Source organism: Daphnia magna, linkage group LG7 (genome assembly GCF_020631705.1).
Source record: "Daphnia magna isolate NIES linkage group LG7, ASM2063170v1.1, whole genome shotgun sequence".
NCBI lineage: Eukaryota > Metazoa > Arthropoda > Branchiopoda > Diplostraca > Daphniidae > Daphnia > Daphnia magna.
The window spans coordinates 6,495,541-6,771,567 of record NC_059188.1 but is presented as its reverse complement, the minus strand read 5'-3'; the positions used below and the strand labels follow the sequence as shown (position 1 = coordinate 6,771,567).

The 276,027-nt window shown below is 41.8% G+C and overlaps 28 protein-coding genes, 6 long non-coding RNA genes and 3 pseudogenes across 54 annotated transcripts; 21 read left to right on the top strand and 16 right to left on the bottom strand.

The window, feature by feature from the left end:
- Positions 1-9,335: 9,335 nt before the first annotated feature.
- On the bottom strand, positions 9,336-12,577 carry LOC123474496 (mucin-4-like). Its single transcript, XM_045176709.1, has one exon. The coding sequence runs from the start codon at positions 12,575-12,577 to the stop codon at positions 9,341-9,343; it is 3,237 nt and encodes a 1,078-aa protein (XP_045032644.1). The 3' UTR covers positions 9,336-9,340.
- Positions 12,578-21,228: 8,651 nt separating this feature from the next.
- Positions 21,229-25,750, top strand: LOC123474495 (annotated as a pseudogene).
- Positions 25,751-29,523: 3,773 nt separating this feature from the next.
- LOC123474056 lies at positions 29,524-30,845 on the top strand. Of its 4 annotated transcripts, none has more exons than XR_006648678.1 (7): positions 29,524-29,605; positions 29,668-29,803; positions 29,869-29,982; positions 30,068-30,101; positions 30,173-30,238; positions 30,317-30,377; positions 30,707-30,845. It is a non-coding gene; the product is annotated as an uncharacterized LOC123474056 (long non-coding RNA). The 4 variants fall into 4 exon arrangements; XR_006648679.1 differs by lacking the exon at positions 30,707-30,845 and adding an exon at positions 30,447-30,606 and having other exon boundaries at positions 30,216-30,238; XR_006648677.1 differs by lacking the exon at positions 30,707-30,845 and adding an exon at positions 30,447-30,606.
- A 31,513-nt stretch (positions 30,846-62,358) lies between these two features.
- Positions 62,359-63,492, bottom strand: LOC116934715. The gene is made up of 2 exons (XM_045177066.1): positions 63,341-63,492; positions 62,359-63,245 (listed from the first exon to the last, which is right to left on the bottom strand). Exons 1-2 carry the CDS (start codon positions 63,435-63,437, stop codon positions 62,392-62,394), a joined length of 951 nt encoding a protein of 316 aa, XP_045033001.1. The 5' UTR covers positions 63,438-63,492; the 3' UTR covers positions 62,359-62,391.
- A 4-nt stretch (positions 63,493-63,496) lies between these two features.
- LOC123474494 lies at positions 63,497-64,662 on the top strand (the record flags this gene model as incomplete). Its single annotated transcript, XM_045176707.1, has 3 exons — positions 63,497-64,099; positions 64,166-64,286; positions 64,401-64,662. Coding segments are annotated over 3 exons (858 nt in total), but the record flags the coding sequence as incomplete, so codon positions are not given.
- Positions 64,663-92,152: 27,490 nt separating this feature from the next.
- LOC116934989 (ATP-binding cassette subfamily C member 4) lies at positions 92,153-99,338 on the bottom strand. Its single transcript, XM_045177062.1, is given in 24 exon segments — positions 92,153-92,440; positions 92,512-92,622; positions 92,693-92,822; positions 92,890-93,308; positions 93,364-93,491; positions 93,571-93,665; positions 93,759-93,834; positions 93,933-94,163; positions 94,230-94,380; positions 94,448-94,527; positions 94,606-94,940; positions 95,002-95,447; positions 95,513-95,804; positions 95,869-96,047; positions 96,179-96,382; positions 96,455-96,565; positions 96,636-96,774; positions 96,847-97,003; positions 97,083-97,188; positions 97,246-97,362; positions 97,421-97,628; positions 97,754-97,903; positions 98,410-98,520; positions 98,940-99,338. Coding segments are annotated over 24 exon segments (4,242 nt in total). The 5' UTR covers positions 99,017-99,338; the 3' UTR covers positions 92,153-92,251.
- Positions 99,339-101,539: 2,201 nt separating this feature from the next.
- LOC123474670 (leucine-rich repeat and calponin homology domain-containing protein 1-like) lies at positions 101,540-106,817 on the bottom strand. The gene is given in 10 exon segments (XM_045177063.1): positions 101,540-103,057; positions 103,704-103,919; positions 103,985-104,771; positions 104,840-104,916; positions 104,979-105,335; positions 105,393-105,529; positions 105,614-105,679; positions 105,682-105,845; positions 105,902-106,046; positions 106,227-106,817. Coding segments are annotated over 10 exon segments (2,637 nt in total). The 5' UTR covers positions 106,399-106,817; the 3' UTR covers positions 101,540-102,541.
- Positions 106,818-106,957: 140 nt separating this feature from the next.
- On the bottom strand, positions 106,958-108,653 carry LOC123474671 (mevalonate kinase-like). The gene is given in 6 exon segments (XM_045177065.1): positions 106,958-107,230; positions 107,233-107,317; positions 107,383-107,418; positions 107,484-107,908; positions 107,978-108,488; positions 108,559-108,653. Coding segments are annotated over 5 exon segments (1,131 nt in total). The 5' UTR covers positions 108,414-108,488; positions 108,559-108,653; the 3' UTR covers positions 106,958-107,081.
- A 103-nt stretch (positions 108,654-108,756) lies between these two features.
- On the bottom strand, positions 108,757-110,612 carry LOC116927453 (dolichyl pyrophosphate Man9GlcNAc2 alpha-1,3-glucosyltransferase). Its single transcript, XM_045177064.1, is given in 4 exon segments — positions 108,757-109,566; positions 109,569-110,068; positions 110,128-110,320; positions 110,380-110,612. Coding segments are annotated over 3 exon segments (1,446 nt in total). The 5' UTR covers positions 110,295-110,320; positions 110,380-110,612; the 3' UTR covers positions 108,757-108,787.
- Positions 110,613-137,533: 26,921 nt separating this feature from the next.
- LOC123474669 lies at positions 137,534-138,871 on the top strand. Its single transcript, XM_045177061.1, has 3 exons — positions 137,534-137,890; positions 137,954-138,170; positions 138,252-138,871. Exons 1-3 carry the CDS (start codon positions 137,843-137,845, stop codon positions 138,479-138,481), a joined length of 495 nt encoding a protein of 164 aa, XP_045032996.1. The 5' UTR covers positions 137,534-137,842; the 3' UTR covers positions 138,482-138,871.
- Positions 138,872-147,070: 8,199 nt separating this feature from the next.
- On the bottom strand, positions 147,071-148,077 carry LOC123474493. The gene is made up of 4 exons (XM_045176706.1): positions 147,955-148,077; positions 147,773-147,880; positions 147,627-147,689; positions 147,071-147,555 (listed from the first exon to the last, which is right to left on the bottom strand). The coding sequence occupies exons 1-4, from the start codon at positions 148,070-148,072 to the stop codon at positions 147,071-147,073; spliced, it is 774 nt and encodes a 257-aa protein (XP_045032641.1). The 5' UTR covers positions 148,073-148,077.
- A 488-nt stretch (positions 148,078-148,565) lies between these two features.
- LOC123474668 lies at positions 148,566-149,363 on the top strand. The gene is made up of 3 exons (XR_006649593.1): positions 148,566-148,746; positions 148,808-148,959; positions 149,041-149,363. It is a non-coding gene; the product is annotated as an uncharacterized LOC123474668 (long non-coding RNA).
- Positions 149,364-149,728: 365 nt separating this feature from the next.
- Positions 149,729-150,790, top strand: LOC123474667. Its single transcript, XM_045177060.1, has 4 exons — positions 149,729-150,169; positions 150,229-150,345; positions 150,414-150,654; positions 150,721-150,790. Exons 2-4 carry the CDS (start codon positions 150,330-150,332, stop codon positions 150,788-150,790), a joined length of 327 nt encoding a protein of 108 aa, XP_045032995.1. The 5' UTR covers positions 149,729-150,169; positions 150,229-150,329.
- A 15,330-nt stretch (positions 150,791-166,120) lies between these two features.
- On the bottom strand, positions 166,121-167,397 carry LOC123474666. Of its 3 annotated transcripts, none has more exons than XM_045177059.1 (4): positions 166,954-167,397; positions 166,726-166,888; positions 166,455-166,644; positions 166,121-166,382 (listed from the first exon to the last, which is right to left on the bottom strand). In XM_045177059.1, exons 1-4 carry the CDS (start codon positions 167,240-167,242, stop codon positions 166,194-166,196), a joined length of 831 nt encoding a protein of 276 aa, XP_045032994.1. In that variant the 5' UTR covers positions 167,243-167,397; the 3' UTR covers positions 166,121-166,193. The 3 variants fall into 3 exon arrangements, with proteins under 3 accessions (XP_045032994.1, XP_045032993.1, XP_045032992.1); XM_045177058.1 differs by having other exon boundaries at positions 166,121-166,379; positions 166,726-166,891; positions 166,954-167,389; XM_045177057.1 differs by having other exon boundaries at positions 166,726-166,891; positions 166,954-167,341.
- Positions 167,398-173,083: 5,686 nt separating this feature from the next.
- On the bottom strand, positions 173,084-178,487 carry LOC123474662 (dolichyl pyrophosphate Man9GlcNAc2 alpha-1,3-glucosyltransferase-like). Of its 2 annotated transcripts, XR_006649589.1 has the most exons (5): positions 178,370-178,487; positions 175,176-175,383; positions 173,612-174,184; positions 173,253-173,541; positions 173,084-173,186 (listed from the first exon to the last, which is right to left on the bottom strand). XR_006649589.1 is itself a non-coding variant. In XM_045177052.1 (3 exons), the coding sequence occupies exons 1-3, from the start codon at positions 175,340-175,342 to the stop codon at positions 173,496-173,498; spliced, it is 786 nt and encodes a 261-aa protein (XP_045032987.1). In that variant the 5' UTR covers positions 175,343-175,383; the 3' UTR covers positions 173,214-173,495. The 2 variants fall into 2 exon arrangements, 1 of the variants encoding a protein (XP_045032987.1); XM_045177052.1 differs by lacking the exons at positions 173,084-173,186; positions 178,370-178,487 and having other exon boundaries at positions 173,214-173,541.
- LOC123474663 (extensin-2-like) lies at positions 175,383-176,420 on the top strand. Of its 2 annotated transcripts, XM_045177054.1 has the most exons (2): positions 175,383-175,915; positions 175,964-176,420. In XM_045177054.1, the coding sequence occupies exons 1-2, from the start codon at positions 175,661-175,663 to the stop codon at positions 176,279-176,281; spliced, it is 573 nt and encodes a 190-aa protein (XP_045032989.1). In that variant the 5' UTR covers positions 175,383-175,660; the 3' UTR covers positions 176,282-176,420. The 2 variants fall into 2 exon arrangements, with proteins under 2 accessions (XP_045032989.1, XP_045032988.1); XM_045177053.1 differs by having other exon boundaries at positions 175,383-176,420.
- Positions 177,952-179,019, bottom strand: LOC123474664 (DNA polymerase theta-like). Of its 2 annotated transcripts, XM_045177055.1 has the most exons (4): positions 178,962-179,019; positions 178,624-178,891; positions 178,522-178,548; positions 177,952-178,465 (listed from the first exon to the last, which is right to left on the bottom strand). In XM_045177055.1, exons 1-4 carry the CDS (start codon positions 178,995-178,997, stop codon positions 178,416-178,418), a joined length of 381 nt encoding a protein of 126 aa, XP_045032990.1. In that variant the 5' UTR covers positions 178,998-179,019; the 3' UTR covers positions 177,952-178,415. The 2 variants fall into 2 exon arrangements, with proteins under 2 accessions (XP_045032990.1, XP_045032991.1); XM_045177056.1 differs by lacking the exon at positions 178,522-178,548.
- A 187-nt stretch (positions 179,020-179,206) lies between these two features.
- Positions 179,207-180,670, bottom strand: LOC123474665. 3 transcript variants are annotated; one of them, XR_006649591.1, is made up of 3 exons: positions 180,296-180,448; positions 179,376-180,230; positions 179,207-179,309 (listed from the first exon to the last, which is right to left on the bottom strand). It is a non-coding gene; the product is annotated as an uncharacterized LOC123474665 (long non-coding RNA). The 3 variants fall into 3 exon arrangements; XR_006649592.1 differs by lacking the exon at positions 180,296-180,448 and adding an exon at positions 180,458-180,670 and having other exon boundaries at positions 179,207-180,230; XR_006649590.1 differs by having other exon boundaries at positions 179,207-180,230.
- Positions 180,671-181,080: 410 nt separating this feature from the next.
- Positions 181,081-181,833, bottom strand: LOC116923443 (U4/U6.U5 small nuclear ribonucleoprotein 27 kDa protein). Its single transcript, XM_032929909.2, has 2 exons — positions 181,759-181,833; positions 181,081-181,679 (listed from the first exon to the last, which is right to left on the bottom strand). The coding sequence occupies exon 2, from the start codon at positions 181,658-181,660 to the stop codon at positions 181,112-181,114; it is 549 nt and encodes a 182-aa protein (XP_032785800.2). The 5' UTR covers positions 181,661-181,679; positions 181,759-181,833; the 3' UTR covers positions 181,081-181,111.
- Positions 181,834-181,974: 141 nt separating this feature from the next.
- On the top strand, positions 181,975-183,562 carry LOC123474164 (annotated as a pseudogene).
- Positions 183,563-183,623: 61 nt separating this feature from the next.
- Positions 183,624-186,019, bottom strand: LOC123474165. The gene is made up of 7 exons (XM_045176082.1): positions 185,524-186,019; positions 185,359-185,447; positions 185,181-185,276; positions 185,048-185,110; positions 184,862-184,948; positions 184,506-184,720; positions 183,624-184,429 (listed from the first exon to the last, which is right to left on the bottom strand). Exons 1-7 carry the CDS (start codon positions 185,582-185,584, stop codon positions 184,282-184,284), a joined length of 759 nt encoding a protein of 252 aa, XP_045032017.1. The 5' UTR covers positions 185,585-186,019; the 3' UTR covers positions 183,624-184,281.
- A 10,529-nt stretch (positions 186,020-196,548) lies between these two features.
- Positions 196,549-197,635, top strand: LOC123474685. Its single transcript, XR_006649610.1, has 2 exons — positions 196,549-197,366; positions 197,441-197,635. It is a non-coding gene; the product is annotated as an uncharacterized LOC123474685 (long non-coding RNA).
- Positions 196,731-234,289, bottom strand: LOC123474684 (DNA polymerase theta-like). Of its 5 annotated transcripts, none has more exons than XM_045177114.1 (5): positions 233,364-233,421; positions 233,026-233,293; positions 232,924-232,950; positions 232,772-232,867; positions 196,731-196,789 (listed from the first exon to the last, which is right to left on the bottom strand). In XM_045177114.1, exons 1-4 carry the CDS (start codon positions 233,397-233,399, stop codon positions 232,818-232,820), a joined length of 381 nt encoding a protein of 126 aa, XP_045033049.1. In that variant the 5' UTR covers positions 233,400-233,421; the 3' UTR covers positions 196,731-196,789; positions 232,772-232,817. The 5 variants fall into 5 exon arrangements, 4 of the variants coding, with proteins under 4 accessions (XP_045033049.1, XP_045033048.1, XP_045033047.1 ...); XM_045177113.1 differs by lacking the exon at positions 196,731-196,789 and adding an exon at positions 232,484-232,627; XR_006649609.1 differs by lacking the exon at positions 196,731-196,789 and adding an exon at positions 233,778-234,289 and having other exon boundaries at positions 232,484-232,867; positions 233,026-233,711.
- Positions 201,418-202,948, top strand: LOC123474492. The gene is made up of 5 exons (XM_045176705.1): positions 201,418-201,609; positions 201,663-201,995; positions 202,053-202,212; positions 202,275-202,487; positions 202,567-202,948. The coding sequence occupies exons 1-4, from the start codon at positions 201,418-201,420 to the stop codon at positions 202,424-202,426; spliced, it is 837 nt and encodes a 278-aa protein (XP_045032640.1). The 3' UTR covers positions 202,427-202,487; positions 202,567-202,948.
- On the top strand, positions 207,718-208,062 carry LOC123474687. The gene is made up of 2 exons (XR_006649612.1): positions 207,718-207,858; positions 207,923-208,062. It is a non-coding gene; the product is annotated as an uncharacterized LOC123474687 (long non-coding RNA).
- Positions 209,284-209,906, top strand: LOC123474491 (keratin-associated protein 12-1-like). Its single transcript, XM_045176704.1, has 3 exons — positions 209,284-209,307; positions 209,354-209,436; positions 209,495-209,906. The coding sequence occupies exons 1-3, from the start codon at positions 209,284-209,286 to the stop codon at positions 209,904-209,906; spliced, it is 519 nt and encodes a 172-aa protein (XP_045032639.1).
- LOC116932496 lies at positions 209,334-214,631 on the top strand. 2 transcript variants are annotated; one of them, XM_045177109.1, is made up of 4 exons: positions 209,334-209,951; positions 211,009-211,157; positions 213,882-214,150; positions 214,238-214,631. In XM_045177109.1, the coding sequence occupies exons 2-4, from the start codon at positions 211,034-211,036 to the stop codon at positions 214,526-214,528; spliced, it is 684 nt and encodes a 227-aa protein (XP_045033044.1). In that variant the 5' UTR covers positions 209,334-209,951; positions 211,009-211,033; the 3' UTR covers positions 214,529-214,631. The 2 variants fall into 2 exon arrangements, with proteins under 2 accessions (XP_045033044.1, XP_045033045.1); XM_045177110.1 differs by having other exon boundaries at positions 209,334-209,967.
- On the top strand, positions 223,642-224,666 carry LOC123474683. Its single transcript, XM_045177111.1, has 3 exons — positions 223,642-223,883; positions 223,964-224,070; positions 224,133-224,666. Exons 1-3 carry the CDS (start codon positions 223,865-223,867, stop codon positions 224,493-224,495), a joined length of 489 nt encoding a protein of 162 aa, XP_045033046.1. The 5' UTR covers positions 223,642-223,864; the 3' UTR covers positions 224,496-224,666.
- LOC123474682 (carboxypeptidase A1-like) lies at positions 229,717-232,488 on the top strand. Its single transcript, XM_045177107.1, has 10 exons — positions 229,717-230,464; positions 230,565-230,705; positions 230,773-230,941; positions 231,013-231,216; positions 231,294-231,404; positions 231,509-231,632; positions 231,710-231,759; positions 231,833-231,952; positions 232,024-232,108; positions 232,199-232,488. Exons 1-10 carry the CDS (start codon positions 230,394-230,396, stop codon positions 232,372-232,374), a joined length of 1,251 nt encoding a protein of 416 aa, XP_045033042.1. The 5' UTR covers positions 229,717-230,393; the 3' UTR covers positions 232,375-232,488.
- A 321-nt stretch (positions 234,290-234,610) lies between the features above and the next one.
- On the bottom strand, positions 234,611-236,613 carry LOC123474680 (trichoplein keratin filament-binding protein-like). The gene is made up of 5 exons (XM_045177105.1): positions 235,716-236,613; positions 235,528-235,659; positions 235,246-235,467; positions 235,078-235,183; positions 234,611-235,012 (listed from the first exon to the last, which is right to left on the bottom strand). Exons 1-5 carry the CDS (start codon positions 236,423-236,425, stop codon positions 234,719-234,721), a joined length of 1,464 nt encoding a protein of 487 aa, XP_045033040.1. The 5' UTR covers positions 236,426-236,613; the 3' UTR covers positions 234,611-234,718.
- Positions 236,614-236,915: 302 nt separating this feature from the next.
- LOC116926980 (RILP-like protein homolog) lies at positions 236,916-239,273 on the top strand. 5 transcript variants are annotated; one of them, XR_006649605.1, is made up of 8 exons: positions 236,917-237,297; positions 237,360-237,595; positions 237,661-237,785; positions 237,863-238,066; positions 238,156-238,331; positions 238,401-238,580; positions 238,682-238,797; positions 238,864-239,273. XR_006649605.1 is itself a non-coding variant. In XM_032933902.2 (7 exons), the coding sequence occupies exons 1-7, from the start codon at positions 237,080-237,082 to the stop codon at positions 238,913-238,915; spliced, it is 1,191 nt and encodes a 396-aa protein (XP_032789793.2). In that variant the 5' UTR covers positions 236,918-237,079; the 3' UTR covers positions 238,916-239,273. The 5 variants fall into 5 exon arrangements, 4 of the variants coding, with proteins under 4 accessions (XP_032789794.2, XP_032789793.2, XP_032789792.2 ...); XM_032933902.2 differs by lacking the exon at positions 238,682-238,797 and having other exon boundaries at positions 236,918-237,297; XM_032933901.2 differs by having other exon boundaries at positions 236,918-237,297; positions 238,682-239,273.
- A 1,556-nt stretch (positions 239,274-240,829) lies between these two features.
- On the bottom strand, positions 240,830-243,770 carry LOC123474686. Its single transcript, XR_006649611.1, has 2 exons — positions 243,614-243,770; positions 240,830-243,546 (listed from the first exon to the last, which is right to left on the bottom strand). It is a non-coding gene; the product is annotated as an uncharacterized LOC123474686 (long non-coding RNA).
- A 3-nt stretch (positions 243,771-243,773) lies between these two features.
- LOC123474681 (3-oxoacyl-[acyl-carrier-protein] synthase, mitochondrial-like) lies at positions 243,774-245,341 on the top strand. Its single transcript, XM_045177106.1, has 4 exons — positions 243,774-244,320; positions 244,385-244,582; positions 244,646-244,762; positions 244,830-245,341. Exons 1-4 carry the CDS (start codon positions 243,813-243,815, stop codon positions 245,276-245,278), a joined length of 1,272 nt encoding a protein of 423 aa, XP_045033041.1. The 5' UTR covers positions 243,774-243,812; the 3' UTR covers positions 245,279-245,341.
- Positions 245,342-246,535: 1,194 nt separating this feature from the next.
- Positions 246,536-254,045, top strand: LOC123474679 (ATP-binding cassette sub-family C member Sur-like). Of its 2 annotated transcripts, none has more exons than XM_045177104.1 (8): positions 246,536-247,089; positions 247,792-248,001; positions 248,499-251,939; positions 252,001-252,299; positions 252,422-252,617; positions 252,705-253,255; positions 253,340-253,637; positions 253,709-254,045. In XM_045177104.1, exons 1-8 carry the CDS (start codon positions 246,655-246,657, stop codon positions 253,820-253,822), a joined length of 5,544 nt encoding a protein of 1,847 aa, XP_045033039.1. In that variant the 5' UTR covers positions 246,536-246,654; the 3' UTR covers positions 253,823-254,045. The 2 variants fall into 2 exon arrangements, with proteins under 2 accessions (XP_045033039.1, XP_045033038.1); XM_045177103.1 differs by having other exon boundaries at positions 248,496-251,939.
- Positions 254,046-258,731: 4,686 nt separating this feature from the next.
- Positions 258,732-259,985, top strand: LOC116926891 (annotated as a pseudogene).
- Positions 259,986-271,757: 11,772 nt separating this feature from the next.
- On the top strand, positions 271,758-272,441 carry LOC123474490 (the record flags this gene model as incomplete). The annotated part of the gene is made up of 1 exon (XM_045176703.1): positions 271,758-272,441. A coding segment is annotated over exon 1 (684 nt), but the record flags the coding sequence as incomplete, so codon positions are not given.
- An 18-nt stretch (positions 272,442-272,459) lies between these two features.
- On the top strand, positions 272,460-273,304 carry LOC123474661. The gene is made up of 2 exons (XM_045177046.1): positions 272,460-272,839; positions 273,127-273,304. Exons 1-2 carry the CDS (start codon positions 272,460-272,462, stop codon positions 273,302-273,304), a joined length of 558 nt encoding a protein of 185 aa, XP_045032981.1.
- The last annotated feature ends 2,723 nt before the right edge of the window (positions 273,305-276,027 follow it).

Genomic DNA, 276,027 nt, shown 5'->3' with positions numbered 1-276,027 from the left:
TCCGTACTTTTCTTCTGTAAACTGAAATGAAGATTGAATCACTCTTCTTTGGTGTTTTAATGCGGAATTTGTGTAATTATAAGCCCGCGGGAGTAGGAATTCCCGAAGAGGGATTTTTTGGTATTTTCAAGCCAGAAGATATTTGAGCCGATAATACTGTTCCACAAAGCCCTCACGCTAAGTCACGCTAACTCACGCCGACTCCCGAAACCATAAAATTAAAAAAAAACCGTTCTTTTTGATCCTTGTTACGTCACTCATGCTTGTGCATAGACTACCCAGGAAAGGTTGGGAACCGTGATTGCTCACGCATGAGTAGAAATCCACGAAGAGGGATTTTTTGCGTGCTCTCAAGCCAGGAGACCTTTAAGCCCCTTACTACTGTTCCACAACGCATTCACGCTAAGTCACGCCGACTCCTGTCAACTCCCGCAGACTCCCGCAGAGCCAAAATTGGGAGAAAAGACCGCCTCACCCATTTAGCTTTGTTACCGTGTGCATAACATCCTTGTAAAATAGTAATGGTTAAGGAAGAGAGCAGCGCGGGAAAGAAGATTCCGCTTCTTAAGCGTTGGGGGAGGTCCTTCCGTCAATCCTTCCCATCATTCAGGACGGGCCCAGGACCAAACCAAGACGCAACAAACCAAAAATACATCGACGAACAATTAGAGAAGTTTTTAGACAGCTGTAAGGGTAGCCAAGGGTCAGGAGAAGGATATTTCACGCCACAGGAAGTACGGGAACACGCAAACGAAGACGAGTGGGCACATCTGGGCGCCCGACCAAAAAACCTATACCCCCAACCAGCCCCCATAGTAAATTTCGATATCCCCAACAACACAGACCGAAGGGAAACACAATTCGCCCAGCAAAAGAACGTACTCCGGAACCACGCACAGTCATTATTTAAAGACAGTGACACAGAGAAGGAGAGAAGAGAGCTGTTACGCCAGGCAAGCACTCTCCTACACGAAGCAGACCCCTTCCTCACACCTAGTAACCAAAAAAGAACCTCCTTCCACAGCCAATACTGGCACTCCCTAGTCTGTTTCATTTTTCAGCTTTTTTTTTTGATCGGGTTGCTCTTCTAGATTGGGATGCGATATAGTATTTAAAAAATATCCTGAAAGTTTGAACTGTGTAAAAAAATTTTTAGATCACGCGCATCGATAAAATCACGAAAAATCGTGATTTTTTCGTGATTTTAATTCATAGAGCCAGTTCTATGAGGTATTTTGTATTGCTCCTTTCACATGTGTTAGATAACTGTACTATATATATGCTGTGTTATTTTTAACTTAATCGGACTAAAATAAAATCATGCGCGCGCGGAATTTGTATAACTGGCATCGTTTGTTTACGTCTAAAGCAGACAGTAGACTGCAAACTGCAAAAGATACAGATTACAGAAGCAGTCTAAGCTGTCACTCATTGATTTCGTGATTAATGTTATCTAAGAAAAGTGTTTTGTTAATAATTGGTAATGGAAACGCGAAGACGGCGCAGCAAAGAAGATTGGTTAATCGGTAAATCAAGTGACACGAGCTTATCTCTTGGTACGCGACTACCACTGCAAAGAGCTGTAATGAAAAGATTTTTATCTATTCAACTGCTTAATAGTCTAACCCCAGTGAAAGACATTTTTAATGTGATCATTGTCGAACTGAAAGAAATATGGGGCAAAGCAGCAATTCCAGTCAAAGACGACAAAAATATCTTGAAAGCTCTGATGAATACTCATGATGCCTGGCTCTCGTTAAAGAAAATTCCCGTAGCTCGTAGAGATAGTCTACACAGCAAAAAGCTTATTGAAGAATTTCAAAAACAAATGGACTCTTTATTTGATATTTCGCCTTCTGACGTGGAAAACAGACTGAGGGCGACTCGAAAGTGCCACTGGAAAGAAGATTTTTCATTTTTGATTGGCCAAAGGCAAAATCCGCAAGTTGGATTCATGGAGAAAGTCGACCAACAAGAACAAAAGAGACAAAATAAAAAAAGCAAACGAAATCTCCGAGTAAACAGAACTCCTTCAGCACCAAGTTCAAATCAAAATCAAGAAGAAGAATACTCGTCCCTCAGCAGTGAAACAGAAGAAGACATATCTAATTGTGGTTCGAGCGAACAGGATGATTCCAATTACGAACCCCGTCGAACTCCAAGACCTGAATCAATCACAATTGAATTTCCTGCCAAAAATCTAAGCACTGTAACTGCACAGGTAGCAGAGAGTAGAAATATAACTCTACGAGACCATTTGGTTATACAGTCTGCAGTTGTAAATGCTGGTGGTGGAAATGTTAATGACATGTCTCTATCACTCAGCACAGTACATCGCCAAAGATGGCAAATGCGACAACAAATATCGGAAGAGATCACAGAAAAGTGGAATCCACCACCAAATCTTCTTATACATTGGGACTCAAAACTCATCAAGTAATTAATATATTGCTCATTTATTTTTTGTATTTGTCCTAAAAATATTTTCTCAACAAAGGTATTTAACGGGAAAGGTCTACGATCTAGTTGATATTTTAGTTAGCGGAAAGCCAGAGCTGGAAAATCCAAAGTTGCTGGGCATTCCCGTAATTGCAAGTTCTACCGGAACAGCGCAACACGATGCTGTCATGAGTTTACTTGCGGATTGGGAAGTTATAGAAAAAATAGTAGGATTAGTCTTCGACACCACATCAAGTAATACTGGAAGAATAAAAGGATGCGCGACAATCATTGAACGGACTCTGGGTCGAGCAGTTTTGTGGTTTGCCTGTCGACATCATATGTATAAAATACATGTGAAACATGTATCAGATTGTATCATCGGAAAACGCAATAGCCCTTCAGAATCTCTATTCGTGAGATTTAAAAAAAAATGGCCGGATCTCGATCAGGATCAAGCGGTACGTTCACAGGATTCATAAAAAAAAAGTCTATTGTAACAATCAATTTGTTTAAATAACCTTTTCAGCATCTTACTCTATTTGACTGGGAAGTTAGTAGTGAACTTACAGCGATTGGAAAGGAAGTATTAGAATGGGCAAGCAATTGTCTCGAAAGCGACACATTCCCTCGGTCGGACTATCGAGAACTAGTTGAGTTGACTGTTCTTTTTTTGGGAGGCGCAGTTTTTCCATTCAGCTTCAGAAAACCGGGTAAAACTGACTAACGTATTCAAGATGCACACTTATTTATTAATCATACAAATATGTTCTTCAGGTGCGCATCATCATGCACGCTTCATGGCCTACTCAATTTATTTTTTAAAGATGGAACTTCTTTCTGAACAGTTTGAGATGACCGATGAAGAAAGAAGAGGCGTAAAAGAAATGTCAACTTTCATCGCGCTTTTTCACAGTGCCGCATTTCTTAAGTCACGATTGTCCTCGATTTCACCAGCTCTCGACTTGAACTATTTGTCTATGATGCATCTCTACAAAGAAGAAAATCCTGCTGCAGCCAAGGTTGCGATTGATTCTGTTCTGAAACATCTTTGGTACTTGACAGAGGAAGTTGTAGTCCTATCTATATTTGATAGACAACTAGATCCAGTATTGAGGAAAGGTATTGTAGTGAAGCTGCTTTCTTTCCCACGACCAAAGACTTTCTCTCCAGGAAAACCCAAATTTCCTTCTCACAAATTTGATTCAATTATCACCTATCCTGATCAATTGCTTAATTTCGTTGGTTCTCACAGTTGGTTGCTATTTGTTTCACTAAAGTTAACGGAAGAGCATTTTGACTGGATGCATACAGAGGTGGAAAATTGGGAGAAAATGTCAGGGTACAAAAAAATTGAAGGAATTGTGCGCTCATTTGAAGTCGTCAATGACTGCGCTGAAAGAGCTGTAAAACTAATTTCAGATTTCAAGGATGTGGTTGTAAATGTTAAAGAACAGGAATATTTATTTCAAGTTATGGAGGATCACCGGAATCATTTTCGGTCCTTCAATAAGAGCAGCTTAAAAGATCTTTGAATTCAAAATGCATCAATACAAAATTCATTGAAAAATTACACTAATTCCGCGCGCGCGTAATTTTATTTTAGTCCGATTAAGTTAAAAAAAAAACACAGCATATATATAGTATAGTTATCTAACACATGTGAAAACAGCAATAAAAAATATCTCATAGAACTGGCTCTATGAATTAAAATCACGAAAAAATCCCGATTTTTCGTGATTTTATCGATGCGCGTGATCTAAAAATTTTTTTACACAGTTCAAACTGTCAGGATATTTTTTAAATACTAAATCGCATCCCAATCTAGAAGAGCAACCCGATCAAAAAAAAATGCTGAAAAATGAAACAGACTAGGCACTCCCGCATCCATGATATTCCGGAAGACGAGCTTATCTTCGAGCTCCAGCATCATCTGGAAGTTAACGGCCGATTCCGCCTAAGTGACGCGCACACCGACTCCAAAACGTAAATACCTCTATCATCCGCATGCGTGGAGAAGAGCGAGAATAGTGACGTCAAGCTATCTCTCGACACTGCCTGTTTTCTAGTAAAAAACCCACGGCTACCCGCCGGTCTTCGACTGGACCCCTTCGTCTCTACAAAACGTGACAATGGGATGTTCAGAATTGTGATAGTCAACGAAACAAACCACACTATCTCCCTTCCTCGCTACACCATCTTAGGACATGTGGTTTTCGAGCCACCTACACTCATAGCATCTTGTTCCACCAATCCTACCACCATCGACCCCGCCATCTTCAAAGCCTCCCTCCCAGATGTTACGGAAATCATAAAGGGGGAATTGCGCAAATTGCTCCTAGAAAACAAAGTATCTTCGCATTTCAAACACGCGATTTGGGGAACACGGGCCTGGTCAAACACGTTATCCACACTCAGGGACAAGGGCCCATCCGCCAAAGGCCATACAGAGCATCCCCCCGTCAACGGGAAGTTGCAAAGAAAATCATCGACGAACTACTAGCAAACAATATTATACGACCCTCCCTCTCCCCTTGGGTGGCCCCAATAGTGTTAGTAAAGAAGAAAACAGGAGACGACCGCCTGTGCATTGACTACAGAAAACTAAATGCGATCACGAAGAAGGACTCTTTTCCCTTGCCCCGCATTGACGACGTGCTTGACCTGTTACAAGGCCAAAAATGCTCTTCCACTCTAGATCTGGCATCAGGGTACTGGCAAATAGAAATCGACGAACAATCAAAAAAGAAGACGGCGTTCATCGTTGAGAACAATTTGTATGAATGGAATCGGCTCGCCTTCGAACTGACTAACGCCACAGGAACCTTCCAACGATTGATGAATTGTGTCCTTAAGGAAGAGATAGGAAAGACTTGCTTGGTTTACCTAGATGACATTATCATCTTCTCTAAGACCCCCTTAGAACAAATATCGAACCTGCGGAAAATCTTTTATTTACTTGAAGATGCAAACCTCTAGGTGAAACTATCAAAATGTAGATTTTTAGAGACATCTGTCCAGTACCTCGGCCACGTCATCTCAGCAGATGGCGTAGCACCAGACCCCGCAAAAATCGAATGCCTAGTAAATTACAGAAAACCACTTACCGTTAAAGAGATGCAGTCCTTTTTGGGGTTAGCGTCATACTACCGACGGTTTATCAAGGGGTTCTCAACAGTCGCCCACCCCCATATACATCAAGCGAAAGGTAAACCGCAGGACATGATAAATGGGTGCCCGCTGAAGAAAAATCCTTCGAATTCCTTAGGAAATGCCTGATGACCGACCCTGTTCTGGCCTAACCGGATTTCACTAAAGAATTCCTAATTTACACTGATGCCATCGATTACGGACTAGGAGCCGTTATGTCCCAAATACACGACGGAAAAGACCAACCAATCGCCTACGCCAGTAGACACCTGAATAAAGCAGAAACCAAGTACTCTACCATCGAGAAGGAAGCCGCGGCCGTGATTTTTGGTATAAAGCGTTTCCGCCATTACCTTCAGGACGAGCCATTCGTTATCATCAGTGACCATCGCCTGCTGCAGTGGCTGTAGACGTTCAAAGACGAGACGGGTAGATTAGGAAGATGGTCAATATTGTTGGCTAACCTCAAATACTCGATAAAGTACCGGCCGTGTCGAGTCAATGAGAATGCAGATTTTCTATCCCGAATTCGGTTAATTCAGTTCGAACAACCCCTGAAGAAGATGACGCCATACTCCGCGAACAGAAAAAATATTCATTATGTATGGTGTAAGTTTTGCCAGGCGTGTATTTATTAGACTTTTACAATAGCAATACAATCAAACCAAGAAGCATGGCACTACTCTGAATATTGTTGCGAATAACACTGCTTTTATACAGAATTGCAAGTGGCACATTGGGTGTGGCTTAGATGGCGGTGGCGTGTGGTCACTTGGTCATGTGGGCGTTGCCTTTGTGTACACCTTGCGTACACTCAATGTCCGTGCAGATTTGCCATCTTCTGTAAAGCGTAAATAATGCAGTTGGCTCGTTACATTCCTCCCCCCCTGTGCAGCAGGATAAATTGGTCCTCCAATTTTACCTTTGTGTGCAGACTACAGGTCTTAGGAAGGCAACGTGAATTGCGCCAAAATATATAGTTATAAGAAGCGTCTAAACTATTATAGCATTGATAACATTTTGCGCTTATTAAAATAATTGGGTGTTATTTTCTTTTAGATGATGTCTGGCTGTTGATACACTTGTTTTTTCTTTTTATCACTCGGAATTTTCGGAATAGATTTCGAATGCTAGTTTCGTCATCTATATAGTCCTGTGCATATTTCCCGTCCGTATTGAGGTTATCATCTCGAGCTCCTCGACGTAACAATATTTCTATAATATCTGTATGCCTGTGCCTTACAGCTATTTGTAATGCAGTTTCCTTTGATGTGCGTGATCTTCTATTGATGAATTCCGCTGGACATACTTCCGCGACGAATTTGTTGTTATATTTAGCAGCATAATGGAGCACTGTTTCTTCATCCAGCGTTTGGTGTACAATAATGCGATCCATCCACAAATATTTAATACATTCCATATTATTGAGAGCTATAGCCACTAGTAATGGTGGCTCTCCCATGCTGTTTTGGATGTTGAATGTATTACCGTGATGGGATAGAATACGGAGTAAATGGACATTATTATCCGCTGCTGCTCGGTGTGCTATTGGCATCCCCTCCTCGTAAATATTGCTATCAGCTCCGTATTGAAGGAACATATCCGTCACATCGTATCTTTCTTTTATCACACTCCCGTGTAATAATGTTGTTCCATTGGGGAAAACAGTGTCCAGAATCTGTTTTATGTTTTTCCCAATTTCTCTTGCTTCTAGTAGGTGATTTCTGATCATTTCTCTTGATACTTCCAGCAAATTGTAGTTGAATTCTCCTTTCATCAACATCGTTATGGCGACGATTCTTCTTCGCGTCATCTCCGTGTCCATAGCTGGGAATGTTTTAATCATAAAGTTTTTACAGTAGGCCGTTTGTGTAATTAAGGGAACTGGTAAGGACCACGTTTCCTGTTCTTCTTCGTTGTTGATTACACTTACTGTTTTACAGTTGGCGGCCATTTCACTGTCTGACGACGATGGGTCTAAGTCACTTTCTATTTTACTGTAGTAGTAACCCACTTTACTGGATGATGTTTCTTCTTCTTCCGTTTCTGATGGTGATATATAACCTTTCTCTTGCATAAATTCACAATCACTGTCACTATTGCTGCATCTTGTTACGTTTTCTTCCATATTTATATTCCGTGATACCTGCATACTTTCACTTGCGTTCGCACTAATTTGTATATCACTTTTAACTTCATTACCCATTAGATTAGCTAAAAGTTCGTCTTCCCAGTCGTTTCCTGTTGGTGGCGTTTCACTTATTTCCAATTGCGGGGTATCTTCTTCAATCCAAGTCATCAAGATTTCATCACTCCAGTCAACATTTGTTAGTTTCTCGTTTTTCTTGGTTGGGTCCATTTTTTTTTTTTTTTTTATGTTTCTTTCCGTGGAAGGTTGGTAATACAACTAAAAAAAATTTCTTGCTTGTTTGTCTATTATATAGTTGGAGTACCCACCCCTAACATGCTCAAGGTTGCTTACGATTATCTACTAAAGAAATCTACTTTGAATGACAATGTTTTTTTTGTTTTTTTTATATATGTCCTTTGTCTTTTAACTGTCTGAGTCTAGTCTGAGAAGCTTTTCTACAGTATATGTGAATGTTTTGTTTAATTGATCCCTCCTTTTTGCGAAAAAACTTCTTACCTTATATGTAAATGCTACATTTTAACGACTCCTCCTTATAAGGAGTTTCAGTCTCGTACGCGATTTCTCTCTTTTGTAAAGTGGACTTTGGAATGTTATTTCTCCCCCCCCCCTCTTTTATTGTTTTATTATTTTTATTATTGTTATATTTTTTTTTTTTTATTAAGATTGCGTCAAGGCGATCAAAGTAGTCTGGTGTAGCGTCTTTTTTGTTCTTCAGTTGTCGCTTGACTGTCTTTGCCGTTTGTTTTTTTTGAATTCCCCATTTTCCGTCATCATGTATACGTTGGATTTCGTTTCTCAGCATCTTGCTGAAATTAGAATGGCTTTTTCGCTTTTCCAACCGTTGATCTTCCAAAATCCGTGTTGTGAATTTCGTCGCTTCACGACTACCGATGTGCAGTTGTTCGATGAGTTGTTCAACACGGTTCGGAGTGGTGTATCCTTTCCCGTTGCTCCCGTATCCGTGGTGCAACCTGTTTGGTGTAACGATTTCTACTACAAGTAAGTCCGTTTTTTTTTCGTTTGTGTTATCCTTTTCTTGTTTGTCGGGGTTCTTTTCTTGTTTTGTTATTTTTTTTCTATTTTCTTTTAGTTATTATTATTATTATTATTAAATTTTTTTTTTTTTTTAATATAGTGAATATCCTGGCTACGCCCGACTTCGCGATGTTCTTCCACTGCTGCACGCACGGTTCTTGTGGTGGGCAGAATCCGGGGATGATATTTATCACCTTTCAGCTTCGGTTTCTAATTTTTATCTGGAGTTGACGTATGCCGATATCCAAGTACGACTTGAGCACCGCCAAGTCCGATTGGCTGTTTTGAATCATTTGGCTGATTCTGCTGAGGAAGATTGATTTGTTTTCCGTCGGTGTACTCTATTTTTCACTATGGTTTTGTTTTTGTATTTTGTTTTTGTTTTTGTTTTTGTTTTTGGTTTTGTTTTTGTTTTAACTACTGATTGGACATAAAATCCTTTACTACATTTACGATTTTTCGTTTGTTTTTTTTTGTTTTGTTTTTTTAAAGTACTGATTGGAAATAAAATCCTTTACTACATCTATGATTTTTTGGGTTTTTTTTTCTTTTTTTTTTAAATCGTTATTTGTTAATTGTGCGTTTTAAATGGTCTTCTGGAGTACATCTGCATAGATCCTCCCACACCATTCCGTAGCCAACGACATAGCTGCAGGTCGTGTGACTTCCCGTACATTCCTTGTTTTGCTCGTTTTCCCATTTTAATTCTTCGATAGGATACAATTTTCCTTTCTTTGGTGCACTCGGTGTGTTTATCAACGTAAGGGTTTCTTTTGGTGTTTCTGTCGCTGACGTCATTAAAGGTGCAAATTCCCTAATGAACGGTTTTTCATTTGCTCCTCCATCGCTGTAGATGGGTTCTGGTATCATTGAATCCATTTCTTGACCATCACTTTCGCTCACGTTACGTGATTGCTTGCGTCGTCTGAAGCTTTCCTTAATCCGTGGAATAGGATTACAGGCAATAAAAATTCTTAGACAGATGAGAAATAGGATGAATCCTATCGCTGAGAGAGCCATAATTTTTAATGTGTCAAACCAGGAAAACATGTGTCCGATTTGATTGTCCTGCTCTTCTGTTACTAGGATGTCAGGTAACTCTTTGCCTTCTCCTTCATTAACTCGTCCCACCAGGTCATTTAAGATGTTTAGCTGTTCCATTTCCATGGTTCCATGAGCTGGATGGTTCCTTAATCCATAGTCGAAACTGTTTAAGTGCAGTTCTTCGAATTCTGCAATTAAATCCAGATTTGAAGTATGTATGGTCGCCTCTTGTTTAATCCAGTCTCCTGCTGTTGCGTTATGTTGCCACGTATGAGGATATCCGTTGATGTTTATCAATTGGGATTTCCAAAAGCACTCCGAATACGGATGAATAGGCCATCCGTCGAGTCCGATCGTACAGTTGTTTTTTCCGTAAACAAAAAATGGCTGGAACCCACACTTGGTCTCTTTTGCTGATAGTGATATCCTTTTTGGGTCGCATTGTTGCAATGTCATGGCTTGACCAAAACCATATATCCTTGTACACATTGGAAGTCCGAGTGCGGCGGCTGCAAGCAATCCATTTGTTTGGGCTAAGATTATGGCTTGCGTTCGTTTTATCTTTGATAACTGGCAGTAAACATCCCGAATTTCTTTTGCCAATTTATTGTCGTGTTCAGTTTCAATACTGATTTTGTATTGCTCGTGCATTTTTCCAAGCTCGTATTTTATCAAGTCACTTAGCTCCTCAGTGGATTTTGGTAGACCGTTACTTGTATTAGCGTCATTTAGCGGTCGATAGTCATCTACTACAAGTTCGTGTGCTGTATTTTCTTTTTGTTGTGTTGAAGCCTTTAATTGATCATTTGAAATTTTGTCTTGAAATTCTGACTTATCTCGGGTTGTATTGTGTTGTCTCTCAATTTTTTCTATATCTTCTTCTTCGTTATCCCTTGATTTTGTTATTTCAGTGGTTGTTGTTTCGCTTGGCTGTTCTCTTATTTGACTTGGTGTAAGATATTTTAGGCTTATAGTTGGCTCGGTGGACGAAATAATTTCAGCTTGGTTAGATTTTGGTTTTATTGTGTCAGTCGTTGTGGTTTCTGTGAAAACTTTTTCTGTAGTTGTAGATGACTGTGTCGTGATAGTCGTTTTGAGTGATGTACTAGTTAATGTTGTTGATGCGGTTGTTGATGTTATTGTTGGTAATTTCTCTGCTTCTGTTGATATTGTCGTAGATTTTGATGTTGTAGTTGATTTGGGTGTAGAGGCTGGTATTTGTGTGGTAGTGGTTGTTTTTAGTGTGGTAGTATTTGGCTTTTGAATGATGGTGGTCGGTTTTTGTGTGGTAGTGGTTGGTTTTTGTGTGGTTGTGGTCGGTTTTTGTGTGGTTGTGGTCGGATTTTTTGTGGTTGTTGTCGGCTTTTTTGTGGTAGTAGTTGATTTTGTTGTTGTTGTTCTGAAGGTTGTTGTCGGTTTTGTTGTGGTTGTAGTCGGCCTAATCGTTGTTGTTGTTGTTTCTGTCTTCGCACTTGTTGTTACCTTGGCTGCAATGGAAGGTATGACTGATTTATCTGTTGTAGCAGTCATGGATGTTGCTGACTTTGTCGTTATGGTCAAATTTTTAGTTATTCCTTCCGTTGCGTTTGTTTTATAGTTAATCTCCTTTGGATCACGATGGTTTAATGGTGGCAAGATTGGTAGATTTTTTCCAAATAAGGCGTGTTGCGTATGTAGAGATATTATTGCTGCTGCCGTCAATGTTCTAGGTTGATGTGGATTCCGGTACTCGAAGCTAAAATGTTGTTTTTGGCTTGTTCCATGACAATGTCCCAACGATAATTTGTCGACCCGTCTTGTTAGGCATTTCCGGTCCGAAGCGCCTGAATGAAGTCCTGTTCTATCACTTGCCATTAATTGTCCTGTGTGATCGAATGTTCCCCAGATGGAACTTTTATCTGAACATTCGTGCAGGATGAGCATCGTTGTGTTCGCTTTAATGCAGTTGTTTGTGTTAAATGGTCTTATCGTGAAGTCGGAGGAATATTCGAAGGCTTGGCCCTTGCTAGATGCTTCGCTACAGTTAGCCACGGTTGTTTGTGATTGCACCAAGGGGTCATTACTTGTTAATAATTTTTGTAGGCTTGTTTGACATTTGATCCAGTTAGGATCGCATGCTTCTAGTGTTATTGGTTTGTTAACGCCATTGTGTGTTAAACATTTTTCATCGGGTGACTTACCATGTTTCATTAGTCCCCATCCTATCATGTCCCATATGATGTTTCCTCTCCCATGGTTCCGCTTCAATAATCCTCCGAAAATTGGCGAACTGACGTTCGTTGTTACTGATGTCCTCTGTTCCAACTGGATTTCTTCGAATTCGTCAATGGCTGCATCTGGGAAATTGTCCAACACATCCGGGTTTGTTGTTAGGATTTCGATAACCCATTGTTGATTTTCACCAATTGTTCCCTGTCTACTGCACGTTTTTAGTGTTGCCAATCTAACTCGTCCTTCTTCTTCATCATGTAAGGTGATGCACAGGCCTGTTTCTAGAGAAATCCATTGGTAGTTAATTAAATCCAGTATCCATCTTGATGTTTTTTCGGTACAATTTTCTGCCATAATTTGATTGTTTTCATTTGCCACGATGCAGATGTTAGTGTTCATAAGCCTTATGCTGTGATCTACGATGTATTCGAATTTTGTTCCTGTTGGCAAAGGATCTTGGATATCATATTGGTTGTGGACTGATACTTGCGTGTTTATTGATGAACCATTAACCATGAGATACGCAATTGTATCTTTTTTAGTCATTATTCCATTTTCTTCTACGTTTGTTATTATAGGATGTCCCATTCGTATCGAACCCCATGCATACGATATGCTGTAAAGTCTTTTTCCCATAGCTTCTTTTTTAGCACGATTGTCAAGAAATTCAATTTCGTTATTAGTCGACCGTTTTACTTTGTTCGCTACTGGGTCTGCGTATTCATTGCAAGACCATGTATCTACATTTACTTGGTTCTCACAGGATGGTAATGAAGTTTTAAAATTTTTGTATAACTTTGTGGTCGTCTCTACTGGAAAAATAAGAAATGTTAAAGGCATCCCTACTACTTTAAATCCAGGTTGGGTAAATTCTTTATTATTTATGTCTGGTTTGTTAGAGAAAGTTATTTCTATCTGCTTGTTATTATCTAGAAGACGGCTAGTATTTACATTAATTATTGAGTTTGTTAATGCTATATACCCTTCACCTTTAAAAATAATTTGTGAATTTGATGAATTTGTTGATCTATCTCCCCATACTATGGTGTTATGATTTTGTGTATACTCCCCTTCTTGCTGAGTGGTTTTTAAGAATCCAAATGGACTTTCCACTAAGCTTTCTGGTGTCTCTTGTTTCAATGTTATCTCTTCTGCTAAACAATTTAATGCATGGTATTCTTTGATAGCATACCACTTCCCTTCCCCTGTAGGAGTTGATGTAAAACTCAACGTTGTTGTTCCTGCCTGCATAAGATTACCCCCACATTTTTTATTATTTACCATTTCCCAGCATTCAATTGCTGAGAGCAATTTTGTTTCCTGTGAATAAACTGTGTCAAAAGACCTTATCCAGAAAGATCCGGTTATTTTCTTAGTCTTAATCCATTGTTTGCAAGTCCATCCTTTCCAAGTTTTTACTGGATTTTGTTTAGTCATTAGCGTATAATTTGTTAGGTATCGTGGTTGATGATTAGTGCTGGGGTTTTTGCAATAGTATGGTGAATTAATATCTAGAATTCCTCGTGTTTTAACCTAGTTGCAATCGCATACAGACGAGAAGATTGTGTGGGTTGTTTGCAATGTAGTTAGAATGCAAAAGAGTAGTAATTTTTTCTCCATCTGTTTAAAAAAAAATTAATTGCTTTTTAGAAATTGGATGCCTGATTTCTCGATCTTAAATTATATCGTGAGGTTGTCCTAAAGTCAGAATTAGTCTGGTCTATTGGATTGGGGAATAGCATTCTTGGATCTAAGAATGATATTATGGGTTGTTCCAGTCCAAGTTGCTTTTTAGGCCTCCCTGGTCTTCGTCTAATGGCTGTCGTTTCTGCTTTTCTCACTTCGATCTCTTGTTCTTGTTTGGTTGGAGCATCTCGTGCCATATAAGGTTTAAGTCGGTTGCAGTGAACAATCGATTTTTGTTTTTCATTTGTAATGTTTTGGATTTCGTACGTAATTTCTGAGAAACCACGTATGATTTTAAATGGACCATTCCATCTATTTATAAATTTTCCGGCTTGAGGTGATGCTTTTAATAGTACCAGATCGCCGGGGTTGTACTTGACACTTTTTGTCCCTTCATCATAATACTTTTTCTGCTTCGTTTGAGCTTTGAACAAATGTTGGTTCGCTAATTCTTGTGCCTTTTTCCACTGGCGAGAATATTCTTCATGTTGATTTCCCTCCATTTCGTAATGACGGTTGATCTTGATGTCGTTTGGTAAAATGGGTTCTCTTCCGTAGAAAAGGTAAAATGGGCTATCTTTCAGAGTTGCTTGTTTAGACGTGTTGTATGCGAATGTGACGAATGGCAGATACCTGTCCCACTCCTCGGGTTCGTCTACCACATAGCAAGCAAGCATATCACATAGCGTTCTATTAAACCTTTCTACCAATCCATCGGTTTGTGGATGATATGCAGTGGTACGCATTTGTTTTATCTTAAATAATTTACATATTTCTTGAACAATATTTGATAAAAAATTTGTTCCTTGGTCTGTCAACACGATTTCTGGGGCTCCATATTTTGTTATTAACTTATTTACTAGAATATTGGCTATTGTTTGTGCGGTTTGATTTTTCATTGCAAATGTAAAGACAAATCTACTGGCATAGTCTGATAATACTAAAATATATTTATATCCCTTAACACTTTCTTGAATTGGTCCAACTACATCCATTGCAATTCTTTCCCATACCCTATCTACTGGTGGCAAAGGTTGCAATGGTGCTTTACTCGTGCCAAATGCTTTTCGTCTTGCACACTTTAAACAACTGTTAACGTATGCCGTGACATCAGATCGCATATTAGGCCAAGAGTATTGCCTTTGTAGTCTTGCTAGAGTTTTTGTTATACCTAAATGTCCTGCTAATATGTGATCATGATTTTCCTCCATGATTTCTCTTATTTTCACAATGGGAACTACTATCCTTCCATATTTATCAATTAGTTCTTGTTTCTCATTTAACTTATATCCATTTATATTTCCTTTTTTATTACCGTTCTGTATCTTTTTAAGATTCTCTATTATTCTTCGGCAATAGTTATCTTCATGCTGTAATTGAGTCCATTCTTTCTCCAAATTATTAACCTGGGGTTCTGTTTTCGATTCTACTTTAGCAATGGGTAATATTGGAATACGACTAAGAGTGTCGGCGTTTTGGTGTGACTTACCAGGTCGATATCCGATTACGATGTCAAATTCTTGTAATTTCAATGCCCATCTTGCTAGTCGTTCTGCCGGTTCGGATTTGCTCATCAACCATTCTAAAGGTCGATGATCAGTGAATACCGTAAACTTCCGGCCGTATAAGTACGTTCTGAATACATCTACAGCATGAATGATTGCATATGCTTCTTTCTCTGTTGTTGACCATTTGGCTTCACGATCGTTCAGATGTTTAGAAGTATACGCGATGACGACTTCTAGGTCGTCTGATTCACTGTGATCCTGTTCGTCGGTCGCAGCTGAATCCGCTGATTGAGGTGGAGATTGTATTTGTGCCAAGACTGCTCCTATTCCGTATCCTGATGCATCCGTATAGATGATAAATTCGCGCGTGAAATTGGGATAGCTCAGAATAGGTCTAGATATGAGGCAGTTCTTTATACAATTAAAGGCGTCCCTTTGTTCCACCCCCATTTCCATTCGACTGACTTCCTTGTCAGTGCTGTCAATGGATGAGCTTTATCAGCGAAAGCTCTGATAAATTTTCGATAGTAGCTTGCTAGTCCCAAAAATGAACTCAATTCTTTTGTGTTTTTAGGTGCAGGGTAATTAATAATTGATTCCAATTTTTTAAGATTTGGTGTTATGCCTTGTTCTGATACTATGTAACCTAAATAGTCCAACTTCTCTTGAAAGAATTCGCATTTTTTTCGTTTTAGTTTTAAACCCGCTTTTGTCAACAATTTAAAAACTTCTTCTAAATGTTTTATATGTTCGTCAATCGAACAACTGAAAACAATAATGTCATCTAGATAAACCAATGCAAACTTAAAAAGTACATCTTTCAGGATGTTATTCATTGCTCTTTGAAAAGTGCTTGGTGCATTTGTTAATCCAAATGGCATACGATTGAATTCATATTGTCCAAATTCACATATAAAGGCTGTTTTATATTTATCGCTTTCTTCTATTTCTATTTGCCAGTATCCGCTTAATAAATCCAGTGTTGAAAAATACTTTGAACCGCACAATGCATCTACGGTATCATCTATTCTAGGTAAGGGATATCTATCTTTTATTGTTATTTTGTTTAATTGTCTATAGTCAATGCACATTCTCATTTCACCATCTTTTTTGTTAACCATTACGATTGCTGCTGAGAATGGACTATGACTTTCTCTTATTATTTTATTTTGTAGCATATTATCAATCTTCGATTTTACCGTATTTTTTAGCGTTTCAGGCGTTCTACGCAGACGCTGATTAATTGGTGCGCTAGCTCTCGTATTAATGAAATGTTTGACATTAATAGCCAATCCAAGGTCTGATTCTTTATCTGCAAACAATCTTTCGTTTTTTACAAGCAACCATTCAATTTTTGTTTTTACTTCATTAGGAAAATTGGGTATTTTAAAGTCCTTCTTTTCTAATTTTCTATTTTCCTGGTTTGATAAATCTAATTGACTAAAAGCTTCTAAATTAATGTAGTCTTTTGTAGTTAATGGAAGTTCTTCTTCTTCTACATTGGATAAAGGTCTTAGTGGGATATTTATTCCCACTTCGGAAAAAGTTATGCTATACAATGGCAATATACTTTCGGAAAAACTATGTTCTACTCCATAGTGATCATAACTGATCTGCTTATTTTTAGTGTTAATTTTTACGTTATTGCTAGCCAAAAAATCTAATCCTAAGATACAGTTTTCATTAAGATTTTCCATTACATAAAAGTTGTGGTTAATGAAATGATTCTTATTTATTGTTATTTTAAATTCATATTGGCCTAATGATTTTAGCTCTTGTCCTGATACTGTCCTAAATATCGGATCATCGCTGTTTCTTATTTGTTTTAAATTTTTATCACTTATGTTAAAATAAAAGCTAGATGAAATTAAACTTGCTGCTGCACCAGTGTCTACTAAAGCTTTTGTTTCTTTTTCACAAATTCTAATTGGGATACGTATAAGTTTAGGTATTTCCGCCGTAAAGTTAGGTTTTACATGATAGTGATTAATGCTATTAGAATTATAGAGTGAGTGGTTTCCTACATTTGACGTCGTGGTTGACGGTTGATACGTGCCATATCTGTCCAACATTCTCTTGCAATGTGTCCTTTTTTATTGCACTTGTAGCACGTAATGTCACTGTTTTTCGCTGGTTGTGTGTTGTGAAAAGGTTGACCTCGTGGTTGATACTGATCACCAGTCGATTCACGCCATGGCTGATTTTGAGGGTTTCCAAAATTTGAGGGTTGGTAAATATTCCTTCGTGGTTGATACAAATTATTCTGAGGCCGTTGAAATTGTCTTTGGTTTAGTTGCCGTTGGCCATTTTGATGTGGCCCGTATGAATAAGGTGTTTGGCGTTGCGTTGTTGATTCTTGAAAACTTTCCCTTCCCCTCTGGGCGTTATAGTTTTCTCTATATGGGCTGGCTTCTCTGCTTCTGGAAAAACTTGGTTCTCGGCTGCGTGAGTAGCTTGATTCGCGGCTGTTTTGCTGATTATTGTTAAATCGCACTCTCGGATACTGTGGTCTTGAATTGTGTTCCCGTGATTGTGATCTGCGAGGCTCGTATTGGTCAGTTGCTGCTATGACTGCAGTTTTTTCCTGTGATATTTCATTTTTATTAGCACATTCCATCTCCAAAATTTTCTGTCTTAATTTCTGTATTTCGAAATCCTGTTGTTTTCCATGGTGTGCAATGCCGGCAATGACTGCTGTTAGTTCTTTGTCATCATTGTTTTCTTTGTTATGCAAGATCTGTTCCGAAATAAACAGTTGTTTGCATAGTGCATCGAAGTCGTTGGCATCTTCTGGCATTCGTAGGTAGGGTTCCGTTTTTATTTTTGGTAAGATCCCTTGGATTAAAATTTTAATTTTTGTGGTATCCCGCATCTTTTTTACTTTACTCAAGAGCTGGTCTTCCACAACTGTCTTGTTGTGGTCAAGTTTTTCTTCTTTTCCTTCGATTCCGTCGTATAGGTTGTTTAGTCTTGACACGAATGCTCTGCAGTTTTCTTCCGGTTTCTGTTTTAGCTGCAACAATTTTTTCTTTAAGGCGGCTAGATCATAGGCGTCTTGGAATCTTGCTATGATTGCTGATCGCCAGTCATCGTATTCAAGTTCATCTCCTTGCTCCGATACGTATTCTTCGTGCCAATCCAGAGCTTCACCTTTAAGTCTGTCTGAAAAGAATCGTAATTTTTGGGTGTCGTCCCAATTGTTGTTTCTTGCTACGTGCTCAGCTGTTTTAAGCCACTCCGTTATCATTTTGTCTGTGCTTTTTCCTTTGTATGGAGGGATGGATTTTTTATCCTCTCGAGAGAACAGTTCCCCCAATACTTTTATTATTGGCTGAGTAAAGGTTTTGATCATGTCTATTTCTTCTGCGGTAGGGGTTTTTTCTGTTGATTTTCCTATTGGGTTGTGTCTCGAAGTCTCAGCTTCCTCGGAAGTTTCGTGGTCAAATCCCATGATTTTAAAAACCGGGTTTTCTTTATTACAAAGTTCGTTCTGTTTCTGCAATAATCCTATTGTTTTATTCTGGGACTCTATTTGTTTTTTTAGAGTTTCAATAGTTTGCTGTTGCTTTAAAACGTGTTCTGTATCTAATTCGAAATGTAATGATTTGTCGTTTATTTCACTTAGTGATGTTAGATCATTGATTTGTTCTATTAGTTTTGAAACTTCTCCTGTATGTTCTTCTGTTCTAGAATTGTCTGCGCTCTCTGCTTCGATGTAAAAAGCTTCTTTTTGCTTATACTCCACTAGACGTTCCTCAAGGCGTTGTATCTTGCTCTCCTGTGTTGAAATGAGTATTTCTTTATCTCTTATTTGTCTTTCGAGGTTTCTATTCCTTGCAGCTAATTCTAGTTGCCCTTTGTGTAGACAGCTTCTTTCTCCCTTTGTTGTTTCGAGAGAGTTTTTCAATTCTCTTACCTCCTTTTCTAATTCGTCGCTTCTTTCTTTCTGGGCCTTTTCGTGTTTCTTAACGGTATTATAACTTTCTAGGAGTAACTTGTTTTCGTTTTGGAGTTTGTTTATATTTTCTTGACCTTCGGTTTCCACGTGTGCTGTGGTTTCTTCCTTCTTTTTCAATAGTTTTTTAAGATATTCTTCGTTTTCTGTGTTTTTTCGAATTATTTGTTCTAATTCACTGATTCGCTGATAAGTTTTTTCTAGTGAATTCTTTAAGAATTCGTTACTTTCTATTATTTTTTCGGTCGATTGATTTGGGTTCCTTTCTTTTTTTTTGCAATTTGTTTTTGTAAGTTAAAGTTTTCTAAACGGATTTCTTCAGTTCGTTTCTTTTCTGCGACTTGTTGCGCAAGTGCTTCTTCTTGTAGAACGGTGTTTACTTTGATCAAGATTTCTTTCTCTTTACCGTTAACAGTTTTTAACTGTTGTAAAAGAGTGTCTACGTTACTAAATTCTCCTCCGAGTGACTGAATCTGATCTCTTATAGTTTTTGTTGTTTTACTTATCGTCTCGTGAGTGATTTCGTCTGGCGTATTTAAAGTTTCTTTTAATATTGAGTACGCAAATTGGTATAAGGCGTTATGCGCCGCTGTATTTGCCTCTTTTTTTCTATCTTCCAATTGTTTTATCGTGGTTGTTGTTGAAGTTGTTTGATAACTTTTTGATTTTTCCTTAGTATACTTGTATTCTATTTCAACTAATTCTTTCCAGCTGAGAATAAATGCGGCTCTTTGCGTTTTGATTTCAGAGGCAGGGTTTGTTATATCATGGGTTTTCAAATTTGGGTTTAGTGGTGGTGAAGTTTCGTTAGTTAAGTCTGGGTAAATGGAGTCGGTCCTGAGAGTAGTTTGTGGTAAAAAAGATTTCTGCATTCACTTACCGTGATGGATTTTGTTGACCGACGCAAGTAGAAAGAGAGAAGAAAAAAATTATTAGTACTTTATCCTCCTGATTCAATTTTATTGTCTACTGTTTCGAAGTCTCTTATACCGGTGACAGAATCTTTTATTTCAATTTCAAGTCTCGTTGGGACCTCCAATTGTAAGATTTGCCAGGCGTGTATTTATTAGACTTCTACAATAGCAATACAATCAAACCAAGAAGCATGGCACTACTCTGAATATTGTTGCGAATAACACTGCTTTTATACAGAATTTCAAGTGGCACATTGGGTGTGGCTTAGATGGCGGTGGCGTGTGGTCACTTGGTCATGTGGGCGTTGCCTTTGTGTACACCTTGCGTACACTCAATGTCCGTGCAGATTTGCCATCTTCTGTAAAGCGTAAATAATGCAGTTGGCTCGTTACAATGGACCTAACAAATTACTTAGAACATGGAACCCTTAGTGAAGAGAATACAGACCAGATTTGGGCGAAAGAAATCGAGCTGTATGGCATTGCTGATGGCCTTCTGTGTCGTACACAAGAGCCCATCTCAAAGAAGAGACGACGGTTCGTGCAACAACAAGTGGCGGTTCCCTTCAGCCTAAGAAAACAGCTATTGAACGAGTATCACGACTCCCCTGTGTCCGGCCATCTTCAATACCAGCGGACATGCCTCCGGATTAGAGACAAATACTACTGGCCAACAATGCTCTCCGACGTAAAGGAGTAGTGCCTCGCTTGTAAACCCTGTGCCCTCCAACGACGATCAAATCTTTGGGCCTTCTTAAATCGCCTAGACCTCACCTCAGGACCCTTCGGTGTCTTAGAAATGACTTCTTAGGGCCAATTCAACCACAATTCCTGCAAGGGAACAATCACATCCTAGTAATTACTGATTACTTCACGAAATGGGTAGAAGTTATCCCTCTTGCAGACCAGACCGCCCTTTCAACGAGCAAGGCGCTAGCAGATAGAGTCATTTTTTGTCATGGTCCCCCAAGTGCCATTGTCACCGACAGTGGTTCGAATTTTACGTCCGAGCTGTTCTCCTCACTTTGTAAGACACTTTAAATTAAACAGTTGAGGACCACTGCGTACCATCCACAGACTAATGGTTTAACCGAAAGATTCAACAAAACCGTAGTAGAAATACTACGGAAATACATGGAACAGGGTTTCTCTAAATGGGAAGAAGTGCTAGGCCCAGTTGCTTTCGCCTACAGGAACTCTGTACACTCCTCCACCCTAGAAACCCCCTACTTCCTAAATCATGGCCGCGATCCAGTAGTGCCTATTGACCAATTTTTACAAAAGCCAGCAAACATCATCATCCCATCCGACTACAAAAGCCAGCTAATGCAACGTCTTCACGAGGCCTTCGTATTGGTTAAAGCAAACTTGACCCAAGCCAGGGAAGAGCAAAGGACCCAGTACGACAAGCGGGCTCGTGAGCAAGCATTCAACATTGGCGACAAGGTGTTAATCGACGTAAGAACGCCAATGGCAGGCACAAGCAAGAAACTCATCCCCCTTTTTATGGGGCCATACCGTGTCCCAAAAATCAACAACAACCACACCGTGGAATTTCAAGAATGCGTGGGAAAACAGACCCAGTTGGTGAACGTAAACAGGATCAAACCCCTGTATGAATCTATGATCTGGAAGGAAGAACCTTGCGTAGATTTCCAAGAGAGTCGTGATAACCCCATACCACCGGAGGTCACCAACGAACTAGAAGTACAGTATCCTGCACAAAAATCCGAACACCGATTTAATTTTTTAAAGCCACCTATTGGCGGGGTAGTGGGTTTTTTGTTTGTTTTTCTTTGAGGGGGAGGGTAGACGGGGTGATGGACACGACAGGGTAGGGTTGGGTAAGTCTAAACATTTTAAAAAGATGCCTTAAGGTATTACGCTTTAAGGCAAGTTACAGGTCTGGACATTTTTGCAACCCCCAGGGTGGCGTGTTTTTTAAAACGACAGTTGGAAATTTAGGGCTTGGGCTTGGTAATGTTGCTTACCGAAACAATTTAGCTTATGTTCCAGCTGCCTGTAAATGTTTACGTCGCTGTCGATGGCGTAGGTGTAGCGTTTCTGAATGTGATGCTGGAGATAGGCGTTCGATTCCAGATGAGGTGCTGAGTTAATATGGATAACTTACGATAATTTCTCGTTTATATATAAAACAAATTTTCATCGAGCAATATGTGTTTTTTTTGTTTATTAAATAATTTAAAAAATAATAATCTCCTTCGTTCTAGAGAAATTAATATTTATAGCAGATTCGAATGAAGAATATTATAACGATACCAAATATTTTGCAATTCCTTTTTGGGAATCGAACTCTGATCTACGGCGTCGCAATCAGAGGCTCTACGCATATGCCATCGGTATCGAGATAATTGTGCACAGGCAGCTATCTAATTTATTTGGGTAAGGAGTATTACACAGCCTAAGTCCAACATTTCCAACTGTAGTTTTAAAAAAACACACCACCCTGGGGGTTGCAAAAATGTCCCGACCTGTTACTTGCCTTAAAGCGTAATACCTTAAGGCATAAAAAAAATGTCTAGACTTACCCAACCCTGCCCTATGTGTCCATCACCCCGTCTACCCTCCCTCTTAAAGAAAAACAAACAAAAAACCCTTTACCCCGCCAATAGGTGGCTTTAAAAAATTAAATCAGTGTTCGGATTTTTGTGCAGGATACTGTACCACCCCCCAACGGTTGAAGAGTACTCTCTGCAGGAAAAACAGGATCTGATAGACCTCGACGCCGGTCCACCCCCCTTACCAGAAGGAAGAATAACTTCAAACATCCACAAAGGACCAAACATAGACCTCTCTTTCACCCCGGAACGACTCTCTTTAACGGCCTACGGCCATGGAGCGCCCTTAGACCCCCCAATGGCCGTGACACGTAGCGCATCCCCTTGTATAAATGTTAGATGTTTAAATATAATTTGAGTAGCAGCCATATGAACAGTTCATCATGCGTAGTTAACCATGTGCCTTTTCACTACATACCGCGCCGTAGAATAAAATCCGTTACTTCCCTATGTATCATTGCTATTCATTTCCTTGTTTTACTCGTTATTTCGTGCTATTCACCGTATCGTATCTTCACTTGCCTAAATTATTGTTGATTTCCCTCCTCGCCCTCCTGTTTTTTACCCCCTTGGCCGCATTTAATGCCACCGTGTGTAACTGTGATGGTGCGGCAAACCTGGGATTCCTGGAGTTCATGGAGAAAGACTGCTCTTTTGAAGGCGCCCCCAATCCACCGGTACCCATTACGTACGCTATCTACTCTACGCTACCAGAAGTTAAACGCTTTGCTTGCCACACGTGTAGCATGTGGGTAGCCACCACCACAGTGTACAAGGACTTCATGCAATGGAATCAAGTGTCTTACGGCCGCAACTCCATCGAAGTGGATGCAGCAACGTGCCGAAAGATGAGAGACACACGACAATGTCAAGGAAAGGCGAGGGATATAACAGGTCCCAACTCGTTCGCCCTGGAAGGCCACCCATTCTAGGAAGCCAGTTGGCTTCGGACGGCGACAGAAAAGATTACCAACTGTCGCCTCGAAGAAGTGACCTTACAGAGCGAATGCCCGAACTGTACCATCAGCTCTCCACTTGGCGACATCCCTGGAGCAATAAACGGCTCTTTCAAACACAACCTCGTGACCCTCGTCTGGGACGATTCCTGGAAGGAAGCGAAGCCGTGTGAGTTAAGGGTTATCGAAAAGGGAATGGGTGTCAAGTACTCGACCGAAAACGACACTACCTTCCGTATTCGGGACCCAATTAAGGAATACGCCAGTCATACACAATACAACAGAGAATTTGCAATGGACATTTCAAACCACCTTGCCCGAGAAATTTGTAACCTGCAATGTGAAAGCCGGAAAACCGCCTACCATGCCGCTACAACGACTGCACAATACGTCGGATGGTTAGCCGCTAAGCATCTGGACCTTCCATTATGCACCAAGCTACTGGCGGTCGGGGCATCCGTATCCGTTTTGCAGTGTTTTCCCAGCAACGTCACCTTCGAGACGGTTTTCACGCCATGTGGAGCCAAACCTCGGTGGTGCAACCAGACCATCAACGTGGAAGGTTGGGAGCTCACGAAGTACTCCGATTGCTACTGCCACGCAAACTTCGTAAACTTCAACGGCAAAGCCCACACCTTCAAGAACAACACCTGGATGCCAATCAACCCCAACCTAGAGATACAAGGCCGCCGTTTCATCGACACTATGCCCCTGGAGGTCGATAACTCTTTGAGCATGATACTGCAGTTGCACCCAACAATAACATCGCATCCCCTAAGTGATAAAACCATCATGGCCGACATCCTGGCGTACATACAGATGGGCTATGTCACAGAAAGGTCGGGTGAACGACACGTTAACACAGTCTTCGTCCAGCCCGGACAAGCACAAGACGTCTCCTTCATGGCAAGGATCGGATACTGGCTTCGGAATTTCGGCATCATGTCGGGAGTAGGAGTATCCATTGCTCTGGCTTTCCGATTCTGTGGACTCGGTTCCCTCCTGGGTCTTTACATGCCTTGCTGTCGGTACTTTAACCCATGCAGTTTGTTAACGCCACCTCAGTCTGCCCATCGAGACATTGAGTTGGGACCCCAAGCAACCATCAACTTGGCCCCAACTGCTCCGGTCACCATTGTCAATATACCCCCACCCCCAACTCCCGCCGGTTCCACAGGGCGGCAAGGATTAAACCAACAACCGTACCTCATCCCACTCACTTCACATCCTCGTAGCCTAGCCCAACACAGAGAAGCAGCAGCCCTCCTCTCGCGTCCCTAGTATTAAAACCCCACGAGTTGATTGCCACCCTTAATTTTCCCATGTATCATGCAATGTCGTAGATTTTATGTTAGTGTCATTTAGAATAAACCCACCCAGAATCGTGCAGAGTATACCATGTACCCCATAACACCCCACCAACCCTTCGATACCAAGCCTTATTAATCCTCACCACACTCTATCCCTAGGCTCCAACCCTCCCCCCTTACATCCACGGATGATCGGGAAGACCAGAAAGGTGGACAAGCGGCCTGGATCCCCGACCCGGACGAAGAAGACATACTCTACTGCGCAGACTACTCGTCTGACATGGAGGAATTCCGATACGTGGCGGCCTGCCCAGATGATGAAGAGGACATCCTGTATTGCGCGGACAACCACGACGACGACGAGGTTATGTACGACGCAGACGTCTCCCTACTCTCGGTAGACGACCCCTGGGAAGAAGACTCCTTATCCTCAGGCACCTCCACCCTCCCTTTAGATCCGGTCGCACTACTCGAAGACAGGCCCTCACCATACTGTATGTCACCGGCCAGTGACGTCCAGGAAAGGGGTATAGACATTGCAGCGCTAAACGACAGCATCGCGAGGCTTCGTGGCGGAAAATGCAATGTCAGCTTCGTCAGCAGTCATTACTCCCTGGACTTCGATGAAGAGGACCTGGCAGCAGCGCGGTATGTAGAACGCATCTATCGGTTACCCGCACAAAAGGAGCCGGAGTACGGATGGGAGATCAGTGAGCTGGACACGTCCGGGAATCATTCGCGGAGCAGCATGGAGGAGTCCTGGCCGAGGTCATCCACCCCTTGTGCCGGAGGAAGAACCACCGAAGAATAACTGACCCCCCTTACGACCCAACCGCCCTACGCAATGCTGATTGCGGGACGCAATCTTGTAGAAAGGGGAGCTATGTAAGGACTCCTACTAGAGTTAAGAATTTAAGTAAAATTAAGTTAAACTGCATTTAGTTAAGTGTTTGTACAATCTTATACTCTTTTTCCCCACCATTGACCTCCTTTCCCTCGATATCTCTTTTATGACTGTCTTCCGCTTGACCGAGGTGTCGATGACACCCAGTCTTATCATTGACCTTGTTCTTTCTTTCACACCAGTTCGCATGGCCTGCGAACTGGTGTCACATTCCTTCATCTTTATTGCCCACGCTAACCTTATAGCGTCCGCATCTTGGGTGTGGTATAAAACCCACCGTTCCATAGATATTCGAGTTAGTTCCCCTTTTAGCAGTCGTGTGTAGTTGTTGCACTTTGTGTTCCCTACTATCGTGTAGAACCCTAATAACAAGTGTTGGAGAAATAAGTGATTCGTTCAAAGAATCACTGTACGTACTGTGTCCTCTTATACATTGCCGCTCCCCACTGCCATCCGATCCGTGCTTCCAGACCCGACGTCGCGGCACTCACCGTCACCAACAAGGCGTCAACATGTCATCAACTCCTGCATAAGTAAACTTCAATCTAACCTTGCTAGCTGTGCTACCTTTTGTTCTTTTTATATCCGGGCAGCCAACGTGACTGGCTGACGGATCTTAACAAACATGACCGTAAACCACCCACACAATCCGAAATACTACTTTTAATTGTACTAACACTATTTTATGCATTTATCACTCTGTTTGCGTGCAATCGAATCAGTCACGACAGACTAATGGCTGATTAATTATTGCAACATTTCCCCTATTTCACCCGCGACAATATTTTCCTGCTTCTTGGAACAAGGAACATAGGATATCTTTATGTCAACCAAGGTTCATTGGAAAGATTATAAAAAGATGTTTAAGGTATTTGACAAATGTGTAATCATGTTAATAAAGCGACTTTTTGGTTTTCTTAAATTAGCAGGAGAAACCTGAAGTTTGAGGAAGATACATTTGTTTCTCGTTACTAGTTTTGTAAAACAAATGGTAAATTGGTAAAATGAAACAAAATATGACCTATTACTTTAAATAAATTGTTTTTAAAAGTGGGGATTGATTTCAAATCTTCAGCTTCCCAGGCAGACACCCATCCACAAAGCCATGGGTGATAGATGATATTCACAGCGGGCACGACTGTGTTGTAAATTGGTTTCACTTTTGCAAAGCCAAACAAGTATAACAAAAATGGCATTTTTAAAATTTTTTATACAGAGTTTTGTTGCTTCTTTGCTTCATTGGACAGCAGTTTAAGATCACGTGTCTACTGTGAAAGAGATAAAGTGTCTCAACGAAAATGGTTCTCTCTGTTTGCGACGTCAAACCTCCCCAGTGTGTCATTCTGATGCAGAGCTTTTCAAATCAAGTTGAACATTTTTAAACATCTTAGGCCAAAGCTGAAGTTCTTGGTCTGTCGGTTTTTCTGCTTGTAAATCCATGATTAAAACTAATTGAAGTGCAATTTATAGTTTTGTTTGCAGAGGTATTAGAAAAGTCGTCGCTTTTTGGTTAGAGTTTCTTCGTCGTCCGTTGCATCAGTTGGAATGATTTTCACTTCCTCGACACCATTGCTCACGTAATTTAAAAACTTTGTACTTCGAAAATAGTTGTACTAATCTTCAATTTTTAAAAGAAAACTTTGATGCATTATTGTTATCTCGAGGTTATATCGAAGGGGCACTTTTAATCATTGAAGTGGAAACCCACCATTGTGTTGGTGTGCATCAGCCATATCCTATACTTTCCTGGATTCAAACTCAAGTGAAAAAATGAGGTAAATATGATCTTGCCCGTGTAATTAAGAAAAAGTAATTGAACGTTGCAATCAAATAGCAAGCAAGCAATAGACTAAATTGGCAATGAGGCAGTTAAATGGTAAAAGGTATACAATTCCATTACACAATTTCTTACTCTGTAAACTTTTGCATCCATGTCGATAACGGTTTCCTGCATAAAAATGAATCCGAGCAGGTTGTCCCTAGTTCACAACAACTCGGGCTCAATCTTCGGGTGATTTGAGATATTTTTCTTGACCGTTCAGAATCTTAGGATTGGCCATAATTTGATACGAGATTAATTGATTCGTTGTCCTGTCACATCCCAAATTCTAAGGTTTATAATTCACAACAACTCGGCTCAATCTTCGGGTGATTTGAGATATTTTTCTTGACCGTTCAGAATCTTAGGATTGACCATAATTTGATACGAGATTAATTGATCCGTCGTCCTGTCCATCTCAAATTCTAAGGTTTAGAATTCTTGTTCTATGACCGAGTTATTTTACAGACAGTGGCTTCTCATGTCTTCTTCATACCAGCGATCAGATTTGATGTTTTGAATTGTTTTAGGTTGTTAAAGCAAGTTTGACTTTTCACGATGCTTCCTCCAACGTGTATGGTCAACAAACTTCGTCGCTGTATCGGACTGTTAATCCGGTAGAAAATCGTTGAATTATTGGCGATACATTTGTCAAAGTGGCAGATAGAACGGCTACCGATTTAAATCTCACTTGGGATAATCCAACTACTTCTCGAACAAGGTATCAACCTTCTCTTTTTTTGCATGTATTATTGCCTAATATGCAATGTGATATATGAAATATAACAGGTGCTTTCTGCTTTGATACCGGATTTAATTGAGTCCGCTTCGCATAGGCCTTCTTCGCGAAGAAACGAAAACGTCCTTTCCACTTTTTTGGAAAGGACGTTTTCGTTGCTAGAGGAAAAAGAGCCAGAGGCGGCTGTGGGTCGGTGGGAGGATGCCTAACTTGAGTTCCAGGTAGCCGGTAAAATAGGCCCGGACAAAATAGGACCCTACAATATAGGCCCGTCAAATAGGACCTACAAAATAGGACCCTACAAAATAGGATCACTTTACAAATTATTTTAAAGTGGTCCTATTTCTACAATAAAATGGGCCTATTTCTACCAAATAATTTCAAGTCACATAAGAGCCTCGGAAAACATTTTCCAAAAATTGACCAACTAAGTCTAAGCAAGAGATGGCGGCTTGATGGAAACAGGCACTCTGTATATACTTTGCCTTTTTTCAAACCGCTATGACATCTGATATCATTTTACCGTCTTGTTAATCACGCGTAATTTAGCCGAATTCAAGTTTTAATTTTTTTAACATATTAACCGTAGCCATAACTATGAAGTTCATTTGATAAAAATTTCAATTTCCTTTCAGAACTGATAAATTTTAAAGAATAAGTAAAGAAACGTGCTCACTCTGCAGTTTTTTCTCCCCTAGCCAGTTCTCCCCTGTCCTTCAACGCGTCTTCCCTCTACCGATGCCAAGGCAATGCCCAGTGCTTTGGAGATGAATTCAATCTAACAATTTCGATGAAATAATTTGTACGCTGTTTTTGATTACGTTTTTATTAACTATGAAATATATTTTAAAGCAAGAAACGAATATTTGTATAATATTTTAATACCAAAGCCTGGTTCAAAAATTCTCCATCTATCGGTAAAGGTCGCATGGTTCGATAGCGTTATGAAGATGGCGTCATCTGTTCATCATCAACCTCAGCGTTAATTTACAAAGAAGAAAAAAGTAAAATTATCAAATAAAATTAACTTTCATGTATCTATTTTTATTATTTATCTTTTTAAATATGTAAATTGCATTTTCTGAAACATTTGATTTGTTAGAAATCGATTTTGAATCGGTTTCATTTCAAGCAGACGCCAAGCATCAATAGCGTGGTCTGTGCTATGTGATTGCATTGTTACTGCTGGAGTGAGCAATTTCAGGTAAATAAGGTTATAATGTTGTCAATTTCTATTCCAATATAATATTAAACTTGGTTGTAAAGATTGCGTCATGATGGCGTGCCCCGTTAGCGTCGTGATCGGCGTGCCCTGTTAGCGTCATGGTTGGCGTGCCCTGTGTTAGCGTCATGATTGGCGTGCCCTGTGTTAACACGATATGTTTTATTTATTCGTGTGCTGGTATGTGTGTTTGCAATGTAATTGGCATCATTTAAAACTAGTTAATCTCCAAACTTCTTACATAGTGATTTCAACACCAGCATTGGTCAGAGGAGACTCGCAAGCAGCAAGGAAAGGAGGCTGCTCTTCATCAGCCAGAAGTTTGATACAAAGGAGTACACAAGTTGATTTCATTACTTGTAAGTATATTCATAGTTTGTAATTAATATCTTTGTTTAATATCTCTGTTTTTCAAGATAAGCAAAGTAAATTTTTTGGATATAGATGGGCAGCAATTTTATCGAGCCATGACATCTGAGTAAGATTTCATTTTTGTATTATATTATGGTTTGACTTTATTAATTGGTCTAACCTTTTTTTAAAATTCAGTTTCTGTTATCCTGCTTATGGTGACCTGTCAATTGATGATAAGCCAAACCTAAGTTGCCTCTAGGAGTATGTAGACAGCTTGATTGCAATTTTTTTTAGTATAATCAAAGTTTACATTTAATTTCTTTGATTTTCTTCATTAAGATTATGAATGTCAAATTTGGGACACATCTGTGCAGTCTTTTTATCGAGCTCTGACATCTGAGTATGATTTAATTATTTAATTTTCTTAGAGTTTACTTTATTAATTGGTCGAAACTCTTTTTTATAACAGTTGCTATGCTATGCTATGCTTCTGTTGCTATACTCCATGCCTTTGGTGCCCTCTCCCTCTATGATAAGCCAAAGCTAAGCTACGTAAACAAGTTGATTGCATTATTTGTCACACAACAACACAATGATTTAAATTGATAATAAATACTTTATTTATCAACTACAACAGTACTATTTCTTTTATTCATCATTATGCAATGTTACTTTTTGTGACTGGTTATAGATAACCAAGTAGACCTATACACATCATCTTTTCTGTAGAGACCGCCATTATTACCTGTTGACGGGACCAAGAAAAGGAATTTTGCCGGTATCATCACATAACTTCCGCCACATACCAAGTAATCTCCCTGTGGACTCCTTTGTCAAACTTCTAGCTGATGAAGAGGAGCCTACTTTCCTTGCTGCTTGCGAGTCTCCTCTGACCAATGCTGGAGTTGAAATCACTATGTAAGAAGTATAGAGGTTAACTAGTTTTAAATGATGCCAAATGCATTGCAAACACACATACCAGCACACGAATAAATAAAACATATCGTGTTAACACAGGGCACGCTAATCATGACGCTAACACAGGGCACGCCAATCAAGACGCTAACACAGGGCACGCCAACCATGACGCTAACAGGGCACCCCATCATGACGCTATCTTTTCAACAAAATTGAGCATTTTATATTGGAATAAAAATTTACAACATTATAACCTTATTTACCTAAAATTGCTCATTCCAGCAGTAACACTGCAATCATCCCAATCACAAAGCACAGACCACGCTATTACAAGATGCTTGGTGTCTGCTTGAAATGAAACCGATTCAAAATCGATTTCTAACAAATCAAATGTTACGAAGAATACAATTTACATATTGAAAAAGATAAATAATAAAAAATAGGTACATGAAAGTTAATTTTATTTGATAACTTTACTTTTTTCTTATTTGTAAAACGCTGAGGTTGATGATGGACAGATGACGCCATATTCATGACGCTATCGAACCACGCGACTTTTACCGATAGATGGAGAATTTTTAAACCAGGCTTTGGTGCTTTGGTATTTAAAAAATGTTATAAAAATAGTCGTTTCGCGCTATAAAATATATTTAATAGTTTATAAAAACGTTTTCAATAAAAGCGTACAAATTATTTCATCGAAATTGTTTGATTGAATTCTTCACCTATGCACTGGGCAAACATTGCCTTAGCATCGGTAGAGGGAAGACGCGTTGAAGGCCGAAGGGGAGATCTGGTTTGGGAGAAAAAAACTGCAGAGCGCGAGCACGTTTATTTACTTATTCTTTAAAATTTATCAGTTCTGAAAGGAAATTGAAATTTTTAACAAATGAACTTAAAAGTTATGGCTACGGTTAATATGTTTAAAAAATTGAAACTTGAATTCGGCTAAATTACGTGTGATTTACAAGACGGTAAAGTGATATCAGATGTCATAGCGGTTTGAAAAAGGCAAAGTAAATACAGACTGCCTGTTTCTATCAAGCCGCCATCTCTTGCTTAGACTAGGTTGGTCAATTTTTGGAAAATGTTTTCCGAGGTTTTATGAGATTTGAAATTATTTGGTAGAAATAGGCCCATTTTAATGTAGAAATAGGACCGATTTAAAAATATTTTTTAAAGTGGGCCTATTTTGTAGGGTCCTATTTTGTAGGTCCTATTTGACGGGCCTATATTGTAGGGTCCTATTTTGTCCGGGCCTATTTCACCGCAATTCCAACAAACGCCTGATACAAGGAATCAAGCCAAATCTTTATTTGACCACGTGCTATTTCGCGAGACTGCCATAATGACAAGACTTTAGAATTCAGTCATGGAGAGATTTAATATAGTAAGCAAAACTTTACAATCCGAAACTTTGGACTTGGGCAGCGCTGTGTTGATGATGAAATCCTTAACAGATTTCGTAGCTAATCAGCGAGAAAGATTTGATGACTTTGAAAACGAAGCCTTAAAGCTGATTCCAAACGGAAAATATAGAGATGCAGATAAAATACCAAGAAGGCGTCGACAGCAAATTTATGATGGTCCAAGCGAAGATGTCGTTCTGTCAGGTCAAACTCGCTTTCGAGTGGATGGATTTCTTCCGATATTGGACTCTTTGTCGCAAGCTCTAATTTCCCGGACAAACGCTTACAGTAAAATTTCTGGCTTATTCGGATTTCTCAATAATTGTTGGAGATTGGATTTTTATATTTTGATCGAAAAGGCCACTATTTTGCAAACTCAGTACAGGTTTGACTTAGAGAAATCGTTTCCCGATGAGTTGACACATTTCAGCCTATACATTAAGCAGTACCTTGAGACAGAAAGCTCAGATTTCGAAAAGTCATTTACTGTGAATATGATGTATGAAACTCTATTCACACAGAAAGTGCAGTTAACTTTCCGAAATGTTGAATTTGCCCTTCGCATTTATCTATCTCTAATGGTAAGTGTAGCTTCGGAGAAGAGATCTTTTTCGAAGCTTAAGTTGATAAAAAACGAAAAAAGGACAACTATTGGCCAAAAAAGACTAAACTTTCTCTCTCTTATGTCGATTGAAAATGAATTTATAAAATGTCTCTCTTTCGACGATGTCGTAGAGCAATTTGTGAAAGAAAAAATTCGAAAAGTGCAAATTTAAAACAAGTGTCGCGTGTCAAAGTAAGTGTCAAAATGTGTAATTTGTGGAAAGAGCTAGCCTGTTTCTTGTCAATACAAAATTGGAAAGCAAAAATATTGTTTCTTAATCATTTTTAAAAATAAATGGGCGCAAATTAGTCAAAAGCCCAAGGGCGAAAAAAATCTTAATCCGACACTGGGTTTTTAGGAAAAAGCAAACCCGTAAAAAAAATAGTTCTCCCAAAAGTTTGCTTGGCCACCCCTCAATGCAAATCCGAAAGGAAATCTTTTTCCGGATTTGATTGGCCGAGTTATTCGCAATCTAGTAAAGGGCTCATTTGGCCAGTTTCCCACCCAGCCTAGCAGCCATTTTTTTCACCCCTTCCTCGCGCTCCTGTCGGTCGCAGTTATCGATTTCTATCATATTTGAAGCCCGAGGTGCAGAGAAAGCGTAGCTTCGGTAGTCATCCGCCAGGAGCGCGAGAAAGGGGTGAAAAAAAGGGCTGCTAGGCTAGGCTAACAAAATAAATGTTAAAAACAAAAATAAATATAGTTGTGATCCCGGGGAGCGTATGGTAGATTTAAGATTGGGTTTCTACGAAACTCTTATTTCTACGTTTACTCCGATAAACTGTTACTGTTATTAGTTTGTTTTTTTTTTCTCTAGCCAGCTTGGCTAATCGTATATTATGCAACCAAAAGTCAGGAAAAAAAAATACAATGAAAACGAAAAATGAGCCGACAAACACAAGCTATTCAACCGTTGAATATTATTGTTCTTCTTAAAATTGCTGATTTGCTTACATCTTTTGGTTAGCTCAAAATATTATGCATTCCTTGGAATAAGGAAAAAAAAGAAGCTCTTTAGGCAAGCGTCTGAACAGGCACCGACACATCACCACTGCACTAAAATACTACTACTGATGTAGGGTATTTTCAACAGTTATTATCACTAGCCCTCTCCGTAAAGTCACTTCCCGCTACTTTCGCAAAAACAAAACCAAAAAAAGGAGGTATTGAAATAATTTGCTGCCGGAGAAGGTAATCAATTCAAGAGTTACTATGACATGGCGACTGGCCTATATACTAAATACACAAATTAAACGAACCGCCTTTCTGGGATTGATCATTGATCGCAAACTAAATTCTAGAGGGGCTGCTCGATTGTTGCTTGGAAACTCAGTTCGACAATCACTGTTAGCTATGCACGAGAACACAGAGGAACAAAACACTAGAGACAGAAAGAAAAAAAAAAGCAATTTACGTAGCTTGAAACTGGAGTCTCGTTAATAGCCACTATTTTTATCACGAAAGAGAAGGTTGGCTAATGTTGAAATTCGAACGAATCCCGAAAGAGAAGCCGGACAAGAAAATGCGATAGGAACAAGACAGTAAACGATACAATAAGTTACAAGAAAAATTACGCAATGATTTGTATCATTTTTGTTTTTTTGCGGAAATATCGAGGCACATGCGATTAAGAAGATTTCATTTTAGGTGGAAACTGAATCTATAAGGTCACGGGAATGTTCGTTGTTGTTACCGAAAACTTAAAAGTTATTTTTGCTCATTCAATGTTCTGTATATGTAGTACAACCGACTAGGTCAATGTAGGGATGGGAAAAAGAAAATTACGATAAACAATTCTTTACTGGTCGGCCGGAAGCCAATGGTAGAAAACGATGGCTGTCAAAAGTACGAGCAACAACGCGGAATGTGAAAGCCATAACTCAGTCAACGACACTCTAACCTGCTGAACGAATTGTATGTTCATCAATAATTCGGGAGAGATCACTGTCACTGCTGCACCAGTATCAATCACTGCCGTTGCATTCTACTCACCACAAAACACAGGTTCTTTAATCAAGTTGGTTCCATCGAAGTTTAACAGGTGTTTTTCCTCCTGTACGTTAGGAGCTTGGGTTGTCAGATTTACTGCTGCAGTCACCGTTGACGTCGTAGCTGGTGCTGCATCCCGTGTCGGAGCTTTATAATTTGGAGATTCTGGATTTTTGAAACAGTACCGGGCGACGTGTGCGGGTTTCTTGCAATGGAAACAGTATGGTTTACCGTCAGTAGTACGTCCTTTTGGCTTGAAGGGCCCTTTTGTTTTCTCTTGCTCGTTTTTCTCCTTCGCCATTAATTTCTCACAGGTGTCTTGCATTAACTCAAGCATTGACTTCATAAATTCTACTTGTTGGTCTGGATAGACAATGAAAAGATTTGGTGACTGCTCATGAGGTTTTTGCGGTTCCATTGCCGCATCCTTCCTTCTTCTTGCTTCTGACATGAGCGACGCTTCCGTATAAGCTTTTGCCAGTGTAAAAAACTCTTCACATGTTCTAGGTTTCAACGCATAAATTTTTCAAAGAAGAGCTGGTCGAGGGCCTCGAAAAAGATGCTCCAATATGTGTGCTTCCGACATATTCGGGTCGACCAGTCTGCAATGGTTGAGGATTTCATAATAGTACCTGACAGTTGGTTCATCCATTCCTTGTGTTCTACTCCTTACTTTTGTCTCTTGAAAAAGACCGTAGTTGTCCGGTTGAAACTCTTTTAAAAACATCGAACGTAAACCAGTAACTGCAGGTGTGGCAGCGTTTCCTCCTTCAGCCGGTTGGGCCGTCGTATCTTCCCAGTCATTCGGGATTCTTGCACACAGGAACTAGTTTCTTGCAGTATAGTCCAAGTACATATTGTAACGATCCGCCGACTAAATCAAATTCAAACGGTAAAATTTAACATGTTGCTTTTATTGCCCGTATCTCTTAGTCGTTGCCCTATTTTTTACCACAAGTTTGTTTCCCCGGATGACCCACTTTTAACTTTTATTACTCTAACAGTAAAGCCAGCCGTCTTCCGCCTGACCTTATATTTTTTGACACGCCTGACCTCATTTGACTTTCAATTCGTCTCTTTGTTCCGCCGTATAAAAAACGAAAAAACTCCACTTGAAGGCAGTCGGCAGTCAGTGGGAGACCAGTCTGTCAGTCTTCTCCCGAATCTTTTCTCAGTATTTGTTAAAGACAGAAGTCGTTAGTAATAAATGTAAATTTAATTGTTGGTTTTGTATGTCTGTATGTACGTGTGTGTGTGTGTGTGTGTGTTCGTGTCATTGCCGAGGGGCAGACAAGTCTGAACTTGTCTGACCTTGGCTAAACTAATACCCTTGGGTTTGGCTATAGGTTACCCTCCCTTACACTTCCGCCACCCCATTTACACCTAAAGCTAATTGTTCGCGTTAGCGCCCTTCTTTTGTTTTACCCCTTTTTCGGCATTTCCGCCGTAGTCGAAGACGGAGGGAGATGCGGCAACGAGGTCATTCTCATTCGTTTTAGTCTTGGCTGCAGTTGCAACCTGTTGTTATCGTTTTCGCCGTTGTAACCTCGTGTTCGTATTAAATACATCACAGCGTGGCCCTTTTGGCCACTGAGTTAACCACATTTTCGTCACGCTTATTTCGGTGGTTAACATTTTGGTGCATCGACCGGGAAATTCATCGTTCGTGTTTATCTTCGCCATCACCTATCCGTTCGCGTGGCCATTCATCCCTGGGTATCCCGGCTCATCATTTGAACACTTCAATCAGGACGTAAGCATTGTTAGCTGGCATAGTTTTCTCCGACCTATGGTGGTTGGTCAATTCTTGTCAGTATTTGCTTATCTCGTCCTATTTATCATCGTCGATACCTTTTCAGGGCCGTCGATTGGTAATATTCGGTGTCCAACACACATTTGCAATCGTCGATACCTTTACAGGGCCGTCGATTGTTTATTTCGTTTTCATCTGTGCACATTTCAATCGACGATACCTTTTCAGGGCCGTCGATTGATCCTTTCGTTTTCGTCTGTGCATATTTCAATCGTCGATAGCTTTACAGGGCCGTCGATTGATCTTTTCGTTTTTCGTCTAAACACCTTTACAATCGTCGATACCTTTACAGGGCCGTCGATTGTTCATTTCGTTTTCGTCTGTGCATATTTCAATCGTCGATACCTTTACAGGGCCGTCGATTGATCTTTTCGTTTTTCGTCTATGCACATTTACAATCGTCGATACCTTTACAGGGCCGTCGATTGTTCATTTCGTTTTCGCCCGTCTTTAATATTTTCAATCGTCGATACCTTTACAGGGCCGTCGATTGTTAATTCCGTTTTTGCTCGTCCATCACATTTACAATCGTTGATACCTTTACAGGGCCGTCGATTGTTCGTTCCGTTTTTCGCCCGTTTCTCTAATTTTCAATCGTCGATACCTGTACAGGGCCGTCGATTGTCAATTTATTCTTCGTCCGTCTCTCTCATTTTCAATCTTTGATACCTTTACAGGGCCGTCGATTGTTAATTACCTTTTCGTCCGTCTCGTATCGTCGATACCTTTACAGGGCCGTCGATTGTTACTTATTGACTCTCTATTTGTTTACAATCAGTAATACAGCTTCATCATTCCGCGAAAGAAGAACACTCCGGCAGCTAAGCTGAGGAGAAAGCTGATCCGTAAAGGTTTTCGTCAGGAACAATACCGTTTCCAGCATACCAAGGATTTGGAACCTGCATATCGAGAGACTGCAAGCGAGACAACTGCAAGACTCAACGCTCAACGGAGACCAACAGAAGACATGCAAGCTGTTATTCTTCCTGCTCCGCGTAACTAAACTTTAAGGTTTATTTATATACAGTTATCCTGGCAACTTTATTTGTTTAGAGTTGTCCACACCGGAGCTGCTTCCTCGGATTCAAACTGCACAGAAACTAGCGGAATTTATTCTAAACTTACCGTCAGCTTCAGACAGCGAGCCCAGTCAATTACGTCCGCCGCTGGAGCCGATCTCACAGCCACAAGCTGCTGATCCTACTCCACGTCGCATACGGCTGGATTATTTTCGTTCCGCAGGTGGAAGAGATACTGACACACCACCACAACCACCGGAGGCTTTGAGAGCTGCTTTAGTTAAATCTACTCAGTCACGCCGGGAGACAGGACCACGGCTAGCGAGTTTTGTTTCTCCGCCGTCGCCAAGGAAACCTCGTTTCTATCGGCCATACAGTCCGCGACCAGTCGAGCAACTTCCGGATCAACCTACTCCTCCAGGAGTTCCAGAATCTGAGCCGGATGATTTCGTCCCTAATCTTGCCGATTGTGAAGTAAGGAGCGAAGTTGGCGAAACTGAGGTTGAACCTTCGCATGTTGAACCAGAACAACCTGCTAAGAGTTGGAGAATCCAAAACACAAGGACCCAGATCGTACGCACGGTAACCTCAAGTCAGCTTTTCCGGAATTCGGACCAACAGCCTCGAAGGAAATAATCCATTTGAATATTGTATGTTAATTCCCGTGTCGGTTTAACAATATAAAAGTGAAATTGAATTCCATCGCTTCAACTTGTCTTATTATCACGAATAGAGCGAAATCGTCAAGTAGAAAAAACTTTAAGTTTACATTAAGCTTATTTACCTAGCGAAATGTCTAAACCACGGACACGTGACGGCAGCACAACTAGTATGCCAGATATTGGTATTCCGGTTCATCGTAACAGAAATGATACTGGAGTTGGCAGTCAAAGTGTATCATCAGATTCCAGAAGTCAAACGTCCCGTACACCAGAAGAAAGAATTCAAGCAATCGCAGTGGCACGTGTCGAACGAGACACATTAGTCGTTATCCTTGAGCAACAGTGTCGTGAGATAGAGCAGCTGATTAGTAACCGTGGTCGCCGTTCCATCTTAAACCATCTTAAGACACAGATCCATATTCGTTTGGATCAAGTGCGAGATGCCCATTTCTTGTACAATCAAAGCTTATGGGAAGCCAAGAAGCCGATGAAAGATTTTTATAATTATATTATAGGTATCGAGATTCGAGTCCGAGGAGTATCACAACAGGTAGATCATTACAGTGCCGGTCCAGTTATAGAACCGGCCTGTGCGCGGTTCTATAACTGAATGGTTCTATAACCAAGCACCCGATCTTAGTGCCACCTATCGTCGGTTCTTTCATCCCTCAAACTTTGACGGTCTTAGAATGTAAGGGCACATAGCAGAGTGGTAATGCTGTTCGCTATGGATCTAGAGTCCCGTGTTCGAACCGCTGCTATGACTAACTTATAAAGATTTTTAATATATGTGTAATATAGTCTATGGCTATGAATGGTGAGATACTAGTGTATCTACATTAGTGGGGGACCATCCACAGAGGAAGTGGTTTGATGATCTAGAAGAACTGTTGTCATAACAAAAGGAAAAAGAAATTAGAGTTGGTAGAAGGACTGGAATGGAACAAGGTGCTAGAAGATAAGAATGAATAGTGGAAGCTATTGTATTCTATTGTATTTGGTATGAATAACTTTACCGCCTATTATTATTGTATTTGGTATGAATAAATTTACCGCCTATTATTATTAGTTGGGTCATTGAACCAATGTACAACATTGCCTAAAAAGATAAAACCCATTACAGTAATATTTTTTTGCATGTTTTAAAAGGCAAAACCCATTCATTCCCGCCATAGAAAATCTATATAGTTCATAATACGGCCGACGGTGGCGCTGAAACACGGCGAAGAAAAATCGGTTCGATAACCGAGCCGGTTCCTTAGCTAGGCGGTTCTATAACTGGACCGGCACTGTACCTTGATGATCGACGTAACTCGCCAGCTTCTAATGCCAGTCGTGCTACACGGAGCCAAGCTGATGAAGAATCTTTCTTCACCATGGATGAATATCGTTACAGTTCACGGCCGCAAACACCTGATCCGACGTTAAGGCAATCAATGGACAGAACGAACGATCGATATAGATTCGATACCTCTCGACCTGTATCAACGATTGGGAGCCCACCCACGTATGAGTACAATCCTAGACCATAACAGCAATCGGGGAGAGGTGGTCCACCACCTCCTTTAATGCCATCGTTCAGCAGCGATGATTGAATTAACAGGCGTACACCTCCACCAAGGGGAGCTTCAGCGGGTTTCAGCCCAAATTGGCTAATGAATGCGTTACCACAGATAAAGATCACGCCATTCAATGGTGATCCAAAGGAATGGCCAACCTTTATCTATTCGTTTAGGGACATGATCCATAATGTGGTACCATCGGACGCTCAACGCCATGCTTTCTTAAAGCAGTTGCTCACAACAGAAGTTCGTTCCTACATAGCCGAATACTTGGACAATCCGTCCACTTATTATGATGCCTTAGTAGAACTGAAAAAGCTATATGGTCAACCACAAGTGGTTGCTCGAGCCATTTGATGGCTCTTATGAATCTTCCATCGATCCGAGATGATGATTCAGAGGCACTAGCCAAGCTCAATCGAACTCTTCATGGAGCCATGCATGCCCTGAGGACCGGCGGATATGAGCAAGACTTGGAATCGGGAATGACTCTGGAACACGTCGTCTCCCGTTTACCTCCGCGAATCAGAAGTAGCTGGGGCGTGAAAGTGTATCGGATGACTCCAACACGAGCTATTCTCAAGGATCTAGCAAAGTGGATAGACGAGATGGTGATGGGTGAATTGATGACCAGGCCGTCTACTCATAGATAACCAGCTCCACAGAAGGAAAAGAAAGCGGGAAGTGCGAAGCCTTCCACCAAACCAACTCCTCTCTTTGGTAAAGGTCCTGTTGTTTTTCACACCTCCACATCTCCACCAGTCAAGAAACCGCAGCAAAGTCCTTCCTCTGGGAGTAATTCGTCATCGCTAAAGAAAGGCGTTATTAAGAAGTGCATTTATTGTGATAACGCCCATTCGATAAAAATCTGTTTCACATTCAAAGATCTAGATGTTGCAGCGAGAGTGGAGTGGGTAAAAGAGAAACGATTATGTTTTAGGTGTCTGGTAGGAACACATCGGGGAACTGAGTGTCCCACTGAAATCGTCTGTAACATTGAGAACTGTGGTCAACGGCACCACCCTCTATTGCACGGAGCGCCTCGATTTTATCCCGCGAATGCTTCAACAACTAAAAATGCAGGTCAGCCATCACCAAAATCGTCTGATGGTCGCACAATGACCATTAAAAACAGGGATACGGCTATCAACACTTTCCTAGCTATCGTTCCTGTGTTACTTCAAGCTAACGGGGTGGAAATAGAAACTTTCGCTTTTCTAGATCCAGGAGCGACCGTTAACTTAATTCGAGAAGATGTAGCTAAACAGCTCAAATGCAAAAGGAATGCAAGGAATGTATCCTTTGGTTCGTTTCACGGCCAAGACCCACAGTTTCAATCAACTACGGTAAGTCTGACTGTGAAGGATCGTGATAGATCTTTCGAATCGGTTTTAAAGCAGGTTTCTACTGTGTTGACTCAGTACCTAATGTTACCATGCCCACCGAAGGAGTTAATGGAGATTAGAAGTCGTTACCTTCATCTCAAAGACGTAAAATTGGTTGATGTTGGAGAACCAACCATCCTTATTGGAGCGGGAAACCAATGGCTGCACTAACGTCTCGATGAAAGACTACCTCCTGTTGGAACCGACGCTCCCTTTGGTTTATTGACGCCATTTTAATGGATTTGCATTGGCGATCTAACATTAGGGACGCAGCAGCATGATTCAACGGTTTGTCGTTCAAACAAACCACTGATGACGGTGCAAAAACTCTGCTACCTTGTACAAGAATCACCGACGGAAGCACTACTTTTACGTCAAGTCGAGAAATTGTGGGAAACGGAAAGCTTTCCAATTGTTATTCCGGCTCAACCGCTAGAATCAACCGAGGATAAACTAGCGAGGAAGAAACTCGATGCAACTATTCAATTCGACGGAACCAGGTATTAAGTAGGTCTACCATGGGTTTCAGATGCTATCGCATTACCCGACAATTACAATAGTGCATTGCGTCGACTTTTCTCTATCGAAAACAAATTCGTTCACAATTCTAATTTTGCTGAGAGATACAAAGCCGTAATCGATGACTATGTGGCAAAGGGATTCGCGCGGCCTCTCAAAGAAAGTGAATTGAAGGGCAACTTTGGGAGAAATTGGTACCTTCCCCATCATGGAGTCGTAAATCCTCGAAAACCCGAAAAAGTTAGGGTGGTCTTCTACGCTTCGGCAAACTTTCAAGGACTTGCACTCAACGAAGTATTGTTAAAGGGTCCCAATCTCATCAATGACATAGGTGCTACCCTTCTACTCTTCAGAGAAAAGTCTGTGTCCCTATCTGGGGATATTCAACAAATGTTTCTTCAAGTTGGCGTGAAGAAAGATGACCGTTCCGCCCTACGATTTCTATGGCGTCCACCTGGTTCTCGAAAAAAACCCACCGTATATGAGATGCAGTGACAAATCTTTGGAACGGTCTCATCCCCTTTCATCTGCTCTCAAGTGCTCCGACATATTGCTGACATACATCGTGAAGAATTTCCTGAAGCTGCTGAACGAGTCTACAAGAACTTCTATGTAGATAACCTTCTGGATTTTTTTACACCAAAGAGGAGGCTAGTGGAGCGGTCAAAGATTCTACAGCATTGCTAAAAAAGGGAGGATTCCATCTGAACCAATGGTTCTCTTCATCTCGACGGGTATTGTCACGTGTAGAAGGTGATCGTAATCAGCCTCGCATGAATTTGGATCTAGAGGATTTGCCCACGGAGAGAACCTTAGGTGTTTTATATGACAGCGAAAGTGACAGCTTCATCTTTGATGTTAAAACCGACGTCGAAGCGAGTACTAAGCGTCGGATCTTGAGTGCTGTGTCCACCTTGTATGACCCACTGGGGTTTTTATCACCAGTGATCCTTAGCGCTAAAAGAATTCTACAAGAATTGTGGCTTGTTGGTGTTGACTGGGATGACCAAGTTCCCGAAGAAATTCAACACCAGTGGAACAAGTGGACTACTAATCTTAGCCAGCTCGAGGCGTTCAAGATCCCGCGAGCTCTAACTTCGTCTAGTGACATCCAAGACATTCAGCTGCATGCCTTTTGCGATGCATCCACCGTTAGGATAGGCTCTGTGGTATATCTACGAGTAACCTATCGCAACAATATCGTCGCCGTAAATTTCGTTACGTCAAAGCCCCGCGTGGCACCCCTTCGTCCGCTGACCGTTCCGAAATTAGAACTCCAAGGAGCAGTTGTGGCACTACGCCTTGTGAAGTTCGTCCAATCGACCCTTCGTATTCCCATCACTCAAATCATCTATTGGTCTGACTCTAAAACTGTTCTTCAGTGGATAGCCTAAAAGACATATCGCTTTCAGACGTTCGTCGCAAATCGAATATCCGAAATCTGAGAGCATTCCCAACCAACTGAATGGAGACATGTCCCAGGTATCGAAAATCCAGCTGATGAGTGCAGCAGAGGACTTTTCCCTGATGAGATGATGGAGAATTACCGTTGGGTTAATGGTCCAGACTTCTTGCAGCAAGAAGAAAATGCCTGGCCGATAACCATTAAACTTCCCGAACCTTCTGTCGAAGATCCAGAGGTATCAACCACCAACAGGATTGGGCTTGTTTACGGCCCCGCTGAAGAAAATAGGCTCCGCTCACTTTTGGAACGAAATTCCAACTATGCCGTGGTGATACGAATTGTTGCATGGATCCTTCGTTTCATTTCCAACTCGAAATTGAAATTGTTGGATCGTGACAAATCACGCATTGGTGTCAAATGCATTCAGCACGCTGCTAATCATTGCATCAAATCTGTGCAATTGGAGAAATATTCCGAAGAAATAGAGGCTTTAAAGAATAAAAGGCCTTTAAAATTGAGTTCGACGCTCCCCTTTCGTTCGACCTCAAGCATCCCAAAATCCTGCCTCACGATCATCCACTTACGCGTTTAATCGTCATGAGAGAGCATGATCTCCTGTTTCATCCATCTCCAGAAAGACTGCTCAGCTCAAAAAGGTCTCAATATTTGATCATTAAAGGACGAGTGGCTATCAAAAGGTATCTGTACAAGTGGTTTACTTGCAAACGCCATAGAGCTACTCCCTGCATTCTTTTAATGGCCCCGCTTCCACGTCATCGTCTTATTCCGTTCCAACGTCAATTCACTCATGTGGGTTTGGACTATTTCGGCCCTTGCAACATCACCATTTATCGTCGCAAAGTAAAATGATAGGTTTTACTGATAACTTGTCTCAACACTAGAGCGGTACACTTGGAAGTTGCAGCCTCACTCGACTTGTCGTCTTTTTTTATCGCCTTTGCTTCCTTCACTCCCGAAGAGGTCGTCCGTCAGTCGTGTAAAGTGACAATGGAACTCAAATTGTTGCTGGGGACAAGGCAATCCAACAAGGCATCGAGCGTCTCAAGGAGCAAAACATCTTTGGTCAAATGGTGAAACAAGAAATCGAATGGCATTTTTCACCACCATTAGCACCACATTTCGGAGGCGTTTGGGAAAGTCTCGTAAAATCAGCAAAAGTGGCTCTGGAAGCCATTGTGGAATCACGTCCGCTTACCGAAGAGCTTTTACGTGGTTTCGTGATTCAGGCCGAATCGTTGTTGAATGGACGTCCACTGACCTATGTCAGTGTGGACCCTCGAGATCCCGAACCACTTACCCCTAATCATTTTTTGTTAGTCCAGAGCTCGCCTAACACCGAAGACGACGTCATCGAGGACGAGAAATTGTATTCTCGAAAACATTGGGAAGCTATGCAAGTCATGACGACACACTTTGGGCGCCGATGGCTTCAAGAATATCTCCCCACACTCACTGACCATCGAAAATGACTTTTCGATAAGAAGAATTTGGCTGAGGACGATACCGTGCTTGTGGTGGCCCCAAACTCTCCTAGAGGACATTGGCCTATTGTTCGAGTAACTCGGATCATCCCCAGTCCAGATGGAATCGTCAGGTCGGTGTTCGTCAAGACCTCTACTGGAAAATACCACCGCCCGGTGTCCAAATTATGCCTATTAGAATCTGAATGTATCTGATGTTACTGATGTATAATTGTGTCTCTCTTTAATCAGTAACAGGCTCCGCTGTTAACGACAGAAGTCGTTAGTAATAAATGTAAATTTAATTGTTGGTTTGTATGTCTGTATGTACGCGTGTGTGTGTGTGTGTTCGTGTCATTGCCGAGGGGCAGACAAGTCTGAACTTGTCTGACCTTTGCTAAACTAATACCCTTTGGATTTGTATAGGTTACCCTCCCTTACACTTCCGCCACCCCATTTACACCTAAAGCTAATTGTTCGCTTTAGCGCCCTTCTTTTGTTTTACCCCTTTTTCGGCATTTCCGCCGTAGTCGAAGACGGAGGGAGATGCGGCAACGAGGTCATTCTCATTCATTTTAGTCTTGGCTGCAGTCGCAACCTGTTGTTCCCGTTTTCGCCGTTGTAACCTCGTGTTCGTGTTAAATACGACGCAGCGTGGCCCTTTCGGCCACTGAGTTAACCACATTTTCGTCACGCTTATTTTGGTGGTTAAAAGTATTTTCCCTTTTTCCCTTTTAGAAACTGTTTTTTAACGTGTTGATGCCAAATTTAAATAAACCCGAAACGATAAACAATTTTTCCCCAATTGTTTCATCTGGGGGCAGCAAGGACGAACCCGCCGACCGAAGCCTGGGCCGTTACAAACGCGTTACCAAAAGCCCTACCGCAGCAGCTCTCCGCCGAAGATGGCACACATCGAAGAAAAATATTCTGTCGCTAACATAAAACAAAAACCATTAAAGAAGAAAATAAAAGCATTGTGGTTGGAAAAATTCAAGAAACTGAAAAAATATGTAAGTGAAACATTGAAAATTAAAATATCTTGACCTGTTTTTTCGGCTGCTATTGTCGCAAGCGAAGTTACCATGGACAAACCCTCTTCCCATCCGGAAACACCCAAAGAAAAGAAAAATCACCGATGTGAAAACAGCATATTTACGGATGAATCTGTCACATCAGCATCAGTGTCGGAAAATCAAACGACCGTAAGTTGGATTTTTGACAGCCCTCGTCCTGAACAAATTAACCAAAAAGCGGCTGTTACCACGTAGACAAGTAAGGAAACAAAGGAACAAAAAATCGAAGTGACTTCCGACCACATCGGTGACCGCGACGACCATCCCGGTCAAAACATCTGGACCAAGTGGAACCCTTATACTCAATTCTATACGAGAGAGTGAACGAGACCCACATTAAGCCAGGCGACGATCAACGCGCTTCAAACGCTGTAGACCAAGCCGAAAAATTCAGAGACTCCGATCGCCCGCGGCCGACGGCCAAAAATTAAGAAACGAAGCAGTCTACGCTGCACGAAAGGGTCGTTGCTTTTTGCGCAAAAACGCTGCGTGCTTGTCTGTCCAGCCGCCTAAGGCCCCATCACCTAGACCGCGTGAATACCTGATAAAACCGACATTGGAAATTCAAAATTACAATTCGAAACCGATCCAACTTATTTCACAACTATCTTAGTCCCCCGTAATCTTATATAACTTTTCCACCTAAAACTAATTCCCCTTTGAACTTGACACCTCCAGATTTATGTAGACCACGGCAAAAAATCAACTTCACTTCTATTCCCCCCTCTATCCCTCCACTTAACCAAATAGGGCATTCTAATGCAAACCATTCTTCATCTTTATTATTTTGGAACAGCTGAAGTTTTATTGAGGTTATAATCTCGCTTCTTCTCTTTTTGACATATCTGTTCACGAAGCTGTGTTCTATGTTTAGGTACATCTCTTTCAGAGGCAATTGTATATGTACTGAGCTCCGGGCTCGAGGGCGTCATGCATTTCCTTCGACGGAACACGTCACGTTGAGCTCCGCGCTCTCAGACGTCCTCGTCACTACAAATTTTTTTCCATATTCATTATTTTGCTGTTTTGAATCTGATTCGTAAAGATCGTCTAGGTTTAGACACTTTTGCTTCAGATTTGTTTTATCGAGCTCCACGATCGAAGGCGTAAAAATTTCTTCGACGGAATGCGCCACACCGAGCTCCGCGCTCTTAGACGTCTGCGTAACCACCCTTTTTTCCTATTCTTTGTATTGCTGTTTTAAATCTGATTGGAAAGGACCATCTAGGCTTAGACACTTCATTTCAGATTTGTTTATCAAGCTCCCTGCTCGAAGGCGTACGTATTTCTTTTAACGGAACACGCCACACTAAGCTCTGCGCTTCTAGACGTCCTCGTCACTACTCGTTTAATCTTGTATCTTTTCTCCTTCACCGTATTTCGTTCCAAGTAAAAAGAAAAAATTCCCGATTCCATCGGAGAAAGTGCCCAACGCGATGAAGCTCCTCGAATATTCCTGTTTTTTTTTCTTCTCTTTAACTGCAGGTTTTACTGTCTTGAGAAAAGAGATAGCGAGACGCAATCTATTTTGACGGGTAGCCATGTAACGATCCACCGTCTAAATCAAATTCAAACGGTAAAATTTAACATGTTTCTTTTATTGTCCGTATCTCTTAGCCGTTGTCCTGTTTTTGACCCAAAGTTTGTTGCCCAGAATGACCCACTTTCAACTTGTATTATTCTATCGGTAAAGCCAGCCGTCTTCCGCCTGACTTTATATTTTTGGACACGCCTGACCTCATTTGACTTTAAATGACGAATCGACTCTTTGTTTCGCCGTATAAAAAACGAAAAAACTTCACTAGAAGGCGGTCTGCATTCGGCAGTCAGTGGGAGACCAGTCTGTCAGTCCCAAATCTTTTCTCAGTCTTTGACCTTTTTCCCTTTTTGCCGCTGTTTTTGTAACGAGCTTGTAACAAAGTTAAATAAACTCGAAACAATAAATTTTTTTCCTCCAATTGTTTCAAAATTGAAATTATTACGTTTTTCGGCGTTACCCTATCCATTATGGAAAGCAATTCTCTCATGACGCTCCATTCATTGGCACGCATCTTTATCCGGACTACCTCGAAAGATAGGCGGGCTAAAATATTTTTCGACAGCTGCCATAGCTTGTCTTTGTGGCTGCACAATATGCCCTGATGGCACAACCAATTCACAGCAGCGACTGAATACTTAATTAAGGGTCTTTCAGTAGGAAAAAGCTACTGAAAAAATTAAGTATCCTTAAATGATACCTGATTTTGAAAAAAGATACTTAAAATTTTGATTCCCCTACTGAAACCCAATTTCATACCTATCCTATCGATTTTAAGCATTGAAAAATTTTTTTAAGTATGACAAAATGCTTTTTAAGTATTTAAAATATTAAAGTATCCTGGGTAGCATACTAAATTACTGATGTATATATGCTTATTAGGATTAACTAACAATCTTTAAATTAGGATTAATAAATATTTTAAAATGATATTATACAATAATATTGTAACGAGTTATCGCCGATGGGTTCGGTGACTCAATATCGGTGTATTCAATCACTTCAACACTTAAGCACTACACAAAGTAAACATAACTGTTCTATCTAACTACTGGCCCCCAAGGTCTACACTACAGTCCCATTTATAGTCTTACAGGCGTGGGAAAGGGTCAGTCGATGAATCCAAATGCATCAGCAATCGGATGACACTCGAATGACACTTCCGTCGGTCGTTTGTCTATCCGTTACAGTTATAACGGATGGCGAGAGTTCTCTTACAACGATGCGTGAACGCTACATCCCCCCCTTCAGCCTGCGACTCGTCCCGATCGCACTATTACGACGAAAAACAAGGAGAAAAATAAACATAAACCCCAAAACATAAGAGACACGAGCAATTTTCGGCCAAAAAAAAAAAATCAGTGCAAAGAAACAATTTTTAGCCAAAAGTTAGTGAAAACAAATGAATGCAAAATTCAATGTAAACAAATGTCACAACAAATGCTAGAAGGGTTACTGGTAGAACCAATGGACATTAATGCAAAACATAAAAAAAAATCAAATTACCAATAAAACAAGCATGAAACAAAATAACAGCTACAAATAGCTATTGAGAAGAAAAAGAAAAGTTACACAAGAAACACCAAAATAATTTCAGCAATTCGAATAATTCCTTACAGAATAGGGGAGAGAGAGAGAGAAAACAAAAACAAATACAACGGGTCGGGTAACGGTTATAAACGCTCTTCCACCTCGGCCTCATGAATAGTCAATCGACCTTCCAATTCGACTATGCGTTGAGTCAAGGCTTTTATGGTTGCCCCGGTTTGACGTAAATAAACGAACAGACTTGCTCCCAAACCAAAGAATAAAATCGCTATAACTGCTACCAATTCGAACGGGTACCGAACTGTTTCGGGTTGCCCCGCGCCCCGTCTAGCTTTCTCTTCTTCCTCAATGATACGCAGATGTTCCCCCATGAGGGCTACGCGACCTTGAATCATCGCACGGCGCGTCAGTATCGGCTGGCTTTTCTGGGTTCTTGTCCCCCCTCCCTTTCTAGTATAGTCTCACTAGCCTCAGGCGCTTTCAAAACTTGCCCTACTTTTTCAAGCTCAGTGAGTGACGGCAGTGACGCGTTGTTCAGTGTATACTTGACATTCTTCCTGAAGCTTGCCTGAAAAATCCAATTATCCAGGTGTGCAGTACACGACATTGGAACTTCAAAGACATCAAAAGGTTTTCTTCTAATTAAAGTGTTAACCTTTTCACGACTTTGCGGGCAAGTTATTGTTATTGTTGTATCTTCAGTAGTTGAATAACCCCACCTCCTATGGCCTAGATATACAGTTTGTTGGCCAAGCCAAGGTGACACATGAGTCGTGCACTGGGTGCGACTACGGGCCTCGTCCTTAACAAACAAAGACATTGCACACCCGGGTTCCCTGTGTTTCCGATTAATAGCGCTACTTATCGGACAAATTAAAGCCGGTGACATTAAACAACGAAATGCATCGTCTGCTGATAACTCTACAAAGGCTTGTCTATCAGTTGCTACGGCAAGAAATGGTGGAAGAGGATAAAATTGTGCACCTTGTGTGGCATTTTCTATAGGGCGCGGCAAACTGATTACTTTATAGAGTGTAAAACGAAAAGGAAACTCAAAAACAGGTAAATGAATAAAAATTCTAAGACCATTATTAACCGCAGCCACGACTACTTTAGCTTCAGTGTACACTTTCCAGACATCACCCTTCTGGATGGATGGACTCAAGGACCATCCTGACGGGAGCACAGATTTAATTTCTTTCAGGGCGGCTTGAACTTGCAGCGGGGGAAAAAGGGTAGCTGGTAGACGTTCCATAGCCATAACAGCCAATCCAACGGCAAAGTTATCCAACACCTCTTCGATCCATCCCACGGCGGACCCAATTTGACGGAACGCATCTCCAACTTTCGTGGTAGCAATCCATTGCCTTTCGATCTCTTTCACCACCCCGTCCATTTTGTTGTCCATTTTCCAGGCCTCTCGTTCAATTTTTGCAAAAGCAATCTGTAGCTCGGCTACGGCGTCGCCACTTGCCTTAGTCTCCCACAGCGTCTCGTTAATGAGAGAAGCATGAACTTCCAGGGCATGCACAATGGATGTTGTCTCCGTCGAAAGCTTATTGATCCGGCCGTTCACGTGTTCGAGATCTTCTTGGGTAGAGACCCCGAAAAGCCAGTTAAGAAGTCGACCTCCTCCATCCACTAGGCCACGTTTCACTCTGGAGTCTTGCACACCGACGGCTGTTTTTAGTTCATTCCAGCGCTGATGAACCTTCCGCAATTTCAACAATTCTTCTTGTGCCCGTTCTTTCACATGTTGTTGCAATGCCTGTTTAAACTGTGATTTAACTCCGGCGTAGTGATCGGACATGGCATTCACTCGAATGTCTAACCACTCGTATAACGATTTTACCACTTGGTCCACTGGATCAAACGTAAAATCTGTCACTACGACCCACTCCGAGTCGGAAAAGGCTAAGTCTCCTTCCGACTTGAAGATCACCCCTTGATAGGCGACGATCTCGCTGGCAGCTACCGGACCCGGACCAGACATTACGGTAAGCAAAAACATCAACGGGAAAGCAAGTAAGAATGTTTTCCTCGGTGCCCGTATTCTCGTAGAGCGTCGAAGGCCGACGCCTTCGGGCGCGATGGCTGTAGCATGTGACGGCCCATCACGTGCAGCTGGAGAGTCAGCCGGAGAGTTCCGGTTTACTCCTCTCGGTTCAGGTCCACGGACTCCTGATGAGTTCCCAACGGCAGCTTCTCGCTCCGGCGGCGGAATGCTAACGCAATCGACGAACGGTTTCATACGTTCCACATGAACGATTTCAGTTTTAACCGTTCGTCCCAGCCGCAGCTCGTAGTTACTAGGAGTGGTCTGTCGTACGACCGTGTACGGTCCCAACCAACGATGCAAAAGCTTCTCAGATTTTCCTACCTTTCTGATAGGCTTGTAGATCAGTACCTCTTCTCCAGGTAGATATGTCGTCGCCTCCCTCCGGCCCTCGTCGTAAACTTTTTTCTGCTTCCGCTGCACAGCAGCAGCGCGAGCCTGCACTTCCAATCGGGCCTGTTGAAGACGTTCCACCGCCCATTCGGACGGATCCCGGTTAGGTGGAGGTACCAAATTCGGATCCGCGTTCAGAGCGCCATCGATGGGGAGAACAGCTTCCCTTCCATACACCAGGTAGAATGGAGTTCGTCCCGTACTTTCATGACGACTGGTGTTGTAAGCGAACGTTACGAAAGGTAACGACTCGTCCCAATCCTTATGGTCGGAGCTAACATACATGGACAGCATGTCAGCTAGGGTGTGGTTCAACCTTTCCACCAAACCATTTGCCTGGGGACGATAAGCCGTTGTCGTACGATGGTTCGTCTCCAGGGCCTGCAACACCTTTTGAGTTACCTCAGCGGTGAAGCAACGTCCCTGGTCGGTCGTCAACTGGCGTGGAGCTCCATGTCTTAACAACACAAATTTCACCAAGAAATCTGCTACCTCCGACGCATCTGCTGAAGGTAGAGCTCGAGTCTCCGCCCACTTGGTGACGTAATCTACGGCTACCACAATACTTTTATTCCCACTCTTGGACAGTGGAAAAGGTCCCAGAATATCCATTCCCAGTCTCTCGAATGGACGTTCACTTCTTTGAATTTCCATAAACCCCGCTGGTCGCTGGTAGACTGGTTTTCGGGACTGGCACTCCCGACACGCCCGCACAAAATTACGCACATCCTCGGCCAAGGCCCACCAGTAGTATCTACCCCTCACTTTGTCAAGAGTACGAGTGACACCTAGGTGGCCGGCGGTAATGTCATGATGGCAAGAGCGCATTACCTCGTTTTTAAAGGATTGAGGCACACATAGCCTTAGTAGGAGGCCGTCGTCAACGACCTTGGTCTGGAACAGCAGACCGTCCTTAAGGCGATACTGGCTGTATTTTCTTCCTTTCTCCAGACCCGCGAAGACTTGGTCCCACTCCACTTGCTGCGCTTGCTGAAACTCACTCTTACTTTCAGTGTCAATACTGAAGGCAGCTAGAGTACAATACAGCTGTTCGTCGAGCTCCTGTGGTGCGTCGACCGGATAGCGGGAAAACGCATCTGCATCCGTATGAAGTCTTCCATTTCGGTGTATGATCCGTAGTAGGAATTCCTGTAGCTGTAGACTCCAGCGAGCTAAACGTCCGGCTAGATCCTTCTTGGTGAGTAGCCAACACAGAGCGTGATGATCAGTTACCACCAAAGTATCCATTCCCCATATGTAAGACCGAAACTTCTTCACGGCCCAAACCAAAGCGAGACACTCTTTCTCCGTGATCGAGTAATTCGACTCACTTGGAGACAAGAGGCGACTCGCGTAGGCCAGGGGCCTCTCAATGTTATTTACGCGTTGTAGTAACACCGCTCCTAAACCGTAGTCACAGGCGTCAGGGTGTATCTCGAACGGCCTTGTAAAATCGGGATAGGTCAAAGTGGCCGCACTCACTAGCGCCTGCTTCATCAGCTCAAAGCTGACTTCTTGAGACTCTTCCCACACGAAGCAACCACCCTTTTTAAACATGTCCGTCAGGGGTTTGGCTGTGTGTGCAAACTGAGGAATGAACCGGCGATAATACGAGCAAAGCCCCACAAAGCTACGTACGCACTTCAACTGTTCACTTGGCTTACACAGGGTCGACGGAGAAGGGAAGTTTGCGACCGCATTAAGTTTTTCTGGGTCAGGCCTAACTCCATCCCCACTAATGACGTGGCCTAAAGCCTTTACTTCGCTGGCTCCAAACTGACACTTCACCAACTTAATTTTCAACCCGGCCTTCCGCAGGGCGGTCAACACTTGTCGCACTCGCACCAAGTGTTCCTCTGCATCAGCCGCGTAGATGATGATGTCGTCCAGGTAAACGAGGCAAATCGTCCATCTCAGACCAGTTAAAACCAAATCCATCATGCGTTGGAACGTCCCCGGTGCGGAGGCCAACCCGAAGGGCATAACAAGAAACTGATAAAGTCCGTCGGGGGTGACAAACGCCGTCTTGACTTTATCCTCTTCGTTTAGTGGTACCTGCCAGTACCCACTCTCCAGATCCAGCGTCGAGAAGATGCTAGCGTTCCCCATCCGAGACAGCGTCTCTTCGATCCTCGGCAACGGGTAAACATCTTTTACGGATATGGCGTTGAGGCGGCGATAGTCTACACAAAAACGCCAACTTCCATCCTTTTTCTTCACTAAGACCACAGGTGATGCCCACGGGCTAGTTGAACGTTCAATTACACTTCTGCTCAGCATTTCGTCCACTTGTTTCTGCACAATAGCCCTCTCTTTCCAAGCACTCTTGTAGGGAGACTGATGTACCGGTGTAGCAGTACCAGTATTTATGCGATGCTCAGCAATCTTGCACACCCCCAGCTCTCCCTCCTTCAACACAAAACTAGTGTCATATTCCTCGAGTAGCTCAACCATCTTCTCCACATCAGCAGGGGGAAGCGTCGATGCTACTTGAGCCCGAAAAGCTTGACTCGGAATAGAGGTCATTCTCGGCATAGAATCTGAGTCGCTTATGGACTCAGCTGAGTCCTCCCCAACATCGTCGCCCAGTGAATCTGGCGTTTCCCCCTCATCCACTGCGACAATGGAGGGTTCCACAGCCTCCATCTGCCCCAAAACGGTTCCCTCTCTTAGATAGGCGCGCCGATTGGTTAAATTAACCATCAACACTTGTCCTAACGGTTGATCCGAAGACACCAGCACTTTACCCGCCGTCAGCCCCTTGGTTTGAGCCAGATGTTCCGAAGGTTCAATCATCCACGTTGCTTCATTGAGAGTCGTGGTTTCTATCTCCACCGGAACAATGGCTCTGGGCGGAAGCATTCTACCCGTCTTCGTGACCAATCTAGGTGCTTTCACGGTCTCCTGTTCTTCGATTACGTTCACGGGTAACTCTCCGAGCAATAATTCAGCGCCATTTGGGACGTAATTTATTTGGAGCCGCTTGAACTGGCTCAAAAAATCGTTACCGAGCAGTAACTCGATCCCTCTCATTTCCAATAGAATTACTTTTCCACTGGCCTTCATTCCTCTATGCTCGATTTCTAGCTCGAGGGCTCCTAGCGGGGGAGCTCTCTGGCCGTTTACCATGACTACAGACGGTCCGTCCCATCCCAATCGACGAGCTCTTAATTTCTCTTGCAAGCTCGGAGACGCCACCGACACCACCGCTCCGGTGTCAATCACGGCCTTGATCCTTATTCCTCGGCACACTACCTCTTCAGTTATCAGGCGGGAAGAGTCGATAAGCAGTACAGCCGTCTCTCCTGAGTCGTCTTCGTCGGCCGACACCATGCCCACGGTATTCCGGTCATCTTCTTCGGAATCCCGTCGCCTAGCCTGCCAGGCCTTTCCATCTTCCTTGCGCCGATCGTTTTTCCATCTGTTTTCTCCCTCGTCTCGACGATCACTCCGCTGACCGCCCTTCCCCTCTTCTTTCGGGGCCGTACTTTTCTGGTCTTGGCCCTTCTCCGCTCTACAGAAACGAGCAATGTGCCCCGCTTTGGAACAATTATGACAGATAGGCTTCCCATCCGAAGTCCGAGATGCGAACGACACATTATTTTGAGGTCGCCCCGAGTTTCCCCGTCCGCCCTCCGGCCTGGGAGATTTTGACACGCGCTTTAACTCGGCGATCTCAGCTTTCAATTCTAACACCAGGTCTCTCAATTCGGTCCCAGCTTCCTCCTTTGGAGGAGGTAACCCCTTCATTGGTCCTAACACGCTCACAGCCCATTCTGGTCGAATAGCTAACTCCGACGCTTCCGTGTGCAGCTGCACCGCAGTCAAGAGTTCCGCCGTAGTTCTCGGGCTAGTCACCCAGATCTTCTCGACAAGGGTAGGCTTCAAACCACGAAACAGATAATCCACTTTTGCCTCTTCCAACATCCCTAGGTCTACCCTCCGACACAAATCAATGACGTCGTAGAAGTATTCTACCCCTGATTCGTCTATCCCCTGCTTCCGCTGTCGTAACTTTGCCTCTTGATAGCGGCCATAATGTTGTGGCTGAAAGGCGCGAAGAAATCTCGTTCGTAGTCCGTCCACCCCAGGCACAGCCACCACCCCCGGTGCTGCTGCCACTGCCGGTGTATCCCGCCACACCGCCGGCGCTCCCAAGCAGAGAAACCATTTCCTAGCTGCTCCATCCAGCTGCATCCCAAAATTCTCGGCCATTTCCGCTGCTCCCCAACGGTTATAGAGAGCCGTACTCTCATAACGCTCTAGCCAATCCACTGCATCCTCATCCTTCCTCCCGTAGAAGATCGGAGGAGCCCGGTACTTCAATTGGGGGGCAGGTGGTCGTTGGGCCATGACTACTGGTGACGCGGCCCGAGAACCGGCTGAACTGCCTGACGACTCACTCGCAAGCTCCTCTTCGTCTACCGACTCACTCGCAAGCTCCTCTTCGTCTACCGACTCACTCGCAAGTGATGACTCTCTCGAGGATATGGGTTGGCTTCTCCAACCGTGCCAATCCGAGCCCTCCTGACTGGTGCCCTCTTCCGGCTCGGAAGTCGCTCTGAGCTCTACCGCGTCCTCTCGTAGGTCGCCGGAATCCCACTGCAGTGACTCCGTGTAATAGGCCCCTTCTATCCCCGCTTCCACCAAGTTAAGCCTACTCTCGGCCCTACTTCCTGGCGGGGGTGGATAGGTAGCGGATCGCTCCCTTGCGCCCGCCTCTTCTCCTGAGTCGTCTGGATCTACGACCGTCCGTTCTCCTAGACCGCTGTCTCTCGGTCTCCGCTGTAGCAAGAACTTCCGATAATTGCACCCCCGATTCGACCTCTCTCCAGAACTCCCAACCAGATTCCCTGATTCAGCTCCGAGGCTCGGGGCGGGTTGACTAATCGCTAGAGAGGTTTGCGTCCCAGTACTAACACAAACTTTGGTCGTAACTTCCGTTTGAGCTTCCGTTACGTTGGCCCCCCTACGTTCCCTTACTTCACCCTCGGGTGACGCTGCAATCCTCCTTAACCGTTTACTTTGCCGCAGTGGACCAGTACTCATCTACACCCGATCATTCAGAATCGACGAACCCCCCGGTAGACCTATTTTAACCCGCGTAAAACAAGACAAGATCTGCTCTCTTACCCAAGTTGTGGACGTTCAAACGAATAAGAAGCTCGGCCAGGCCTGTGGTCCTATACCCAAGCAATTTAAGGTACCAATACCCGCTGGTCACACCTTCCAAGGACCTCTCAACAGCACCTGCCTCCTAGTTTCTTACTCTCTCACTTCGTCCCCTAACAACTCAGAATCAAGCACAATGATCTTACCTTATTTTACCAGGAAGGTCTACCCTGCATCTCCACCATGTAACGAGTTATCGCCGATGGGTTCGGTGACTCAATATCGGTGTATTCAATCACTTCAACACTTAAGCACTACACAAAGTAAACATAACTGTTCTATCTAACTACTGGCCCCCAAGGTCTACACTACAGTCCCATTTATAGTCTTACAGGCGTGGGAAAGGGTCAGTCGATGAATCCAAATGCATCAGCAATCGGATGACACTCGAATGACACTTCCGTCGGTCGTTTGTCTATCCGTTACAGTTATAACGGATGGCGAGAGTTCTCTTACAACGATGCGTGAACGCTACAATATTAGGACTTTGGCTATTAATACTTATTATTACAATAATTTGGCAAACTGATGTCACCTTGGTTTAATAACTGGCAAATCTTTGAAAGTGCCCAATCTTTCAGGTTTTGATTTCAAGTCAACATATACATTATACAATCAGTCATTTTAATCATATGAAATGCATCGACTGCACTGTTAAATAATGGTCTCTATTGTTAGGTAGACTAGGTCTAATATGCAATGAAAATTTTACAAAAACCCTATATTTGGTAACATCACCTTTTCACAAGTATCGGTGACTAAAACTTCTTCGTTCTCAAAACCATGTGTTAATCTTAAGGAACCAAACTTAAATTTAGCAATAAGGCTAACTATTTTTTGGCAAACACAAGCCCATCTCATGACAGGTTGCCTGAACTAAGTTACTAGTTATAACTACAAATCAGTTATTTAATCTAAGGGATTTCTGGGTTTTTGAACCACGCTTAAAATTTATTTATGTTAATTTTCTTTAATTTCTGAAATATATGCCACTTAAATTTTATGAAATACATTTTGTATGATCATTACTTTTCAATGTATTAAAAACTTTAGCTGGTTAGCTGCAAAATCACATGTTTGTAAATGTATCAAAAAAATTTCCGAAAATTTTCAATCACTTTTTCTATCTTATGACGATTTTTTGCTAAATTAGTAGTATAATTAATAACTGTTGTGGCGCAGCGGTAGAGTATAAGACAGCGAATCCAAAGGTCAATGGTTCAAATCCTGGCAAAGCTAACTCTTTTTTCCAAAAATTTAACTCAAGTTACTGAATTTTTCAGTAGCCTATTAGAATTAAGTATCTTATAGAAATTAAGTACGAAAAAAAAATCTAGTAGGCTGGCCTTTTTTAAGTATCAAAAATTAAGTATTTTGTCGCCGCTGTGTTGTTGTCCGCCGACTGAACAACTGGACTTGCAGCTCTCAAAACGACCTCGGTTTCTGGATCCATGTCTGAATCTCTTGCAGTCTCGACTGATTCAACCTCACTGTCAGCTTCCTCGACCAAGTGGTCTCTTGAAAAAGGACCTTCAAAATTTTGGGCTTCACCAACAACGGAAGTTCCACTATCCAACGATGAGTTTTGGGGTAGGCGTTGTTTCTACTGGAACGCTTGACAGATGTCACAGCGGATGTAATCGTAAGCTGAGATCTCTTGGGCAACTAGGTAGCCGTGTTTCTTTTCTCTTCTGGATCGGCTAACAACGACTGCAGCACGACCTAGTTTACTCTCAGGCAACGAGCTGCGTCTTCAAAAATTGCCACACTGCAGAACAAATTCGTTACTTATGGGTAACGAGCTGCCTCTCAAAAATTAAAACTCTGCAGCACTAATTCGTCACTTACGGTTAACGAGCTGCGTCTCCACCAATTGTCAATCGAGTTTTATTTGATCAAACACTAATGAATACAACAAGTGAGGACTTAAATCTAAACAATCCCCTTTTACTTAAACAAAAAAGAGATAACCATTTACCAAAAGTTGGAGAAGCGTCTGAAGACCTCTAGGGAAACCAGGGAACTCATCTTTAACTAAATTTTACACTCGTATTTTTACTGCTATACTAATTACGCCCCTTCCGGAGCGCATGTCTCCGTATCTACTTCTACTCTGATTATTTGCGATGATTCATTCCCACGGTCGCAGCGTAGTTCAATGAGCGGGTTTCATCTCTGTGAAGAGATAAACATTTCCCCTTTTTCACCCACGACAATATTTTCCTGCTTCTTGGAACAAGGAACATAGGATGTCTTTATGTCAACCAAGGGCCATTGGAAAGATTATAAAAAGATGTTTAAGGTATTTGACAAATGTGTAATCATGTTAATAACGTGACTTTTTGGTATTCTTAAATTAGAACGAAAAACATAAAGTTTGAGGAAGATACATTTGTTTCTCGTTACTAGTTTTGTAAAACAAATGGTAAATTGGTAAAATGAAAGAAAATGTTACCTATTACTTTAAATAAATGATTTTCAAAAGTGGAGGTTGATTTCAAATCTTCAGTTTCCCAGGCAGACACCCATCCACAAAGCCATGGGTGATAGATGATATTCACAGCGGGCACGACTGTGTTGTAAATTGGTTTCACTTTTACAAAGTCAAACAGGTATAACAAAAGTTGCATTTTTAAATTTTTTTATACAGAATTATGTGGCTTCTTTGCTTCATTGGACAGCAGATTAAGATCACGTGTCTACTGTGAAAGAGATCATGTGTCTCAACGAAAATGGTTCTCTCTGTTTATGACATCAGACCTCCCCAGTGTGTCATTCTGATGCAGAGCTCTTGAAATCAAGTTGAACATTTTTAAACATCTTAGGCCAAAGCTGAAGTTCTTGGTCTGTCGGTTTTTCTGCTTGTAAATCCATGATTAAAACTAATTGAACTTCAATTTATTGTCTGGTTTGCAGAGGTATTAAAAAAGTCGTCGCTTTTTGGTTAGAGTTTTTTCGCCGTCCGATGCATCAGTTAGAGTTATGTTCACTTCCTCGACATCATTGCTAACGTAATTTAATAACTTTGTGCTTCGAAAAAAGTTGTACTAATCTTCAATTTTTAAAAGAAAACTTTGATGCATTATTCTTATCTCGAGGTTATATCGAAGGGGCACTTTTAATCATTGAAGTGGAAACCCAACATTTAAAGAATTTGTTTTGAAAACTGCCATCTGGAAGCACAAGAAACCCAATTCAGTTAATCAAACGTGTGTTGTAGTCACATTTAACAATGGCAAATAGATGTGTGCATACATTAATGTCACAATTTTCAATTACATAATTTTACTGTTTTCAATTAAATTAACACCGTGTTTCACATTCAAGAAAGATAATATTGTGTTGGTGTGCATCAGCCATATCCTAGACTTTCCTGGTTTTAAACTCAAGTGAAAAAATGAGGTAAATATGATCTTGCCTGTGTAATTAAGAAAACGTAATTGAACGTTGCAATCAAATAGCACGCAAGCATTAGAGTAAATTTGCAATGAGGCAGTTAAATGGTAAAAGACATACAATTCCATTACACAATTTAGTACTCTGCAAGCTTTTGCATCCATATCGATAACGGTTCCCTGCCCAAAAATGAATCCGAGCAGGTTGTCCCTAGTTCACAACAACTCGGGCTCAATCTTCGGGTGATTTGAGATATTATTCTGGACCGTTCAGAATCTTAGGATTGGCCATAATTTGATACGAGATTAATTGATTCGTCGTCCTGTCACATCTCAAATTATTTTGTTTATAATTCTTGTTCTATGACCGAGTTCTTTTACAGACAGTGGCTCCTCATGTCTTCTTCATACCAGCGATCAGATTTGATGTTTTGAATTGTTTTAGGTTGTTAAAAAGCAAGTTGAACTTTCTACGATGCTTCCACCAACGTGCATGGTCGCCAAACTTTGTCGTTGTGTCGGACTGTTAATCCGGTAGAAAATCGTTGAATTATTGGCGATACATTTGTCAAAGTGACAGATAGAACGGCTAATAATTTAAACGACTTTTTTTTCATGTATTTTTGCTTAATATTCAATGTCATATATGAAATATTGCAGGTGCTTTCTGCTTTGATACCGGATTTCATTGAGTCCGCTTCACATAGGGCTTCTTTGTGAAGAAACGAAAAACGTCCTTTCCACTTTCCACACGGCGGCTCACCGCACCCCGAAGAATCTCTCCCTCACATCCATCGTCTATCATATGGATGTCTTCATGTCTGAATCGAATCCTATCTAGCTACAACCTAAATTGGATATCACATGGATACTCAATTTACTACGGCCTTATGCTATCTTCGTATAGATGTACTATAGATCTACGTTTCTCATACGATCACGGACATCCATTTGTGACTAGAAATCAGACGCTTAACAGACAGACGTAACATGACGTCTGTGATATGTCCAAATTATCTTTCCACAGGATAGATGAGGGCGACAAGGACTTTAACTTTTCATCATTTTAACTGCTAATCTTGTTTTATTGTAAAAATTGAATTTAGAAAAAATTAGACAATATGCTGATTGAAATAAAAAAATTTATTAAACGCTTAATTGACTTCATTATTTCAATAATGGATTGCATTTTGTCTACGACATGAACAAGGGTGATGCAAAATATTTTCCGTTTTTGGGTTTTGCCATAGGAAATCGGATCGCTTTACACACTACATAATCGACATTTATTATAACAAGCTCGGTCGATAATTCAGATACAACCAATCCTTGGAATGTACGAGAAGGCAAAGGACTAGTATAAAGATCATCATTTTTTAAATATTTTTTTACATACAGTGAAATTTGCCCGTCTGTGCCTTTAAGAATATTTTTTACTAATGCTACACTGCCGTCATTCAAAAACACGCAGTTATTAGGGCGTTTTGTACATATTGTCACTTTTCTTGGCTGAATTTTCACGAACTGGTAACCTTTAAAAATAATAGAAGTTGTCCCATTGGAATGTTCACATGAATAACTCAAAGTCTCTGTTGACGAGGGTGAGGCGTAGTCATCGTTGGTATAAATTACTTCTATTTCCTTCAGACGCCTTATCACTTGGGCTAGTGGATTTGCACTTGTTCTCATTAAATTCTTGATTGTTTGAAGTTTATTTTCCAATGGGAATGCACTGTAGCTATCAAGGGAGCCATGTTCTTGTACGTCGACTGGAAGGTGGATTAAGTTGTGCACGTTATAGCTGATGAACTTTACTCCATAAATTGAAACACAATCCTTAACAAATTTCATGAGAAGGCTCTCAGCATAGGTGGCGTATGTTTGACAGTGTTTCGAGTTCGTCAGGATCTTGATGGCCACATGAAATAACATGTAATGGTCGTACATCTTTTTGGATATGACGCCTTTAAGAGCAACAGGAAGGAAGTAGAGCAAGTGATTCCTGTGCTCGGTAGCCTTCAAGTGTGGAAAATCGTCCAAAGTTCTTGCTTTTCTCGGGAATTCAACTGGACAGTATTCTTTAATGAACGCTAAAAAATCAGAAACCGACTTTTTTTGCGCATTTGTCAATCTTGTTCGATCCATTTTTCAGAATAACCAAATGGGTAGCAACTTTTTTTGAACACCTATGCTTACATTGTGCATGTAATCGATAGGAACTGCTTTTACTAGATCAATCGGCAATTTTTTAATAATTGATTTCTCTTTTTTTATATTGTGGTGGCCTGGCTGGCTGCGCGCACGGACAGATGCATCACTCGTTAGAGGTGCGTTCACTTCAGGATATGCCACCCTGCCACCGCACGCGGAAAGTACGGTCCGGGCCCAGACTCCTTTCGTTTTAAACTTGTGACAACTAAAATATTCATTGTGTGAAACAACACTTGTAACCATACATCTTGCATATACCATTATAACCATACATCGCCAACGAGAGCTGCTATTTGAACTTCAAGTACTCTTCCATCATATTTAAGACCTTCTTGTAGCACTTTGATTGCTTCACATACGAAGTCGGAGAGAAAATCATTGACGTTAGCGGGTTTCTTAAGCCCATGGTATATACCGATGATGACCACCTTACTTTCTTTATAGCCATGTATCGAACAAAGGATAGGCCAGAACTGGCTCCCGCTGCTTTTTGAAATTGGTATTCCATCTACATGAATGATAATTTGAATTTTGGTGACGGCGCTGTCGATTTTGTGGTACGAAAACAATGTAAGCAGTCCTTTTGCCAAACCAAAATGCGCATACTGTCCTGGCATTACGGATCTCAAATTTGGCTTACTCCTCATAGTTTTTAGCAAAGTTCTGCTATCTATTGGTAAATTTAGCCCATAGTCAGACTTAAGTCGTCGAAGAAGGTTGTTGACGTGAGATCTTGGTATGTTGCATTGAATCGCCCATTCTGCTAGGGAACTTTTCATTCTTGCATTTTCTTCAACTTTTTCCTTATCAATTTGTTCTTCGTCGGAACTGAGCAGAGTTTGCATGTCACTTAATAATTCACACGCCTGCTCACCATCATCGTCATCGAATGCTTGGTAAGAATCTGCATCACTGAAACAGTTATCCTCTTCAATTTTCTCGGCAGATGAATAATGTTCACTAGCATAAGGGCATGCTCCATCAACTAAATTGATTACATTCTCTCCAATACTATTAATATCTGGTGTGTGCTGTTGAACTGGATCATCTACCAATTCAGGTATAGCTATGACTGGTTGAGGATCGTTGATGGTGTTGGGATCACTGGTAGCAGCTTCACTCTTGTCTCGACAATCCAGCAACAATTCCTCTGTAAGATTTTATAAATATGTTAGTTTATTTAAACTAATTGATAAAGACAAATTATACCAAGCATTTGTTCTGCAGCCAATTTCATTCGTCTTTGTTGCTGGCGAACACCAACAACCAGCTTCTTCTTTCGGATATTGTCACTTGCCTCGTTCATCCACACATTTGTTACCACTGCCTTCTTACCCAGTCACGCAAACACAACGCAGTACAAGTATTCAAGGCAGTGGGCCCCCTGCCCAACTTCATGGCAACAGCTTAAGCCAGCAACTAGCACAAATGAGTAGTACTCCTGCTCTCCATGTCCAGCAACTTCCGTCATCCACACATTTGTTGCCACTGCCTTCTCACCCTGTCACGCAAACACAACGCAGTACAAGTATTCCAGGCAGTGGGCCCCCTGCCCAACTTCATGGCAACAGCTTAAGCCAGCAATTAGCACCAATGAGTAATACTCCTGCTCCCCATGTCCAGCAAGTTCCGCCATTTACACCGTTGCTGCCAGTTCCTTCTCAGGCAATCGTCACAACACAGCAATCAAGATCGGCATCATCCTTTGCTATGCCCAAAACAACTGGAAACGAACCGCCGTTCGAAGTAAAAGTTCTGAGCTTCTTATCCAAAATTGTAGGCAATCTCGATCAAGTGAAAATTGAGGTGAATGTGCTAAAAGGAAAGGTTGATAATTTATCGACTTCAACTCAAGAAAATGAGCCTCTTGCGACTGTGGAAATTCCTCTTCTACCCGTCAAAACCATTGATGAACTGAAGCTGTACGAAGAAGTGCTAACCAAGGATCTTGATCAATTCTTCAAACTGGTACTTGAAAACACTATTTCAAATTATTTCCTTTGCTCATGGCTCATCGTAATGATTTTATTTCAGGTACGGTTCGTAAAACAAATTGGTGGCCTAACGCTTTCTGATTGTGTCAAACGGGCTTGGGAAAGTGTCCTCACTCTTGAAGTTAGAGTTTTTGTAAACTGGAATGGTAAACCACGCACAGGTCAGCCACAGAAATATGGATTGAAGAAATCGAAAGTGACAGAGGCAGTTTTTAGTAGGCTTTTTTACATAAAATTTTTTTTATTTTTATCTCATGTACTAATTACTTTCATAGAGGGAATTGCGTTCAAAAATGCGTCCTTGTCCGCGCTGGAGTTCGAGACTAAAAAGGCTGTAAAAACCTGTGCGACCGTTTTGAAAAAGAAACAACTTGGAATTGAAATGGATTCATCAGAAAGCAACGAGTGATCTGACCAAAGTAAGCATAATTAAACTAAAATTGGATGTATACCTAATAATTATATTGTAGCGTTCACGCATCATTGTAAGAGAACTCTCGCCATCCGTTATAACTGTAACGGATAGACAAACGACCGACGGAAGTGTCATTCGAGTGTCATCCGATTGCTGATGCATCGGATTGGCCGACTGACCCTTTCCCACGCCTGAAAGACTATAAATGGGACTGTAGTGTAGACCTTCGACGCCAGTAGTTAGATAGAACAGTTATGTTTACTTTGTGTAGTGTTTGAGTGTTGAAGAGATTGAATACACCGATATTAATTCACCGAACCCATCGGCGATAACTCGTTACATTGTGGAGATGCAGGGTAGACCTTCCTGGTAAAATAAGGTAAGATCATTGTGCTTGATTCTGAGTTGTTAGGGGACGAAGTGAGAGAGCAAGAAACTAGGAGGCAGGTGCTGTTGAGGCCGGGGGGAAGGTGTGAGCAGCGGGTATTGGTACCTTAAATTGCTTGGGCATAGGACCACAGGCCTGGCCGAGTTTCTTATTCGTTTGAACGTCCACAACTCAAGTAAGAGAGCAGATCTTGTCTTATTTTATGCGGGTTAAAATAGGTCTAACGGGGGTTCGTCGTTCCTGAATGATCGGGTGTAGATGAGTACTGGTCCACTGCGGCAAAGTAAACGGTTAAGGGGGATTGAAGCGTCACCCGAGGGCGAAGTAAGGGAACGTAGGGGAGCCAAAGTAACGGAAGCTCAAACGGAAGTTACGACCAAAGTTTGTGTTAGTACTGGGACGCAAACCTCTCTAGCGATTAGTCACCCCGCCCCGAGCCTCGGAGCTGAATCAGGGAATCTGGTTGGGAGTTCTGGAGAGAGGGCGAATCGGGGGTGCAATTATCGGAAGTTCTTGCTACAGCGGAGGCCGAGAGACAGCGGTCTAGGAGAACGGACGGTCGTAAATCCAGACGACTCAGGAGAAGAGGCGGGCGCAAGAGAGCGATCCGCTACCTATCCACCCCTGCGAGGTAGTAGGGCCGAGAGTAGGCTTAACTTGGTGGAAGCGGGGATAGAAGGGGCCTACTACACGGAGTCACTTCAGTGGGATTCCGGCGACCTACGAGAGGACGCGGTAGGGCTCAGAGCGACTTCCGAGCCGGAAGAGGGCGCCAGCCAGGAGGACTCGGATTGGCACGGTTGGAGAAGCCGACCCATATCCTCGAGAGAGTCATCACTTGCAGAGTCGGTAGACGAAGAGGAGCTTGTGAGTGAGTCGTCAAGCAGTTCAGCGGGTTCTCGGGCCACGTCACCAGTAGTCGTGGCCCAACGACCACCTGCTCCCCAATTGAAGTACCGGGCTCCTCCGATCTTCTACGGGAGGAAGGATAAGGATGCAGTGGATTGGCTAGAGCGTTATGAGAGTACGGCTCTCTATAACCGCTGGGGAGCAGCTGAAATGGCCGAGAATTTTGGGATGCAGCTGGATGGAGCAGCTAGGAAAGGGTTTCTCTGCTCGGGAGCGCCGGCGGTGTGGCGGGATACACCGGCAGTGGCAGCAGCACCGGGGTGGTGGCTGTGCCTGTCCTGGGGCGGATGGACTACGAACGAGATTTCTACGCGCCTTTCAGCCACAACATTATGGTCGCTATCAAGAGGCAAAGTTACGACAGCGGAAGCAGGGGTTAGACGAATCAGGGGTGGAATACTTCTACGACGTCATCGATTTGTGTCGGAGGGTAGACCCAGGGATGTTGGAAGAGGCAAAAGTGGATTATCTGTTTCGTGGTTTGAAGCCTACCCTTGTCGAGAAGATCTGGGTGACTAGCCCGAGAACTACGGCGGAATTCTTGACTGCGGTGCAGCTGCACACGGAAGCGTCGGAGTTAGCTATTCGACCAGAATGGGCTGTGAGCGTGTTGGGACCAATGAAGGGGTTACCTCCTCCAAAGGAGGAAGCGGGGACCGAGTTGAGAGACCTGGTGTTGGAATTGAAAGCTGAGATCGCCGAGTTAAAACGCGTGTCAAAATCTCCCAGGCCGGAGGGTGGACGGGGAAACTCGGGGCGACCTCAAGGAATGAAGGCCAGTGGAAAAGTAATTCTATTGGAAATGAGAGGGATCGAGTTACTGCTGGGCAACGATTTTTTGAGCCAGTTCAAGCGGCTCCAAATAAATTACGTCCCAAATGGCGCTGAATTATTGCTCGGAGAGTTACCCGTGAACGTAATCGCAGAACTGGAGGCCGTGAAAGCACCTAGATTGGTCACGAAGACGGGTAGAATGCTTCCGCCCAGAGCCATTGTTCCGTTGGAGATAGAAACCACGACTCTCAATGAAACAACGTGGATGATTGAACCTTCGGAACATCTGGCTCAAACCAAGGGGCTGACGGCGGGTAAAGTGCTGGTGTCTTCGGATCAACCGTTAGGACAAGTGTTGATGGTTAACTTAACCAATCGGCGCGCCTATCTAAGGGAGGGAAACGTTTTGGGGCAGATGGAGGCTGTGGAACCCTCCATTGTCGCAGTGGATGAAGGGGAAACGCCAGATTCACTGGGTGACGATGTTGGGGAGGACTCAGCTGAGTCAATAAGCGACTCAGATTCTACGCCGAGAGTGACCCCTATTCCTCGTCAAGCTTTTCGGGCTCAAGTAGCATCGACGCTTCCCCCTGCTGATGTGGAGAAGATGGTTGAGCTACTCGAGGATTTTGACACTAGTTTTGTGTTGAAGGAGGGAGAACTGGGGGTGTGCAAGGTTGCAGAGCATCGCATAATTACTGGTACAGCCACGCCGGTACATCAGTCTCCCTACAAGAGTGCTTGGAAAGAGAGGGCTATTGTGCAGAAACAAGTGGACGAAATGCTGAGCCGAAGTGTAATTGAACGTTCAACATCACCTGTGGTCTTAGTAAAGAAAAAGGATGGAAGTTGGCGTTTTTGTGTGGACTATCGCCACCTCAACGCCATATCCGTAAAGGATGTTTACCCGTTGCCGAGGATCGAAGAGACGCTGTCTCGGATGGGGAACGTTAGCATCTTCTCGACGCTGGATCTGGAGAGTTGGTACTGGCAAGTACCACTAAACGAAGAGGATAAAGTCAAGACGGCGTTTGTCACCCCCGACGGGCTTTATCAGTTTCTGGTTATGCCCTTCGGGTTGGCCTCCACACCGGGGACGTTCCCACGCATGATGGATTTGGTTTTAACCGGTCTGAGATGGACGATTTGTCTCGTTTCCTGAACGACATCATCATCTACGCGGCTGATGCGGAGGAACACTTGGTGCGAGTGCGACAAGTGTTGACCGCCCTGCGGAAGGCCGGGTTGAAAATTAAGCTGGTGAAGTGTCAGTTTGGGGCCAGCGAAGTCAAGGCTTTGGGCCACGTCATTAGTGGGGATGGAGTTAGGCCTGACCCAGAAAAAATTAATGCGGTCGCAAACTTTCCTTCTCCGTCGACCCTATGTAAGCCAAGTGAACAGTTGAAGTGCGTACGTAGCTTTGTGGGGCTTTGCTCGTATTATCGCCGGTTCATTCCTCAGTTTGCACACACCGCCAAACCCCTGACGGACATGTTTAAAAAGGGTGGTTGCTTCGTGTGGGAAGAGTCGCAAGAAGTCAGCTTTGAGCTGATGAAGCAGGCTCTAGTGAGTGCGGCCACTTTGGCCTATCCCGATTTTACAAGGCCGTTCGAGATACACCCTGACGCCTGTGACTACGGTTTGGGAGCGGTGTTACTACAACACGTAAATAACATTGAGAGGCCCCTGGCCTACGCGAGTCGCCTCTTGTCCCCAAGTGAGTCGAATTACTCGATCACGGAGAAAGAGTGTCTCGCTTTGGTTTGGGCTGTGAAGAAATTCCGCACTTACATATGGGGAATGGATACTTTGGTGGTGACCGATCACCACGCTCTGTGTTGGTTACTCACCAAGAAGGATCTAGTCGGACGTTTAGCTCGCTGGAGCCTACAGCTTCAGGAATTTCTACTACGGATCATACACCGTAATGGAAGATTTCATACGGATGCAGATGTGTTTTCCCGCTATCCGGTCGACGCACCGCAGGAGCTCGACGAACAGCTGTATTGTACTCTAGCTGCCTTCAGTATTGACACTGAAAGTAAGAGTGAGTTTCAGCAAGCGCAGCAAGTGGAGTGGGACCAAGTCTTCGCGGGTCTGGAGAAAGGAAGAAAATACAGCCAGTATCGCCTTAAGGACGGTCTGCTGTTCCAGACGAAGGTCGTTGACGACGGCCTCCTACTAAGACTATGTGTGCCTCAATCCTTTAAAAACGAGATAATGCGCTCTTGCCATCATGACATTACCGCCGGCCACCTAGGTGTCACTCGTACTCTTGACAAAGTGAGGGGTAGATACTACTGGTGGGCCTTGGCCGAGGACGTGCGTAATTTTGTGCGGGCGTGTCGGGAGTGCCAGTCCCGAAAACCAGTCTACCAGCGACCAGCGGGGTTTATGGAAATTCAAAGAAGTGAACGTCCATTCGAGAGACTGGGAATGGATATTCTGGGACCTTTTCCACTGTCCAAGAGTGGGAATAAAAGTATTGTGGTAGCCGTGGATTACGTCACCAAGTGGGCGGACTCTCGAGCTCTACCTTCAGCAGATGCGTCGGAGGTAGCCGATTTTTTGGTGAAATTTGTGCTGTTAAGACATGGAGCTCCACGCCAGTTGACGACCGACCAGGGGCGTTGCTTCACTGCTGAGGTAACTCAAAAGGTGTTGCAGGCCCTGGAGACGAACCACCGTACGACAACGGCTTATCGTCCCCAGGCAAATGGTTTGGTGGAAAGGTTGAACCACACCCTAGCTGACATGCTGTCCATGTATGTTAGCTCCGACCATAAGGATTGGGACGAGTCGTTACCTTTCGTAACGTTCGCTTACAACACCAGCCGTCATGAAAGTACGAGACGAACTCCATTCTACCTGGTGTACGGAAGAGAAGCTGTTCTCCCCATCGATGGCGATCTGAACGCGGATCCGAATTTGGTACCTCCACCTGACCGGGATCCGTCCGAGTGGGCGGTGGAACGTCTTCAACAGGCCCGATTGGAAGTACAGGCTCGCGCTGCTGCTGTGCAGCGGAAGCAAAAAAAAGTTTACGACGAGGGCCGGAGGAAGGCGATGACATATCTGCCTGGAAAAGAGGTACTCATCTACAAGCCTATCAGAAAGGTAGGAAAATCTGAGAAGCTTTTACATCGTTGGTTGGGACCGTACACGGTCGTACGACAGACCACTCCTAGTAACTACGAGCTGCGGCTGGGAAGAACGGTTACAACCGAAATCGTTCATGTGGAACGTATGAAACCGTTCATCGATTGCGTTAGCATTCCTACGCCGGAACGAGGAGCTGCCGTTGGGAGCTCATCAGGAGTCCGTGAACCGGAACCGAGAGGAATGAACCGGAACTCTCCGGCTGACACTCCCGCTGCACGTGATGGGCCGTCACATGCTACAGCCATCGCACCCGAAGGCGTCGGCCTTCGACGCTCTACGAGAATACGGGCACCGAGGAAAACATTCTTACTGGCTTTCCCGTTGATGTTTTTACTTACCGTAATGTCAGGTCCGGGTCCGGTAGCTGCCAGCGAGATCGTCGCCTATCAAAGGGTGATCTTCAAGTCGGAAGGAGACTTAGCCTTCTCCGACTCGGAGTGGGTTGTAGTGACAGATTTTACGTTTGATACAGTGGACCAAGTGGTGAAATCGTTATACAAGTGGTTAGACATTCGAGTGAATGCCATGTCCGATCACTACGACGGAGTTAAGTCACAGTTTAAACAGGCATTGCAACAACATGTGAAAGAATGGGCACAAGAAGAATTGTTGAAATTGCGGAAGGTTCATCAGCGCTGGAATGAACTAAAAACAGCCGTCGGTGTGCAAGACACGAGAGTGAAACGTGGCCTAGTGGATGGAGGAGGTCGACTTCTTAACTGGCTTTTTGGGGTCTCTACCCCAGAAGATCTCGAACACGTGAACGGCCGGATCAATAAGCTTTCGACGGAGCCTCAAATACAGGCTTTCGACATCCATTGTGCATGCCCTGGAAGTTCATGCTTCTCTCATTAACGAGACGCTGTGGGAGACTAAGGCAAGTGGCGACGCCGTAGCCGAGCTACAGATGGCTTTTGCAAAAATCGAACGAGAGGCCTGGAAAATGGACAACAAAATGGACGGGGTGGTGAAAGAGATCGAAAGGCAATGGAATGATACCAAAAAAGTTGGAGATGCGTTCCGTCAAATTGGGTCCGCCGTGGGATGGATCGAAGAGGTGATGGATAACTTTGCCGTTGGATTGGCTGCTATGGCTATGGAACGTCTACCAGCTACCCTTTTCCCCCCGCAGCAAGTTCAAGCCGCCCTGAAAGAAATTTAATCTGTGCTGCCGTCAGGATGGTCCTTGAGTCCATCCATTCAGAAGGGCGATGTCTGGAGGGTGTACACTGAAGCTAAAGTAGTCGTGGCTGCGGTTAATAATGGTCTTAGAATTTTTATTCATTTACCTGTTTTTGATTTTCCTTTTCGATTTCCACTCTATAAAGTAATCAGTTAGCCGCGCCCTATAGACAATGCCACACAAGGTGCACAATTTTATCCTCTTCCACCATTTCTTGCCGTAGCGACTGATAGACAAGCCTTTGTAGAGTTATCAGCAGACGATGCATCTCGTTGTTTAATGTCACCGGCTTTAATTTGTCCGATAAGTAGCGCTATTAATCGGAAACACAGGGAACCCGGGTGTGCAATGTCTTTGTTTGTAAAGGACGAGGCCCGTAGTCGCACCCAGTGCACGACTCATGTTTCACCTTGGCCTGGCCAACAAACTGTATATCTAGGCCATAGGAGGTGGGGTTATTCAACTACTGAAGATACAACAATAACAATAACTTGCCCGCAAAGTCGTGAAAAGGTTAACACTTTAATTAGAAGAAAACCTTTTGATGTCTTTGAAGTTCCAATGTCGTGTACCGCACACCTGGATAATTGGATTTTTCAAGCAAGCTTCAGGAAGAATGTCAAGTATGCACTGAACAACGCGTCACTGCCGTCGCTCACTGAGCTTGAAAAAGTAGGGCAAGTTTTGAAAGCGCCCGAGGCTAGTGAGACTATACTAGAAAGGGAGGGGGGGACAAGAACCCAGAAAAGCCAGCCGATACTGACGCGCCGTGCGATGATTCAAGGTCACGTAGCCCTCATGGGGGAACATCTGCGTATCATTGAGGAAGAAGAGAAAGCTAGACGGGGCGCGGGGCAACCCGAAACAGTTCGGTACCCGTTCGAATTAGTAGCAGTTATAGCGATTTTATTCTTTGGTTTGGGAGCAAGTCTGTTCGTTTATTTGCGTCAAACCGGGGCAACCATAAAAGCCTTGACTCAACGCATAGTCGAATTGGAAGGTCGGTTGACTATTCATGAGGCCGAGGTGGAAGAGCGTTTATAACTGTTACCCGACCCGTTGTATTTGTTTTGTTTTTCTCTCTCTCTCTCCCCTATTCTATTAGGAATGTTTCGAATTACTGAAATTATTTTGGTGTTTCTTGTGTATCTTTTCTTTTTCTTCTCAATAGCTATTTGTAGCCAGAGTTGCCGCGATCGATTGCTGATCGAGATCGATTGCGACCGATCGATCCGTTTTTGCTGATCGTGAACGATAGATCATCAACGCCCAAGATCGAGATCGAGATCGAAAATGAATTGATCAATTTCGATCAGCGTTCACAGCGCCATCTAGGAGTCAGTAATACAACTTCTTCCATTTATCTAGGAAGAAGCCATGCCGCCTCTCAGCCAGTCACAAGTCGTCTGTTACAGTCAGGAACAGTTCACGAATTTCACCCTTTCAGGCTTTTCATTCCTTTGGTTAATTTACTTGTTTCTTTGATTATGGCTGAGGCCGAAGCCGAAGCCATACCGTCATCGAGTAAAGATGTCGATGTCGAAGTGTAAGTAAATCACTTTTAATTTTGGTGAAATAGTTAACATTCAACAAAAATTTTTTGTAGTGTCCATGTGGAATCAAGTCAAACTCCCAGTTCTGGAAATAAGAGTCAAGCTCGAGCTAAAGCATCACCATATGTTGTATTTGTGCCCTCAAAATTTTTTGAAAAAAATAACTTCAAATGAAAAAAGCACAGTATACAAATGTTTACTCGGATGTCCCTCAACAAGAACCACTACAGTCTTCCACTCTTCATTGATGAATGCACGAAGACATATCACTGTAAGTGTGCACTCACAGCATTATTATTTTACCAAAGAAACTAGTTAGTAACTAACATTTCATTTCTTAGACTTATCATCGTGCCAGGTTAAGTGACTTCAATGCAGCCTTTACAGCTGGTAAAAGTGCAGCCAACGATAAAACATCTCCATGTCAAAGTATGGATAAACACCTGGTTAATCTAAAGGAGTCCACGACAAATAAACAGGTCCTAACACAAGCAGATCTTGACACCAAAATAATGGTATTGGTTTATATTACATCATTATAATTTGTGAAGTCTTATGCTAACATTGTGCTTTAATTTTACAGAAATTCATTATAAAAGACTCGCTTTCTATAAGGGAAGTGGAGAGAGAAGGCTTTCGGGATCTAATGGGCAGCCTTGTAGGCAAATTAGTTGTCAAGAACAGGACATTTCACTGAGCGTCTACATACCGAATATTCAAATACGAAGACAAATTTAATTCTTGCCCTAGGATCAGCTCTTCATGTTTCAACGACGGCCGATTTGTGGTCAGGCCGTAGAAGAAGTTTCTTGGGGATGACGGTGCATTGGCTTGGATCTGACTTGTCAAGATGCAGTGCCTGTTTGGCTGTACGCCGTGTGATTGGGTCTCACACCTTTGATGTCATAGCAAAATTAATTGACAGCATTCATAAAGAATTTGGCATTTCTTCTAAAGTCAATTGCACAATTACCGACAATGGCAGTAACTTCTTGAAAGCTTTTAACGTCTTTGGACCCAACACAGCAACATCAGAACCAGAAGATGAAGATGAAGAAGATCTTGAAGACGACGATGATTTTGATTTTATAGACATTGGAGAGATTTTTGATCGTCATTCACAGGAGTGTGCAGATAAGGAAGCCACCACTTCAGAAGAATCTGACGACGACAACATCAATGTGGCTGTTACCGAAAAAGAACGAATCAAACTCCCGCGACACATGAGATGCTCCTGTCACTTACTGAACTTAATCGCGACTACTGACGTTAGCAATATCTCCAACGCTGCTTTCAAAAAGTTAAAGAGGCGCATTGAAGCGAAACTTCAAGCAATATGGAACAAGCAAGCACGCAGCTCTTTGGCGTCGGATTACATCAAGAGTAAACTCGGTGTCCTTTTCGTCCTCTACAATGTCACTAGGTGGAACTCGTTCTTCGACTCCGTTGAGTGCGTAACAAAGCTGATAGGGTCGAAAAATGAGGAGCTTGCAGAAGTTTTCCATCACTTTAACATTGCGCCTTTAACTAAAACTGAAGAAGAATTTCTGATTGAGTACGTTAGGATTATGGAGCCTTTCACACAGGCGCTAGATGTTCTCCAAAACGAGGAAAAAATGTCGATTGGCTGTGTACTTCCTACTGTAAGGAACGGCCAGCCGCGAACCTTTTTACCACCGCCGATTTCACACCTCCGATGTGCGACCTTGGTTCCCACGGAGAACCCTAACCCGAAAACCCTTACCCGGTACCTTTTTACACTTAAGTGTTAAATTTACACTAAAATATTCTCTACCTTTCCCCGTATGTTGAATTAAACTGACCTTGTTCTCCCGTATAAAATGTCCCTCCAAAACCCTAACGAATTCAGTCTTTTCTTAGTGCTCAACCCGACAAGTTCTTTTAACTTTGTAAGTGTAAGTGTTTGTGTTGAATAAACTATTTTGTGCCCCGACCCGCCGCGTTCTACTCTACCGCCGCTAGTTGTCACTATGCGCCCACTGTAAGTCTACCTAAAATTCCCCTCTCTATCTCATCTTATTCTGGAAGCCTACTCTCGCCGGAGAGTCAAGCTTCACATTGGTGACAGTGAAATTCGAACCCCGAACCCCCGTTAGAGACTTGAATTTTCCTATACCTTTCCGGTACCTCAGATAGCGCCACCTTTAATTTTTTTCCCACATTGCCAAATATCTATTGATTTTTTACCAATAAGCGCCACTGCAAAAGGAAATTAGAACTTATTCGCCTAAAAAAAGTAAATGGATAATTTTACAAAAGTATTTCGAAGCGCTGGGAAAATAGTTACAGGATTCACGACCAAAAATAAAGTAGCCAGAAAAAATCAGGGTCCTACAAGCGAAATAGTATATTCTCAGATACAGCCACAAATCGCCCCAGATAACGAATCCCCTAGCAATATCAACCTACTAACGGACAACGAAGTAGAAGAGCACAACCTCGTCGCTCAGTGGGATAGAATTAGGGAAGAAGAAACAACGCACCTAGAGAGCGACCAATACGGAACACCCCCTTTAAAAATTCTAAGACAAGCTCAAGCACTCATCGCAGAAGATCGTGGTCAGCAGGGAATAGAAAACGAAGCCACACAACTTTTCTTCAACGAGAACCTTACAACACTAAAAACAGACACAACAGGCACCCCAAGCTTTAACAAACAATACGCCGATTTACAACTTGAAGACGTACCAGAAGAAGAGATCTTACACGAACTACTATTTTTGAGGGAACTTAATTGCCAACCTGAACTGTCTTACGAACAAATCAGAAAATCATACCGAGCAGTGATACAGCAGTACGGCGAGCATTTTTATACACCAAAGGAACTTTTCCGATTTTTGAACCTCAGAACATACCTAACTCCGATACCGGAAGCTCTTTACCCAAATCCTTCACCAGTAACCGCAGGTCAGACGGAATCGACCACACTGGCTTCCCGACAAAAACCCTGACCTGGAAATAACCAGTTTTAAGGCAGACATACCGTACTCCGTCCTCACACCACACCCGATCCGTGTAACTAGTAGAGGAAACCCCTTTTTAACAAGCCAGGACCAAGAAACTGGGGCAAGAAGCAAAACAACAAGCAGACTAGCAGAAAGAGAGTTAAGGTCTCCTACAGTAGCAACACATAGGGAAACGCCGAGAAACGCAGAAAACCTCCCACCTCCGGTTCCAAAGAGAGTATCATTCACCCCTCAATTATCAACGACAACAAGACAGAACACCACAAACACAATGAACTATAACCCGCGCCCTCAAGCCAGTACTAACTCAACCATTCCCGAAGACGACTTGGTAGCAGTATTCCGAGCTTTAACCAGAAATAACTGGTCAACTGACGAAGCCGCAAATTTCGTAGCCACCCTAGTAGGAAACAACATAACCCGAGCACCCAACCCTCCCCAGTATACGTCTACACCGAACCCCACCTTGTGGCAAAATCCGATGAGCAGTGCCATCGCCCCTCCCTGGCAGAACTACCGAACGACGGCATCAACAACAGCCTCTCAACCAAGATACATGACCTCAAACACGCACCAACCACAGCCTCACTACGGACACCACCAATCAACAATCAGCGAACTAGATATACAAGCAACCCGGCTGCTGACACAAATTAGCGTATTCTCCACACCAGGAAACAACGCCGACTTCAACTCTTGGCTAAGGCATTTCGAAAATACCTTGGACATTGGCGATTTCGAAGAATCCAAAAAAATTAAATATCTCCGATCCAAACTAGTGGGTCCAGCAGGAGACTTCTTGGAACAGTACCAACTCGATCACCCAGTCGAAGCAACCTGCTATGAAACCCTCAAGCGAGCGCTCAAAGAAAGATTCCTGGGAAAAAACATGGAACACAAATACCGAACCTCGTTCAACAGCTGCAAAAGGGAACCTGGAGAATCAATCAGGAACTTCGCACACCGAATCCAGAAACTTGCAAGAGGAGGCTACCCGAACGTAAGCCACGAAGTAATTGAACAGTTGAGCAGGGATAAATTCATGAACGGACTAGCCCCCCAACTTCACGATCGACTATTCTGCAAGGATTTCCCCTCATTCGACCAGATGATCGAGACAGCAGAACGACACGATTCAGCTCTGGAACTCATAAATTCAAGAGAAAACCCAGGCACAGGAGACGCAACAGGACCCCTAGCAAGGAAAGAAGACGAAGCAAAGGACATCTCCGACCTCATGAGGGAAGTAATTAGATCGGAACTCGCCAAGAACGCCGAAACGAGGAGACCAGAGCGAAGGGAGCCGAGAAATGGGCAATACGACACGTCCGATAATTTCTGTACATACCACAACATGTACGGACACGACACCAATAACTGTGCAGCGAGGCAATACCAGATGAGACTAGTGTGCGAAATATGCGGACGTAGGGGACACAACCGCAATTCCTGTCGTGCTCCCGGAAACCACCCGTCATCAGGGCAGCAACCTCCAAACAATCCACCGCCGAGGGACTATTATAATCAGCCCCCAAGACCGCAGCAGCAACAAACGCCGCAATACCCACCACCTACTGCAAACAACCCTCCAACAAATAACACCGCAACCGGACAGTTAAACGAGTAACCACCGATAGACATGTCGGGCCAAACGGTGGAAACGATCCTAAGCCCCGCCAATACGTAAGAAGTGTGCAAAATAAAGTCAGACCTCCAAGAATAACACTAAAAGCAGGGGAAGTAACATTCGAAGCCCTTTTCGACAGTGGTGCAGGACAAAGCTTACTAAACAACAATTTATACTCGGCACTCGGCGGAAACGTAGTGAATTTTTCTCCAGAAGTAGCGGTAGAGCTATTTGATATAAATAACAGGCGCTTAAAAACCCTGGGTACAGTAACCCTTCAATTTCAGCTAGTGGACGAAGAAAGTCCCGATCTCCTAGTTCAATCGTTCATCGTAGTGGACGATATTACCGAGAACTGCGTACTAGGTTTAGACGCACTCTACGGTCACAAGTTCATCTTCAACGGCAGTGAGAAGACGATTTATCGGATGAGAAAATCGGATCAACCTACTCATGAGCCCGTTATGATAACTCCGCGCAAAATCACTATTCCTCCATACACAGCCCAAGTGGTGGAGAGCGAACGGGGGCGGAAAGCTACCCCCGAACATCGCCTGTTCATTTATACCAGCTCCAGAACTCCCGAAGGGAGTCCGCCTTGACCCCTTCGTTTCGAAGAAACAAGGGAATGGATTATTTCGCATCGTCATCATCAACGAGACCGACAAACAAATCACGATACCAGCCTTTCAAGTATTAGGTACAGTAGTCTTCACCGAAGAAAAAACACAGCACACAGTTGCCTCCTGCTCCTACCAAAACACGCCGACTGACCCCAACGTCTTCGACGAAGCCCTGGCAGAAATTCCGAGCAAAGAAAAACAAGCCCTACTAGAGCTCCTCGAAAATCACGCCCATCTGTTTGCTTTCAAAACAGAAGATCTCGGAAAGACAGGACTAGTCAAGCACACGATCGACACGCAAGGCAAAGGACCACTCCGCTCACGGCCCTATCGGAACTCCCCACGACAAAAAGAAGTCGCGGAGGAAATCATCCAAGAACTACTCAGACACAAGATTATACGACCATCTGTTTCTCCTTGGGCATCGCCCATTGTTTTGGTACGGAAAAAATCGGGAGAAGAAAGACTGTGTATCGACTACAGGAAACTAAATTCCATCACGAAAAAAGACTCATTTCCGCTGCCAAGAATTGACGACGTATTGGACCTCCTGCAAGGACAGAAACTATTCTCAACCTTAGATCTCGCTTCAGGGTACTGGCAAATAGAGATGGATGAGCAATCCAAAGAAAAGACAGCTTTTATTGTGGACAATAATTTGTACGAATGGAATAGATTAGCATTCGGGCTAACAAACGCCCCAGGAACATTTCAACGTTTGATGAATTTTGTGTTAACAAGCGTCCTCGGTAAAAGTTGCCTCGTTTACTTAGACGACATTATAGTATTTTCCAAAACCATCGAAGAACACGTTCTGCACCTGCGAGAAATTTTTGGACTATTGGAGAGAGCTAACTTAAAACTCAAGTTATCTAAATGCAAATTCTTGCAAGAGAAGGTAAATTATCTTGGCCACATCATATCAGCCGAAGGAGTAGCCCCCGACCCAACAAAAATTGAAGCAATAGCCAATTACAAGCGCCCATGCACCGTGAGAGAACTTCAATCATTCCTAGGACTAGCCTCATACTACCGTCGGTTCATCGAGAAATTTTCAACCATAGCACACCCCCTGCTAGTACAGTCAAAAGGGCAACCCAAAGATGAGATCAAATGGGGATTGGAGGAGGAAAAAGCCTTTGAAGCCCTCAGGAAGAGCCTGATAACAGAACCAGTGCTGTCATACCCGGATTTTGGTAAAGAGTTCATAATCTTCACGGACGCAAGCGATCACGGACTCGGTGCCGTCCTATCTCAAGAAATTGACGGAAAGGACAAGCCAATTGCGTATGCCAGCAGACATCTTAACGACAGTGAAAGAAAATACTCAACGGTAGAAAAAGAAGCAGCAGCCCTGATATTCGGGATAAAACGTTTCAAATATTACCTACAAGACGAGCCCTTTGTGATAGTAAGCGATCACCGGCCACTGCAATGGCTTCAGACTTTCAAGGATGAAACAGGGAGACTAGGAAGATGGTCGATAATGCTCGGTAACCTAAAATACACGGTACGATATCGGCCAGGACGGGTAAACGAAAACGCTGACTTCCTATCACGGATACCAGTGGCAGCCGTGCAAGTGCAGCCCAAAGACGCCGATAGTATAACACAAGACCAGAGGAACGACCCCTTATGCCAAGACATCCAGGCTTACCTAGAAAATGGGCTTTTATGGGAAGAAGATCGACGACAAAGGCCAACCTGGGCAAGAGAAATCGAACTATTTACCGTCGAGGATGGCATATTATGCAGGTTGTACACGCCTCACTCCGAAAAGAGGCGACAATTTGTGCAGAAACAAGTGGTGGTACCAGCATCCCTACGACAGGCGCTAGTGGAAGAATATCACGACTCACCGCTTTCTGGCCACCTCGCTTACCGAAGAACCTGCCAGAGGTTACGTGATAAGTATTATTGGCCAAGCATGCTCGAAGACGTTAAAGAATACTGCCAGAAATGTGAAACGTGCGCTCGACAACGACGATCAGACAACAGAGCGCTTCTACATTCGCTCCAACCCGCCCAAGCCCCATTCGAAACATTAGGACTAGATTTCTTGGGCCCTATTAACCCTACATCCTTCGAAGGAAATAACCACATACTTGTGATAACCGATTACTTTACCAAATGGGTGGAGGTCGTGGCGCTTCCAGACCAAACCGCAGTAACAACATGTAAGGCCCTAGTGGACAAAGTCATAAACTACCATGGCCCTCCTCGGGTAATCATCTCAGACCGTGGCACGAATTTTACATCAGAGCTATTCAACGAACTCTGCAAGGCTCTCCGCATCAAACACTGCACCACCACCGCGTATCATCCACAAACCACTGGATTAACCGAACGTTTCAATAAAACCGTCGTAGAAATGCTAAGAAAGTACATCTCCGAAGGATACGAAGACTGGGAAGACATGTTGGGACACGTAGCATTCGCTTATCGTCATTCGATCAACTCTTCAACGCACGAAACACCGTATTTCTTGAATCATGGACGGGACGCAGTCATGCCTATCGACCGATGGCTACAGCCAACCTCCTCCGATCCTATTACACCGCAAGACTACAAGAGCCAAACCATGAAACGCCTCCTTAAGGCTTTTGACCTCGTAAAGGAAAATCTAGAGAGAGCAAGAACCCAGCAAAAGGTACAATACAACAAACGAGCTAAAACGTTCGAATACCAAATAGGGGATAAAGTACTCCTCGACGTACGAACCGTTAAACCCGGGACCAGCCGTAAACTAAATCCCAGATACCAAGGCCCGTATCGAGTGACCAAAATTAACCCGAACCACACAGTGGAGATACAGGCAACACCAGGGACGGCCCCGCAGCTAGTTCACACCAACCGAATAAAACCATTGCTAGAAGCTATGATCTGGAGGGACGACCCCTGCCCCGACTTTGAAGACCTCCGGCTAAATCCCGCCAGACAAGTAATCGAAGAGGAAGAGGAAGAAGAGCTCACACCGGTAGAAGACGACACAGCCGAGTCCTCTTACCCTCTGGAGGCGTTTTCCCTAGACCTCCCGACAGATGAAAATGAAATGAACATCTCAAACCCATTTTTCGGATTCACGCCGCCAGACCAGGGCGACGAAGAGTTGGCACAGCCAGCCAGACCGGAAAGACGCACAGGGCTACGGCCATGGTCATCAATACGCCCGCCAAGAAGATAGTCGAAAAAAGTTTTTGTCGTGTATACATGCGTCGCATGCTGAAAAAGGAACTGTTAACTATGATCAATATATCCGATTCCCCGAGCGAAACTTCGGGGTACCACTCGTTCGAAAGTGAAACCACTCTTCCCCTAAACCCTGCAACATGATTGCGGGACGCAATCTTTCACGGCCGTAAGGTATGTAAGGAACGGCCAGCCGCGAACCTTTTTACCACCGCCGATTTCACACCTCCGATGTGCGACCTTGGTTCCCACGGAGAACCCTAACCCGAAAACCCTTACCCGGTACCTTTTTACACTTAAGTGTTAAATTTACACTAAAATATTCTCTACCTTTCCCCGTATGTTGAATTAAACTGACCTTGTTCTCCCGTATAAAATGTCCCTCCAAAACCCTAACGAATTCAGTCTTTTCTTAGTGCTCAACCCGACAAGTTCTTTTAACTTTGTAAGTGTAAGTGTTTGTGTTGAATAAACTATTTTGTGCCCCGACCCGCCGCGTTCTACTCTACCGCCGCTAGTTGTCACTATGCGCCCACTGTAAGTCTACCTAAAATTCCCCTCTCTATCTCATCTTATTCTGGAAGCCTACTCTCGCCGGAGAGTCAAGCTTCACACTACAATAAGATTGCTTCAAGAGACTATGACGGAATTTTCGAAGGACATTTCAATCGTTCACTGCCAACCACTGGTTTCTGCCGTTTTGCTTGGACTGGAAAAGAGATTTGGACTAATGTTTCACAACAATCACCTTCGACTGGCATCGATTTCAGACCCAAATTTTAAAACAATTTGGGCCGACGAAGAAGAAAAAGCGCAGCTGATCACTCTACTAAGATCTGTGGTACGACGTCACCATAGCACTGACAGCACGCCTGACCAAGGGTATTTCTTTTTTTGTGATTATTTGTTTAGAATAATTGTTAATGGTTTTATTCTTCATTTTTTAAGGAATGCAAACATCCCTTCGCCAGCAAAAAAAACCCGCTTTCTTGACGGATTCAAAAAGAAAAGGACATCGATTGAATCCGATGAAGTTGACAGCTACCTAAGTGAGGGGACAGGAGAATTAAGCTCGTTAGATCGATTCCCAACCATCAAGAAAATTTTCCTGTAACTATTTTTTCTATCCTATCCCATATGACGTTACACATATTTCACTAAATTTACTTTCTATCGCTAGGGAATATAACAGCGCCTTAGCTTCGTCGGCCGCCTGTGAGCGGGTTTTCAGTTGTGCAGGATTAATTTTCACGGCGAAACGGACTAATTTGACAGATGGGAACTTCGAAGCCTTAGTTTTTCTAAAATTAAATGGTGATTGCTGCCGCTTATGGGCAAATAATCCTTCTAAAACTTCCAAGAAGTAATTTTTTGTATTTGGTTGCTTACATTCTTATTGTAACATTCATCAAAATACATTGCTGAATTGTTGAGGAGAGAAAAAAGCAAGCTTAGATTTTTAAAGTTTTTTTGATCGAAAAACTGATCGATTGAACGATCGATCAATCAATTTTTGAGGCTAGTCGTGATAGTGATCATCGATCACATTTTGCTGATCGAACGGCAACTCTGTTTGTAGCTGTTATTTTGTTTCATGCTTGTTTTATTGGTAATTTTTTTTTTTTTTTTGTTTTGCATAAGTGTCCATTGGTTCGACCAGTAACCCTTCTAGCATTTGCTGTGAAATTTGTTTACATTGAATTTTGCATTCATTGGTTTTCATTTACTTTTGGCTAAAAATTGTTTCTTTGCACTGATTTTTTTTTGGCCGAAAATTGCTCGTTTTGGGGTTTATGTTTATTTTTTCTCCTTGTTCTTCGTCGTCATAGTGCGATCGGGATGAGTCGCAGGCTGAACCCCCTTCAGGATGTAGCGTTCACGGATCATTGTAAGAGAACTCTCGCCATCCGTTATAACTGTAACGGATAGACAAACGACCGACGGAAGTGTCATTCGAGTGTCATCCGATTGCTGATGCATCGGATTCGCCGACTGACCCTTTCCCACGCCTGAAAGACTATAAATGGGAATGTAGTGTAGACCTTCGACGCCAGTAGTTAGATAGAACAGTTTTGTTTACTTTGTGTAGTGTTTGAGTGTTGAAGAGATTGAATACACCGATATTAATTCACCGAACCCATCGGCGATAACTCGTTACAATATGTGTTTCCCAACTAGTTATCATGGTGTACAAGAGAATCGGCTTCTACACCAATCCAAATTCATGATTGATCCAAAGATTTATCAATCCAACTAACGAAAGTTCATTAAACCAAGCATTTTTTTAAATCATTTAATTGAGACCAGGTGTTTTAAGAATCACCAACTCGATCAGGATTGTTTATTGCCTTTCTATGATTTTTAAACCCAGAATAATACTTTGTGCAGTCTAATAGTAGAAAGACCGTTCATACGATTGGCCTTTGGCCCATATTTAGCTGCTGATGTGCCCAATCATCTGAGTGGCTCGTCCGACGTCGGCCCACGATGTAAGTATTTTAATTATACTCTAGTCACTGTTGTGCCATTGTCCCGTTGCTACGTTTTAATTTGTGATCTCTTTTTCATTACTGTGAGTGCAGCGGAGATCGAATTGAATTAAGAATTAAAATTTCGTTAACTAGCTCTTCGGAAAATTTACCTCAAACCTGAGCGACTATTGTCCTGATTCTGAGCAAATGAGTTTGTTCTACATGTTTTCTCTCGTCAATTTCCAGATAGACAGGTGATAAAATTATTCGTGTTCCATAATTGAAAACCTAGACATCTGTCCTAATCCTTTTGGTTTTTCAGACCTTTGCCTCGATCCAGATACATCTGGCAACATAGAATAATTGTCATCAAGTCAATTTGCACAGTTGTATGATGCGCAGCCATCTTAATAATTATGTAACACTGCATCACTCGACCCGTCCCTAAGCTATATGCTGTCGCTAATGAATTTAGATTTTAGAGATGATGTAGTTGTGTCAATCCATTTAATAAACAAGTTTCTTGAATTCAGTTTGCTTCGTTATTCGTTACTTTCATTGGGGAGGCGAATAATGGTTCGGAATAAGTCCAAAACAAGTCCATTTTCAGTCTAAAGAAAACGGGATGTATATGTATTCTGGACACAAAAAGTATGTCTAAGAATTTACTCATGTGATATCCATGAGCTGTCCACAACAGATCTCCTATAGAGCGACATTTGAAGACGGCTGTAAGCCGTACCCATTTGGATGTCTTACAGTCTTACAGCGCGACATTAGTATAGACATATACAATCCTATGGACGTCGGTTAAGATATCTCACTCGGCTGACTTAGATGAACGACGTACATCCTATGGATAGAGGCGTGCTACCAGGGTAGTTCTCTTGTAGCTGTGTAACTGACTTGTTAGTGTCGAGGACGAGTTGAATAAACGATTCACACCCTGCCATCGTTACGTCCTTTTCTTCGTCCAACGTTACGATACCCACCATGAAGCCGTCTTCAAACCGTACCACCTAGCATCAGAATGGAGTCAACGCAAGCGTAAGTACTACAATTATTTGTCCGTTGTTTTTAGCAGTTAAATCCGTCACCCCCGTGACGGATTAATTATTGCATCTGGTGGCACCGAAGTCGAACCGTGACCTCGTTCCTTTTGTTTGTCTTTTTGTTTTTTTTTATTACCTCGCGTCGCTACAAACAGATGATTCACTCGTTCAGGCTCCGTGGTGCGGACACTATGCGTCGCATGCTCATTCAATGAACGGACATGCGTCGGGTAGTTTTCTGCGTAGCGTGATTGAACGTGTGGGTCGTCCAAGCTTATTTATGTCCCATTCGGTTGACGGACGCCATCTTTCTTTTTTGTCGAGTTCGTCCAGCGACGGATTTAGGATTCAGAAACCCCCGATTTTTTGTTTAAACACCATTCCCTTATGCTGCCGTACAGTGAACCGCGATTCCTCACGCGGGAGTAGGAATTCACGAAGAGGGATTTTTGGTATTTTCAAGCCAGAAGATATTTGAGCCGATAATACTGTTCCACAATGCCCTCACGCTAAGTCACGCTAACTCACGCCGACTCCAGAAAACCGTAAAATTAAAAAAAACCGTTCCTTCTGATCCTTGTTACGTCACTCATGCTTGTGCATAGACTACCCAGGGAAGGTTGGGAACCGTGATTGCTCACGCGGGAGTAGAAATTCACGAAGAGGGATTTTTTGCGTGCTCTCAAGCCAGGAGACCTTTAAGCTCCTTACTACTGTTCCACAACGCATTCACGCTAAGTCACGCCGACTCCCGTCGACTCCCGCATACTCCCGCATACTCCCGAAGAGCCAAAATTGGGAGAAAAGACCGCCTCACCCACTTAGCTTTGTTACCGCGTGCATAACATCCTTGTAAAATAGTAATGGTTAAGGACGAGAGCAGCGCGGGAAAGAAGATTCCGCTTCTTAAGCGTTGGGGGAGATCCTTCCGTCAATCCTTCCCATCATTCAGGACGGGCCCAGGACCAAACCAAGCCGCAACAAACCAAAAATACATCGACGAACAATTGGAGAAGTTTGTAGACAGCTGTAAGGGTAGCCAAGGGTCAGGAGAAGGATAAATCACGCCACAGGAAGTACGGGAACACGCAAACGAAGACGAGTGGGCACATCTGGGCGCCCGACCAAAAAACCTATACCCCCAACCAGCCCTCATAGTAAATTTCGATATCCCCAACAACACAGACCGAAGGGAAACACAATTCGCCCAGCAAAAGAACGTACTCCGGAACCACGCACAGTCCTTATTTAAAGACAGTGACACAGAGGAGGAGAGAAGAGAGCTGTTACGCCAGGCAAGCACTCTCCTACACGAAGCAGACCCTTCCTCACACCTAGTAACCAAAAGAGAACCTCCTTCCACAGCCAATACTGGCACTCCCGCATCCACGATATTCCGGAAGACGAGGTTATCTTCGAGCTCCAGCATCATCTGGAAGCTAACGGCTGATTCCGTCTAAGTGACGAGCACACCGACTCCAAAACGTAAATACCTTCATCATCCGCATGCGTGGAGAAGAGCGAGGATAGTGACGTCAAGCTATCTCTCGACACTGCCTGTTTTCTAGTAAAAAACCCACGGTTACCCGTCGGTCTTCGACTGGACCCCTTCGTCTCTACAAAACGTGACAATGGGATATTCAGAATTGTGATAGTCAACGAAACAAACCACACTATCTCCCTGTCTCGCTACACCATCTTAGGACATGTGGTTTTCGAGCCACCTACACTCATAGCATCTTGTTCCACCAATCCTACCACCATCGACCCCGCTATCTTCGAAGCCTCCCTCCCAGATGTTACGGAAACCAAGAAGAAGACTCCTTATCATCAGGCACCTCCACCCTCCCATTAGATCAGGTCGCACTACTCGAAGACAGGCCATCACCATACTGTATGTCACCGGCCAGTGACGTCCAGGAAAGGGGCATAGACATTGCAGCGCTAAACGACAGCATCGCGAGGCTTCGTGGCGGAAAATGCAATGTCAGCTTCGTCAGCAGTCATTACTCCCTGGACTCCGATGAAGAGGACCTGGCAGCAGCGCGGTATGTAGAACGCATCTATCGGTTACCCGCACAAAAGGAGCCGGAGTACGGATGGGAGATCAGTGAGCTGGACACGTCCGGGAATCATTCGCGGAGCAGCAAGGAGGAGCCCTGGCCGAGGTCATCCACCCCTTGTTCCGGAGGAAGAACCGCCGAAGAATAACTGACCTCCCTTACGACCCAACCGCCCTACGCAATCTTGTAGGAAGGGGAGCTATGTAAGGACTCCTACTAGAGTTAAGACTTTAAGCAAAATTAAGTTAAACTGCATTTAGTTAAGTGTTTGTACAATCTTATACTCTTTTTCCCACCATTGACCTCCTTTCCTTCGCTATCTCTTTTATGACTGTCTTCTGCTTGACCGAGGTGTCGATGACACCCAGTCTTATCATTGACCTTGTTCTTTCTTTCACACCAGTTCACATGGCCTGCGAACTGGTGTCACATTCCTTCATCTTTATTGCCCACGCTAACCTTATAGCGTCCGCATCTTGGGTGTGGTATAAAACCCACCGTTCCTTAGATGTCCGAGTTAGTTCCCCTTTTAGCAGTGATCGTGTGTAGTTGTTGCACTTTGTGTTCCCTACTATCGTGTAGAACCCTAATAACAAGTGTTGAAGAAATAAACGATTCGTGCCAAGAATCACCGTACGCAGTGTGTCCTCTTATACATCGCCACTCCACACTGCCAGTCCGACCCGTGCTTCCAAACCCGACGTCGCGGCACTCACCGTCACCAACAAGGCGTCAACATGTCATCAACTCCAGCGTAAGTAACCTTCAATCTAACCTTGCTAGCTGTCTACCTTTTGTTCTTTTCATATCCGGGCAGCCGACGTGACTGGCTGACGGATCTTAACAAACATGACCGTAAACCACCCACACAATCCGAAATACTACTTTAAATTGTACTAACACTATTTTATGCATTTATCACTCTGTTTGCGTGCAATCGAATCAGTCACGACAGACTAATGGCTGATTAATTATTGCAACATTTCCCCTATTTCACCCGCGACAATATTTTCCTGCTTCTTGGAACAAGGAACATAGGATGTCTTTATGTCAACCAAGGGTCATTGGAAAGATTATAAAAAGATGTTTAAGGTATTTGACAAATGTGTAATCATGTTAATAAAGTGACTTTTTGGTATTCTTAAATTAGCAGGAGAAACCTGAAGTTTGAGAAGATACATTTGTTTCTCGTTACTAGTTTCGTAAAACAAATGGTAAATTGGTAAAATGAAACAAAATATGACCTATTACTTTAAATAAATTGTTTTTAAAAGTGGAGATTGATTCCAAATCTTCAGCTTCCCAGGCAGACACCCATCCACAAAGCCATGGGTGATAGATGATATTCACAGCGGGCACGACTGTGTTGTAAATTGGTTTCACTTTTACAAAGCCAAACAAGTATGACAAAAATGGCATTTTTAAAATTTTTTATACAGACTTTTGTTGCTTCTTTGCTTGATTGGACAGCAGTTTAAGATCACGTGTCTACTGTGAAAGAGATAAAGTGTCTCAACGAAAATGGTTCTCTCTGTTTGCGACGTCAAACCTCCCTAGTGTGTCATTCTGATGCAGAGCTTTTCAAATCAAGTTGAACATTTTTAAACATCTTAGGCCAAAGCTGAAGTTCTTGGTCTGTCGGTTTTTCTGCTTGTAAATCCATGATTAAAACTAATTGAAGTGCAATTTATTGTTTTGTTTGCAGAGGTATTAGAAAAGTCGTCGCTTTTTGGTTAGAGTTTCTTCGTCGTCCGATGCATCAGTTGGAATGATGTTCACTTCCTCGACACCATTGCTCACGTAATTTAATAACTTTGTACTTCGAAAAAAATTGTACTAATCTTCAATTTTTAAAAGAAAACTTTGATGCATTATTGTTATCTCGAGGTTATATCGAAGGGGCACTTTTAATCATTGAAGTGGAAACCCACCATTTAAAGGAGTTGTTTTGAGAACTACCATCTGGAAGCACAAGAAACCCAATTCAGCTAATCAAACGTGTGTTGTGGTCACATTTAACAATAGCAAAGAGATCTGTGCATACATTAATGTTACAATTTTCAATTATATAATTTTACTGTTTTCAATTAAATTAACACCATGTTTCACATTCAAGGAAGATAATATTGTGTTGGTGTGCATCAGCCATATCCTAGACTTTCCTGGTTTCAAACTCAAGTGAAAAAATGAGGTAAATATGATCTTGCCCGTGTAATAGAGCAAGTGATTGACGCGTACCCCCTCCCTATTTGTGAACGCAATCTTGCGGATTTTGCCATGTTTGTTACGAGTCCGTTTTTCCTCTGAGGAATCCTTATAGGGAAAAAGGGGATCGCAAAAAAAAATTTGTGAAACCTTCCCAATTTACCAAAGGATACTAGCAATAATTTTGTGTTAAAGGTAAATGAACTAGCTACATTTTAATATTAAATTAAGGGTATTTAATTCTAGAACACAGCTAAATTTTAATGTTTAACGGTATTGTTTACAATTTGCATTGTCTTAGGCCCTGGGTATGATGACACCCTTTTACAACGTAGCTCATTTTTCCTTACACATAATGTAAACAATACCGTTAAACATTAAAATTTAGCTGTTTTCTAGAATTAAATACCCTTAACTAGACTCGTAACAAAAATGGCGAAATCCGCAAGAGTGCGTTCACAAATAGGGAGGGAGTACGCGTCAATCACTTGCTCTATTAAGAAAAAGTAATTGAACGTTGCAATCAAATAGCACGCAAGCAATAGACTAAATTTGCAATGAGGCAGTTAAATGGTAAAAGGCATACAATTCCATTACACAATTTCTTACTCTGTAAACTTTTGCATCCATGTCGATAACGGTTTCTTGCATAAAAATGAATCCGAGCAGGTTGTCCCTAGTTCACAACAACTCGGGCCCAATCTTTGGGTGATTTGAGATATTTTTCTTGACCGTTCAGAATCTTAGGATTGGCCCTAATTTGATACGAGATTAATTGATTCGTCGTCCTGTCACATCTCAAATTCTAAGGTTTATAATTCACAACAACTCGTGCTCGATCTTCGGGTGATTTGAGATATTTTTCTTAACCGTTCAGAATCTTAGGATTTGCCATAATTTGATACGAGATTAATTGATTCGTCGTCCTGTCACATCTCAAATTCTAAGGTTTAGAATTCTTGTTCTATGACCGAGTTATTTTACAGACAGTGGCTTCTCATGTCTTCTTCATACCAGCGATCAGATTTGATGTTTTAAATTGTTTTAAGTTGTTAAAGCAAGTTTGACTTTCTACGAGGCTTCCTCCAACGTGTATGGTCACCATACTTCGTCGCTGTATCGGACTGTTAATCCGGTAGAAAATCGTTGAATTATTGGCGATACATTTGTCAAAGTGGCAGATAGAACGGCTACCGATTTAAATCTCACTTGGGATAATCCAACTACTTCTCGAACAAGGTATCAACCTTCTCTTTTTTGCATGTATTATTGCCTAATATGCAATGTGATATATGAAATATAACAGGTGCTTTCTGCTTTGATACCGGATTTAATTGAGTCCGCTTCGTATAAGCCTTCTTCGCGAAGAAACGAAAACGTCCTTTCCACTTTTTGGACTGGACGTTTTCGTTGCTAGAAAGCCGTAGCTAGGGGAAAAAGAGCCAGAGGCGGCTGTGGGTCGGTGGGAGGATGCCAAACTTGAGTTCCACAGGGAGATAGCCAGCTTCCTGACCGTTTCTATAGAAGGCTATGAGCCAGATACTAGTAGAACCCGAAACATTGTTTTGAGAAGAACTGTCATATTTCGGTTGCAGGTTTAACTAAATACCAAGGAAGTAAGGGGTTTAATCGTGTTAGATGTTTGATTTTTCGATTCAAGTCTATTTAGGTATCAGAACTGAAATTAAACTTTTAGAACTTTTAAAACACCACATAACTTTTTAAAACAATAGTTTACTTTTACAACTATCAAAATATTGTTAACCATTTAGAGGAGAACAAAGCTCATTTTTTTAGATTTCCTGAATTTCAATTTTTGGTTTTACTTCCGGTTTTAAAATGTAAAATAACTCCTTGTTTATTGGTCTGTCAGAAAAGATTCACATTTTCGTGATCCTCGTCAAATTTGGGGTCGACTCCATGTAGCAGCTCAAAATACCCGAAAACCGTCAAAAATAAATATTTTTGTTTCTAGCAACACAAAAAAAAAAATGTTTTCATAAATTTTTCCCCATCGTGCCAGCATATTCCATTATTGAGCTCGTCAAGGTCAACCCATGTTTACACCGGGGTCGAGTCCTTCCACCGAGTAGCGATCGGCCCCGATTAGCCATAATCGGGTAAACCGCCCCGCCCCGGGAAAATACAATCGGGGATGAATCGGGGTGCCATTTCGTCAGCCGGGGCGGGGCGGGAAAAAATCGAGATAAACCCGCTTGTCTCGAAACCATTTATGAAAATGGCGCCTTAATTCAAACTACGAATTTGGGTCGGGTTTTTATCGGGGCAACCGGGTGAACTCCCCGATTTTCATTATAATAATCGATTTCGATTCGATCGATTGATTGCAATCGGGATTGCATCCCCGATTAGGCACCCCGATTAAGATCAGGGTTTAAAAATTTCACCCTGAGCCCCGAATTTCAAAACCCGATTGGCCAAATGCTCCCCAATTAGGGTCGGGGCCGATCCCTACCACCGAGTTCGTATACAATGAGAAATTTTTACTTTAATATAATTGACAACCCTGGATGTTTACAAGCTCTATTAATGTTGATCTTTTATTTTGTTTTGAGTGAAATGAAAGGGCGCTCTCTTTCACTCAAAACAAAACAAATTCAACTTTAACAAGGGGAAATTTTTTGCCCCGAACGTAATCAGGGTTCAATCTGGGGACAGAATCAGGGATACAACCCTGATTGCATAAATGATATAGTTTTCGACCCGATTGCCCCAATCACAGTTCCGATTATACCTCATTCTACCCGACTACCCCGATTTTTAGCCTAAAACCGTAACAGCCGCCATCTTTTAAAACGGTGTCGTGGCAATTGGGATAAATTTCCCCCCGCACTGCCCTGTTTGACGAAATGACACACCGATTGAGCCCCGAATGCCATTTTTAGGGCGGTTACTCTGATTAGAGCTTTTCGGGGGCCAATCGCTAGAAATTACACAGGGAAATGAAAACACGGAATAAAGATGGCCGATTTCGGCGTTGCCTCATGGAAAATTCCATACTTTTTGCATTGCAAAAAAGGTCTACTGCTCAGGACTGGCGGTAAGAGAACCGACATTTCAACTATTCGGAACGACTAGACGACGAAAACTGCTCCGAGCAACTGACTGGAAAAGACTGACAATGTTGAAAAGCACCAACATTTATACCAAGAAGCGAGGTCATTTAGGATTAGGTGTCGCACTGGGAATTTATATTTTGGTTGAAAATGCATACCTCTGTGAAAAAGAAACAAGTTTGAAGGCCAAGTAATTTGGGAGGTTGAAGGCCAGAGCCATCGGCAAAAGAACTTTAAGCTGAAAAGAAGAAAAAGGGTGATAGGTGTGGGAGACAAGAGATGTGTGCAAGAAATGCGGCTTGCCATTTCTTACACGAGAAAAGGAGAAAAACCATGATCAAGCACGCAATTTCAAAACCGAGCTTAATTGTATTTAGATCTATTTTCCATTATGCATTCACAATTAAGAATTAACAACAGAATGGCAGTTTTCAACGAAAAAATTTTTCTAGGAAGACACCGATAACGAGTGTACGTTATAATTTTGAATTTTCAACTTTTCCGTTTCAAACTCTGATTCATCTAACCCTTGTTCTTGAGAAGCTTTCGGACATAACTGGTGACGGATGGTATTCCCATTAGTTTCCATAGTTAAATCCGCTGCGTTTGTACCCTTTCTGCGCCTTTGTTCAGCAGCCTGTAGGGGGAAACGAAATCGCCAAGGTATTTTTGCTTCAGTTCAGAATTTAAGAGCTTAAATAGTTTTACCTGTTTAGCCAATTCAGTTAAGTGAGTAGCAACGATAGGACCAGTTTGTTCTACTAAGCTATAAAACATGCTTTTGGGATTTTCCAAAAGAATAGCAGGCTCACCAAATTCCTTAAGTTATCAATTTAACAGTTAAATATTTAGAGAGTGAGGTAGTAGCGATTCTTAAATTTGTCTTTACCTTTAGATAGCCAGCATCAAGTAACATGATTCTGTCAGAATCCATGATTGTATTTAAACGATGGGCAATCGTCAAGACAGTACAATCTCGGAACCTCTCTCGGATCGTTAGCTGGATAAGGGAATCCGTTCTACGCAAACATAAAAAGATCAACATAGATGAGTTAAAACTCCGCTTGTAATTTTTCAAAGATTTACTTTTGATCGACGTTAGCTGTGGCTTCGTCCAAAACAAGGATACGATTTTGTCTAAGAATAGCTCGTGCCAAACAGATGAGTTGTCTTTGACCAACGGAAAAGTTAGCTCCTCCTTCAGTCATATTTGCTTCTAGTCCGGCGGATAGATCCTTAACCATCTCCTTCAGTTTAGCCCCTTCCAGAGCGTTCCAGAGGGCATCGTCACTGTGAAGACCGAAGGGATCCAAATTTTTCCTAAGTGAACCCGAAAACAAAACGGGATCTTGTGGAATGATGGCTATCTTCGATCGTAAGTCATGAAGACCGATCGATTTACTGTCGATGCCATCAATTATAATGTGGCCGTCCGGCTCTGCCAATCGAAACAAAGCTGCAATAAGTGATGATTTACCAGCTCCCGTTCGACCGACAATGCCAATCTAAGAAATTTGGTAATAAGAACTGCGTTCGGTTGTTTAACTTTCAATATAAAACCTTCTCATTTGCTCGAATTAAACAAGTGATGCTTTTCAAAACAGGTTGGTCAGCTTCAATATAACGAAGAGACATCCCATCAAATTGGATAGCCCCACTCAGTGGCCACGTGTCTGGAGGTTTCTTTCCTGAAGAGACAAAAATGAGAGGAAAAAAAATGCATAAAAAAAAATTTATGAGTAAGAGCAGAATGAAGTTTGAATCCACCTGGGGCTGAATCTAGGGGAGCCTCCGAGGGCAATTTGCTATAGTCAATAACACGTTCAACGGACGTCATTTGGTTTTCCACTTCTGCTGATTGTCTGAAATTCATTTACAATAGACATCATCATGTAACATTTTATTTTTATTTTATTTCTTTTTTCTTTTTTTGAACGAGCAAAATTTGATTTTACCTTACACCCCACTGGAACATACCCGTCAAGGCCATTGCGGAGGATATCGCAAGCCCAGCTTCACTTCCGGTCATAGCTGGAAGGATAAATAACAAGAATAAATTAATCAAACTGCTAAGTTGTTCTGTCGATAACTGAAAATAAGCCGCAAGTTAAGTTAATTCTTTTTCATACAATCACGTAGTGCCAAGCAGGCGTAGGTAACACAGCCAACATAGATGACGCAAATCCAATCCAGCCAAATGCCAAACCATCGAGTGGTCGACAAAAACATGTACCAAGCAGAGGTGTGAACATCTTGGCATTCATCGAAGATTGTTTGGAAGATCACTTCACATCGATGGGCTCTCAAGGTGGTTAGACCAACCAATGATGAGGACAAGTGGGTAAAAACGGGACTCCGAGCTGTAATTAATCATAGGGTTTATCATAAATCAAGAGCAAAAAGCATATCACAGGATAGTAACTCACTGGTAGCTTCGAGACGCTTCACATCGCGAGCTGTTTTCAAGTAGAATTGCCGAAGATTGACAAAAACGATGGAAAGAAATAGAATTGGTAATAATAACCAAGGGTTGACTAGGCCAACCAGGAACAGAATACCAACAGCAGTCAGAGCAATCTGAAAGAGAAATTTTCAAAAGTATAGATTATTGATTTACATTCATTTCGCATTAAAAAGGTTTTACAGTAATAACGTCGAAGAAGGCGGAAGGTAACATCTCGTCCACGGATCCAATATCTTTGGCAAAACGATTCAAAACACGTCCTAAAAATAAAATAAAATAATTATTATTATTGTAGCATGAAATAGTATGAAAAAAAAAGGATGGATGTTGATTCATACCGACTGGATTTTGATCGAAGAAAAGAAGAGGTGTGCGGATAACCGACTGGAACATGCGATTGTGCAAGTTGATCGACGAGATCATGCACATCATGAAGTAATGGATAGTGCGAATAAACGAGAAGATGAAAACACAAATAATGAGGATGGTAAAAACGTATACGCCCGTGTACGTGTCGGGATTCTTCCACCATGCACCAGAAAAAACAGCAGTTTCTTCCGTGCCGGATGTGACGTTAAAGAAACCGTTTTCAGTAACAGGTATGTATGTCGAATTTTCCGTTACATTGCTGTGCGTAGCACGAAGTTCTTCAGCATTCGTCCACAAGGTCAGCCTAGCAATCATAAAAATCACTACACATCATCCAATAGCGAAATACGATTTACTAGACTAACCAATAATCGGATCCACTGAAAAGGACTTGAGTGATGATGCAAGTGACGGTCATTGTGAAGAGTGACATGCAGCTGCCACCCGACCGAAAGTATTCCCAATAGACTTTAGGAGACACACTACCAGAGGAGCGAGATTCTTCCGCAAACGTTGGTTTCTCCTCTTTTTCTAGGTCGAATCGAAAATTCAATTACTTGTTACAACGCAGTTAATCAAGTGAAAGCCAGACCTCTTTCACTGAAGACCTTGATGTGACAGATCCCACACGTTGCCGTATTGAGTTCGAAATAGACCCACACCTTGAAATCGAACCGTCAATGTCACATTCAGAGAAAGACCGCGTCAAGTTATCTGCCTCTAGTTCTGGCTCTTCATCTTCTATTGTTTTCGCAATATCCAACCCACTATTACTAATTTCCTTGTAGGATCCCATCGCTTCAACACGACCCTACATCACAAGAAAAACAAAATTAAACAACAGTGAAAATAAATTCGCTTTAGAAATGAGCTTACCGCTTTGAGAATGAGAATCTGGTCTACATCTTTCAAGTACTGAAGTTGGTGAGTGACTAACACTCGTATTTTGTCACGCAGGTAACCATTAATGGCTTTGTCGAACAGGTGGCGTCCTACATGAGTGTCTACTGCACTAAGAGGGTCGTCCATTAGGTAAATATCGGCATCGACGTAAAGGGATCGGGCAAGATTAACTCGCGCCTTCTGACCGCCACTAAGCGAGACACCCCGCTCGCCCACTGCGGTCTGGTCACCGTTAGGGAAGAGGCTAAAATCCTTATCCAATGCACTGTTCAGTGTAAAAACATACTATTATAATTGAAATAAGGTGGGGTGACACAAGAGTACAATACCAGGCTTTGATCACTTTTTTGTATCGTTTGAGATCGTACTCCAATCCACACAAAACATTCTGACGCACCGTTCCAGAGAAGATCCAAGATTCTTGAGAAGCGTAAGCGATCTTCCCCGCAACTCGACAGGTTCCCGTTGACGGAGAAAGCTCGCCGAGAAGGACATTCAACAGCGAGCTCTATTATTTAGAAAAAAACAGTATCAAGTAAATAAAAGGAAAAATCGGGTAATAATATGAATGAATCAATTCCAAAAATACAGCATGGCGTATAGGGAACGAGTTTTAATGATTTTACTTTAATGACTGACCTTGCCAGACCCAACTTGACCAACGATGGCAAACACCTGGCCAGGACGGATGGTGAAAGAAATATTCGTCAACGTATTGTCTTCTTTCTCTCCAGCAGCTGGCCACTTGACTGTCAATTGATTCAATTCAACCAGACAATCGGATAATGCTGGGTGCACTTTTGCCTGAGCATTTTTTTCAATCTCATCCAACAATAAGAAATTCTGCATTGAGGTGGGCGATACGATTATCTGTTAGAAAGCAATTTACTCAGATGAAAAGCAAATGAAAAATACTTCGATACGCTTAGTAGAGACTCTAGCTTCTGCCGCCATAGTTATCGCACCGGGGAAAAACAACGTCATAATAAGGCGAATATTATTGAACAGGGAAACAGTCACAAAAACCTGTTTAAAATATTTGATAAATTAAAAACCTAAAAATTGAGAAGAAAAAATAATGAAAGCTATTGTATACCTTTTCAGCAGTTAAATGGTTGCCGGTAAAGATAAATACCAAGAAAGTTAAAAATATAATGAGTTTCGAGGACGTAAAGAAGAGACTCATGTTGAGTGCGCGGAAGTGATTCGTCCGCTTAATAACATTTATCTCCTTTCTAAAGATAAAAAAAAAAAAAAATGAAAATCAGAAAAAGGGCTAACACCTTCTAAATATCTTCATCAAATACCGGCGGCACTTGGAAATCAGTTTGGCAAAAGGCTTCTCCCAGGTGTACATTTTAATCACCCTCATCGCGGAAATAATCTCGTTCATCGTTCTTATCCTTTCGTCTGTACGTTTCGCAGTTTCCAGTCGGAGCATTGAAAACACTTTACCCATCCAACCTGATAAGATAAAACGGAATATAGTTTTCTGGCAAATATCGTTGTATGCAGTATTTTTTTTTTTTTTTCAAATTTATACTTTGCAAAGGGACGAAGAGAATCAATACTGCAAGCCCGACCAAGCAAGAAGGTCCGATGACGTGAAGCAGAATAACCATACTAATTATTGTCTGCAGCGGTCCGACCTAATGAAATGCAAAAGTTTTAACATACATCGTTCAAGCTGATACGATCGCCCTTACCCAAAGATAATGAAGAAAGATGACTGAAAAATCGTAGCGATTGACGTCATTGGACATGATGTTGACCATTTGCCCAATGGTTGTTTGTCCCAGAGCCTTTTGGCTGAGCAGCAGGCACTTTAAAGGAATTGAATCATAGATTTTCATGGGCGATTGAAATGAAAAGCAAAAATACCTTTTTATAAACAAGAGAACACGCTGCAACTCTGATTCGCATTCCGGTATGTTGACATGCAAAAAAATACGGGTGATGAGTCATGGTATACAGAACGGAACCCAACACCAGCCCAGTCGCATAAAGATAAGCTTCCGTGGTGGATATTGTCTGGTTTTCACTGCCAAAGTAGTGAACCAGTTGGCCCAGACAAAGGGGTTGACCAATCCTAGGTTGTTTAGGGTTTTAATTTTTTTACAATTAGTTTAACATTGATGCATATCCTAGTACTTGCCGATTTCAAATGAAAGGGTTTAAAAAAAGAGAGGAAAAAAATTCATTGAAGCTGCATACTTAAATACACATTCTTCCAAAAACGCTAGAAAGCCCACCAGTAGAAATTTGAGTCCAAATGTTCGGACCAAAGCTTTCGTAAGGCTAGGCTTGATCTTTTTTCTTTTGTTTCCATCTTTCTTACATTTTGCTATTTGGTTATGCCACTCCCTGCAGAGACAAAAGAGACGAAAATAGGACAATTAACGCTATATCAGGTATTATTAATCCACTTAAGTTAAGGGAGTCAAGTCGGTGAGAAAATGCTGCGACCGTTAAATTTTAATTATTTTCATTTCAGCATTGACAGTCATGATGGAAACGTAAAAGCACAATTCAAACTACTGCTTACGGCAAACTAGTATGTGTATGCATAACTAAAATATGTAACTAACACTAAACGTATGTTAGTTTTTAAGTCCTGGAGCAAAGCCGGTTCACATGCAATTTCGAATACAATTCGGGATGCAAAGTAGGCGACATTTTAATCTAACCTTTATTGTTATTTAAGTAACGCACGAAGGGCGATGTCTGCTCATTGTTATAATAAAAGTAGGAAACAAGTTTATAACGGCAAAGTTCCTGTTTTGCGATCGCAATAGATTTAAAATCCCATGCAATCGCGTGACAGAGCGCTTTTTTACGGCAATCCGTTAACTTGCACTATTTTAGCTTACCTTTGCAATTTCAGTCCAAGCTCTTCCGAATTGTCTCCTGGCATAACATCGTACAGGTCGGTAACTTCAAGATCTTTCTTGGCTCCAACACCCATAAACGGGTTGACCCACCTTTAAAAGAAAATTGAATTAAATGCTGATTTCTAATGGAATCCTGCAGTTGGAGAATGATTTAAAAGAACTGTTTGTGGAACATTCGTATGGAATACCATTTTCCTTTTCTCTTAATAAAAATGTGTACGTTTTCGGCCTCTGAGAACTAACTATAGAACTTAATCAGTACCAGTTATTGACATGCTTTTCAAAATAAAGGTCTCCAAAGAATCAAGAAAATGATCAAATACATAGTTAATAAGCAACAAAGGCACTGCTGCTGTACTCAAAAGGCAGCCGCATCGGCGCGCTTTTGCTGTTGCCATGACAGCAGCCGTACACAAAAAGTCACGTGTCTGGCATTATCGATCCAATCACAATCAGCTGATTTCAACAAATTCTTCGAAATACTATGTTCTTGTTCTCTAACTACTTACCAGAATATAAGGACAGAAAGAAAGTTTGAGTTAAGTCTAGGATTTGGCTTCGGCGTCTTGTTTTTGTTCACCTCCATGGCTCAAAACGGATAGGGTAGCCTTGGCTGTTGCGTAACTGCTGGAGGGCAGGCCTGGTTTAACGAAATTGGCCTTTGGACAAATCACGTTTCTATTCTTCACACGCTTTTTAGTTTTGCTGTTGAGTCGTGGGCAACTTCCCAAGCCATCGAACGATCTTTGGATGAGCACGGTTTCCTATATACTGTGCACCACAGACCGTGACTGCGTGGCAACCTGAGACCGAAATCTCAGAAACAAACAGACGACCAACCTTCTCTCTTGGCAGCTGCCCTGACTTGACTGAGCTTGTGAGCTGCCTCTGCCTTAGACTACCCATATTCCTTGAATCCTTCCCCCTTTTCAGGCTTCAGAATTTGTTGCTCTCTCTTCCTCCTTTTTTCGATGCCGTTAACGGCCGGCGTCGGAACCAAACGTTGAAGTACGACTTGCTGCAGATGTTATGTAATCATACTTGCATTGTTTGAGTAGTAATATGCAATTCGATCTCACCATAGGATATTACGTTCTTAGGGTTTAAAAAAAGCACGTTCTTTAAAATTTGCAAAATTAAGCGTTAAGTAACAAGGCGGGCTGTCCACGTTTAACAACGTGAAATAAAAAGGTAACAAGTGTTCTTGCACGAAGGTTCTCAATTCCATCGCCATAAGATGTCTTGACAAAAACGCATAAAGAGGCGTCTGCTTTGATAGAGATTTCTCGGGATACTGATAATTGGAAACAGAAGTTTTCTGGGATGCACTGAGATATGATAAGATAAGATTAGCATAGTATTTATTGTGATGCATTTTCTGTTGTTCAGACCATTCCACCATAAATTTCATGTTCACATGAAACAGAACAAAAATAATATTTCCATAAGCAATTCAAAAACCCGCATGAAGGCCATTCCATGACAATGCATTCGTTTTCCTACCATGACTATGCATTTTCGTGATCGCCTTTCGTCTGGTTTCCACCGAAAACGTCAAATCATTCTAATTTCACAACGTGTATCCAAGGGGAGAAATGGAGTGTTAAACAATGTGTTCAATGGTATCGAACATCGATACTATCTACGACTTCTTTACTTGCGCCCGTGAATTGCCTTGGTCGTTTAGCAGACGACGTAGCCTAATTCATTGTGCACGAACGGTCAATTATGTAAGTTTGTCGCAGTTGCGGAACTTTTTGTTACTAGACAAGAATTTAAGACCAGCACTGCACCAATGATTGCTTATTCATGAATACTCCCAGCGCTAATGGCAAATACTTTTTAGCTAGTCACGATATTTTCAAGACTGAAAATGGTGAAATGAAATGAACCAATCAATTTCAAGGAATTCGGACTTTGCTTTGTGCGCTCTAGAACTGCACCATTTATGCATTTCTGTTCGTCACAAGTGTGAGGTGATTTTTTTAAATTGCTACATGGCTTACGAGTAAAAATCTGGATCGATTGCGCAATGCAAATCAAATGGGAAGATGAACAGACCGAAAATGGACTGGATCATTATTCGCGCGATTCAGGAAGGACTTAGTTACACACTGTCAAGGAAATGCACAAAAATGACGCTATGAATGGCAACTGCGTTACCTCTATTAGATTACTTAAGACACAAATCATCGTTCAATAACAATGATGTCCACATGCATATTATATTCACTTAAAAAATTCACGAAAAATGTGTGAATGGAATAAGATAGACGGTGAAAGAAGAAATGTCGGAAAATTGCAACGCGATGAGTGCCATCGGTCTAGTCAGATAGATGTCCATCAAAGCGCAAAGTCTTTGGCACACGCAAGTGTTTCGAAATATCAAGATAAAATGAAAGTACACACGCTGTTTAGAGCTTCAAAGTTAAACAAGGGATAATGACATCAGACTGTACAAGAATGATCGCGACAGGGAATATCATTGGTGGATTGGGAGGTCAGATAAAATGAAACAGGGAGACCAAAATAGCCTTTTAAGTATTCGCAAACGAGTCGTTTTCTGGAAATCAAATACAACCAACGGTTCACAGTTTCTTTGTTTCCTCATTTGCCCTGCGATAGCAAGTAGCACCTAGGATTTTTAAAAAGAGCTTAAACGCCAGTGTAGTGAGCGGCAACAGGTCGTCCACGGTGGAATGCCATTAGCGTGGCGACAGTAGTAGCAACACGAACCACACTTCTCCTCTCCAGAACATCGGCAGATGTGCATAGTCGATCCTGTATACGAAAGGGTTGCAGAAAATCCGGAAAAAAAGTGTGGGGGGAAAAAAGAAAAAAAAAGACGGTGGCGTAGGGTGAGGAAAGATAGAGAATTAAAATAAATCGGGTAATAGAAAAGAAAAAAAAAAAACATAAACAAAAACGAACAAACAACAAAAAAAAAAAAAAAAGAAGAAAAACAAAAAGAAAGAAAGAAAAATAAATGTTAAAAACAAAAACAAATATAGTTGTGATCCCGGGGAGCGTATGGTAGATTTAAGATTGGGTTTCTACGAAACTCTTATTTCTACGTTTACTCCGATAAACTGTTACTGTTATTAGTTTGTTTTGTTTTTTCCCTAGCCAGCTTGGCTAATCGTATATTATGCAACCAAAAGTCAGAAAAAAAACTACAATGCAAACGAAAAATGAGCCGACAAACACAAGCTATTCAACCGTTGAATATTATTGTTCTTCTTAAAATTGCTGATTTGCTTACATCTCTTGGTTAGCTCAAAATATTATGCATTCCTTGGAATAAGGAAAAAAAAAAAGCTCTTTAGGCAAGCGTCTGAACAGGCACCGACACATAATCACTGCACTAAAATACTGCTACTGATGAAGGGTATTTTCAATATTCATTATCACTAGCCCTCTCCGTAAAGTCACTTCCGGCTACTTTCGCACAAACAAAACCAAAAAAAAAGGGGGTATTGAAATAATTTGCTGCCGGAGAAGGTAATCAATTCAAGAGTTACTACGACATGGCGACTGGCCTCTATACTACATACACAAATTAAACGAACCGCCTTTCTGGGATTGATCATTGATCGTAAACTAAATTCTAGATGGGCTGCTCGATTGTTGCTTGGAAACTCAGTTCGACAATCACTATTAGCTATGCATGAGAACACAGAGGAACAAAACACTAGAGACTGAAAGAAAAAAAAAGCAATTTAGGTAGCTTGAAACTGGAGTCTCGTTAATAGCCATTATTTTCATCACGAAAGAGAAGGTTGGCTAATGTTGAAATTCGAACGAATCCCGAAAGAGAAGCCGGACAAGAAAATGCGATAGGAACAAGACAGAAAACGATACAATAAGTTACAAGACAAATTACGCAATGATCTGTATCACTTTTGGTTTTTTTGCGGAAATATCGAGGCACCCATGCGATTAAGCAGATTTCATTTTAGGTGAAAACTGAATCTATAAGGTCACGGGAATGTTCGTTGTTGTTTCCCAAAACTTAAAAGTTATTTTTGCTCATTCAAATGTTCTGTGTATGTACTACAACCGACTAGGTCAATGGAGGGATGGGAAAAAGAAAATTACGATAAACAATTCTTTACTGGTCGGCCGGAAGCCAATGGTAGAAAACGATGGCTGCCAAAAGTACGAGCAACAACGCGGAATGTGAAAGCCATAACTCAGTCAACGACACTCTAACCAAGTCTTTGTGGTCGGTGTCCATCGCGCTAGGGGAACAACTACTATCGGAAGGCGCCTGAACGACAGACTCCTCGGGTTCAACGTGTTCCACGACAATGTCCGGAACAAAAGTGACCCGTTTCGTTTTAAGGGAACTACGTTTCACGTTTTGGTCATTTTCATTCACATCTACCGTCTGATCAGCCGGATCGATCAGTTCGAATGGGGTTGGGGATGACTCGGTGGGGGTGAGAGTTAGAGTTGGAGTTGGAGGAGGGGTAGGCGGATTAGAAGGTGCCGCAATGAAGTGAATACAAGCATCCGATGGAACTTTTTCCAAGGTGGCGGGATCAAGCAAGACCCGCACGGTTTCGAGCAGCCGTCTAGTGTTTGGTGCCGTCGTCACGTCCTCCCAGGCGCACAATGAGGTCTGCTTCGTAGTAAAAAGGATAACCCAAAGCCACAGTACGAAGAGAAAGAGAAAGAAAAAAGGTGAAATAAGTGAAAGAGAAAAAGAGATGAGGAGGATGGTGGAGAGAGAAAAAAATAAAAAATAAAAGTAAATCGGAACAGTGGATTAAAATAACGAATTTTTTTAAGAACCACTTTCTGGATTATTTGTAATATTAAATATCCTTTGTTTAGTCATGAATCTAGCATGCTTGTGCAGAAATAAATTATCAAGAAAGACATGCTCCGTTTGGTCGTGGGTAAAAATGAAAGAAATTTGAGTATGAAACATAAGGATGGTTTACGAAAGACAGTTTTTTAAAAGAAAAAATCAACGAAAACCCCGAAACGAGAGACAAGCTGGCCAGAAAAATAGCAAGACAATAACAAAACAAAATAATAATAATAATTAAAAAAAAAAAAAAAAAGAAAATGCGCAACATCGACCATTCACCAAGTTCATCATCCCATCCCCTTCCCGCCGTAATAGAAAATGTCGAATTAAAAAAAAAAACAGAGATTTTATTTTTTTAAGTAAAAAAAAAAAAAAAAAAGCAAAAACGGGGTCGGAGCGAGAAGGGCGAAAGGATTTGTGCGCACTTTTATATAGTGGAAATGTTTCGACTCACCTCAGAAACACCAATTCTACGGCAAGCTTCGATAAAGTTCTCCACATTCCGTCGGCATTTTGCTACTGTTAGTTTCGGCACGGCCGGAGACGGGACGTGGATGCTAGCCACAGACCGCGGTCGGACGTGGTTAGCCAGATGGCATAAAACGACTCCATCTTGCAGAGCAGACGACAGGTCGTCAGGTAAGGTCACTTTGAGCCGCATTTCGATGCACTAGTTTAATCAACGACAGTATTAGAAATGCAAATAGTCGAAACAAGAAATAAACAAATAATTACTTGGCGCAAATGTTGAATTTGTTCCATCTCCTCTCGTTGTCTCTCCATCTCTCGGCGGACAGTAAAGCTGGCGGTGGCAGCTGTATGAGAAGAGGGATTGGACGGCGGGGGAGTCTGATTGCCATTAGTGGAATTTGTTAGCGAATTTTGCCGACTAAGAATTGATGGTCCGGCTTTGACGGTGGCAATCTTGCGACTTCCGTTTATTGGTTCAGGCGGCGGTTGGCGGTAGGGAGGTGTTACATTGTTCGACTCGACCGTAGAACTGGGAACGACAGGCGGCGAACGATAGGGCAATGTAGGGCTGAGCAACTCTGTTGTTGGTGAGCGGAAGGGCGGTGGCTGAGCTACTGACGACGGACTAGTTTTGGCCTTGACGTACGAAAGGACAGCTTCTTTCTGTACGGCTTTGACGTTTATTTTGCTGCTTTCTTCGTGACTGAGGTTCAAACTCAACGGGCGACTGAAATCGCCCGTCAAAGCGAATGATGATGGATGAGGTTGAGTAGAAGAATCGGAAGCAGGTGTTTGGTTGGGATTGCTTTCCCATGATTTGTAAGGCGTAAATCCTTCTGGTCGTTGCTGTGGTTGTTGTTGCGGCATTTGAAGTAACAACTGCCGGCCATAATCCGCTGTATGGTTACCGGACAACGGAGGGGTGTCAGGACTAGGAGTGTGGCTATTTTCCCGCACCTTGTAGACATTGCTCCGCTGCTGCCGTAAAGACTCTTTGTATTCTCGATAGGTCTGACCGTGATTGGGTAGTCTCTGGTCATCTTGCGATGCCCTAAATAGATCACGCAAGAATAATGTGTAAGTAAGTTTAAATAGAATTATCTAAAAGTTTCAAAGTACATTTGGTGTTCCAATATTTTTCGGGCAGCTCTGCGTCTTTCTTCGTTGCCTTGTTCGTCATCGTCTTCATCTTCAGTCTAAAGGGGGATGAATAATTTCAAATAACGTACGCACGACCAATAAGTCTAAATAAAAATACCTTCACTGGGTGGTTATGATTGAGCGAAGCGGGAGTAAACGATGGAGCTGTTTCCGTGGTAGGCAGGTTAACATCATTTTGCTGATTGCTCTGCTGCGGCCAGCGCATATCGAGTCCATCTACAACTACGGGCTGTTTGCTACTACTGTTATTACAGTTTCCGAAGCCATTACTGTTGTCGATAGTGTATCTCTTGCGGCGAGGATCGTTGGCTGAAAAGCGAGAATCCGGCAAAGTAGAGGGCTTCCTAGGCAATCTGCGACAATCACCACCCTCCAGAATGTCTCGCTTTCTGTCTTCTTTAATGGCTTCGATTTCAAGATACTTGAAAATGTGAATTCGTCCTCGAGTGCATAGCTACAATATAATGATTAGTAAATAACTGTCAGGTTGTAGATATACGATAATACATACATGTGCGGGAGGCGAAGCCAAAGGATTGTGTTCAACACATAGGTCAACCAAAGACACCATATAGCGTAGTTCCACAGGTAAGGCTGAGATCCTGTTGACGCTGATGTCAAGTGTTACCAACTGGAGAAACATCAATTCTGCTCAAATGCGTGAATGCAAGAATTAGAGTAAGAGTGAAGACCAAAATTTTTCATGTGATTCTAAAAGGATGAGAGATGTACCTCTTGGAAGTTCAACCAGAAAGTTTTTCCTCAGATTGAGGGCTTCCAAGTGTTGGAGGTCCCCAACTGAACGGGAAGGTGACTGAGCTGGTTGCATGATGCATCTAGCTCGATCAGCTTGGACAACTGATTGATTTCTTCTGGTAAACTCACCAACCTATTATGACTAACCAGCAAAACTTGCAAGGGTAACTTGCAAAGATATGGTGGTAGTACACTAAGCTGATTGCGACTAAACAACAAGGAGATTAATATATATTTTCTATAGCATAGTTTCCAATCAACTACCTGATGTCTAAATATGTAAGACATTGAAGGAACGTTACAGTATCTGGAATGAATCGGATTACATTGTGATACAGATTTAGCTTCTCTAAAGCTGTAAATCGTGTTATTTCACTGGGCAGTTCTGATAATTTATTTTTTGACAAATCTGTAATCAAACAATGTAAATCAGCTTACAAACCTTGCATTCAGAATTGAACTTTTGGCACACAACATAGATGAATGTCAATATAGTAAAGCAGTAAAAGAAAAAAGAAAAAAACAAGTGTTGGCTCTATGCCAAAGAACAATGTCAAAAAGGTTGATCACAAGAAAATGCTCTCTTTACCAGTATAAACAGTGTCATTGAGGTTGTACTTGCTAGCCACTTTGGGGAACTCTCTTAGGCGACGACAACTAACACGCAATTCACCACTTATTTGAGCTTCTTCTAAAAGCCGTTCAAGATTACGATTCAATGGGCTCTGAGGCCCGACGGTTGAACCAATAGCTCCGGCCATGTCAAGCACCGGCCATTGCCCATTATCCGTGTAATGTCTGCAGTAACATCCGTCATTCACTGCAACTGTTTTGTCCGAGTAAGTCGGAAGTCGAAACTCGTCAAGCCTTATGGTCTACTGATTGTCATCTACGGGAAATGCAGACACAAGGGGGTCGGTTGTAACTTGAAGGTCGGTAGCGTACCACAACTGTTTTCTCTTTTTAATTTTCAGTTTGATCTTTTTTCCTTGGCGCATTCCAAAATGCCCAAGGATAACTATTTCTGAGACATAAGCGCCATCGCACGGACAAAATATTAACCCTTTTAGACTTCAGCCAGGAACGAGCCAAGAAAAATCTGAGGGCAAGGCAAGACGGGTAAAGTCTGTTGGTGGTACTGTACCTAATTTAACGCACCCATTTTGGATTTTTATTTCTATCTCTCCTTTTTGACCTTCCCACTGATGAAACATGCATTAATTCCACAAGCCTGTGATTTAGGTTGGCCTTGTGCGTATTCAAAATTATACGACTAGATGTAAAAGGCTAGATCATTTTCCATCCTTGAAGATTCGGTTGTTCTCTGGACCTATGTGTATTCCTGCGATTTCTGACAAATATACAGGCTGCTATATAGATATTAAAAAACGTAATCTATGGTATCTGAAGGTTGGTATTCCTTTAATCTAATCTGACTTAACTCTTAATCGTCATTTAAATCTTCAATGTGTACCCCTTTGACTCCTAAACGAGTAGGCCAGCAAGTAAAGTTGCCCAACGTGAGTTGATGCTGCAAGGCATTCACTTGATCATCGGAGCAATTAGGATTGAGCCAGACATAAGCCAGACCCCTCCACCGGCTCCAGTAAGTTTGCCAGCTTGACCGTGAGCTCGTGCCAGTCGATGAATTTCATCTAAAGATGGATGTGAAACGCCCATCTGTAAAAATTTGGAATTTAAGTCACATGAACTACAAGGTGTTTGATTAGTCTGTCAAATCTCACCGAAGCCAACAGCCAATGATTCATCGACAATAATTCCTGAATTGATGTCAAACTTCAGTTGAACCGCGAGCGATAACTTTCAAAACTTCAATTGAGCATACCTGAATAGCAGAGAAACTAGAATCTGGTGGCAGTTGAACGATTTCAGCCATTTTGCAGCTAATCTGGTCGATTGAATCTAGAATCGGGTCCATGATGGCAGTGAAATCATTTCGTTTTTGACGAACAGCTTCCACCAATAGCTTAGTCTGACGACCCACTCCTGTGTTCACGAGTAAGATACGCGCTTCCGGAATGGAAATGGAGCCTATGACGGCCTTTTTGTATTTTACGGCGCCTCCATACGTGCAAACTGCATTATCGATGCCTGATGGCGTAGCATGGAACATTTTCTCACATTGAAAAGCCCAACTATTGATTACATCCAAATCAGGGACGAAAACACCCTGACTTGACAGTAGATAATGAAGAAGATGAAAAACTGCTGAGGAGCCAACGGAAAAAGCGGCCGAACTGCCTAAGCCAGCTGTAGGTTTTTCAAAGCAACTGTTTTAATGATTATAAATTTGAAAAATTATTCGGCTCCAAACTGTACCTCCAATGGGTATGGTTGATTTCACCCGTATTTCGAAACTTGCGTCTGAATTGCCGACAATGGAACAATACAAGAAACACAGGGCCAACAAAGACATTTGAACAGTATGGTTAGTATCAGCAGGGACTCTAGTGGCTATTAGCGATTTTAATTTGTCAAGCAATTCTAAATCCAGATTAGGGGCATTTCCAGCATTGGAAGTCTGCAAGTCCGCTAGAGGTAAAGAGCAATCGAATTTCAAATCTTCAAGATAGACAACAAAAGACGATGAACCGTGACGATCAGTGTGTAATGTCAAATACATTTCAGTAGTCAGGTCAACGCTCGCAGCTAAAGCCAATTTGCCATAGACAACGGCATGTTCACCGGTAAGGATGAGTTTCCCAGGTGTCCTAACTACGAACTTCCTGACGGTTGGCTCTTGAGTTTCTCCCATTGTTCCGGAGTCAACGTTTTCTGGCTGAAAGCGTGAATCGATTTCAATTCTTCTTCAAGAATAGAATTCACCAACCTGTGACGAAAAACGATAGCACTCTTCTTCTTATGGAGTAACACTCCAACACAACAAAAAACTATTTCACCTGTGGCGCTGGAGAAGAGGTTTGCCTTCAAACTGCTCTGATACAACAATGACTGAAATCTTTGCCCCGCAGCCGTCTGACAGGTCTTCTACCTCCTATGAAAAAAAAAAAAAGAAAAATAAAGAATTGAAAAGAAAGAAAAACCTGAAGTACACACAAATAAAGACAAACTTCATATTTACTACACAAAAGGCCATGTTTGTGTGTCCTCATGTATTCCCACTTTCCATCACTGCAATTTAAATTTCAACGACTTAGCACCGACCCCAAATTGTAACCAAAGAAAATATGCAAAGAAAACAGAAAAATGTGCAAAACTCCAAAATGAAATCAGCAATGTCCAAAAAAAAGGATATGCTGCTGGATTGGGACAAGTGAGGAACAGTAGCGCTAAAACGGCACTTCCAGTAACGGAAACTCCAACAAGACATTTCAACGTGATGGAACGGGGCGTTTCAAGCTTAAGACTGCTGTGAGCCAACAAACAGTATAACGCGAGAACAGCCATGGCAGGAATTACTAGATCATCTTTGGCGTACAGAGGCAACATGGAGAAATGAGAAATGGAGAGGAACCAAAAGGCCGTCAGCGGAAAGTACGGACTGGCTATAGAAACGGGCAATGTTACCAAAAGGATTGACTTTTCATGAACGTGATAGGAGAAAAGAAAGAAGGCCAGGGATACATTGATCAGGCAGAGGTGTAAATTACGAAAAGTGTTTTTGAAATAGAGATGAATTCCACAAGGAAAGCTAAAGAGGGCAGTCAGAATCAAAGAATAGCTGGCGATTGAGGTTGGGTTTAAAAGTCGTTTGATTTTGATCACAACATTTAGTGTGCACCAAAAATTGGCGACATAGTCTTCAAAGATTCCACGCTGAAAAGGAAAGATTCTGACGATGACTTGCTGGAAAACCCCATCATGAATTTGAAGAAATGGATACCAAATGATTGCAAAGGTGGCCACTGTGGCAGCGCCAATCTGGACCAAATTCTTTAGTTGGGAGGAAGTGAGGAACCTTTAGGTTGACAGGAAGCCAGCAAATAGAAGAAGATAGGTATTGCATGATACAACTCCATCTGCTTAAAGTTTAAGGCAGCTGAAAAGGCAATTGCTGCTAACACATTCTTTCCCTGAGAAACAAAAATGATTGCCCACAAGGTCAACCCCAACGAAACACAATTGTACTGAAAATGACCATAATCTATAAGGGTAAGTCCAGGGTGTGATGACAAAGCAAAGAAAACCCATTTGTACTTATTACTCATCTTCAAGCTTCTAATGTAAAAATAAAGTGCACTGACAAAGAAAATACAATCAGACACAAGGACGGACATCCTCATGAAATATTGGTGGTCAAAGTTTTCAAATCCCCGGGACACATGGAGTTTAACATAGTCTTGGTTGATTTTCTTAGCCACCAATCCAGTTAGGTAGCTGTGATATGCTGTGAGAGGAGGGTAATCCAGTCCCCAGTACAATAAATCATTGTCTGTTGTATTTCTATACCTGATGAGATGGATATCCTATGAATAATATCAGCCAACCTATCTCGACATCAAACCTACCAGTCCTGTAGGGGTAAGTTAACCGTAATTTCCATCCAATGTCTTTGAGCTTCATAATCTCCAAATTTTGGAGGTTGATTTTTGCCAGAATATGGGAAAACTGAGACACCCAGTTTAATGATGATTGTAGTCAAAGCAATGACTTCTAACTTGTAAGGGACCTCCATAGTGAATCCTTACTACGCTATGACTACTATGGCGAAAATCACTAAAAATAAATAACACAACGAAAAAAAAAAAAAAAAACCTTACGCAATGCACGGCGTTCAACGTGGACTGTAGTTTTGTTCGCAAGTTCTCTGTAAAAGTTGCCATTGGATACACGATTGTAGACAACTTCCGCTGTGAAACTGACGCCGCCCTAACTTGTCAAAGCCTTTTCCCTTTCTTCCACAACTCAACAGGTCTGTGGTTAAAAAATTGGTACCATCTGTCAGTTAGAAATGAAACTAAACGTGTAAACGACTCACAGGTTGACGATAAATTATCATATTTACTGAATAGTAATTCATCGATAAATATCAATATTCGAAAATTGTCAGCTACGTGCGTTTGCAAGGTACCTGAAGGGTTCTTTTTCGTTTTTATTTAAATTTAAATTTGTTTTTGAACAACTTTAACTCGTTGTTTTGAACAGCTCAAGATGTCTTCAAACTGCTCTAAGTCAAAATCAAAATACATTGGAATTGATCGTCTCTGCCAGCTTCGAAATTTTTTCTGGAAAATTGAGTTTAGAATACTTTAGTGGCGTGCGTTCATTACTGGTTTAACCACGATATAATTTCCCGATAGGGATTCTATCAAAACTCGCATTTCCCAACCCCCTGATACAGGCAACCCTACCCTTCTACAACGACCGTTGGATCGACCGACACTTTTTCTGAGACTTTACCCCAGAGATTGCGCTGACGGCGCGGCGATTTCAGGGGTGTCCGCACTAATCTTTCGTTCGTTTTTTTTTTTAGATGCTGTGCCGCTGAAATTGGTCTCCATTTGTAGAGGAAATAACGCAGCAGCTCCCGGTCGAGTCCCCGTTTTTATCGGCTGAACGACGAAGGAGTGTGGAGCAGTTTAGTCAGCCAACTCGAGTCGATTGCAGGGTCTCGTACGTATCCTTTATACGTTTTCTTATTTTAGATGCTGCGTCGCAAAACTTGACGTCGTGTTGTAGAGGAGATAACGCGGAGATTAACGAAGGGGTCCTGTCAATTATCGGCTCAACAATAAAGGAATGCGGAGCAATCTAAGAGCGACTCGAAATTTCTGGAGATTTTTTTCAGAGAGATGGCACGTCGGTCATGAAGATAGGGAAAATCAGGCCGCGAAGTTATTTTTCAAGGCGAAGCTTTGTGCGTCACCCGGCAACGGACAGGTTTTTTTCACAGGTCGTGTGAGCTCCATTGTTTCGATCATGGTCGTCTACTACGGGCCCTCACTCCGTTCAGGAAGTTTCCGATAGGGTACGGCATGGTCGCCAATTCGCCAATTCGCCATAATATCTCGAAAACCGTTTGCTCTTCCGGCAAAACAGACTCCGTATCAGTGTATCGTATTTGGGTATTAAAATAAAATTATTTTAAAATAAAATACTTAAAATACGTATTTTATTCGGTATTTGTATTTGGGCTGTTTCTTATTTAAAGTATTTGTATTTGTATTGGTCGTTTACGCTGAAAGTGAATAAAATACAAATACAAATACAAAATACTTTTTTTCAAAGATTTGAAGTTTGTAAATTGGCAACAGTGTATGAATCGAAAGTAACTCAACTCCATCTCGTTCAGGGACCTGAACGCTGTCAGGCAAAACATGACGACAACTCCTGATAGGGTTCAGGTCCCTGGCCACAATTTGCAGCAAGAGATAGGCAGCTCAATTCGCTTTACTAGCGCAACTTGCCTTTCGCATTCAGTTGCAACTCCATCTCGTTCAGGGACCTGAACCCTGTCAGGCAAAAACACAAAACCCCCGAGCCGTTATTTTTTTGGTTTTGTGTTTGTTATTATTTATGATTATTGTTTATTTTTCTTTCTGTTTCCTTTCCGTAATACAATGCCTTTTAACCTTATAATTTTGTTTTTATTTATTAGAATATTACTTAATTAATTAATGGTATAATTTCATTAAAATTACTATAATAATTGTGAATTTCCACTCATGGCCATTCGGGTAGTGAAACCGGTTTCAAAACCCGATATCATTACTGTGTACCCTAATTGACTTGTTTTTTGCAATACATCATAGTTTTATTTATTTTCCTTCACTTGCTCACCCATTTTAAGTTAAGGCTGGGCCATATCTTTTAAAGTGGGTATTTTAAACGAAAGAAAACCGCTTGATAAGCACCTACCCGAGTAATGACCGATCAGCTATTTTTCAGGTAGGTAGGTCGGTGCGGTTTAACGTGTCTCGGGTAATCCCTCTATCCCAGTACACAAAATTAAAATAGCGTTATAGGTAACCATATTAGGTCTAAATAGAGTTGGCTAACGTCCGAAGTTGCCAGTTCGATTAATTGTGAAAAAAAAATTGGACACAAACTAGTAACAGTTTTTGCATGGCGGCTTACGGAGTTTCGCCCGTTGTAGTTTTAGTTTTAATTTTTTCCATTGAAATTATCTTTCTTTCTATTCATAATTGGATCACGAAATTCCTTCGTTATCAGGTAATCTTGTAATTTTTATTTGACCTCGATATAGACTGTACTTTATTTATTATTAATTTTTTGTAGACGTGTTTACTTTCTGTAGCAGACAAAAACGGCGGGCTCCCTTATCAGCCCGCCAGTTTCCTCTACAACATCCATTTTTGTCTGCTACAGAAAGTAAACACATCTACAAAAAATTAATAATAAATAAAGTACAGTCTATATCGAGGTCAAATAAAAATTTCAAGATTACCTGATAACGAAGGAATTTCGTGATCCAATTATGAATAGAAAGAAAGATAATTTCAATGGAAAAAATTAAAACTAAAACTACAACGGGCGAAACTCCGTAAGCCGCCATGCAAAAACTGTTACTAGTTTGTGTCCAATTTTTTTTTCACAATTAATCGAACTGGCAACTTCGGACGTTAGCCAACTCTATAAACAAATTTTACAGAAATGGATAGCCGATGATGGGGGCTATCCACTTCCGTAAAATTTTTACTTAAAAAAATACCTAACCGAGTGGTAAACCGATTGGATATTTTTGTCGGTGTGGTTTGACGGATCGTGAACTGAATGAATTATAATCGGTAAACCATAAGCTCTATATTTGAAAAAATTACAAGAATGGATAGCTATTGATTAGATCTATCCATTTGTCCACTGTTAGGTACAACAGTGAGGTAAAACATAGTTATAGAGAAGAAAACAATATTTTAAAAGTGAAATGGTTGGTTTTCCCATAAGACGCTGTAGACAGCGTACCACAGATTGGACACAAATTTGATTTTCGCATTTGCGGAGAATGCGCAACGTAGGATGTCCAACTGCTCCATAAAGGAAAAAAGTATTTTGTATTTGTATTTGTATTTGTATTTTATTTTATTTGGGATTTGAGGTTTTGGGAGAAAAAATGTATTTTGAAGGACGAGTATTTTAAAATATAGTATTTGTATTTTTAAAATACTCGTTTTTTTCAAATACGATACACTGCTCCGTATACATGTCCTATGAGGCGTGCGCTGATCATCAACGCCTTCATCCCGCCTTCCCACTTTTGTCAAAATGGGCCAAAAACGACATCTCTTGAAATTCTCCAAAAATCAGACGGTAAAATCGAAATTGAACGCTGATTTTGATTTAGTCATTGTTTTTCTCTTTAGACTAGCCGTTAAAAAAATTAACGAAAACAGTTCTGTTAGCGCACCAACTTCATTTATGGTTTTTAACATGTAAATGAAAAACTATAAGACCAATAGAAAAATAAACCTGATTTCCGTGATTTTCATTCAATTCTGAATCTAAATCATGTATTTTAAGCCAAATTTGAAATTTTGCCAAAAATGAAAAAGTGGGAAGGGTTTAAGCCTTTCCACTTTTGTCAAAATCGGCCAAAAATGACATCTCTTGAAATTCTCCAAAAATCAAAAGGCATAATCGAAATTGAACTCTGATTTCGATTTAGTCATTGGTTTTCTCTTTAAACTAGCCGTATAAAAATTAACCAAAACAGTTCTGTTAGCGCACCAACTTCATTTATGGTTTTTAACATGTAAATGAAAAACTATAAGACCAATAAAAAAATAAACCTGATTTTAATTTTGAATAAATATTCAAATTTGAATTCTAACTTCTCATTATTATTATTCCAACGTTTTAAATTACCAAGAATGTATGTAAACACAAATACATTTTAAATAAAAACTCAATGTGTTTTAAAGAGTAAGCATCAAGTGTTTTATTCATAAACAACATAAAGCAAATACAATGAGTGAAGAGTGACACGAACAAATTGTTTTGATTATTTCATTATTTAATTACATTTTTACATTGAAAAATACCTAATTAGCTTTAATGGTTTATTCTTAGTTATTGATGCTAGGTTTAGAAGGTTGCTTTCTAATTGACTATTCAATTGTTTGTTGTTGCCCCGGTCAACCTAGTGGGATTCCGATACCTGGAAAAGGGAAAATAAAAGAGTGATGTCAAGGCTATAACATTAAAATTTTGTGAAATAAGTTACCTGTTTGATAATTGTGTTAATTTTTTTACAATGCCACAATAGATTACCTTCTTAATAAAAAAGTGTACTTCCCAACGTGGATGGAAAACGCAGCCAACACACTGAATGCAAATTAAAAGCTTTTGGCTGAGTAAGACTGTAAAAATTTTATGCATTTCACTAATCCTAAATAAAATTTGTTAAATGGTAAGAAATTCATTAATATTACCTATCAAATAATAATATATTCTTACTTCTGTTCTAATGTAAAATGTGTTTCGTGGTTCTAAAAGAAATGAAATACAGGATACAGCAATTTTTTTTCACTAAAAAGTTTATTCTTTTAAACATATATACAGATTTATAAAAAAAACACAAATACAACTAACTTTAAAACCAAATCAGAAGAAAAAAACAAAAACAATAAACGTAAATAATGACAATCACACAAAATTGGAACGCCCGCCACGGACCGGTTGTTGACGAATTGGCGTTTCCGTGAACGGATCAATGCCCGTTCAATAATGCCCATTGATTTTGAATTCGAAATTTTTGGAGAACGGATGTACGTCCGATCACTAGAGCCGTCTAGTGAAAGAATATAAAATGGCATCTTGCGGAAAAATCGGACATAGATCCGATTTTTCCCGCTAGAAGGTCCGATTTAGACGACAGCGAGATCGGAACATAGTCCGTGAACAGTTGAAGTTTGTGTTGACCACGAGAGCACCACGAATCCTACGGCTGCCATGCCAGCCGGTAGGACAAGTTATGCTTGTCACCCTTCGGGAAGGATTTGTTAAGGGATCGTTAGTTAAGAAGCGCGTTCGTAGTGAGTTCGCGGCCTAGTTAGACGCGCAAAGCCTCACTTACACTAGGTTTTTTTCTTAAGTTCTTAGTTTCTTAATTTGATAATTTCTTAAGAAATTAAGCCCAGTTCTTAATTTTACAACTTACACTTAACCCAAGAACTAAATTTTTTTAATGACAAAAGAAGGCGGTAGTTATTAAAGAGGTTTTTGATTGGTTAATTTTGAACCAGTACCAGATGGATCTTCTTTATTAAGTTCTCTTCTCTCGTGCAACCAAAGTTTTCTCAAATAATCCCATTTTGACTTGACATCAGAACCAGCTGCAAGTACGACATTTTTAAAAAGTGAAATATGCTAGGTATTCTAAAATATAGGTAAGAGTTGTAATACATACAACAATTATTAGGCAATCCTTTGGCAATAGAATCATTTGCACAGGCATGCACACTAACATCTTTGTAATCAGCACGAGTAATGTCAAATAGCACTGGGTACTGTGAAACATTCTGGATGAGTAATTGAATTGTTTCTTCATTCCATGAATATGTTGAAACCCTAGAATAACACACAATAAAGATAAGTTTTTGTTAATATGAAGTAAATCAAATTTAAAGTAACCTTTTCTTGACTGAATAACTAGGACCACTTGATTTTGACGGACGGTTTACATTGCTCTTTCTAGGAGAGAATTTAGTTGGTTTGTTAACAGAACCTTTGTGGATTGAATTCAGAATTTTAGTTTTGCCATTAGTTTTTCCTGACATTTTTATTAATAAAAGATTAAAAAAGCCAGCTCTCGATTAAAAACTACTCAGACAAATTCAGACCAGCAATAAAAATAACAAATGTTAGCCAGTTTTAGGTGGTACTACTCTATTAAAAATATAGAAACAAAACACACCCCTCGACTATTTCTATTGGCTGGAGATTAAACTTTCTGAAAGTTTAATCCCATACAGCACATTTCTGCCGTCGGATGTCCGAATCATGGCCGAACATCCGTTAGATATCTATGTACTCAATGGGTAGTTCCAGGGATGTCCGTCAGCTAGTCACCTTGGAAGTGCAATGAATGTGCGAAAATTATATTCTACGGACCTCCTTTTCAACACCCAAGAAGATTTTCAATTGTTTCATTTAAGGATCGGCCTCGAGCCAATCGTGGCTTTTTTTGCAAATCGGGTTTCTCATTTCGGGCCATCGAGGCGTGGCTCAGGGTGGAAAATTCTTCTCCCCGAATTCAATTGGGGTTTGCAATCAATTGGATTGCAATCAATCGATTCATCAATGCAAAAAACATTATCGACACATGCGGCAACTAGGGGTGCATTGTTTTTCTACTTGAAAATCATGCAAATTTAGGTAGCCTTGTTTCTAAATGCGCGAAATCTCACAAAGAATGGTGCATACCCGCGCCCCTAGTTGCCACATGTATAACTATTTTTCTTACAGGAAAAAAATCAGAAAATGACACATAGCCACATAGTAGGGTATAAGTAAGAAAGTGTTGAAAAGAGAATATTCGGTTTTTGTAGAGTGTAGCTGCATCTAGTAACACTTGTAAATGAGTGAAGTTTCCAAAAAGGCGCCAACATGTTGACTAATATGTTGCATCCAAGAAGGTTCTCCTCTAGGGACTTGACGGGTTTCATATCGCCGAGCGGCTACCTGCTATCCTCGGGAAATCCCTTTTATTTGTCGGTAAATTTGTGTCCGATTACCACCTGAAAAATACCAATAAATAGAGAAAATTCACGAGATCGTCGTCGTGTTATTCCCGTTTCCATGCTATCTCAGATAGTTGATCTGCGGGCATTTCAAACTTTGGGTCGAACGTTTTTCTCGGAAACCGATTTCCGAGAATGCCTAGCCGAGATGCAGCGAGCTGGTCTCCATGGACCCAGTTCGGCCGATTTTTTCCCGCTTTTAATTCCATATCAATTCAGCCGCTGACCCGATTTCATTTTCATTTGGGCCAAAGATGTTGCATTTTCTTCGGCTACAGTCTCATCTGTTTCAAAAAATTCTGCCATCCTTCCTTAAATTCCCGAAGAGCCCGATTCAAGTCGATAAATTTCGTTCCCTCGATTCCCGAATTTCGAAAATCTGTTCCGACCACCCACCGTTGAGCATCCAGATTTCTCTTGAAGTGGTGGTTCGTTTTTCGTTTAATTTTTTTGCGGATTTCATGGTCCAGCTGCTCCTGCCCGGCTTCATATGTCATTTTCCCATTCATAGGACGATCCGAGTTCACGTACAAAAGTTATTCGCGATCAAACATGGCGACAGTGCGCTAAATTTTCAGCGGAAAAAGGCCCGTTTCCTGGAATTTTATAAACGGTTCTTAGGAATTTTGCCGCCTTTTTCCGCCGAATTTCTCCGGAACCCGGTTTTGGTCTGGCTGCAGCTCCTTTCCCTCCTCGTCCCTCCCCCTTGCCCCCCCCTTATCTTTCCTCCTTTTTTTCCCTCATGTATGCATTTTTTTGTAGCGTATTGTAAATTTTCGGCATAAATCCGGTAATACCTTCGGTAATATTAAAATACTAAAGTATTTCAATATTTACACTCAGGGACAAGACGTGCATAGCACAATACCTTCGTGTAAATATGTGAAAAATCCTGTTGGTCAAGTTGTTTGGAGAGTGCAATGCATTGGTAAGTTTTCCCTGTTGATTGCATTGAAGTTTTATACCTTGCGTTATTTGAGGAGCGAAGTACGTGACAGTATAATCTGTTTTGCATCCGTATTTGTAGTGTTTTGTATTCTGCTTTGTACATTAGCCCATCATTCACCTTTCCATTCGTTTCGATTTTTTGGTGTGAAGTCTGCGCGTTTATGGTTTTCCCCATTGGCAGTGTATCTTGGGGACATAATTGCTTTGTTCATAGTTGAGCGCCACTGGGAACTGCCCTTGTGCCCCTGCCTAGACCCCTTTCTTGGTCCGTAGGCTGAGGCGAGAGCTAGTACCTCTTGTAATGGACGGTGGTACATAAAGGCGTATTATTTGCAGGGGGAAAAGTGTGTATTAAGTGCGCTTCGAGATATCAGAAGAAGGTGGTACAAACGGTGAAGGAAATACTAATAAGGTATACGAAAGATGGTGTATTAAAAACGAAAGACACTATATAAATGAGGGAAGAAGAAATGGATGCGTATTTAGGTAGGAAAGTTGGAGAAACTGAGAGAATAGGTTGTCTGGGGAAGTAGTAAGTTAGTGTTACACTTTGTTATTTGCTAGGGGGTAAAGCAATGGGCGAGAGGTACAAATACGAAGATGGAAAATGAATGGTTATGCCAAGTATATGGGAAATGGAGATTGTATGCTGGAATTGTGAATGTTAAGGTAAGGGATTATGATAGTTGTCAGGACGAAGGGTGAGCTTATCTTTTGTAGCGTGCTGGTTGATTGACGCTGTTTCTACTTATCCGAGGATCGTCCGCAATCGGTGATGGCGCACTAAGGAGTGCTAAGAGGTCTAGCAGTGGGTTCATCTATTGTACAAAGGATGGCGTTCTTTAAAGTAAACATACGTTGAGCAGAGAAATGAACAGCTTTGAAGCGGGATTCATGCGGTACTGTACAGGCTGCATTTGAGTACGTTACCTGACGTTAGTTTTCACTTGTTTGGCGTTCTTCGGGGCATGGAAGCCGGTTTCGCGGGAGGTGACTCGGTGGTGGTTGCATCTGCGATTTTAGCTGCCGTAATGTTGGAAGAATGCATCGTAGATTAAGATAATAACATGAAGTAAAAAGATGCACTTACGTTTGGGGTCTCTGGTTGCTGGGGAGAGCTGCTTTCGGGTGTATGCTTCTTTGGCGCGAGCGATATTCCATGCGCTGCCAGTGCCATCGTTAAAACCGAATCCTTTGAGCCAGGTGAGCAAGTCCTCGGTGGGTTTTAGGGTCTGGAAGGTAGCCTAGGCCGGGTCCAGTCGGGTGGGTGGCATGAGGCGGATATTTCCGCTGGTCCGCACTCTGGAAAGCGCAACGTAGAGCATGCTGAACGTCAGGTGCGGAATGAAGGAGCGCTTCTTGAGCTGTAGGATGACTTTGTTGCAGGTCTGTCCTTGGATCTTGTGCACCGTGACGTCGAAGCGCTGCTCCACGCCGTGCGGCCGGTAGTGGAAGGTGTCAGCTTGACGGCGGCCCGGCAGCTTGATATCCACCGGCTCCCACTTGCTGACCATAGGTACGGGGATGACGACGCGTCCGGGCTCCAGGGTCTTCTCGAAGAAGTCGGCGAAGTTCGCACCGGGCACGGCGACGTTAATGTTGAGCGGCGGGTAGGTTAGGGCGACGTCGGTTTCTTCTCCTGCAGTGGCAATATCGTTGCAGACCCGGTTGGCGTCTTCGCGAGGATCCAGCTCGATGCTTTCGAAGAGGACGGCAGTCCCGTTGGAAAGCCCCCTCGCTGCGTGGGACCAAAACAATGTTTAGTTAATATTAGCCGGATTCCATTTCATTTGGTAACGGGTGCGTTGATGTGGCAGCAAGGAACGGAAGGAGATCATTCAGTATGCAGCTAATAGCGTACGAAAATAAGAAAAGAAATCGTTTGGAGTTTTTCACCTGGATTGATGTTGCTTGTCAGATACTCTGGAGCGCCCTGAACGAAGCTTCCGGTGAATTGAGGGAACTCGGTTATGCGTTATGCACGGTTATGCGTTCATTGACTCGCGGAGGTAGGTGAACGGCGAGCTCTCCGCCGATCTCGAGACGTCAAATGATGCGTAGAACCCCTTTCCATGCCACCCCTTTTGCGGATTGGAGCCGGTTGATGTGCTGCCGCTCGCTGTTGCTGGTGACGACGATGGGTGTGGTGGTCCATTCCGGATCCGCGAGGAAGTCCGCGTGGGAGAGGGTTTTCAGGTGGGTGATGTCGCTCAACTGGATGCGTGGGATCCCTAGAGTGGGTGTCCTCATCTGTTCCAGCATGGCGATGTGCCGGGCGTCCTCCGCTGCTCTCATTTGCTGCATTGGTGAAGTGGTTTTATGTGTTGCTTAAGTTCGTAAAATTGTATGGAAGCAAAAAAGAGAAGAGGGGCATTGCTTACCTGGGTAAGCTCGATTTTCCGAAAGGTGCTGAAGAAGTGGGCTCCACGCTGTCTCGTCTGGGAGTCACCTCTGAAATGGGAGGTGGCCTTGTTGATGTCCTTCTCCCGAACAAACTGGTTGATGAGGGTCGTGAAGAGGGTGTCGGGGGGCACGGGCGGTAGTTGGAAGAAGTTTTCCATCAGGACAATAGCCAGCGGTTTAGTAGTAGGAGCTGAAGCGTCGCCAGGCGCTTGGTCGATGGAATCCAAGCCCATGATTTCGTCGAGCCTCCCAGCGATGATGTCCAGCATCTCCGGGGTGACGAAGGAGACCTCGTCGATGATGACCATGGCGAGGCACTCCTTCTGAAGCTTGCACTGGAGCTGAAGTAGCTTCTCCCGTTGGAGGGGAGGTGGCCGGCGGCGGGTGGTGCCGCACGGGATTGCTAGCCGGTGGTGGCAAGTGGTGCCTTGAAGCATGATGCTTGCCGCGATGCCGGTGAGCGCCATGCAGGAAACTTGCAGCCCCATGTCCTCGGCGCGCTCCTGGATCCGCTTTGTGAAGAAGAATTTACCTGTTCCAGGGCCGCCGTGGACGAGGAGGCGGAGGGGTTGCAATCGTGAACCGGCTCCGCTGCCGTGCTGCACTTTCTCCTGGAAGAAGAGGGTGCACAGACTCATGACAGCCACCTGCTGGCTGTTGAGTGGTGCGTCCTGTTGGATAGGGTCGCCTACTGGCTGCTGTTGCCGCTCCGGTCCGAGGAGGACGATGTCGTCGTCCTCTCTGGATGAGCCGGAGTCCGTCACGTCAGCCTGAAGTGCCTTGACAACGCTCCCGGTTGTCGGAGCGGTCTCCGGTCGTTCCGCGTTGATCATGGATGTAGCCTGTAGAGGACTGGCTCGTTGGGGCCCCTGGCGACGAGCCAGACCCGCCAAAACCTGGCGCAGCAAACTTTCCGTATCCTTGTTGTACTGACGCTGCTTGAAGTTGGCCAGGCTTTCCGGGTCGTCTAGGGCGGCTTCCACCCGCGCCATGTCGATGAGGTGTTGGGCCTCGTCTTCGATCCTGGTGTCCTCTTCAGGCTGCTTAGTGGGGTTCCGGGTAGGCATCATGTTCCCGGAGTGGTCGTCCGGATTAGCCCACTTGGTAGCCTTCCTATTCCGGTGGAGCTGGTTGGCGATCCTTTGCTCCGCGGAGAATCGCAAACCTGCAAAGAAGAGTATGGAGAGGTAGATGACGGTAAGTCATTGGACGGTGTACCTAAAGCCGGCCTCGCGGTTGTGTCGGTAGAGCAAGACGGTCACGCAGGGACGGCTGACTTGGAAAGAAGAAGGAAGTGAAAGGAATGTCAAAACTGGGCCTACCTTGGGCCAAATTCTCGATCCAGCGTCTGCGCGCATTGTCCAGCGGAGTAGGGCACGACCTTCTACCGTTTTTCTGCAGCCGGCCGAATTGGAGATCGCGCATGAAGTCGCAAAGCGCCGTCCATGTCAGTGGCCCCGGTAGCGTCCCGGCCTCATCCAGCCAGGGCCGGAAGACCAGCAGCATGTACTGGGCGAAGGCGCGAGCGGCTCTCTTCCATTCATGGGTGGTAAGGGTCGGTTTGGGCGGAGGCAGTTTGGGCAGCCCGCGGATGAGAACCGGTACTCTGAACTAGGACCGGATCTGCTGGTGGGGGCTGTCGTAGAGCGGGTGCGCGGGATGGAAAGGGAAGGTTGCGTTGGGCGCTTTCCCTTGCATTGATCCGAGTCCGGTGGCAGCGAGTGCGTCCTCTTCGTCCAGGTCGCTGTCGTCATGAACCGCGGAGGAGGCCAAGACGTGGCCGCCGCTACCTGGTGGAGGACGTTGCTTATTTTTTTCGAAGGGTTTTCCCACGATGAGTATCGTGGCGGCGTACTCGTAAGGCGAGTAGTGTAGGAGCGCTTCCCCGCGGTAAGCATAATGCTCTGCCTGCCTGACGGTCTTCTTCTCCTTGCCACTGGAGTAGATGGTTGCCGTAACTCGGGCGTCGTCGTCCTCCGCCGGCTCGGCGTTCCGGCTGGTTTCCACGACATACGGTGGCTCCGAGCCTTGGTCATCTTCGAGGAGCTCCTCTGGATCTTCGTCCTGTTCCACGCTGTTTCTAGCCGGTGGTGGGTGGGACTCGTCGTCGGAAGAGAGTCCGCCACTAGAAGAAGGGTTAGAGAGAGAGAGAGAGGGTGGAGGCATGTTATTAGAATGTGAAGGCGGGCACTATCTACTACGGCCATTTTTTCCCCGGCGAAACCTAGCTGCATCCGAGGGAGGGTTAAATTTACCCTTATTTCACTTACACTTGAAGGTCATTGAAGGCGTCTAGCGACTCCTGGTGGCGTCCCTTCTTCAAGACGAGGGCGGCGTGGACGAAGAGCAGGTGGAACCCGTGGCTGCAGATTTATGATGGCATGCAGAGAAGAGCGAGGGAGGCGACCGGGGCAGAAACCTCCACTGCGCTGGTTAGCTGGTTGACGACGCGAGTCAAGAAGTGCATGGCCGTCCTGCGCTCCGAGCCCTGTATCCTTTTCCGTTGAAGGGAAGTTCTCGTCGGTCCTCCGTGCGTTTTGGATGAGGGCAAGGGTGTGGCTGAGTTCGCAATGTGGCTTGGTGATGTTTTTGAGGAAGTAGCACATGATGGCTTTCGCCTGTGCGTCAATCCCCAAGATACTCACCTTGGAATTGCAGCTCAGGAGCGCCGTCATGACGAGGTTGAACTCGAACACCATGCCGTTGCGGGTTGCCAAAGCCTTCAGGAATCTGTCGCGCTGCTCGTCCGTGAGCGCGCTCACCTGCTCCAGCAGGTCAGGGTTCAGCATCTGAGGGGGAGGCGAGCAGGTTAGAGGAGAGCAGCAGGATTAAGTGCCATGTGTGAGAAGTGTTAATCTTATTTAATAGACATGTAAAACGATGCAGTGCTGAGAAATGGGAAACGCCGGCTTACCTGTTTGAGACTCTCGTCGTCCACGGGCCGGATACACCACTGGAGCTCCCAGAAGTGGAGGTTGGTATCCCTCTGGGCTACGGGTGTGCGCGCAAAGTTCCGGCAGGGCAGGGAGTCGATGCACGGAGGCTTCGGTTCGTACAAGATCTCGAAAAGGACCTTGCCGGTCTGAGGATCCCTGTATGGTAGCAGCTGGACGACGTGGGTCTTCATTGCGTCCGGTCCGGGCCGGCCGAGCTGGCAGCAGATCTTCTCTTGGGTTTCTTTATGGCAGGTTGCGGTGTGTGAGTGGAGGTTGGCGAAGGAGGCCGCGCGTTGAACGTCTTCGGTGAACTCCCGGGGCCTGTTGACAGGGCAATGGGCGATGTACGTCTCGACGAGTACGAGTTGGTTCCCGGTGAACTGGCTGAGCAGGTGCTGGGCGATCGTCTCTGGTTCTAGCTCGGTCGTCACCATCCTGTCCAGGAGGCCGGCTATGACGTTTAGGAGTCGTGGTGCGCCTGCCGCGGACTGCAAGAGGCTGGGCGGTAAACCTCCCCATACGATGGCGTGGCAGTGAGGCGTTCCTCTTGCCTGCTCCTCCACGACGCCGAACGAGGCAAGGGGCACTCCAAAAAGGCCCGGCTTCCTGGATGGCAGTTCTGGAGTGTACCTGGCCAGCCACTCCGGCTTCAGCCCCACCAAGATGGTGAAGATGCTGTTGGTAAGAAGACGGAAGAATTCGGCCATGGCCACGGGGTTGGAGACGAGCCTCTCATTGAGGCAGGCTGTATAATGAGGGGAGGAAAATGGGAAGAATTGATATGTTAAGTAATTTCTATTTAAAATAGGGTAGCAAGCGAGAGCATTGGAACTTACCCTGGGAGAGACGGATGTTCTGATGGACGTCCAGCTGCTGCCGGAGGGCCTCCAGGATGCCGTCGTCTGAAGCCGGAAGCTTGACGTTGTTGATTGAAGGAAGAGACAGGCGCAGGTTGAGGACGCCACTGGCAAAGTCGGGAGCGTACGTTAAAAAGATGCTCGGCATCCCGAAGTGCTGAGCCAGGGCGTAGAGATAATGCATGGAAACTTTTCTCTGTGACGTGCTGTACGGGACGGTGCTGCTGGAGGTCTTGATGTGGGGCGTTACTCTGGCGACCAGGGCTCTGGCCGACTTGGATTGTGGGTTCCGGGCCACCCTGGCTAGGTCTTAAAGGAAGGCGGGGTCGGCCGCCCAAGCCTGGAGCTTCTCCAGCGATTCCGGGTTATTCTTGAATCGGGCGGTTACCGCTCGTGTGGCAGCGTGCCGCTGCAGCTGGTCGAAGAGGCAGAAAAGGAACCGGTGCCAGGTCGCGAAGTTGCAGGTAAACTGCAAGAGCATGTGGCGGCAGTCGCATTGTGGTACGGAGCCAGGCTTCCCAGTCCGGAACCCAGGAGGAACAGAAAGGGGAAGGCGGAGTACAGGAGCCGGTCGTTGCCTTCGAACTCACACATGGGCCGGTGACCTCGGACATCTGGAATGTCTATGCGAGCGGTCTCGTGACTCTCTGCACTCGCCTCCGCTTCTGCTACGTCGGATTGCGTTTCTGGGTCAACAACTGATCCGACTTCTGTTTGAAAAGTCAAGCAAAAATTAGAGCGTGCTGAAAGGAAAGCGGAAGAGAAGTGCAGTATGAAAAACAATAAGCAGATGAGAATTACAGTATTAAAAACAATAAGCAGATGATTACGTTACCTCCAACGCCACCGCCGTTGCTGTCGCTCCTTTCGTCTGGAACCGGACCGCTGGAAAGGGTGTCGCGGAGGCTCTGGAGCACCTGCACGGCGGGACCACCTCGGTCTCTCGTGGGGTGGGCCGATTTGCCGAGGAAGACGGACGGCAGCTGAGCGCTCTGTGGTAGCTTCATGTCCTCTTCTGGCTCTTGTCCGTGCATGGGAGCGATTGGCTGCTCTCGTTCGGCGGTGGCCAACCGGTCTACGGCGATTCCGACGTCATCCGAAACGATCCGGGCGTGCTGGATCAGGTCGTCCGCGTGTTCCAGGCTCGCTTCCATTTCGGGCGTGTCGTCGATGGTGATGTTGGCGTATAAGTGGTTCAAGTGTTTCAGCGCCCGGAGCCATGAGAAGACGACGTCTGTCGGGCACCAGAGCATCCCACTGCGCCTTGACACCGATGAAGGCGATGCTGATGAAAGCGGGCAAGCCATCGGAACGGGGGTAGATCCCTTCCCCGATATCACCTGTAGCTCGAGCCTGTTCCGCGACGAGTTCCGCGGATTCTGGCTGTGGGAAGGCGATGACGTAGCCCTGCCTGGCGGAATGCCTTTGCGCGCTGGTGGCCCCGGTCAGCTTGATGACTGAAGCATAAAGCCGGGCTCGAGCGATGACGTACTGCTCGGCCATGTGAAGTGGAGGCCGTCCGATGCGGCTGGGCACCCCGAAGTCGATGCCGGCTGCGATGGAGAGCGGCGGGATGGTTGGCTGCCGATTGCCCAAGTGGTACCAGCAGCCGGCGCAGAGCTTGGCCGTCTCGCTCGTTACGCTGCCTGTCTCATCCCTAGCAGCGGTCACGAATTCAGGGTGTAGATGGAAATACGCACCGGTCGTAGAGCGAAAGTGGCTGATGGTGGGCCGGAAGTCGACAGGGACGGAAGTGAGTCGTCCGACCTCGTCAGGGCTAAGCTGGAGTTTGGGGAGTTGCAGGAGGTTCACGTCGTGGTAGAGGGCCGACTCCTCCGTACCTATCTGGAAGGTTCAGATACCACAACTGGCGCTGCCGAATAGTTGAGCTTTCAGATCGACGGCGTGTTGGAATGTTTCCACGATCCGAGCGCGCGGATTTTGGCCGTCATCCGTAAATCCAGCTTCCATCTCTTCTGCAATCGTTTGGAGGATCTGTAGGGTGTCGGGGTCCTCTAAGTCCAGCGTGTTGCTATTGCTGTAGAGGCGAGAAGCAGTCTGGAAGCGGTTGTGACCAGAGTTGATGGCCAAGGAGATGAGGGCGGTGACAGGATCGCGTCCGAACTGCTTAAGCTGCTGGATGGGGGTTTCGTGAATATCGGCAAGTGACGCGCCTCTCGATGTTAATGGCTACACGCATCCGCCTGCAAATCAAGAAGAATAAAAAATGTTATTATCAAATCGAATCCCATGATTTGTATTTACGAATGAAGTCGGTTAGGTATTAATACAGTTAAACACAAAGTTATTTTGGAAGCCTTACCCGATGTAGGTGAGGTGAGTGATCCTCTGGACGTTTGAGCCGGCTGTGGATGCTTGGTGGTCCAAACATGCTATCTGTAAATGTGGAAGCCATCGAGCGAGTCAAACACGTGTAATAATACTAAATAAAGTTAAATACAAGGCTATTTTGTAAGCATTACCTTGTGCAGGTGAGGTAATTGATTCATCGTAAGATTGAGCTGGCTGTCGTCGTGTCGGTGGTCCAGATGTACTTGCTGTAAATTTGGAAATGAGTTAAATTTCTTAATTAATATGTATGTATACATTTACATAAAAATGCAAAAATGTGTATGTGAGGTGCGACGTGAAAACGTCCATGAATCAGCGTCAGAGAGGCTGTAATATTTGGTACCTGGGAAAATGCGGCAGGGTCCCGGGGGACTGGCACGTTCTTTCCCTGCAATGTTCGTGGATGCAGAATGCACTGTGGATATGAAAGTTCATCAAGGGAATGGTAAGATACGATAAGAAATATAAGTACCATAGGATGTAGATGTTCCAGTGATATCTGAAGGCACAGCGTCCTGTACAGCAACGAACGGATAAGGCTGTGGCTCGCCTCCTGCAAACCGGAATATAAGACATTTGAAATGTAAAAATTGTCATTTGGAAACAGATTGCGTTACCTTGCGATACAAGCTCCGTTTTGGATAGCGCAGTTAGTGTTGGTCCAACGTGGGCAGTAGGGCGCTGGGTTGTTTGAGTTTGGAATACAGGGGAACGTAGCCATGCATTCGCCTGGGCATTGGCATCCTCGGGGGTAAGCCGATGTCGGGCAGGTTCCTTCGATGCAGGTGGTTGGGTTAGCGGGGAATAGGGCCGTCCTGGAGACGGCATCGACATACCATGTGATGGTCCAGCCGGGTATCCTGTCACTTTGACACAGTTTTCGATAAAGATGGAGTCATTGCCAGTAAAGGAATTTGAAGGGGACATTCACGGAAGTCGATCGTGTTACTTTGGAATGAAGGCGCGTTACGGGTTGTCACAGGCGGAGCTGGCCTAACACGGCGAGCATCTGGACGCTGGGTAGTTTGCGGTTGGAACATTGAAGAACGTAGCCATGCCTCCGCTTGGACATTGGCATCCGGGGGCTAAGCGGATGTCCGCCAGATTCGCATGATGCAGATGGTTGGTTCGGCCGGAAACAGGACCGTCCTGAATATGGCAGTGGTATACCATGCTGTAGTGCGGATGAGCGTGTTCTCAAGTTCGACGGCTGTCGTGTAGGATGCGTTAGCGGTTGTAAAAGTCCTGATTCGTAGATGCGAGTTTGGAATAAGCATAGTGGCATAGGAAAAATAGCATGAAAGTACATTGCAGACGAATATTTTTATGGAAACTAAGTATTTTACCTTGCAATGTCTGTGCGGTACTGGATGACACAGGCGGTGGTGGTCTTACGTGGGCTGCATCAGTGCAATGAGGTATTTGCGGTTGGAACATCGGAGAACGTACCCATGCTTCCGCCTGAGCATTGGTATTTATGGGGATAGACGGATGTCGGGCAGGTTCGTCGGATGCGGGTGGCCGGTTTGGCCGGGAACAGGGTCGTTCCGAACTAAGGAGCGGCATACCGTGCAATGGTCCAGCTGAACGTCCTCTACGATTAAGCAGCTGTTTTGTAGGATGCACTTGCATTTGTGGACGTCCTGCTAAGTAGATAAAGAGTTTGAGATAAGAATAGTGACATTGAAGAAACATTGCGAAATGTTCTTATTGAATGACGTATGTTACCTTGCAATGCCCGTGCGGTGTTGAATGGTGTAAACGTTGTTGGCCTAATGTGCGCAATAGCACCCTGATTCGTTTGCAGTTGAAACATTGAAAAACCAGACCGGGCATTGACATCCGCGGAGGAAAGCGGGCTGTGAACGGGCAGGTTGAATAAGAATGGTTGATTGTTCACAGGAATCGGTTGGTTGGTACTCAGTCGTGGTGTAGCAAGCTGTTGTGATTGTGACCGTCCTAATGGAGTTGTGACCGTGATGAGTCAGTGTAACATCATAACAGCAGAAAAATAACGCCGGAAACGCAAATGGAAACTGTCTGTATTACCTTGAAATGCAGGCGCGGTATTGAATGTCGGGGAAAATGTTGACTGAACGTGCGCAACGCCGCTTTGGGTTGTCTGTAATCGCTGCATGGGGAAATTCAACCATGCAGCTGCTTGGGTATTGGCATCTGTGGAGAAAAACGGGTTTTGGACGGCCCCGCTGGATGGTGATGGATGGTTTTCTGTAAACGATGGGTTCCCCATAGAGAACAGGAACATAGAAAGCGGTTGTACGTCTGAATGTCCTATTAACGTGAATGGAAATTAATCGTGATAAATAAGTCAAATACTATATGTATTTTGGTATTATAAAAAATGGGAATTGTGTGCAGGTGTACCAATTTGTTCTGGTAGTCGAGGAAATGTAGGATTGCTACTGATTTCCTGTTGATGGTAAAGGATATATCCGAGAGACGTGTTGGTCGATGCTTCGTGGCTCATAGGGACTACGAAATCAGTGTGTACAGCATGCCGCAGTTGGGAACGGCCGGTAGAATGATGAAGTCTATAATTTGAAGGAAGGAACATCGTGATCATATATGGGCAGAATACCTGGTTGAAACAGGTCGTCTTCTTGTCCTTCTCGCCATGTTGTAGATTGCAGAGAGCCACTTGAGATAATCTGGTTTGGCAATTCAGAAGAAGGTCCAGGCAATGCTTCCTCTATGAAAAGGATATGAGAGATACGAAATGATGAATGCCTCAAACAGGCGTCTTTGATACCCGTTATGTGATACATGGTTGTAGTTTTCCTGCAGGATTATTTACCTTGATGCGATTGTGCGGGAGGAGTCTCAATAGAAGACGGCGGCAAGTTCAACAGACGTGACGGCGTTTGTTGCCCAGCATTGTCACGCGCAGCTTGGACGAGCGTTGCAATTGCTATATTGCAAACAGATTGGTTACGCGAACGCCGCCTGAGATCGCCTTTTCTTTTATTTGTAGCAGAACAATTGCGTCTATGTGAAATTCTTGTGAACTGAGCGATAGCCAAGTCCAGCCCTGCACGTACCTTGTAAGAAAGCAGATAGGTTTCACTCATTGTCAGTCGATTGGATATATATCGGTTGTTCTGGCCCATGTTGGGTTTGGCCCTACGCTTTTGCCCCGTAAGCCCAGAACCGTTTTCACTTGCCGGTTTCCTTGTAACTATTTTGGCCTTTTCTGTGTAACCTTTTGACTTCTGAACCAGAACTGAATGTTGACCTGCCCATTTTTGTCGAACAAATAAGATGTAAACGGTCGCAAGCTGTATTGAACAGGCGTAGCTCCTGAACGTTCTGACCCATACCATTCTCGTTCTGCCACTAAACGTTATGGCCCCTATCATTCTGGCCTTCGCCATATACGCAAAAAAAGAAGTAACTTACCTATTATTTGCCTTTTTGGCCCGTTTTCCCCACCGTTCCGGCCCTTATTTTTTGTACCCTTATGGCCCCATTATTTCCCATTCTGGCCGGAACGGAGAACGGAACGGGGAAAAATAGGAAAACAATGGGAAAAGAGGTGGTATAGGAAATAAGAGACATAATTGGACTATTCTATCATAGCATTACATAATTTAAGTCAATATTGCGGTAGTTTGTGTTAAGTAAATAGCGTTGAATAGTTGAATTTTTACGAACTGGTAGACGACTCCAGCGCGGAGCCCGACGTGTAATACCGTGTAACACTGTCTTTTAATACTATATATAACTAAACTATAAGTTTTTGTACCATACTATCATTAAGTTTCTCACTATGATATTATTGTTGTACAGTAAATAATATGGCTAACAACACTAGTTTATGTGTATATATAATGACACTAATTTTCTTAGTACAGTAATGAAGTTAGTGATATACACTATATTTCTATACATACTATTATTATCAATACCGTAGCCTATTACCTACTACCCGAACACGTTATGGTAGTACGTTCAGATTCGTAGATAGTATGGTATTGAAAGCGATAGTAGTTATTTTTCTAACTTTATTAGTATAGAAATAAAAAGACTTGAGCATTGAAATATACGGTATTGCACAAGATTACACGTTGGGTTTCTCGGCGGAGTACGTACATATACCAGTTCGTAGAAATTAGATTATTCTACGCTATATCAACTCAACACAAACTAACGCAATGTGGACGAACGGTATTATTTTACGGTATTAACTTAACACAAACTAACGTAATATGGACGAACGCTTTTAACTAAACACAAGGTAATGCTATATGAACCTAAATTATGCAATGCTATGTTGGAAAATTGAAACTGTATCATTAGTTTGCTGGTAATAACTTCTATATTCATTGGTTTTCTCGTTTGTTCGTTAAGAGCAGAATGGGAAACAATGGGGCCATAAGGGAACCAAAAATAAGGGCCGGAACGGCGGGGAAAACGGGCCAGAAAGGCAAATAATAAGTAAGCTACAGTTTTTTTGCGTATATTGCGAGAGCCAGAATGGTAGGAGCCAGAACGTTTAAGGGCAGCAGAACGTCCAGGGAACCCGAGAACTAACCAAACCAAACAGAACTCAACCGAACCCAAGCTAATGTCGCCCAACCATTTGTTTACATGGCTTCGTGGAACGGTTCTTCGGTTAGGATCAGAAACGCATTTTTAAAAACCGAAAACGCCCTTTCCACCTTGCAAAAAACACATGTTTGTTTCAGTCAGTTTTATTTTGATTGAAACAAACATGGTTTTCCATGTTCGTTTCATTCCAGAAGAGATTGTGGAACATTAAACTGAGTGAAACAAACATGGCTATCCATGTCAGTTTCAAAATAGTCTTGAATAAAAAAAAAGAGGGAGAGAGAAAATAAAACCATACTGCCTTGAATAGACGAATGAGTGGTTTGAAAGTGAAATGAATGCACATACTATAACCGGCATGTGTTTGTCATCCAGTTATGTTGCTCAATGGGAAATTTGAGTCAAAGAGAAGCAAAACCAAAGACTACTGTAACAAAATTGCGTTTAAATTGTATTACTTACGTTCTGAAAACACTTTTGACTGTTGAGTACTGACCGTTGTGATGGTGAACCTGATATGGTGACGACGGCGATGCAATGGTGACGTCTTGTTCGTTTCAGCTTTTGGTATCATTTGCCTGTTGCCAAAATTCCCTATTAAACCAATTTCTGTTTTCCTCAATAGCTACGGGATGAAGGCAGAAACCTGGGGGTGATTTGGTGTTTCATGTTAAATGTCTTTGTCATTATTAGAGCGTTGATTTCGCAAGGAAAACGACGACTTGTGCGTCATATTCTTTGTAAATGAGATCATTAAATAAGGGAATTTGTAGAACGTGTTCCCAGACAGAATGTTTGGTTTTTTTTGGTAAAAAAACCGTCACAGTTGTACCATCCACATTGGCGGGAAAAAGACAGCTTTTGTCCGTTCAATGTCGACGCGGAAAGTGGAAAGAAATATTAGTTGAGTCCCAAATTGGTTTTTTTATGGGCGCATAATTTTTGTTTCTCATTGGCCCAAATGAGTCTAAAACTGGTTTGGTTCCTTTTTTGGCGTGTGCGCTTTGGAGAATCTTAATTATTATGTTTCTTGGCAACTGTGCTTCCAATTGGGAAAGAAGAAGTGAAAGTCTCTAGTAAAAAAACACGTACTCGTCCTGTGTGTGTCTGTGTGTGCTGAACTCTGATAATTTTATGTGTTTTTGAAACAAGAAAATAAAATTGCCTTCTAACAGTGAAAATATTGGGCGACGACAAAAAAAGAAAAGTGCAACAAAATATTGTCGCGGTTATTGAGGCCCCATGGACTAGTTGTCACGTCCGGCGCTCCTGTATCAGTTATTGACCGCAACTCTACCCGAGATGTCCGGCAGTCTTGTCAGCGGATATTCTCCCCGGTAGCTGCTGTCCACATAAGTGCATAAATACTCGTACGTTTCCCTTGCTGTGCCCCCAGTCTACTTATATCTGTTGTAGTGTTATGTACGTTTACGGTGAATAAACGTGTCTTAGTCACTACCCGGGTCTTCAAGTAACTCCCCACGCTACATGGTGGAGATGCAGAACTTGTGGTAAGTCCTTGCGTTGTTACTCTTTTGCTCAGGTTGTGCGGAGGCGGGGGCTGTTAGGGGCTTCCGAGAGTCGTCGACCCAACTGGCCACGCGCCTTAAACTGTTGGGGTACGAAGCCACAGCACCGGCCGTGTGACGGGCGATTAGTGTGACAACATAGGGACACCATAAGAGATTCTAGGGAGAACGATGAGACCTAGTAGTGACTAATGGGGCTTAGGATACGGTAGGTTACCGTTGTATGCGATCGGGAGATCGGATTTAGACGAAGAGTCGTTCGTCAGGAGGCGGTAGGTTACCGTTGTGAGCGATCGGAAGATCGGATTTAGACGAAGAGTCGTTCGTCGGGAGGCGGTAGGTTACCGTTGTGAGCGATCGGAAGATCGGATTTAGACGAAGAGTCGTTCGTCGGGGAGGCGGTAGGTTACCGTTGTGAGCGATCGGAAGATCGGATTTAGACGAAGAGTCGTTCGTCGGGAGGCGGTAGGTTACCGTTGTGAGCGATCGGAAGATCGGATTTAGACGAAGAGTCGTTCGTCGGGAGGCGGTAGGTTACCGTTGTGAGCGATCGGAAGATCGGATTTAGACGAAGAGTCGTTCGTCGGGAGGCGGTAGGTTACCCTGTGAGCGATCGGAAGATCGGATTTAGACGAAGAGTCGTTCGTCGGGGGGCAGTAAGTTGCCGTTTTAAGCGATCTGAGGATCAGATTTTAGACAAATAGTCAGAAGGCAGTAGATGAGTGGGGGTGCTGGTAGAGCCAGGGGAACACAACGCCCTCGCGACGAGTTTGGGCGATTTGCGCCAAGGGTTGATCAAGCAATTGTAGGTGGTATCGTCGAAACCCTCAACCCGAGTAACCTTGTGCGAAGAAACGGGAGTCGAGTGGACGACTGTGTAGGTGAGCCAGGAGGATTATCCGGGTGGGAAGACCGTACACGGGTAATAACGAGAGAAAGTAATTTGGGGCAACATCAAGCTAGTATTAGCGAGGAGGAAACTCTAGCGTGGGCGGACGGCGAGGACAGCTCTGATTCTGAGGACAGTGAAGAGGGAGTAGAGTGGGATTTTGGCGCTTTTCGACGGAGATCTTCGGTTGCAAGCGCTCGATTGTTACGCGGCAGGTTAGCGAGAAATTCTGTTGTGGCCGCGGCAGTCGCCCCCTCAATACCGTAGGGATGGCAGCCCAAATCAAATTCCAAACTCCACCCACATTCACCGGTCGGGATGGGGAAGTCGTAGTGAGTTGGATCCATCGCTACGAAAAGGTGGGTAGATACAACCGATGGGGTGAAAACGAGTTACGGGATCACATTGATCTGTCATTAGAGGGGCTGCGGGCAAATGGTATGCGTGCATGGAGGCAACGGGCAATCTTCCCAATGCGTGGTCGGACGTACAAGGGCCCCCGGTGGTCAGGGGAGTTAAATCGACACTGTTGACACAGTTTACGCCCGTAAACTATGTGCGACATAACGAGGCCAAATTGCGTGCCAGGAAGCAGGGAATTGAGGAATCGACGACCTGGAGTACTACTACGACGTGCTTGATCTGTGCAGGAGGGTAAACGCGCGTATGGCCGAAGCCACGAAGCTAGCGTATCTCTGGCAGGGGTTGAGACCTAGTGTACTAGAACAATTATGGAGCTTAAAGCCCACTAACTGCGATGAGTTCCTCCAGGAAGTAAAGCGCTTCCAGGAGATGACCGATCGAGGGAAGCAATACGAGTGGGATCTGGGAGTTATGGGAAGGCTGGAAAGAACCACGTATGACCCATCGCAGCAAGATGCAACGGTAGAAACGAGGTTGGGAAAAATCGAGAGAATGCTGGGAGTTATGGGAAGGGAGGAAAAAACCCACGTATGACCCATCACAGCAAGATGAAACGGTAGAAACGAGGTTGGAAAAAATCGAGAGAATGTTGGAGGAATTAATGTAGAGAAGAAAAAGAGCGGCGTGAAAGCAGCCGGAGACAAAGAAAGAGAAGCAGAGGGGAGGACTTGGCCAAGCTGAAGACACAATTGGTGGAGAAGAGCGACACTGCATGGAAATTCTTCGATGGCGGGAGCGGTTGACTTGCTGAAAGTGGAAAAATCCCCCAACTTATGTTATTTTATGAACTCATGTACTGTTTTTTTCTCTCTCTCTCTCAGTTGATGTTTGGCATGGTGTTGTCTTTGTAGAGTGTAGAGGGATCAAATGTTTTCCATGGTATGTTGAGTTTTTGGGATATAGAGTTTTATAGGAAAGTAATAGCGGTCGGGACGACTCGCTATCTAGAGAGGGAGATGTCGCGGTTATTGAGGCCCCATGGACTAGTTGTCACGTCCGGCGCTCCTGTATCAGTTATTGACCGCAACTCTACCCGAGATGTCCGGCAGTCTTGTCAGCGGATATTTTCCCCGGTAGCTGCTGTCCACATAAGTGCATAAATACTCGTACGTTTCCCCTTGCTGTGCCCCAGTCTACTTATATCTGTTGTAGTGTTATGTACGTTTACGGTGAATAAACGTGTCTTAGTCACTACCCGGGTCTTCAAGTAACTCCCCACGCTACAATATGGATAATTTTTTATTATCTGTTGAAGCAGATTTCTCTGTTGCAGGATTTAATAATGGCGGTGGTGTGGCAGGGGGGGAGAAGATAACTGCGCTTATGAGGATACAACTGAAGAGGCAGTGTTCATCAATGACGATTCCCAGCAAGTAGAACACCAATGGAAGTGTTCTGAAACAGTAAGTGAATTTTACAACGAAAATGACATGGATCCGCTAGAAAGTTCTGATGATGAATGCGAGCTATTTAGCGATGATGATGGAACCAAAGATGCATGGTGTGATGATGAACTAACAACTGAAATCCAATTAGTTGATGACGTTCCAGCACGTGGTTTTAAAGATAAACTTGCGTCTTATGCCGTCGAATATCGCGTTAAACAAAATGCCGTTGACGGTCTTTTAAATAATGTGCTACCAACTATGCCCGATTACGACAAATTAAATATTCCAAAAAGTTGTAAAACGCTACTTAAAACAATGAAGACAACACCACTTAAAGAAGTTGAACCTGGTCAATATTATCATTTTGGGCTCGCTCGTCGTATTCAGTATATGCTTGATAGGTACGGAGGCCATTTGACCGAAACCTTGGATGAAGTTTTAAAATTTCTTATAAATGCCGACGGCCTTCCACTTGCAAAAGCATCCGGATGCCAAGTTTGGCCAATTCAATGTCGGTTCTTTAACTCCTTGATGGAGAAATGGCCTCCATTCCTACTAGGAGTTTACCAAGGTAACTCAAAACCAGCAAACGCCAACGACTACTTGGAGGATTTTGTGAACGAAGCCCTTCAACTTCAGCGTGACGGATTTTTTTATCGTGGCAAAGTATGAAAAATAGTCATTTTTGGATTTAGTTGTGACGCACCAGCCAATGCGCTAATGAAGTCAATCAAAATTCACAATGAATATTAATGTTGTCCAAAATGTGTGGTTCATGGCAAGTGGGCGGGCCGCGTAGTTCTCGTGGAAACATGTTCTCCACTTCGTAATGACAAAAATTTTAGAAATAAAACTCACGAAGGTCACCACACAGGCACGTCAATTTTGGAACAATTGGACATCGACATGATAAGTGTATTCGAAATTGATTATATGCATTGCGTGTGCCTTGGTGTAATGCGTAAACTCTTGTGGATTTGGATCCGTGGCCCTCTTGCTATAAGAATTGGTCGTCAAATTATTGACCTAATATCTGATGCGTTGATGAATATTGTCGATTTCATTCCAAATGATTTTTCGAGAAAGTCTCGTTCTTTAGCTGAGCTTGCACGATGGAAGGCGACGGAATTGCGCCAATTCCTTTTGTACACAGGTCCAGCCGTATTAAAAAACATTTTCAAAGGAACAAAACAACTAAAAGATTTCTACAATCACTTTATGTTATTGCACACAGCAATCAAAATTCTGTCATCGCCCCATCTCTGTCAAAAAACGGAATATAACAAATACGCCAAAGATTAATTGATTCTATTAGTGGAACAATGTAAATTTCTTTATGGGGATTCGTTCATTTCCTACAACGTTCATTGCCTCATTCACTTGGCTGACGATGTAATTAGATTTGGAGCACTGGACCGCTACAGTTCATTTACTTTTGAAAACAACATGAAGACAGTGAAGGCAATGGTTCGAAAACACGAATGCGTTCTAGCTCAAATTGTTAGGCGTATGTGTGAGCAAGAAACTAATTTGATTCATTCCAACCAGATGGTAACTAGAAAAACTCTCTTGAAAATTAAACATGCTAGTAGGCCCATTTTAAGTACAGGACCAGGAAAACAGTTCAAAGAAAATCATTTTAAATCAATGGTTTTGAAATGTGATAACGCCAACAGCTGCGTGATTCTCGAAAATGAATCCGTAGTTAAAATCTCAAATATAATCGAGCATAATAACGCAGTCGTCATCGTTGGACAACAATTGAACTGGCAAAAACTGACTTATTTGCTAAGCCACTTCAATCTTCAAGAATTGATATTTATTCAGTTAACACTTCTAAAATGTCGTGTCAGAAATCTTGGCCAATTTCAGCAATTAAATGCAAAGCATTGTGCATTCCTTATTCATCGAAAAAGATTTTGCAATTTTCCCGCTAATGCACAACGAAAATTAAATGTTGAAATCTGGCAACGCGCAACGTGACGACCTCATTGACGAAAGTGACGAACATCAGAGTGTGCAGATTTTTGTTCTAGCCACGTTGAACTAAGTGTCGAAAAGTGTGTGTCGAATTTTTCCAACATACTGTCATTTTGAATAGTTTATCGTTTATCTCCTGTCTACGTGAGATTTAGGTATACTGAGACTCAGAGTCAGAGTTATCTCTGGGTATACTCAACAAAGAAAAATAAAATTTTACAAGAAAGTGTTCTGCTGCTCCCAATCCAGCATGGCTCGAGGAAAGGTTACACCACAAACGGCTCAAATTCTAGTTTATGTAAGTTGGAAATTTGTTATGAAGTATTATTCCCAATAGTGTATTATTAAATTGATTTTTTAGTCTTTTGCTATAGTTAAATTCCACCATGTTGGAGTGGCTCAGTTCAATGTGGCTCCTCTCAAATGGGTACAAAAGACCGGGAATAAGACCAAAATTTACTGGCCAGGTGAGGATGATGCAATTACCCCAAAAGCATTAGTAAATTTGATAATGAAGGAAGCTGTAATTGACAAGGAAACGTGGATGTTGTACAACATAACAGTTGTAGCCAAGTTTGGTAAGCTAGTAATAAGGCATTCAGCAAAACATATGTCTTATCGAACTAATTCTTATGGATAAATATTTTTCCTTTTTTCAGACACTTATGCAGGAGCACAAAAGAAGCTCGACAGTGCTATTGCTGGTGAAGTGGTGCTCAGCACAGATCTTGACAACCGAGGCAGAGGTGGAAGGAATAAAGCTAAGAAAAGGAATGCTTACGCTGCATCTGCTCTCCCTCCCACTTCAAGTAAAAAAGGGTCCGTGCTGCTACTAGTTGTTCAGATGGAGAAGAAGACAGTGAAAGTAGCTCGCATATGGGTTCTGTAGAACTAGCCCCATCTTCTTCCAGTGAAAATGACATTCGAAGGAATAAAGCTAAGGAAAGGAATGCTTACGCTGCTTCTGCTCTGACTCCCACTTCAAATAAAAAAAGGGTCCGTGCTAGTTGTTCAGATGGAGAAGAAGACAGTGAACGTAGCTCGCATATGTGTTCCGTGGAACTAGCCCCATCTTCTTCCAGTTATAATGACATTCCTCAAGACAAGAGTCAAGTAACTGGTAAGAAACAAGTGCCACCAACATCATCAAATGGTAAAGCTGTCACAGCAAAACAACCACAACTTCAGCGTCCAACTATTCCATCTGGGCTTGGAAAGAAACCAGCAAATTCTGAAATCAGTCTCAGCACATCGAAAACAAAGTCGGCACCACCACCGAGAGGTATGCACAACATATATTCACAATTACTATATTTTGAATCTTTTATTTTCTATCGTGTAAGCTATAGGTTCTGTAGATAACACAGAAGGTGGAGCAAAAACTGTTGGCACAGAAGTGGTCCCTCTGATTTATGCCAAAAAGTCTACATTGCCAGACTATGGTAGTAAATTTACAATACTAATTATAAATTTAAGAACTTCTTCTCATCATTTTATTTATTATGCTCGTGTAGGTTCGTTGGCAATGGACGGCATAGGAAACGATGGAATTTCTAGTGCAAATAAGTCGTCTACTTCAATGGAGTTTGGCATTTACAGACAGCGTTCAACTACGGTTAGAACAACAGAAGCTTCCCAAATTTCAACTTTTGTTTCTGGTAAAAATTAACTTTTTGTATTATACCATTACCATTTAAATGGATCAGCTTTTATCGTTTCTCCCTTTTCAGATTCAAAGAAAATTGATTTCTTAATTGAACAAAATAAGAGGATTCTTCGCGGCCAAGAACAGATTAAAGCACAAAATTTAGATATTAAAAATACTCTCGCAGGTGTGATGGACAACACTATTCCGCGAGAACCAGATTTAGACGGAATAAAAGAGGAGTTTCATATTCCAGTGACAGATTTTAAGTTTTTCGACACCCTTAATGCTGTCCTCAAACAGGACAAAATCAAGAGATCAAAAATGGTATCTAGCATTGTCTTCATTTACAAATTTTACCTTTTAACGTATTTTTTATTTTTGTAGAGGACGTACTTAATTGGTGTTGGCAGTTCACAAAGTCGAGTTGTTGGTAATATGTTATCAAAACTAATGAAGTTTTCAGTAGGAGCTCAATTCTGCCTTAAAGGACAAAATGCGAACAAACGCCGCTTTGACAAGACTGAAATTATGGATTTAGTAACTGGTAGGTTGCATTTCTTATATTGTAATCGTTTTTTGAATGAAATGAAATGATTATGTTTTAAAAAATCGTTAAAATTTTTAGAGTGTGTTCGCTCAACTCCTGGTGTGCGTCTGACCGAAACTGATGTAAAAACAAAAATTGTTCGTTGGTTGAAATCGGCACCTAAAAAATTGGGAAAAGATGATACTGAAGATGAATTAGCTGAAAGCGGCGAGAACGATTACTAGAACTTTCGAATCCTACAAGATATTTTCAAGAAACTTACAAGTCGTCTTCGTTGATTTTAAAATATATTATTCTATCTCTATTACTGGTCAGCGGCGTGGCCATTTTTATTAGTCAAGTCAAAACTTGGCAATATTTATTTTGAAGTGTTGGCATAATTTTAGCCAACGAATTGCTTATTATGTTACCTTGGTTTTTAAACTGTTTCATTTGTGTGATATCTTTATAAGAGCTTACTAACTGTGACTATTTTGATATATATTTAAGTAAATGTGTCTTAAAACGTTACATTGGCGAGAAATATATTATGAATTATAAAATTTATTTGTAATTTCAATAACATTATGAAAATCTATAAAATATTAAACCGAAGTATAAGACCAAACGCTCACAAAAAGCCAAAAACAAACCCTCAACACGCAAACATAAATCCAAGAAAGGGGCGAATATAAAACCAGCTTTGGCCCCATTTAATACACGGAAAACCGGACATATTAACCAGCAAGGTTCCGAGTGAGGTCCATGGAAAGACGTCTTTTAAACGGTACCCACGGTCCCAATCACTGGGTAAAAAGACGTCTAAAAGACGGAAGCGTTCTGTCTGGGTTCAATGCGTTGAGTTATGGTTGGAGTATAAATGGGAGTTCCGTGAGTGTTGGTGTCAGTATAGTTCATATATCTCCTACAGTGATGTTGTCTGTAAGTGACTTGTCTTCCTTGGAAGAAGTTGTAGAAGAAAACACTTTGGTGCGAAAAGATGAGTTTGATCGCGATGGAGATTTGGTAGAGGATGGTAATGGAGTGAGCGTTGGATCCATTTAAAAAAAACGAAAAGTGGCTCCTTCCCAAACGCATTTGATTAGGGATTTGGTTATTGATTTGTCAAAGTAGGTGTTAAAATGTAGTGCACTGGGTGTTAGTGATTGATGGCTGATTTTTTTTTGTTTCAGTTGGACGACCACGGCGCAGCTTATTAGAAAGACGTTTATTTCCAATAATAATCATATGGACGTGATTTTTTCCGATGGGGTCAAATGCGTCAAGGGGGTTATTTATCTTAATCTTTGCAGTAAGTTTGAGAATCTTCTTGAAGAAGGTAAAACCTACACGTTGAGCAAATGCCGACTGAAAGAATACAAAGGACCCGTACACAATCTACCTATGTTGGCTTTGCAGATGGAATTTTCTGCTTTTACAGAGGTGAGTTTTGAATTTCTTTTTTTTCTTTGATTAACTCTTGTTTGGTACGCTCTAGATTTATCTAATGTATAGTGATCCAGTGGTGACTCGTCATTATCCTATTCCTATCACTAGTTTGAGGGATGCTAAGGATTTGAAGCATAACAATAGGTCAGGTTTTTTTAAAATTCTATTTCGGTTTATTTGTTTTATTGAAATGCTGTGTTTCAGATCTTGATTGCATCGTTAAAGATTCCAGCAATGAAGTCATTATTTTTTCGCATTCTGAGAAATCCAAGAAGGAAGTTTTAGTGTACGATAGTTCCAGGCAAACAGGAACGTTTGCCTGGTGAAACAGTGAGTTTGTCCTTTTCTTTTCATGTGATTTGTTTTTTATCTTTTTGGCTTTTTTTTGTATAGTTTGTCTTCGACGTCTGGAATGGTGATGTTTCGCAGTTTAAAAATCTGAATGGTAATTACATTTACCGTCTTCAGGTAAGGGATGCAAAGGTGACGATCTTCCGAGAGCAGATGTATTTGGGCTTGTCTTTTAGCGGGAAAATTCTAGTAGGTTTCTTGATTGGTGATTAAATTTTGGGTTGATTTTGTGAATGTGATTATTTGTTTGTTTTCCTAGTTAACTCCTGTGTCAAAGAATTCCGCAGAGTATGAAACCGTTTGCAAGTGGCATAAGAAGAAATGTGTTTCGGATTCGAGTGTAACTAAAAATGGTGTCTGATCTTTGGTTATTCCAAGCTGTTTCATTTAGATTTTCTGTCATCTTTTTTTCGTATTTTGAATACAATCTGCAATTTGAACAAGTTGTTTTGTGTTTCTTTGTATTTGTCTGTGGTTTTTTGGGGTTTTTTGGGTAGGGGGGGGTTCCTGTACCGACATTTATTAACATGGCTTTACGTAGTTCTTCCAGGCTCTTGAAAGCGAAACTGTCTGTGCCAAAGAACCTCTCAGATTCTCTTCTGTATTCCCTCAGATGTTTCCAGAATAAAGAAAAATTAAAACAAAACAAAAAAAACAAGTTAATTTAAATTTATCTCAAGAGTGTATATTTCTATCCTTGTTCTAAATAGCTTTTTCTTGATTCTTAGGCTACCAGCATTTTAGTTGTCATTGGCATTTAAAACGGGGAATAAAATTCAAAAACATTGTGCAACACAAACAACACCTTACCCTTACATTTGATTTTTTTGAAAAACTTCTGTGAACGATTATTGGGGCGGAAACGTAAACGAATTAGTGGGTGTTGGCATCCGAGATTGAGGAGGGAGAATCATCCACGGCTGTGGAGGGAAAGCCATCCATGGTAGAGGCGGAGGCATTATCCATGTGTTGGATGACTGAGCCAACGACGGCGGAAACGGATGGACCATTAGTAGTGGGGCGGAGGAACCGCTAATGGTTGAGCGGACCGAATGTTAGTAATAGCGGCCCTTCAATATGGAAAAGTGGAATGATGGTTGCATGAAAAAAATTTTGTTGAAAATTTAATCCCTAATTTCATATCAAATAAAAATCCAAGACTTAATTGGATTAGTTTACTTTTTAATAGAAGTTTTGCTAAAAAGTCTGTTCGACTTTTGATTTCTTACAAAATCCATATTTTTTTAAACTATAATAACAGGCCCCTTTATGGGCACGGGATCGTCGTTGCATTTAGATGCAAGTCATGAAACTAACAAAAAATACCACAAAGATAAGAAATAGAAGTAGGCCTACAAGAGTCACAATAACTATTTTTCAGTGACCATAAAATAAAGATATGGCTGCCTAGTGCCTAGTGGAAAAAACGGCTAACTGGTAGCATTCCTTACCTTCTAATAGTTTTAATATACGATGACGAAATCACGAAATTTTTCAATCTAATAAAACGGTAAAGAGTATATGTCTGGTCTTACACACGATGGACGTAAGAGGATCAAGTGCAGAGTCTGCAGACGACAAGAAAGGTAAATACTAAACAGTGGCTGGGTTGTACAGGAAAAAAATTCTAAATTGGAAAAAAATCCAAAACAAATCTTTATAAAGGATTTGGATTTGATTTGAAAAAATCCGGGTTTTTTTTGTGGGGATCAAATCCGATCCAAATCCAAGCCATTGAAAAATAAGGCAAATCCAAATCCAAGCCATTGAAAAATAAGGCAAATCCAAATCCCTTAAAAATCCGTGAGGATTTGGATTTCATTGGATTTGGATGTGATTTGAAAAAAAAATACGAAACACTGTATTATACACTTTCTATGTCTCATCAAGAAAGCTATGTTTCTTTTCTTTTTTTTCTTCTTCCTTATGGTGATTGCTGTGTTGCCACTTGATCCAGCTAACGGAGGTTGTTGTTCTGGTTGTGGCGTAGTTGACGTTGGTGGCAAAGTCCGTCTTAACGATGTTGTACGTGAGGATGGTGTAGTGATGCTTGTTGATGAAGGCTCCGGCGACAGATACCGAACAACATTTTCCACGTTTAAATCATGATTGCTGTTAGTTGACGTCTCTAGTGCTTCACTTGATGACGTGACCGTTGAACAAGGTTGTTCCTCGTCGTTTTCAATCTCTGGTGTTCTGGAAACTAAGTGTTAAACATATGTACTGGATTGAAGTAAATTGTGAATAATTACCTGGTAGTCTGTAACTTCCGTTTTGCATTGAACTGTCGCACTAAACTGTGGAGTTTCGCTGTTTTAGCGCCCACCCATTGATTGTCCGAATCAGGGTAACCAGAGAATTTTACTAAATACTGGTCTTTTTTTCTCCCAGTTTCGGAGAAAACAACACTGAAAAGAAAACCACCCCCCCCCCCCCAAAAAAAATGCTTTTTTTAAGTACTCAGATAAGACACGTAGCCTAAACAAAACTTACCGCCGATCCAGTAGTTCCTCCACAACGTAATCCATGTCGTCCACAAATTCTCCGCGGTCACGTCCTAGGAAACATTCCGCGTTTTCAAGCGACATGTTCAACGTAAAACAGTCCAACTTCAACTGAAATGTGACGTTGGTCAGTTTCAGGTTTTGGTGCTGCAATGGAGGATTCCCTAAGGAATTTAAATTTTCCCGTGCTATTCTCCGCTTCCTAGTACTTACCTTCTTCTTCTTTATTAATAAAGAAGATTAAACAGTCAGTATTCAGGAGTCACCAGTGTTTCCAAAACGTAAATAATACTTTTCTAACGCAATTTTGTTACAGTAATCTTTTACTTTGTTTCTCTTTGACTCATATTTCCAATTTAGCAATGTAACTGGATGGCAAACAGATGCCGATTATCATATGGGCATTTATTTCACTTTTATACGCCTGACTCGTCTATGCAGGGCAGTATGGTTTTATTTTCTCTCTCTGTTTTCTTTTTATTCAAGACTATTTGAAACGGACATGCACAACCATGATTGTTTCAATCAGTCTTATTTTCCTTCTTTTCTTCTGAAATGAAACGAACATGGGTAACCATGTTTGTTTCAGTCAGATTAGTTTGTTTTACTGTGTAATGAAATGAAACGAACATGGGTAACCATGTTTGTTTCAGTCAGTTTTATTTCTCACATTCTCTTCTGAAATGAAACTAACATGGGTAACCATGTTTGTTTCAGTCACTTATATCACATATGGTCTTCTGAAATGAAATGAACATGGGTAACCATGTTTGTTTCAGTCAGTTTTATGTCACATATTCCCTTCTGAAATGAAACGAACATGCCCAGCTAGCAGATCTTTATTGGTAAAATATTTTTTCCGACAATATTCTTCGGTCGATAACCCATATATTGGTATAATATTATATTTTTACTTTTTTGCGACAAGGTGGCTGTTAAATTTTTTGTTGTTTTCCCAATAAATGACTTTTATCAAAGAATAATAAATCTATATTATTTTTTGTTATTTTACCAATAACGGACCATTAAGTAAGGAATCGAACGTTGAGTTATGAAAAAGCTATATTCTTTTTCATTTACCATGCGTTAAAAATCCTAAATAACTTTTATTGTATTCATTACGTTAGTTCTGTATACATAATTTGCCCAAATGAACAAATCATAGCCTAAAAATCGAAGTCGTTCATAGGTCTCGAACAACTAACTATTGAATCACGAATATAACACTTTACCTCTACGCCACCGTGTTATGATTTGTCTTACACATTCAGGATGCAAATGTCAGTACTGTTATTTTCGATAACTTTAAATAAAACTGATTGATAATTCTTAATTAATTAATTAATAATACTGTTTTATTTGTTTTGAAATGAATGTTTGAATTTTTTGAGCCTGGACGTTTTTATGCATAATTCACTCAAAACAAATAAATTCGTAAACATACATTTCTTTTGAACGTGTTTATTTATTTTGCTGCTTCATAATTACTGTGATGACAAATGTAGTAGTGGAATCACTAAACCATAATCGCGCATAACATTATTTCTTAGAAAAACAGCTTTTATAGCATTCTTAATTTCATTTTTATTCCATTTTTTCTGCCTTATTAAGCCGCGCACTTTATATACATTTAATTCAGATGCTTTAGCTGGGTGCGAGTAGAACTCTTCAAAGTTACCATCACGCCTTTTTCTATTCTAAGAGCGTAACCTGTAACATATAATGAATCCATAGCTGTAACTTTAATAACTATTGGATGACTAGCCCTTGGAACGATAATATAGGAATCATTTTTAGACTGTGGAATGATAGTAGCGAATGTATCATATGATTTCGATTTTCCGCAACGCTCATTTAATCCAGTTCTCTTCATCGCACTTTGCATAGCATCGATTTCTGATAACCTTCGCACAATTTGCTTGAGAGGAAGTCTTGAATTTCTAAGAAGCCTTTTGAGTTTTCCTAAATAGTTTTCAAATCCAAAACAACTAAATGTATCTAACGCGCCATGAATAAGAACGTCTCCTGCCAAATGGATCAAAGAGTGGATATTGTAAACAATATGAAAATCACCATATAAAGCTGAAAAGTTCGTCACAAAATGTCTCAGGACTTGATCGGCATATTTTATATGGTCTACCGTAGATTTCGGATTGCAAAGTATTCGAATAGCAACAAGGAAATAAATAAAGTGTTTGTACTGATGACAAGGGAGGATGTTTCTTAAAATATATATACCAGTGTAGAGAAGAAACGTCCTAAATTCTGTGGCTTTCCAGTTACTTATATCCTCAAGCGATCGACCTTTTCGATTGAATTCCTTTGGTAGTTGCATGGCACATAATCTGATTAATTCATTTATCAATCGTTGTGGTTGCTTACTCAGGCAATCGGGGTGTTGTTCCAACCAAATCATTTTCAGAAGGCGTTTCATGGCTCCAAAACAAACCAGGTGAAGATAATCCAACGGTATGTCAAACACCATGTCTAAATTATCGATTTCTTCAAGAGGGCTAATGGAATTATGATGATGTTCATCAGAACCAGCTCTAAAAGACTCATCAGTTCTGAAAAGCATTTTGAATTTACTACAAGAAATAATTCAGTAGCTTTTTAACCAATAATAAATACCTTAAAGCTGCCGTTAGTTGTGGAAACGTCGTTCTATTATCAGATCTCATTCCATGTGTTTCGCATCGTTCACATGCGCAATATCCCGTGTGTCCAATGATTTGCTTGATTAATGCGCGAGCTGGTGCGTCACAACAGAAAGCACCAATTCGAATGTCAAATTTTTGCCCAAAGTGAAGTATTCCGTCGTTTAAAAGCGCTTTTAATTCGTCCAAAAAAGGCCGAAGATATGATCTGACGCTTAGCGGTTTTCCAACTCCACAGTGTAAAGTGACGAGAAATTCACTACTATCTTGACAATTAATAATGCGACAAACAATTGGCCAGAATTGCGTGCGGCTACTCCTCCAGAGCGGTAAACCATCAATATTAAATTGAAGAATAAGCATCATCAGCTTTTTTGTCGGCGTTCATCAATTTTTTCCTTATCCCTTCAATTAATCCAAGGTGGACGAATGAGTTGCTGTTGCATTGGACACCGTTATTTAACTTGGTTAAGTCGCAAACTTTCTTCTTCATAATGGTTCTTGGATCCTTAGGTATGTTATGCCCCAAGTCGCGTAAGAGATTTGAAATTTCAGCGATAGTTGTTAGAGAACAATTAGTCTTGATTTTTATCTGTGCGATACGCTCCGTAATGGTTAGTCCGTTAAAAGCTTCCTCAATTGGATTTTCATTTACAATATCATCAAAGTTGTTTAAAATTTCATCGCTGTAGCTACTATCGGTACTTGTGTTGTAATAAATTGCAGCAGAATCTGTGGTTGTTGTGTATAAAGATGATGTGTCATTATTATGTAAGGAGTTGTCAAAATGTGCCGCAGATACCGCAGATCTGTTATCTCTATCTGAGGCTATACATGAAAAACAGAGAAATGATTTGATTTGAGCCATAATAAAGTATTATTTAATTTTAAGATAATACCTGAAGATTCAAATTCAATCAATTGTCCCCTAGCACAAATGTCCTGGTGAAGTAGTAAATTTTCTATATATTTTAAAGACATTTTAAAGTTTAATCATTGATTAGAAAGTTTGTTTGTATCACTTTGCACGGAAAAATTATTATACCTGTCGTCATTCTTAAACTTTCATCTGTTAAATTTCTGTCGGATGTTCCACTATATAAATCATTGTCTGAACTTTCGCTTCGATTTTCTTCAGCACTTGTTCCGGAATCTATATTTAATAAAGTAGTTTTGACCAAATGCCTGAATCGGTATTATATTAAGATGCATTAATTTTATTTATACCTGATCGTTCTGATGAAGAACTGAAATAAGTAACCAAATTTTGCTCTTGCTGTTGAAGTTTTAGCTTTTGGATTTCTTTATTTACTTCCCTATTTTCTGTCCACCTAGACGAACTCATGATTGCAAATCATATGACACAAGCGTGGTTAATTATGACAGGCCATCCATTTATTGTGGCAATAATACATATAAATTAAAAAAACTGGAATTTTATTGTAGTACTATTGTTATTCCGCTAGATGAGTTCTCGAATAGACGAATTAAGCTTCTCACAAAATGGTCATGCAACGTTGCGTGCCGTTAGCATCATCAGAGGCAATCACGTTTATCAAGTCTGCGTTCTGCTACCAAGATGTCTGCAATAGTACGTTTCCCAGAAAAGCCATACAAGCGGTATTGGGTCGCAAAAGTTTACGACGATGAAGTGGCAAATAAACAGGTTTTCAGTGTTCTAAATCCTAAATGGTGTCAGCCAGAAATATTGAAATGCCAGTTTCCTGCTGATATGAAAGTTAGTGAACAAGTGAAACAACGTGGTGAGAGCATGAAGCCAGCGGAATGGGATTGGATAACTTCCTCATATGTGTATTTCTCTCAAACTGCAGTTTGAGATTTTGCTTTAGATTTTGCTTTAGATTTGCATTTAGACTGACTGAGAGCTATCAGTTTGTCCTTTCGAGAAAAATAAAAGGCCAACACCATGGTTAAAAAAGGGTTTTTGTTAACCATGCTCAAAGTTGCCACTACTCGTGTATCATCCAAGCTATCATGTGTGTTGATGGAAAGCGATCTGTAGGTTATTGCAATAGTTTTCATTATTCTTGGTTTATTTCTAATTTGGATTTTGCTTTAGATTTGCAATTAGACTGACTGAAAGCTATCAGATTGTCCTTTCCAATTGCTGAAAAAGTTTCTTGGTTGGATGCCAACATCAGCCGTGTGAAGGCAACTCTTAAGACTAAGGACTTGCCTATTAAAGCCGCTGCCTTCCATAGCGAACACCAGGTAAATTATCCCACTCTCCCTACCTCATCACGATTAATTCTTAGGTCACGATAATTAACATGCATTTAAATTTCCTTGCAGGCTTTTGAAAGCAGCATGAATCCAGTTTTGAACAAACCCAAACCACAGCCTCCTGCCCCACCGGCTGAAGCTGCACAGTCGGGCAAGCCAGAGGATGCTGCCAACGGCTCAACAATAGTGCTCCCAGAATTGATCCGCGGACCGCAGTCCCGACTCCATCATGCGAAATTAATTGGCCGTGCATCACCAACTTATATCGGATGGGCGCTCCGTATTGAAAACTATTGCTAAATTTCATAAAGCTTTACATAATTTTGCTTGGACAATCATGTGTAAGTGGTGTATAAAATGAAATGCGTGTTGAATACAAATTTTAAATCGCGTGAGTTGTATACTTGTATTATTGAAACGACGGATCTGTAAACAGTTGGTAGTACAAAGACTGTGGTACGCGTTATGTAACAAACCTGTTATACAGATTTTGTAAGTCAGGTCTGTAACAAACCTGTTATACAGATTTTGTAAGTCAGGTCAGTCACAGACCTGTGTGACAGTCTGTAAAAGTGGGACACTACAAACAATTTACAGACTCTCAAAAACAGATCTGTAACAGACCTGAAACAGAGTCTGTGTGCTACCTGGGTGGTAAAATTATTCTCTGATTCGTCAAATTAAAAAAAATATATTGAATTTGCATTTAATTGAGATCAACACAAATAGTTGTGGATTCTACCAACAGATGGCGAACGAGAGCGTTTGTTTTTATTTACATTCGGGAATCATGACTTGAACTACATTTATATTTCTTTTAGCATAGTAGCCTTGAAAACAGCTAGTTCTATAATCTTTTTTTCCGCTCTATAATTACTTAACCGTCATCTGCTTATTATTAACGTAAAATATTTTATTTGTCTACTAGATGATATTAAATCTGCATATCGGCGAGTTGAACGACTGAGTAAAGGAGAAACGTTTGAAGAATCTGAGCAAGTAAAGTGTTTGAGAATAGCGAATAAAAAGTATGCTGATGATTACGAAATCGGGGAATTTTCAAAAGCTAGTGAGAAAGCTCTATCGCAAGAATCGACCAGGACTACGCCGCCCTCAGTGAAAAAGTCGTTAGCCAAGAAGCCCACACAACAAAACATTTCAAATTTCCCATCTATACCGAATAGTAGTGTCCCCGAAGGTAATATATGATTATTATTATTAAGTTGTAGTATCATAATAAGTTACTTTTTTTATTAGTATCCGGAAAACGTGGGGTGGATAGAGGCAAATCTTTGAAAGCTGTCATTCAAACGGCCACAGTCAGCACTGTTTCAAATTCCGAATCATTAGAGAAAGATATGGTTGCGCCCGAAGGTAAATGGCAATAGATATTATGTTGTTATTATATATTGGCAGAACAGTTAATTTGTTATTGTTATTAGGATTATTTAAGCGCAATTGTCAGGTCACGTTGACGCGATATGAAGATATGAGCAACGACTCTGGTATCAATATTGACACAATTGAAGAACCATCACATATACAAGATTTTGAAAGTTCATACCAGGAGACAACGCAGGCATCTAGAGCGACCAATGCAAGCAAAGTCCGCGATATCAACTTCATCAGTCAAAAGAGACGAAGCAAAATCCAGAAAAATACTTCAGAATTAGAAATGGTGTTGTACGTATGGCCTTTTTCAGAATACTCTATTTTATGCAACTACATCTAAATACTTTTTTTGTCCAGGACTCCTGCTCAAATGAGTCGTCTACTGATCAAAATGGATCAGCGAAGTAAGCGAACAGAAAAATGGTGATAGAGATTAAAAATAATCGTACTGCTGGAGTCTTTTCTCCTTCTGGACTTCAATTATTGAAGGACAAGCTTCCCACAATGCCTTTCGACGATTGGAGTGAACTTGTGAAATTTGAGGATAGCATAGCTAGCGATGATGGGGCTTCTATAAAGAACGATTTGGTACGTACACTATATTTATTTCTACATTTTCACAGAAAGAAAACCAATGTGTAATGTTATTAACGTAACTTTAAATTCTAGTTGGCATTCCTACAAATGGTACCTGGTACTTCAGTATATCAAACTGCCAAAAACATGATGGCTACTCTGATATCCATACCGCTATCCCAGCTATGTACTTTTAAAGGAACATCTGTTATTCGTGACAAAGGAATACAGAAAAACAAATTTTCTCAATCTTGCCCAACTATCTTGGCTTGCATTAGTGGTAATAATTGACGTAATTTATATAAGTTATAAAAATGAAATAATAATGATAAACACTTTTTTATATTTAGCTGCCTGTTTATCCCGACATCACGATAAATACGACCCCAATCAATTCAAAACGTCTTTACAAAAGTTTTTTATTGAATCTGGAGATAAAAATGGGGGCACAGAGAAAAGAAAGAGAAAAATCAACGAAAAAAATTAGAAGGACAGATTCAACAAAAAAATCTCTCAAAAAATTCAGCAAGTGACATCTTTGAATCGTCGGAGGAAGACGTGGAATCATCTGGAAATGAAGCAGCCAATTTCAGAAAAAACAAGAGGAACAATTTTGATTGTATTAGTTCGTACTTTAGTTCAGGTTCATCAGATTCAGATAGTTGAATTCTATGTCCAACATCGCCGTGAAACATGAATCGAAAAATAAACAAATTGTGGACTGTAAATTTTTTTCTTTCATATTTTTCCAATAATAACTTCCTCTGCAAAATACGATGTATGCAGTTTTCAGCTAAATATAAAGCAAATAACATTCGCCAACATTTGAAAAGTAAGAAATCTGTTATTTTACCAATAGAAGTAAAATAACTTTAAAAATATTGTGACCCAATAAATTCGGGTGCAAAAATATATTGGATAAATATTTAAAAAAATTATTTTACCAACATCTCAATTGTAGGAATATAATATTTTAGCAATATTTGGGAAATATACTCTGCTAGCTGGGTGGGTAACCATGTTTGTTTCAGTCAGATTTGTTTCCCTTAATCACTTGTGAACTAAAACAAATATGGTTTCCCATGTTTGTTTCAGTGAACATAATGTTTAAAATTTCCTATTATTTGCATAGGACCACTGGGGGAAATTATTCTCACCTAATCGGACGATGGTAACTTCAGTAGCATGTGCTTCAACGAGAATTGATTGCTGCCATTGCTACCAACCGTAAAGGATATCGCATTCGATAGAACAAAGTAATGCATTCGATTGGTCAGCTGACGTTTAATCCTTCGCTTTACAATTCATGGTCGGCCCATGACAGTACGAGTAACAGGGAAAAATGTATGACATTTTTACACCTGACGATGTCTCATTTCGATGTTTTTTCCCCAGTTATGGAACTCAGATTCCAGTAAGCTGAGCCACCCCGTGTGTCTGGCATAACCCAGACAATGCTTTGGTCGGCCCATGACAGTACGAGTAACAGGTAAAAATTTGTGACATTTTTACACCTGACGATGTCTCATTTCGCTTAACTTTTTTAGTTCATACCCCAGACAATTCAGAATGCACAGCGAGGCTCGGCGTTCTAACTTGCCTGTATCAACAGATTACTGCACTTCAGCCCATTTCCGTCCTAGATGTTTTCCAGACGTTACAAGTTAGCATTGGTTTTAATCAACTATTGTCGTTATTTCAATCTGTTTATTAACAGGTAAAGAAAAACGTCATATCCTGGCATACAGTCCACGCAATAAACATGGAACGTATCTCGCAACGCCTTTACCACCCCAGTTAAGGATTTGTGTACAGATACTTCGACGAAAATTCAATAAAAAAAAAAGTAATGTCGACGAGGAGTGGCCACGAGAAGTCAAGAATGCCGGGCAACTTTTTTTTTTATCATGACAATGCTTGCATCACTTTTTTGTCAAAAATTCTCCTATAAAGTAGTACACGCATCAACAAAGCATTTCATCGTCCATTTTTTTTTATTAGTATGTTTCTAAAAAGATAGGTCCGTCTATGTGTCCCAGCGCCACAGCTTGATAGTCTTATCGTTTTCCAGTGCAGCAGATGCGATGACATTTTCAGTAGAATGGCATCCAGTACATAACACGACATCTGGAATGCAGCACAAAACAATTCGTGAGTGCCAACGAGGCCCATTCAAAACTGTAATACATGTACAAAACGGCGGCCACCGGCTAATGAGAAGTCTTATCTCTACGACCTTGAAGTTTTTGAACAATTTCTTTCGTTTGAAAGTTCCAAATCTAAACCATGTTGTCTCCAGAACCGGACACGATCCACTATAGAAAGAGTGATACATTAACTTACATCAATTTGTTAAACTATGCCCTACTTTTCCTCCAGTACCTGAAAGGTTGGCGAAGATGCAATATTTTCCTTTCTTATGTCCAGTATAGGTTTCCAAGCATTTGCCCTGGAAATATCATAGGCAAAACAGATCATTAAACTGCCTTTAAAACAGTGTGGGTTGAATGACGACACCTTGGAATAATCCAATAATTACCTATTGTGTCCCGAGTTTTCGTTTTTTGGGATGAAATTTTCCTAAACTTACATTCTCCATGCAAAAGCCCATTGTTTAAGGTATTTTTCGTTTTGAAAGATGAGTTGGTTAATTTTTAATTTGTGTTTGTTCACAAATGGTGACAGCGGCTGTCGTTTGTCCTTTGTTTTATTAGCATTTTATGAAGCCCGGTTCAGCCATTGACGTCTGCCCATCCAAATCTCGAAGGCGGACAACCTGTGGACTTAATTAAATGCTTCTACCTAATGTATAGGTTGCCTCCAAATAGTATGAGCAAATGAAACTTTCTTTGTACGCCCTACGGTAAAGCATGTATGCTTTTCAGCTAGAAGACCAATTAAATGACAGTAATAAACGCTTTTCGATATCCGTATACAATACTTTACCTAAATACGTTACTACTACAGCATCTGTGTTAATTGTTATTAATATGACAACTGACAACCTATCAAAGTCCCGAATGACTGAATGACTAAGTGAAACTCAAAACTACCACCAGATGCCGTATTCAGTAAACACGAGCAGCGGGAAAATTTTCCCGTTATTAGTGACTTTTTTTATCCTGTTTCGCAAGGCGTGTCAGCCGTATAGACGTTTCCCGATGCTGAAAACAAGCCGCGTTCATCGGTGGCTATTGCAGGTGCGTACGACGATCCGCTGCCGAGATTGGCGTGTATGTTTGTAAACTTTTCTTTGGTTTTCTTGGAAAATGGAGCAGTGAGGCCCTGGTTAATTGCTTGACCTCCCGCTGACCTTCTTTCCTTCTTGTATTTTTTATATTTTTTATTCATGACGGGTTCAGCACCGTTCGATGCGTTGGCTTGCGCTGATTCCTTCAGTATGAATGTCAGCGCTAGCAACGGTACCGATCGGGAGTTATGAATTTTTTTGCCCGATCACACCAATTCCTCGACTCCCAACAAGTGCCTGGCTCATCTATCCCATGGCGTCCAACCCCCATGGGATTTTTTCCAACCAAATATTTTTTTGGTCAAGAATCATCACGAGACCGGTATCATCGGATGCGGCTCGTTGAGCTGGTTCCGACGGTGCAGGTCCCGCCGTGATCGGATCCACTGTTCGGCTCAGAGGATTTTTGAAAGCAGAGAAATAATGATTGGCCTCTACCTGCCTTTTTCCAGAAATTGCAGGTCCCAAGCGCAGCCGCGTTCGGAATTGATTTTCAAAAATTCATAGCGGCTAAACAGTGTGTCAAATCACGAAATTTTTTCGACAGCTGCGATCGCGTGATTGTGCTCTATCCAGCGGTACCCGATGAGGAGACGTGCGACCGCTCCTTCCGGTAGCTGATTCGGCCGGTTTCGGCTTGTCCGATTTTCACGCGGATTTCACGGTTTAGCTGCTCTTGCCCGGCTTCATATGTCATTTTCCCATTCGTAGAGCGATCCGAGTCGACGTAAAAAAGTTATTCACGGTCAAACATGGAGACGAGCCGCTGAATTTTCAGCGGAAAAACGCCGTTTTCTGGAATTTTATAAACGGTTCCTAGGAATTTTTCCGCCTTTTTCCGCCGAATTTCTCCGGAACACGGTTTTGGTCTGGCTGCAGCTCCTTTTCTTCCTCGTCCCTACCCCTTGTCCCTCCCCCTTGCCCCCCCCTTATGTTTCCTCCTCTTTTTTTTTGTAGCGTATTGTAAATTTTCGGGCGTAAATCCGGTAATACCTTCGGTAATATTAAAATACTAAAGTATTTCAATATTTACACTCAGGGACAAGAAATGCATAGCACAATACCTTCATGTAAATAAGCTCCATTACCGATACAGAGATACAAGAAGTGCATAGCACTATACCTTCGTGTAAATTAAATCTAGAATTGTGAAAAAAAATGATGGTGAAAATGAGCCGCGTTCATCGGTGGCTATTGCAGGTGAGTGCGACGATCCGCTGCCGAGATTGGTGTGTATGTTTGTCAACTTTTCTTTCGTTTTCTTGGAAAATGGAGTAGTGAGGCGTTGGTTAATTACTTGACCCCCAGCTGACCTTCTTTCCTTCTTGTATTTTTTTATGTTATTTAATCATGACGGGTTTGTTACCGATCGATGCGTTGGCTCACGCTGATTCCGGCAGTATGAATGTCAGCGCTAGCAACGGTACCGTTCGGGAGTTATGATTTTTTTTGTCCGTTAACACCAATTCCCCGACTCCCACAAGTGCCTGGCTCGTCTATCCCATTGCGTCCAACCCCCATGGGATTTTTTCTATCCAAATATTTTTTCGGTCACGAATGATCACGAAACCAGTATCATTGGATGCGGCTCGTCAAGTTCGTTCCGATGGTGAAGGTCCCGCCGTGATTGGATACACCGTTCAGCCGCAAATGATTTTTAAAGCTCGAAAAATGATGATGGGCCTCTACCTGCCAATTCTAGGAATTCGACGTCAAAAGCGCAGCCGCGTTCGGAATTAATTTTCAAAAATTTATAGCGGCTGAACGGTGCGTCGGATCGCAAAAATTTTTCGACAGCTGAGATCGCGTGATTGCGCTCTATCCAGCGGTACCCAATGAGAAGCCGTGCGACCGCCCCTTCCGGTAGCTGACTTGGCCGGTTTCGGCATGTCTCATTTTCACGCGGATTTCACGGTCCAGCTGCTCCTGCCCGGCTTAATTTTTCATTTTCCCATTCGTAGGGCGATCCGAGTTCACGTACAACAGTTATTCACGGTCAAACATGGCGACAGTGCGCTAAAATTTCAGCGGAAAAAGGCCCGTTTCCCGGAATTTTGTAAACGGTTCTTATGAATTTTGCCGCCTTTTTTTCGCCGAATTTCTCCAGAACCCGGTTTTGGTCTGGCTGCAGCTCCTTTCCCTCCTCGTTCCTCCCCCTTGTCCCTCCCCCTTGCCTCCCCCTTATCTTTCCTCCTCTTTTTTTTTCCTCATGTATGCTTTTTTTTTGTGCCCGTATTGTAAATTTTCGGGCATAAATCCGGTAATACCTTCGGTAATATTAAAATACTAAAGTATTTTAATATTTACACTCAGGGACAAGAAGTGCATAGCACTATACCTTCGTGTAAATTAAATCTAGAATTGTGAAAAAAAATGATGGTGAAAACGAGCCGCGTTCATCGGTGGCTATTGCAGGTGCGTGTGACGATCCGCTGCCGAGATTGGCGTGTATGTTTGTAAATTTTTCTTTCGTTTTCTTGGAAAACGGAGCAGTGAAGCGCTGGTTAATTTAATTACTTGACCCCAGCTAACCTTCTTTCCTTCTTGTATTTTTTATATTTTTTTATCATGACGGGTTGGGCACCGTTCGATGCGTTGGCTCACGCTGATTCCGGCAGTATGAATGTCAGCGCTAGCAACGGTACCGTTCGGGAGTTATGATTTTTTTGTCCGTTAACACCAATTCCCCGACTCCCACAAGTGCCTGGCTCGTCTATCCCCTTGCGTCCAACCCCCATGGGATTTTTTGTATTAAAATATTTTTTCGGTCACGAATGATCACGCAACCGGTATCATTGGATGCGGCTCGTTGAGCTTGTTCCGATGGTGAAAATATCGCCGTGATCGGACACACCGTTCGGCCGCAAACTATTTTTAAAGCTCGAAAAATGATGATGGGCCTCTACCTGCCAATTCTAGGAATTCGACGTCAAAAGCTCAGCCGCCTTCGGAATTAATTTTCAAAAATTCATAGCGGCTAAACGGTGCGTCGGATCGCGAAAATTTTTCGACAGCTGCGATCGCGTGATTGCGCTCTATCCAGCGGTACCCGATTAGGAGCCGTGCGACCGCTCCTTCCGGTAGCTGACTCGGCCGGTTTCGGCATGTCGGATTTTCACGCGGATTTCACGGTCCAGCTGCTCCTGCCCGGCTTAATTTGTCATTTTCCCATTCGTAGGGCGATCCGAGTTCACGTACAAAAGTTATTCACGGTCAAACATGGCGACAGTGCGCTAAAATTTCAGCGGAAAAAGGCCCGTTTCCCGGAATTTTGTAAACGGTTCTTATGAATTTTGCCGCCTTTTTTCCGCCGAATTTCTCCGGAACCTGGTTTTGGTCTGGCTGCAGCTCCTTTCCCTCCTCGTCCCTCCCCCTTGTCCCTCCCCCTTTCCTCCCCCTTATATTTCCTCCTCTTTTTTTTGTAGCGTATTGTAAATTAATCGGGCATAAATCCGGTAATGCCTTCGGTAATATTAAAATACTAAAGAATTTTAATATTTACACTCAGGGACAAGAAGTGCATAGCACTATACCTTCGTGTAAATTAAATCTAGAATTGTAAAAAAAAAATGATGGTGAAAACGAGCCGCGTTCATCGGTGGCTATTACAGGTGCGTGCGCTGATCCGCTGCCGACATTGGCGTGTATGTTTGTAAATTTTTCTTTCGTATTCTTGGAAAATGGAGCAGTGAGGCGCTGGTTAATTACTTGACCCCCAGCTGACCTTCTTTCCTTCTTGTATTTTTTATATTTTTTAATCATGATGGGTTTGGCACCGTTCGATGCGTTGGCTCACGCTGATTCCGGCAGTATGAATGTCAGCGCTAGCAACGGTACCGTTCGGGAGTTATGATTTAGTTTGCCCGTTCACACCAATTCCCCGACTCCCACAAGTGCCTGGCTCGTCTATCCCATTGGGTCCAACCCCCATGGGATTTTTTCTATCCAAATATTTTTTCGGTCACGAATTATCACGAAACCGGTATCATTGGATGCGGATAGTCAAGCTGGTTCCGATGGTGAAGGTCCCGCCGTGATCGGATACACCGTTCGGCCGCAAACTATTTTTAAAGCTCGAAAAATGATGATGGGCCTCTACCTGCCAATTCTAGGAATTCGACGTCAAAAGCGCAGCCGCGTTCGTAATTAATTTTCAAAAATTCATAGCAGCTGAACGGTGCGTCGGATCGTGAAAATTTTTCGATAGCTGCGATCGCGTGATTGCGCTCTATCCAGCGGAGGAGCCGTGCGAACGCTCCTTCCGGTAGCTGACTCGGTCGGTTTCGGCATGTCCGATTTTCACGCGGAGCCTTTTGCCTTGTTTTCCCCATTTTAAATTATGCCACATCAATTTCAATACTTGATTCAAGTGTATCTCAACTAGATCTTCAATTTGAGTGGTTTAATTTTTAATTTGGATCTACCCGTTCGATTTTGAAACTCAGGTTTACCTTTTTTGGATCTCAGAAAGATAACGAGTACGGGGGCCCAAAAAATTTTTTACTAAGTTCCTTTAACCGTTTGTAAAACCTTTTTGTGGAACCTTCTGATTAATGTACGACCATCCTAATCATCATGTTTGAATCGGCATTCTTCCAGCTACCCCTCCGTATGCTTGTTTATTCAGTTGCAACATTTTTTCGATATTTTATTTGGATTTTGTGTAACTACCCTCCCTGTTACCAACGTTGACTACACTTTTCCAGGAACAAGAACCAAGGTCGACATTTTCTCACAGCGACTCAATTTTCCTGTGAAATTTTGACTTTCTTCATCGTCACCCTGCGAGTCAACTCTGCCATCACTTGGAAACTGGCTACCAGAATTTGAGCTACGCCCTTTTTTATCAACTGTATATACATCTGTATTTTTGCGGCCAGGCTCATTTCTGCTTTTTTAACTTTATACCATCTTGAGGCTGTTTAGCCGTCGCGAATGGTTTTTTAATAAAGAATTTTTTAAAAAAGAAGCTAGTTTCCATTGGATTTATTCTGTCTTTGCACCGCTGGGAGAGATTACGCTGATCGCTTGTTACCGCTATTGAAGTGTGGATTGTTGCGTCTTTTTTAAGAGACACACACCCCTTCTTTTTGCTGTTTAACTTTTTGCTCATCAAGTGACCACTCTCCTTTACCATGGATGACATTGACGATTGTCTCTCTCTCGAGACATTTTACCGCAACTCTCGAAAAACAAAAGGCACGGGTCTTTTTCTACGTCTCCCACATGGATTATCGGGAAAACATTCCCTGTTTTACCACTGCTTACGAGACAGTCCATCATGCACTACCGTAAAAATATGTCTAATTCAGGTTCCGGTCATGCCATTTAAGACCAAGAAAAACCCCCGCACCTATCAGTATTTGATCGCACCATCACAAACCTGGACTCCTATTGAAGGAAAATGGGAGGCCCTCGCCATTGCTCCAAATTATCAAGAATGTGAATACATGTCACGAAGTCCATATTGGTCCACTATTGTCAACACGGTTCTACCCGATCAACCCGAGCTACCCGATGATGACGAAATTTTTCCTGGGGCCCCACCCAATCTTGAAAGCACCAGCGCGTCATCAGCCGAAGGATCCCCCAAACCGCCGGTGCCGCTTAGCCCGCTGATCTTCATCCGTTTCGCCAATGCAACACCTGAGACAACCAGCACACACAAAAATATTCAAGATCTGCTACCAATGCCAGCCCCTACATCCATCACCACTAACAAAGATATTCAAATTTTGTCAAGATTGATTGCTGATTACAATGCCATCCATGACGCACGCAAGCGTCATGCCCTTCAACTGGCCGACGGTAAACCACCGTTTCTACCTTTGCCTAGACCTTTCCAAATTCCAGCTATGCACCGAATAGCTTCCCCTGAATTGGTTGTGAGTCTTAATCAGGCAATGGAGTGTTGCGCCGTCACCCTCACCACCCATTTGATTGAGGCTGAAGAGGGGGCCTTGAAACAAATTTTGGCCGAGGTCGCACTCATCACGGTAGATTGGTCTCCCACTGATGAGGAATTTAGATCAGTGGTTGAATTCAAAAATCTCCGAATGAAGAACCAAGAAAAATTAAAAAGAGAATGGAGGCACCCTTGAATTTTTTGAGCTAACAGAAAACAATGGCCGCCCATTTATCCGACCCACCTCAGCGCCATCTACTCTTCACACCAACGGTCAACGTTTATCCAAGCAGACGACATCAACACCAGACCCTAAGATGGTAGCTGAAGCTGTATCTCACCACCCTATTTCGAAAGCGGCGAAAAGAAGAAGTAGAAGAGCCACCCTCGAAATGGAAAATATTCCATCCCCCGCCATTTTGTCTACAACAGAAAATGGAACAAGTACACCCAAAGTAGTTTAAAAGGATGGAAGAAACCTTTCCTCACGACGGGATAGTCTTCGTGAATCGGATAGAAGAGCGACTAATTCATCCTCAAAAAACGTACGGTTCTCATCACCCCAACGCAACCCGTACAGAAGCCGCCAACGTTCATCGGACTCCCGTCGATGGTCTTCGTCACCCCGGCGCAACCCCTACAGAAGCCGCCAACCGTCACCGGACTCCCGTCGACGGCAAACATCACCCCAGCGCAACCCCTACAGAAGCCGCCAACTGTCACCGGACTCCCGTCAACGGCAAACATCACCCCAGTGCAACCCCTACGGAAGCCGCCAACTTTCACCGGACTCCCGTCGACGGTTATCATCACCCCGGCGCAGCCCATACGGAGCCCGCCAACTTTCACCGGATTCCCGTCGACGGTTATCATCATCCCGGCGCAACCCATACAGAGCCCGCCAACTTTCATCGGACTCCCGTCGACGGTCTTCATCGCCCCGGCGCAACCCCTACGGAAGCCGCCAACTTTCACCGGATTCCCGTCGACGGTTATCATCACCCCGACGCAACCTCTACAGAAGCCGCCAACCGTCATCGGACTCCCGTCGTCGGCTTTCATCACCCCAGCTGAACCCCTACGGAAGCCGCCAACTATCACCGGACTCCCGTCGAACGTATTCCCCAATCAGCCAACGAAGACTCTACTAACCAGCAGACTATCGCCGGCACCATCACGACCACGACAACAAGGAAAATTACGTTGACAACGAGCAAGAAAAACACACACCAAGAAATCACTGTTACAAGAAATTATTTTGAATGATGGTAATGCCGTGCTTGATGACGCTATTAAAGAAGGCCTTTTGAAAGGTCTTTCTTTTATTCCGTTCCAAAAAATCAACCAAGAAAAAATAAATCAAGATTTGCATTCTTTTCAACGGCTCATCAATCTTAAACTATTTTGGCAACTAAGGAAAAACTCTGATCACCAAAAAAGTGCCATATCTTCTTTTTTAAAATCAGAATGGTCACCAACTGGTCCCCTCACGAGTGATTACCCCATCTGGAAAAATTTTGTCGACCGCTGCCGTTTACCGTCAAGAGGTGTCAACAATATTTCTCCACACGTCATCAGAGCTTGGAAAAAATTTACAAACGACCCTCGTTGGTTCGTTTTGAAATCAGACAAGGGCGGAAAAACCGTTATTTGGGGTCGCCATGACTACCACTCCGAAGCCCTTCGCCAACTCAACGATGGCTCCACGTACCAGCCGCTCACCCGTGAACAAGCGGAAGAGAAAATTTCTTCACTGGAAAAAATCAAGAACCAGCTGATTCAACATCTCTCCCGTGACGGCTGCATCACTTACAGTGAAGCGGGGCGCCTCCTTAAGGAAAAAAATAAGATACCATGTATCTATTTTCTACCCAAGGTACATAAACCGAAGAGACCCGACACGAATATCTTCGCGGGTCGCCCCATCATGGCCTCCATCGGTTCAATCTTCAAGTCGTTGGATGTTTACTTAGCAATTTTGACAGCCCCTCTACTGCCAAAAATCCCCTTCTCTCTGATGGATACGGCGGGGTTGATTAACGAGGTCAGCAAATTAACAAATCTGCCTAGTCAGGCATTTTTGTTCTCAGCTGATGTCGAAAGTCTATACCCGTCAATACCTTGGGAGGAAGGCTTAAGGGCCAGCAAGATTGTTTACGAGAAAAACTTTGAGTTTTTGTGTAATTGGTGTGTAAAAAACCACCTTTTACCACCACCAAGACCTTTTTCTTCGAAAAAATTCTACGTACCATTCTGGAAAACAATGTATTTCATTTCCAGAATGCGTCTTGGTACCACCAACTTAAAGGCACTGCCATGGGTTGCAGTATGTCCGTTTACTTCGCAAACTGCACCATGTACCAGCGTACCATCTGCATATTGCCGCCGCTATCACCGCCTAATCTTCTATATCTGGGGAGATATATCGACGACCTCATCGGCGTATGGATCGGCCCCCGGGCCTCATTACCACCATTTTTGCCCCGGTAATTGATGATGACATCCGCCTTACATACGTCCTTGGTGGCAAAATCATCGAAGCCCTAGACCTAACTCTAGCATTGGAGCCGGATGGGAGCATTTCGACGAGATTGTACAAAAAACCATTGGAAGGAACACAATTCATCCATTGGAAGTCCAATCACACCTCGGCAACAAAAAACTCGATCCCCTACGCTCAACTGCTCCGCCAAAAGAGAAATTGCACGTTCCAAAAAGACTTTTTGAATGAAGCAAAAATTCTTTTGGATCGCTTCCGCTGCCGCGGTTACCCTAAAAGGGTCCTACAAAAGGCCATGGAGCAAGCAAACAAAAAACTAGGGAGTCACTGCTGAAGAATCAACCTCTTACAGAAGCCCAAAAAAACGAAAATAGATTGACAGTAGTCTTTGACTATGACGAACAATCTTCTCGTACCCTCAAAACGGAAATCAACCGCTTTTACAACGAGCTTTTATTGGGTCCACTCATCATGGAAAGAACAGAGAAAATTGGCTGCCCCATCCCCTTGAACACACCAAGAATAGCTTTCAGAGTAAGCCCTTCACTCGGTTCCAAAGTTGGACCGACCTACAAGCCGGGTTAACTCCATCATCTTTTTCTATACCCTAACCTATCCTGACCTAAACTAACCTAACCCATTTTCCCCTAATTTCCCCTTTTTCCAAATCAGTGGGATATAACTGATTTTAACCCTGAAAGCAGCTGAAGACAGAGGATCAGTCTCGTTTTTTTAAACGAGATTATTATAAAAACCTAACCATATATCCTATCCGATGTCTCCGCTTTCATTCCTAATCCTCCTTACAACTCTGGATATTAAGATCCTGCCACAGGCATATGGCGGCCTTCGGCCGCCGTTTCCCTAACTAGAAAATTTTTGTAACTTCTTCAACTTCTCTTTTCGAGATCTTACCGTTGAGGTACAATTTTTCTAAGCACGGATTCTGAATCAGCATTCTTCGGGCTACATTTTCATACCTCTGTTTTTATCTTTACTCAACTTTTTGTGAAAAAACGGAAAAGTTTTACGTTTCCCCTTTTTCGGAAAAAAATATTTTGTTACAAACCTCAAAACTGGCTGCAGTTCCTAGAAAAAATTTTTTTTATCTATCTACTGCACCTTTTCTGAATTAGCATTCATCCCCCTTCCTGGAGCAACATTTACTTTCTCTTTTTTCCATCGGGTTAAATTTTGAGGGGTGGAAGCATATGGACCTCTTGCTCAGGGTACCCCTTTACACAGTAAATGCGGTATTTTGCCTTTTGCCTTGTTTCCCCCATTTTAAATTATGCCACATCAATTTCAATACTTGATTCAAGTGTATCTCAACTAGATCTTCAATTTGAGTGGTTTAATTTTTAATTTGGATCTACCCGTTCGATTTTGAAACTCAGGTTTACCTTTTTTGGATCTCAGAAAGATAACGAGTACGGGGGCCCAAAAAATTTTTACTAAGTTCCTTTAACCGTTTGTAAAACCTTTTTGTGGAACCTTCTGATTAATGTACGACCATCCTAATCATCATGTTTGAATCGGCATTCTTCCAGCTACCCCTCCGTATGCTTGTTTATTCAGTTGCAACATTTTTTCGATATTTTATTTGGATTTTGTGTAACTACCCTCCCTGTTACCAACGTTGACTACACTTTTCCAGGAACAAGAACCAAGGTCGACATTTTCTCACAGCGACTCAATTTTCCTGTGAAATTTTGACTTTCTTCATCGTCACCCTGCGAGTCAACTCTGCCATCACTTGGAAACTGGCTACCAGAATTTGAGCTACGCCCTTTTTTATCAACTGTATATACATCTGTATTTTTGCGGCCAGGCTCATTTCTGCTTTTTTAACTTTATACCATCTTGAGGCTGTTTAGCCGTCGCGAATGGTTTTTTAATAAAGTATTTTTTAAAAAAGAAGCTAGTTTCCATTGGATTTATTCTGTCTTTGCGCTGCTGGGAGAGATTACGCTGATCGCTTGTTACCGCTATTGAAGTGTGGATTGTTGCGTCTTTTTTAAGAGACACACCCCCTTCTTTTTGCTGACACTTGCTTTTTTGACTACACTTTTCCAGGAACAAGAACCAAGGTCGACATTTTCTCACAGCGACTCAATTTTCCTGTGAAATTTTGACTTTCTTCATCGTCACCCTGCGAGTCAACTCTGCCATCACTTGGAAACTGGCTACCAGAATTTGAGCTACGCCCTTTTTTATCAACTGTATATTAGTCTGTTTCATTCCCGAACTTTTTTTTATTTTCATATGGGCCTTTTTTTATTGAGATTACTTATAGGTTGAATAACTACCCTATTTTTTTTTCTTAAAAAAAATATAATCTAGACCCCCCGACAACTCATAGAGTGTCAAAATGGGTGTTTTTGACGGTTTTTCGGCACGCTTGGACTGCGTGTTAGTTTTAAAAATCGTGCCTTAACATATTATTATTTAACTAGTAAAACTACATATTTTTACCAATTTTGAAGAAAATCGAAGGAAATTTAGACCCCCCGCGATAAGTTTTTAAATTCCGTTTTCGATATGACAAGGTCACTCAATGACTTTACCTGTCGGGATGTGAAAAATTCCCTTTAGTCTTATGTCATCAGATATAATAATATTAGGCAACAATGTAATGAGTCATTAGACTCATAACCAGTTACCAAGCACTCCGATGTGAACCTTTTTTAATGTGCCTCTCAGTGAAGTGAAATATTAGGCCAGTTAAAGGGCATGACGCTGGCGTGCGTCATGGATGGCATTGTAATCAGCAATCAATCTTGACAAAGTTTGAATATCTTTGTTAGTGGTGATGGATGTAGGGGCTGGCATTGGTAGCAGATCTTGAATTTTTTTTTGGTGTGCTGGTTGTCTCAGGTGTTGCATTGACGGAACGGATGAAGATCAGCGGGCTATGCGGCACCGGCGGTTGGGGTGATCCATCGGCACTCATCACGGTAGATTGGTCTCCCACTGATGAGGAATTTAGATCAGTGGTTGAATTAAAAAATCTTCGAATGAAGAACCAAGCAAAATACAAAGAGAATGGAGGCACCCTTGAATTTTTTGAGCTAACAGAAAACAATGGCCGCCCATTTATCCGACCCACCTCAGCGTCATCTACTCTTCACACCACCGGTCAACGTTTATCCAAGCAGACGACATCAACACCAGACCCTAAGATGGTAGCTGAAGCTGTATCCCACCACCCTATTTCGAAAGCGGCGAAAAGAAGAAGTAGAAGCAGAGCCATTTACTATGGTTACCGGACTCAACGTTTATGGCTTCCATAAGCTTTTGTCGTCGTCTTGTGTTGATTGCCTCCCGTCAAATCCTGCCACCTAGTGGGTGTGTAACGATACTATGTGTCACGCGCGACGCGCCACCCTTGCTGAGTTGCTGCCCACATTTGAAATTTCCAACAACATTTATACATTTTGGGGCACTTTTATCTATTACTTTGCTTGTTTACTACCTTAAATGGGTTGTTTTTTACGATACACAAATAAATATTTTATAACAATAATTGAATTGAAAGCAACCGACTGATTTTATTATGGTGTCCACATCGATTACATAACATTTTGAAATGCAATACATTAAGCGAGCTTTCCTTCCTTAAATTTAGCTTTTACTTTAGCTTTTTGCTTGGACAAGAGGAGGTTATTCAGTCTTTCCAGTTCCTGTGCAACTTGAGCCATCGGTTGCAGGACATTCGGCATCTGATCAACACCTTCGTTCTGGGACTGTTCGGCAGCTTGCTTATCAAAATGAGATATCACCGTCTTCTGGATAAAATAAATGAATTAGAAAAAAACAACTTCAAGTAACAAGCTATGCTATGTTAATGAAAGAAATACCTTGGGTGTTACTGGCTCAATGTACTCGACCAATAAATCAAAAGATGTGGAAGCAGTACGAAGCAACTGTGGTGGAAGAGAAGAAGCGACTGTGGGAAGTTGGTGAGTAGGAATGACTGTGACTGGCTGAGAAACACCGTGTTCATTGACAGCTACACCATACAGGTCCACAAGCTGTAGCACTTTACTCCTGTGTTCGGATAGAATGTTTGGACAAGAACAAATTAAATGAAACTGGTCGTTCAGATGAGAAGACTGATCCAACACATACCTCTCAATAGTGAGTAATTTACTAACACGAGACCTTTTCAGAGGGTGCTGGTTGACAGTTATAGGAACATTTGCCAATATGTGTAGTGTGGAAGCCGGTAGATTGGTAGCATAAGTCACATCTTGCAAAGCTTTTTTCCTTACTTTTGGTTGTTCAATGCCAACTTCTGTATAGAAAATTACCCAATTATTTTAAAATAAATATGCATTAACTTAATATTAAAATTACCGAGATGATACTTAGGATTTGAACCTGCACGTAATCTCCAGTGGGTGAAAGGATGAAACAAACCTAGAATATCGTACCCTTTGACAATGTCAGAATCGTCAAAATGGCGATTGCACAGCCTCGACGTTTTCTGTAATTTAACGTTTGGCATTAGCTCTTGCCATGTATTAAAACTATTGCTTGGCACTCGAAATAATGTATAACTCTCTCTATTTTCGTCATTTCCTGAATACCTATTAATGCAATTGAAAACTACACAGTTACGTGACGATGGCTTAGCTTTCGCCATTTTATGTTCTACGTTGAGACTGAGAGTTTGAGACTATCACCGCTAGATGCGCTCAGAATTGGGAGGTATTCGAGGGGGGCGGTATAGATTTTGAAGGAGGCATGTCCTTAGAGGACCCATCAAGACGACGCCGTCTCCGAGAGAATCTTCCGCCATAAGAGTCGTGTAACCATAGTTAATGACTCTGGTAGAAGAGCCACCCTCGAAATGGAAAATATTCCATCCCCCGCCATTTTGTCTACAACAGAAAATGGAACAAGTACACCCAAAGTAGTTGAAAAGGATGGAAGAAACCTTTCCTCACGACGGGATAGTCTTCGTGAATCAGATAGAAGAGCGACTAATTCATCCTCAAAAAACGTACGGTTCTCATCACCCCAACGCAACCCGTACAGAAGCCGCCACCGTTCATCGGACTCCCTTCGACGGTCTTCGTCACCCCGGCGCAACCCCTACAGAAGCCGCCAACCGTCACCGGACTCCCGTCGACGGCAAACATCACCCCAGCGCAACCCCTACAGAAGCCGCCAACCGTTACCGGACTCCCGTCAACGGCAAACATCATCCCCAGCGCTTCTGTAAGAGGTTGATTCTTCAGCAGTGACTCCCTAGTTTTTTTGTTTGCTTGCTCCATGGCCTTTTGTAGGACCCTTTGAGGGTAACCGCGGCAGCGGAAGCGATCCAAAAGAATTTTTGCTTTATTCAAAAAGTCTTTTTGGAACGTGCAATTTCTCTTTAGGCGGAGCAGTTGAGCGTAGGGGATCGAGTTTTTTGTTGCCGAGGTGTGATTGGACTTCCAATGGATGAATTGTGTTCCTTCCAATGGTTTTTTGTACAATCCCGTCGAAATCTCGTCGAAATGCTCCCATCCGGCTCCAATGCTAGAGTTAGGTCTAGGGCTTCGATGATTTTGCCACCAAGGACGTATGTAAGGCGGATGTCATCATCAATTACCGGGGCAAAAATGGCGGTAATGAGGCCCGGGGGGCCGATCCATACGCCGATGAGGTCGTCGATATATCTCCCCAGATATAGAAAATTAGGCGGTGATAGCGGCGGCAATATGCAGATGGTACGCTGGTACATGGTGCAGTTTGCGAAGTAAACGGACATACTGCAACCCATGGCAGTGCCTTTAAGTTGGTGGTACCAAGACGCATTCTGGAAATGAAATACATTGTTTTCCAGAATGGTACGTAGAATTTTTCGAAGAAAAAGGTCTTGGTGGTAGTAAAAGGTGGTTTTTACACACCAATTACACAAAAACTCAAAGTTTTTCTCGTAAACAATCTTGCTGGCCCTTAAGCCTTCCTTCCAAGGTATTGACGGGTATAGACTTTCGACATCAGCTGAGAACAAAAATGCCTGACTAGGCAGATTTGTTAATTTGCTGACCTCGTTAATCAACCCCGCCGTATCCATCAGAGAGAAGGGGATTTTTGGCAGTAGAGGGGCTGTCAAAATTGCTAAGTAAACATCCAACGACTTGAAGATTGAACCGATGGAGGCCATGATGGGGCGACCCGCGAAGATATTCGTGTCGGGTCTCTTCGGTTTATGTACCTTGGGTAGAAAATAGATACATGGTATCTTATTTTTTTCCTTAAGGAGGCGCCCCGCTTCACTGTAAGTGATGCAGCCGTCACGGGAGAGATGTTGAATCAGCTGGTTCTTGATTTTTTCCAGTGAAGAAATTTTCTCTTCCGCTTGTTCACGGGTGAGCGGCTGGTACGTGGAGCCATCGTTGAGTTGGCGAAGGGCTTCGGTGTGGTAGTCATGGCGACCCCAAATAACGGTTTTTCCGCCCTTGTCTGCTTTCAAAACGAACCAACGAGGGTCGTTTGTAAATTTTTTCCCAAGCTCTGATGACGTGTGGAGAAATATTGTTGACACCTCTTGAAGGTAAACGGCAGCGGTCGACAAAATTTTTCCAGATGGGGTAATCACTCGTGAGGGGACCAGTTGGTGACCATTCTGATTTTAAAAAAGAAGATATGGCACTTTTTTGGTGATCAGAGTTTTTCCTTAGTTGCCAAAATAGTATAAGATTGATGAGCCGTTGTAAAGAATGCAAATCTTGATTTATTTTTTCTTGGTTGATTTTTTGGAACGGAATAAAAGAAAGGCCTTTCAAAAGGCCTTCTTTAATAGCGTCATCAAGCACGGCATTACCATCATTCAAAATAATTTCTTGTAACAGTGATTTCTTGGTGTGTGTTTTTCTTGCTCGTTGTCAACGTAATTTTCCTTGTTGTCGTGGTCGTGATGGTGCCGGCGATAGTCTGCTGGTTAGTAGGGTCTTCGTTGGCTGATTGGGGAATACGGTCGACGGGAGTCCGGTGATAGTTGGCGGCTTCCGTAGGGGTTCAGCTGGGGTGATGAAAGCCGACAACGGGGTTCCGATGACGGTTGGCGGCTTCTGTAGAGGTTGCGCCGGGGTGATGATAACCGTCGACGGGAATCCGGTGAAAGTTGGCGGCTTCCGTAGGGGTTGCGCCGGGGCGATGAAGACCGTCGACGGGAGTCCGATGAAAGTTGGCGGGCTCTGTATGGGTTGCGCCGGGATGATGATAACCGTCGACGGGAATCCGGTGAAAGTTGGCGGGCTCCGTATGGGCTGCGCCGGGGTGATGATAACCGTCGACGGGAGTCCGGTGAAAGTTGGCGGCTTCCGTAGGGGTTGCACTGGGGTGATGTTTGCCGTTGACGGGAGTCCGGTGACAGTTGGCGGCTTCTGTAGGGGTTGCGCTGGGGTGATGTTTGCCGTCGACGGGAGTCCGGTGACGGTTGGCGGCTTCTGTAGGGGTTGCGCCGGGGTGACGAAGACCATCGACGGGAGTCCGATGAACGTTGGCGGCTTCTGTACGGGTTGCGTTGGGGTGATGAGAACCGTACGTTTTTTGAGGATGAATTAGTCGCTCTTCTATCCGATTCACGAAGACTATCCCGTCGTGAGGAAAGGTTTCTTCCATCCTTTTAAACTACTTTGGGTGTACTTGTTCCATTTTCTGTTGTAGACAAAATGGCGGGGGATGGAATATTTTCCATTTCGAGGGTGGCTCTTCTACTTCTTCTTTTCGCCGCTTTCGAAATAGGGTTTTGAGATACAGCTTCAGCTACCATCTTAGGGTCTGGTGTTGATTTCGTCTGCTTGGATAAACGTTGACCGTTGGTGTGAAGAGTAGATGGCGCTGAGGTGGGTCGGATAAATGGGCGGCCATTGTTTATTGTTAGCTCAAAAAATTCAAGGGTGCCTCCATTCTCTTTTTATTTTGCTTGGTTCTTCATTCGGAGATTTTTGAATTCAACCACTGATCTAAATTCCTCATCAGTGGGAGACCAATCTACCGTGATGAGTGCGACCTCGGCCAAAATTTGTTTCAAGGCCCCCTCTTCAGCCTCAATCAAATGGGTGGTGAGGGTGACGGCGCAACACTCCATTGCCTGATTAAGACTCCAACCAATTCAGGGGAAGCTATTCGGTGCATAGCTGGAATTTGGAAAGGTCTAGGCAAAGATAGAAACGGTGGTTTACCGTCGGCCAGTTGAAGGGCATGACGCTGGCGTGCGTCATGGATGGCATTGTAATCAGCAATCAATCTTGACAAAGTTTGAATATCTTTGTTAGTGGTGATGGATGTAGGGGCTGGCATTGGTAGCAGATCTTGAATATTTTTTGGTGTGCTGGTTGTCTCAGGTGTTGCATTGGCGTAACGGATGAAGATCAGCGGGCTAAGCGGCACCGGCGGTTGGGGTGATCCTTCGGCTTATGACGTGCTGGTGCTTTCAAGATTTGGTGGGGCCCCAGGAAAAATTTCGTCATCATCGGGTAGCTCGGGTTGATCGGGTAGAACCGTGTTGACAATAGTGGACCAATGTGGACTTCGTGACATTTATTCACATTCTTGATAATTTGGAGCAATAGCGAGGGCCTCCCATTTTCCTTCAATAGGAGTCCAGGTTTGTGATGGTGCGATCAAATACTGATAGGTGCTGGGGTTTTTCTTAGTCTTAAATGGCATGACCGGAACCTGAATTAGACATATTTTTACGGTAGTGCATGATGGACTGTCTCGTAAGCAGTGGTAAAACAGGGAATGTTTTCCCGATAATCCATGTGGGAGACGTAGGAAAAGACCCGTGCCTTTTGTTTTTCGAGAGTTGCGGTAAAATGTCTCGAGAGAGAGACAATCGTCAATGTCCTCCATGGTAAAGGAGAGTGGTCACTTGATGAGCAAAAAGTTAAACAGCAAAAAAGAAGGGGTGTGTGTCTCTTAAAAAAGACGCAACAATCCACACTTCAATAGCGGTAACAAGCGATCAGCGTAATCTCTCCCAGCGGTGCAAAGACAGAATAAATCCAATGGAAACTAGCTTCTTTTTTAAAAAATACTTTATTAAAAAACCATTCGCGACGGCTAAACAGCCTCAAGATGGTATAAAGTTAAAAAAGCAGAAATGAGCCTGGCCGCAAAAATACAGATGTATATACAGTTGATAAAAAAGGGCGTAGCTCAAATTCTGGTAGCCAGTTTCCAAGTGATGGCAGAGTTGACTCGCAGGGTGAAGATGAAGAAAGTCAAAATTTCACAGGAAAATTGAGTCGCTGTGAGAAAATGTCGACCTTGGTTCTTGTTCCTGGAAAAGTGTAGTCAACGTTGGTAACAGGGAGGGTAGTTACACAAAATCCAAATAAAATATCGAAAAAATGTTGCAACTGAATAAACAAGCATACGGAGGGGTAGCTGGAAGAATGCCGATTCAAACATGATGATTAGGATGGTCGTACATTAATCAGAAGGTTCCACAAAAAGGTTTTACAAACGGTTAAAGGAACTTAGTAAAAAAATTTGTGGGCCCCCGTACTCATTATCTTTCTGAGATCCAAAAAAGGTAAACCTGAGTTTCAAAATCGAACGGGTAGATCCAAATTAAAAATTAAACCACTCAAATTGAAGATCTAGTTGAGATACACTTGAATCAAGTATTGAAATTGATGTGGCATAATTTAAAATGGGGAAAACAAGGCAAAAGGCAAAATACCGCATTTACTGTGTAAAGGGGTACCCTGAGCAAGAGGTCCATATGCTTCCACCCCTCAAAATTTAACCCGATGGAAAAAAGAGAAAGTAAATGTTGCTCCAGAAAGGGGGATGAATGCTGATTCAGAAAAGGTGCAGTAGATAGATAAGAAAAAAAATTTCTAGGAACTGCAGCCAGTTTTGAGGTGTGTAACAAAATATTTTTTGCCGAAAAAAGGAAACGTAAAACTTTTCCGTTTTTTCACTAAAAGTTGAGTAAAGATGAAAACAGAGGACTCAGGGATAATTCCATTAAAAATCTTTTTACACTCAGGGACAAGAAGTGCATAGCACTACACCTTCGTGTAAATTAAATCTAGAATTGTGAAAAAAATGATGGTGAAAACGAGCATAATAAATTAATAACAGAACAGAACGAATCTGTTCAGGCATGAGTCTTCTTGTCGTTTCTGCCGTTTTCTGTCATCTAAAGAAAACAAGGCGAATATGACGTGCACAATACGACATACTGACTGTAGTAACCAACCAGCTAGTCATTTTCACTTCAATACAATCGCCAATGTAACGGGCCGAACGACAGCCATCAAAAGATTTAATAGAAATATGCTACTCATATGCCACCTGGTGGCAACCGAAGAGTAACTTCTAGGTCTTATGGCGGGATTGGTAGGCCTATACATGTTCCAGTCACGATCCGTGAGTGCAACCGTTTCCGTTTCTATTGTAGCATTTTTTGCGTGTCAAAATTTGTTTAGCATAATTGAGATTCTTAATAATAAGTAACACATCAAGTGACGAATAAAGTTCATTTTTTATTATTGTCAATCTAGTTCACCGTGTTTGCGAAATTTAGCATTAAAGCTAAACTGACGCCATAATGAGCTGTAGCTTTTTTCGATCATCTATGAGACAGTATAAAAGACTTGATGAAGCACATTTCGTATGGTAAGTATGATAGGTAAGTATACGCTTAGTCGGGTTGGTGCAGTGGTTCGAGTGATATCAGCTTGCAGCTATCACTTGTGACTCCAAATCACGAACCAAGCACACGGTCATTCCTCCAATAATGTGACCGTACTTAGTGCTCGTTGCATTCGAATCCGTTCGAATCAACGTCCTGACTTTTCTTTCAGGCACGGGCATGGCCTAGGTGATAGTTCCCGAGGCGATTGAGGTTGGGTTTAATAGTCGTTTGATTTTGATCACAACATTTAGCGTGCACCAAAAATTGGCGACATAGTCTTCAAAGATTCCACGCTGAAAAGGAATAAAGAGTCTGACGATGACTTGCTGTAAAAGCCAATCGTGAATTTGAAGAAATGGATACCAAATGATTGCAAAGGTCGCCACTGTGGCAGCGCCAATCTGGACCAAATTCTTTAGTTGGGAGGGAAGTGAGGAACCTTTAGGTTGACAGGAAGCCAGCAAATAGAAGCCAGCAAATAGAAGTATTGCATGATACAACTCCATCTGCTTAAAGTTTAAGGCAGCTGAAAAGGCAATAGCTGCTAACACATTCTTTCCCTGAGAAACAAAAATGATTGCCCACAAGGTCAACCCCAACGAAACACAATTGTACTGAAAATGACCATAATCTATAAGGGTGAGTCCAGAGTGTGAGGACAAAGCAAAGAAAACCCATTTGTACTTATTACTCATCTTCAAGCTTCTAATGTAAAAATAAAGTGCACTGACAAAGAAAATACAATCAGACACAAGGACGGACATCCTCATGAAATATTGGTGGTCAAAGTTTTCAAATCCCTGAGACACATGGAGTTTTACATAGTCTTGGTTGATTTTCTTAGCCACCGATCCAGTTAGGTAGCTTTGATATGCTGTGAGAGGAGGGTAATCCAGTCCCCAGTACAATAAATCATTGTCTGTTGTATTTCTATACCTGATGAGATGGATAGGGGAGAACGGGGTCAACTTGGACACGGGTCATATTGGACAAAGACCCTAAGTGCTACATGTTATGGAAAGTTTGTTTTTTTTTTTAATTTTTGTATAGACTTCAATGTTTAACGTTCTAGAAAAAATATTGATTAAAATCGAATCATTATTGTTCTTGTTATCGCAGAATTAAAAAAATGGCCCGGTTTGATGTAATATTCTTCCCTATTACTGTAAGCATTTTTAAAGTGAAAAACCCTACAAATGAATAAAATAATGATATGTGAAATAGCCAATTCATTTCTTTAATGATTGATAAAAAACTTAAATTTTAATGCCTTTCTAGTGTTAAGTTATTAACGAAATACTAAATAGCACCGGGTTGGGTCATTTTGGACACACAGTTTTGGGGTCATATCGGACAACTTCGATATTGGAGTGGGAGGTGCTTGTGGAGAAGCCATATACGTAAAAATAAGATATCGATTACAAATCGATACTCGATACTCTGTTAAGCCCTCCCATTTTACTCTACCCGCCTACAAATTAATTGTCCATTTCAGCCCCCTATTTCGTAAAAATGACATAACTCTCTATTTTTCATTTCTATTGCAAATATTTCAATATGAATGAATAAAATATTGAATAAGCAGTCTACCCATATTTTTTTTAAATTTATTTTATGTCTCCTAATGAGGAAAACTGGCAGTGTCCAATCTCACACCGTCCCTGTCCAGTTTCGCCCCGCCGTTTAAATAAAAACTAAAAAAACCGACTTCATTAAAATCCTTATAACTCGTTTATTTTAAGACTTAAAAATTACAAAAAAATTGTGGAGTTACCCAAGAAGGTGCTGCACCATTAACTAAAAATAAATATTAGAAAAAGAACATGGAAATCTAAATAAAGAGGAAAGAAATTTTTTGTCCAGTTTGACCCCGTTCTCCCCTATCCTATGAATAATATCAGCCAACCTATCTCGACATCAAACCTACCAATCCTGTATGGGTAAGTTAACCGTAATTTCCATCCAATGTCTTTGAGCTTCATAATCTCCAAATTTTGGAGGTTGATTTTTGCCAGAATATGGGAAAACTGAGACACCCAGTTTAATGATGATTGTAGTCAAAGCAATCACTTCTAACTTGTAAGGGACCTCCATAGTGAATCCTTACTACGCTATGACTACTATGACGAAAATCACTAAAAATAAATAACAAAACGAAAAAACCAAACAAAAAAACAAAAATAGCTGAGTTAATTTAGTGTCTTCAAGTCGCAGCCTGCAATTATGGGTAAAGTATACATTTCAACTTGTCTCATCCTTTTTTGTGTGTTAATATGACAATGCAATTGTTGAGTTAAAGGATTTGTATGTTGTATATAGAGGTGGATTGATTGTTGAAAGTTTTGATGACTGCAATTATGTAACTGATTTATTAAAACCAATGGTTTGATTCCAGCAGCTTTTTATGGTATTATGCTGCTACTGGCTGTCGTGTCACTGATGGCTGGGTGGACCATGGGTGTGCCGATGGATTCGTCTTCTTCCGAGTACGGTAGTTATTCATACCAGACGACTACTGCTGCGCCGTACTACACCACTGCTGCGCCGTACAACACCACGACGTATGCTGCCCCCAGTTATTACACTACAAAGGCGCCCGAGTACTACCCCACAACATATGCGGCCCCCACTTACTACACCGAGGCTCCCAAGTATTACAGCACCAAGGCTCCTGAATACTACACCACCAAGGCTCCTGAATACTACACCACCAAGGCTCCTGAATACTACACCACCACGTATGCAGCTCCGACTTACTATACGGAGGAACCAAAATACTACTCCGCACCGAGCTATTACACAGAAGCGCCAGTATATTACACGACAACGTATGCCACTCCAAGCTACTACACCGAGGCTCCCACCTTCTATACCACAAAGGCCCCTGAGTATTACACCACAACTTACGCTTCACCAGTTTACTACACCGAGGCCCCAAAATATTACTCTGCTCCAAGCTTCACTGACAACCGTGTCGAACTACACAACTACAGAGGCGCCCAATTATTACGTAGCACCAACTTACTACACTGAAGCCGCCCCATCTTACTACTCCGAGCCGACCTACTACACTGAAGCCCCGAAGAACTACGCTGCCCCAAGTTACTACACCACGACTGCTCCTTCGTACTACGTCGAACCTAGCTACTACACCACAACTTATGCTGCTCAATCTTACTATACTGAGGCTGCTGAATACTACACAACTAAAGCCCCGGAGTATTATACGACGAAAGCTGAATACTACACCACCACTTACGCCGCTCCAGCTTATTACACTGAGGCTCCGCAATACTACACAAAAAAGGCATCCGAATACACAACGTATGGTGCCCCAAGCTACTACACCGAGGCCCCCAAGTACTACACCACCACTTACGCTGCTCCAGTTTACTACACTGAGGCTCCCAAATATTCGGCTCCACAATACACTACAACATATGCTGCCCCAAGCTATTATACAGAAGCCCCGAAGTACTACACTACAACATATGCCGCTCCGGTTTACTACACCGAAGCTCCTCAACAACCTATGCTACTCCCGGCTACTACACCGAGGCTCCAGCTTACTACACAACTACCTATGCAACCCCATCCTACTACACTGATGCTCCCAAGTACTATTAATCGTGAAAATTGCGCTGTCCATCAAGCTCGATGATGGAATATTCAGATTTGATTTTATCATTTACAGTCCTCGTTCCAAAATAAGTATTTCCATTTATGCATTCACTAGTCGTTTTCCATACGAATGTTTCCAAATGAATTGTTGAATACAGATACAATGCCGTTAACAAATCCCCTCGTTCTTTTTATTTTGTATCAAATAAAGCTAATGAAAGCGATTTGTTTCCTACAACATTGTAATTGCTGAACGCATTTATACACTAGAACATTAGTGAGATTTACATCATTGGTATTCATCAGTCTGGTATAATTTATATAGCTATTTAGTTGCGTAGCATAGAACATTGCTTCAATTGATTGCATTTGCCAATTAACATTGAATTGGGCAAGGTTGAAATCCACTTATCTTTACCGTTTTTAATTGCGTAGCAGGATGTAGCGTAAAATTTTTTAGTTTGCATTTCCATCACTAATGTTAATTTCCTAATTTCAATCTGAAATTCCCTTAAAAGGAAATGCTCAAATATTCGGACTAGATGTTAGAAGTTTTGGTTAGCCAGTTTGGATTTTAGTTATTGAAAAAGAAAAAAAAAGGGTTGCGCTAAGCACTTGATTGACTTGTTATCGAGTAACCTCCAGACCTGCCCGGACGGAGATCATATTGCTGTACTATATGATCCACATCGTGACATCAGCTGAGGGCTCTTACCTCTCTATTCAGTCTTGCATTGCAATGGGGGCCAATCCCATTCCAACGCTTGACCTTTCGAGTTGTAATTGGGAGTCAAGTAAGTCTGTATTCATTTGTTGGAAGACAAACCTCTTTTTTTTGTTTCCGACGCCTGTTAAGCATCTTGGTCATGACACAATAAAGTATCGTTTTCCAGCGGAGGAGAATATAAGAAGAATCATGATTGTAGCACACAGTTCCAGCGTTTTCCTTCTCTTGTCCTTACACAGAAAAAAAAAAAAAAAAGGGAAATAATCTGAATAACAAAGGATGTGTTTGGATTCTCTTGTGTGTGTGTGTGTGTGTGTGTGTGATGCTAATCACACAAGTTTCCCTTCTATGGAGGTTTCTGCGTAATTTATATTTTCGACATACACCCACACTCGCTGCATCATATAGTGCAATCGAAAAGGATCAGACACGGCGATGATGTGATCGTTAACGTAAACCAACCTAGCGCAGTTGAAACCATGACGATGTGATTAATAAATTCTGAGAAAAAAGCTACCCAAAATAATTCGGGCGGGAAATAACAGAACACACCCTGGCGGGGTACTTTTGGTGTAACAAGTAATTGCTATCTCTATGTTGAAATAAAGATTGCTTGCTTTTGGGTAGATCTAGTGAAGCTTTAGTTTAGAAAATATCTTGTCGTTTTCAAAAAGTTATCACAGCCTCAAATTTCAAATAAAGCTAAGAAATTTATCTACGCAGACTCAAGTCATAGCTACAACTGGATAAGGAATTAAAAGAGGCAATATTACCTTTCTGATTATGATGCAAACTGATGTATTCCAGAATAGGCCAATGTCAGCAGCTCAATTCATTTTCCTCCTGAATTTTTTTCCACATCGGTTGACCTGTCAAGAAAATTAGGCATCAACATCATCAAATCCATTCGTGCGGCACTGGTTACCTGTGTTTGTTATAAAGCTTTGTATACCTAAAAGGCATTGATGTAATCAGATTAGAAAGATTAGGCTATATCCAGAATCGACAACACACACGATTAACTTACTAGGATACGTTGCGTGTAAAGTGTTAACAAAGAGTTGAGCCTCTTCTTCCCCGACTTCCAACTGTTCGGCTAAACATTTACCTCCCATGCCGTAAACAATCCCGTAGCAGATTTGTTTCGCTTTTTGCCTTTCATCGTCTCTGACTTCTTCTTGCTTTTTCTTTTTCCAAACCGATACAATGCCGCGGAAAACATCGCCATCGGGTTGGCTAAGAACAGAACAAAGACCTGCGTCTTCGCTCAAATGCGCCAATATTCGAAGTTCCAACTGAGAATAATCCGCCGAAAGCAAGATAGTTCCTATATTTGAAGTACAAACTTTTTAAAAATTAACCTGCCATCAATGCCCAGTTAAGCAGACAGCAGACAGCCATCAAAAGATTTCATAGAAATATGCTACTCATATGCCACCTGGTGGCAACCGAAGAGTAACTTCTAGGTCTTATGGCGGGATTGGTATACATGTTCCAGTCACGATCCGTGGGTGCAACCGTTTCTGTTTCTATTGTAGCATTTTTTGCGTGTCAAAATTTGTTTAGCATAATTGAGATTCTTAATAATAAGTAACACAGCAAGTGACGAATAAAGTTCATTTTTTATTATTGTCAATCTAGTTCACCGTGTTTGCGAAATTTAGCATTAAAGCTAAACTGACGCCATAATGAGCTGTAGCTTTTTTCGATCATCTATGAGACAGTATAAAAGACTTGATGAAGCACATTTCGTATGGTAAGTATGATAGGTAAGTATACGCTTAGTCGGGTTGGTGCAGTGGTTCGAGTGACATCAGCTTGCAGCTATCACTTGTGACTCCAAATCACGAACCAAGCACACGGTCATTCCTCCAATAATGTGACCGTACTTATTGCTCGTTGCATTCGAATCCGTTCGAATCAACGTCCTGACTTTTTCTTTCAGGCACGGGCATGGCCTAGGTGATAGTTCCCGGCGGCGCTCAACCGTGATTAGTCTCAATATTTTTGAACGTCTTCCTAGACACTTTAAGTGTAAATCTTAAGGAAAACTTAGAGTCGTTATTGAATGGTGAACTTGAGTGCAGTCCATTGACAGGTGGTATGAAATTCATATTGGAGTATGAAATTCATATTGGAATATGAATTTCGCTGGAAATACCAATTGGGTAGTCTAACAGAAGACTGGCATTCTTTATAGAACACTGTCTACAGAGAAAAAGGAGTATAACTACAATTGGAAAAAGTTATTTATAAGAGCTCTTAGAAAAGCATGGAAAAGTTTAAGTTAAAACATAGCTAAACACTAAAAAATAATTGCATTTCACGATTAAGATTTAGCTCTGTGTTGGCCGGGCCTTCGCAGGAAATTGACTCCAACGCGCAGCCAAATTTCGTCATGATACTTGACAAGTCACAATTCTGTCGATACTACCCATCTCTTTTCTCCAATTTTGGATGTGAGTTGATTCAGTTGTTGTTGTTCAAACTTACGCCAGTTTAGAACCAGCGGCTTTGCTTCTGTAGATATCACAGTTGTGTAACGGCTTTTTAGGATCTAGTGGATCATATTGTCCAGCTTCAATGCACAAAGAACGATGAAATTGAAACTGGATGATTGTGCTCACAAAGTATCTGTCGGAACCAAAAAGCAAAAATTAGATTTTTTAAAAGATTTCTTTTGAAGCTCAAAATCACACTTCTAGTTGTTCGATTCTGCCTCAAAAACGGAGGAAATTTAACAAGGGAGGCTGGAGGGATAGGGCGAATGTGGGAGGATTAAAGAAATAATTTAATTGCCTGCTATTTGGTGACTAACGTTTGCTGAATTTTATAGTTTATTCTACGCTTTATCTACCTACATTTTTTCTATCTATAGATTCTCCCTGCTTCGGTTAAAATCTCACACTGCCTTTTCCCTATGAAATGTAGCAGACCTACGTCCATCAATGTAGTTAATTGAATAGTTGAAAACCAAAACAGCTGGATGACTTTCTTTCCATGTGAGATTTTAAGAATTTATCATTTTTGCAAAGACCAGACTTAATAAATAAATTTTCTAATTAACATGTCTGATTCAACTTTTTGTAACAGTCTGTATTTTGAATACAGAATTTAAGGTCGTCGCGCAAAGCACTACAAGGTCTGGTATCGGCCAACTGTTCAGGTTCATAGAAGCTCTGAGGCATTTTAAAACTATTTTCTCATATCAATGACGCACTGCGAGAGAGAATTCAAGTCTTTTTTTTGCAATGGTACGTGACGAACTACTCTAGCCGGTCGCAATACAAAAATTCGTCCGCTGTGGATGTAAAAAACAAAATTACGCACTAAACAGCATCCTTCTCACCCCTGAAATATTATTAGAAATTTTTTGCCCGTTACGCACGTTATTCGTTATTTTTTTAAATCGTTATTAGTCCTTTTTCTGCGATTAAAAACAATTTTGTAGGTTGCAGTGATAAGCCAAAAAATTTTCAACATGTATTACAAAAACCTGTTTATTCAATTTTCAATTAAGCGATTGGGTCCAGAGGTCGATTAAACCCTCCTTTCCTGTTCATGTACTGTCTATATTTACGTTTCAAAACAACTTGAACAGTCCCATGCAAAGGTTCTTCATTGCCTTGGACATGTTTTCCTTTAGTAGAATCAAAACTGCCAAAACCCATAAGTTTCATCATTTCAGCTTCTTCTTCTGTAGGGTCTTTGAATTCTTCTGATGTCACTGGTTTTCTTGTGACTAATTTTGCCAGCTTTTCTCTGGATCTGGAACGACTTCTTGATTTAGATTTTCTTGTCCTTTTTTCCTTGCTCACTGATCTCTTTCTGCGTTCACGATCTCTGTCATACTCACGACTTGATTTGCTTTGCTTTTCACGGTCTCTATCACGTGGTTTGTCTCTATCCCTTTCACGATCCTTATCCGCTTTTCCACGATCTCTGTCCCGATCGCGTCTACTCCTGTCTCTTGAACGAGATCTTTCACGAATTTTGTCTCGCGACCTCGATCGTTGTCTTCTTCGGGATGATGGAGAAACGCTTCTTTCTCTTATTCTTCCCATGTCAATTCCAATGAGTTTCCTGTTTGATAGAATCGAGGTGTGCTGATTTGTAATGCTACTTTCCTTATTTACAAGTGGACAAATTGAAATATTATTACCGTGTTAAAAGTCAACCTCATATAAAAGGTTGTGTTGAGCGTAAAACAAGACAAATCGAAGCTGTGAATAATGAAAAAAATTTTTTTCATTAAATCGATCAAGCGCGGTATTGGACCCAAGCGACAAAACGCAAAAAATTTGATTCATTTAGAATTTTTTTCCGTTTCAATATTTGTTGATGAAATTCACCAAATAGATAGCGCTTTTAAATACCTATATATATTAATATTATTTTAAAACGAATTGCTTGCAAGCGGTCGCCTGGTCGTGACCAAGCATCTGTTATTGAGAACCTAAAAGAATCTCGAAGGAAACTAGAAAAAGAGTTAGAACACTTGGCAGCCAAACAGATGTACGAATTAACATCACTCGTTCGCCACAACACGAGATGTAGCCTACGTTCCAGCAGGCGCAAGGGGCCATTCTTGAAACTCTGAAATACTTGCAAGAGAACGTTCTTCACATTCCGGATGGAATTGAGCGCATTCTTAATACCGACACAGATCAGATTTCCATGGAAATCCGCCGTGGCGGACTAGATAGTCACCATTTGGATCGGGTGGTTGGTTTAATCATGGAATTTGCTTCAGATCAAGAAACTGATGTTCCAGAAGAAACTTGGAACGAAATGTTAGACCTCACAACGCATGCTGATCGTGCTTTGTTGATTGCTGCTCTTGAACGTCATGATTGTGCCTTGCTGCTGCAGTTGGTTCACCGTTTGCAAGCCGAAACCTCATGGAGAAAACGGAGGCCAATACTCGCCATTCTCTTCCATGCCCTACAACTATTGCCAACATTCGTCAACGTGGCCATCAACTCTGTTCTTCCTTCCGAATTGGCCAGAGATATCCAAGCGATTGGCACTGCAAAGGATATCAATAAAGATCGCATTTATTGGTCGATCCGCGTTCTAACTGTGACGTTATGTTGCCAAGAACCTCTATCCTTCGCGCAGCAAAATAAGCTCGGAGAAAACTTGATCGCACTTCTCGTTGACGTGTTAGAAACGGAATCTGTTTCCATAGCTACAAGTGACGAAAAAGATCAGGAATGTTTGACAATCACTAGTGCCGCGATGCATTTAATTTTGGCGCTGCATCGGCAGTTCAGTTTAGTGTCTTCGGAGAACAATCCAGTTTTGCTCTGTTTAGCTAATAGAAGTATGTGTGACAGCCTTATCGAAAAGATCTTACTACTCTACAACAGAGAAGGTGACATTTGAATATTGATTTGTTTTGTTTGTTTTTTGTTTTCCATTTTTTTATGTTGAACTCTAATCATTTTTAGTTTTAATACTAGATGATCCTATTAAACAATACGTTGGCCATCAAAATGATGACAATCAAACTGATTCAGTTTCGAGCTTGATGCTTGGACTCTTTTCAGGAGCTGAAACAGCCAAATTGTTTTACACAGCTGATCTAGAAGTTTTGCTGCTTGATGTCATTTTAAGACGCCTCACTGATTATGGGCCAGGAGATAAGGTATTTCCGCTACAGGTGTTTTTCTTCTTCAATCTCATATAACGTTGAAAAATGTTTTTCTTTAGAGACGGTCAGATGCCTTGCAGCTTTACCATGCCATCCTACGGGTTAGGAGTCCTGTTTATAAAAAAGCGATTTCGCTAAATGTTTAAAAGTCATACGTGAAGAGTCAGACAAATTAGGAAGCCCATCCACAGCCATGCAACAAGATCATCACAAAGTTATGCAAATTTACCACGAATTTCCTGATTTCCTCGAAATGTCCTAAGTAACTTCCTTCGATCAAAAGATAAATAAATAAACTAGTCCAAATACACTCATGTTAAATCACCATCAGTCCATCATCAACATATCGCCTTACAAAACAAAATTGCGTATAAGGGGCAAACAAAATTTATTGTTAAATGTGCAAATCGGAGGCAGTGTCTATATACGCTACCTTGACGAGATATAACAACAACAACACAAAAATATCAGGTAACTTTTTTTCGAAGCTGCATGTTTGTTGTCAGGGAACTTTTTAAAGAGACAACGCACGTGATTTTTCAACATTTTTTCAAGGTCTCTATTCCAAAGTCTACAAAGCGACGTCTTTGTAACTGCGTTGGAAGTCGTCAGATTCGCCTCGCGTAATTATATGTCCGTGACGTCCGGCCGACCAAATGTAATCAAAATGCGGCCTGTTTGTTCGACCGAACTTGATATCGCATGAGGTTGAGGAAGCCCTAAGATTCAAATCGTTCATGGAATGGGCCCGCCTCATTGGCGGTGCTTGGCTGTCAACCGAATTGGAGCCAACTAAAAACTGGCGTTGTCGATCAAAATTTGGAATTGCAAATTGAGAAGGGCAGTGACGATTCAACAAGAGGGTGCTGACGGCACGCGAAAGTGGGGCCCGATTCAAATAATCGCCATCGTTCGTAAACCGCATGGAATGCTGCGGGCAACAGCCGTTATCCATCGTTCCCAATTCTGAATCATCTAGTCCAACTCCAGCGATGCCCATAGGACCGAAAGCCATCCCAGGTTCTGGAGTTATCCCCTTTTTTTCTGTTCCAGCCACTGCTGATGCTGCTGCCATTGGTCGAAAACCGTAAAGCCATTCGCGATCTCTCCTTTAGTGAACACCTTGCCACAATCGGTCTCTTCCTTTGGGTAGAGTTGTGATACGGAAGATATGGATCTGTAACGAACCGACGGAAAATGGGATTAGGTTGTTATCACGCGAAAGATTCTGGAACGATACGAATTTCGTTTACCGGTTTAATGAGTGTTTTGCAAAATTTTTACGAGTGCGATCCAACGATGCCATGGCAGCGTTGACTTGTTGGCGGTTGCCGTGCATTTGCATCTGTCGTAAATTCATGTTTGAGTTAAGATATGCAGCGTTGTGATAACCAGCTCTGAGGCTTCCCGGCAATGGTGTCTTGATTACGGGGTTTGTGTAGTAACCGTTAGACATTGGAGACGTATGCTAATGGCCCAAATAAGAATTACTTTATGTACGCAGGAAGTCTATTGATAACAAGTTGCTTTTCTTTTAAGTAATGAAAGAAATGTTTTGAAGTTGGTCTGAAAAAAAAAGTGTGTCATAATGATGCAGCAATATCATTACCATGCTAAGATCCCGTAATCTGCGACTGACATTCTTTTCCTCTTTCCATTGCGAGTAGAGAGAAAACACTTGGATTGTCCCCAAAATCTGCGGAGAAAATGCGACACGCCAAAAAGTTTATGTCTTTTCAAATGTACCGCCGTCGAAATAGCGCCTATTAAGGGCACATTTTTACCGTCAACTTACATTCATCGAAGCGCGGACGATCCAAAATACCAATTCCACCGTGCCGAATGACGTATCTAGTGTCTGCGAAAGAATTTGTGCCGAAACATTTCTTTAAAAAAGGTATTAAAAAATTAGGTTTTAAAGTGTATACCCAGTAATAAAGGCTCATGAACATGACGAGTCCGCATTCCAGAAAGAACACCACAATCAAACATAGTAACCAAGCTAAAATTGGTTGCGTTCTTCTCTGAAAAATTCAATCGAAAATGATTGTCTTAAAAACCCTTTTGTTTAAGATTTTTAATTTAAATGTTGTTATGATTCATTACCAGTGCGAGTCCAACGAGCAAGGCCACTGACATAATCCAAATAATAAAGTAGACCAAACAAAGAATATAAGGCGGAGAAGGTAATTCATCTGTAATGAGAGATTTCATGTTTGTTTTTTTCAATTAAAAGTGGACAAGTTGTGTGAAAACAAAACATTATCGTACCTTTTGCTTCGGTTATCAACCAAAGTTCAATAGCGAATGCACAAATGTAAACAGCCTTCATCCAAATTTTTAACAAATCATGAATAAAAAATAAATTAATTGAATTTTTTCATGGGAAAAAGAACTGCAAACGAATTGTTTCGCATTTGATTACAGGTTGTTTGACATAGCGTTTTGAAAAGCACGCCGTTATGTATTGAGATTTCAAGCCAAGGATATGAAATTCCCTTCCCCCTCCCGCACCGGTATATCTGGCAGCTATCTCTCCATCTGGCATTCAACTCGAAAAAGAAAAAAAAAAAAAACACAGCTCCTTGCGTCATAATTGAAAGACAAGTTTCAATGGGACGATGGCCTCTATTCTTTGCCTACGCTATTGCTGCTACGGTAGACCAACCGCTGTGTAGATGAGGATTGATCTCCTCTTTGAATAGCGGCGTCACTCCAGCACTGTGTGTACATATTTATTTTTTTATTTCGCTTGCTACTCGCAACAGTCTCCAGCAGTTATTTTCATCTTCAATCATGTGCGTTCCCGTTAAAAAAAAATAACATCCGACTCCTCTACGCAATCATAGAGGCAGAGTCCTCCCATCTCCTGGTATTATTTTGCGGTTGGTGTCTTGTCGTAAAACGCCTTCTTCCCTCCTCCTATACAGCCAGATTGTGATGTTTCTTTTTGCTTCGATTGAGGTGTACCCAAACGGCGGACGGCAATTGAACGCTACCCTTTTCAAGTATTCTATTGCCGGGAATCGACTTGTCGTCGCTTCCCACGTCGGATTCGGTGGCTAGCCTAGACTTCATTTTTACTTGCTTCAGCTCGACACTGAAGGACACTGACGGACTTTATGTCTATACCCCATCATCTACACATCGCTTTGCATCAGTTCCCGTGTTTAGACCCTCAGCGGCATTTTTTTCCCCCTGCGTATATAGATCCTACTTCAAAAATATTTGATGCGTGAAATAATGGTTCACTGCGTGCTGTGAGTTCGTGCATGTCTTGCATGAGACATCAGTTCCAAGTAAAATCCACGAGTCTTTTCTATATATATATTTTTTTTTGTCTAACATTTTTTAATCAATAAGTTTGAGATAGTACTTTGTTTTGCCAGTTGCACATCTTCTGTCTACTGATATAAGGAACGACATGCAATTTACAATGATTTCAGATGTTGCCGTTCCAAAGGATAGACATAACCGTAAATGGTACAGTCGCCTGCGAATGCTTTTGTTACGGACCTTGACGTGCACTTGCGTCCCGGCTCATCCCAACATCCAATCGCCGTTGTCCAACTAAAAAGAGTTGTATACAGCATGCGATTCGACTGCTTCTTCAACTGATGCCCATCTCTGGGCGATGGCTCGCTCACGGCCGCCTCCAAGTCTATAAAGATACATCAACCCCAATGTATTTCCCTCGATCGGATAACCAAATCGAAATTAAATATATAGATTAATCTTTTACCTTGAATTCTAAGATATCATATCTCCGTTATCCCCTGTCATTTACCTTCTATATCGTGAAACCGAGAATTGATGTCTGCATATCGTGTCATAATTACACGTTGATGTTGTTAAGAAAAGAAAATGAACAAAAAAGGAAACAATAAAAAAAAACAACATATAAATAAAGCGTAATGATCTAGATGTGGAATCGCGTTCTTATAGTTCTCGTTTATCCATATCCTAATGAAGGAAACCAACACCGAATGAATAATGGAGCAAAAAAAAAAAGGCATGGGATGCACGCGTGATGACAGGTGATGAACGTCGTTAAAAAGACGGCAACAAATCCCCATCGTGATGTCAGCTTGTCAAAGAAAAATAACGACGTGCTTGCCGAAGATTATATAGTGACAAATGCCCATACCATGAGCTGAGTTATATATACCCCATCACGCAGGATTATTCCACTTCTCCGTTGCTAGCATGATCATTTGATTCTATGCTTTTTGTATCTACTACGTTACATTTTAGATGGGCTATAGATATGGAAAATTGGTTCATGTTATATCTTCAGATTGGTGAGCCTTTTTTTGCCTTCTCCCGGTTGACCTTTTTGGAGTAGACCAACAATCAAATTCGAAATGCAGTGAAGCAGCTAACAGCTTTATGGAACAACTGAACTACTCCCATCTTGGTGCTCTATTCTTCATCATCAGATTCATGATTCTATATATCAAGATGGGACGGATCGATTCAGGGCGCAGGCCGGAGAAGGGAGTGAGAAAGTAGAAAGGTGTACACAAAAGCTTGCAATCGTCTGTACATGGATTCATTTTTTTTTTTCTTTTTTAAAGAAAAAGACAGCAACATCTTTAAAGGAACTCTTTCCATCCTTTCTCTTCGTTTCTTTCATTGGCCAAAGTTGTTACAATGTAATCACTCCCGAGACAGGCAAGTCGGTGACGCAGACTGGATGCTGTCGCTTCCATGTTACCGTGCAGTGCGTGTCTATATCGATCGACAGCAACGCTATTGATCAAAACCCGAGCGAACCGAATCCTATCGAAGACGACAACAAATTGTAGAGGGTAAGAAAAGCTAAATGCTTTCAAATAATGTACGCGTGAGGAACTGCCCTCAAAATAGGTTGAGACATCAGAAAAGACAAGCGTTAAATTAACTTGAAGTGCCAATAACGTGAGAGGACAATCTATAATAATTGTAGTTAAAATTAAATCCCAATTTTTTTGTTTTTAGATTTTATTTTCTATTGGTTTTATCTTTTTACTTATTTTTTTTCCCCCTATAGAGGTTTTTCCATTTGGTTCGTGTAAGTAGAGGGAAAAGTCGGTGCGGCTAGTCGACTAGTGCGCACCATGGCGGGGGATAGCCGAAACTTGCTGCAGACTTCGTTTGATCAAACCTATAGACACAACTGTGTCTATCGCTTGTAAACCTATAGACACAACTGTGTCTATCGCTTGTAAACCTATAGACACAACTGTGTCTATAGGTTTGATCAAGCGAAGTCTGCAGCAAGTTTCGGCTATCCCCCGCCATGGTGCGCACTAGTCGACTAGCCGCACCGACTTTTCCCTCTACTTACACGAACCAAATGGAAAAACCTCTATACTTTAGCGGCCTCTAGTTACTACCGGAATATCGAAGAAGTAAAAAAATGCCGGAGAAGTGAGCGTGCATGAAAGAAGAAGGCAAAAAAACTGTCATGCGCCGGGTCCCGCAATCCTTTAAAAGGATGGTGTCATCGACTCGCTCCGGGAATATAAATATATACAGAACACGGTATGTGTACATAAATATAGAATGCAAGTCCCTGACTCTTTTCTTTTGCTTACACATACATACGTACGTATATACTCTCTCTTGTTCGTTAGAAAGCAAAATTGTGTCGAGAATTTTGATGTCCGTCTCGTCTTGGGTTCTCCCAAAACGAATTTGATGTTCAAAGTCCGACGTGTACACAGAATGTGTTACATTCTTGGTGATCTCTAGAAACGGCTTTCGTCTTGACCGTTGCGTATAAAGAGACTTTTATTCAATGATCGATGAAAGCCATTAAACGATGTGCCATGATATCTTAAAAAAGGGACGAAGTGCAATGATAAATTAGCCACCGACATCCGTTCACTTTCTTTTACGATATTAATATATGAGGGCCTGGAAACGGGAAAAAGCATAAAGATTGGAAAAAGAAAAACCCCTCGCACACTTTATTTTCTTCAGCTGGAATTTCCATCTTTCATTTCCGGAAGTTTAGAGGCGGATAAGAAGGCTGGGGCAAAAAAGCATGGAAATCCTCTTTTAATTATTATTTTTTTTTTCCCGTGAACTCTCATCTTTTCATCTCTGAGTCAACGACTCCACATGCGTCATCCCTATTGGAATGAAAATAGCTTGAGTGAGAGAAAAAAACCTTATAGAATGCGGGGAATCCAAAGTCGTTGGCTGTTCAATAAAATTTATCGATCGACAGTTGAAATTACAGTAGTTTGTATAGGCTACATACAGGAGGCAGGCCACGATCTTAAGAAGCCAAGTTTAACTGGATAAATGGGGGGTTGAATTTTACTTGCTACTGCTACCACTACAGTGTGTAAATCTCACTCATAGCTTCGAAATGACAGGTCGCTGGATCAAAAAGTTTTGTAGAATTTCTTACTTGTAAGGAGCACACACCTCATTCTATCCTTTGTTCTAGACGTGTCGTGGTTTTGTGCTGAGTGGGTGCTTGGCTGGTTCGGTATGTTCCACATTCCTTTGTTATTGGCCTGGTTCAGTTTCCTAAATGGCCCCCTAGTTGAATCGACCATGAATGTTTGTGCACTGGACAGACTCGGAGATCATAAGTCATTTTATGCGGCGTACCAATGTTTCTTACTAAAGGCCAGACGTGAATCGATTGCGTCCAGATGGAGAAAATAATGTACGCGTCAACGAGCGTCAACCCGTTACTGCCATACATTTCGCGGTTACACATTTAAAATCAATTACCAAGTGTAAGAATGACCTCGTTCGATTAGTTCCCATTCGACTTCCCAATCTGGGGCAATTATACCACCAACAAAGCCGAAAGAAATTGTACTGTTTTTTTTTTTTTTAAGCGTGGTGCAGCACCGAAGGCAACGCGTAATAAATGACAAGAACAAAATTTATCCTTTAACTGTTCAACACTGAAAATGTGAGAACTCTTCATGAAAGCGTCATACATTTTATTAGGAAATGAAAAACCCAAAACATCCAGTGTGAATTCCAGAAGGACGGAGCCCTTTTGAGCTAAATTGCTAAATTTGGCACACGGTGAATGTCTCTGCCTGCCGGTAGTCGGAACCCTCCCCGGAAATAACCAACTTTTTTTTATCTTAAGGTGCGTCTATACTAGCAGTTTTTAAAGACAAGTTACGGTCATACTGGCATACCGGCATACAGTCTTACTGCCACGCTATTTCAGTTTTTCCGTAACGCAATCTACACTGCACATAGGTTTACAGACATCATACGGAAAATGGGCGTTGCAGAAGGCAGGGCAAACTTTTGGTAGTAATTTGTCCGTCTTTGTAATCGTGCAATGTAGTATTATACAATACAGGATTCTGATTTTTAACACACAAAATGAACCTCTCGACGCCTTTTGTTTCTAGTTTCAGTCTACAAAATATTAAAATTGTACATAAACTGAGAAAAAGCAACAAATAGAATTAAAGTATTTACTTTTCGGTTATTTTCTTTGGGGATTTCTTCTTCTTTGGAGATGATTTGGGCCCCATGTTTTTTATTCAAATTCAAGTTTTTTAATACGCACGACGACTGTGGCAGATAAACTTCAACAGACAATGTTGCAGTCATGTGTGGTTGCACTAATAAAGAGTATTTGAAAATATATACTTTATTCTCATTGGCTGAACCTTATTTTTCATCTTACGGAAACTCTCACTTACGGGAAAAGTTTGAATCATTTCAAACTTTTTTTTCTTACAGACACACAGGCATACAGGCATACGTTTACGGAAAATCGCTAGTGTAGATTGAACGGAATAAGCTTTCCGTATGCCTGTATCGAGTCTGTATGTCTGTATGACCGTAACTTGTCTGTAAAAACTGCTAGTGTAGAACCAGCTTTAACTGGACCTTCACTAGGCTACTCATTGTTTTTTTTCCTTTTAGATGCCATTCCCATCCCGCAAAAGTGGCCTTTGTGAAAACGAAGAACACGCTAATAAAAAAAATCTTTATGTTCAAATATAGCGTTTTTTTTTCACAACCCAAACAGTTTCCACTAGCCACTACTAGAAGAGGTGAGGGGATCAGGATAACGATAGACGATAGCAACACTACAGTTAATCTATTGGGGACCCGGTATTTCATGTATTTGGAACATGGGGTGGTATCTTGTGGAAATCATCATGGAAGTTGCCAACGGCAAAGCGTGTCGCGGAACGTTTTCAATCCGAAAACATCATTATAACAAAGCCTTGCAGTTTCCGTGTAAATTCTAATTTACGAATAATTTTCGAAAAAAGTAGCAATGTCATAAATGAACATTACGAGAAATTCAATAACGCATACGATCAATTCATAAGTAAATCAAAAAATTTGGGAATTCGATAAAAAAAAACGGAAAATGTTATCGACGTGGTCCGGCTAGCGACGTGCACGGGACCTATTTAGTTCGTATAATGTAATGCAAACATTTTTTATGCACTAGAAAAATTGATTGATGTGTACAAACAATACGTGTATACAGCTCATAAATTAAAACTTACCCGTAAAATAGAAAAGTAATAAAAAAAAATAAAAAACTGCGGAATTGTTGTAAAACTTGCAGCATGATGTTTTCGGATCTGGAATCAAGGTATTTAAAGGTTCTATGTACGATTATTGGATGTGTTGGGTGGTATTGAGATGTGAAATCATCACGATATGCCTGTAAACGGTGAAGAAACAAGTAAAAGGGCATCTCTGTGCGATGAGATTGAGCATTGAGAACCTAACCGGATTTACACTTCTTCCATAACCGTCTTGATGAATAGTAAAGCTCGTTCAAATCATCTGATGGCCTATAGACTAGGCTTCTTTAGGATGGATCATCAAATCAAGCTTGTTGATTCTCCTAACAGAAGAAATCTGCCCTAGTGGTGATGAATTTCATCCACCTAAACTAAGTCACAGATCCTTTGGATGCGGAGCTTTAGTAGTTACGCAAATGTAACCTATTGAAGTCAAGAAGCACAATTTATTTATTTAAGATATTAATCATCAATCCACCAAGGCTGCAATTTCCATTGGTGTCAAGCTATCTTGAATAAGATTCGCGACCTAAAGCTTTCTTCAGCTTATAACAAAAAAGGGCCCAATCCAATTCGAGATTTTGTATTCCGTCTTCTTTGCCTTGCGTATCTTCCTGGTAATATTTTGTTAATTATTTGTTAGAAAATGTATTTAACTTTTAAATTTTTTTTTTAGCTGAGAAAATACCTTCCGTATTTGACGGTTTGCGGGACTCAGCACCACAGGAACTGGCAAGGCTGCTGGAATACATGGACAAGAATTGGATTCGTGGTCGGTTTTGGACACCGGAAAACTGGTCTAGTTTCAACCTGCTTCTGCGAACAAACAACTAATATTATTATGCTGCAAACGGCAGCTGATTGCAGCGAAAGCGAGTTACTGGGAACTAGGAGGAATTAGGTTTGAATCCTATTTAACCATAAGAAAATTAAAAGGAAGGTGGTGCATTAGGGAATAAGGCTAGGTGGTGCATTAGGAATGATGGTGCATAAGAAAATTAAAAGTCCTAAGTTTGATGTAATAGTTTAAGTGGTAGTCCTTCCTGTAGAGAAAATAGAATAAGATTCGGTAAGGTCTTTGTTCTGTTCTTAGCCAACCCGATGGCGATGTTTTCCGCGGCATTGTATCGAAAAAGAAAAAGCAAGACGAAGTCAGAGACGATGAAAGGCAACAAGCGAAACAAATCTGCTACGGGATTGTTTACGGCATGGGATGTAAAAGTTTAGCCGAACAGTTGGAAGTCGGGGAAGAAGAGGCTCAACTCTTTGTTAACACTTTGCACGCAACGTATCCCAGTAAGTTAATCGTGTGTTTAGGGCTCGGCCCCGCGACGATCGGGTACGATTTTGGCCGAACCGCGCGGTTCCTTTTTTTAAAAAGGCCAAACCGGTGCGGTTCGGTTTATCAATTTTTGGGAACCGATCGCACCGCGGTTTCCGCGGTTTACCGCGGTTTGTTGAGTCACACCGCGGTTCTTACGGGTCACACCGCGGTTTTAGAAAAACGGTTTTAGGAAAAACAACAATACACCGCGGTTCTTACGGGTCACACCGCGGTTTTAGAAAAACGGTTTTAGGAAAAACAACAATACACCGCGGTTTTAGGAAAAACCGCGGTGTGACCCGTAAGAACCGCGGTGTGACCCGTAAGAACCGCGGTGTGACCCGTTAGAACCGCGGTTTTAGACAGTTTACACAACAAGTTTTACACAGTTTACACAACAGTATAAGTCGTAAATTATGTGAAAAACCAGTTGTATTTTTGCCCACATCATTACAACAATTTTCTTAATCATCATTCTTCAAGGTTTTCGATATCGAATTCAGTCAGATTGTGTGAACGTGAATCAATTTCGTTGATCAAACCGGCTTTAAACCATGAGCGCAAGCAGATGAGGGCTTCAACAGTCTCGGAATTAAGGCTCATCCTAGCAATTCAAAAACAATCTTTTCCAGTGCTGAACGCCCTCTCACTGCCTGCACTAGTGGCTGGAATGCTTAACATATCTCTAGCCATGTTTGATAATTTAGGCCATCTTTTAGACCTTTGGTCCCAGTAACTTAGTATATCGGTCGGATCACAGTTACTGGGCTCGGTTTCCTCATTCACATACTGTTTCAATTCATCTGCTTTTGATTCAGTAGTTTTTGTGGATATAATAGCAGCTATGAAAGAATGGTCCGTCTTGGATTTTGAACTTCCGTGTTTGGGTTTGGGATCCCTATCAATCGTTGTTTCGCTGTCAGCTGGCAAACTATAGGATTTCCACATAAGATCAATCCTAAAAAAAACGAGTTGTGCTTAGTAAGTTAATCAATGCATCTAATTCAATTCAAAATAAACTTACGCTGGTTTTACTCTACTAGAAATGAGATCAACATTGTCAGCATCTAATTGTGCGAATGAATTATCATTCTCACCACCACAATTCCACCCATGAGTCTCAAAATATTCCAGTTTGCATCGAGGATCCAGAAAGGTTGCAACCATTACAATTGGAGAGGCCTTGTCGTAATATTTAGCCAACTTGTCCAAACCGGCGGCACTACCATTTCTTATGAGCTGGTGTTTACTTCCGTCTAGCGTCACATCCTCAAGGAGATTTAGCAATTTGTTGTACAAAGGAACAACTAGAGACAAGGTCGGATAACTCGTTGCCTCAATGTAGGTTGTTATAAGAGCGAAACTCTTCAGGAAATCAAAAACTTCTTGTAGAATGAGCCACTCATTTGCTTCAATTTCGTTTTTCCTAAGGTCATAATCCTTCGCGATTTCATCAAGAGCATTTCTTAGTTTTAAAGCTCGTTTTAGGAAGAAAAATGTGGAATTCCATCTTGTTGGGCAATCCAAAATGGGTAACAGATCGTGATCAATAATCTGTCCTTCAGCACAAACCAGTTCGTCTTCTTCATACTGCACGTCTTTCAATTGAACACCGCATGCTTGCAGGATTTTTTTGAATTTGGCAATCCTTTGTGGAGAAGCTCGGATTGATACAACGAGATTCCGGGCCTGAAAATGCCAATAAGTAACAGTTGGGCTTATTAATATTAAAAAAGGTTTCACCTTTTCAATCAATGTTGACATTGATTCAAGGGCACTTTTCACACAGAGGTTGATCACGTGTGCAAAGCAACGGATCCATAGATCTTTCTGGAATGGCCGGGAATTATTCTTCGTCAAATGCACAATATGATTAATGAACATCTCGTTTGAGCTAGCGTTGTCTGTTGTAATCGCCAATATCTGAGAAAAAAACAGAACATTAGTACAAATTTAGAGGCAAATTACATTTGAATATACTTACATTTTCTTCCAGTTTATAATACTTGATTGTATCGTAAAACTGTTCTGCGATGTTCAAGCCAGTGTGTTCTCCAACCATATGTTGAAATCCAATAATGATATCCATTGGTTTAAATTTGGTGTCCAAAAACGTCGCGGTAATTCCCATGAAGGCAATCTTATTGGGGGAAGTCCACAAGTCTGTGGTTAGAGCCACCTTTTGGTTCTTGAGTCGCCCAATAACTTTGCTTCTCATTTGCACATACATCTTCATCACCCTATCTTTTACAGAACTCGCACCGATGGGTTTGTACATAGGCTGTAGCTGCAATAAAAAGGCTCTAAAATCTTCTTCTTCACCAAGAGTGAAAGCGTGATTGTTTCCAACAATAAACTTGATGAATGCCGCATGAGCAGCCTCTGCATTGAACTATAATTTAAAAATTAATGTTACTTGTAGTTAATTAACAACACAAAATGAATGTTACCTTGTATGGCTTCACAACTTGTATAGAGGAATCTAAAGTACTTTGTGTCACAAGATTTATTTGAGTGGAGTGTTTTGTACGCATATGCTTAGACATTGTTCCCGTACCACTTACAATAAACATTTTCTTGCAATAATTGCATTCAGCTCTAGACTCACTTATTTTAGTATAATGTTTCCATACCCATGACTTTAAAACACATTTAAAACTCAAGGTCGAGCTACGACTATCTTTCCCTGATTCTGACACACTTTCTACATCATTTCCTTTACCAGCACTACCGAGTGGGAAAATTGCATGTGTCTCTGTGCCTTTTGTAAATAGTTAATTTCAATTAGATACAAACAATTTAATTCATATGATTGTATTAATACTTACGGAAAGGAGTAGACGTTCGTGAAATTGATTGTTCATCATCACTAATGTCGAACAACATTTCAGTTTCACCATTGATGCTTGATAAAGCCGAACTTGTTCGTTTTTTCGCTCCTGAAGCTGAAGACTCCAAACTTTTGCTGGATTTTGATCCTCGTTTACTTGCCATTGTGCATTCAGTCAAACTCAAACAGCTTGTGGTGCGAATGTGACTATACAGTATACAGCATTCAGCATAACAGCAATGCCTGACAGCCTGACCTGACTCAATTAAGTGTCAGTCAGTCAAAGTTCGAAGTTCAACTCAGGTCCCACCTGGCAACCATTGGCACCACTTTACGCTCAACGCGATTTGATTGGTTGATTTGAAATTTCCGCCAAATTTTCAAAAAATTTCAAAATGGCGGCGGCTCGCACCGGTTTGACGAATTCCAAACCGAGAACCGCACCGAAGTAAAAAACGGCTAAACCGAACCGACGGTTTGGTGATTTTTGGCCGGCAAACCGCGGTTCGCCCCGATCGAAAATGATCGGGGCCGAGCCCTACGTGTGTTGTCGATTCTGGATATAGCCTAATCTTTCTAATCTGATTACATCAATGCCTTTTAGGTAAACAAAGCTTTATAACAAACACAGTTAACCAGTGCCGCACGAATGGATTTGTGGTTACGCTTCTTGGTAGAAGAAGATTCTTACCAGCCATCAATAGCAACAATGCAGTTCAAAGAGGTATCGGTTCAGATGCGCATTTTTAAAAACTCGTTTTAGTGCTGTATTCTTCTGATTTTTATCGTAGCTCAAGCGGAGCGGCAATATTCGAAGTTCCAACTGAGAATAATCCGCCGAAAGCAAGATAGTTCCTATATTTGAAAAAAAAAAAAGAATTACTAACCGGAAACATTTCTTAGATAAGGACAAATAAGATAAATCCGGTTAGGTTCTCAATGCTCAATCTCAGCGCACAGAGAGGCCCTTTTACTTGTTTCTTCACCGTTTGCAGGCATATCGTGATGATTTCACATCTCAATATTGCCCCAGCACCGTAGTAATCCTTACCGAATCTTATTCTATTTTCTCTACAGGAAGGACTACAACTTAAACTATTACATCAAACTTAGGACTTTTAATTTTCTTATGCACCATCATTCCTAATGCACCACCTAGCCTTATTCCCTAATGCACCACCTTCCTTTTAATTTTCTTATGGTTAAATAGGATTCAAACCTAATTCCTCCTAGTTCCCAGTAACTCGCTTTCGCTGCAATCAGCTGCCGTTTGCAGCATAATAATATTAGTTGTTTGTTCGCAGAAGCAGGTTGAAACTAGACCAGTTTTCCGGTGTCCAAAACCGACCACGAATCCAATTCTTGTCCATGTATTCCAGCAGCCTTGCCAGTTCCTGTGGTGCTGAGTCCCGCAAACCGTCAAATACGGAAGGTATTTTCTCAGCTAAAAAAAAAATTTAAAAGTTAAATACATTTTCTAACAAATAATTAACGAAATATTACCAGGAAGATACGCAAGGCAAAGAAGACGGAATACAAAATCTCGAATTGGATTGGGCCCTTTTTTGTTATAAGCTGAAGAAAGCTTTAGGTCGCGAATCTTCTTCAAGATAGCTTGACACCAATGGAAATTGCATCCTTGGTGGATTGATGATTAATATCTTAAATAAATAAATTGTGCTTCTTGACTTCAATAGGTTACATTTGCGTAACTACTAAAGCTCCGCATCCAAAGGATCTGTGACTTAGTTTAGGTGGATGAAATTCATCACCACTAGGGCAGATTTCTTCTGTTAGGAGAATCAACAAGCTTGATTTGATGATCCATCCTAAAGAAGCCTAGTCTATAGGCCATCAGATGATTTGAACGAGCTTTACTATTCATCAAGACGGTTATGGAAGAAGTGTAAATCCGGTTAGGTTCTCAATGCTCAATCTCATCGCACAGAGAGGCCCTTTTACTTGTTTCTTCACCGTTTACAGGCATATCGTGATGATTTCACATCTCAATACCACCCAACACATCCAATAATCGTACATAGAACCTTTAAATACCTTGATTCCAGATCCGAAAACATCATGCTGCAAGTTTTACAACAATTCCGCAGTTTTTTATTTTTTTATTACTTTTCTATTTTACGGGTAAGTTTTAATTTATGAGCTGTATACACGTATTGTTTGTACACATCAATCAATTTTTCTAGTGCATAAAAAATGTTTGCATTACATTATACGAACTAAATAGGTCCCGTGCACGTCGCTAGCCGGACCACGTCGATAACATTTTCCGTTTTTTTTTATCGAATTCCCAAATTTTTTGATTTACTTATGAATTGATCGTATGCGTTATTGAATTTCTCGTAATGTTCATTTATGACATTGCTACTTTTTTCGAAAATTATTCGTAAATTAGAATTTACACGGAAACTGCAAGGCTTTGTTATAATGATGTTTTCGGATTGAAAACGTTCCGCGACACGCTTTGCCGTTGGCAACTTCCATGGTGATTTCCACAAGATACCACCCCATGTTCCAAATACATGAAATACCGGGTCCCCAATAGATTAACTGTAGTGTTGCTATCGTCCATCGTTATCCTTATCCCCTCACCTCTTCTAGTAGTGGCTAGTGGAAACTGTTTGGGTTGTGAAAAAAAAAACGCTATATTTGAACATAAAGATTTTTTTTATTAGCGTGTTCTTCGTTTTTACAAAGGCCACTTTTGCGGCATGGGAATGGCATCTAAAAGGAAAAAAAACAATGAGTAGTGAAGGTCCAGTTAAGATTGTAGGAATTAACCATGGAGTATGTCTGCATCATTTCTTGTTGATGGATGGATGGAAGGAAAAAAGAACAATTCACTGTAAGACATGATTATGGCTGTTTCTCAACAATTAGATTTTCCATTATTTTTAAACAATAAGATTTTGCAAGCTTTGTGTGCTGTGTGTATTATATACACCACCTTATTTTGCCAATTTCCTCTTTAGTCGGGACGCGGTATATCGTGTACGCGTACCGTGTACCGTGTACTGGTATATCGTGGAAAACCATCGTGGAATGGCTTGCTCCGCCCTGAAAGGGGAGGGGCCTAACCAACGTTTTCCACGAAGTACGCCTAGCAGACGACTGTCGTTGGATGGTATATCGTGTACTGGCAGCGTGTACTTATATATAGTATTTGTATATAGTACTATATATACAAAACACAACGTTAATACACCGTTAATATGCTTTTATTGTATAATGTGTTATTGTTAATACATAAACCTTATTGAAGTGAATTTGTTTTTTAATTATGGAAAATATATAATAAAAATCAACGGGCTTCTTTATTACTGATTAATACATGCCACGTTTATCCCTAGACGACAAAAATATTTCAAAAATTCTAAATTTTGCCAATAGAGGGACACCTACAAACTTTTTAAAAACTTTTTTGAAAATTAATTTTTACACACAAAAACTTAACAAAAACAAATAAATTTTAGTGCAAAACGATCGCGTTGACTAGAGCTTTCTAAATATATATAAATTTATACAAAAAAGTAATTTTCTGAAAAATAAATAAAATTTATACTGGCTTTCCTAGAAAGAAATTGTCCGCTAAGTCTATACCGGGCATAACCGACTTTCTTTGAAAAACAAATTCGGTCAAAAAGAAATTTTTTTGTACACATTAAACATTCATTTATATATATTTCCAAAGTTCTAGTCCACGTGAGTCTTTAGCACTAAAACTCATTAGTTTTTGTTAAGATTTTAGATGTAAAAAAATTTTTTTTAGGTATTTTCGGTGTTATGGAAAATTTATTAAATTTAATTAATACATTTTAGGCCTTATGTTCGGCTACTTGGGTTTGTAAGAAATCATAAATTTTATGGTACGTTTATGCTGAACCATGGAGCCAGGTTTTGGAATATAGGTCGTAATTTATTTGGAACAATTACATCTAAAACCTTCGAAAAACAAAAATTGCCATAACGTGCCGGCACCCATCATTTCGGCCATTATTCAGTTTTCTTGTAGTAGCCGTCGGCTACTTGATCAAGAGGCATAGTCAATAAGCATCATCTAGTTGGAAAGCAATAAGTAAAAGTACAGGTGCAGCTTTTCTATAAGTAGCATCTAGATGTGCGCGGCCATGTTGATATTTTATATCTATATAAATAAATATTGACATGTATTATTTTAGTATATATAGTTATTTTAGTATATAGTTCTATATAGTAGTTCTATATAGTAGTTCTATATAGTAGTTCTATATATAGTAACTATAGTAGTTCTATATAGTAGTTCAATATATAGTACTATAAATACAATTAATTAATTAATTTTATATGACTTATGATTAGGATTAACTAACCTTTGAACTTTTACACACTGTTGACAGAGGTGGATTAGTGGCTTTGCATTTTCTATTTGGCCTGGAAGACATTGTACTTAAAACTACTAAATTAAGGTATGTTAGAAAAATAATATAGAAATAAATTATGTACACATCTATCAAATTACCTTGTATATGAAGTCAATAAACAATTCACCACACGTGTCAAGTTTGAATTTTGATTCTTTGGGCCTGTTGTCTGCTGTGTATGTATACGTATAGTGGTACACGATCGCTTTCCACGATATACCGTGGAAATCGACCTATTCCACGATAATAGGCTCCTCCCCTTTGGGGGCGGAGCAAGCCGTTCCACGATCGTTTTCCACGATATACCGGTACACGGTACACGGTGCGCGTACACGATATACCGCGTCCCTCTTTAGTCTGTCTCGTTGATTCTCTGAATTTTTTTTATGTTTCAGGATGTTACATTTTTTTGCCAGTCTCCAGATGACAATAATGAACAACACAGCTTACAAAACAAGCTCCGTGCTAACAGAAGTATGATTGGATGAGGTTCAAAATTTTAGAAAATGCTGTATTTCTTGAAATGATTTCATAAAATATTTTACACAGGTGTTGTTGCTGCTGCCAGCCGGTTCTTTTCCATCCTGTTACCTGATTGTGAGTTAGACCTAGATGTCTGCATCTCAATTGATCTGAGCTTTGAAGAACTGTTTTGTGTTCTTGAGTACATCTATTCTGGGAAGCTGCTGTGTTCAGTCAAAAGCAAAGACAGAATTTTTAAGTATTCTAAAAGAATTTGATATTTTCGTGCCTGATCATCTACAGAATTCAGTAGACTGTGGAAGAAATGGAAGTAGTGAGGCAGAAGTGGAAATAATATTTGAAGAAGCCATTGCAAGTGAACCAAAAACTACTAAAGATCCCACAAACATTTCAGAGGATAAATCTCCCTTTGCAACTTCTGCCGATGTTCGTGTAGTAAATAGTGGAGAACTAATTTTACGAGAACCCAATATTTCAAGCTCCAATGAAGATCCCTTCCAGTATGAAGAAAAGCTTCTATAAAAATTCTCAAACAGTCATAAGATGTATAGCAACAAAAGTAAAACTCATTGTGGATCAAAAATGGCTATTCTGAATTCAAACACCAATGTTACTGAAACCATTGTTGAACCGGAAATCTCCAGACATAAAGATCCGGTCTTCACCGTAGTCACCAACCAACCCACTTCGCTGGAAGAAACGCTTGAAAGTATCGTATCGTCAGAGATTGTAGCGGTTGAACCTCAAGATAACCCACCGCTAAGTAATTGTGATGTGCATAGAAGTAGTGTAGAAGATGAATGGACTATTCAGCAAATACCGGATAGGCAGACCGTTACGGTGCAGTTCCCTGCCCAGATTCTTGGCAGTACGACTTTGAGCGCACTAAAAAAGGGAAAAAGAAGAAAATTACATTTGTTGAGGAAGAGACTGAAGACAGTGACCAAGATCCCGAAGATCAAGACCAAGAAGATTCTCTTGGTTACGAAGAAAATGATGAAGTCAAAAGTAAATCAGCAGTACAAACATCTAACCAGTCTGACGATCAAAGTAATGGTTTTGAACCTCCGCTCAACTTTGAAGTAGCTGCAAAAAAGCTGGATTCGTGTTTAGATCAAAGTACATCTATCCTAAGATCGGATGTGAAGCCTAGTTTGAAAGTAAATATCTTAATTGGCGCGTTAATTTCATTTTGTAATGCAATTTTAATGTTTCAGGGAATCGGATGTTCTAGTTCATTTGAGGATCTCACTCCAAACCTGGACGTGAGTGATAGTGCTGAAGAAGAAGATATTATTCCTAAGTTGAAGTGCACACAAAACAATGAAACCTCAAACGTCGAAGAACTATTGGCCCTCTGCTCGGGAAAATTCCCTGGTAAGTTGTGTCGAAGATTTGTTTTTTCGTTGTATGCTTAGCTAACTTATTTTACCATGTAGATTCACTTTCTGGAAGAGACACGCAAATAAGTAGTTTGACTGAAAATGCAGATGACGAATCTGATGAAGAAGTTAAGCCGTTCGCAAGAATAATTCCAATGGTTGATGAGGATGACGAGGAAGATGGCTCCAGTAGTGCTCTCCCAAAATGACGCTGATGAACCTGGAACTGTGCCTTCTTTTTTAGAGGATGGAGAAAAATCACTGTCAAAGGTGAACAAGTGACGTTTTTTTTTCTACTGTAATAACAGCAAAATTTACAATTGTAGCCTAACTAATCAAAAGTCAACAGTTGTACAAGGTACTGGAGGCAACAACGAAATATGCTGGAAACAAAACTTAACTATCAACGCTCGTTGAAGCTCTCGAAGACAGTTTAGTGTGGTGCAACGTCCATATCGTCATCGATAAGTAAACTTATCAGCTCATATGTTGCTATAGATTAAATGAGAATGGTAGGAGAGTATTATCTTCGCCTTAGTTTGGAAGGAAGTTACTTGACTTTGTTGTAAATGCCTGGCAACATGATCAATAGTGCAAATAAGAGGCTAGATTTGTCCACTAACGATGACAATCACACTAACATGCATCATCATTCTTAATCATGCACTGTACTTGAACAAATTGGTTCGATTCTTTTCAACTTAACTATCGATTAAATATGAAGCGGGAAGATTAAGGGGTCGTCTTCATTGGCTATTTTAGCGAATGAACCGATGTTAAATATGTCTCTGTTATTAGCTGACAAACCGATCCCGCATCTTAATCTTATATCACCTTGTTATTAGCGGCTCCAACCGCTAATAGTCAAATTTTATTAGCTGTTGGAGTCGCTTATAACAAGGCGATATCATACAAATATTCTTAGATACTTGAACCTATTTGCTGTTCCAACCGCTAACAAAATGTATTTATTAGCTGTTGGAGTCGCTAATAACAAGGTGATAAGGTAATAACAAGCTAATAACAAGCTAATAACGGCCGTATAAGGCTGTTTTCCTTGTTTTTTTCAGTGCTTTCACGCTATAGCGTTCACGAGGAAGGAAATGAATTTAACTTTTTGTACGACATACAGGTAAACGGTGTCTCGCGCCGTGTGGCGCTTCGACCGTGCTCGGAAGGGGCTGCGTTAACGTCGCCCCGGAGGGGCCCCGACGTTAAACGCAAGCGCCCCTCCCTCGTGAACGCTAAAGCGAGAAAGCACAGAAAAAAACAAGAAAAACGGACCTTTTCTGGCCCTCTGATTGGCTTGGCAAGCAAGTCAAAACCGTCTTTGTTAGCGGTTGGAACAGCAAATAGATTCAAGAATCTAAGAATATTTGTATGATATCGCCTTGTTATTAGCGACTCCAACAGCTAATAAAATTTGACTATTAGCGATTGGAGCCGCTAATAACAAGGCGATATAAGATTAAGATGCGGGATCGGTTTGTCAGCTAATAACAGAGACATATTTAACATCGGTTTATTCGCTAAAGTAGCTAAAGAAGAAACCCCAAGATTAAGCACATTCAAATATAAATGACGTGTACGTGCTGAAGTGAAAATTTTTACATTTCTTGTTTTTTTGTGTGTTTGACTTGAAGTACATTTGTCTGTACTTTCATGTTATCTTTCATGGAAATTTCGAAAGCGTCTCCTGGTTTCGTAACGCCCGTTTGAACTTTGATGGAGAATGGGTAAAGAATCAAATTCTAGCGGATGCATTAAATTGCTAGAACTCACAACTATGTCAGTAAAATAAACAATTAGAACTTTTAAGTGACTTTTTTCTGTATTGTAAGATCAAGTTTACAAAAGACACAAAAACGGACTCGTTCAAAAATTATTCTCATCAACAAATATTGAAACGGAAAAAAATTCTAAATGAATCAAATTTTTTTGCGTTTCAATATTTGTTGATGAAATTCACCAAATAGATAGCGCTTTTAAATACCTATCGATTGCCATAAAACTTACGAAAATTCGCTGAAAACTTAGAACGTAATTAATTATTTTATTTTATGACATTTTAGGGGAGGGGGGAGTGTCAAAAATAGACATTTTTGGGTACGTTGTTTGGTTACTAATATACACCAAAATAAACAGAAAATATATTACTAAGATTCTTTATTATCTCTAGCATGTTTTGATGTTATATTTTACTTCGATTTTTATAGTTTAAGAACCACAAATTCCAATAAAATGTTGTTCCCTTGGCCCCTTCCCGGCACTCATTGCGGCGGCCATTTTGATGACGTGCGTAATTCAAATTTGAATTCTAACTTCTCATTATTAATATTCCAACGTTTTAAATTACCAAGAATGTATTTAAACACAAGTACATTTTAAATAAAAACTCAATGTGTTTTAAAGAGTAAGCAGCAAGTGTTTTATTCATAAACAACATAAAGCAAATACAATGAGTGAAGAGTGACACGAACAAATTGTTTTGATTATTTGATTATTTAATTACATTTTTACATTGAAAAATACCTAATTAGCTTTAATGGTTTATTCTTAGTTATTGATTCTAGGCTTAGAAGGTTGCTTTCTAATTGACTATTCAATTGTTGGTTGTTGCCCCGGTCAACCTAGTGGGATTCCGATACCTGGAAAAGGGAAAATAAAAGAGTGATGTCAGGGCTATAACATTAAAATTTTGTGAAATAAGTTACCTGTTTGATAATTGTGTTAATTTTTTTACAATGCCACAATAGATTACCTTCTTAATAAAAAAGTGTACTTCCCAACGTGGATGGAAAACGCAGCCAATACACTGAATGCAAATTTAAAGCTTTGGCTGAGTAACACTGTAAAAATTTTATGCATTTCACTAATCCTAAATAAAATTCAACTTACAATCACTATGGAATTGCTCAAGTCTTCTTTTTAACTCTTGATCATTCAGTTCTTTTGAAAATCTAACACTAGTTGATGGCAAACAGAAGAATTTAACATGTCTAGCACTTAATTTCCTACTATTATTCTTGCAACCGTGAATAAAGCAAATAGTCATCTTGACAGATGAGAATGGCGGCCGACTAATTTGAAACTGAGACTAGCCGACGAACTTATGTAAACAGCCCCGGAAAAAAATATTATTAATATATATACCATAGTTTTTCAGGAATAAAAAAAAACAAGCTACTAGCTAGAATGATGACTTATCAGAAAAAAAAATAATAAATAGAAAAGACTAGTTATTTCTCACTTAATGATTTAATTAAAAAAGGGTCTCCATAAGAAGCCTGTGTTAATTTTAGGCTGCCTTACCACAATCGAGATTTTCGACCATTTTGAAAACTGACAACTCAGCATCCGTTCGTGGTCTATACCTGTTTGGCTTTATAAAAGTGATTCCAATTTACAACGCAGTCGTGCCGCTGTGAATATCATCTATCACCCATGGCTTTGTGGATGGGTGTCTGCCTGGGAAGCTGAAGATTTGGAATTAATCTCCACTTTTGAAAACAATTTATTTAAAGTAATAGGTGACATGTTTTTTTTACCAATTTACCATTTGTTTTACAAAACTAGCAATGGGAAACAAATGTATCATCCTCCAACTTTAGGTTTCTCCTGCTAATTTAAGAATAACAAAAAAGTCCCTTTATTAACATGATTACAGATTTGTCAAATACCTTAACATTTTTTTACAATGTTTCCAATGACACTTCATTGGCATCAAGGCATCCTATGTTCCTTGTTCCAAGAAGCAGGAAAATATTTCTGATACAAGAGTCATCTAAAGAAAGTCCACAGCTACTTCCTTAAGGGAAGAGTCTTTTAATGCCGTGTAGTCCTGTGTTCAATAACAGTTTACTAATATAAATATTTGTCATATATTTGCATGTGAAAGTCAATGAACCAAAATTACTGTTGATAGGTCACTTACACGAAGCCAGCATTGTGCAGATTCAGCATGGGCAGTTTTTTCCACAATCTATTTTTGCACACTGTAGGGCTGAGGATAGGAACTGCACCTAAACATTTGAAAACATTGGCTGACATCAAATAAAAACTGAAAGAAATAACATACTAATATACTGTACTGTACCAGGGAGCGAGACTTTAGACCCCTTCGACATAAGACCCCAGGGGGGGTCGACTTTAGACCCCCACGTTGCGACGCAAGACCCCCATAACTTAAAAAAATATTTTTATTCGTTAATTAATGACAACGCAAAACCCCTAGCCCCCGACGCAAGGCCCCTGTGTCTTTTTTTCATTTAATGTAACCCCGACTTAAAACCCCGTGCCTTAAAATTTCTTCATATATTACCGACTTTAAGTCCCTGTCCCCCGACACAATGTCCCTGTATTTTTTGCCATTCAATATTATCCCGACTCAAGACCCCATTTTCCAAAATGTGCCCACCGGTACGTGAGTGCAAAGGAAACAAACAACGATTGATATTAAACTCTCATGTCGTTCGTAGCTTAGCTTAATTCCAAGTATATAACTTCCCTTAAACTTTATCAAATATCCCTTAGAACTCGTATGTTTATACTAATCATTAATCTATGTCTTAACGCTAGAGGTGTCTGGTAGCATAGGTAGGTATTATACCATCACTGGTATAATAGTTACCCTTTCATTGCTATTCGTCACCCAGTACAGGGTATCCCGTCTCTCGGCTTGTACGGTTTTAACGTGCAGCCCTGCACTTATGGTGGTAGGAAATTCCGGTGCTTCTTGACTTCAATAGGTTACATTTACGTAACTACTAAAGCTCCGCATCCAAAGGATCTGTGACTTAGTTTAGGTGGATGAAATTCATCACCACTAGGGCAGAGTTCTTCTGTTAGGAGAATCAACAAGCTGATACTATCAATTTGATGATCCATCCTAAAGAAGCCTAGTCTATAGGCCATCAGATGATTTGAACGAGCTTTACTATTCATCAAGACGGTTATGGAAGAAATGTAAATCTGGTTAGGTTCTCAATGCTCAATCTCAGCGCACAGAGAGGCCCTTTTACTTGTTTCTTCACCGTTTGCAGGTATATCGTGATGATTTCACATCTCAATATTGCCCCAGCACCATAGTAATCCTTACCGAATCTTATTCTATTTTCTCTACAGGAAGGAATACCACTTACACTATTACATCAAACTTAGGACTTTTAATTTTCTTATGCACCATCATTCCTAATGCACCACCTACACTCTCAGTTTTTGATTTCTACTTTTTTTCCACTTTTTGGCTACCATAAATGGTAGAACCGAAAAGGTAGAGAAAACGTAGAAAATGTATTCTACTTTCAATGAGTAGGGGATTAGTAAATCATCTACCATTCCTCTGCTATATGGTAGAGCATTAAGTCTCTACCAAAAAGAAAGAATTGGTAGGCATAACATCCCAAACATCACCAGTCACCACAAGCAGCATTCCCATACTGATCCTTGTTAAACTTATTAGTTTTTGAAAACTTTGATAGAAATGGAAGAGCTGTATGCAGCTTTGGTTTACAGAGACGAACTAGATATTTGTAAATTGTTCCTGCCAACCAGGTTCCCCAATCACTGCTGGAATCCCCTGGTAGATGTGGATATATCCCAAGTATGCCTGGTGTGCGTTTTCGTTTTTTGGGCGTAGGAAGTAAGTTTAATTTTGATTATATATTTAGAAAGTAAAATCATAATAAGATAATTTTGTTTTTCAGCCAACCAGAATGAGTTAAGGATGATGGCCCTCAACGTGCTTGTTGATGAGGTTGAGTACATGTTTGGTTTTAATCCTCAACCACACAGAACACGTAACAGAGGTTGAATACACAAATCCTTTTCTTCACTTTTTAAATTAGATTTTTGTAATGTTTTGAAATTGTCTAGTAAATTTTACACTTTATTAGTCGTCAATTGCAATAACAAAAATAGTTTGCCCTCATTTTGAAAATCTGTTATATGCACTAAGAAATTCATGATTGAAAGAAGAATGACAAGTGTCGAGGTTGAAATGATGAAGCACCAACAAGGACCAATGTACATCCAGTCAATTAGATCCAGGTTGGATGACACTCTTTTCTGTCTCAGTAGAACATACCGCTTTTGCAACAGAGGCTCCCATCACAAATGTAAAAAGCCCAATGGTGCAAGGCAGAGCGTTAATAACAGGACATCTTGATAATGAACTGTGGTCCACTTGTGGTTGACCCATTCATAGACTGCATCCAAACAAGCACCTTTGAAAAAGGTTTAAGATGAAAAAATGGACTCTAGTCTCAAGTTAAACGTAAAGTCTACCCTTCACTTTATAATTAGAGTTGGCCAAAGCTTCCACAACCTTCACCAATTGCAGCTGAACATTTGACGTAACTTTAATTATTTGTTGATGACAATGTGATTCTTGTACCTGGCTGTAATAATCAATAACCAGTAAATGTTTACCAACAGTAAATTTGCCCAACATCCATAGGGTTGTACTATTGAGTGATTTACCAGCTTGTGAATTGGGTTTAAACCATAAAACAAGAACGTCTTTTAAAGCCTAAAAGGTAAACAAAAAAATTAACAATACGATATGACAAAATGATTATAAAATCAAAAATAAAATTGTTCTGCCTTCAAATAATTTCAATTACAACTAAACAACTTACTATCCCTCGTTTGGACTTGGTTAAATATCACGCTGGTTTGACCAAAACGCAATAACAAATGTTTCTAAGTGTGAGAAAATAATTACAATAACATAACGTTATTACTGTAAAAAGTAAACCTGCCTGGTATTATTGTACGTTTCACTTATGAAAACGTAGCGTCAAAAATTGCCGACTGTATTGCCCTTAGACGTTACCTTTAAACCCTAACGCGTAAATATTATTTCTACAATTTATGTAATTCAATGAAATAAGTATATCAAATTAACTTACCAACTGAAAGTTGAAATCAAGTCAATTTTTTAAAGAAATAACAGTTTCAATACTTATTATTACAAGTTATTGTAAAATGTAGTTTACTATTTTGTGAGAAGATTCATTCACCGGTGTTTAGGGAATCTAATATAGAAAGGCAAGGCGTTTAGGGAATGAATATAGAAAAGCAAAGAATGGTACATTCTACTTCCGAATTTTCGCGTGCTGTTCGTTTCGTTTTAGTGTTCGTTGGTGGAGGTTGTTCTGTGCGCCGTTTGTAATTTTTCGTACAATTTCTGGAACTACACTCTCGGTGAACCTTTGGAGTTACTTCCGCTTAACTTTTGGAGAACTTTCTGTGAAGTTAAACTTGTACTTGGTTAGCCGTTACTGCCAACCTTCCCAGCCTGTGTCTGCCCAGCTGCCCGACTGCCCAGCTTGTGTCTTCCCGGCCTTCCTGGCCTGTGTCTGCCCGACTGCCCAGCTTGTGTCTGCCTACCTTCCTGGCCTGTGTCTGCCCGGCCTGCGTCTGCTTAGCTGCCCGGCCTGTGTCTGCCCAGCTACCCGGCCTGTGTCTGCCCAGCTGCCCGGCCTGTGTCTGCCCAGCTGCCCGGCCTGTGTCTGCCCAGCTACCCGGCCTGTGTCTGCCCAGCTGCCCGGCCTGTGTCTGCCCAGCTGCCCGGCTGCCCAGCTTGTGTCTGCTCAGCTGCCCGGCTTGTGTCTGCCCAGCTGCCCGGCCTGTGTGTGCCCGGCTGCCATCTTGTATCTGCCCAGCTGTCCGTCTTGTATCTGCTGAGACGGTAGTGCTGCTTTTAGGAGTTTAGGAAAGGATTCGCAAACCGTAAATACCAATTTCAGTTACGTAGTGCGCTATGATTTCTTGCAACGTTTTTCATGCTGCTTCGTTGCCAAAACGATTACTTTTCTCTTTGAAAGACGCCTTTTTTTCTGTTTTCTTTTTTAACGATTGTTGTGGGCTTTTACTTTTCAACCGTTAGGCTTTTGGATGTTTGTTGTACTTCCGTACACTTTTTTGTGCTTGCGTCCAGCACCATAGTGATGTGCGCCATTGCGATTACTTTTCTCTTTGAAAGGGGAAATTTTTTTCTTTTTTTTTTTTACGATTGTTGTGGTCTTTTGATTTTCTACAGTTACGCTTTTGATGTTTGTTGTACTTCCGTACATTTTTTTTTTGCTTGCGTTCAGCACCAAAATGGTGTGCCCCATTACGATTACTTTTCGCTTTGAAAGGGTATTTTTTTTTTTTCAAACGGTCGTTGTGGTTTTTTGATTTTCTACAGCTAGGCATTTTGATGATTGTTGCATTTCCGGACATTTTTTTTTTTGCTTGCGTCCCCCACCATTTTTTAAGCTGCTGAGGTATTGCGTGGTATCTATCTTTTAAACAATGGAGGAGCACTTAATCATCTTTTGTTAGTTCTGTACAATTTTATCTTTTTCTTATTGGTGTTTTACTTTTTTTTCAAGACCTGTATTGAGCACTCATTTTCTAGTGCATCAAAACGGATCGTGTGCGAAGGACAAACGGGTTTCAATGTTTTAAATGTAGTTGTGTAATACCTGGGCCATATTCAGCACTTACTAAGTATTTCCGTACACAACATGGTTTCAAAACGGGTGGAAAAGAAAAAAAATTGATGAGCTCTGCTGTGGTCAAAATGGGTGTAGGCAGAAAGTTAAGTCCTTTGCTAATTTTTATCACCATTTGAGTGTGTGTGACAAGAATTATGATATTGCAAATGTAACCGATAACATTTCAATTCAAAATTGTAGTGTTCGTGCTTTGATTGGTAACGATTGCGAAAATCAGTTTGTTGATATTCTCTAGTAAATAGCTGTTGCTTTTATTAATTATCTTTATGTTCGTTCCCTTGCAGGTTCTTTTCTCTCTTTTTGGAGAATATGGCGTCTAACTGTGCCAGTTATACGCCATGCAACATTGATGTTTCCGACCTAACAGCGACCGATTTGGAATCGTTTCTGCTCTCCATCAGCTTTGATCCAAGCATTGCTGCAAAACTGAAAGGTACGGTATAATTTTTTTTTTCACTTTTAATGGCAATTAATAATTAAGATTTTTTTTCTGAAATGGCACCTTCTTCCTCTGTGTCCAATATCGAGGGTTTTTATTGTTTTATGTGTATTGCTAAAATACCCTCGCACTTTTATCGAAGGGGAATTCAAAAACTTAGCTTCGCATCTTCGAACGATACACGCTCTACATACTTGTAGCAGCGCTAGTGGAACTCCACTTGTATGCGCTCAGAATGGATGTGAAGAGATTTTTAATTCATTTTCTAATTTTAGAAATCATTTAATGCGGTGTAGTGGAACTCATCGACGAAGTGTTAATACTGTCTTTGCTGAAAATTTCGCTTTTCCAAATCCCGCCGTAGATTCTGGTCCAGTAGATGGCGCCGCAATCAATGATGATTGTATTGAAATGTTAAATGAACCTTCTCTCGAAAACGATTGGGCATACGGAGAACTTGAAAGAAATTTAGCGTCGTTTTTGTTAAATCTAAAATCTCAGCATTTAGTTTCTAACACCGCGTTAGATTTCATAGCTAACAATTTTGGGGCCATTTTCGAAAAATACGATAATCGTCAAAATAATACGTCCATTACGTCGCTTCTTAAAAATTTTAATACGGAAAAAAAAGATCAAGTTTTTTCAAAAGTAATTTTAATTTTGTTGAGCCAAGAACTCTATTTATTTCAACAGAAAGTAACAACCCTGTTCGAATTGACTCCAGTGGAAACTCATTTCCCCAAACAAAAAATAATACTTTCCAGTACATACCCCTACGGGATACTTTAAGTACATTGTTCTCTAAAAAAGAATTCCGAGATAGATGTTTTAAGGAAAGTGCCAGTGATGATGGCTTCATTAGAAGTCATCGGGACACAAATAATTTTAAAAACAGTTCTTTTTTTAAAGCCTTCCCTTCTGCGATTCGATTCCAATTATTTTTTGATGAAACAGAAGTGACCAATCCGCTTGGGAGTAAAACTAAAAAACATGAGTTGGGGATGTTCTGTTTTAGAATTGAAAATTTGGCTCCACTGGAAAATTCACGGTTTGGAAACATATTCATCCCTTTGCGGTCTGTTATAGTAAACATTTGAAAGATAGCGAATTTAGATTTATCATTGATGAATTGTTTAAAGAAATGGATATTCTTGAATCGAACGAGGGGATCTTGTTAGATATTGCTGAAATCCCAGGATTTCGGATCAATGGTACAATTTCCTCGATTTGCGGCGACACAAAGGGGATTCACGAATTGTTTGGCTTTTCGTCACCATCTGCCACAAAATTCTGCCGACTTTGCCTCTTAAGCAGGGATAAAATAAAGAGTAATTCCAATCCGCGTGCATTGGAAATGCGAACAAAAGATAATTATGATGTGTCTGCAAGAGAGGCAAAGTTGACAAATGGCCAATCCACTCCCCTTACCGGAATTAAATTTAATTGCCACTTGAACAGAAGCCGTTTTTTCCACGTTGCTAATAATTTAATTCTCGACTGTATGCATGATTTTTTGGAAGGCATAGTTCCATTTTTGATTATGCTTGTTTTTCGACAATTTTCAATAGGTGGGAAGTACTGTTTCCTAGCCAAGGAACTTAATAAGCGTTTGATACGCTTTAGTTATAGCTATTATGATAAAAAAAACAAGCCTTCGCCAAAATTCAATGATTTTTTAATTCGAAAGAGGGGAAATTATAGCACAAAGCAACGTGCTTCCCAAAATTGGTGTTTGATTCGAATGACTCCGTTGATCATCGGAGATTTAATAGAAGTTGCTGATCCTTATTTTGAACTTATTTTAATGTTAAATAGGATAATGGATATCGTTTTTGCCCCAAGTATTGCCTTGGAACATATTGTCATACTTGAAGACTTGAATAATCAAATTTTTTTATGTTTTAACAAGTTGTTCCCAGATATCAACCCAATTAATAAATTCCATCATTTAATTCATTACCCAGCTGTCATTAGGGAAAATGACCCACCGGTTCGATATTGGTGCATGCGTTACGAAGCATACCACAACATATGCAAACGAGTTGCTCATAACAATTGTAATTTTGTTAACATTGCCAAAAGTGTTGCCTTTCATCTGCAGACCGTATCTTGTGCCGCGATTTTGAACAATGAAATTTTTCATTCCGACGATTTTTTTTTAGCAGCGATAATAGCCTACGGGCAATAAATGTTTTTCAAAATTTAAATTATGATACGTTTCGTAACGATTTTAAAGTTCCTAAATGGGTCAAATTCAAGGGAAGGGAATATCGTACAGGATCCGTCATTTTGATTAAGCCTAGTTTTAAAACCGACAGCGGCTACCCTGAATTTGGACTTGTGAGTAAAATGGCCGTTAAGGACAAAGCATTATATTTTGCTGTAACATCATGCAGAACAGTATGTTTCAACGATCATTTTCACTCATTTCAAGTTGAAACATTATCACTCCCTGAGAACCTTGTCTTAATAAGATTTGAAACGTTACCGGATTGTGAGCCATTATGGATCCTCCAGAATTTTAAAGAAGGCGATGCAACGTGTTTTGTTTCACCGAGACATTGGGTTTAAAAAAGTATCGTATCATTTCAATTGCCTCCGCCCCTAAATTTTCGCACTCCTATCTTAAATCGTCAATCTTTCTTCTTGTCTTTTTGGGGTTTTTTCCTATCGAAAACTCTATTTTTAAATTATCGTTTATATAATTTTTTTTGTCAGGAGAAGACATTGATGGAGAATGCCTTCTGTCCTTGTCTGAAAAACAAATAGATGGATTGAATTTGTCTATCGGCCATAGCATCAAATTGCAAAAACTTTTAAAGAATCTGGTGGTTGAAAGTGCATCTGCTATCTTGAGGAAAAGTGTCAACCATTCTGGAATATGTGCAAACGACAGCGTAATGGATTTTGAAGAAAGAAACGATGATCTGATTAGCGTAATTGAAAAACTTACTGAAGTAGCGGCAGATCCTCTTAGCAACTCTGAAGTATCCATATGCTCATATAGCATTCACTAATTTTCCTAACATATACTAAAAGAATCTATTTGTTAATTGGTTTAATTTTTTTTTCAGGAAAAGTTTCCAGTCATTTCGATCTTGAAGGAGTCAACTGATGGAAGACAAATAGTAAAATCATTTATGGATCGTAACGAAGCGTATTTGGAAATAGAAGAAAGAAAAACTTTAGTCCGAATACTGGTGAGCCATATGTGCATGCTGTCTGGGAAAGAAGATTTTTATCCACCGAGCAGCCTAAAAGAAGAACTTGCAAAGGCAATCGTTACAACTTTTCCATGTTTGGCCATCCCCTGTCACGAGGGCTCTAGCTTGACCATTATACCCACTATTACAATCCAAAACTGACCAACGGATTCATCGATACCCGCTTGAAGACTATGCGGACAAAGTCTGAGGTCTCAAGGAAAAAAAAAATCTAAATTTAAATTGTAGGGGGCCGGCTAAAAAGCCAAAGTCAAATCACAGACCTGACGACGAGCTTACTGCTGAAAGAGAAGATCCTACTTTCAATGAAGATGAAGACAAATTCAAGGTAATTACATTTGCGTACTATTGTCACACTTGACTTGAAAACGTTTGTATTATTCTTAACACAGAAAAAGGGAATACAATGATTACATGAATAATGAATTGAAACCTTACTTTCGCTAAGCGTCTAGTTCAGTGGAAGAGAGAGCGACTAATAATGGAAAAACAGTGGGTTTTATACTAGCTTTGAAATTACGCCCTCTCCCTAAGGTTAATAGATTTTACTGCACATTCTAAAGCTATTCTGGAACTTCTACTTATTTAGGAAGAAATGTCTGATAACATAACAGATAGTAGAACATTCGTAACTATAGCGTTTGAGTTTGACGCTTCTAGGAACAGATAGGGACATCTGCTGTTGTTCCCCGTGACAGGTCCCCCTTCTTTAAGACAGGCGACCCGACTGTACTACAAAATAGCATTGAATGCGGAACAATGTGGTAAAAGGTGGGAAACTGGAAACATCATAAGAACCTTAAGATTTTTCTAGAGTAATTAAAAGATAGCTGAAGAGAGGTAATAGCGCGAAATGAAACAAAGCTACGATGAAGGTCGTAAGTAAACATTGATAAGAGATTATCAGAAAGGATGAATCACAGTAAGAATAAAAGTAAGATGACTATTTCAGATTGCATGTTCAGTGTTTTTTCAGCCTCCACAGTAAAATGTTCACTTACTCTGATGTTTTAGAGAATCTCCGTGTGTTTGAGTGCGCCCTTGTGCGTTTTGTTGACGCAACGTTTGATAATCATCGGAGTCGCTACAGCCGGTTACAATCAAGTGACCGTGTGTTTTTCTTTACGGTGCTTGCGGAAGTTCAACGAACTGGTGCTCGCTTGAATTTTTCGCCATCAGTAAGCACCGTTTGGTTTGGCGATTACTACTTCAGGTAAGGAAAAAGTTTTCTTTCTTCAATCTTCTTGCTCTTTTTTAATAGAAGTTTTTCTTTTTTCCTTATTGTTTTAGCAAGTATTCTGGATACGCCAAGTATCGCGAGTTGTTCTCTTTAACGCATGCGCGTCTTCTCTGGTGGTTTGAATCGGATGAAGACATTTACCACCCAACTCCGCATCAAATCGATTTTTACACTGAAATAACACAGGCTGAAATGGACAACCGTCTCGCCGCTCGTTCGACTTGGAACGACGTTTTGACTTCGTTCGACATGGAACACCCAGGGCCAGAAGATTTTCACTTGTTGCGGGAATTTTCCCATAGCTTAGTTTCCCTCCTCGACTATGTCGAGGATCAACTAAACGAAGAGTGATGTAAATTCTTCTTGAGTGAACTTGTTGAAAAAATACACTTTTTTATATTCCAATCTGAATAGTCTTTTTTCTTTCTTCAGTTATGACAAAATGGTTACGCCTCTTGCATCTCTAGCTCCTCCCTCCCGCGGTCTCCGGGGGAGGGTTGTCGTATCGCTCATGTACGGCCAAGCGTACACTGAGTGTATACAATTTGTATGCTAGGGCAATTAACCCTAAGGCAATAAGTGAGATTGCAGATACCAATTCGTAAGGGTAGCGTATAGAAGATGTTTCTTTCTGTTTTTTCGTTTCAGTGATGAGATTGTGAATTTGCTCTCCGGTCATTTCCGTTGAAAGGCTGGCTTGAGCATTACGATGAAGCAGTTGACTAATGATGTCTATTGAAGAGGTGTTTTCTCGCGGAAGTTCCACGAAGGTATGTTTCTTGTTTGTAGTAATGTTGACATCTTGAGAAAAAATTTCAACTGTTGGTAGGACAACTGCTTGCAATTTTAGTGCCATTATGTTGCCTTCCATACTAGCTGGGAATACCCACTCTTCTGTACGAGCAGTGCATCCCAAAGGTATTTTAAACATTCCTACAGGCGGTAATGTTGTTGTTCTTAGTGTTGGCTGCTCACCACCAGATGGACACGAAAATACAATTTCGTGTGGCTTTGTTGCAGAATAAACCCATTGGTTGGATCCCATGTAAACGACTTCAGGACCGCGCCATTCCGTAAATTTCTTTCTGCATTGTGTGTTAATTCTTGGTGTATCATTCATGAACACAGCTGTTGCACAGGATTTTCGAGCAGTTCTTTTGCTGACACCGGTATGGAATTTGCATAGCGGGCGTCCTATCTTGCTACAGTCTTTAATGTCGTCTTTTGAAAGTTCCATAAATGTTTCGAGATCTCCTGACACAGCAAGGTAATCTGGTAAATTTCCAAACAAGACGCCATGTGTTCCATTATCTGTTGATCCTGGTAGGTTGATAATCTGGAAGAGCTTGTACTGCTGAGCGTGATCAAAAATAGGAACACGTATGAAGAGGCGAAAGGAATTTTCCATGGCTGCAACCGAGACAGTAGACTCCCGGTAAGCGACCCAAAGTTCGTTGCTAGAAATAGACCATCCTCTTGGTAATTGACCATTGATGGTTTTGATAACTTTGTTGAATTTAGCAGGAGAGATGATTTGAGGGGCCAAATGCCCGTTGGCTAGAAGACTAAAGCCGACGTCGAGACTATCAGCAAGTTGTTGTAGCCACAGCAAGATTTGATTCATTGCTTCAAACGTTTCATCCAGTTGGAAAAAATATTCGAAGTGACTCAGTTCTAAGTCTTCCATGTCAGCTATTTTTTCCATTATGTTTGTGGTCACATTTTTCAGCATGGAGTATTGGCCTCGTAGTTCTCTAATTAATTTTGCGTTAGTTCTGGTTTCCCATAGTGATTCATTCAAGACTGTGGCTTGTTTGTCTATAATGTGGATCACTTCTCGTTGATTTCGGGAGAGAAGTTGAATTTGATTATTCAGTTCTTCTAAATCTTTTTGTGTCGATACCCCAAAAAGCCATTTAAGGATTGTTCCTCCCCCGTCGACGAGACTTCGACGATTTCTTTGGTTTGTATTCAAGGCTTTTTTGATATTTGATAATCGATCTGCTGCGTTCTCCATTCCTTTCAGGAAAGACTGCATTCTGCTGGTAATTCTTTTGACTGCTATTTTTTGAGGTCTGGTACCTTGATTCTTCCATCTTTCTGCTACTTCCTGCTGTTGCAGAATTTTCTCTTTAAGGTACGCCGTGGCCGTATCAGGTAATCCAAAATCAAGATCAGTCACTATTGTCCAAGATGATTCACTAAACGCAACGTCAGCTTGTTGTTTGAAAATGGCGTTTTCTCTCAGGATTAGTGAACTGCTTGTGGAGGGGGTCAGCAAGAAAATGAAGAACGGCACTAAAAAGGTGAGATACCTAGCCGGTGGTCTTCTATTTCTTAGTGGTCTTCGTGATGCATCTGAAGGGACCTGGTCTGGAGAAGAGGTTATCACTTCATTACCACTTGTGTCGGGTGATACGTTAATTTCCTCAGGTACTGTTACTTCCTCTTCGGACAGAGGTTGTGAGTGAACTGCATCAGGTAGGTCTTGTGCTTCTTCTTGTTGTTCTCCATCGTTCTGTTTGTCTTTTTCTGCGGCTCTCTCAGCGTTATCTGGGATGGATGTCTGCGGTGACTCCCATTCCAAAGTGGCTTCGTGAAATGACTTCATTCGAGCGACGTGAACAATATCTGATTTTCCCCGTCCGGTTGCGGAGATTACTTCGTAGTTTACTGGTGTAGTTTTTCTCAACACCTTGAATGGTCCCAACCAGCGGTGAAGAAGTTTTTCTGCTTTTCCTACTTTGCGAAATGGCTTGTAGATCAGGACTAGATCTCCTGTTTGAAAAGATAGTTCTCTATGGCGAGCATCATAGGTTTCTTTTTGTTTTTCTTTTACTCTCTGCATTCTAGTTTTTACTATTTCTTTTGCTTCAGTCAGATCAGCTTGTAGTCGATCTGCATAACTCATTGCAGCGTCTTCTTCTGTCAACAATGGGTTGGGATCAGCGTCCAATTCCAAATCAATGGGAAGTCTGGGTTCACGTCCATAGAGCAGAAAAAATGGTGAATACCCCGTCGACTCTTGTCTTGCTGTGTTGTATGCAAAGCATACGTATTGTAGAGTACGATCCCAATCACGTTGGTCACTGCTGACGTACATTGAGAGCATAGCTGCCAATGTATGATTCATCCTTTCCACCGCTCCATTTGCCTGAGGGTGGTAACTTGAAGTTGTCTTGTGGTTTGTGTGCAATTTCTTGACAACAGCTTGCGTTAGATCTGAGGTAAAGCATTTTCCTCGATCTGTTATGATTTGTTCTGGAGCTCCGTGACGTAGAAGAATTTGATTAACAAAAAATTCTGCGACGTCATCTGCTTTTCCAGTCGGCATGGCTTTCAGTTCAACCCATTTGGTTAGATAGTCCACTGCCACGATAATCATCTTGTTTCCTTTGGTAGATAGTGGGAATGGACCTAGTAGATCAATGCCTACTTTTTGAAATGGTCTCTCTACTTTGATGCATTGTAAGAGTCCTGCAGGTTTGTCTGGGACTCCTTTTCTGCTTTGACAATGTACGCAGCTCTGTACGTGACGAGTTATGTCGAGTGCCATCTTCGGCCAGAAGAAACGATCACAAATCTTGTGTAGAGTACGCTTGATGCCAAGGTGACCTGACACAACGTCGTCATGGTATGCCTGTAGAATTCTTTCACGGTAATCGACCGGTACGCACAGTCTTCTGTAGTTCTTTCCATTTTTAAAAGTTTCCTTGTACAGCTTTTCGTTGTGAATTACAAAATTTTTGACTCTTGATTTTCCGTTCTGGAGTTTCACAATTAGCTGATTCCAATTGCGACAAGCTTTCTGCTTTTCGGCCAATGACTCGTCTTCGTCTTCGGAAAGGCCAGGGAAGGTGATTGCTCCCACGATGAAACAGCGATCATCTTCTAGCTCTTCTGCAACTGGTAGCGGATTTCTTGAAAGACAGTCTGCATTGTCATGCGTTTTCCCACTACGGTACACAATAGTTATGTCGTATTCTTGGAGCGACAAGCTCCATCGGGCCAAACGGCCTGCAAGGTCTCTTTTGCTCATTAACCAGCAAAGAGCCTGATGATCGGTCACCACTTTCACTTTGCAACCCCACACAAAACATCGAAACTTTGAAAGACACCACACTAGTGCAAGACACTCTTTTTCGGTAATTGAGTAGTTTACTTCTGATTTTGTTAGAAGGCGGCTGGCGTATGCTATAGGACGTTCTGCTTCTTCAATGTGTTGAGCAAGAACGCCTCCTATGCCATAACCACAGGCATCGGGAAAGATTTCCATTGGTAGATCATAGTTGGGATGCGCCAATACTGGTGCCGAAGTAAGTGCTAGTTTCAAAGCATTGAAGCTGCTACTTTGATCTTCTCCCCACGTGAAGGGAATTTCTTTCTTCGTCAGTGTAGTAAGCGGGCGTGCAATTGATGCAAAACCTTGGATGTGACGTCGATAATACGAGCACAGACCAAGAAAGCTTTGTACTCGTTTCACCTTGTTTGCTGTTGAATGGCCTTCATTGGGTGATGGGAAACTTTGCACTGCCTCCAGTTTTTCAGGATCTGGTGCCACACCTTCTTTTGAGATGAGGTGTCCCAACACTTTCAGTGCGTGCTCCATGAATGAGCATTTTTGCCATTTTAACTTCAACCCAGCTTGAGAAAGGCAACTCAGCACTAGACGAAGTCTTTGCAAATGCTGTTCGAAGGTTGCTGAGTAGATTATGACGTCATCCAAGTATATCAGGCACGTCGTCCAACGAAGTCCAGCTAAGATGATGTCCATGGCCCTCTGAAAAGTACCAGGGGCGTTTGTTAAACCGAACGGAAGAGTACGGAACTGGTACAATCCGTCTGCAGTGATGAAGGCTGTTTTCGGTCTGTCACTGTCGATAACTGGAACTTGATGGTATCCTGATTGAAGATCCATGCTTGAGAAAAATATGGCGCCTTCCAGCCGACTCAAGGTGTCGGCAATACGTGGTAAGGGGTATGAATCTTTTACCGTTACTGCGTTAAGTTTGCGATAGTCCACGCAGAAGCGCCAAGTACCATCTTTTTCTTGACTAAAACCACTGGGGAAGACCAAGGGCTGTCAGAAGGTTCTATGACCCTTCTACGCAGCATTCCTTCCACTTGATCTTGAATAACAGCTCGTTCTTTCCAGGCACTCTTGTAAGGAAGCTGATGGATTGGGCGCGCATTAGCGGTATTGATGTCATGTTTGACGACTGAACAGTATCCCAAATCATCCTCGTTTAGTGCAAAGCAATGAGCAAATTGCTTGAGGATTTTTACTGTCTCTTCTTTCTCTTCTTTTGTTAGATTTTCCCCAATTCTTCCTTCGAGATGTTTCAACAATTTTTCTTTCTCTGCATGTGCATCTTGGTTCTCCTCCGAAGCATCTAGTGTTAGAATTTCTTGAATTTCTTCCATTTCTTCAGCTTCGGGGTGTTTCTCTAGGGTTCCCAGTGTCACTCCTTTTTCTAGCCACACTGTTTTCGGAGACAAGTTGGCGACTGGAATATCTTTCAAATCCGTTTGTACGAGCGCGTGACCGGTAGACAGACTTGATGTTGTTAACAGTGAAGCTGATGGTGTCACGATGCACGAACCTTCCATTCTGTGAGAGATAGATGTTGGAATTTGCTTTACCGTGTATGCTGGTATTTCTTGACTATCTTTTGAAATCAGCCGGCTTTCTTGTGACTGTTCTACTTGGAGAGCAGTGATTTCTGGAAGCGGTGATTTCCCTGTCGAGAATGATGACTCTTCTGACTCGTAGTCAATGTGGATAGCTCGAAATTGTTGTAGGAAGTCATTTCCTAACAGTAGTTCAAAACCCGACATTGGCATAACTATTGCGTTACCTTTTATAGTTTTGCCCCTGTGGGTTACTACTATGTCTGCCGTACTCTGTGGTGACAGGGTTTGACCATTTACTAGACGGATTTTTGGTCCGACTAGAGGTTTTTTGACAAATTCCGTTTTCTCTAGTAATTCGGGTGAGATTACTGTGACTGCAGCTCCTGTATCAATCAGTGCTGTTGCAGTTATTTCTCCACACCTTACTGCTTCCTTTATTAGTCTTGCAGGATTCAAGTTGAACACGATCATTTCTGGGTCAGCCATTTTTTCTTCCAACGTATCTGGAACGGTTAGGTTGATGGAAAGATTTCCCTTTGCAGTCGCCCCTGCGGCTGCATCTTTAAGCGGACCTCTGTATTGTTCTGATTCAGGGTTCTTGAAGCAGTTGCGAGCAATGTGTCCTGACCTCTTACAAAAAAAACATTGCGGCCTTCCTGTTAGAGTGCGACCTTTTGGTTTAAAAGGTCCTCTTGAATTTACTTGCTCGTTTTTCTCTTTTGAAATTAACTTTTCGCAAGTCTCTTGAATTAATTCTCTCATCGTCTTCATCAAATCTGCTTGCTGGTCTGGGTAGACCACTGACAGGTTTGGTAACTGCTCCTGAGGCTTCTGCGGCTCAGCTGTCATTTCCTTCCATCCTCGTGTGTCTGACATGAGTGATGCTTCTGTATAGGATTTTGCTAGTGCCAAAAATTCTTCGCATGTCTTGGGTTTCAGCGGATAAATTTTTCTGAAAAGTGTTGGGCGAAGTCCTCTAAAAAGATGCTCCAATCGGTGCGTTTCTGACATATTCGGGTCAACCAGTCTGCAAAGATTGAGAATTTCGTAGTAGTACCTAATGGTTGGCTCATCCACTCCTTGGGTCCTACTTCTGAGTCTGGTCTCTTGAAAAAGACCGTAATTATCTGGTTGAAATTCTTTCAAAAACACCGAACGTAGACCGGGTACTGCGGCCACAGCCGCATTTCCTCCAGCAGCTGCCTGTCCTGCTGTGTCTTCCCAGTCATTCGGGAGTCTTGCGCACAGGAACCAATTTCTTGCAGTATCATCCAAGTACATACTGAAATTATTTCTTTTGTCAGCATCTCTCCAACCGTTGTGGGTAGAGATTGTTTCGTAGCGCTCTAACCATTGACGAGCGTCTTCCGTTGGACTCCCCCGAAAAACAGGTGGGCTTATAAATTTTCTAACAGCTGCCATAGCTGTACCTTGAAATTGCTGCTGATGTCTTGGAGGTACCAAAGGGTGTTGTCCTATCACAGGAACAACCGGATGTGTGGGCAGACTTAATTCTGCTTCGGAGTCGGATCTTGAATCTGCTTCGGAGTCAGGTTGTAACTCTGCTTCGGAGTCGGATCTTGAATCTGACTGATTTTCAGGTTTTCTGAAATCGCTCTGCTTAAACTTTACTTCACTTGAGGTAACTAGATTTTCGATAGAAGTAGAGATTTCTGGATCTTGTGTCGGGCCTGCTGTTGCACTTTCACCACCCGACAATTCGGGTGATTGTTTTGGATGCAATCGTTTACTTGGATCGCGAGGGCAACTAGGTAATCTTGGATTAGATTTTTTCTGCATCGACTAATTTTTTAAAGCAGCACAAAATTCGTTAACTACGGGTAACGAGCTGCATCTCCACCAATTGTCACACTTGACTTGAAAACGTTTGTATTATTCTTAACACAGAAAAAGGGAATACAATGATTACATGAATAATGAATTGAAACCTTACTTTCGCTAAGCGTCTAGTTCAGTGGAAGAGAGAGCGACTAATAATGGAAAAACAGTGGGTTTTATACTAGCTTTGAAATTACGCCCTCTCCCTAAGGTTAATAGATTTTACTGCACATTCTAAAGCTATTCTGGAACTTCTACTTATTTAGGAAGAAATGTCTGATAACATAACAGATAGTAGAACATTCGTAACTATAGCGTTTGAGTTTGACGCTTCTAGGAACAGATAGGGACATCTGCTGTTGTTCCCCGTGACACTATTATAAAGATAGCTTAATCTATATGATTCTTCTTTTTACGTAGATTGAGTGGATGAAGATCCATTTATCTGAACCGGGTTCGAACGAAGCCACAATTAAAGAACATATGGCCTCAACATATAACTACAGACAGCATCACATTTCTCAAGGACAATGGACTACAACCCAGATACTTCTGGAGTATCCTCGCTTCAGAGATTGCCATAATTTACTAATAGCTATATAGACATTTACGAAAATTTTTTATCTCTTTCTAATAACACCATGAACTTTTAGATTTTTCGCGATTTTCTCCTGGCCTTTCCGAAAGCGGGACACTTTGAAGAAACTTTTGTTTGGGGGTACGGACTATTGATAAAGAAGTGTGCAGGATGATCAAACACTCCAATGTCAGACACAGATGACGGTAACTTTCATTTTCTTACGTTTTACTTCCACGCACTTCAGTGGATAGAATAGTTTATTAATTCACATAATTTGTTTCAGAATGCCTACAACTTTTAGTTTTGTTACTGCGGCTGATTCCGTCTCTGAAAAAAATACGTGTTGTTAGCCAGAAATCAATTATTGAACGAGTTGTTTACTTCATAAAGGTACAGATAACAATAGTTCTTATAGTTTCAGTTTTAGCCTACATTTTGTTTTTATAAAACAGGCCAACGACGACATTTTGTCAATCATTGAAGAGAAGCCGCACCTCAAGGAGTCACCCTTTTTGTGCTGCGTAGGATCGCTTAAGAATCCGGTTTGTTTCAACATTGTTTGTGAAGGAGAAGTCATCTCAAGCGGAACAAGTTCCATCACAGCTTTCAAAAACCTTTATGCGTCGTTCCACATGTTTCGCAATAAATACCCTCAACTTCTCAGCACATTTTATTATTTTTTTGACAGCTACGTATTTAATGTCCACTCTGGTAAAGTGCGCCCCTCTGTTGCTGATTTTTTCCGATTTTTTCACGCAGCTAAATTCATAGCAGCCAAAAGTTGTTCTCCTAATTTGCTCAATATTAAGAAATGACCTTTGTTCGTTTCCCTATGTCATGTTTAACAATTAAATCTAGCAATGTTAATCGTTTTGTCAAACTGTTTCTCGCTGTTTGTACCCGTTTATCCTACCTTACATGTTTCCCAAATCAACCAGGAAATTTTAGTTGTGATATGCCCAAATACAGAAAGCAATGTGCTAATTTCAAACCAAACCTATTTCGCGCGTATTTTTAAAATAAATTTAAGTAGGAAAAGAGTGGGACGAAAAGTAGGGCAATGGTAGAAGAAAAGGTAGAAGTAAAGAAGGCAAATGGTAGCGGGAATTCAATGGTAGTCCACCCTACCAACGCGGGATTTACGAATGGTAGACCAATTGGTAAGGGATCTACTATGCTCTACTTTTGGTCGACTTCACAGAAATCGACGGTATTTCTACCAAATGGTAGTTCTTCCTACCATTTGGTAGCATGTTTCATTTCGCTACCAAATGGTAGCCAAAAGTAGGGAAAAAGTAGAATTCAAAAACTGAGAGTGTAGCCTTATTCCCTAATGCACCACGTTCCTTGTGCGGCCTTTATGTACCATAGAGGTTGTGGCCCAGCACCCCTATAGAGGAGTGATAGGCACCGCCTATTCCTACCACTCCAATGAGAATACATTAGTAGCATCCGTTTTATACTTGAAAATCGATGCCCAAATATCGATGCTGCAAGCAATGCTATTTCTCAACACATTTTCGTGCTTTAATTTAAACCTGTGGCCTAAATTCACAAAACAAATAATGAACTATGCAGTCTATGTGCATCTTATAATATTGGAACAATTGTTTTTTTCTTTGAAGTTAAATCAAACAAACAAAAGCAAATTTGTTTGCAGAACAGTACAGTTTGCTACATGGACCATTTGAAAGAGGTGTGCCTTATTTCAGTATTAACCTATGTTATTCTATATTTAATCGAAACATTTAGAAACAAACAAAATCTTACCTTTGTTTCAAGCCTCAGCCATATCTTAAATATTTACAAATAAAATGATTATAAGGCGCTTTTAACCAGCACGGGTACCGGTCATTTTCTTTCGTCAACTTTTAACTCTTACCTCAATTAATGCATTTCTGATGAACGCTGCTGAATCAGCAACAAGCTTGCTAATCTTTTTATCCTTCATAGCGAGGTAAACTTGGTTGACACTATAATTCAAGTGGCGATGAACGAAACGATATGTTTATGTAGGGGAGAGTGGGGCTAGTTGGCAGGAGGGCAAGTTTGCAATTCTTAATTTAGACGAATTGTGTGAAAGAGGTTTTATTGAAATAATTCATAGTCAAAGATGTTTATCGTGCGCACATTTGTGCAAAGTTTTATAAATTTATCCCAAATAGTTTAGGAAATAGAAAATAACGAAATTTTTTGCGTCAAATCCACAATAGTTGCGTGCTTGGTATTCATCAATTTGATCTTTTCTTGGTATGCATATAATTTTTAAAAAATATTAGTTTTATAGAAAATTGTGTCCTCTATCGAACTGTAACAATGAATTTGTTTTAATCAATTATAAAGGAGTAATAAAAATTTTTATTTGAATAAACCCCGGGTTGGGGCAAGTTGATACATTGCAACATGGGGCATGTCGGCATAGGCATTATACATGCATATGTATAGAGTACATGGCCTGTCAAAATGTCAGGGAATTGTAAGTCAAATTTTTGCTAGATATGACTTATGGTGAACAGTGGTATGCATTAGAGGCCAAAATTTGGCCAATTTTAAGTGTTTCACTTAAAACACGATGTTAAAACACTTAATACGATGTTTACCTGTGAAATGTTTGCCTGAATTATGTATATTTTTTTTAATTTTTTGCATTTAAGGCTATTAATCTTTATGTAAGTTATCACAACTTATTTCTGAGTTTCCCTCTCTAAAATAACTATAGGATTTTTGTTTATTGTAATGTTATTCTAGTTTGTTTACAACATCAACATTTCACTGAAATCCGTATTTGAAATACATGGGGCCAACTTACCCCACTACCACTGCCAACTTACCCCGTTAGTGGGGCATGTAGGCAAATTTTTTTTAGCTTTTTGAACGTTGATTTCGATATGAATTCTTCAACGTAGATCAAATAAAAAAATTGCACAAGAAAGCTGGTTATCTGAGCTTTCTTTTAAAATTTTTTTAGTGTCAAAATATGAAAAATTAAAGAAACCAGAGAAGAAATAAAAAAAATTGTACCAACTAGCCCCACCCTCCCCTACTGTACACTGCACCAATCTGAACATACACTGAGCAGTGAGTACTGCTGCACGACCCCAACTTTATATTTTGTTGTTTACGTTAAGTTTTAAAAAAATATAAGGCCAATTGAAAAATGAACTTGTTTTCCGTGATTAGCATTCAATTCTTAATTGAAATCATGTATTTTAAACGAAAGTTAAAATTTGGCCAAAAATGGACAAGTGGGAAGGGTATACCCTTCCCACTTCTGTCAAAATCTGCGAAAAACGACATCTCATGGAATTCGACAAAAATCACACGGCATAATCCAAATTAAACGTTGATTTCGATTATGTTGTTATTTTTCTCGTTAAACCACCTGTTAAAAAACCGTACAGGTACGTCCAAACAGTACTCAGTCGGGCTCGGCCTCAATTACCCGAGACTCTTACTACGAGAAGGTACTAGTAGCGCGAAGCCGAAAAAAAGAAGTAAACAAAAAAGGGCGCACTTTTCTGTGTGTCGCGCTAGTACCTTCTGATAGTAAGCCGGAACTCGGACTATCAGTAATACAATATCTACTAAACGTTCGTACAATGGCACACCATAATAAAAAGTTGTCAACATCACGCATCTCACATACGGAAGTCACTGCAGCTTAAGGTAAAAAATTTGAAATGGAGAAGGAGAATAGCATGTTACTTTCAAGTTGCAACCCTCGATTAAATTCAGTATGCAACCAAGGAAAATTCTAAAACGCATATCTACACAATCCCAAGTGCATAAAAAACCTAAAAATGGACTTAAAACGAAACTTTAAGCTGAAAATATTTTTTGGCATCTGTCAAGATTTGAACGTTGACATAGCAGATCACCTGGAAAGATATCATTTGCTATCTTCTACCAGAACGTGTTATTAGTTTAATTATTAATGACATTATTACGTTACGTTACGTTGCTTAATTTTATGCACTGCCTTTTGTTTTGTTTTATTAATTTTTATTCTCAAAAGTTGTTAATTTGGCAAAAGTTGATCATCGACCGTAGACTCGCGCCCCAAGTTCAGGTTCCATGTTCCATGTTTCCATGCACATTGCTTCAATCCCTCTAAGCCTCATCTAGGGTCATTGATGATCAACAGACGCCATAACCACTAGGCTATGGACGCCCAACTTAATTTGATTACGCAAAATTTTTTATGTTACTTTCGCAGTGCTCGCCATACATGCTTTCTACTTAAGCACAAAAAGAGAGAGAGAGAGAGATGATAATATTAGTTTCCTGAGTGTTTATTTTTCTTAAAACTGAAAAAAAAACGAAAATTTATTTTTTTTTTCATTTTTTGTTTGTTTGTTGTTGTTGTTTTTTAAAATTTAATTCAATTTTATAATATTTTTTGTTTGTTTTGTTGATTTTACAGAAGCAACTTAAATTATGTCCATGCATTTTGCCTGCTCCTCTGAGATTTGCTTTCGTTTTTTGTACAGCTTTTATATTAGCTGGAGGAACAAAATAGAAGGAGGCTCCAAAAAGGGTTTAAAAAAGAGAATGATAAAAGTTGCTCGTTACCTTTTCCTCATCTCGGTGAAACTAACCCGAACCGCACGACGTAACGAGGGCATCAACTTGTCGTGCTACAACATTGGCTGAACTTCCGTATTGGCAGGATCTACAACCTTATCAAAATTCGAACATCAGAACGTCTAAGCAACAACAACAAAGCCCTTGTCATTTTGGCTGTTACACTGGTCATGTGAACAGAGAGAATGAATTTTCTTCCCCATGGCTTGGCTCTTAGCACTCTTGTTCCAGACGGCTTCAGTACGTCAAATTAGAAACCAATGCCGACCATCTGGATATCACTCGACACAATACGCCCACTGCACCGCCGTACGCATTTGCTGGAGTGCATATACGTTCTCCTAGATCAAATTGCAAGATTTTATGAGCTAGATAATTTGCCAATTGCCTTTACAGAATTTTGAGATAAATTGTTTCACAATAACGTAATACTTAACACATTAACCTAAACTTCACCCTGTCGACTGCCGAGCAGAATGTATACTGAGACTGACTAATGCACTCTCCCATAAAACCAACGCTAGGTTTCAAAACTTCTTGATTAATTACATTTTTCAAAGATCTTATTTGAGCAGTTTGTAATTATTTGCCAACATTGTGAAATATTTTATACGTTAATAAATTTTTACAGATGCGAATGAAATAATAAAATATTAAACGTTGTCATGGCTTTGAACGACATGATAAGTTTATTTCAGTCGTGAGTTTCACACGTGGTCTTGTTGTCTGAAAGGTTGGCGATCAGGGGTTAAGGCACGCTATAAGATGGCTGTAAGCCTTTCGTCTCATTTAATGGGTTTCAGTGACGATACCGTTGCGTGTTCCGTTGCCCAAATGGATGAGATTGAAGATCTGAGTACGTGCTCAGTCTGTTTTTCAGAGTATAATAGTGATAAGCGAATCGCCAAGTTTCTCCCTTGTTTCCATACATTTTGCCTGGAGTGCCTTAGGGTAAAAATTTTACCAAATTTTCACTAAATATTGTACCTTTCAACACTTTCTTGTTTTTGTTCTGTGTTTTTATAGTCACTGTCTTCATCCACTGTTATAATAACATGTCCTCTATGTCGGAACACATTTACATGCAACAATGGTGTGGATAACCTTTCGTCCAACATGTATGCCCTTCATATTGCCAAAATGTCCAACAAAGCTGAGAGAGCTAAACAGTTGCAAAGATCGTAAGCCTCTATTGCTTTATTCTTGCACTTGATGGATCCTAACTAATAACTCTAAATGTTTTAACAGGTTGGAATGCTGGTGCCTGTCCTGCGAGTCAGTTGCCAAATTGTCTTGCTATTTCAGAAACCCAAAACATTCTCTTGTATCCATAAGAGGTAACACTATGAAAGAAGCTGAAGATCTTCAAAAACTGATCAAAGACATCCCTTTAAAAAAATCATTGGCTATTAAAAAGCATAAACAAGTGCAATCCCATCTGAACTCCTTAATGGAATCGTTGAAACAAGTTGAAGTTGGACTTAAAGACCAGCTAATGAAAAATGATCTTCATCTAGCGGGAATAATGTCTTTGGATGAAAAACTTGCTTTTGCTCAAGAGAATAAAGATATGACTGTTGCAGCTGTTAGGGAAACTGTCAATAAGATTGCTTTCCAGTGCGACGAATCATTGGCAGAAGTGGCAAATATCGCCGAATATTACGAATCACAGAAAAGGATTAGAATCCTTTTGAATCTTCGAAATTCAGACAATCAAGTCATCCCAACATTTTCTTTATTCGAAGATGGTTTTTACAGCAACTGGTCAACAGCGGAAAACTTGTCTACCACAGATCGAAATCTTATGCTTGTATCGCATCTGGTCTTCACAATCTTGAAGCGATGGAAGATTGCTTTGAAAGTAAAATTACCTCCGGGTTCAATGTTTACAGCAGTCAGCTTATCTTCTATCGAAAATCGACATTCTCCACCACAGCTACCAACTGTCACCGCACCCTCTACGTCTTCCAGTGTCCCGTCAACTACGATATCACCTAGTGTTGTCGAACAATCACTCAATAAACCTTCAAATTCAAATTTAGCATGGGGTCCAGCTCCCACGATCAGACAGCGTCCGTTTGTTCCATCGTTATTGTCGTTTGGAATTCGTGCTGCATCACGCCGAGAAAATGAAGATTCATGTTCAGATCTTCTGTGCCTTATTTTCGCTTGCCATCGCCACCAAAGTCGACTACTCGGGGTATGTATATGTCTATTTAATAGGCTTCACCTTTACTTGCCCATTCCTGTCCTTAATCAATTGAGATCTGAAACGAATCGATATATATTTTCTAAATAAGGCATATGGTAATTCGAGTAGTCCCGCAGACAGAGGAGCAGGTGAAATTTTTAAGCGCTTTGGAATCAAGCAGCTCTATCGATTTCTGGACACGCTCAGTCGCCGCTAATCGATTCACCGACATTCACGTCAGTCCCGAATCGTATGTAGCGTTAGATTTCTCAACTTTTGAAGCGTCTTAATGCAAAACAAAATTCATTGAAATATAGATACAATCGTGTTGCACGAGCTTTGCTTGAACATGGCATGAACCACAAAATTCATATTGCTAACCTGGGCGTATTGGGAAAAGAAGAACAGCAGAGCATCGCTCTTCGCCGAGCACTTGCCAGTAACAACAAGGCCATCGACGTGGAAAACTATCACACCTACGAGGAGGTGAATTGTATTTTCTAAAGTCTCCTATGCATATTCATTTGGTGTTAAGCATCAATTGTGATTCTAAATAGATCATGGCTTACTTGGCCGATTTGGCTAGCACCAACCCATTGGTATCTACATTGGTAGCAGGTACCAGTGTCGAAGGCCGTCAAATCGTTCAGGCGACCATCAGTAGCGATCGTTCTGCTAACAAACCGATTGCTTGGTTTGATTGCAACATTCACGCCAGGGAATGGATCACTGCGGCTACTTGCGTCTGGATCATCGATACGGTAGGCCTATATAATAGCTATTGTCACATGCAGTACGTTTGTATTTATCAATGGATTATTGTTTTGCGTATACGTAGATCACCAGTGGATATGGAACTGACGTCGAGATCACTGCGCTCGTTGATCAATACGACTGGAAGTTTGTGCCTGTTGCTAATCCGGACGGCTACGCCTACAGCTGGAGCAATGTAAGGAAAGCTTTATCGTAGTAACTTTTTGGGGTTAAATGATTTAAAATTAAGAGACCGTTGACCTGTTGCTAAACATTTCCTAACCTGATGCCAACAAACAGGACAGATTGTGGCGAAAAAATCGTGCGATTAACAGTGGCTCTGCCTGCGTCGGTCTTGATCTCAATCGCAACTTCCCGTCTGGTTTTGGTGGGGAAGGATCCTCCAACCTACCTTGCTCAGAGAGTAAGCTCTACGTCATTGAATTTATCCTATAATATTTCACTATTAATTGTGTACTCCTACACTGTCCGTCGTTATAGCCCATCATGGAGTTTCAGCCTTGTCCGAGCCGGAGTCTCAGACTTTGGACGTACGTATACCCAGCAGTTTCTTCTTCCCGTTGATCGAGCAACAAGTTCATTATTCAAATTTCAATTTTAAAGGCTCTAATTGCTGCTGATCGTGGAAGGGTCAAGGCAGCCATTTCTATGCATTCCTACTCCCAACTCTGGCTATCATCGTACTCTTATTCAAGTGCTCTGCCGGTCGAGTACCCTGAAATGGTGTAACAGAACACATCCAACCTATTTATTGAAAAGGATTTCAATCTATTTTTAAATATTCCTTCTTCCAGATGAATGCCATGAAAGCAGGCGTTGATGCACTCGTTGCTACTTATGGAACCCCTTACGAATACGGTAGCACAGGCACCGTCCTTTGTAAGTCAGACATCTGCAGCACTGAAACTAATTCCCTTTTCCACTTTACTCGTGTTCAATTTGTAACAATTTTCGTTGCCTATTTAACAGACATCGCATCGGGCGCTACTACGGATCATTATTATGAAAACGAAGGCGTTGTCCATTCGTACACGATTGAGCTCCGCGATAAAGGACGGTACGGATTTCAACTGCCGGCATCACAAATTGTACCGACGGCCACTAAAACCTGGAACGGAATCAAGGCGTTCATGAATGCTATTTAATTGACAAAAGGAGCAAAACTGTTGGACGGTGTTGAGTTGAACGAATGCGACATTGGAAATTGAGGCTTATGCAATAAAAGATTTAATCGGGAAATAATATACTCTGAAATCGAATGTAGCGAGTTTTGTTATTGTTATCGTTTAGACTATGAAACCAATGTGACACAAACATATAAGGCAACAGGTTACAAGAACTTTGGGCTTTCACGTGATTCGTACCCTTGGTCACGATATGAATGAGAGGGTGGGGAGTCTAATTTAATACACAGAGGAAGAAGAGTGGATAAATAGAATATGTGTAGCTACAAATTCTAATAGATTCAACTACAAATTCTACAAATTCTACATAGAATAGAATAGCTACAACTGGATAAGGAATTAAAAGAGGCAATATTACCTTTCTGATTATGATGCAAACTGATGTATTCCAGAATAGGCCAATGTCAGCAGCTCAATTCATTTTCCTCCTGAATTTTTTTCCACATCGGTTGACCTGTCAAGAAAATTAGGCATCAACATCATCAAATCCATTCGTGCGGCACTGGTTACCTGTGTTTGTTATAAAGCTTTGTATACCTAAAAGGCATTGATGTAATCAGATTAGAAAGATTAGGCTATATCCAGAATCGACAACACACACGATTAACTTACTAGGATACGTTGCGTGTAGAGTGTTAACAAAGAGTTGAGCCTCTTCTTCCCCGACTTCCAACTGTTCGGCTAAACATTTACATCCCATGCCGTAAACAATCCCGTAGCAGATTTGTTTCGCTTTTTGCCTTTCATCGTCTCTGACTTCTTCTTGCTTTTTCTTTTTCCAAACCGATACAATGCCGCGGAAAACATCGCCATCGGGTTGGCTAAGAACAGAACAAAGACCTGCGTCTTCGCTCAAATGCGCCAATATTCGAAGTTCCAACTGAGAATAATCCGCCGAAAGCAAGATAGTTCCTATATTTGAAGTACAAACTTTTTAAAAATTAACCTGCCATCAATGCCCAGTTAAGCAGACAGCAGACAGCCATCAAAAGATTTCATAGAAATATGCTACTCATATGCCACCTGGTGGCAACCGAAGAGTAACTTCTAGGTCTTATGGCGGGATTGGTATACATGTTCCAGTCACGATCCGTGAGTGCAACCGTTTCTGTTTCTATTGTAGCATTTTTTGCGTGTCAAAATTTGTTTAGCATAATTGAGATTCTTAATAATAAGTAACACAGCAAGTGACGAATAAAGTTCATTTTTTATTATTGTCAATCTAGTTCACCGTGTTTGCGAAATTTAGCATTAAAGCTAAACTGACGCCATAATGAGCTGTAGCTTTTTTCGATCATCTATGAGACAGTATAAAAGACTTGATGAAGCACATTTCGTATGGTAAGTATGATAGGTAAGTATACGCTTAGTCGGGTTGGTGCAGTGGTTCGAGTGACATCAGCTTGCAGCTATCACTTGTGACTCCAAATCACGAACCAAGCACACGGTCATTCCTCCAATAATGTGACCGTACTTAGTGCTCGTTGCATTCGAATCCGTTCGAATCAACGTCCTGACTTTTCTTTCAGGCACGGGCATGGCCTAGGTGATAGTTCCCGGCGGCGCTCAACCGTGATTAGTCTCAATATTTTTTGAACGTCTTCCTAGACACTTTAAGTGTAAATCTTAAGGAAAACTTAGAGTCGTTATTGAATGGTGAACTTGAGTGCAGTCCATTGACAGGTGGTAGGAAATTCATATTGGAGTATGAAATTCATATTGGAATATGAATTTCGCTGGAAATACCAATTGGGTAGTCTAACAGAAGACTGGCATTCTTTATAGAACACTGTCTACAGAGAAAAAGGAGTATAACTACAATTGGAAAAAGTTATTTATAAGAGCTCTTAGAAAAGCACGGAAAAGCTTAAGTTAAAACATAGCTAAACACTAAAAAATAATTGCATTTCACGATTAAGATTTAGGTCTGTGTTGGCCGGGCCTTCGCAGGAAATTGACTCCAACGCGCAGCCAAATTTCGTCATGATACTTGACAAGTCACAATTCTGTCGATACTACCCATCTCTTTTCTCCAATTTTGGATGTGAGTTGATTCAGTTGTAACTTTTCACTCACGTCCGGGTTTTTAGTTGATAGAGTAGGGTACATAGCACTCATTGTAAGATCACTTTGAAAAGCACCTAGAAAAGTGGCGTAGCCTACTCCTAATGCTTCCGTTGGTATTTTTTCAATACAATTTTTGCGTACTAGTATATTTTAAAAACTACACAAAGGGTATTATCCATAAAAGGGAAAAAACATGACAAGTGCTTCGAATTTGAAAAGGAATGAAGTATTTATGATATTAAAGTTTGAGTTTATCCATTGATATATTCCAATGTTTTTGGCTGTGAGCTGCTTCCATGATTTCTTGATGTTTGCGTTTTTGCTCTTCTTGCCTAATTAATTCTTCTTCACTACGTTGTTTTTGATGAATTTGGGCTAACAGATCCACTTTCGTTTGAAACTGTTTAGTTTTGGTCTCCATCTCTTTCATCTTCATTTGATTGTGGTAGCCCTCGAGCGAGCGAATAAGTTCCTCCCGATCAAGTATAAGTCGCTCCCTTTCTTGTCGTGCTACAAGTAGTCTCTCGTCAATCTAAAAGAATTTGAACTATGTAGAACAAGCGGTTTAAATTATTCATATAAAGACAGGTGCCTTGCCTGTTTTTTCTGGATCGTTATCACGTCTTCCATTAACTTTTTGCGAGCTAATCTTTCAACTTCCCACTCTGATTCTCTTTTTTCCCACAGTTTTTTTGCCTCTTCCCTATCAAAAGAGATGCGTTAAAATTCATTTCTTCACTTAAAAGGAAAGGAAGCATGAATTACTGGAACAAAAACTCGCTCTGCTGCAAACGTTCTTTCTCAATTTGACGATGGTTTTCAACGAGTTCTAAAAATCGCATTATATCCTGACGTGTTTTTTTTTTTTGTTGTGCACGATCACTTTCAGCAAGTTTTTCCACGAAACTCATTTCTCTTTCCAGATCAGCGGTCACTTCTTTCGAACGTTGCCTCAGTTTTGCCAAATGTTGTTTGGTCAAAAATTCTCTAAAAATACGCATTGTTTTATCAAAAACAATTGATACAGAAAAAATAAAAGCATTGTACCCATTTTGTTTTCTTTTTGCTCTTTCTTCTTCTTTTATCTGTATTTCTTCTTTGATAGCCTCCAACCCTGCAGCTTCTGCCATCAATCTCTCCTGTTCTCGTCGTTTTTCATTCGCATCAAAGTCCATTGCCCTATGAGTAGAACATCATAACATGAAAATGAAGAAGTACAAAAATATCCTATATACCTCAATTGTTCAACTTGAGCATCCAAATCTTTTTTCCACTGCTGTTTCTTTTCCAATTCCATCTGTCGTTCAAGTTCATTCCTTCTCTTTTCTTCTTGAACCAAGCGTTCCATTTGTGCAGCCTCCCTTTTCTTTTCTTCCATTAACCTAGCTTTCTCCTCTTCTTTCTGTTGTAGCTGTATCGTCCACATTTCTTTCTGTTGTTGTTTTTTCAATTCAGATTCAAACACTCTGAAAGAATCATTGCTAGATTTCCACTTTTCGTGCTCCTTGTTTTCTAAGAATTCACTCAGTTTTGCACTTTTAGAGTGCCGAAAATGTTGTACTTTTTCTTTCATACATTCCCATTTTTGCTTTTCTTCTTCTTTTTGAATTCTTTTCATTGCCTCTTCTTCCTTTAATCTATCTGCTTGATATAACTTTTTAAGTTTTATTCTTCGAGTTTCCACATCTATTTCTGTTTCACGGAGTTTGGACTGACGATGGCTCAACTGTGCACTTCTTGGGGATGTCCAATCGTCAAACTTCTCGGTTTGTATGTTACAATTTTGAAAATACTTGTCGTTTGATCGAGCTGTCTCGGTTCGGCGAGTTTCAGCTTCACGTTTACGAATGATTTCATTTTCTAATCGCATTTTCATAACGGGCAGCGAAGCGCTGTACCGGTCCATATTCGAATAACCACTACGAGGTCGATATGAATTGCTCATTTCCGGAAAAAGTATACGAGTACCTCAATTTCTAAAGTAAAATTCGATGAAAGTTTGTGAAACGCGAACAAGTTAAGTGAATATCTTGTTTTCAAAAACTGTTGTTGTGATGGTATCTATGACAACGAAGTTGCCACGTCGTTAGTATTCCATTTAACAGAATCTGAAAAAACCAAAAAGGCCTAGGGCGATTCTAGTTCTAAAGGCTTGCTGAAAGTGGATTTGAAAATGATTTATCAAATTAAAACAAATACCAACGTATATTTTTTTGTTAATGAAAGTGGTTAGTATTTCAGACTGAACTCCTCAAGAACTGTTTTCTACAAAGTCGATATCCTAGCTTTGGTTCAATGACGTCATTTGCTCTCCGCTGTTTATCACTAAGAAGAGGCCCTTTAAAGTCAGTGCGTAGGAAGGGTTTCTACGAAACACATCCCAGTTGGGTTGTTTGTTCTTTAGTGAAGAGAATGAATAAATAATTTCGAGATTTCAACGTTTTCACAAGTTTATGGCCACTTTCGCCAAACTTTTACCAAGATTCCAAGATTACAAATTTTTAAACCACGGATCTTGACAACCGTACGTGAAACATTTCTGAATTGGAGTACTGAACTGTGAAACAAAGTCTTATGTGCCAAAATCCAAGAAATCAACATGCCTTTACCTACAGCAAGATGTGTGGAAGATCAACAAGACTCCTCTTCTGAGTATGATTCTCTTCCTGACATTTCTGTTGTGGATGTGTTTGATCTTGCCTCTGATGTTGGTAATGAGTTAGAAAAAATTATAAATATCCACGGGAATGAACTAGTCCAAGGTTTGATGCAAAAGGTGATAAGAGTTCTGGAGTTGCTTGATAAAACCTCTAAAAGGTAAGTCACCAATGAAAAATTGTTAGAAAAACTTAGTTTTCTTAAAAATAATATTATTGTAGGCAAGAATCAGAGCGACAACTTGTAGAAGAGTTACAGAGTAATATCAGTCTTCTTGAACGTGAGAAAAGAGAAAAAGCTGTTGACAGGTTACGTTATGAAAGGGAAATTGAACAGCTGGAAGAAAACTGGAAAAAAGAAACACAAGAACTTCTTGGGAAAATTACCAGAGTTCAAGAAGAAAACAAGCGATTATCTTCCTCATTGAAAGAGAGTAAAGAAAAAATTGTTTCAAAAAGTAATTTTCCTGTTTTTATCATGATTTATTAATAATATTATAAATTCTTGGCCAATTCATATTAGAACCTGTACTCAAAGAACCTGATTGGGACATATTTGAAAAGCTCAGGGAAGCAAATGAGAAACAGAGAGATCTGTTGCGCTGTAGGGATAAGGAGTACCAAGATAAAGTTGCTGAAAATGAATCTGTAAATTTTCATTTATAATTTACTAAAAATAATTTATTGATACACAAATAAGGCAAGGCTAATTTGAGTATTGATAGTTACAAAATCAGGTGGAACGCTTGACGGAGATTAATAAAGAATTACGGAGAAAGCAAAGTCACATGTCTCAGCAAATGAGAACATTAGTTGAAGAGAGAGCGGATTTGCAGGCTTTACACCAAGAGCAGTCGAGGAACTTAACTGCACTACAAAAGCGACTGGGCGTTGCACAACGAGACAATGAAGATTTGATTCAGTGCCAGGTAACTGGCAATGTCTGTGCGGACATGTACCTTGTATTTAATGTACATTTACTTATGTTATTTTTTCCTTTTTCTTTTCTTCTATGAAGAACGATGTGCCAGATCTCACCAATAAAATTGTCATTGACATCAATGATCCGAACCGTCCTCGGTTCACCATAGCTGAGCTAAAAGAGATTCTTTGTGAACGAAATGAGCTGAAAGCTCGCAATAGTGATTTGGTTGATGAATTAGCGCTATACAGGCCCAGCAAAAATCATTCCAAGTAAGAACATTTTTTACTCAAAGTTGAACTTTTATGTTCAATTGCTTTCCGTTCCTGTCGATATGGAAGTCCTGAAAGGGTATCACCCACAAATGGCGGTTCAATTGTTTCTTCCGCTGATCTTCTTGTATCAGAAACTGACGAATCTTCTACTGATCTACCGGTTCAGGGCCCTCTGCCCTACGAACCGGATGATGCGCCATGGAAACGTCCTACTTCCAGACGAAAGGAGTCGAGCATAAGGAAATTGTAAGTCTATTGGGATTCCGAAATATTTGAACTTCGCTGCGTTTTGGCTTGTCGAATTCTTTTCTTTTTCAGTTCTATTTTTGTTTTTTTTTTGTTTTTAGGTTTTCTACTTTGTCTTCTTTCCCTCGTTTATTAGCTCCGCGCACTGTAGATGGTGCAAAATGACCTGAAGTTTCCCAACTTGTGATATTTTGCTAGCCATTGTCCTTGTATATTGGTTCGGATAAACCGAACAGAGTGTACAGCGGTATAATTTTGTAACGTCCATTGCTTTCTCTTTCAGGTTTAAAAAACTTGTTACGTTGCCAAGTACGGGACTTTTGAATCCACAGTGACGAGTACCAAAAGTTGGTTGACTGGTTTCCCCCAAAAAACATATGCCGAACAAAGTTTCTCGTAGCAATTTTAGTTTAAAATCGACTGTCATTTATTCGCGGTGTTTTAAAGTTTGCGTCATTTCCATTAAATGTGGCCATAGGTATCCAAGCGATCTGTAAACGTTATAGGCGTTCTGCCAATGCCGTTCTAGAATCTAGTGATCTGTTCGATCATCGATAGTAAACCAAATACTATGTATCCAACATAACTACATGAGATACTCCTCCCCTACTATATCCAAAGACTAAAGACATTTATTATTAGGACGTTTGATTTGCCATTAACGATGTGAAATACACACATTAAAAAAAAGAACAGTGTTGTGCAGATGGGTTTCTGATTTATTCCTCCACTGTCTTGGCTCCAATCTTCACCTCCACTTTCTTGGCTCCACTGTCCATAATTATGCTGTTATCTCTTAGTTAACTTCATTTTCACCAAAGAAACGTGCTGCAGAAATACAATGTAGGCTTTAATTCCGTTTCTGTACAAATTATGCTACTACTCGAATTTTTTGGTTGAACAATGGGTACAATTCGACTGTAAAGTTTTTCAAGGACAATTCGGTAGTTGATGCTGCTTCCTGGCATTCTCCAGTCATGACGTTCTTTTTATGCGAGTTTGCATCAAATAGCCTAGGGCTTGCACTTTTAACACCTTGTTAGCTGTTTAGCATTCCCCAGTATGTTTTGTTCAACGAGGTTTTGCGGTTGAACTATTAGTTTGTGCTAGGAATAGTTCGTCATTAAACTTACTAAATTTTAAAAATAAATTCATCAATTCCACGCTAACCGACAATTTTTCACAATGAGTGAGCTAAATCTGAACAAAAAGCAGGACGGAAACGACAAAGGAAACGCAGAATCGGCAACACCTACAAACTACGAAAATTCGTTAGAAAACATCGCCGATAATCAAACGTAAGTACAACCTTACTGGCATCGTCTCACATTCGTGAGAAATGCTCTCATCTGTAGCTATATGACAGCCTTATTTTTGTGGTAGATGGTATCTTACCCGAATTTTTTTCTATTGGTTTAAATAGTTATGTGGCATTATGTAAGCGTAGAGTAGACAGAGGTCACGTAGACAAGCAAGGTGCAGCATCAGCATATCCGAAAACTCTATGGCTCACATGACGACTTGGCACCTTCCGTCGATGTGCGTCTTTTCGAATTCAATGATATACCACGGTATAATAGGAATCCTATTATATCGTGGATATACTGTCGCAATTGGCTGTTGATTAAACTAAAACTGATGGTGTTGCTTCAAATAGGGAATGGTGTTTTCTCTCTGGGTAGGAAGAAGAAAATGTGTATCCTTCGGTGATTAAAAATCGGCGGCTATCATTAATTATACTAAATTTCAGATAGATATAGAAAATAAACTAGCCTTATATGATTTAGCAGAATGAGAATCAGTGTTTTGTTTAAAATTCTAATAATACGGGCGAAAATAGCCTATACGGGCAAGTACATTTTTTCTTCACTAGCTTTGATAATTATAAGTTAATGCCAATACTTCTAACCACAACCACAAGTAAAAAAATGCAAAAGTAAACAAAAGTTGCAAAAGTGCAACTTCTGTCGCAACAAGAATAATTATATAACTGTAACCATGGAAACGACAACATGATTCGTGAGAATAGTTGTGTTCTGCTATTCATTCACTTGGCGCCGGGTAGCGGTACCCCATGTTTCGTACGTAACAGATTAGTCCGACAGAAAACATGATCGCGTTTATGTAACACTGTTGGTTACTTGACAAGTTGAAAGCGGCTCGCCGGCAACGCTATCACTGCTGTCATTTGAAGCACTAATAACATTAGGCGTTATCATCCGGTACAATAATCTTGTCTACCTGTTAAATTAAAGGTTTTACTTTTTTATTATCATCCCGCAGACACGGTGATAACAGCAGGCGTAAAACGAATACCGGTGAACACGTCCTAGATCTCACGGGCAAAATGGACAAAACGAAAGTTATGTGTCAAGATCCACTTGTGGTTTGCACAAGCAACAAGCTTGGAGAAGAAGCTGAGGTCAGGGATACTTGGGCAAATAAAGTGGAATTTATTCTAGCTTGCATCGGCAATGTTGTTGGGCTGGGTAATATGTGGAGGTTTCCATATCTCTGTAAGTAATAGGTTTCAAAACAAACATGAAATTGAAAGTGTGCTGAAAACATCTTTTGTGCAATCCAAACATCAGGTTATAAGAGTGGAGGAGGTGCTTTTTTGATCCCATACTTCATCATGTTGGTATACTCAAGGAATTTTCTGAACAACATTAGCTCGTGTTGTGACAAATTAGTAAAAATAGTTATAAAATCTATCTTTATTAGGTTGTATGTGGGATCCCATTACTGTATATGGAGCTAGCTGTTGGACAGTACACAAGACAAGGACCAATTGGAGCCATGCACAAAATGTGCCCACTTTTCAAAGGTCTGACTGGACATTCCAAAAACATATAAAGTGTATTAGAATTTAATTTATCATCTCTTTACAATTTCAGGGACTGGTTTGGCCACAGTGATTATGTCTTTTCTTCTATCCACCTACTATAATGTCATAATTGCTTGGGCTCTGTATTACTTAATCAATTCTTTTATGGATCCCTTACCTTGGGAGGGTTGCAATAATGATTGGAATTCTGAGCTCTGCTGGAATGGGACCAAATTTAATAGCTCTCAGGATCAAGAAGCGAACAATAAAACAAGTGCCCCTCAAGAATTTTACGAGTACATATTCACGTTAAAAATTATAATTTTTGTGGGTTTTTTAAACAAACGTTCTTGTATTTCCACACAGCAACCATTTGTTACAGATGACTAAAGGAATCGACAATTTCGGTACAATGCGCTGGGAACTCCTAGCTTGCCTCGCAGTTGCATGGATTCTAGTCTACTTTTGTTTGTGGAAAGGCATCAAATCCACCGGGAAAGTTGTGTACGTTACAGCTACTTTGCCATACCTGTTTATAGGGGCATTTATTGTCAGAGCTCTCACGTTGCCAGGATCTGAATTAGGTCTCGTTTACTTCTTTTCCCCAAAGTGGGAAACACTTCTAGAAGCCAAAGTATTTATGAAAAGCAATCGTTATACTCTTTAATTCGCACGTTATTTATACATATCGTTTGCAATTTAAACTAGGTTTGGGTTAACGCAGCTGGTAAACATAAACTCAATGCTTTTTTTAAATAGTTATGCTACAGTATCTAAAATATTAACCCCTCAGCTCAAAATTTCAATTCTATTGGGATTGCGTTTGGCTCCCTGATGGCGTTCTCCAGCTATAACCGTTTCGACAACCGATTGATGCGTGATACTCTGATTATTTCGCTTACTGACGCCGTTACCTGCATTTTAGCTGGCATATGTGTGTTTGGAACACTAGGAAATTTAGCCTTTGAACAAGGAAAAAGCGTGGACGAAGTTGTTAGTAGTGGTAACTCATAGAAATGTCATCAACTATTATTGTGAAAAAAATAACATTTATATAATGTTTCGATATAGGACCTGGGCTTGTTTTCGTCGCCTATCCCGCCGCATTGTCCAAAATGCCCTTTCCCCATGTATGGTCGGTCATTTTCTTTTCAATGTTGCTATGCCTTGGAATTGACAGTCAATTTGCCACGGTCGAAGTAATTATAACTTCAATTAAAGATGCCTATGGCCGATGGATTCGCCTTCATTTAAAACGCCACGAAGTTCTAGTGCTACTGGTATGCTTTGTGTCGTTCATATGCGGGCTCCCAAACGTCATGCAAGTAATACGAATATTTTATTAATTAACATGTTTCTGTTTGTAATAATTTATTTTTACTATTTCCGAAGGGTGGAATCTACTTTTTTACACTGATTGATTACTACGCCGCCGCTATTTCTTTGATGTACATTGCGTTCTTCGAAGTAATCGCAATCGTCTGGGTATACGGTGCTAATCGTTTGGCCCGCAACGTACGGGATATGACAGGCGAGCTACCGAACTACTATATAAGAGGGTGCTGGATGGTAGCTGCCCCCTGCCTCATTATGGCCATATGGATTTTTAGCCTTGCTGACTATGAAGCTCCAACATATAACAAAGGGCAATATATATTCCCAGGATGGAGTATAGGAATGGGTTGGGCCATTTCTTGCCTGTCTTTATTAGCCATTCCTATATTAGCAGTAATTGCAATTATTAAAGCAAAAGGCAACAACATAACCCAGGTAAGATAATCACACAAATTTTAAATGTGAAAATTCAATTTTAGTTTATAAAAACAATTGCAATCCTCCAGAAATTGAAGGCATCCATCAAATCTCCTATTCGTGAATGCCCTTGCTGTGGAAAAATGTTGAACAAGCAACATGAAGCTCATCATGGAACTGCGGCAAACAATCCAGACAATGAGATTTGTTTGGAGCAGCTAACCTCAGATTGATAGTGGATGTCTCCTTTTGTAATAACGTCGTAATTGTTTCCACTATGTCCTCGTTGCGTCCGTATTCGTCTCTTACCCGTGGGGATCAAGCAGCATCCTGACCGAATTTATGTCGTACATGTTCTAGAAAAACGACCTCCAAAGTTGTTCGTAACTGTCACAAAAATTCATGTAAATTGAAAAGTTGCGTGAACTCCTCACTGTCTTATTACAGTGCACACCTCAATACATTCAGATATGGAGACACCTTGAGTTATCAAAGGTTGCACAAATAATGCTAGCCTACAAGCCCCACATAACTTAAATCTTAAATTTAGTAGATTACAGTGATGTTCATTCGTCAGCTGTTTTTCTGTTACTATGGGCACCACCAGCAGACGATTAAAATTTAGTTAACACATTTTTTTTTTGTTGACGAAAATGAAACGTGTGGTAGTAACAGGGATCGGACTAGTTACCCCGTTGGGTTGTGGCGCTAACAATGTTTGGAGTGCATTTTTGGCTGGAAAATGTGGCATTCGAAGACTTGAGGGTCCTGATTATAATAAAATATCATCAAAAGTAGCTGCTAGAGTTCCGAAATTCAAAGCTAGTGAATACGTTGCTCCGAACGAAATTCGTACCATGTCTCCAGCTTCACTGTTTGCTTTAGCAGCATCAATTGAAGCAGTTCAGGATGCTGGCATTGGAGAGTCTTGCGACATTCGAAATAGAACAGGAGTTGCTGTAGGGATGGGGATGTCTGATTTAGAATACATAATTGAAACTGCTAACATTTTAAAAGATAGGGGTCCATCAAAAATTAGTCCTTATTTTGTACCACGAATATTAACAAACATGGCTGCAGGGATAATAAGCATTAAACATGGCTTTAAGGGTCCCAACCACTCGGTTTCCACAGCCTGTGCTACTGGAGCACATTCCATAGGTATGTCTATTTACATTGATTCAAGTGGATTGATGAAACTTCGAAATAATGACTTTTATTGTAGGCGATGCGACAAATTTTATTCGCCACGGGAATGCTATTGCAATGGTGTGCGGAGGAACAGAATCCTGTATCTCACCCTTGAGCATGGCTGGTTTCTCCCGTCTAAGAGCTTTATCCACAAAATACAATGACACTCCAGAAAAATCATCAAGACCTTTTGATGCACAACGCGACGGGTTTGTGATGGGGGAAGGAGCAGGTGAACCCAAAGCGTCCAATTGAAAAAAAAAAAAAAAATTCTAAGAGTTTATTTTTTCTGTAGGTATTGTCTTTCTGGAAGAATTGGATTCTGCTTTATCGAGAAATGCAAAGATTTACGCGGAGATCTTAGGTTATGGCATATCGGGAGATGCTTCCCACCTGACGGCACCGTCAGAAGGTATTGACGTGATAAATTTTTATCTGAGTCGACCAATCTTTGATATTGATTAGATTTTATAATTCAGATGGCAGGGGAGCCATTCAAGCAATGCAGAATGCCTTGACGGATGCAAAGTTGTCGGATGTCGACCGAGTAAGTTATGTTAACGCCCATGCTACTTCAACCCCTTTGGGTGATGCCATCGAAGTGGGTGCCATAAATCAAGTATTTTCATCGCACGGTCAAGAAAGACCGTGGGTTAGTTCGATGAAAGGTTCCCTCGGCCACGGGCAAGGTGCAGCTGGAGCCGTCGAAGCAATCTTGGCAATCTTAGCCCTCCATCACGCTATTTTACCTCCGAACATCAATCTCGACAACCCTGATCCTTCCTTGCTCGAGTTAGTTCGGTTTACACCTAGCCACCCATTGCACTGGCCACTGGAACCCGGACAACATCGCCGCATTTTACTAAAAAATTCCTTCGGTTTCGGTGGAACCAATGCTAGTTTGTGCATCGCCTCCTTTTCGCCATAACTGTAATTATTCAATAATAACTCGATACGTTGATGCAAATACATCTTTGGATTTAGAGCTTTATTCTTTAAGTTATTGTCCACTTGATCTTTGATAGGGAGTTTGCGTAACTGATGACAAGACTTAATTTCGAGTGGGCAAGTTTTGATCTACCAGCACGGTTTGCATGATCAGCATTCAACGCCGATCGACGTGCTTGTTCTGAAATACTCCTTGTCATACTAAAAACTTTCCTAACCCCTGTCTTCGTCCATTGTTAACGCATGTCTACATATCGCATGTTATTGCTCTTTCCTATACATTGCTGTTTCAGGCGCTCTGTTAATCATTTTTAGTAAAACTATTTTCCAGAACGAGACTATAACAGATGGAAAATTTGTCCGTGCCACTACGCCGTCTGTTCTACTATTATGTATCAGCCAGATGTTTGCTCTATCAGCGGTCTTGATAATAAATTGTGATCATTAGCTTAATTTATATCATGAACGGGCGAAAGTTTTCCTAATTTATCACTACTTTCTAACAAAAGAAGTTTTGCTGCAGTGAACTGCTTACATGTTCAGGGATAGTGTGAAATGTCGAATATTGGGATTTAACTTAACTTCCATGAGCAGCTTGATGTAAATATGTCCACACAACGAGGATTAGGTTTTAAATCAATACAGAGTAGGGTCTTCTTTTGAAATATGATGCGATTTATAAATAAATTACTTTGCGCTTAACTGGCCTGATTTCACTACTACACACTTCCAGCATAATAAAAACAATGCGTGCAATTCCTTTTTTTTCTAAATTAAAGCGTTCAAAATGTAGGAAAAAGACGGAAGAAGCAAAACAGAAAAAGGAAAAAAAAGCAATCAGGTAGGCCAGAAATATGAATAACCAAAGTAAATTATGAGTTAAATTACACGATTGTCCGAACCGAATCGTTGAGTTAGTCTATAGGAAACCACATCATGGATTCCACTTTTTCGGCTGTGCAAAGAAACGTTAGCACGTAGGATGTTAGATGCTTTGTATAAAAGAAAAACATAGCCAGAAGCGGCTGTCGTTGAAAAGCCACAACAATGTTTAGCCGACAGGCAATTCAATATCAACTTTCTCTAACAGCATACTGTATGTAGGACTTCTTCATTGTATGCTTTCCAGATTTCTTGCCTGTCGTCTATCTCTTGGGTGTCTGTGGCTTTGTGCTCATTCTTTTCGTAACGCCCGTTAAAACCCTTTTGTGGGTAGGCAAAGACGAAAAAGAAAACGACCATCAGTTGTTCCCTAGCGCTCGGTCAGACTAGACGTTTGGCAGGTTTGGTCTCGGCAACATTGATGTCCGTTCAGTTGGTGATGCTGCGTGCGTAAACATTCAACAAACAAAAAGGATGAACGAGTACAACTGGACGCACTGGATCCGGACTAATTTGTGCGAACGATGTGCTGATCCGGAAAATTTGGACGATGCAGTTCAAGAAACAGATGAATTCCAGTGCTGGTTGGATTTGTCTTTTGTAGCATTAGACCTGCTAGTGGTTTTCGTTTGGCTTTTAATACTCATCTACACGCGAAATGCCATAAAAAGCGTTCGCAGAAACCGTTGTTCATCGCAAAATTATAGTTCAACAATATCCCGTTATCCGCTTCACGATTTTCACTGGCTGTTGGTCGTAACGTTATTCCTGACTCACCTTGCTGATCTCGGAGACGTTCTACTCATTTGGAAGAATAACCCGTGGCAAATCGCTAAAGTGTCCCTTGTCGTGCCCATCTGCAACGCCCTCGTTGTCGTCCTATCCTGCGTTTACTTTGACCGTATCGAGGTGCCAATTTTAAATAACAAAATAAGCCTCTTCTGCAATTCTTAGCATGCACGAATGGCTTGTCGTCAAAACAAAAAGAAATGATTGGCAGCTTCCCGTGAAAGTATAATGGCTGAAAAAAGAATTCGAAAGAAAGTCCTTGACCTGTAAAATTGTACTATAGTCTGATTGCAAGGTCCCGGTCCTCCATCAGATGGTTTTCTGAATTGGTGGCGGGCAGGAAATTATCAGTCATTGTGAGAGCAAGATCCTTCCTTTCGAGCGTGACTTTTATGATGCAATCCTTTAAAGTTTATTTCAAGAAGGATATGTTTGGTATGTTGCTTGAAGACCTCTTCATCAGATCATAACCGGTTCAAATGATAACATCCGGTTGGTCTCCATTGGCACTCTCTAGTTTTCTTTTTCCTTCTCTAAGCCCTCAAACATATAGTGTCCGTTTGGTTTATTAGGATTTGTGTTACTCTGAGTTGATTTACATTGCTTATATTTTTAAGAAAGAATTTTGAGAAACTCGAGTTATTCCACGCCTACAGTTTCATTGACCAACTGACGACGGGGAAGCCGGAGAAGTTGAGTCTTTTAGCATACCTGATGAGCTAGTTAGACATTTGACGCAACAGACGAGATTTTTGCCAAAGGCGAGGAACGTTTCTGGGTATTTTCCTGTTTTTAACGCTTTCATTTGTTCATATATTTAAGGTATGGCAGCGCGCTGTCTATTTGCTATGGCTATGTCCGCAGTGGCTGGCCGAGGCCGTTCTCAATTTCGTTCGTTGGCGTCATTTTCACTTCGATTACACCAGAGAAACGGACGCTGTTGGATCTGTCGCCATACAACTAGTCATAACGTGGATGAAAATTATACTAGCCGTCTTTCTCTTCGTTGTCGACGCCTCGACAGCCCTACAGGTAACTCGTCTGACTCACTGCACTGAAATTATGAGCTATATCTTACACGCATTGGCCCACCGTGTCGCAATAACTTCCGGGACACATATTATCACGAACGGCAGTTCGATTGCAGCACCTGAGGAATTTCTTTTTTTTTTTCCCTTCCTACGGTAAAGGTAAAACGAACGGCCCTAACGGAAATGCCGATTCCAAAGTAGGAATCTTTGTATAGAATTACGGACGTCCTCAATAGAGGGTTCAACAAAAAAAAAAAAAAAAGAAAAATAACATTTTTAGACAACGTATAAGGATGTTGCGATCACATTACCTCGTATTATCTGTCAAATGTCACGTACCTTTTAAACCGTGAAATCTTTCTGACCCATGCAAAGGTTCAAATATATCACTATATCGTAAAGCTGCCAAATATGGATTATCCTGTGTGCTATTTAGAGACGCAACTTTCATTCCACGAATTTAACATTCTCTGTGGCATTTTATTTGGCCAAAAGAAGGGACCATCATCGGCTGAAACGGAATCCAAAGCGAAGGATATTCACCCACCTGATAAGGATACGATATCAACAAAGTCCATGGATTCGGTGTTCGTTCAGCCGTTCCAAGCACATCAGGTGGACAAGAACCCAAAATGCTGTTACCTGCACGGCCAATCCAACCTGCTTTCCAAAGCGACCTTCTTTTGGCTAAATCCACTTTTGCTGCTTGGTTTCTGGACTCCGTTAGAACAAAAACATCTTGGCCCTCTACCAGACGACTACAAAGCCTCCCAGCTGATCCAACAGATCCGACGATTACTCGACACTAAAACTCCCAACTTATGGCGATGCTATTGGTGTTTCTCGTGGCGGGCAATCTTGCTCGGTGGATGGCTCAAATTTTTCGGCGATCTAGTCGGTTATGTTGCACCACTTGGTATTCAAGTCATGGTCAGTTACGTCAACTCCTCGTCCGCGACCAACTCCACCAATGCGAACAACACCGCCGGGACTTACTACCCATCAGTGAAGGAATTCTTATCCAACGGTTACATCATGGCCGCCATAGTCTTCCTATCCAGCTTCTTGCAGGGAACGCTGTCCCAGGCGTCTAGCCACGTCCTCTGCGTGGAGGGCATCCGACTCAAGACGGCCCTCCAATCGTATATGTACGAGAAATCTCTTCGACTGTCCTCGTTGAGTGGAGTAGCTGCCGATTCGGACAAAGTAGACGATGACGAACATCAGAAATTGGAGGACGCTTCGCTGCAGCTGGATGCTGGAACGTTAAGTCAGCTGCTGACGGAAGATTGTGATAACACCATGGTGTTCTTGTGCCTGTGCCATTATCTTTGGGCTATCCCTCTCAAACTGGCCATTCTGCTGTACTTGCTCCACCAGAAACTGGGCGTAGGCAGCGTCATTGCCGCCCTTCTCTGCCTTCTGCTAATGGTGCCTGCTCAGTTCTTACTGGGAAGGAATATATCCCATCAGAACAAATCGAGTATGAGGGAGGCTGGCAGACGATTGGCCAAAATCCACGAGTGGGTATCCAATATGAAACTCTTCCGGCTTTACGCCTGGGAACGTTCCGCCATGAGCCGCATTCGAGCCGTTAGGCGAAAGGAGCTGCAACATCTTTGGTCCTATTCAATTCAATGGGCCTGGGCCACTTTTTTGACACAGGCCTCTACCGTGGCATTAACTTTGCTAACTTTCATTCTCTATCCGTTTCTGTCCTCTTCCGGAACATCCCCCTCAGCAGCTGAAGCTCTTTCCGGATTGGCTCTAATTAATCAATTTACCGTACCACTGACCATCATTCCGGTGATCGTTCCGGAGCTGATTGCCGCCTGCAATAGTACCCTTCGACTCGGCGAATTCTTCCGCAAATCGGACATCTCTGTCCAGCGCCACCATCACTCCAAACTGTCAGTCGAATCGGTTAGCGGACAGGAGCCATCATCTGCCACCAATGAATCGCTTTCTGTCCGCACGTTGGAAAACATTGCGGAAGACGAAGAACACCAGCAATCCAGTTCGGACAGCTGCGCAGACTCTGAAAGGTCCGCTCGATTCGATCAACAGGAAGAGTTGGCTGTCAGGGTGAGTCACGCTACATTCAGTTGGCATCCGGTTGATATGGACAACAACCGGAACGACTTTAAGCTGTGCGACATTAGTCTGGACATTGGCCAAGGCCGACTGACGGCCATCGTCGGCCATGTTGGCAGTGGTAAATCGTCGTTGATGATGGCTTTGTTGGGCGAGTTGGAGATGAAATCGGGTAGTTTGACATGGGCGTCAACGGCCAGCACCCAAGTGGGCTTTGTGGCCCAGCGACCGTGGTTAATGCACGCCTCCTTGAGAGACAACATCCTCTTCGGCAATGCCCTCTACGCTAAACGCTACAGCAAAGTGTTGGAAGCGTGCGCTCTGACGCAAGATGTGGAATTATTCCAGCAGAGAGATACCACTTTGATTGGATCTAAGGGACAGAATGTTTCTGGTGGTCAAAAGGCCCGCATTTCGTTAGCGAGAGCTATCTATTCATCGGCCTCCACATTATTACTGGACGACCCTTTCGCGGCTCTTGATCTACCCGTGGCGCAGCACGTTTTTCAGGAGGCGATCCAGCACATCCTACTCCGCCAGGGTAGGAGTGTCATTATGGCAACTCATCATATGGAATATGCTTTGCAAGCAGATCACGTCGTCGTGATGGATTCGGGCAACATTCTGGTGCAGGGTCCACCAGAAAAAGTGGCGTCTGTCTGGCCGGAATTGTTGAACCATTCCAGCCAGTCTGCCCAAGATTCATCCAGTTTATCAAAAGGAACCGCCAAAGATAGATGGAACATGCTTCGATTGGTCACGAAAACCGGCTACGTTTTCAAAGCGAGTGGCAGTCGGAAAGAGGAAGAAATCACGATCCATCCGACCGATTCCGTACACGGCCAGAGATGGAAGCGCCGCTCCAGCCGCTTAAATGCTTTATCCATTCACATGTCACACGATCTTCCACTTATGACGGATGAAATGACAATCGACGAACTTCTACCCGACGTGGGAATGGCTTGTGACCGTCTGTACGGGTCCAGAAGTCTGCGGACTCGTCACCTTAGCTCACTGAACGGACCATTGCCGGAAGCCCTTCCGTCAGTACCGCAACAACCCCGTTCCATTTCGTTCTCACTGAAAGGGCCATCGTCAGTTTTCTCTTCTTTCGTCAATCGAAGACGGACAAGATCAAGGGATCGATTCTCTCAAATTCATCACCAACCGATTGTGTCACTCCATCCGCTTGCTGATTCTTCCTGGAGTGCTAACGGCAGCGGTAGCAGCAATAGTGGTCGCGTAGGCTGTAGTTCCAACAGCCATAGACCGTCCTTGTTTCGGCTTTACTCGACTCCTGTGGGTAAACGCTCGTTGGAAGTCGATGGAGGCCAGAGACGGACAAGCGCCGAGAGCGATCGTTCGTTGTTGACAGTTAGACGGACATATTCGGACCAAGAGTCCCGTCAGCAACAACCGGGTGTACAGAGATTGCTGTCCACAGTGTCAGGTTTCTCGGAAGAAATCAATATTGATCCGGAAGATTCCGATCAGGAACGAGGGCTTTTGAGGGATCCCGCAGCAATCGACGAAGAGCGCCAATATGGCCGAATTCCTCGCCGGCTTTACTGGATCTACGCTCGCGCTTGTGGAATCTTTCTAACACTGAGCTACTTTTGCGGCTCCATCGGTTGGCAAAGCGCTCGCCTTGCAACCGATTACTGGCTCGTAGTTTACCAAATCGAAACCCATAATTCATCTTCGATCGATATGATGCCGAATGGCGGCCAACACCTTACGACAATTACCGAAGAGACGGGCACCAGTTATTTTTACCTTGGCATCTATGTTTTGCTGTCCATCGTATCCGTGATGGCCGCCATTATGACCAACATCCTTGGACAGGTAAGATCGTCTACTTTTACGCGAGTTACGTATCAGTCATACAGTGATCGATTGCCTACAGGCGGCGGGAAATCAAGGCAGAAAAAGGCTGCACGATGATTTACTAACGAGCCTTTCACGCTGCCACACGCGCTTGTTTGACGTGGAACCAACGGGCCGTTTACTAAATCGCTTCAGCAGCGACATGTCTATGATAGACAAAAAACTAGCGACGACTGTTCAACGACTCGTTCAATTTGTTCTCATGTGTTTGTCGGCCATCGTCATCAACGTCGTCATCAGTCCGTGGTCCCTACTCATAGCTGTATTCATCGTCATCATATTTTATATGCTTCAAAGGTTCTTCCGTACCTCCGCCAGGTGAACACCGAATAAATTTAATTATCTTAAAAAAAAATAAAAATAAATTAATTAAACGTTTGCGAATAATGGCCTATTATTGAGACGAAGTCATATTTTACGGTGAGTTATAAATATCCCAGGGAATTACAACGGTTGGAGAGTCTGTCTAAAGGACCTGTGGTTTCTCATCTGACTGAAACGCTTTCCGGCTTGGCGACCGTAAGGGCATTTGGCCAACAGCGTCGATTTCTACAAACTATGTACGAAAGGATGGATACCCATTCGGCAGCAGTTCTAGTCCTCAACTCTACCAACCGCTGGCTCGGTTTCGCTCTGGTATTGTGTCGTGGTTAACTATTTAAATGATTAACTGATTTTGGGTGTTATTTACCACCTTACTGACCAGACATGCATGATTCTTAGGACTCATTGGGTGCAGCGGTGGTGTTGGTAGCCATGTTGCTGGCCTTGTTCGTTCATAGGAGCTATCCCGACCACCTGACTCCGGGCCAAATCGGCCTAGCCATTAGCTACACTCTGATGACGCCCATCTATCTGCAATGGGTCGTTCGATTCTGGTCCGAACTCGAGATGTACTTTAATGCCGTTGAACGAGTACTTCACTACTCTGAATTACATCCCGAAAGCGAATCGACAACTGTGGCAACCGACAGCCAATGGCCGCGCAAGGGTGATATCGAAATCTCGAACCTATCGGTCACCTATCACTGCAGCCTAGAGCCGGTGTTGCGTGACCTCAGTTTAACCATCGGGCATGGTCAGAAGATCGGCATTTGCGGCCGCACGGGTAGCGGGAAATCCACTTTGGTCAACGCCATCTTTCGGCTTGCTGACACGGCCACCGGTCATATCAAACTAGATGGTATCGATATCGCTACACTGGAACCACATTACCTAAGATCTCGGTTAACAGCCGTTCCTCAAGACACTCTGATATTCGCCGGCACTCTCAGGTAAAAGTGAAATGATTATTCATTTACCATACTCTTTGATAAGCTTAGATTTAAAACGAATTTTTTTATACGATCGTCCCTTAGAGACAATCTAGATCCAGAACATCAAATACCAGATGTAGAACTATGGGCTGCTTTGGAGGCTGTACACCTTAAAGACTCTTTCCGGAGTATTGGATTGGATGGAGAAATGTTTAAGGGAGGTAGTTGTAGCCTGAGCGTTGGCCAGCAACAGCTATTCAGTCTAGCACGGGCATCCCTTCGGCCGTCGGCGATTCTCGTTCTAGACGAGCCGAGCAGCGCCTTAGATGTGGAAGCCGAGCAAACCTTACATCATTGCCTAGAGCATCTATTCGAAAATCGAACTATTCTGCTTGTGGCGGTATGATATTTTAAACTTCTCGCCAATTAACTCGATTAGATTCATTTTCTTTCTCTTATTTTCGGTAACAGCATCGCCTATCGAGCTTGCGAAAATGCGACTGGATTTGCGTCATGGAAAATGGACAACTAGTACTACAAGGCACACCAGACCAAGTTTTAAACGAGCTTCCAATTTCTGATTGAAAACTCATGTTGTTAAAAAAGCTTTTATTTTATCTAATAGACATTATCGCTAAGCCATATTTTTGGTTTTCTCCGGATATCACCTCAATTCGGATGACCTTTTTCTAATTTGCGCAATGCGTAGCAAATAAACTGTGAAATTGATTTAGTGAATGCGAAATTGATTGTGTGCTGTACATCAATAATCTCTTTATAAAACAAATAAAGCTGAACTACAAGTAGAGATGATCGGTGTTACCAGACACGTGTGCGTAAGAAGACTGGGAACCAGGATTTAAGAACACTAAGAAGTTGATATGCTGTATTCAATTACAATAGAGAAAGGGGTGACTTGAGCACCACCAACCTTGTTAACCCGATTATTTTAAAAGCCTCAAGGGCCACGAAAAAACAAAATAGATTTCCGTATAATGTATTGGATATTTTTCAAAACAAAAGTGAAAAAAACAAACAAACAAACGGAGTTCTCCTTACTGTGTTAAATTACTTTCTTTGTGGTAGCCTTTCCCTTTTTACTTTTGCCAGGGGCCGGATTTTTTTTAACTTTTGCAAATATCTTCGGGCACAAATGATTTGGACGTAGATGTCATGTGGTAGAATAATTGAAAACGAAATTGGTTGGTCAAAAACAGGTAAGTTTCGACTAAACTATGTCGCAGGATAGGTATGGCGACAGTAGTACTCCAAGACAGTAGAACTCCAAAAACAGTAGAACTCCAAGACATTACAATCCCACTTTAAAAAATATTTTTAAAACTTGTTGGTAAATCCGACAGTAGAACTCCATGTACAAAAGAACTCCAAAGTCATTAGAACCCCACAAAAAAAATATTTTTAAAAATTGTTGGTAAATCCGACAGTAGAACTCCATGTACAATAGAACTCCAAAGTCATTAGAACCCAAAAAAAAAAAATTTTAAATAACAAATAGCATGAGACAATAGAACTCTTCTGTCCGACAATAGCACTCCAATGCCCGTCAACAGAACTCCAGCGATTGTTATAAAATATCAAATGCCCGACAGTAGAACTCTAGCAACCAACATTAGAACTCTTTATGGTAAAAATAAGATTTCATGAATATAATTAAAATGTTCCCCCTTTTCTTCCTAGCAGTGGGTACCCTATTCATTTTGTCATTTCCCAATTTGTTTTTCTAGCCCTAGTTCTATCTAGTTTATTTTTATTTAGCAATTGTTTGTGAATGGTTTGTTGTTCATCTCCTTCTAGCAGACGAATTTCTGGAAGCAAACGACATTCTTTGGCTAAAAGAGACGAGCAACTTACAAACAAAAATAAAATAAAAATAAAGTAGATAGAACTGGGGCTAGAAAAAAAAAATGAGAAATGAAAAGATGAATAGGGCACCCACTGCTAGGAAGAACAGGGGGAAATCTAAATTAAAGTTATGAAAACTTAATTTTTAACGTGAAGAAGATGGTTTCTCCATAAGACGCTGCAGCCTCAGCAGACCAACTTGGACACAAATGAGATTTTCGCATTTGTGGAAAACGCGCAACGCAGGATGTTTTACTGCTCTATTACCGGTGCCAGAGTATACTACATACGTTGCGGTAATTCAACTAGGATTGATAACATTTTAAAAATCGAGATCAACGAACACACATCAGTAATTGTTTTGTCTTCTTCTACGTGTTCAAATTTAGGAAGAATGGCCAAATGTGGGAGACGATATTGCACGCAGTGCCCCGGTAAGCCCCCCCCCCCGGTAATCATCCCGGATGGCAAAGCAAACTTCCGCCAGATGGATATTGCGACCTTAAAAGCAATCGTCCAAGATATCACCCAGCAAGTAGGCCCACCCAAACACTCAGACTCTCCACGCCGAGGAGATCTATTCGTATACCCGGTAGATACAACACAGCTAGAGGCACTTCTAAAGATAACTAGAGATGCAGGGCAGACCCATAAGCCCAACTCTCCCAAACTCAGCAAACGGTATTGTTATAGTGTTGAATACTAGGTGGTGTGTGTCTCCTTGAAGTGCCTTATAGCCCCGCCCCCAAAAGGGATACGAGCAAGGGAGGATGGTCAATACAATCAGTCCAGACTAGACACTTAAGACTACAACTTGGTGTCAAAAGTAGAGCAAAGTTGTTTCCTTCTCGAGTAGCGTGAATTGTTGTCACATTGTTGAGTTTTGTTTTTGTTAGTGTGTCCTGTTTGGTACTCTTCGTACTTCTATTTGACTGATTGTGCCGTTTGGTTTTGTGTGAGGAAAATTTTGTGTGTTCTGCACGTTTGTCGGTTGGTTCGCACGTGTTCTGTGGGGACCCTGTATCCAACTGTATCTCGGGCATCCACTCTCTCACGTGGTCGCTGGTGGTGTTTTTCGGCTTCAGTTTGTCGTTTGGTACTTTTGTTAGCCATGGCGGCTTCGTTGAGGGCACCTGAACCGTTTTCGTTCTCATCAGCTAATCTTGCCGCCGAGTGGAAGTTTTGGAGACGCCAGTTTGAGTATTATATTCTGGCCACTCGCAAGGATGAGAGGGACGAGGAGATTCTGGTGGGAGTTTTAATAACACTTCTGGGGACTGACGGCCTGAAAATTTTCGACACGTTTGTGTTCGCAACGACAGGTGATGAAAAGAAGATAAAACCAGTGCTGGAAAAGTTTGGTGACCATTTCGAGCACCTTAAAAGCAAAGTCTTCGAGAGGTTCAAGTTTTTACGTTGTCATCAGCTGCCAGGCGAATCGTTTGACTCTTGGATAGTATGCCTCAGGGGCATGGCAAAAGGTTATAATTATGGCGCGTCCGTTGAGTCAGTACTACGTGATCAGGTGGTGTTGGGAGTGGCAGACTCACAAACGCGGGAAAAACTTCTCTTTGAAAAAACATTAGACCTTGCCAAAGCGTGTGATATAGTCCGGCCATTTGAAGCTTCACGTGCCCAGCTAACACAGATGAGTTCTGATCGTACTGTTTGCCGGCCGAAGGATTCGGTGAATCGGCTAGTCGACAAGCATGGCCGAAAAAGTGGTGGTGGCGCTCAGCAGAGGTTCGTCAGTGGTGGTGCCGACCAACAGATGCTTGATTGTTCGGGGTGTGGACGTCGTCATGCAAAAGGCTGGTGTTCGGCCAATCACATCACCTGTTTTTCGTGTGGAGTAGCTGGTCACTATTCTCGGCGCTGCCCCAATCTTCAGCAGAGTCGGCAGCAGAACTTGCATAGAGGTTCGTCAACGTCGGAGTCGTCTCGTGTTGGTGTGGGATCTGCTCAAAAAGGGACAAAAATGCAGCTTCATTCGGTGGAAGGTGAGTCGGGCGTTGAAGCAGGAGAGCGGTCAGTCGAAGAGTATGTTTTACACGAGCTCCGACATGAACAATACTCGTCGTTGGAGGAGAGTGAGTGGAGCGAGACATTGAAGGTAGACGGCGTCAGCGTCAAGTTTAAGCTGGACTCGGGGGCTTCTTGCAACGTTCTGCCCAGCGAAGCGTTTCATCGGTTGCCAACACGACGCAAACGTCTCCGTCCTGGACCGCGTCTGCGCCGGTATGGTGCCAAACATGGCTATTTAACAGTTCTCGGCCTCCACACAGCGAAAGTGGTGATTCGTGATGTGGTACACATAGTGAAGTTTTGTGGTGGTGGACGAGCCAGGTCAGCCTTCCATCTTGGGCCTTCCGTCTTGCCAGCGGCTCAACTTAATACGGCGTGTTCATTACATGGAAGTTGATTCATTTCAGCCAGTGCCAGCCGTTGTCACGGAGTTTTTGGATGTGTTTACGGGCCTGGGTAAGCTGCCGGTGGAGCATCACATACGGTTGGCCACGGGTAATAATGCGGTGGATCCCGTCGTTTTGGCAGCCGGAAGACTTCCGTTCAGCCTTGAGGAGCCAGTATTAAAAAAACAGGATCAGATGGAGGCGGACGGTATTATTGTTCCAGTTACAGAGCCTACGGACTGGGTAAGCCGTATGTTGGTGGTAAGCAAGCCGGATGGTGATGTCAGACTCGTTCTGGATCCTGCTAATCTCAACAAAGCAATCCTCCGACAACATTTTCCGGTCCCGACTGTCGAACAACTGTTTGCTAAAATTGGCAAAGCAAAGTTCTTTTGTAGTCTCGACGCGGCGTCGGGATTTTATCAGATTCCGCTTTCAGAAAAGTCTTCGTACTTGTGCACTATGGCGACACCTCGTGGCCGTTTCCGTTTTCTTCGGATGCCGTTTGGACTAAAGTCGGCGCCGGAAGTGTATCTGCAAACTATGTCGGAGTTGTTTGGTGACCTTTCGGGTGTTGTGATTTACTTTGACGATTTTTTAGTCACAGGTGAAACCATGGAGGAGCTTCATTTCAATTTACGTCAAGTGCTAGTTCGGTGTCGACAACACAACCTCAAACTCCAGCTCAAGAAGTGTAAATTTTTCTTAAAGGACCCGTGGCTTGGTCACATAATTGGCGAGGGCGTGGTCAAAGTTGACCCGTCCAAGGTTGAGGCAATCGTCAATATGCCGGAGTCTAGTGGCAAAGCTGACTTGATCCTTCTTCTGGGGATGGCCACGTATTTGGATAAGTTTTGCAACAACCTGGCCGGCGTTACTCGTCCCCTGCGGGATTTGCTGAAACAGTCGTCTGCATGGGTCTGGGAGAAGCCGCAAAGGGCCGCGTTGGCCAAATTGAAAGAAGTCATGTCTTCGTCGACGGGCCAAAGCATCTTTTTTCTGGCCTGGCTGTGATGACCACATCCGCAACATGGTGGCCAGTTGTGCTACCTGCCAGGAGAACCGCCACAAAAATCCGGCATTGCCTCGTTTCCAGTTCGACTTCCGGTTCATCCGTTTCAGATGGTCTCGGCGGATATCTTCCAGTTTGCTGGAGTTCATTATTTGCTTCTAGTCGACGAGTACAGCAAGTGGCCTTGTGTGGCAAAGTTGAAGTCACTCACGTCGGCTTCTACAATTGAGGCCCTCGATGGCTTTTTCGCCGATTTGGGGACCCCGGAAGTCCTTCTTTCAGATAATGGAAAGCAGTTTGATTGTGTGGAGCTCAATCATGTTTTTGTGACAACCACAAGGTTCAGCATGTGACGTCCAGTCCGGAGTTTCCGCAGTCAAATGGTCTCGCAGAAAGGCACATCCAAACGGTGAAAATGGCGATGTTGAAAATATTTAAAGATGGAAAAACGCTGTGGGAGGTGTGGGCTGCGATTCGGTCCACTTCAGTGTCGGATCAGTTGCCGTCTCCGTCCGTGCTCGTGCAGGGCCGTCATCTCCGTGGCTCGTTGCCGTTCTTACCAGCAGCTCTCACTCCGAGGCTGGTCCCGTCTACGTTTGTCAAGCAGCAGTTACGGCGTCGGCAGGCTGAAGCATCCTCTCGTCAAGCGCGCAGAGTGGATGTGTGCTCTCCGGCTCTGGTGGTTGTACAACGTTTCAGTGGTGGTGCCCGGTGTGGTGGAAGCTGTTTGTGTGGAGCCTCACTCGTATATGGTTCGCCTCGTTGACGGTAGACGTTTTCGTCACACCAGGTGGGCCATCAATTTGGATTATTCGTCGTCGTCGCTGTCAGCACCGAGTCCAAGCCTACGGTTTCCCTTGGTGTCGGTGGGTGTTCTTCCAAATCGGGCCGGTTTGCCTGTTGGCTCGGCTGATTCCGGCCCTGCCCAGCTTCTTCCAGCGCCGCCGCCGTGTACTCCGGTTCCTCCTCTGTCGGGCGTTGCAGACCCTTCGCAAATCACGGCTGATTCGTTGGTTCGGTCGGCTACTCCGGTTCGTCCCTCTTTCCGTCATGACCCGGTGTGCCTGGTGCCTGATAATCCAGTGGTGGCCGCTGAACCGGCAAGCAACGTCCAGCCGACTCCGTTGTTTACTCGTTCCGGCCGCCAATATTCGCGGTGGCTCCGTAGTGTTTAATTTGGTTGCCTTTGTCGTCTTTTGTCGTAATCTGTGATTCGTGTCGACATAAGGCTCCGTTTCTCAGCATTAATTGTCTCATTTTCTTATCTCTTGATATTGTCTGTCCTTGCCCAGCTGCCTTTTGTACCTTTCATTCTGTGTCAGCTAATATTGTTTGTGTATCGTATAGGGGGAAGATGTTATAGGGTTGACTACTAGGTGGTGTGTGTCTCCTTGAAGTGCCTTATAGCCCCGCCCCCAAAAGGGATACGAGCAAGGAAGGATGTTCAATACAATCAGTCCAGACTAGACACTTAAGACTACAACAGGAATGAAAGGACTTGTATACAGAGTTCCTAGATCCGAATCAAATGAGAAACGTATGACTCTTTGTATTACACACCTTAATATACATTAATACACATTAATTGTCCATCTTAGACAGTTTGCGCAGCTTATGCTGCTCTTCTTTTAATTTCTGGCTAACCTCATTTGCCTCTCTTGGCATGTTTTTTACATTTGCCAAAGTTGAGAAAATTGTTCAAAATCATTTTTTTCTGAAAAAGCTTACATGAGAGATTCCTTCCAAGTCCAAGTCATCCATGATGTTGCATGCGACGGCCTTGTTTTTCCAAAAATTTGTTGCTAGATACATCGCATGGAAATGGTCCCTTTTTTAATGTTTGAATATATAGAAATCCGATATCATATGGAAGCGAAACGTTAAAAAATGAGGTTAGTCAGAATCCCAGTCCATACAAACGCAGTAAATGCCTGCGCCTCGGTCACACAAAGAACCACTGCTCAAACGTCGCAGCCAACTGCAATAACTGCGGAGGAGCCCATGCGGAGGAGCCCACGACGTCTCTGAAGAATGCAACCAAAAGTGTGTTAACTGTAACAGCCCTACCCATACGTCGCTCTCAAAATCATGTCCAGCCTTCCTTGAACTGACAAACCTGATAAGAGTCGCAACAGACCAAAATATCTCAATAAAAGAGGCCCGTTCGCGTATCAACAACATATACAGCGCTAGCGTCAAGCAAACACCAAGATCACACCCAACACAGGCCCAAGAGACTGGCGTAATTAAACAAATTAGATCGAAAATCCATCTGATCCAGCAAGAACTTAAAACTCTCCAGAATTCAACCATAAGCGAAATTCAAACGAAAATCAAAGGCATCTCATTAGACGTGGAAAAAACAAACAAAAGAATTAATGACTACCGGGATAAATTAGATAAAAGGTTCGATAAGATCGAGCACCTTTTATTAACCCGTCTCCCCATACTCAAACCGCAAGAAGACTTAAGTTACCTAGACTCCGATTCGAGCTCAAGCTCATTATTGTCAAACAATGATCTGAAATCTTCATCTAAAATCCTAGCCCGCCTGGACTATACCGCAAATCAATCTACTAAACTGAGAGGAAAAACAAATAAGACCAAGAAAAAAAGAATTAAAAACTAATGAAAATCCTCACCATAGCTCAATGGAACGCACGGGGCCTTACAAGTGCCCGCCTTGAAGAATTCCGATATTTTATTTGTTTAAATAAACAATTATTTGTTCTCCTCTCTGAAATATTTTCAGTTAAATTCCGCTCATATAATATTGTTTAAAAAAAATCGTGTTGACAGACCGGGTGGCGGAGTAGCCATCCGGACCAGTCCATCCCCATCCCCATCCCCAGTAGGCAACACGTGGACAACCCTGGAACACGGCCCGGTCGACCTAATATCGGCATACTGCCCTAAGGGTAACTGCTAAAAGAAGAAATAACACCATTAATTTGCAGACAGAACAACACCATAATAGGGGGAGATTTTAATTCTCGTCACTCGATGTGTGATCATAATTCACTTCGGGCAAACAGAAATGGTAAAGCCATCTTTAATGCCATACTAGAGACCCCCAACATATCACTCATCACGTCCACCTCCCTCGGAACCCACATCAACCCTATAAGCGGTAAAACCTCCACTCTTGACCTCACCCTATGCTCAGCCACAATCACGCAAGACTCAACAATAACCCTGGGACCATATATGGGCAGCGACCATCTGCCAATCATACTGAAAATCAATATCGCCTCTCGAGAGAAAAATTCCCTCTTACCAAAATGGAAATTCTGTGAAGATAAATGGCCCGACTGGAATGCCCATATCTCACATACACTCCCCACATAACACAAGGCAGTCCGTCGGATGTCCGACAGATGTCGGGGTCGGATGTTGAGTACATCTTTTTGATATCCTCCGGACAGCCCGATATCCGATTTGGATGTCCTACGGATGTATTTTTTTTGGTTTTGACCGCCCTCAACAGCGCCGTCAGACATTCTAAGGATATCCCAACGGGCTTTCATTTGGCTATAAATATGACATGTATTGGACATCTATTCATGAAAAAACATTAGGCTATACCAGGATTCAAACTCGGGTCTCCCGCATCACAGTCGAATCTTATTCCACTGTGCCAATCTACAAATGTATCATTTTCGAAAAATACAATCGAATTGTTGTAAAACACTTGAGCTTTTTCGATAACAAATCACATACAGGATTTTTAAGAAGTCAAGGTGATGTCGAACTTAGGTTAAACCAGAGGTGTATAAATTGAAATTAAACAATTTATGCTAAATATTTTTTGAATTTTAAACTTCAGCATGATTTATTAAGTTTAAAGTAGTTTTTTATAATTTGAAATTATAATCCTATCATAAGTATACTTGCTTTTAATATTATTAGATGCCGAATAATATTTATTTTCTATGAGTTAATTTTCAATGGCTTGGTTTCCGTAAGCTAAACGAAAGCTTGTGCAAACAAACTCACGACTTTCATATATTTTATTCATTTTTTGTAATAAATTTTAAAATAAACCATCCGTCAAATAGATCATTACTCCTTTATTTTTTAAATTTTCTATTTTAAATGCTGGACTTCAAATAAAAATACGTTCAAGGGAAAAATTTGAACACGGTTAAGTTTTCCCCCTCTCAAGAAATTTTGACAATTAATAATGAAACTTAGTGATTGGCCCCAATTAGTTCTAATCGAGTTAACCGCCCCGCACCGATAAAGTGCATTCGGGGTTGAAATGAGGTGCCACTTTTTCAACCGGGGCGGTGCGGGGAAAATTTGAGGTTAACCCGTTGCCCCGAAGCAATAAAAAAAAATGCCGTTCTTTCGGTTTCAGAGTAAAAATCGGGGCAAGCGGGTAGAACGAGCTATTATCGGGGTTGTTATCGGATAGATCGGGTCAATCGATAATGTTTTTTGCATTGATGAATCGATTGATTGCAATCCAATTGATTGCAAAACCCAATTGAATTCGGGGAGAAGAATTTTCCACCCTGAGCCACGCCTCCTTGGCCAGAAATGAGAAACCCGATTTGCAAAAAAGCGCCCCGATTGGCTCGAGGCCGATCCTTAAATGAAACAATTGAAAATCTTTTTGGCTGTTGGAAGGAGGTCCGTAGAATATAATTTTCGCACATCCATTGCACTTCCAAGGTGACTAGCCGACGGACATCCCTGGAACTACCCATTGAGTACATAGATATCTAACGGATGTTCGGCCATGATTCGGACATCCGACAGCAGAAATGTGCTATATGGGCGAGGTGTTAAAACTACCGTTTCCTCACTCAAAAACCTCATTGAACAGAAACAACCAACGGAAGCCTACCATCTATTTTACGAAGCCATTATGGAAGCAAGCCACAAGTTTTTCAAGCTTACATGTCCGGGGAACGACATAACACCCCAAACCCCCAAACCATGGTGGGACACCAAATGTAATGATCTTCTACACACAACAAGGAAAGCCCTCTATACATGGAGAAGAGACCCCTTCTCTAACGAAAAAAAATCGCATGAAAAAAATTGAAGCGGAAAAAAAGAGAACGATTATTAAGGCTAAAACCAAATCATGAGAAAATTTCATAACTAGACTCAATCCGCAGAAAGGACACAAAGCCATGTGGGCCTTAACGAAAGCCATGTGTGGCCGGAACTTCAAAGTGCCGACGCACGGCCTACAAAGCCAGAACGGCTCAGTAATAACGTACCCCAAAGAAAAAGCTACTCTATTCATGAACACCTTTCAGGACTCAACCGACAATGGCCCGAAAACTAGCCCGTACGAAAAGACGGCCATAGAGAAAGCAGCAAACTACACAGACCACCCAGCTCTCAACACATCCATCACAACAAAAGAAATCACGGAAGCCATCTGAAGATTAAAAAGCAACGCTACCGGTCTAGACCAAATCCACAATAAAATGATAGCCAACCTATCCGCAACTAATCGGGAATTCCTTCGATATATGCTAAACACCCTCTTCACAAACGGCCTTACCCCCACTCAATGGAAAGAAGAAGTAATCATCCCTATCCTAAAACCTTATAAAAAACCAGAAGACCCATCATCGTACCGCCCTATCTCACTCACCTCCTGCCTATGCAAAAGAATGGAAAGGATAATCACGAACCGACTAAACTGGCACCTGGAGACAAATAATCTCCTACAGACGACACAGGCCGGCTTCTGTACCGGAAGAAGCACCATCGAGCACATTATGGCCCTGGAAAACGACATAAAAACAGGCTTCGGAAACGGTCTATTCACCTTTGGGGTCTTTCTGGACATAGCGAAGGCCTATGATCGCACACAAATAGACCTCCTTAAACTAGCAAAACTTGGAGTTAAGGGCCAACTTCCCGTTGGATACAATCCTTATTCTCGAACAGACAAGCCAGAGTAAGGATAGGCAATCATTACTCAGACCCCCGGCCACTAATCAGAGGAGTATCTCAGGGAGCGGCACTGAGCCCTACTCTCTTCAACATAATGATGAGCCCCATTTAGCACATTTCGGCCGTCGGATGTCCGAATCATGGCCGAAAATCCGTTAGATATCTATGAACTCAATTGGTAGTTCCAGGGATGTCCGTCGGCTAGTCACCTTGGAAGTGCAATGGATGTGCAAAAATTATATTCTACGGACCTCCTTCCAGCAGCCAAGAAGATTTTCAATTGTTTCATTTAAGGATTGGCCTCGAGCCAATCGGGGCGCTTTTTTGCCAATCGGGTTTCTCATTTCGGGCCATTGACGCGTGGCTCATGGTCGAAAATTCTTCTCCCCGAATTCAATTGGGGTTTAATCGAGGCACTTAATCAGTGAAGGTACCCCGATTGCAATCAATCGATTCATCAATGCCAATAATATTATCGATTGACTGTTTCACCCGATCGATCCGATAACAACCCCGAAAATAGCTCGTTCTACCCGCTTGCCCCGATTTCTACTCTGAAACCGAAAGAACGGCATTTTTTAAAAATTGCGTCGGGGCAACAGGTTAACCTCAAATTTTACCCCGCACCACCCCGGTTGAAAAAGTGGCATCTCAATTCGGCCCCGAATGCACTTTATCGGTGCGGGGCGGTTAACTCGATTAGAACTAATTGGGTCCGATCGCTAAGTTTCCTTATTAATTGTCAAAATTTCTTTGTTTCCAAAAGGGGAGAACTTAACCGTGTTCAAATTTTTCCCTTGAACGTATTTTTATTTTAAGTCCGGCATTTAATACAAAAAAAAAGAGTAGTTATCTATTTGCCGGATGGTTTATTTTTTTATTTATTACAAAAAATGAATAAAATATATGTAAGTCGTGAGTTTGTTTGCACAGACTTGTCGTTTAGCTTACGGGAACCAAGCCATTGGAAATTAACTTACAGGAAATAAATATTATTCGGCATTTAATAATATTTAAAGCATGTATACTTATGATAGGATTTTAATTTCAAATAATAAAAAACTACTTTAAACTTAATATATCATGCTGAAGTTTAAAATTTAAAAAATATTTAGCATAAATTGTTTAATTGCAATTTATTCACTTCTGGTTTAACCTAAGTTCGACATCATCTTGACTTCTTAAAAATCCTGTTGGTGATTTGTTATCGAAAAAAACTCAAGTGTTTTACAACAATTCGATTCGATTGTTCAAAAATGATAATTAGTATAACTGTAGATTGGCACAGTGGTTAGTTTATGGAGGGGTTTCCGGAAGGGGAATAAACATGTATGAGGTAGGTGCATTTTTAAATATTACTAAAATTACATAAATAAAATATGTGGGAAAGAATCCACTAATCTACTGGGTAGGGAGCAGTGTTTCGGATTTTCTAAATTTGCCGGATTTGACTCAAATCCAAATCATTGCGTGTGTTTTGAAATCCGTTCCAAATCCTAAGCTCGAAAAAATCAGCAAAATCCAATCCAAATCCAATCCAAATCCAAATCCAAATCCAAATCATTTTAAATTTGAGAAAATCCGTTCCAAATCCGATCCAAATCCGATCCAAATCCAATCCAATTCACAATCTATTGTTAATTTTATGATTGCAACATGTAACACATAGTTACATACAAATTCTTCTACATATTTCTGTGTCGAGGTAAAAATGTTTAAAATTTCCTTTTAATTTTTTTGACTTTAATCCCTAATTTAACATCAAATAAAAACCCAAGACATAATTGGATTAGTTTACTTTTTAATAGAAGTTTTGCTAAAAAGTCTGTTCGACTTTTGATTTCTTACAAAATCCATATTTAAAAAAAACTATAATAACAGGTTCCTTTAGATTTCTTAAGTTGGATTAAATCTTTTTATTTCTGAGTATTCTGACTGACAATGGTGAAAACAGCAAAAAAACAAAGAGTTAGCCACAATTCATCATTTTTGTTTGACAGGAGTCACAGGACTCATAAGTTTCATATTTCGCTTTATGAAAAGCATTTTCGCGAAGAGAGGAGGCTTAATGCGATTTCTTTTAGCCGTTGCAATGTCCGTGGCGGTGCTAAAGACCCGTTCGATCTCTCCTCCCGAAGTGGGCACCCCGAAGAGCTCCCTTGCTATCAAAGCCAACAACGGGAATCGATGGGCGTTTACTTTCCAATAACCCAAAAAAAATCCGAAACACTGCTTACACACCGGGAAAATGAAATAGTCCAATAACCCAAGGGACTAAAGCGCAAGTCAGAAGGAAAATCATTGTCAGGAGAATCTGGACCGCTTGACTGGTACACTGGTTCTGAGAGGTAGAGTTCAAATTCATCAAGGACCTTTGATGCGCTAGCAGATTGAGCCCTTTTCTGGATGACCGTTGAAAATAGAGCCCGAGTCAAGGTTTGGCGCTTAGACGGAGGTGAATTCATTGCCCTACCTGCCGTGCCCTCTTGAATTTCTTGGGAGTCTCCTAAATTATAAAAACCAAATGTTTAATATTGTGAATTCGTTTTTCGGTTAAAAATGGTCCGTACGCAAATGTTTGTATCGGTATTCCAGTTCGGATCTAATGGACTGCAAGACATCGTTCTCAACAAGACCAGATGACTGAATCCTTCTTCTTTATAAAGGATTTGGATTTGGATTTGAAAAAATCCGGGTTTTTGTTGGGGGGATCAAATCCGATCCAAATCCAAGCCATTGAAAAATAAGGCAAATCCAAATCCCTTAAAAATCCGGGAGGATTTGGATTTGATTGGATTTGGATTTGATTTGAAAAAAAAAAATCCGAAACACTGGTAGGGAGTTTCTACGGGAAAAGGGGGGATATCCTCAGCTTCGGGGTTTGGTGCACCATGATGGAAATGGGTACACACCATATCCATTGATCCCTGGATCGCTGCCAATCGGGCCTTGAATCGGAAGGCACCCCAGGATTTTCCGTTGATTCCGAGAATCGAACGGATTTCGTCGTTCCTGGGGTACCATGATCCAAGAGACCCGACAACCAGGAGGAGAATCCTCCCATGCGAAGAACATTTATCATATTTCCGCTGGTAGGCATTCTCCATACTCCCTGGTTGGTCATAGCAGACCACGACGTTGACCATCACCCGGGAACCGGATAGTTGAAATTCAACATCCTGTCTTAACCTTTGCCCGGGGATGGCATTGTTGATCGTGACGTCGTGTCCCTGCTTGACTAGCAGCGACTCCAAGAGATCTTGGATGGTGTTGTGCCTCTTGGTGGCGAGCTGGAGACCTTCTTCACAGTGGTTAAGCACATGAAACCCGGTCTCGTTTTCCTTTCCGCATCGGCGGCAACTCGTATCTTGCTCCTGTGAGCAAAACCACGAGTACCCCCGAAGAGGAAGGATGTCGAGCCGGGCCCTGTGAAGATATCTCCAGTCGCGGAAGGAGAGGGGCGTACGGCAGGATTCCAGACGAGCCATGTCTTTCGACTTGTCTTCCAGGGAGAGGCCAGTGGCAACTACTCCCTGGTGGCTCTTGTCGGAAATTAGGTCCCTGGTATAGCGCTGCCGAGCTACTTTCCGAAGTCAGCGGACTGCCTTGACTGGGCTTACGGAGACGTCATCGGCGAAAATTCTTAGATTTTCGTCGCCGGATACATTAATCCGCACTCCCAGTCGTTTGGCAGTTTGGCGGGCAAGAGTCCAAAGATTGGACCCTGCTTCCGCGTACCTCAGTCCGTTGAGGATCTTTCGGAGATCCACGGATCCCGAAAAATATTCCCCAACTGGCAACACTCCTGGATGCTCGTTTCTGAACCCTCGCCGGATGGTGTCATGGAGCTGCTCTCGGCATACGTTCCTCACTGTAGGGTCTCTACAAGTGAGGAGCTGAGCAGCCCTGGCGATGGTCCAGATATCGGCATCATCAGTGAGGCGGCATGTTCCTAGGCCCCCAACCCGCCGGTCCACGTAGAAAAACGGGACCGTTGCGTGATTGGGAAGGTTGCAAATAAGGCCTAGAAACTTCCTACACTCAGTGTCCAGTTGGGTAAGACAGTCTTTCAGGACCCGACCCGAAGCGAGGTGATGGGAAAGGGAGGGAAGAAGGTGGCTACGGAAGATTTCAAGTTTCTGCCATGGTGAGAGGTGAGAGGCGGCAATCTTGTCGAGGTTAGGGATAAGGTCAGTTGGTGGTGGGAACCGCAATTTTCCTCCGATCGGTGTACCAAGATATGTTTCTTGGTCGTCTGGACCCAAGCACCGAATTAATTGATCACCAATTCGGCACTGGGTGTCAGATGGCTTGCTTTTGTCGAAGACCAGGCAAGCACACTTCCCGGCATTAAATGGCAGCCCCAAGGTGTTTGCGGTGAGGGTAAAAACGTTTAAAATGTTTTGGAGCTCGGAGGGAGAATTTGTAACCACGGAAATGTCGTCAGCATATGCCGTGGTTTTCACGAGCGAGCCAAAAATTAAAAATCCGGGGTTAATATTAGACTTTCCGGCCCTGACGAGGGGTTCGGAAGCCAGGTTAAAAATAAGGGAACTAAGAGCGTCACCCTGGCGAACACCTGCTGTCGGGAAAATGCGGATGGATTCTTTCCCAACGGCAAAATCCATCCGATTTCCCGAATATATGTCCACCAGGATGCGCCGGAGAGCCTCTGGTATTGGAAGTGATGTGAACAGCTCATTCAGAATGGCGTGAGGCACAGATCCAAACGCGTTGCACATGTCCAGCCATGCAATAGACATGTGCTTTCGTTTGGTCTTTGTCTCCTCGACAACCGTCTGTAAGAGCTGTTTATGTTCCTGAATACCATGGACCCCCGGGAGGAAACCCTTTTGCTCGGGAGATAACCAGCCAAGGTCTGAAGCGACTTGCGTTATTCTCTGGCTGATCACTGTCGAGAACAGTTTGTAAATGGTAGGAAGAAGGGATATTGGTTTAAAGTTGGAATAGTCGCTAGTGTCCCCTTTCTTGAAAATGGGGACAGTTCGCGATGTCTTCCAACAATTAGGAACCCCTAGCTTCCAAACCATTTTACAAACTGTTTCCAGCAGAATGCAGTTGGGGTCGATGGCTCTAAGATGACGGTATTCTAGGCCATCAACCCCTGGTGATGTGTTGGTAGCCCGGCGAAGCTTAGCTTCAAGCTCTTGTTGGGTTGGCGCACGATTAAGGAAGTTCATCTGGTCCTCTGAAGGTTGGGACCAGTCGCAGGTGTCGTAGAGTTCCCTCGCACTTTGGCACTGCTGCGGAGATGGTCTCAATCGGTTGTTAGTCCTCTTGAGATATTCCTCCGCAGCTTGTACAGTACCATCGTAGGAGGGTGAACGGTCTTCGAGCACCTCTCGAACGGCCCTTCTTGGGTAAATGTTGAAGAGCCGCTGAATCTTTCTCGCCTCGTACGCCTTTTGCTTGATATGTCACCGGGCCTTCTGCATCTGCCGGTTTTGGTTTCTTTTTCTTTTGTCAGTGTTTCCTCGGGGTTGTTCAGGGCTAGGGTCTTGTAAAATTTGTGCTTTAGTGGGCCAGTCAGCTGTGCAACGTTCGAGGACATCGTCTAGGTCATGTAGAGTCTCACAGCTCAAGAAGGCAGGAACCCAGAGACTCTTTCGTCTCTTTGGCTCCGCTTTTCTGGGCTGTTGTGACTACGTCCTCGATTGCTTTGCTGACTGGGGACAAAGGTTAAGGTCTCAGGGTTAGGTGAAGGGTCTAAAATCACTTGTGATAAAATTGTGGGGCTAGTATTTTCTTGGGGGGGGGAGTTCATAAAGCCAACTAAAATTTTGTGTATTAAAAGAGGAGGCGAACTCCCTCCCAAGATCTAAAATAGGGCTTGCAGTAAAATTTGCTGGAGATAGGACATTACCAGGGGATTCCTCGATCGCTGGGATTTCCACCACGGATAGCTCATCACGCTCGTCTTCTGTTGCAGTAACATCCTCTAGAGAGATCACTGCAGCAGAAGAGTCACGGTTGGAGCCATCCATACTGGATATCCCAGCAAATCGGATGAAGGGTAACCGATTGGAATGTAACCTTTGGTAATGTCCTTTTAGTGTAGGGCCATCTCCAGCAAATCCACACACTCCGCATTCCCAATATTTAACTAGTTGGAGTGTGTGGGCTGTCTCTAGGTGTCTGTGGATACTACCCATGGCTCTGGTGTTGGTTGCCAAGGTAGTCCACTCACACCTAGGACACTTCGTGGGTTTCCCAGGGTATTTTTAAATGATTTTGTCCCCTTCAATTCTGGAAGGGGAAAACGTGGGGAGAGAAGAGTGAGCGGGATTAGGAGACCCCTGCGAACCATCCATTGCAGATGCAATGGTTAGTTCGAGGGATTGGTGGAGAATACTGGAGGAAAGGGACTCAGTACAAGGTCTTGCATGTCTGCCGGCTGAAATAAACGAATTAAATTCCTTTTTACAGCCAAGGCAGACTCCTGGAAAGTCGCTATAGTTTCAGTCATTGGAAAACCCAATAAATGCGACTACACTTCCTTGAACAGCTTTAGACCGATTAGTTTAGTGTCCAATTTGGCCAAATTTCTCGAGAAGATAGTTCTGGGCCGGTTGCTCTGGCTCGATAGTGTAAACAACTGGATCAGTACTAGTCAACATGGTTTCAGAGCCAACCACTCTACTGAAACAGCGGCGCATACCCTGGTTTCCTTCATCGAAGATGCATTCTCCGAGAACAAAGTATGCGCCACCGCTTTCTTGGACATCAAGAGTGCCTTTGACTCTGCCTGGCATCCGGCCATTATTCACGCTCTAGCTAAACGTGCTTGCCCCAGCTACCTCATAAAAATCATAAGCAGTTTCCTCTCTAATAGACAGGCGTGCTTTTCTGTAAAGGAACATACCCACACCAGTTTGGTTAATCTAGGATGTCCGCAAGGTGGAGTTCTTTCACCTTTACTATGGAATCTGCTTGTCGATGACCTACTCCGCCTCACATTCCCATTTCCGGTCAAAATGATCGCCTATGCTGACGATATAACTATTATCACGTCCCACAAAGATGCGAGTATTGCCACAAAAAACCTCCAACTTGTTTGTGACTCTGTCGGAGCTTGCGCTCTGCGTCTAGAAAGCTGTTTCTTAATGCTGTTAAAACTGTCCTTGTCATATTCTCCCGAAAGCTGATTCCTTGGGACAATCTTTATGTCTTCATTGACCATACAAGGATCTCGCCTTCGCATACAGCCTCTTTTCTTGGTTTCGTCTTGGATTCTCGGCTGAAATGGAAAAATCACATTGAAGCAAAATGTGTATCTGCGACGAGGGCCATGATGGCTGTAAGCAGTTGCCTCCGGCAATCTTTTGGTTACGATAGGAAACGCTTACGATTTCTCTACTCCTCCACTGTTGAGCCCATCTTCACATACGGTTGCTCTGTCTGGGCTTCTGTCTTACGCACAAAGGCCGGTTCAAAGAAGATCCGTTCGTTTCAGCGGTTGATCTGCCGGATGATTACGTGCTCGTTCAAAACGGCCCCTACCGAATCGCTCATTATCTTATCCAATATGCTTCCACTTGATCTCCGCATACTGGAAATAGCCACTTCTCGTCTGCTCTCTCAACCAGCTGGTGAGTTTGTCAAATCATCTAGCAAACTAATCCTTAAGCGTCTCCCCCATGAACTTATGCACAAAAAAAGTGAACGAGTCAGTACATTTCTTTCTACTCAACACCCACCGTGGAGAATTTGTCTCTACTCCTCTAGCCTCTCTTACGCGTCTGTCGATCTTTTTCCATGCGCGCTAAACACCCTCCGCTGCTATATTCGTGTGTTCGTGAACACTGGCGCTGCTGGACTTTGCGTAGTCTTCACAAACTCCGCGGCTGTAATCAGGATACTTAATCTGACGCTACCCCCCTCAATCTCTTTCCGCAGTGGACTGAGCGTCGCTCTTGCTGAGGCCATTGAGACTATAAAGGAGCTGAGGCCTAAGTATACCAGCAGTGAAATTATCTTAGTTGAGAGGCTCGTAATGCTCAGTCCGGCCGCTACACTTTCTCTGACGGAGGTGAGCAACCTTGATCTTCTGGCAAAACTCGGCAACTCTTGTCATGTCTTCACTGCTGCCAATCCAAACTCACCTGGTCTCGCCCTAGCTAGCTTCTGGGCCAAATATCCCTCTCCGTTTACAACTCGATACGCCCCGGTCTCCCCGAAGGCTATTCAGAAAGAGTTCTCGAAATATGTATGGAATATGTGGAATAAGGAGTGGGTGTCATTGTCAACCAACTTGAGCGTAAAAGCCTTCTTCCCTGATGTGTACTCCGCCAACAGGCTCCTCAAAGTAAAAACTAGTGCAATCTCTACCCAGCTACTCACAGGCCACTGCCCCCTAAATGCTCACCAACATCGGTTTGGCTTTACTTCATCCGCCTCCTGTCGATGCGGTGCTACTATTGAGTCCATTACTCACTTTCTTTTCTACTGCCCAAACTACTCTAGTCTCAGAGAGGAGCTGTATGAGAAGCTCCTTGCCGTCAACCTTCCCTGGCCCCCTCCTCTCCATATCTTTCCAAAATCAAATCTGTCCTGGAATGCATTGGTCAAATATGTGCTTAGCACTAAGCGTTTCTCTCTTAAATAGTTGAAGACGAGCGCTTCTCGTGTCTCTATATTATTTCGTCTAACACTGATTTTAGGCCTCTTGAAGCATATCTTATTTGCTGTGTTCCGGTGGCTAGGAATGGGGTCCGGGAGCGCGCGTTCCCGTTGGCCACCTATCCAGCCACCGGAGACTATGGTCTCACTGCCTGCGTGAGGGCTCTCTTGGACAGACTAGCGCTTTCCTCGGAGACGCCCTCTGCTCGCTTCTCGTGAACCAGTAGCTCAATTTTATGAAATCAGCCACTAGAGTACAGTGTTGTCATTGTTGATGGTCTGGTATTTTAATTTAGCCCCTCCCCTATTCTCTCTAATAATATCAGCTCGTCAGGCCGGGGCTCTGGGAACTGCTGTCGGGAACCCATTGGGGAATGTAGCTATGCCGGCGACCACCGGCTGGTGGTCTAGAAGGTCTAACCAAGCCGGACGGGTACTCAAATCCCCTTTGGTCTTGCCCCGGCACGCCCGCACCAGAGCCGCCGCGCAGGCCCAGTTTCCCAAATTTATGTACAACTCTCTAGTCCTATGGAACGTTCCCTTTTGTAAAACATGTAACTTTGATGCTAATCGGGTGAAATACACGGGGCAATACTCGGTCTTCGAGTCCACGCCCATATATAATCAATAAAAAAAATACTGGGTGGTGTACTGAACCCCTCTCCTAGAATGTCTTTCTTTTATGTGTGTCTCCGCCAATTGTCTCTTGCGATCCCCAGACCAGGGACCGCTACCTCGCTCACCTTGACAGGATTTCTCCCCACATTTTAAAATGTTTGGCAGAGGAACTGGGATTTTAATGATTGTCCCATGGAGTCTTACTCTAGTAGAATTTCTACTAGATGCTCCTTCCTCTGCCATTGCTACCCTGGGCCCACTTACATATAAGAGTGTAAAACAGAAATTCTTATGAAGTAAAAACAAAAATTGAAATAAAATTCGGAAAAATATAGGGAGAAAAATTTAAACATCAATTAAAAATATGAAGAAAAATATATTTTTTTTTAAAGGATTTGATAGGATTAAAAAATAAGTAAATAAATAATAAGGGAAATGGGAAAAATTTTTTTAAAAGAACGGAAAATGAGATGTTTGACTATTTGATTTTGATGTAAAATGAGATTAAAAAGTAATGAATATAAAAAAATTTTAAAAATTTTCTGGGAACTTAGATTAAGATTAATAAAGATACCAAAATAAAAGTGCAAACTAGATGTTTGAAATTAGAAAATCTGAAAATAAAAAAATTTTTTTTTAATAATAAAATTTTAATCCGAAGAAAAGAAAATTGGCGATCAATAAAGTGATTTTAATTTGAAAAAAAAGATAAATAAATTTAAAAATGAAAATAAATAAACAATTAAAATGGAATATTAAAATTAAAGAAAAAATAGTATTGAATAAAAACAAAATATTTGTTTTTGTAAACAGAAGAGTTTCTCGGATGAAGTTAGATAAAAAAGAAGAACAATATAACGAGCTAAAACATAACATCCATAAAAACCAAGAGCTCTTTGAAAACACCAGTGGAATAATATTCGACTGTGGTGCGGGAGACCCGAGTTCGAATCCTGATATAGCCTAATAATTTTTCAAGATTAGATGTCCAATTCATGTCATATTTATAGCCAAATGAAAGCCCGTTCGGATATCCTTAGAATGTCCGACGGCGCTGTTGAGGGCGGTCAAAACTTAAAAAAATTACATCCATAGGACATCCAAATCGGATATCGGGAAGTCCGGAGGATATCAAAAAGATGTACTCAACATCCGACCCCGACATCTGTCGGACATCCAACGGACTGCATTGTGTTATGTGGGGCGACCTTCCCCTCCCCCCTGACGGGATAAAAACACTCCACTACGCAGACGACGTCGTTATATATTCGCAAGGAATATCTTAAACTAAAGTGGAAGACAAAATGCAACCCTACCTGGATAAACTCTACAGATGGGGCAGGAAGTGGGGCCTTGAATTCCTGGCAGACAAATCTGCTCTCGTAATGTTCTCCAGATCCCACAGCACACCGACAGCACCGCTACTCTTCATCCATGGAAGACGCATTCCAGCAATAGAACCGATGAAATTTCTCGGGGTAATCTTCGACAGGAAGCTCACCTGGGCCGCCCACATAGACGAAGTAGTCTATGGCTGCATCAAAAAAAGAAATCTATTCAACATGATAACCAACCAAAGGTATGAACCAAGCATCCACACACTTACAACCTTCTACAAAACGATAGTACGAAGTAAAATAGACTATGGAATCATGGCATATGGAGGAGCATGTCCCACAACCATCTCCAAGATAGACAGAGAAATTGCCCCCCTAGCCCGCGACATCTACATCGAAGACCCTAGCTACAGTAACCAACTCAAAAACCCTGTCCCATGGTCAAACCTACCACACATGACATGGACCTTCCCGATATCCAAGACAGAAGCAACCATGAATCAATAGAAGGCCAGGGCCATCTTTAGAAGCCTAGCTAAATACAATCCAACCACCACAATAGTAGGGTACACGGATGGATCCATCACACCCAGCACAACAACCTGTGACTTCACATTCCCAGAGATAAACATCCACGGTGCTTGGCACCTATAAGCAGGCTCACACATCCTCACAGCGGAACTCTATGGGATCTTAAAGGCCCTGGAAACAGGTTTCCTATACGAACCCACCCCAGCAGAACTGAACATCTATACAGACTCAAAAGCTGCAGTAATGGCAATCAACTCCACCACGGGAAAAACCCCTACACCAATCCTTATTGAAATATGAAACATGTTAATTAGTCTTAAAGCAGCAGGAACCAAAACTCACCTTATCTGGATCCCAAGCCACGTAGGCATCCCAGGGAACACCCATGCAGACAAGCTGGCCAACGACATTGGAAATATTCCCACCAACAAAACCATCAAAAACATCCTTACAAGC

Bases quoted from the DNA above. Each gene is read 5' to 3' on its own strand.
- LOC123474492 (XM_045176705.1), top strand. From the start codon at position 201,418: ATGGCTATTCTGAATTCAAACACCAATGTTACTGAAACCATTGTTGAA. The intron at 201,610-201,662 runs GTGCATAGAAGT...AATACCGGATAG, and splicing joins CACCGCTAAGTAATTGTGAT to GCAGACCGTTACGGTGCAGT. The intron at 201,996-202,052 runs GTAAATATCTTA...TTAATGTTTCAG, and splicing joins ATGTGAAGCCTAGTTTGAAA to GGAATCGGATGTTCTAGTTC.
- LOC123474662 (XM_045177052.1), bottom strand. From the start codon at position 175,342: ATGGAGGTCCCTTACAAGTTAGAAGTGATTGCTTTGACTACAATCATC. The intron at 174,185-175,175 runs GTAGGTTTGATG...CCATCTCATCAG, and splicing joins AACTTACCCATACAGGATTG to GTATAGAAATACAACAGACA. The intron at 173,542-173,611 runs GTATCCATTTCT...ATTCCTTTTCAG, and splicing joins GCGACCTTTGCAATCATTTG to CGTGGAATCTTTGAAGACTA.
- LOC123474491 (XM_045176704.1), top strand. From the start codon at position 209,284: ATGAATATAGAAAAGCAAAGAATG. The intron at 209,308-209,353 runs GTACATTCTACT...GTTTCGTTTTAG, and splicing joins ATATAGAAAAGCAAAGAATG to TGTTCGTTGGTGGAGGTTGT. The intron at 209,437-209,494 runs GTTACTTCCGCT...GTACTTGGTTAG, and splicing joins ACTCTCGGTGAACCTTTGGA to CCGTTACTGCCAACCTTCCC.
- LOC123474669 (XM_045177061.1), top strand. From the start codon at position 137,843: ATGGCTCGAGGAAAGGTTACACCACAAACGGCTCAAATTCTAGTTTAT. The intron at 137,891-137,953 runs GTAAGTTGGAAA...TTGATTTTTTAG, and splicing joins CGGCTCAAATTCTAGTTTAT to TCTTTTGCTATAGTTAAATT. The intron at 138,171-138,251 runs GTAAGCTAGTAA...TCCTTTTTTCAG, and splicing joins AACAGTTGTAGCCAAGTTTG to ACACTTATGCAGGAGCACAA.
- LOC123474681 (XM_045177106.1), top strand. From the start codon at position 243,813: ATGAAACGTGTGGTAGTAACAGGGATCGGACTAGTTACCCCGTTGGGT. The intron at 244,321-244,384 runs GTATGTCTATTT...CTTTTATTGTAG, and splicing joins TACTGGAGCACATTCCATAG to GCGATGCGACAAATTTTATT. The intron at 244,763-244,829 runs GTATTGACGTGA...TTTATAATTCAG, and splicing joins CCTGACGGCACCGTCAGAAG to ATGGCAGGGGAGCCATTCAA.
- LOC123474682 (XM_045177107.1), top strand. From the start codon at position 230,394: ATGAAGATTCATGTTCAGATCTTCTGTGCCTTATTTTCGCTTGCCATC. The intron at 230,706-230,772 runs GTATGTAGCGTT...ATTGAAATATAG, and splicing joins ATTCACGTCAGTCCCGAATC to ATACAATCGTGTTGCACGAG. The intron at 231,217-231,293 runs GTAGGCCTATAT...GCGTATACGTAG, and splicing joins GCGTCTGGATCATCGATACG to ATCACCAGTGGATATGGAAC.
- LOC123474680 (XM_045177105.1), bottom strand. From the start codon at position 236,425: ATGAGCAATTCATATCGACCTCGTAGTGGTTATTCGAATATGGACCGG. The intron at 235,660-235,715 runs GTATATAGGATA...TTCTACTCATAG, and splicing joins GCTCAAGTTGAACAATTGAG to GGCAATGGACTTTGATGCGA. The intron at 235,013-235,077 runs GCAAGGCACCTG...AAATTCTTTTAG, and splicing joins TAACGATCCAGAAAAAACAG to ATTGACGAGAGACTACTTGT.
- LOC123474661 (XM_045177046.1), top strand. From the start codon at position 272,460: ATGCTCAGTCCGGCCGCTACACTTTCTCTGACGGAGGTGAGCAACCTT. The intron at 272,840-273,126 runs GTTTGGCTTTAC...CACTGATTTTAG, and splicing joins CTAAATGCTCACCAACATCG to GCCTCTTGAAGCATATCTTA.
- LOC123474683 (XM_045177111.1), top strand. The intron at 224,071-224,132 runs GTACAGATAACA...TTTATAAAACAG, and splicing joins GAGTTGTTTACTTCATAAAG to GCCAACGACGACATTTTGTC.
- LOC123474165 (XM_045176082.1), bottom strand. From the start codon at position 185,584: ATGAAGGCTGTTTACATTTGTGCATTCGCTATTGAACTTTGGTTGATA. The intron at 184,949-185,047 runs GTAAGTTGACGG...TTTTCTCCGCAG, and splicing joins TCGTCCGCGCTTCGATGAAT to ATTTTGGGGACAATCCAAGT. The intron at 184,721-184,861 runs GTAATGATATTG...TTGGGCCATTAG, and splicing joins GATTACGGGATCTTAGCATG to CATACGTCTCCAATGTCTAA.
- LOC123474684 (XM_045177114.1), bottom strand. From the start codon at position 233,399: ATGGCTGTCTGCTGTCTGCTTAACTGGGCATTGATG. The intron at 232,951-233,025 runs GTAAGTTAATCG...AATGCCTTTTAG, and splicing joins TCTACACGCAACGTATCCTA to GTATACAAAGCTTTATAACA. The intron at 232,868-232,923 runs GTAACCAGTGCC...TTTTCTTGACAG, and splicing joins AAGCTTTATAACAAACACAG to GTCAACCGATGTGGAAAAAA.
- LOC123474496 (XM_045176709.1), bottom strand. From the start codon at position 12,577: ATGACTAAAAAAGATACAATTGCGTATCTCATGGTTAATGGTTCATCA.
- LOC116932496 (XM_045177109.1), top strand. From the start codon at position 211,034: ATGGCGTCTAACTGTGCCAGTTATACGCCATGCAACATTGATGTTTCC. The intron at 211,158-213,881 runs GTACGGTATAAT...TTTTTTTGTCAG, and splicing joins CATTGCTGCAAAACTGAAAG to GAGAAGACATTGATGGAGAA. The intron at 214,151-214,237 runs GTATCCATATGC...TTTTTTTTTCAG, and splicing joins ATCCTCTTAGCAACTCTGAA to GAAAAGTTTCCAGTCATTTC.
- LOC123474493 (XM_045176706.1), bottom strand. From the start codon at position 148,072: ATGAGTTCGTCTAGGTGGACAGAAAATAGGGAAGTAAATAAAGAAATC. The intron at 147,881-147,954 runs GTATAAATAAAA...TATTAAATATAG, and splicing joins TTCTTCATCAGAACGATCAG to ATTCCGGAACAAGTGCTGAA. The intron at 147,556-147,626 runs GTATTATCTTAA...TTTCATGTATAG, and splicing joins GATTGAATTTGAATCTTCAG to CCTCAGATAGAGATAACAGA.
- LOC116926980 (XM_032933901.2), top strand. From the start codon at position 237,080: ATGCCTTTACCTACAGCAAGATGTGTGGAAGATCAACAAGACTCCTCT. The intron at 237,786-237,862 runs GTAAATTTTCAT...GAGTATTGATAG, and splicing joins AAGTTGCTGAAAATGAATCT to TTACAAAATCAGGTGGAACG. The intron at 238,332-238,400 runs GTAAGAACATTT...TCGATATGGAAG, and splicing joins CCCAGCAAAAATCATTCCAA to TCCTGAAAGGGTATCACCCA.
- LOC116934715 (XM_045177066.1), bottom strand. From the start codon at position 63,437: ATGAACGAGGCAAGTGACAATATCCGAAAGAAGAAGCTGGTTGTTGGT. The intron at 63,246-63,340 runs GTATAATTTGTC...ACAAGAGTGAAG, and splicing joins GGCTGCAGAACAAATGCTTG to CTGCTACCAGTGATCCCAAC.
- LOC123474666 (XM_045177057.1), bottom strand. From the start codon at position 167,242: ATGGCGAAAGCTAAGCCATCGTCACGTAACTGTGTAGTTTTCAATTGC. The intron at 166,892-166,953 runs GTAATTTTAATA...TTTTCTATACAG, and splicing joins AAATCCTAAGTATCATCTCG to AAGTTGGCATTGAACAACCA. The intron at 166,383-166,454 runs GTATTTCTTTCA...TATTTTATCCAG, and splicing joins TTGAGCCAGTAACACCCAAG to AAGACGGTGATATCTCATTT.
- LOC123474663 (XM_045177053.1), top strand. From the start codon at position 175,661: ATGCTGCTACTGGCTGTCGTGTCACTGATGGCTGGGTGGACCATGGGT.
- LOC123474667 (XM_045177060.1), top strand. The intron at 150,655-150,720 runs GTACGTATGGCC...TTTTTTGTCCAG, and splicing joins TCAGAATTAGAAATGGTGTT to GACTCCTGCTCAAATGAGTC.
- LOC123474679 (XM_045177103.1), top strand. From the start codon at position 246,655: ATGAACGAGTACAACTGGACGCACTGGATCCGGACTAATTTGTGCGAA. The intron at 247,090-247,791 runs GTGCCAATTTTA...CATATATTTAAG, and splicing joins TTTACTTTGACCGTATCGAG to GTATGGCAGCGCGCTGTCTA. The intron at 253,256-253,339 runs GTAAAAGTGAAA...ATCGTCCCTTAG, and splicing joins ATATTCGCCGGCACTCTCAG to AGACAATCTAGATCCAGAAC.
- LOC116923443 (XM_032929909.2), bottom strand. From the start codon at position 181,660: ATGGGAAGAATAAGAGAAAGAAGCGTTTCTCCATCATCCCGAAGAAGA.
- LOC123474664 (XM_045177055.1), bottom strand. From the start codon at position 178,997: ATGGCTGTCTGCTGTCTGCTTAACTGGGCATTGATG. The intron at 178,892-178,961 runs GCAGGTTAATTT...GATTATTCTCAG, and splicing joins TGCTTAACTGGGCATTGATG to TTGGAACTTCGAATATTGGC. The intron at 178,466-178,521 runs GTAACCAGTGCC...TTTTCTTGACAG, and splicing joins AAGCTTTATAACAAACACAG to GTCAACCGATGTGGAAAAAA.